The 288,358-nt window shown below is 37.9% G+C and overlaps 1 protein-coding gene and 1 pseudogene across 3 annotated transcripts; both read right to left on the bottom strand.

The window, feature by feature from the left end:
- Nucleotides 1-30,204: 30,204 nt before the first annotated feature.
- Nucleotides 30,205-237,601, bottom strand: RPS6KA6 (ribosomal protein S6 kinase A6). Of its 3 annotated transcripts, XM_059678453.1 has the most exons (23): nt 237,190-237,601; nt 195,297-195,356; nt 188,133-188,246; nt 176,296-176,377; nt 175,254-175,334; nt 171,841-171,920; nt 136,950-137,056; nt 135,278-135,315; nt 134,014-134,040; nt 115,297-115,439; nt 107,534-107,604; nt 104,175-104,263; nt 103,354-103,412; nt 92,031-92,133; nt 91,256-91,386; nt 89,663-89,785; nt 89,078-89,167; nt 83,600-83,758; nt 74,789-74,950; nt 69,338-69,414; nt 64,753-64,870; nt 37,463-37,603; nt 30,205-35,992 (listed from the first exon to the last, which is right to left on the bottom strand). In XM_059678453.1, the coding sequence occupies exons 1-23, from the start codon at nt 237,265-237,267 to the stop codon at nt 35,867-35,869; spliced, it is 2,259 nt and encodes a 752-aa protein (XP_059534436.1). In that variant the 5' UTR covers nt 237,268-237,601; the 3' UTR covers nt 30,205-35,866. The 3 variants fall into 3 exon arrangements, with proteins under 3 accessions (XP_059534436.1, XP_059534438.1, XP_059534437.1); XM_059678455.1 differs by lacking the exon at nt 89,663-89,785; XM_059678454.1 differs by lacking the exon at nt 134,014-134,040 and having other exon boundaries at nt 237,190-237,600.
- On the bottom strand, nt 87,200-87,932 carry LOC132224644 (putative monooxygenase p33MONOX; annotated as a pseudogene).
- Nucleotides 237,602-288,358: the final 50,757 nt, after the last annotated feature.

Raw genomic sequence — 288,358 nt, forward strand, 5'->3', positions numbered from 1 at the left:
TTTCACGTACCGGGCCTCTAGTGTTGAATAAGAGTGGTGAGAGTGGACATCTTTATCTTGTTCCTTTTGTCTGTATCCTTCCGTTCTTATTTTATTGAATGTTTTAATAAAAATGGATGTTGTATCTTATCAAATGCTTTTAATATTAAAAAATGGTAGAAAATAAATAGAAACATTTCTAAAGGAAGAATATGTGATTTTAAGAAGTGATGGTGTGACCACAGGAAGGCTGGCTGAGTGGAAATTCTACAACTTGGAGGAAAGAGAATATCATACCCAGACTCAGAGGAGGCGCAGTGCTGAAGTGAAATACTAAGGCGCGGAGTGCACGTGGAGCGGGCTGGAGGCAGAGGGCGCGGTTGTTGTTTTCAATCAGGAGGGAGTTTCAGACTCTGAGCTCCAGACCCGGGAGAGTCTCTAGGGACCCAGACTCAAACAGGAGAAGTGGGGCTGTCTGGCTTCAGTCGAAACTAGGAGGCAGCCTTCTCTCCGAGGTTTGAAGCGGTTGTTGGGACTCTGTGAGGCAGAGCCCTAGGGACAGAACTGAGAGCAGCCATAACTGCTCGCTCCGGCCCGCCCTGTAGATCCCCGGGGACCCGCCCCACCCAAGCCCTGCGCAGAGCCATTTGCCGGATAGCCTCAGGCAAAGGCTAGATTAGCACCGCCCTAGAGATCCAGCACAGAAGCTCTCCCACTGCAGACACAGCGGACTCTCATAGCCAGTTAGCCTGGAGGTCACATCACCCCCGGTATTGCCAACAACAATCAAGGCTTAACTACAACAAGACTGTGCACAAAGACCACTAGGGGGTGCACTAAGAAAGCATAAAAAATGCGGAGACAAAGAAACAGGACAAAACTGTCAATGGAGGATATTGAGTTCAGAACCACACTTTTAAGGTCTCTTAAGAACTGTCTAGAAGCCGCCGATAAATGTAGTGAGATCCTCAAGAAATCTAATGAGACCCTCGATGTTATGATAAAGAACCAAATAGAAATTAAGCATACACGGACTGAAATAATGAATACTATACAGACTCCCAACAGCAGACCAGAGGAGCACAAGAATCAAAGCAAAGATTTGAAATGCGAAGAAGCAAAAAACACCCAACCAGAAAAGCAAACTGAAAAAAGAATCCAAAAATACGAAGATAGTGTAAGGAGCCTCTGGGACAGCTTCAAGCGTACCAACATCCGAATTATAGGGGTGCCAGAAGATGAGAGAGACCAAGATATTGAAAACCTCTTTGAAGAAATAATGACAGAAAACTTCCCCCACCTGGTGAAAGAAATAGACTTACAGGTCCAGGAAGCACAGAGAATCCCAAACAAAAGGAATCCAAAGAGGATCACACCAAGACACATCATCATTAAAATGCCAAGAGCAAAAGACAAAGAGAGAATCTTAAAAGCAGCAAGAGAAACTCAGTTACCTACAAGGGAATACCTATACGACTGTCAGCTGATTTCTCAACAGAAACTTTGCAGGCCAGAAGGGAATGGCAAGAAATATTCAAAGTGATGAATACCAAGAACCTACAACCAAGATTACTTTATCCAGCAAAGCTATCATTCAGAACTGAAGGTCAGATAAAGAGCTTCAGAGATAAGGAAAAGCTAAAGGAGTTCATCACCACCAAACCAGTATTAGATGAAATGCTGAAAGGTATCCTTTAAGAAGAGGAAGAAGAAGAAAAAGGTAAAGATACAAATTATGAACAACAAACATGCATCTATCAACAAGTGAATCTAAGAATCAAGTGAATAAATAATCTGGTGATCATAATAGAATCAGGGACATAGAAAGGGAATGGACTGACTATTCTTGGGGGGGAAAGGGGTGTGGGAGATGCGGGAAGAGACTAGACAAAAATCGTGCACCTATGGATGAGGACTGTGGGTGGGGAGTGAGGGCGGAGGGTGGGGCGGGAACTGGGAGGAGGGGAGTTATGGGGGGAAAAAGAGGAACAAATGTAATAATCTGAACAATAAAGATTTAATTTAAAAAAAAAGAAGAAAAAAAAAGAAGTGATGGTGAGAAGAAAAAATTGCTGTTGCAAATGGTAAGGATTCCTTCTTTTTTACTGCAGCATACCACAGTTTTTTAATCCACTCATCTGCTGATGGGCAATTAGGCTGTTTCCAAATCTTAGGTATGGTAAGTTGTGCTACTATGAACATCAATCAGACCGTCAAACCTCAGAGGAAAGGTAGGGGATAGTGGAGGTAAGGGGAAGAGATCAACCAAAGGACTTGTATGCATGCATATAAGCCTAACCAATGGACACAGATACCAGGGGGGTGAAGGCATGAATGGGGGATGGGAAATGGGAGGATAAAAACACATATGTAATACCTTAATCAATAAAGAAAAAAATTCTTATCTCACACCTTTAATTTTAGAGAATAAGCTTAATATTGAAAAGTTAAAATTAAACATAGTTGTGGAGACATAAAATCCGAAGTTAAAGATAAGTAAAATTACCTAAATAAATCTAACCTTAAGGCCCTAGTTATTCACATTCTTTGACAATAGAGTAACTTGCAAATATGATCACAAAATCACCATCAGTAATCTGTGATAAATTATAGAAAACAAGAGGAATTAAAAGAAGCCAAGAGTTGTCAATATGGTGTCTGAGTCTTTAAAAAGGTGGGAAGAAGTAGATGTCAGAAACTATAAGCACACAATATACTTTAGATCCCTAGAAATGTTAACAAAATAATTTAGCAAAAGGTATCACACATTTAAGAAGTGAGGGTCTTTGGGAGTCAAACTTTGTTCACTAAAAACAAGTCATATACTATGGACAACTCTACTCCAAAAACTAGACAACCTGGAGGAAATGGACAAATTCCTAGGAAAATATAACATTCCAAAACTCAATCAGGAAGAATCTAAAAATCTCAATAGGCTAATAACTATGGAAAAAACTGAAGCAGTCATCAAAAAGCTTCCAGCAAACTAAAGCCCAGGACCAGACGGCTTCACAGAGGACTTTTACCAAACATTCAAGGAAGAATTAAAACCGATCCTCCTCAGACTACTTCAAAAAATCCAAGAGGAAGGGACACTTCTAAGCTCATGCTATGAAGCCAGCATCACCCTAATACCAAAAACAGGTAAAGACAACACAATGAAAGAGAATTACAGGCCAATATCCCTCATGAACATACATGCCAAAATCATCAACAAAATCTTAGCAAATCGGATCCAGCAGTACATCAGAAAGATCATACACCATGACCAAGTAGGATGTATCCCAGGGATGCCAGGATGGTACAATATCCGAAAATCAATAAATGTGATAGATCCCATAAAAAAATTGAAAGAAAAAAACCACATAGTCATATAAATTGACACAGAAAGAGCATTTGACAAAATCCAACACCCATTTTTGATAAAAACTCTCAGCAAGGTGTGAATAGAAGGATCATACCCCAACATTATAAAAGCCATATATGAAAAGCCCACAGCCAACATCATACTCAATGGACCAAAATTAACACCATTTCCCCTAAGAACAGGAACAAGACAGGGATGCCCACTCTCACCACTCCTGTTCAACATAGTACTGGAAGTATTCACCATTGCAATTAGACAAGAAGAAGAAATAAAAGGCATGCAAATTGGAAAAGAGGAAGTAAAACTGTCCGTATTTGCATACGACATGATAATATACATAGAAAACCCTAAAGACTCCATCAAAAAATTACTAGACTTGCCAAAACCACTTTGGCTCAGTGGATGGAGCGTCGGCCTTCGGACTGGGGTGTCCCGGGTTCGATTCCGGTCAGGGGCATGTACCTTGGTTGCGGGCACATCCCCAGTGGGGAGTGTGCAGGAGGCAGCTGGTCGATGTTTCTCTCTCATCGATGTTTCTGGCTCTCTATCTCTCTCCCTTCCTCTCTGTAAAAAATCAATGAAAGTGTATTTAAAAAAAAAACAACTACTAGACTTAATACATGCATTTGACAATGTAGCAGGATACAAAATTAACCCTAAGTAATTTAAGGCATTTCTATACACCAATAGTGAACTTTCAGAAAGAGAAACTAAAAAAGCAATCCCATTTACCATCGCACCAAAAAAAAAAAAAAAAATTAAGCTACCTAGGAATAAACTTAACTAAAGAGGTAAAAGACCTCTACTCAGAAAACTACAGGACGTTGAAAAAAGACATAGAGGAAGACATAAACAGTTGGAAGAACATACCGTGTTCATGGATTGTAGAATCAACATCATTAAAATGTCCATACTACCCAAAGCAATCTATAAATTCAACGCACTTCCCATTAAATACCAACAGCATATTTCACAGGCCTAGAACAAACTCTCCAAAAATTCACCTGAAATAAAAAAAAAAGACCCCGAATAGCTGCAGCGATCCTGAGGAAGAACAAAGCAGGTGGGATCTCAATACCAGATATCATGCTGTATTACAAAGGCACTGCTCTCAAAACTGTCTGGTACTGGCACAAGAACAGACATATTGAACAATGGAATAGAATAGGGAGCCCAGAAATCAGCCCGAACCAATATGCTCAATTAATATTTGACAAAGGAGGCAAGAGCATACAACGGAGTCAAGATAGTCTCTTCAATAAATGATGTTCGGAAAATTGGACAGATATATGCAAGAAAATGAAACTAGACCACCAACTTACACCATACACAAAAATAAACTCAAAATGGATAAAGGACTAAATGTACAACAGGAAACCATAAAAATTCTAGAAGAATCCAAAGGCAACAAATCTCACACATATGCCGAGGCAATTTCTTCACTGATACAGCTCCTAGGGCACTTGAAACTAAAGAGAAAATGAACAAATGGGACTACATCAAAATAAAAAGCTTCTGCACAGCAAAAGAAACCATCAACAAAACAACAAGAAAGCCCACTGCGTGGGAAAACATATTTGCCAATGTCATATCTGATAAGGGCCTAATCTCTCTTTTCCTCTCCTTTCTCCCTCTGAAATCAATAAAAAGAATTTTAAAAAAATCTAATCTGGTAAGTAAAAAATCTAATGTGATTCTACTATGCATTAAAAGTGCAGGATCTAGATAAAATTTGTAGTGGAACACATCTGGGGTACTTATTCCTGAAATGAATGCTTTAAGAAAGCATGGTGCCCAGCTGGCTTGGCTCATTGGTTGAGCACCAATTTATGAATTGATTTCTGGTCATGACACATGCCCAGGTTCCAGGCCTGATACTCAGTGTGGGGCATGCAGAAGGCAACCAATCAATGATTCTCTCTCACCATTGATGTTTCTATCACTTCCTCTCTCTTCCTCTCTGAAATCGATATATATATATATATATATATATATATATATATATATATATATATATATATATAAGCATGGTGAAAAATGTATAGGTAACTCACACAACTTAACAAAAGGAAGATAAACAACTAATCAAAAATGGGCCAAGGACCTAAATAGACACTTTTCGAAAGAGAACATACAGAAGGCCAAGAGACATGAAAACATGCTCAAAGTCACTAATCATCCTAGAGATGCAAATAAAACTGACGATGAGGTACCATCTCACACCTCTCTGATGGCTATCATCAACACATCAACATACGTCAAGTGCAGGCAAGGATGCGGAGAAAAAGGAACCCTCATGCACTGCTGGTGGGAATACAGACTGGTGCAGCCACTGTGGAGAACAGTATGGAGTTTCCTTAAAAAACTAAAAGTAGAACTCCCATTTGACCCTGTGATCCCATTTCTAGGAATGTATCCCAAGAAACTAGAAACACCAGTCAGAAAGGATATATGCACCCCTATGTTCATAGCAGCACAATTTACCATAGCTAAGATTTGGAAACAGCCTAAGTGCCCATCAACAGATGAGTAGATTAGAAAACTGTGGTGCTTCTGCACAATGGAATTCTATGCTTCTGTAAAAAGAGGAATTCTTACCATTTGCAACAGCATGGATGGAACTGGAGAGCAATGCTAAGCAAAATAAGCCAACCAGAGAAAGATAAATGTCACATGATTTCACTCATTTGTGGAATATAATGAACAACATGAACTGATGAACAAAAATAGAACCAGAGTCATAGAAGCATCGAATAGACTGTCCAACCTATGAGGGAAGGTGGGGGTTGAGGGGTAAGAGATCAACCAAAGGACTTGTATGCATGCATATGAGCATAACCAATGGACACAGACTGGGGAGGGGGTGGCTGGGGAGAGGTCAATGGGGGAAAAAGGAGAATCATGTATGCTTTAAACAGTAAAGAATTTAAATTAAATTAAAAAATGCTTAAAAATCTGAAAACAAAAAACAAACAAACAAAAAACAACCCCTGCCATATAATGAACTATCTAGGGAATTGTAATACTTAAGGAAATAAAGACCTAACGGGAGAGGAGAACAACCAAAATATTTTTAAATAGTTGAAAGTGTTCTGATTTTAAAGAGGAGGAACACTTTATATTGATACTAATTTTAAGCAGAAAAATTAATGTTTAAAACGGTTATATGTGAGCATCATTTGTCTAAATATAATGAAAACTTTCTAATAAAAATAGCTGTCTGAAATTGAAATATATCATAATTTGAGACAGTTAAGTTCTAATTCACTGCCCCCTATCACCAGTAACACAAGGTATGGGATAAAAAGTGTGTACAGAGAGGCTTACACCTTAAAGTGGGAATGGTTGATGACAGCAGTATGGGCTAGGTGGTCGGCAAACTCATAAGTCAACAGAGCCAAATATCAACAGTACAATGATTGAAATTTCTTTTGAGAGCCAAATTTTTTTATTTTTTATTTATTTTTTATTTTTTATTATTTTTTAATATTTTTTATTGATTAAGATATTACATATGTGTACCCTCTACCCCCCCCCCCCGCTCATCCCCTCACCCCCCCGTTGTCCGTGTCCATTGGTTAGGCCTATATGCTTGCATATAAGTCCTTTGGTTGATCTTTCCCCCTTGCCCACACCCTCCCCTACCTTCCCTCCAAGGCCCGACAGTCCAATCAATGCCTCTCTGTCTCTGGATCAGTCCTTGTTCATCAGTTTATGTTGTTCATTATATTCCACAAATGAGTGAGATCCTGTGGTATTTATCCGCTCTCCAGTTCCATCCATGCTGTGGCAAATGGTAAGAGTTCCTTTTTCTTCTTCCTCTTCTTAAAGAATACCTTTCAGCATTTCATATAATGCTGGTTTGGTGGTGATGAACTCCTTTAGCTTTTTCTTATCCGTGAAGCTCTTTATCTGACCTTCCATTCTGAATGATAGCTTTGCTGGATAAAGTAATCTTGGTTGCAGGTTCTTGCTATTCATCTCTTTGAATATTTCTTGCCACTCTCTTCTGGCCTGCATGGTTTCTGTTGAGAAATCAGCTGACAGTCGAATGGGTACTCCCTTGTAGATAACTGACTTTTTTTCTCTTGCTGCTTTTAAGATTCTCTCTTTATCTTTTGCTCTTGGCATTTTAATTATGATGTGTCTTGGTGTGGTCCTCTTTGGATTCCTTTTGTTTGGGGTTCTCTGCGCTTCCTGGACTTGTAAGTCCATTTCTTTCACCAGGTAGGGGAAGTTTTCTGTCATTATTTCTTCAAAAAGGTTTTCAATATCTTGCCCTCTCTCTCCTTCTGGTACCCCTATAATTCTGATGTTGGTACGCTTGAAGTTGTCCCAGAGGTTCCTTACACTATCTTCATATTTTTTGAATCTCTTTTCTTTTTTCTTTTTCGGTTGGGTATTTTTTGTTTCTTTGTATTTCAAATCTTTGACTTGATTCTTGGGATCCTCTTGTCTGCTGTTGGATCTCTGTAAATTATTCTTTATTTCAGTCAGTGTATGCTTAATTTCTAGTTGGTCCTTTTTCATGTCCTCCATGGTCTCACTATACTCCTTGAGGGATTCATTAAATTTATCGGCGGTTTCCATAAAATTCTTGAAAAACCTTATAAACGTGGCCTTGAACTCTATATCCAGTCATTTGCTTTCCTCCGTTTCTGCCATTTGTGACCTTTTTCTTTGTCTCCGCATTTGGCTGCTTCCCTATGTTGATAGAGTGGCCCTGCACGCCAGGTGTCCTGTAGGGCCCAGTGGCTCAGCCTCCCCAGTTACCTGGGGTAGACACTCTTGGTGCACTCTTGGTGCCTTGGTTGTTGTAGGATCACTGGGAGGAATTGACCTCCAGGCCAATTGGCTGTGGGAATCAGCTGTGTCTGAAGTGGGAGAATGGTCCCCCTCTGACCACTGGGTACAGTGGCTCCTGGATCTAAGGAGGTGCTAATTCAGCCCCTGCCTGAGGCCACACAGCAGGAGCCACGAAGAGGCTCAGCTGTGAAGCAGTGCAAGCCGCTGCGGGGCCTTGGGCCTTGGAAGTTCTGGGTCTGCCTGGCTGGGCTGTAGTTAGGTACATTCACATGCAAAAGCCTCTGCCGCAGCCTGGGTGGGGCGGGGTCTCAGGGAGTCAAAGGGTGGTGAAAGCAGCTATGGTGATTCTCCGTGCCCGGAGTCGTGCGTCTCAGTGTCCTGGTAAGGGCTGCAAGCACCTCTGAGGGAAAGCCGCCCTCAAGTTCGCCCGCTGCCGCCTGACAGACCAGCCTCTCCCCGTATGAGCCCTGGGTCCCCAGAGACCCGCTGGAACCGGAGTTCAGAGCAGTCGGGAGCTTGTGATTCAAAAAGACAGCCGCGTCCTCAGGCGCCACCCCCTTTCTGCGCGCGCGAGCCGCCGCTGTACCTCTGCACTTCACCTCCGCAGCTCCTCTGGCTCTCAGCGTGCCCCTCTTTTCTTCTAGTTGTAGAAATTACACTCAGCCAGCCTTCCTGTTGTTCTGGACGATGTTTGCTCTGACCCTTGCGGCATTCTTCAATTGTTGTGTGAGGCGACAATTTCCTGGTGTTTATCTATGCCGCCATCTTAGTTTCTCGAGAGCCAAATTTTTTCAACTTAAACTATATAGGTAGGTACATTGTTATTAACTTAATTAGGGTACTCCTAAGGCTACGGAAGAGCCACACTCAAGGGCCAAAGAGCCACATGTGGCTCGCGAGCCGCAGTTTGCTGACCATGGGCTCAGATCAGAAGCTTATTGACTAGCAGAAGGACAAAACAAGAATTTGGGTGAGCAATTAAGGTATTTCCTGCTAGTGTTAATCATCGAAAAGAGGAAAAAAACATTAAGGAATGTTTAGGGATAAGATAAAGGTGACTTTACTATATACTTTAAGCTTGGAGCTGCTTAACAAATATTTGGAAAAGTTTTAAATAGCTGGCATATGTTTCTAGTTTGAAGCACAATTATGGCACAAATTGGCTAAGCATTAACTTTCCAAATTTTCAACAAAGAATAATACTCTCAATGATGAAGATTTTTAAGAAAATATCTGAGGACTCCCTAATTTCTTCATATAGTATATCCTTGAATTATCTGATGTCTAATTTCTACTAGAAGCCTGGTTTTAAAAAAAAGAATAATTAAGGAAGGTAAAATTAAGGATATGATATACATCATTTATTTGTACCAGAATATTTGAAACATGGACTATGTTAGGTTAGTCCCAACATAATTAATTGTTATGTGTTATGTTTTTTTCATTTTTTACAGGTTGATAAAGGAAACAACCCTATGAATAACATCAATTGTATTCACCTCCTAATACCATTCACCTTTGTTCTGGTAATCATACTTCAGTTTCAATCTGTGTCCAGATCCAGATTTTTCACTTGCTGTTTATGTATTAGTGGTAGTGTTCTCTCTTGGGTCCAGAGGTGGTTATATGAATCACGTTTGGTCATTCAGATGGTTACATACACTAGGCAACAATACTAATTTAGAGTTGAGCAAATAACTTAGTTTTAGGAAATGAAATTTCTGATGTGGCTTGCCAGATTTAGCAAAGAAAACATAGGATTCTCAGTTAATGTTCAGTATGACTCTGTGCCCTGTAATATTTGGAACATATTTACATAAGACAATATTTGTTGTTTATCTAAAATTCAAATTTAATTAGGCATCAATAAGTTCTGGGTAAAGATGGCAAAGTAGGAATAACCTGGGTACGGACATGCCAAAACTACAACTAAATATAGAGCAAGGATCTCTGAGAATGACTTGAATACTAGCTAAACAGATGCTCAACAACTGAGGATATGGGTAAGAGAGGGAGCAGCTCAGTGTCCCACAAATGGTACATATATCACAATCATGGTGAAGCCTCCTAAGAGTAAATCCTATAAGAAATTTTGGAATCCCCAGACCTAGGGACCTGCACTAGAAAGAGGAGACTTATACTAGCTGGTTGTGGAAAATAATGAGGGTTACATCCTGGATAGCTGAGGAGCTTTGGGAACTAAAAAAGATCCCTGTAAAACTTTGTGCACAATGTCACATGACCTGAGCCCTAGCACTGGGAGAGAAGGTAGACTGGGAACACACACACACACACACACACACACACACACACACACACACACACACACTATGATTCACTCTTAAAGGGACCATGCATAAACTCACTCAGTCTGTGTTCCAGTTTGAAAGGCACTTGGGTCATGTGTGAAGGAGATGTATAGACTAATTTTAGGGTGTGTGCTAGAGGGATCTGCTGGAGCTCTCCCTGAAAATGGAGGCCTAGTAGGTGCCAATCCCTTTTTGTTTTCCCTATCTCCACCCAGCTGCCAATACTAGCAAGCACCAAGTCTGATATTCTCCATTAACCTGCTAAATCTTCACCATTCCCAGTGTCCTGTTGAAGACCTTCCATGGCCAATCTCCCTGTACAGACTCGGGCACATCTTCCATAGTGGCACCCCACATGCCAGCACCTAGCAAGTACTCCATCTTTCAGCATTAGTTTGGCTTCCCCAGCAGGTTTCTAAAGCAGTTCTCCACCTTCCCGCACCTCACATGCAGCCCTGTGGGCTTCCAAAATGGTGCCCCACCCTCTTACACCCAGAAAAATCTATTCAAAGTCATAATGGCTAAAAAATTCCCTAACATGGTAATGAAAACAGACATCTAAGCCTAGAAAGCATCATAAGTCCCAAACAAGATGAAGGGAAAGAGACTCACACAAGACAAAGTTAAAGACAAAGAAAGAGAGAATCTTAAAAGTAACAAAAGAAGAACACCTAGACAATTAGCCAATTATTTCAGCAAAAATTTGGTAGGCCAGAAGAGTGTGGCATGACATAATTCTCTTAGAAGCATTATACTTTGTGTACTCTTGCTTTGGGTCTCATTTTTAATGGAACATGAAGGGAACACATTATTTTAATTGTAACTTTGTGAATATCTTTTATCTAGAGGTTTGTTGCTATTTTTGTCCTTTATGAAATTTTTGTCACCAAGTAAGGCAGGATTACATTTTCTTCCAGATTGAGTTGATCATTGGTATTCTTGGTTATAAAAATACTCATAGCTTTGGGACTTTGAAATGGTAAATATTCATGATGTGTGAGAAAGCATGATACATAACTGTACCATCTTAATTACATAAAAATGAAAGCTTAGTTTGTAGATACACAGGACTTAAAAGGACACGTCAGACTGTAAACTGCTTGTGATTATGGATGGCTAAGTTCTTTGCTTGTGTCTTTCTGTTTCTTATATATGCACATGTTAACTTTAAAAAAATGAATGTTACTTTAAAAGCCTAAAAAATAAATAAATAGAGAGAACCAAGATGGCGGCGATATAGGCAGACGTGTCCCAGGTCGTGTCCCGGAGCAAATGGAGCGAGCAGCTGAAGCTAGTAACACTCACACCAAATTGGCGAAATTGCTCAGCTGGTGAGAGGGTTTGCAGCCGGGAAGAGCAGAACTCCCCTGGAAAGGTAAAAAAAAAACCCAGGGATTTGGGCAGGAAGGTTTGCCAGACCTCTGAGCCCAGAGAGTCGGAGGGAGACCACGTGGCAGACAGCCGCGTCCCTTGGGACAGGCACAGCCCCTGACGGGGGAAAGGAGAACCGCGGGATTCCTGGCGCGGCCAGGGAAATTGAGAGCTGGGTTCTGTGATCACGGAGGACTGAGCCTAAAGGGGGCAGCCTGAAGAGCTGACCTGACCATGCAGTCCCGGTAAGAGAAGAAGCTTACAGAAACCAAGCCTTCCCCGTTTCCGCGGCCGGCATTTGTTTGTTTGTTTACACTGAATCCTGTTCATGGGAGTTTTCGGATACAGACACTCACCTGTGCTGAAGAGAGGGAGAGTGTGCTGAGGAGTGGAATCTGGGGAGAGACTGGGGAAAGAGGGGGAGCCGGGAGAGGTGGTAGTGAATTGAGTGCTGAGACACCCCTGAGCCCAGGAATGGGGCAGCCACCCTCTCCTGAGAGTGAGTCTCCTCCCCCCAGCCCCCAGGCAAGGAGCACAGCCACACCCAGATTCCACCCTGTACGAGATCAAGGATTAAGATAACCTGATCAGTCCCTGGGAGTTAACAGGGTCTGGCCTATAGGGGGATTTTCAATCCCAGCAACAACATAGCGCCGGTAACTAACTATTACGCAGTCAGCTCTGGGCAGTGAACTTCCACTGGACAGAGAGGCCCTATAGCCTCAGAGGCCAACCCCAGAACACTGCCACCCAGAGGCTGACCCACAAACTGACTCCTTGCTAAACACAAAATAAGGCAGTCTGGGAAATAAATGCGGCATGCTTTAAAATAAGGACTGTGGTTTACAACACAGAGGAACAGTATATCGCAGGGAAACTCAACACTCTCCTGAATACCTGGAAGGTCTAAGGCGAGCCACACTGAAGAATAGAAGAAACGAAGGACCTTCACTACTGCAATTTTTTTTCTTTTTTCACTTTTTAACTAAGAAACCAATTTTTTTTTCATTCTTTTTTTTCTGTTCTTTTTTTTCTTTCTTTTCTTCTTTTTCCATCACCTGATTTTACCCTTTTAATTACTACCTTCTTATTTTTAACCAGTATTATTACTGCTACCATTTTACCATTTTTTAAAGTGCCATTTTATTTTTTCTTTACTTTATTTTGGGATTAGTGTTCCCCATTCTATTTTCATCGTGATATTATTGGTTGTTTCTAGTTTGCATTCATATCCAGGGAGCTGTTGCTGGAATTTGTTGGGATTAATGGCTGTTCTATAGGAGTATTCTCCCCATATAAAAAGTCTCTTCCCTCTTCCACTTCATTCTCTCTTTTCGCTCTTTTTTTTTTCTTTTCTTTTCTCACTTTTATTTTCCCCCTTCCTTTTTCCCAATTTCATTTTTGCACTCCCTTTTTTTGGTCCCTACTTTTCTTTTCCTTTTTCTCTTTTATCTTTTTCTCTTCCTTCTTCCTTATCCCCTAATTCTCTTAATTCAGGTAGACACCTTTAATTGGGGTTATTAATATCGTGAATATATTTGTGTATAGTGCCTGGTACGTGGTGCCTTGTTGTGTTGTATTTTGTGCCTTTAAATCAACGCAGCAGATCCAAGCAACAGCAACCTCCTGAGCACCACATCCTCTGCTGAGGAACAGCAGCTGTACGTGAAACCTCGCCCCACCAGCCAGAAGAGCCACCACAGCTGTGAACAGCACCCACCAGAGGAGCTGCTGACAACTGAAGAGCAGCTGCTACCGCAACCGCCCGAAGAGCAACCACAGACCAAGGAGTCACTGCCACCAAGGGAGCAACCACTGAACAACTCAACGTCTCGATATGTCAGTGAGATCAAACATGGGTAGACAAAGAAACCCCCAAAGGAAAGAGAAGGAGGACTCTCCAGAAAAGCAGCTAAGTAATACAGAGGCATGCAACATGACAGATAAAGAATTCAGAATAAGGATCCTAGAGTGCATAAACCGGATGGAGGAAAAAATCGACAACCTCTGCAAGAAGCAAGAAGAAACAGATGAAAAAATTGATAACATATGGAAGAAGCTAGAAGAAACAGATGAAAAAATCGATAACATATGGAAGAAGCAAGAAGAAACAGATGAAAAAATCAACAACCTAAGTAAGACCCAAGAAGAAATGAAGAGTGATATAGCTGTAATGAAAAACTCCATTGAAAGTATCAACAGTAGACTAGGAGAAGCGGAGGACCGAATTAGTGAATTAGAAGACAAGGAAGCAAAACACACCCAAAATGTACTGCAATTGGAGAAAAAAATTAAAAGACAGGAGGAGAGCCTAAGGGAGCTTTGGGACAACATGAAACGAAACAACATACGAATAATAGGAGTACCAGAACAACAGAAGGATGAACAAGGATTAGAAAACCTACTCGAAGAAATAATATCAGAAAACTTTCCTGAGGTGGGGAAGAAAAAAGTCACACAAGCCCAGAGAGTCCCAAACAAGGTGAACCCGAAAAGACCCACACCAAGACACATCATAATCACCATGGCAAATGTTCAGGACAAAGAGAGAATCTTACAGGCTGCAAGAGAGAGACGGAAAGTTACATACAAGGGATCTCCCATTAGATTGTCAAATGACTTCTCAACAGAAACACATCAGGCCAGAAAAGAATGGACTGAAATTTACAAAGTGATGCAAAGCAAAGGACTGAATCCAAGAATACTCTATCCAGCAAGGCTATCATTCAAACTTGAAGGGGAAATAAGAAGCTTCACAGACAAAAAAAGGCTAAGGGAGTTTGTCACCACCAAGCCAGCAATGCAAGGAATGCTAAAGGGACTGGTATAAAAATAAGAAATAAAAAGCTCAGAAAGAAAACAGCCACACAAAAAAAGAAATGGCTACAAACAAGTACCTTTCAATAATAACTTTAAACGTAAACGGACTAAATGCTCCAACCAAAAGACATCCAGTGGCTGAATGGATAAAAAAAACATGACCCATACATCTGCTGTCTACAAGAAACCCACCTCATTAGAAGGGACTCACACAGACTGAAAGTGAAAGGATGGAAAAATATCTTTCAGGCAAATGGAAAGGAAAAGAAAGCTGGGGTAGCAATACTTATATCGGACAAAATAGACCTCAAAGTGAAGGCCTTAACAAGAGATAAGGAAGGCCACTTCATAATACTAAAGGGATCAATACAACAAGAAGATATAACCCTGGTAAACATATATGCACCCAATGTAGGAGCACCCAAATTCATAAAAAAAACTCCTGGAAAATATCAAAGGAGAGATCGACAACAATACAATCATAGTAGGGGACTTTAATACACCATTGACAGCACTGGATAAGTCCTATAGACAAACAACCAGCAAAGATACAGCAATCCTAAATGACTCACTAGATCAGATGGACTTAATAGACATTTTCAGAACACTTCACCCCAAAGCCAGAGAATATACGTTCTTCTCAGGTGCTCATGGGACATCTTCAAAAATAGACCACATATTGGGTCACAAGTAAAGTATCCCCAAATTCAAGAAGATTGAAATCATAAAAAGCGTCTTCGCAGACCACGATGGCATAATATTAGAAATAAACTACAATAAAAACAACCCAAATTCTCAAACACCTGGAAGCTGAATAGCATGCTATTAAATATTGATTGGGTTACCAATGAGATCAAAGAAGAAATTAAAAACATCCTGGAAACTAATGACAATGAAAACACAACAATCCAAAACCTATGGGACACATTGAAAGCAGTCCTGAGAGGGAAGTTTATAGCTCTACAGGCCTATCTCAAAAAACAAGAAAAAATGGTAGTAAATCATCTAACTCTACAACTCAAAGAATTAGAAAGAGAGTAACAAGAAAACCCCAGAGTGAGCAGAAGGAAGGAGATAATAAAGATTAGAGCAGAAATAAATGACATAGAGACCAAAAAACAATACAGAAAATCAATGAAACCAAGAGCTGGTTCTTTGAAAGGATAAACAAGATTGATAAACCTCTAGCCAGACTCACCAAGAAGCAGAGAGAGAGGACCCAAATAAATAAAATCAGAAAAGATAGAGGCGAAATAACAACAGACCCCACAGAAATACAAATGATTGTTAAAAAATACTATGGACAGCTTTACTCCAACAAACTAGACAACCTGGAGGAAATGGACAAATTCCTAGAAAAATACAACATTCCAAAACTCAATCAGGAAGAATCTAAAAATCTCAACAGGCCAATAACTATGGAAGAAATTGAAGCAGTCATCAAAAAGCTTCCATCAAACAAAAGCCCAGGACCAGACGGCTTCACAGGGGAGTTTTACCAAACATTCAAGGAAGAACTAAAACCTATCCTCCTCAGACTACTACAAAAAATTCAAGAGGAAGGAACACTTCCAAGCTCATTCTATGAAGCCAGCATCACCCTAATACCAAAACCAGGTAAAGACAACACAATGAAAGAGAATTACAGGCCAATATCCCTCATGAACATAGATGCCAAAATCCTCAACAAAATCTTAGCAAATCGGATCCAGCAGTACATCAGAAAGATCATACACCATGACCAAGTAGGATTTATCCCAGGGATGCAAGGATGGTACAATATCCGCAAATCAATAAACGTGATACATCACATAAACAAATTGAAAGAAAAAAACCACATGGTCATATCAATTGATGCAGAAAAAGCATTTGACAAAATTCAACACCCATTTTTGATAAAAACTCTCAGCAAGGTGGGAGTAGAAGGATCATACCTCAACATAATAAAAGCCATATATGACAGGCCCACAGCCAACATCATACTCAATGGACAAAAACTAACACCATTTCCCCTAAGAACAGGAACAAGACAGGGATGCCCCCTCTCACCACTCCTGTTCAACATAGTACTGGAAGTGTTAGCCATTGCAATTCGGCAAGAAGAAGAAATAAAAGGCATCCAAATTGGAAAAGAGGAAGTAAAACTGTCCTTATTTGCAGACGACATGATATTATACATACAAAACCCTAGAGATTCCATCAAAAAGCTACTAGACTTAATACATGAATTTGGCAATGTAGCAGGATACAAAATTAACCCCAAGAAATCTGAGGCATTTCTATACACCAATAGTGAACTTTCAGAAAGAGAGATTATAAAAACAATCCCGTTTACCATTGCACCGAAAAAACTAAGCTACTTAGGAATAAACTTAACTGAAGAGGTAAAAGACCTCTACTCAGAAAACTACAGGACGTTGAAAAAAGACATAGAGGAAGACATAAACAGATGGAAGAACATACCGTGTTCATGGATTGGTAGAATCAACATCATTAAAATGTCCATACTACCCAAAGCAATCTATAAATTCAACGCACTTCCCATTAAAATACCAACAGCATACTTCAGAGATCTAGAACGAACTTTCCAAAAATTCATCTGGAATAAAAAAAGACCCCGAATAGCTGCAGCAATCCTGAAAAAGAACAAAGTAGGTGGGATCTCAATACCAGATATCAAGTTGTATTACAAAGCCACTGTTCTCAAAACTGCCTGGTACTGGCACAAGAATAGGCATATAGATCAATGGAATAGAATAGAGAGCCCAGAAATCGGCCCGAACCAATATGCTCAATTAATATTTGACAAAGGAGGCAAGAACATACAATGGAGCCAAGATAGTCTCTTCAATAAATGGTGTTGGGAAAATTGGACGGATATATGCAAGAAAATGAAACTAGACCACCAACTTACACCATACACAAAAATAAACTCAAAATGGATAAAGGACTTAAATGTACAACAGGATACCATAAAAATTCTAGAAGAATCCAAAGGCAAGAAAATATCAGAAATATGCCAAAGCAATTTCTTCACTGATACAGCTCCTAGGGCACTTGAAACTAAAGAAAAAATGAACAAATGGGACTACATCAAAATAAAAAGCTTCTGCACAGCAAAAGAAACCATCAACAAAACAACGAGAAAACCCACTGTGTGGGAAAACATATTTGCCAATGACATATCTGATAAGGGCCTAATCTCCAAAATTTATAGGGAACTCATACAACTTAACAAAAGGAAGATAAACAATCCAATCAAAAAATGGGCAAAGGACTTAAATAGACACCTTTCAAAAGAGGACATTCAGAAAGCCAAGAGACATATGAAAACATGCTCAAAGTCACTAATCATCCGAGAGGTGCAAATCAAAACAACAATGAGGTACCATCTCACACCTGTCAGACTGGCTATCATCAACAAATCAACAAACGACAAGTGCTGGAGAGGATGTGGAGAAAAAGGAACACTTGTGCACTGCTGGTGGGAATGAAGACTGGTGCAGCCACTATGGAAGACAGTATGGAGTTTCCTTAAAAAACTGAAAATGGAACTCCCATTTGACCCTGTGATCCCACTTCTAGGAATATATCCCAAGAAACCAGAAACACCAATCAGAAAGGATATATGCACCCCTATGTTCATAGCAGCACAATTCACCATAGCTAAGATCTGGAAACAGCCTAAGTGCCCATCAGTAGATGAATGGATTAGAAAACTGTGGTACATCTACCCGATGGAATACTATGCTGCTCTAAGAAGGAAGGAACTCTTACCATTTGCAACATCACGGATGGAACTGGAGAGCATTATGCTAAGTGAAATAAGCCAGTCAATAAAGGAAAAATACCACATGATCTCACTCATTCATGGACAATAGAGACCATTATAAACTTTTGAACAATCATAGATACAGAGGCAGAGCTGCCTCAAACAAATTGTCAAACTGCAGCGGGAAGGCCGGGGAGGGTTGGGGGGCAGGAGGTAGGGGGGTAAGAGATCAACTAAAGGACTTGTATGCATGCATATAAGCATAACCAATGGACATAAGACACTGGGGGATAGGGGAGGCTAGGGGACTGTCTAGGGCGGGGGGATAAAATGGATACATATGTAATACCCTTTGTAATACTTTAAGCAATAAAAAAGGAAAAAAAATAAATAAATAAAAAATAAATAAATAAAAGTGATGAAATACGTACAAGAGTACTCTACCCACCAAGGTTATTATCCAGAATTGAAAGGGAAACAGTTTTCCATACAAGCCAAGCTAAAAGAGTTCATCACCACTAAACTGGCTTTATAAGAAATACTAAAGGGACTTTTATAAGTGGAAAAGAAAAGGCCAACACTTGAAATGAGAAAATATAGGAAAGAAAAACATCACTGGTAAAGGCAAACATATAATAAAGATAGTGGTAAACCACTTGTAAAGCTAGAATTAAGGTTAAAAGAAAAAGTAGTAAAATTATTTATAATAATAAAAGCATAATATGCAAATCGACCAAACAGCAGAATGACCATCCAGATGACCTTCTGGACGACCACACTATGCCACGCACAGGTGCCAGGCCAGCCAAGGTGGGTGGGCAGGGCCTCCCTCTACGGGGCAATAGGTCTGGGGGCTCCACGATTAATCTCCCCACATAAGGAGGTTCAGGACACTGGCCAGTGATGCTGTGGTGGATATGCTGGGCTGACCAGAGATTGCCCCACAGAGGGAGGCCCAGGCCAGCCAAGCAATTGCACCCCACACCTGTCGCCTGCAGAGGGAGGCGACTGGTGGTGGTGTGGGGGGCTGGGGGGCAGGCAGCACTGCACAGATGGCAAGCAGTGACAGTGTTGGGGGTGGGGCCAGCTGTTGGCAGCTGGGGGAAGGAAAGACCTGATTGGCCATGATCATTGGTGAGGCCTAGGGGCCCTACCCGAGGGGTCCCAGATTGCGAGAGCTGCTGGACACCCCTCCCATGCATGTATTTCATGCACTGGGCCTCTCGTCTACAATAAGAAGGTGAAAAATGCTCAGTCACTAATCATCAGAGAGATGCAAATTAAAACAACAATGAGGTATCACTTCACACTTGTCAGAATGGCTACCATCAACAAATCAACAAATGACAAGTGCTAGCGAGGATGTGGAGAAAAGGGAACCCTCGTACACTGCTGGTGGGAATGCAGACTGGTGCTGTCACTATGGAAAACAGTATGGAGTTTTCTCAAAAAGTTAAAAATGGAATGTCCATTTGACCCAGTGATCCCACTTCTAGGACTATATCCCAAGAAACCCGAAACACCAATCAGAAAAAAATGTATATACCACTATGTTCATAACAGCACAGTTTATAATAGCTAAGATCTGAAAAAAGCCCAAGCATCCAGCAGTAGATCAGTGGATAAAAAAGCTGTGGTACATTTATACCAAGGGATACTATGCAGCAGTAAAAAAGAAGTATCTCTTACCCTTTGAGACAGCATGGAGGGGCCTGAAGCATATTATGCTAAGTGAAATAAGCCAGTCAGAGAAAGACAAATATCGCATGATCTCACTCATATGTGGAATCTAATGAAAATAATCTGATGATTAAAATAGATCCAGAGACATGGAATATAGTAGAGACTGAAGAAGCTCAGAGGGAAGAAGGGAGGGGGGAAGGAAGAGATTAACCAAAGAATTTATATACCTATATGCATAACCCATGGACACAGTCAATGGTGTGGTAGGCCTGGTGGGGTTGCCGAGTGGATGGGGTCAAAAGAGGGGGAAGGGGGACATATGTAATACTTTGAACAACAGAGATAAATTTAAAAAATAAATTAAAGTAATAAGAATGGGAAGAGAGAGCTAATATTGAAATTAAATTGAAAAAAGAGGGGAGGAGAAAATGGCGGAGGTATAAACGGACGTGTCCTGTGCCTTGTCCTGGAGCAGATAAGGGTGAGCAGCTGAAACGGGTAACATACAGCCCGAATAGGCAGAGGATTTTCAGCTGAGAGACTGTCTGAAGCTGGGAAAGACTGAGAGCCCCCAGAAAAAAAAGGATGGTTGGACACTGCGGCTGAAACCTCTCTCGGTGGGCCAGCTCAGCAGCGGAGACTGCGCCATCTTGGGTAGCTGTTGCCGGTGTCCAGAGATCAGCTTCTAACCTGGAAACAGGGGATCTCAAGCAGCGTGACTGAGTGAACTCAGACGAGCACTGCTTCTTCTCAAGGAAAGGTTAGACTTCCCCTAAAGGTGCAGTTTGCAGTTCGGGTTGGAGAGAGGACCAAGCTTGCGAGCGCTAGGGGCGAAATCTGCGCCCCACAGAGTCCGCGGCCATTGGGACCAGCGTGACCCACGAGTGGGGAAGGGGCCCCACAGGGCTGCTGGCAGAAGGGAACGCTAAAAATAAGCCCATAGCTGGACTGGATGTAAAAAAGCAGCCTTGGACTTTGCCAGTGTCCCGGCTGCTTGGTGCCAGGGGCGAGTGGGCGCACGGAGACTGAGCGCAGACCTGGAAGGTGGAGGCTTGTGAATTCACACAGAGTATCAGGCTCTTGTTACAGTTCCCCTTAGATCCGTGCATTTGATTATTAAACCCAGTGCATGGGATTCCCCAGTTGGGGTCATTCGCAGAGCCTGTAGGGGAAAGTTCTTTTTGGGGAGCCTGGGAAACAGAGTGGGCAGTAACCATTAAAGAACCAGCTCTGGGCAGTGGACTTTCCCAAATCAGTTTCAAGTACCATAGAGAAAAAAAAAACCCTATTGATAGAGAGGACTTTAACCTCGGAGGTCAATCCAGACACACTGCCACCCAGAGGCAGAGCCATGAACTGTCTCTTCTGTGATCACAAATAAAGGTAGTCTGTTAAACAAATACAACCTGCCTTAAAATCAGGACAGTGTATCGCAGGGAAATTCAACACTCTCCTGAATGCCTGGCAGGACTAAGGCGTGCCAAAAACAAGAGTAGAAGATCTGAAGCACCTTCACTACTGCATATTTTTATATTTTTTTAAATTCTTTTTTCACCATTTCATTAAGAACCTATTTTATTATTTTTTTATTTTTTTTCATCACTTGATTTTACCTTTTTAATCACCACATTTTTTAACCAGTATTATTGCTAACATTTTACCATTTTTTCAAGTGTCATTTTATTTTTTATTTTTTATTTTTATTTTTCTTTATTTTATTTTGGGATTAGTGTTCTACACTCTATTTTCATCGTTCCTTTAGCATCATTTCTCTCTATCTCACATTTACCCTTAAGCCAAAACTCTCTTCCTCACTTTTCCCCTTTTGCTGTCCTGTTTCTCTTACCCTATTTCTGCTTTAGATTTTCCCTATTCCTTCTTTTTACCCACTGTCTAAATTTCACCCTACTTATATATCTAATTTCCAATCCCTTGCTCTAAATCCATATACAACTCTCTCTTATCTTTCTTCACTATACATTTTTTTTCTCTCTCTCTCTGTCATTTTGCTAGTGTTTGCTTGATTTTGAGTATATTAGGTTTTTTTATGCTTGTTTGGGAGATTGTTTTGTTTTTCATTTTCATTTTTCTGTTTTGCTTATTTTTTCTTTCTCTGCTTATTTTTGTGCTTCTGTTTTCCCTTGCCTCGCTTGATATTAGTGGTTGTTTGTAGTTTGCATTAATCTCCAGGGATCTGCTGCTGGAATTCATTGAGATTAGTTGCGGTTCTCTTAGAGTTTTCTCCCCATACAAATAGCCTCTTCCCCACCTCTATTTCATTCTCCCTCTTACTTTTTTTTTTTTTGTCTGTTTGTTTTTTTCTTCTCTCCCTTTTCCCAATCTCATTTCGGCACTCCTTTTTGTTTTTTCTTTAATCTTTTTCTCTTTTTTCTTCTTTATCGCCTAATTCTCTTCGCTCAGGTGGTCACCTTTATTTGGGGTTATTAATATCATGAATACATTTTGTTCAGTGCCTTGTACGTTTTGCCTTGTTGTGTTGTAATTTGTGCCTTTAAATCAATGCAGCAGAGAGAGAACTACATAACCAAACACCTGGAGAAGAGAGATCATGGTGAAACAAAGAACCAACTCACATATGAAAGAAAAACAGGTATCATCAGAAAAGGAAGTAAACGAAATGGAGGCAATGGAGGCAAGCAACCTGTCAGAGAAAGAATTCAGAGAAATGGCAATAAGGTGGATGAAAAGAATGGAAGACAAATTCAACAATATATGTAGGAACCAAGAGGAAATGAAGAAGAACCAAGAGGAAATGAAGAGAAACCAAGAAGAAATGAAAAATGACATCACTGCTATAAAGAACTCAATAGAAAGCATCAACAGTAGATTAGAAGAAGCAGAGAACCGCATCAGCAAGCTAGAAGACAAGGTAGGAAAAAATACCCAAACAGAACAGCTTCTAGAAAAAATAAAAAAAAAAAAGCAGGAGGAGAGCCTAAGAGAACTCTGGGACAACGCTAAACAAAACAACATCCGAATAATAGGGGTGCCAGAAGGAGAGGAAACTGAGCAAGGAATAGAAAACCTGTTTGAAAAAATACTAACAGAAAATTTCCCTGATATAGGGAAGAAAAAACTCACACAAATCCAAGAAGCTCACAGAGTCCCAAGCAAAATGAACCCGAAAAGACCGACGCCAAGGCACATAATAATTAAATTGGCAAACACCAATGACAAAGCAAGAATCTTAAAAGCAGCCAGAGAGAGACAGAAAGTTACCTACAAAGGATCCCCCATCAGACTAGCGACCGATTTCTCAACAGAAACACATCAGGCAAGAAGGGAATGGAATGAAATATACAAAGTCATGCAAAAGAAGGGTCTGAATCCAAGAATACTGTACCCAGCGAGGCTATCAATCAAAATTGAGGGTCAAATCAGGAGCTTCACAGACAAAAATGGTCTACGGGAGTTTATTACAACCAAACCAGCAATGCAAGAAATGCTAAAGGGTCTGCTGTAAATAGAAAAAAATAGGAAACAAAGAAGGAACACAGTGGTAAAGAACAAAAATGGCGACTAACAAGTTTCTATCAATAATAACTTTAAATGTAAATGGATTAAATTCCCCAGTCAAAAGGCATAGGGTAAATGAGTGGATAAGAAAACATGACCCATATATCTGCTGTCTACAGGAAACACACCTCAGAAAAAGAGACGCACACAGAATGATGGTGAAGGGATGGAAAAAGGTTTTTCAGGCCAATGGAAGTGAAAAAAAAGCCGGGGTAGCAATACTTATATCTGACAAATTAGATCTCAAAGTGAAGGACATAAAAAGAGATAAAGAAGGCCACTTCATAATACTAAAGGGAGCAGTCCAACAAGAAGAAATAACTCTGGTAAATATTTATGCACCCAATATAGGAGCACCCAAATATGTAAGAAATCTTCTGGAGAAGATCAAGGAAGAGATTGACAGCAATACAATCATAGTAGGGGACCTTAACACCCCATTATCACCACTGGACAAATCCTCTAAACAGAAACTCAGCAAAGAAACATCAATCCTAAATGACTCACAAGATCAGATGGAATTAATTGACATCTTCAGAACATTTCACCCCAAAGCCACAGAATATACATTCTCCTCAAGTGCACATTTGTCATCTTCAAAGATAGACCATATATTGGTTCACAGACAAAGTCTCTTCAAATTCAAGAAAATTGAAATCATATCAAGCATCTTCTCAGACCACAAAGGCATAAAACTGGAAATCAACTACAACAAAAACAATCCAGAAAAATCAAACACATGGAGACTAAATAGCATGCTATTAAACAATGACTGGGTTACCAGTGAGATCAAAGAAGAAATAAAAAGCATCATGGCAACAAATGACAATGAAAACACAACAATCCAAAACCTATGGGACACAGCAAAAGCAGTCTTGAGAGGGAAGTTCATAGCTCTACAAGCCTACTGCAAGAAACAAGAAACAATGAGAATAAATGACCTAAATCTATAACTCGAAGAGTTAGAAAGAGAGCAACAAAAAAAGCCCACTGTAAGCAAAAGGAAGGAAATAACAAAGATCAGAGCAGAGATAAATGACATAGAGACCAAAAAAAAAAACACAATACAAAAGATCAACAAAACCAAGAGCTGGTTCTTTGAAAGGATAAACAAGATTGATACACCTCTAGCCAGGCTCACCAAGAAACAAAGAGAGAGGACCCAAATAAACAAAATCAGAAATGAAAGAGGAGAAATAACAACAGACCCCATAGAAATACAAAGGATTGTTAGAAAATACTATGAACAACTCTACTCCAACACACTAGACAACCTGGAGGAAATGGACATATTCCTAGAAAAAAACACAACCTTCCAAAACTTAACCAGGAAGAATCTAAAAACCTCAATAGGCCCATACCTATGGAGGAAATCGAAGCAGTAATCAAAAAGCTTCCAGCAAACAAAAGCCCAGGGCCAGATGGCTTCATAGGGGAGTTTTACCAAACATTCAAGGACGACCTAAAACCTATCCTCCTCAGACTATGTCAAAAGATCCAAGAGGAAGGAACACTTCCAAGCTCATTCTATGAAGCCAACATCACCCTAATCCCAAAACCAGATAAAGACAATACAATGAAAGAGAATTATAGGCCAATATCCCTCATGAACATAGATGCCAAAATCCTCAACAAAATCCTAGCAAATTGGATCCAGCAGTACATCAAAAAGATCATACACCATGACCAAGTAGGATTTATCCCAGGGATGCAAGGATGGTACAATATCCGCAAATCAATAAGTGTGATACATCACATAAACAAATTGAGAGAAAAAAACCACATAGTCATATCAATTGATGCGGAGAAAGCATTTGACAAAATCCAACACGCTTTCTTGATAAAAACTCTCAGCAAGATAGGAATTGAGGGATCATACCTCAATATAATAAAAGCCATATATGACATACCCACAGCCAACATCATACTCAATGGGCAAAAACTAAAACCATTCCCCCTAAAAACACGAACAAGACAGGATGCCCCCTCTCACCACTTCTGTTCAACATAGTACAGGAAGTACTAGCCGTTGCGATCAGACAAGAAGAAGAAATAAAAGGCATCCAGTTTGGAAAAGAAGAAGTAAAACTCTCCTTATTTGCAGATGACATGATACTGTACATAGAGAACCCTAAAGACTCCATCAAAAAATTATTAGACTTAATAAATGAATTCAGCAATGTAGCAGGATACAAAATTAATGCTAAGAAATCCATGGCATTTCTTTACACCAATAGAGAACTTACAGAAAGTGAAACTACAGAAGCAATCCCATTTACCATTGCACCAAAAAAATTAAAATACCTAGGAATAAACTTAACTAAGGAGGTAAAAGACTTATATGCCAAAAACTACTGGACACTGAAAAAAGAGAAAGAGGAAGACATAAACAGATGGAAGAATATACCGTGTTCATGGATTGGTAGAATCAACATCATCAAAATGTCCATACTACCCAAAGCAATTTATAGATTCAATGCAATCCCCATTAAATTACCAACGGCATATGTCACAAATCTAGAACGAACGTTCCAAAAATTCATCTGGAATAAAAAAAGACCCCGAATAGCTGCAGCAATCCTGAGAAGGAACAAAGTAGGTGGGATCTCAATACCAGATATCAAACTGTATTACAAAGCCACTGTTCTTAAAACAGCTTGGTACTGGCACAAGAACAGACATATAGATCAATGGAATAGAATAGAGACCTCAGAAAACGACCCAAACCACTATGCCCAATTAATATTCAACAAAGGAGGCAAGAGCATACAATGGAGTCAAGACAGTCTCTTCAATAAATGGTGTTGGGAAAATTGGACAGATACATGCAAAAAGATGAAATTAGACCACCAACTCACACCATAAACAAAAATAAACTCAAAGTGGATAAAAGACTTAAACGTATGACGGGAAACCATAAAAATACTAGAGGAATCCACAGGCAGCGAAATGGCAAACATATGCCGAAGGAATTTCTTCTCTGATAATGCTCCTAGGGCAATGGAAACTAAAGAGAAAATAAACAAATGGGACTACACCAAAATAAAAAGCTTTTGCACAGCAAAGGAAACCATCAACAAAACAACAAGAAGACCCACTGCATGGGAGAACATATTTGCCTATGATACCACCGATAAGGGTTTAATTTCCAACATTTACAGGGATCTCATGAAACTTAACAAAAGAAAGATAAACAATCCAATAAAAAAAAAAATGGGCAACGGACCTAGATAGACACTTTTCGAAAGAGGACATACAGAAGGCCGAAAGACATATGAAAACATGCTCAAAGCCACTAATTATATGAGAGATGCAAATCAAAACGACAATGCGTTATCATCTCACACCTGTCAGAATGGCTATCATCAACAAATCAACAAACAACAAGTGTTGGAGAGGATGTGGAGAAAAAGCAACTCTTCTGCACTGCTGGTGGGAATGCAGACTGGTGCAGCTACTGTGGAGAACAGTATGGAGTTACCTCAAAAAACTAAAAATGGAACTCCCATTTGACCCAGTGATACCACTAGTAGGAATATATCCCAAGAAACCAGAAGCCCATCAGAAAGGATATATGCACCCCTATGTTCATAGCAGCACAATTCACCATAGCTAAGATTTGGAAACAGCCTGAGTGCCCTTCAGCAGATGAATGGATTAGAAAACTGTGGTACATATACACAATGGAATACTATGCTGCGGAAAAAAAAAAAAGGAACTCTTGCCTTTTGCAACATCATGGATGGAACTGGAGAGCATTATGCTAAGTGAAATAAGCCAGTCAGAGAAAGATAAATACCACACGATCTCACTCATTTGTGGATTATAGAGAACAACATAGACTGATGAAAAGGGACAGACCCAAAGACTGAGAAACAGCGATCAGGCTATCAATCCCCAGAAGGAAAGTAGGGGAGGGCGGGGGTAAGGGGAAGAGATCAACCGAAGGACTTGTATACATGTATATAAGCCAAACCAATGGACATGGACAACAGGGCGATGGGAGCATGAGTGTGCGGGGCGGGAAGGGGGGGAGGGGGAGGTTGAGGGTTAATGGTGGGGATGAGGACACATTTGTATTACCTTAACTAATAAAAAAAAAATTGAAAAAAGAGAATAAACCCAACTGAATTTCAATTGAAAAACATAATCATACTGATGAGAAACAACAATTATCCAGCATCCCTACCTGATTAAGTGAACTGCCATCACTTGGAGTTTCTGGTCCTGAAAGAACATTACTTAAAAGGATATAACGAGGTAGTCTGTCTGGGAAAGAGTGCTATGCGAATTTTATGCAGGTTTAGGCATTTGAAAAACCTTATTATAGGGAGTATATTGGGTAGCCAAAACTTGGAGCATCGGGAACATGATTTGCTACCCTGCATCAATGCGCTCTTCTTATGGTTACACCAATTTCTACAAGAAGGATCACTTCTGTTCCCATTTTTCCATTCAAAAATTTATTTCTTGTTTTATTTTTCTTCATTTAATTTTATTTTTATTATTGACAGTATTACAGATGTCTCCATTCCCCCCTTTGAACACCTCCACCCAGTTCCCAACCCTGCTTTCCTCTGGCCAACACCATACTGTCTGTGTCTATGGGTTATACATGTATGTTCTTTGGCTAACCCCGTCACCTTTTTTCATCCAGTCCCCTTTCCCCCTATTTCTTATGGAGTTACTCTACCGCCATGAGCAAAAACATGTAATGAGGTAATGTTTGGACATGCTTCTACCATCTTGCCATCATGTAGAGCCTTAGAAAGGGTCAGAATTGAAAACAGATCAGAAAGATGGAGAAAAAAATCTCCCCATGATATTGCCAAAGACATGAATACAGTCAATGACTCCCCTTTGCTTGTTTAAACCAATTTGAGTTGGGTATTAGCACTTGTAACTAAAAAGATACTAATGGATTTGCTGCAAAACCATGGTTAAAGCAATTGATGTAACCAAAAGAAGAGCAAATTGATGCATGGTAGCAAATCAGGAAGCTCAGAGCTAAATTTAATATTCAATTAAATTATCTTATAGTCCTTGCTGTCATTATTCTTTTCTTCTCATTTTTATGATTTTGTTTTGTATTTCAATTTTAACAACTGTATATATATATATATATATATATATATATATATATATATATATATATATATATATATATTAAACATCCTTGAATCTCTTTTAGAGGGAAGAATAAATCAGTGATAGTGCCTGTCACAAAAAATCAATATACATCTAAGTTAAAAATATATTTGTTAATAAAGAGAATGTTTTTTGTCAGAATCTGAATAATAATCAGAGGTTAAATACAGCAGCTTAGTTTAAAATATTTTTAAAAATAAAATAATGAATTTCATAAAATATAACAAATGTATCTGAGATTCTTGAAGCAGGAGAGAGAAAGGCCAGGCCTGGTCCTAACCTGTATTTAGGCAGGGAATTGGGGACACAGGGAAAAGGGAAGGTGAGGTATAGAAAGAGAGGCTGTTGTAGGCTTCAATAGACCAGGTTCTAATTCTAGAAGAAGTCAGTAGTAAAAAGACATAAATTCTATTTTTTAAAAATATGTCTCCAACATTTTAAGTTAATCTATCTCTCCAAGTAGAGAGGAAGGCACTGAAGAAATAATGGGATAAACAATATGTGCTCTACTTCTAACCACTAATCCTACCCTACAAGTCAACCTAAGATTAAACCAGGTATAGCCTATAGACCTAAATTATTTAAGGCCCCAATGACCAATAATGCATTATCTTGGAAGATAATGCTAAAAAGACAAATGCAGAATGAAGTAATACTTTAGTGGGAATAAGCTGCTTAAAGTATTAAAATTAGAAATGGTGATCAGGTGTTTTATTAAATGTTCGAGGGCATGGAAAACATAAAAGAAGCAAATGCAAAAGAGAGATGAAAAAGAAGTGGCCAATGTGAAAGCAATTTTTACTGACTTCCCAAAGTTGCCCTCTAGTCTATCCTGTTTACCTTTAAGAAGTTGAGAAAAATAGAAGAGGTGCATGGAGATTTTGATTGCTAGGCTCCAAATGCATTTCTGACCCTTAAATGAAATCAAGTTTTTGGTGTACAAATAGCTGCTATAACCTATCATGGCCTATAAATGTATGACTTACTTTGCCAGGGAAGAATTCGTTATTCTACTTAATTCCAATCTTGAAATAATTTTTCAATACTTAGAGACAAAGATTTTAACTTGTCCTTAATGCATTAAAGGTTAAGTTGTCACCTTAACTAACTTGCAGACAAATTATTTTTCCTGATAAGTCCTAAAAATGTTGTAACTTCATCTTCATTTTCTTGAATCATCTTCTCTTATAAGCAATTTAGAAGAGAGTAATCCTAAAGTGAGAAAGTATTACAGTTCTGGAAATATCAAAGTATATACGTAAACAAATAATATCTTTAAACACATTTTTTTGCAACTCGCTCCTGAACAATGTACAGGTACTTTCAATGAAATCTGCAAGTAGCTATACATGTTTATAAAAGCAGTTTTATAATCATAAATGATCAAGCAAGGTCAACTGTAAAATGTTAGAAAGTTGCAGCCTTTTTATTTAGTACCCAGAAAATGCCAGTAATTTAACATGATATATTGATAAATGTTGCCCACAGAGTTTTAACAAAAAAATAAATATAAATTCTATGTCATCTTTGGCATGTTGTAAATTCAAGATGATAGCCATTTCTTTAGCAGCACTGTGAGGGGAAAAAAACACACACACTATAAAATGCACTATTGGATTGGGTTTTACATGAAAAAAGTAGTACAATAAAAACTTTCATGTCAAAAGGAGCAAGGCTTTAAAAAACACTTATAAGATAAATAATGGTATAAACTCCATAATGTAGTCAGAAAAAGAAAATACAGTTGTTTGAACATTGGTGACCACCTCTTTCAATATCCGCATTAAAGATTTTAAGTACATGTGAATCAAATTTACACATAACTTCTAATTAATGCCATTTCTGTTTTAAGAATTTCAATGAAATGCCAGTGAATATCATATTTTCTATATCAGAAAATAAGTATAGGAATTCCAAAGTGCTTGGGAAGTGTTGGCAAGATCATGTTTTTTGTTTGTTTTTAAGTGGTGGCTACAGCAAAATAGTCACTCTGCATAAACACGATGTTAACAAACACTACATACGGTTTTTAAAAAAATTAAACACAGAAACACCTCATTCTCCTTTTTTGTACTGTAGAATTTAATGCAAGATAAATTTTCATTTCCAAACCATGCTGGCATTTCAATATTTAATTAGGCTTTCTTATATAACTTTAAGAATGAATATTTATCATTAGAATGCTTTTGTGATGTTGAATTTCTTGTTATCGTATTAAAACACAAACTTATTTTTTGCTACACATTGTCTCAATTTCAGAGAGAGTGAGTTTGAAAACTCAAATGTGACCTGAGCAATATTAGTTAATACAAAAAAAGCAAATAAATCTAATTGGTCACATTATGACAATTTATTAAGAAACTAAAGCACTTAGTACATTCTCTAGAGCTGTCCCATATAAAATTATATGCTTAATAAATACCTTTTGAAGAGTAGATTAATTTATACAATTAGACAAATAGAATGAAAGCAAAACAGACACTCTATTGTCCAAGGTTTAGAAATGTGAATATAAAGCAAATCCTAATTTGGGGCAATCATATATATATATATATATATATATATATATATATATATATATGCATTTAGCAAAGATTTCTTGTTGGTCAACAAACTAAAAAGTACATACTTTGTGCATTACAATATAACTAAGCAAGGTTGAATATCTGTCTTCTAAAAATACTTTTACTTTCTGTTTCTCTTCATAGTTCAAAGAAACTAATACCAATTATTTAAGAGTGATTATACCTTCAACTATTAGCAACCAACTTGAATTTTAAGTGATCAAGCATTATCATTTTATTAAAATCATATGTTGGACTTCACTATATTGTAAGAGTAAACCAAGGAATATTGAATCCATGAGTAAAATGTATTTGTGAATAATTACTATCAATGCCACTGCAGCCTTGCGTAGGGATGCAGAAAACACACTTCTGGATTGTTCTATTAATTTCAGCAATCATTCATTTTGAGATACATGCCAGAATTACCTGAATAAGCTGATAAATGTAAGAAATTGTTCTAAAAATTTAATTGCAATTGACCAATCGATACTTAATATGCCTTGCATTGTTGTTCAGACATAACGTTATGTTAATAGGATCTCTGTGTGCTGAAATCTAGACAAAGGATCCAGATATTTTGACCCCACTGACAGTTTGCCTTCATCCTTTCTGTGCTCTCTTTTTTTTTCTCTATAAATACAATAAGAATAGGAGCCTGGGAGCAGGAGGAGACTCATTATATTATAGATCACATACTATGAGAAACAAGACTACAGATAAATATGGGCTTGACAACAACTGCTTCCCTCCATACCATTCTGTCACAAAAGTTCATTGTAAATTTCATTGTTATTAAAAAGCATGGAAGGTTTTAAAAGAAAATGTAAGTTGAGAAGTGGAAAGGAAGAAAATTATATGATAATCTGGCCTTGCGGCATACTGAGTAAATTCCTTGCCCAAAAATATCTTCCCTGATAATAACTGAATTTTAAATTATTCTCATCTGGTTCAATTGCTTAAAAATCCAGCAAGTAGAAACTCATTTGATTAATGGACATCTTTCTTGAAAAATGCCAATTATCCACTAACCACTGACAGAAAAATGTGAATTAATTCAATGAAAATAGCTGCTCTGTGGTAATGGAAGTTCTGATTTGAGTAAGGAGAAGGGCATGAGGTCATTTTGGGGCACAAAATCTTTTAGAAATAATTTAATCATGGAGTCCTCTGTGAGGTAATCAAATAAGATAGCACGCAGGGGCTGGAAGGCTAGAGAAAGAAAATGTAGAGAATGCCAAAGACATACTTTGCCTAATATAAAGCCTCAGTTTTCTAGTTAACCTTAGGGCCAAGGTAAGTGGTTCTTCTTCTTCAGATATGAAGGGTCTCTTATTGTCAGGAAAATACTATTCAATCAATATAAATAAGTTTATAAGTGGTCAGCACTATTTCAGCATGATGGTTTTTTGTTTTGTTTTGTTTTGTTTTCTGTATTTCAGCACGATGCTTTAATAAACACTAAGCATCTGTTCTTAAGTTTGTGGGTCGATTACACATATGAAATCCCTTTGGGCTAACCAAAGATAATATAAAAATGTTTTACTATGTTTAATTACCAAAGGCAAGAAATTATAAAAATCAGTTTAGGTACTACTGGGTCTAACAAAATACGTTAAAGTTCATTTTTCATAAAAGAACTGAAATCTTTATTTCCCCACAAAATCACCATCTCTAGCACTACTATTTTAATTTTCTTGCAATTGGTTTCCTGAGTTTATTCATACTATGTGCTTTAGGACATTATATAGTTAGTCTATCTTGGTAAAATTGGTGTTTTCCCTTTGAGAAAAAAAATGTTCTCTCCCTTCCAGATAACAATAACAATCCCAAACTGTGCTATCATTAAATACTACCAAGAAGCATCAACTAGAAAGAAAAGCAATGCAAAATCATTGTTCATGAATTCATTAGAAACTACAGTACTGTAAAGTTTTATAAAAATATGTTTTACTGCTTAAGCACTTATAGAAGCCCCATTAAAAATGTCCCATTCCCATCTGCATTTGTTGCTTTAGAGTTCTAGCCAAATGGACACATGATTAGGCATCCTTAACTGGGTTCCTTCTACAAAATGAGGCTATAGTTTGAAGCTTTCCCTTATAAGGTTGCTCCCTACTACTATTAAGCTACCATGTTTGAATTTTCCAGCAAAAAAAACTCTTGCAGAATTATAGAAAAAATCCACTAGCATATCTGTATTTTTTACACATTGTCAATCCTCAATGAATGATGAGGAATCATGCTGTTCACTGCTTAATTTTGATTGTGTTCCTTTAATAAAAAAACTGTACAGCATGATCCTTCTGTACAAATTCATTGGTAAATTAGTTAAGATCATCTACTTTTTAAAAATGATTGATTATGGAAAGACTGAAAGTTATTGTTTTATTACTTTTCATTTTCCAATTTCACTTATCCTAATTTTATACTAGAAAAGTAGACATGGAAATAATATCTCTGCTCTCAAAAGTTCATCATGAAAATCATATCTCTGAGTTTGTCCTATCAGTTTTGATAGGAAGGCATACAAGCACAAAGAACAAAATGGCAATAGGAAAATAAGTCTGAATATATGGACACAAATTGTCACATACAATTGCTTCTAGTAATAAAGCAAAACAAGGAAAGAAAAAAAAAACAAATTAGAGCACAAAAGTCTACAAGATGTGATACCAGTCTATTTCTAAGCACTATTTCCCATGTGATATTAGATGTTCTTTAATGTCTTTCAATTATTGGAAAAAGACACCTCAAAATATACATACTTTTATACGCCACACCCAAGAAACATCTTTGTGCATGGAATATATATCACATTGTAAAGATAATATGTATAGTTTCTTTTATTAAATACCAAAGTTATGTCTCCTAGGTTAATTTATATACTTCAGCAATTAGAAGTCAACTCTCTCTCTGAACTAAGCAAAATAAAATACACAGCAAACAGTACACCTAGCATACACAAGTAGTTCACTTATATTCATAAAACAAAACTGTAATATCCTCCAGTTTACATTCATGTGTTCTTTCTATCAGTAGTAGTAGTAGTAGTATTTTATTCAACAACACAAAAAGACTCTTTAAAATTGTATCATTTAGAGAAAACAATACTTAATACACAGTGATTCTGAATCATAAAATTTAATAAGACCAGACCAATTTGGCTAGATTTCTTTCATAAATTTAAAATGTGTTCAAATTTTATGCAGATCATTCATATTACTTCCTATTTAAAATGCCAGTTTATCTTCTTGAAGTATAGCTATTATGAAGCATTGTCTAAAATTTACTGATATGCACTATACTATATCATCTGTGCTAAGCTCACAAGTTCACTACAGTAAAATTTCAACTATATTCCATAGAATTCAAGGTATACTACTATGATACACTGTAATTAAAAGCACATGGAAGTCCAAAAAACAACAGTGCAATTCATGATAAGGCGGGAGTGGGGGGCGGCACATGATGGCTAAATCCAATTGGTTTACTTGAAAGTCAACTTACATAAAACCAAGGTAGTATGAACACCATGTACTTTATTTTCAAAGGCTTAGTTCACAACACCAATACAAAGCCTTTGGCTAAAAATTCTTCTTTTGTAGTACAATTCCATCAGAAGTGAACTTTACAGAAGCCTTTTGGAAACCTTTATTTCTAGACTAGAGACCCGATGCACGAAATTCATGCAAGAGTAGGCCTTCCTTCCCCGGGCTGCTGGCACCAGCTTCCCTCTGGCACCCGGGACCCGGGCTTCCCTCGCAGTCCTGGCTTCATCCCGAAGGATGTCTGGTCTAATTAGCATATTATGCTTTTATTATTATAGATGAAGCCACTTATGGATAATCTATAGGCCTGAATGCACACATTATCTGTGATTTAATTCTTCTGTAAAAACTTTGGCACCAACCATATCAGGCGTTCACATATTAGCATAAATAAATTTTGCTCTGGCATCAAACTACTGTATCTACATTTTAGTAATTACAGAGTGGAGTTACTACCAAATGAATGGAGCCCTTTGGTTGTACACAATAATGATCTCCTACAAATCACTTTCAATTTGTTCTTTTTTTTTAATAAAAAAGGCCTATCCTTCAGGATCTTATGTCAAAAAATACTGAAATTGATTTGCATTATACTATTATATTTGCATCTTGATTATTGGTAATGATTCATCAAACCATTATTGTATGAAACCAGAAAAACTACTAAAGTAACTATTTAAAAGGAACTTTAGAAGTTAGTGTGCAGAGAAGCTGTTAGGACCTTGTAGATACCATTTATATACTTAAATAAATCTTGGACAGTACTGCAAAACAACATATTGTGAGTATTGTGGACCCGTGTATGTTTATTTTTTTAATTTCTTTGCCCCTAAATAAGAAGACTTAAACAGAATATTCAAGTAATGCAGCAGAAAACAATGCCTTTGATATAAGATTAGGCAAAAGCTACACATTTGCCTTTTCTCTTCATCCAGTTTGGCAGAGGAACACTGGAAATCTTACAAGCCAGTTGAAGTCCTCTTTTTCATGCTCCGTCGCTGAGCTAAGCTTGAGGCAGCAACAGGCTCTAGGACTGGTTGGAAGGTCTTGTGAGTCAGTGCTGAATATGTGGCAACCACTGCTCCCTAAAATAATGAGAAATATCACAAACTGAGCCATAATCTCTGAAGGTGAAAAAAAAAAAAACTTCCAAGTATGTCATAAGAGATTTAACTATAACTTTTTTTTTTTTTCGCCTAGGAAAATAACTGAAAATATTTGACCTGCACATTGATGCTCTTTTGATGAATTAATACCTGGTTACTTGTATATTTCTTATTTCAATAACAATGTGTTTTACAATGTATCATTGTATCAGTCTTTCATCACTAATTTAATTTGGTTTTACAAGTTTTAATTTTTTTTTAATTTCAGAGGAAAGGGCGGGCAGGAAGAGATTAACCAAAAAAAACTTATGTAAATATATGCAGAGCCCATGGACACAGACAATAATGTGGTGAAGGCCTGGAGAGGGGACTGGAGTGGCGAGAAAGGGGTCAAAGGGGGGGGAAAGGGGGACATATGTAATACTTTCAACAACAAAGATAAACTAAAAATAAATAAATAAATTTTATTTTTAATAGGAATTGTACTTATTGTATATAAACATAATATTCTTAAATACATAGTAAAAGATTACTACAGTCAGGCTAATCAGCATATCCTCATACCAGTATAGTTATTGTGTGTGTGTGTGTGTGTGTGTGTGTGTGTGAGATGAGAGTATCTGAAATCTACTCTTAGCAAATTTCAGTATTCAATATGGCACTATTATGCTGTACATTAGATATCTAGAGTTATTCTTCCTGCATAACTTCAATGTTATATACTTTGACCAACATCTCCTCATTTGCCCCTTCACCCTAGAAACCACCATTCTACTTTATGCTTCTACATATTTGACTTTTTTAGATTCCACACATACAAGAGATCATGTAGCTTTTGTATATCTATGTCTGGCTTATTTCACTTAATATCATGTCTTCCAGGTACACCATGCATATTGTTGTAAATGGCAGGATTTCCTTTTTTAAAGCTGGATAATATTCCATTGTATGTGTGTATATCACAACATCTTTATCATCAAAGAGTTATCTGTGCTACCTTGTTCCCTGCAGGATTATTCACAATAGTTAAGACATGGAAGCAACCTAAGTGTCCAAAAAGAAATGAATGTATAAATTACTAAAATTTAAAATCTAGGTTCAATGTCTATAGATATAGGAACATGCACCAGTGGTTATTAATTTAGAAACCAATAGCAATCTTTTTTTTCCAGATGAGATTTGCATTTAATTTACTCCTAGCCTTAGTTTTTTCTAAGAGCTAAGCAAATATAATCAAGGAACTTGTATTTATCATCAGAAAGGCTATAGGCAAAATAAAGAAGAGACTATGGCTGTTATTTAGAAATAAATAGAACAAAACAAAACTATAAATAATCTTTAAAAAATAGAGATACTTTAAAGTGATTACATAAGTGGTCATGAGTGAATGGCATGCAATGGCTTTATAAAGTATCAAGTATTTAGAAGATACATAAAAGTATGTTTTACCTTAATGACATATGATGTACCATTTCTATTTGGCTGATCATTTGGCAGCTGGTCTCTCTGGGTTATCCATGAGTGTTTTAATACTTGTTCTGTAGTGTACCGCTGATGTGGGTCCATATGTAGCATATGGGAAAGCAAATCCTAAATTAAATATGAAAATAAATCAGTAAATTTTTTCATAAATACATAAAATTTCACATTTTCTCAAAATGTAAGAGCATAATTATATTTTCAATCAGTTCAATCTAATCTACCCCTAAGGTAAACAGACCTGTACTCTGAACAGTTGATTGTCAAAAGAGAATTTTGAGATAGATTTTTCAATATACAGTATATCTTTACTTATTATTTTTAAATCAGAGAATACCAAAACTGTGGGACTGGTATGTGGTTAGAGAGGGAAAAGAAAAATGTAAAGTAGCAGGAGTTATCCTGGAATGTGCTAAATGGTTAAGAGGAGAAGGGAACTATTGATCTTTGCTGGTAAGCTGGATCACAAAGTATAAGGGTTTGTGTATATGGATACAGCATAGAAGGGAGGATTCCATTTGTTAATGCACCCAATAACTAATGATTTCCTGAATAAAATAGTAAAGAAACTATAATATAAATCAAAGTATAGAAACTGACTGTTGCATAATAGTGGTCAGAGTATCAAGTTTTTCATCAGAGTAACTAATTGTGAATATGTTTATTTTATCTTTGATAATAAAAATTTTATAAAATAATATAACCTTATAGTGAAACACAATTTTAAATATATGAAATTAAATGATAATTTTAAATAAACTTTTTGCCAAGCATATTTTAGAAAAATAAGTAAGCTCTCCTTAAAAAGCATCTTCTAAAATAGAAACAAAATCATCATTTTGTAAACTTTTCATCAATAGCAGAAGCAGTGAAACTAAAAACTCTAAGGAGTAACCTAATAATTTGAAGAATAATGTAATTGGTTTAATAATATAAGGGAGTAGAACAATCAACAAAAATAGATTGTAAAATGGACAGGTGGGCATAAATAAATGACAAATAATATAAACAATATAACAGTGATTACTTTAAAAGACAGACCTAAGTGATAATCATAAAATGATAAATGATAAATGTTCCAACGGTACAAAGACTTCTTCCTCTGGCCAAGATGGAATACCAGGGATTCACCAACCTGTTTGAAACAACTCTCTTACCCCCCTCCCCCCCAACACACACACACACACATACACACATACACACACACCATAAATATAGGACACAATAGCTTTCAAGAGGTCAAAGATTAGGAATGAAGGAGAGTGATCTTTAAAATATAGGAAAGAAATCAAGTAAGCCCTATGATTGCCCCAGGTTACCACCTTGAAGAGAGAATTTTCAAGCTGCTGAAAGATGAGAGAAACCCAGGCAGAGCCTGACATTTTCCCTCAGAGTTAGGAGAGACCAAGGAAGAGAGAGAGAGAGAGCAGGACTGACAACCAGAGAGGTGAGAAGATCATATAAAGAACTACAGAGATCTGTAGAGGGTCTCCCTCAACTATTCCGCAGATTACTGATAAACCCATATATATATATATATATATATATATATATATATATATATATATATATATATATATATATTGGGGGAAACTAACAAAGGCAGTGGTAAGAACTTTCTGAAAACATTATAGAGAAATCAGAACTCATGCAAGTTGGAGTATATTGCCTGAGTTCTCACCAGCCAGACTTGAAAATCTCATAATTCATGGAGTATTTGTTAGAGTACTTACAAGTAACCTCCTTGAGTAGTGAGGAGCCCTAGACTTAAAAAAAATGTATTAGAAGGAAGATTTAAAAACATTACATTGTTTCCCCTAACTTAACTGTGGCCCAGAATAAATCTCAAGAATATTTATATAAATAAAAAAGTGTCTAGCACCCACTGGGGTAAATTTCACTATGCCTAGCTTCTTATCAAAAATTACCATTCATAGAAAAGAAAATGAAAATAAAATGCATAATAAGGAGAAAAAAGTCAAGCAAGCCCAGTTGGCGTGGCTCAGTGGTTTAGCATTGACCTATGAACCAGGAGATCCCGGTTGGATTCCCCGTCAGGGCACATGCACAGGTTGTGACCTTGATCTCCAGTGGGGACCTGCATGAGGCAGCTGATCAATGATTCTCTCTCATCACTGATGTTTCTATCTCACTCTCACTCTCCTTCTCTCCCTGAAATCAAGCCCTGGCCAGTGTGTCTCGGGTGGTTGGAGCACCATCCTATATACCGAAAAGTAGCAGGTTTGATTCCCAGTCAGGGCACATACCTGGATTGTGGGTTATATCTCTGTTCAGTGTGCATGTGTGTGGCAACCAATAGATGTCTCTCTCTCACTTATGTCTGTCTGTCTCTCTCTGTCTCTCCTTGTTTCTCTCTCTCCCTTCCCCTCTCATTAAAACCAATAAGCATGAGAAATGAAAAAAAAAACAACAATCCCATTTACTATAGAGCCAAAAAATTAAATATACCTAGGAATAAACTTAACTAAGGATGTAAAAGACCTGTATTGGGAAAATTTCAGGAAATTGAAAAAAAAGATAGAGGAAGACATAAACAAATGGGAGAACATACCATGTTCATGGATTAGTAGAATCAACATCATTAAAATGTCCATACTACCCAAAGAAATCTACATATTCAATGCAATCCTCATTAAAATATCAACGGCATATTTCAAAGATCTAGAACAAACACTCCAAAAATTCATCTGGAATAAAAAAAGATGCCGAATAGCCACAGCAATCCTGAGAAAGAAGAACAAAGTTGGAGGGATCACATTACCAGATATCAAGCTATATTACAAAGCCACTGTTCTCAAAACTGCCTGGTACTGGCACAAGAACAGACATATAGACCAATGGAACAGAACAGAGAATGCAGAAATTGACCCATGCCATTATGCTCAATTAATATTTGACAAAGGAGGCAAGAGCTTACAATGGAGTCAAAACAGTCTCTTTAATAAATGGTGCTGGGAAATTTGGACAGATACATGCAAAAAATTGAAACTAGACCACCAACTTATACCATACACAAAAAGAAACTCAAAATGGCTAAAGAACTTGAATGTAAGACAGGAAACCATAAAAATCCTACAAGACTCCATAGGCAGCAAAATAGCAGACGTATGTTGTAGCAATATCTTTATAGATACAGGTCCTAGGGCAATGAAGACTAAGGAGAAAATAAACAGATGTTATTACATCAAAATTAAAAGCTTCTACACAGCAAAAGAAACCATCAACAAAACAACAAGAAAGCCCACTGCATGGGAGAACATATTTGCCAATAATATTTTAGGTAAGGGTTTAATCTCCAAAATTTACAGAGAATTCATACAACTTAACAAAAGGAAGATAAATGATCCAATCAAAAACTGGTCAAAGGATCTAAATAGACACTTGTCGAAAGACAACATACAGAAGGCCCAGAGAGAAATCATCTGAGAGATGCAAGTTAAAACAACAATGAGATACCATCTCACACCTGTCAGAATGGCTATCAACAAATCAACAAAGGACAAGTGCTGGAGAGGATGTGGAGGAAAAGGAACCGTCCTGCACTGCTGGTGGGAATGCTGACTGGTGCAGCCACTGTGGAAAACAGTATGGAGTTTCCTGAAAAAGTTAAAAATGGAACTCCCATTTGACCCAGTAATCCCACTTCTGGGACTATATCCCAAGAAAACAGAAACACTAATCAGAAAGGATATATGCACCACTATGTTCATAGCAGCACAATTTACAATAGTTAAGATTTGGAAACAGTCTAAGTGTCCATCAGCAGAGGAGTGGGTTAAAAAACTGTGGTACATCTACACAATGGAATACTATGCCACTATTAAAAAGAAGAAACTTTTACCATTTGCAACAGCATGGATAGAACTAGAGAGCATTATTCTAAGCGAAATAATCCAGTTGGAGAAAGATAAATATCACATGATTGCACTCATATGTGGGATATAATAATCAACATAATTCGATGAACAAGAATAGATCCATCTAGAGACAAATAGTAGGGGAAGGGGGTTAGAGAGCAACCAAAGGACTTACATGCATGCATATTAGAATAACCAATGGACACAGACACTGGGGCGGTGGGGGCTTGCCAAAGCTGGGAAGGGCTGGGGGAGGGGGTCAATTGGGGAAAAAAGAGACATATGTAAAACTTTAGACAATAAAAAAAACAATAACAATAAGCATATCCTCAGGAGAGAATTAAAAATTTTGCCCATCCAGCAAGTGTGGCTCAGGGATTGAGCATCAACCAAAGAATCAAGAGGACACTGGTTTGATTCCCTGTCAGGGGTGCATGTCTGGGTTGCAGGCTTGATCCCCAGTAGGGGGCGTGCAGGAGGCAGCCAATGGATGATGTTTCTCATTGATGTTTCTCTATCTATCCCTCTCCCTTCCTTTCTCTCTCTAAAAGTAAATAAAAAAACAAATCTTTAAATACATAAATAAATAAATAAATAAAATTGACCCATGCCTAACACATGTTAGAATCTGAAGTAAGGACACTAAAACATTTATAATTCCACTCCATATGTTCAAATATTAAGTAGAGAAAAGAAGATAAAAAAAGATGCAAATTGAACATCCTAAGTGCCCATCAGCATATCAGTGGATAAAAAAAACTGTTAGATACCTCATCCACACAAAGGAATACTATGCAGCTGTAAAAACGGAAGACCTCTTACAATTTGCAACAGCATGCATGAGCCTGGAAAGTATTATGCTAAGCAAAATAAGCCAGTCGGAGAAAGATAAGTATCACATGATCTCTCATATGTGGATCTAATGAACCAAATATACTGAGGATCAAAAATAGCCCCAGAATACTCTCTCCCTCCCTTTCTTTTTTTGGGGGGGAAGGCAACCTAAAAAATAGACCCAGAGATATAGAAGCATGAACAGACTGTTGAACCTCAGAGGGATGGCAGGGGAGGGTGAATGGGAAGATATCAACCAATGAACTTGTATGCATATATGCATAACCTGTGAACACTGACGATGGGTTGGTGAGGGCCTGGTGGGGGAACGGGAGTGAGCTGGAAGAGGTTAATGGGGGGAAAAGGAGGACCTATGTAATACTTTCAACAATAAAGATTTTTAAAAAAGAAGACATACAACCCTAACCGGTTTGGCTCAGTGGATAGAGCGTTGGCCTGCGGACTGAAGGGTCCCAGGTTCAATTCCGGTCAAGGGCATGTACCTTGGTTGCGGGCACATCCCCAGTAGGGATTGTGCAGGAGGAGCTAAGCGATGTTTCTCTCTCATTGATGTTTCTGGCTCTCTATCCCTCTCCCTTCCCCTCTGTAAAATATCAATAAAATATATTAAAAAAAGAAGACGTACAAATGGTGAACAGATATATAAAATGATGCTCAACTTCACTAATTATTAGAGGAAAGCAAATCAAAACTACAATTATATAACCCCTTACATGTGTTATAATGGCTGTTATCAACAATATAAGTAACAACAAGTGTTGGAGACATTGTGGAGAAAAGGGAACCCTCATTCAATGCTGGTGGGAATGTAAATTGGTACAGCCGTTATGGAAACAGTATAGAGATTCCTAAAATAATTAAGAATAGAGCTACCATGTGACCCAAAAATCCTTCTTATGGGTATATCCCCCCCCAAAAAAATAGAAAATATCTATTCTCAAAAATATATGCACTCCTATGTTCATTGCAGCATCATTCGTGGAGACCAAGACATGGAAACAAATCATCCTTTAATAGATAATTGGATAAAGAAGATGTGGTACATATATACAATGAAATACTACTCAGCCATAAAAAATATAAAATACTGCCATTTGCCACAACATGGGTGGACCTTTAGAATATCATGCTAAGTGAAATAAGTAAGAAAAGTTAATAACCAAATTATTTCACTTATATATGGGATATAAAACTGAAAGTAGCAAATGAACACACAAGAAAAACAAACAAAAACTCATAGACATATCACGTTATCTCACTCATATGTGGAATCTAATGAACACAATGATCTAATGAACAAAATATATCCAGAGACATAGATGCATGGAACAGACTGTGGAATTTCAAAGGGAAGGCAGGGAAAGGTGGATGGATGGGAAGAGATCAACCAATGAACTTGTATGCATATATGCATAACCCATGGACACAGACAACAGGGTGGTGAAGGCCTGGGGTGGGGGTCAAGGGTGGGCTAGAAGTGTTAAATGGGGGGGCAGGGAGACATATGTAGTACTTTCAAAATTTTTTTAAAACAAACAAAATACACACACACAAAAAATCATAGACACAGACAACAGTATGGTGGTTACCACAGTGAATGGAGTAGGGGAGTAAAGGGTAAAGAGGGTCAAATGTATGGTTATAGAAAATGATCTGACTTTGGCTTGTGGGCACACAATGCAATATGAAGATCCTGCATCATAAAAATATATACTTGAAACCTATATAATCTTATTGATATCGACGGCTAAACGGAAAGGAAGACTAAACAGGCATGGTGCTTAACGTGTTAACCAATGTCACCTCAATAAATTCAATAAAAAGAAAGAAAAAAACCCCAGAGTCAAGAGATAAGTGTTGAGAGGGCACAGAGAAACAAGAACTCTGTATACTGTTGGTGGGAATGTAAATTGGTACAGCTACAATGCAAACCATTATGGAAACTCCTCAAAAAATTAAAAAAGATCTACCATTCAATCTAGCAAGTCCACTTTTGCATGTGTAAGCAAAGGAAATGAAACAGAAGTTTGATGCGATGTAGGTACTTCCATGTTTATTGCAGTATTATTCACAATCACCAAAATATGGAAGCAACATAAATGTTAATCAATGGAAAAATGGACAAAAATAATGTGGTATATACTTTATACACAATATAATTAATCAACCATGAGAAAGAAGGATATCCTGTCATTTGGGACAACAGGGATGACCCTTGAGCACATTATACTAAGCGAGATAAGTCAGGCAGAGAAAGACAAGATATGATAACACTTATATGTGGAATAAAAAAATCATGTAATCCCATTTGTTTACTTTGTCTTTTGTTTCCCTTGCCTGAGGAAATCAGAAAAAATATTGCTATGAGAAATGTCCAAGATTTTACTGCCTATGTTTTCTTCTAGTATATTTATGGTTTCAAGACTTACATTTATGTCTTTAATCCATTTTGAGTTTATTATTTTTAAAAAATACATTTTTATTTATTTCAGAGAGGAAGGGAGAGAGATATAGAGATAGAAACATTAATGATGATAGAGAATCACTGATCAGCTGCCTCCTGCAAGCCCCTATTGGGGATCAAGCCAACAACCCAGGCATGTGCCCTGATGGGGAATCAAACTGTGACCTCCTGGTCCATAGATAAATGCTCAACCACTGAGCCACTCGAGCCAGGCAAGTTTATTCTTGTATAAGAAGGTCTAATTTCATTTTTTTACACATATCGGTCCAATTTCCCAATACCACGTATTGAATAGAATATCTTTACCCAATTGTGTGTTTTTGTTTCCTTGGTGAAATATAAATTATCTATAAAGAATTGGATTATTTATGGACTCATTCGTCTGTTCCATTGATCTATATGGTTATTTTTATGCCAGTACCAGTTTGTTTTGATTACTATGGCTTTGTGGTATAGTTTGATATCAGGTATTATAATCCCTCCAACTTTGTACTTCTTTCTCAAGATTGCCGTGGCTATTCATGGTCTTTGTCATTTCATATACATTTTTGGAATATTTGTTCTAGTTCTCAAATATATGCCATTGGTATCTTGATGGAAATGGCATTGAATCTATGATTGCTTTGGGTAGTATGGATATTTTAATGATGTTAATTATTATATGTGGAACACATGAACACAGTATATTCTTCCACTTGTTTATATCTTATTCAATTTATTTCTTCAGTGTTTTATAATTTTTGAAGTACAGTTCTTTTATATCCTTGTTTAAATTTATTCTCAGGTATTTTATTTTTTGAAATGGCTGTGAATGGAATTGTTTCCTTAGTTTCTTTTTCTGGTAGTTCATTAGTGATGTATAAAGAGGCAACTAATTTGGATATGTATTTTGTATCCTGTTGTTACTTTACTGAATTCATTTATCAGTTCTAGTAGTGTTTTGGTGGAATATTTAGAGTTTTCTATATAAAATATTATGCCATCTGCAAAATAAAAAGCTTTTGCAAAGCAAAGGAAACCATCAACAGAATGAATCCACTGAATAGGGGAACATATTCCTTGAGACATCTGATAAGGCCTTAATATAAAAAATTTACAAAGAACTTATAAAATCCAATACCAAAAAACTCAAATAATCCAATTATAAAATGGGCAAAGGACCTGAATAGATACTTCTCTAAAAAGGATATGCTGATGGACAATAGATATGAAAAGATACTCAACTTCACTAGTCATCAGAGAAGTGTAAATTAAGACCACAATGATATATCAACTCACACCTGTCAGAATAACTATCATTGATAAATCAACACACAAGTGTTGGCAAGGAGGTAAAGAAAAGGGAATTCTCATGAACAGTTGATGGAAATGCAGGTTGGTGCAGACACTGTGGAAAGCAGGACAGAGATACCTCAAAAAAGGAAAAGTGGAACTGCCTTATGATCCAATAATTCCAATTCTGGGAATTTATTCAAAGAAACCCAAACCAATAATCTGAAAGAATATATGTACCACTATGTCCACAATAGCCAAGATTTGGAAGCAGCTCAAGTGTCAATTAGTAGATGATTACATAAAATAGCTGTGGTACATTTACTCTATTGATTACTACTTGGCTGTGAAAAAGGAACTCTTACCCTTTGAGAAAGCATGGATGGACCTGGAGAGCATTATGCTAAGTGAAATAAGCCAGTTAAAGACAAATACCATATGATTTCACTCATGTGTGAAATCTAATGAACAAAATGAACTAATAAGGAACATAGAAACAGACTCATAATTTGGTTGGGGGTTGGGTTGGGGGAGTGGAAGGATTGAGCAAAAAATAAAACAAAGGAGAAAAAACTCATGGACATGGAGAAGAGTGTGGTAATTGCCAGGTGGAAGGAGTTTTGGGGGAGGTTTAGGAGCATATAGCAGGGATAAATGGTGATAGACAGAAACTTGACTTGGGGTGGTGAACACACAATACAGTGCATAGATTATGTATTGTAGAATTGTGCAACTGAAATGTATAATTTTGTTAAGTAGTATCACCCCAATAAACTCATTAAAATGGAAAAAAATCAAGCCTGTTAAAAAACAGAGTAAAATGACATTTAGCATGAGATAGGGGCTATGGGATAAGATGAATATTATTTAAGCAGACAACCTTGTAAAAAATAATAAATGAGCCATAGACTTATAATGCATAGTATAATGAATATAGATAATAATATTGTACCATAATTATATAATGTGATAAATATTGCTACTACATCAATCATACTACAATGTATACATCTATCAAAGTAACATGCTGTGTACCTTTTTAAAAAATATATTTTATTGAATTTTTTACAGAGAAGGGAGAGAGATAGAGAGTTAGAAACATCAATGAGAGAGATCAATCAGCTGCCTCCTGCATGCCCCCCAGTAGGGATGTGCCCGCAATCAAAGTACATGTCCTTGACCGGAATCGAACCTGGGACCCTTCTGTCCGCAGGCCGACGCTCTGTCCACTGAGCCAAACCAGTTTGGCACATGCTGTGTACCTTAACTTAAAAAACAAAACACAAGGTAGACAGACCTAGAGGGAATTATGCTAAGTAAAATACGTCATACAGATAAATACACATACCATATTATTTCACTTACATGTGAAGTCTAGCGAACAAAATAAATGAAGAAACAAAATAGAAACAGACTCATATATGCAAAGAATAGATTGATGGTTACAAGATGGGAGGAATTTGGGAGACTGGGTGAAAAGGTGAAGGGATTAAGAAGTACAAGTTGGCAGTTACAAAATAGTCATGGAGATATAAAGTACAGCATAAAGAATATAGTCAATAAATTGCAACAACAATGTATAAGGCCAGGTGGGTACTTGAAATATCCGGGGATCACTTTGTAAAGTATATGACTGATCACTATGCTGTATATCTGAAACCAATATGAATTAATATACAGTGTAAACAGTAATAGAAAAATTAAAAATAGTATTGTTTAGTACTTATGAGCCAGACTCTAACTATGTGGATGCATAGTCTTACTTACTAACTATGTGACCTTGGGAATGATGCTTAACCTCTTTATGTCTCAGTTTGCACATCTATAAACTGAACATAGTAATAGTATCTACCTCGGGGTGGTTATGTAGATTAAAAAGGTTAATATATGTAACACATAGTAAGTGTCCAGTAATTGTAAGCTGTTAAGAATATATAAAGTGGTATGACAATCAGTATTAATCTTTGAATTTTCTGTTAGCAAATACAGACCCTCATGCATAAAATTCAAGGCATAGAAGTGTATTTCAATATTTGTAGAGGCCCATATTCTAAAATTATTTTTCATTCTCTTGCCATTACTACCTTATCTTTCAATATTCCTTCAGAATCCTCAGGAAAGTGTTAGGCCATTGATTTTTTTTAAAGAAACTTTTCTGAGATATATAATATACCACAAAATGCATGTGTTTAAAATATATAATTTAATGTAATGAGATTTACCCACCAAGAAACAATCACCAAAATTGAGATTATCCCTAAGAGTTTAATTTTGGTTCCTTATAGTTTTTGCTTTTCCCCCACATACCCATTTAACTCAATATTTATTATTGAACTTTATATAATTAATGCAGCTTTCTTTTTAAGTAATATTTATCATGTGCACTCAGTAAGTGCTCAATATTTATGGCATTAAGTAAGCATTTGTGGAAAATATCAAAATCTTCATTTAAAAAAATCAGGTTTTAATAATGAAGTGAAAAAATATCAAGTTTTATTATTTATTTATTGAAAAGCTAACTGAAATTATAAACAGTTAAAGTCAGGGTGGTCATATCATTTGTTATCCAAACCAGGGCATATTGGGACACAGGCAAAGTCTTTTCAAATTCAGGAACATTAAAATTATATAAAACATCATCTCAGATCACAATGGCATAAAACTAGAAATCAACTACAATAAAAACAATTAAAAATATCAAACACTTGGAGGCTAAATAGCATGATATTAAACAATGGTTGGGTTATCAAAAAAGAAATAAAAATCATCCTGGTAACAAAAGACAATGAAAACACAAGAATCCAAAATCTATGGGACACAGTGAAAACAGTCCTGAGTGGGAAGTCCATAGCTTCACAAGCCTACCTCAAAACAACAACAACAACAAAAAGAACAAGAAAAAATGGTAATAAATTATCTAACCCTACAACTCAAAGACTTGGAAAGAGAGCAACATGAAAAGCCCAGCGTAAGCATAAGGAAGGGAAAAATAAAAATCACAGTGGATATAAATGACACAGAGACACCCCCCCCCGCAAAACAAAACAAAACAAAACAAAACAAAACAAAATATCAATTAAACCATGACCTGGTTTTTTGGAAGAATAAACAAGATTGATGAACCTCTAACCAGGCTCACCAAGAAGCAAAGGGAAAGGACCCAAACAAACAAAAGTAGAAATGAAAGGGGTGAAATAACAACTGACCCCACAGAAATACAACGGATTATGAAAAAATATTCTGAACAACTATATTCCAACAAATTGGACAACCTAGATGAAATGGACATATTCTTAGAAAAATACAAACTTCCAAAACAATCCGGAAGAATAAAAAAACCTGAATAGGCCTATAACTACCAAAGAAATTGATGCAGTAATTAAAAATCTTCCAGCAAACAAAAGCCCTGGTCCAGATGGATTTATAGGGGTGTTCTACCAAGCAAAGAAGAACTAAAACCTATCCTTCTCAGACTTGTCCAAAAAATTTAAGAGAAAGGCACACTTTCAAGGTCTTTCTATGAAGCCAGCATTACCCTAATTCTATAATCAGATAAAGACACCACAAAGAAAGAGAACTATAGGCCAACATCCTTGGTGAACATAGATGCTAAAATCCTCAACAAAATTCTAGCAAATTGGATCCAGCATTATATTAGAAAGATCATACATCAAGACCAAGTAGAATTTATTTTGGGGATGCAAGACTGGTACAACATCCCCAAATCAATAAATGTGATATATCACATAAACAAATTAAGAGACAAAAATCACATAATCATATCAATCAATGCAGAAAAAGTATTTGACAAAATCTAACAGCTTTCTTGATAAAAACTCTCAGCAAAGTGGGAATGGAAGGGTCATACCGCAACATAATAAAAGCAATATATGACAAACCTACAGCCAACATCATACTCAATAGGCAAACACTAAAACCGTTTCCCCTAAAAACAGGAACAAGACAGGGATGCCCACTTCCTCCACTCCAGGAGTCCAATAATCCTGGAAGTGGTAGCCATAGCAATCAGGCAAGAAGAAGAAAATGAAAGGCATCCAAATTGGAAAAGAAGAAGTAAAACTGTACTTAATAACAGATGACATGATATTGTACATAGAAAACCCCAAAGACTCCATCAAAAATCTACTAGACTTAATAAATGAATTTGGCAATGTAGCAGGATACACAATTAACACCCAGAAATCTAGGCTTTTTTATAAACCAATAATCAACCCACAGAAAGAGAAATTTTTAAAAAAATCCCATTTACCATTGCACCAAAAAAATTAATATACCTAGGAATGAACTTACCTAAGGTGGTTAAAGACCTGTACTCAGAAAACTAGAGGACACTGAAAAAAGAGATAGAGGAAGACATAAACAAATGGAAGAATGTACTGTGTTCATGGATTGGCAGAACCAACATAATTAAAATATCCATACTACCCAACACAATCTACAAATTCAATGCAATCCCCATTAAAGTGCCAATGGCATACTTCAAAGACCTAGACCAAACTCTCCAAAAATCCATCTGGAATTAAAAAAAAAAAAGACCCTGAATAGCCACAGCAAAACTTAGAAAGAAGAACAAAGTTGGAGGGATCACAATACCAGATATCAAGCTCTATTACAAAGCCACAATTCTCAAAACTGCCTGGTACTGGCACAAGATCAGACATATAGACCAATGGAACAGAACAGAGAAACCAGAAATTGACCCAAGCCATTATACTCAATTAATATTTGACCAAGGAGGCAAGAGCATACAATGGAGTCAGGACAGTCTCTTCAATAAGTAGTGTTGGGAAATTTGGTCAGATACATGCAAAAAAATGAAACTAGATCACCCACTTACATAAGCAAAAATAAACTCAAAACGGTTAAAGGACTTAAATGTAAGACAGGAAACCATAAGAATCTTAGAAGAATCCACAGACAGGAAAATATCAGACATATGTTGTAGCAATATCTTTACCGATACAGCTCCTAGGGCAATGGAAACTAAGGAGAATATAAACAAATAGGACTACATAAAAATAAAAAGCTTCTGCACAGCAAAGGAAACCATCAATAAAACAGTAAGAAAGCCCACTGCATGGGAGAACATATTTGCCAATGGTGTTTTAGATAAGGATTTAATCTCCAAAATTTACTGGGAACTCAGAGAACTTAAATGGAAGATAAACGATCCAATAAAAAAAAATGGGCAAAGGACCTAATAGACACTTTTCAAAAGAGTACATACAGAAAGCCAAGACACATATGAAAACATCCTTAAAGTCACTAATCATCCAAGATATGCAAATCAAAATCACAAAGAGGTACCATCTCACACCTGTCAGAATGGCTATCATCAACAAATCAACAAAGGACAAGCGCTAGAGAGGATGCAGAGAAAATGAACCTTCATGCACTGCTGGTGGGAATGCAGACTGGTGCAGCCACTGTGGAGAACAGTATGGAGATTCCTGAAAAAGTTAAAAATGGAACTGCCATTTGACCCAGTAATCCCACTTTTAGGAATGTATCCTAAGGAACTAGAAACACCAATCAGAAAGGACATATGTATCCCTATGTTCATAGCGGCATAGTTTACAATAGCTAAGATTTGGAAACAGGCTAAATACCCATCATTAGATGAGTGGATTAGAAAACTGTGGTACATCTACACAATGGAATACTAAGCTTTTATAAAAAAGAAGGAACTTTAACCATTTGCAAAATCATGAATGGACATGGGAGCATCATGGTAAGGGAAATAAGGCAGTAGGAGAAAGATAAATATCACATGATCTCACTCCTATGTGGGATATAATAATCAATATAATTTGATTTACAAAAATAGATCCAGAGACAAGGTAACACTGGACAGACCACCCAACTTCAGAGAGAAGGCAGGCGAAGTGGGGGATTGGAGAAGAACCAAAGGACTTGTATACATGCATATTAGCATAAGCAATGGGCACAGACACTGGGGCGGTGGGGGCTTGCCCTCACGGGTAGGAGTGGTGGGGGGGTAAATCGGGGAAAAATGAGACATATGTAATACTTTAAACAATAAAAAAGAACATATATGTATACCCTATTGAAATGGACACTACTTTGATGAAGATCAAGGGAGGAGAGGCACAGGTGGGTGGAAGTGAGCCAAAGGGGGGACATGGGGGACACCTGTAAAAATGTTAACATTAAAATGTTCAATAAAATTATAAAATTAAAATTCTAATGTTGCTAATAACATTCTTTCCTTGGGGGAGACTTTAATTTTATATGTATTGTGTGATTTTTTTTTTACAACCTGACCATATCCATGTATTGCTTGTGTAATTAAAAATAATTAAAAATCTTTCATGGCTAAAAATAAGAAAACATAAAAATGAATATGACATTTAAAACCACCCCAGTGAGGAGATTAAAAATGTACACAAATGAATATATGACAAGGGAGAATGTAATAATAGCTCTAATAAAGCACATAAAATGTTGTTATGGGTACACAGTAAGATAAAAAGTATTAAGTATTCTTTTTTTTGTAAGGAGGCAAGGGAAGAGCTGGTAATTAATTGTATATGTACTTGAAATAAGAAACATGTTACTTATTTTTAATAGTCTAAAATTTAGATAGAACAGTCTTCTAATTCATCAGGTGTTATTGTGTTTATTTTTAATATGGAGTGAAGCCATGGCGTTTTCATTGCTCTCTTGCCTCTTCTACTTTTACTTTGTTTCCCAGATTCTTCTCCTTGTCTCCACTTGTTTACAAAAGGGAAGCATCGATTCCAATGTTCTCTAAGCCTGGGTTTGGAGTTGAGGAGTTAGCTGAAACTATTGTAGCAATAAGATACACAAAGCTAACATGGCTTCCACTATGACCCCCACCATTTAACTGAATAAACAAAGTCTAGAAACTCTTTATGTACAGGAGGCATATAGAAGCATCTTCTGTATGCTTCTGGTGGTGGTACTAACCAAGAGAAAGAAAAGTATTCAAAGGGAAATATAACTTGTAAGGAACTATAATTAAGTAAAACAATTGTTATTATATGACAGCATATACCACAGAAAACTAAAAATATAAGCACAATTGGCATATAAATTCCTGTGTATTTCAGCATTTTATTCACTGTTGCCAGTTACATTTTTAAAGGAAAGCAAGAGGAGGAACCAAGATGGCGGCATAGGTTAACACCGGAGTTTGCTGCTTTGAACAACTACTTCAAAAGTGAAACCAAAAAACGGAAGGGACATCACCCAGAGCCACAGGAATGCTGGCTGAGTGGAAGTCCTACAACTAGGAGGAAAGAGAAACGCATACGGACACTCAGAGGAGGCGCAGTGCTGAAGTCAAATTCTGAGGTGCGGAGTGCGTGCGCGGAGCGGGCTGGCGGCGGAGGGCGCGGTTGTTGTTTTCAATCGGGAAGGAGTCGCAGACTCTGAGCACCAGATACAGGCGAGTCTTTAGGGACCCAGACTCAAACGGGAGAAGCGGGACTGTCTGGCTTCGGTCAGAGCGAGTGCAGCTTTCTCTCCCAGCTTTGCAGCGGGTGCTGGGACTCAGAGAGGCAGAGCCCCTTGGGACAGGACTGAGAGCCGCCATAACTGCTCTCTCCGGCCCACCCTGTTGATCCTGTGCGACCCGCCCCGCCCAAGCCCTGCACAGAGGCCTTTGCCGGATAGCCTCAGGCAAAGGCTAGATTAGCACCTCCCTAGAGGACAGAAGTTCTCTCACAGCTGACACAGCTGATTCTCATAGCCACTTGGCCTGGAGGTCAAACCCTCCCTGGAATTAGCTACAACAATCAAGATTTATCTATAAGACTGTGAACAAAGACCACTAGGGGGTGCACCAAGGAAGCATAACAAAATGCGGAGACAAAGAAACAGGACAAAATTGTCAATGGAAGAAATAGAGTTCAGAATCACACTTTTAAGGTCTCTCAAGAACTGTTTAGAAGCTGCCGATAAACTTAATGAGATCTACACGAAAACTAATAAGACCCTCGATCTTATATTGGGGAACCAACTAGAAATTAAGCACACACAGACTGAAATAACGAATATTATACAGACGCCCGACAGCAGACCAGAGGAGCGCAAGAATCAAGTCAATGATTTGAAATGCGAGGAAGCAAAAAACATCCAACCGGAAAAGCAAAATGAAAAAAGAATCCAAAAATGCGAAGATAGTGTAAGGAGCCTCTGGGACAGCTTCAAGCGTACCAACATCAGAATTATAGGGGTGCCAGAAGATGAGAGAGACCAAGATATTGAAAACCTATTTGAAGAAATAATGACAGAAAACTTCCCCCACCTGGTGAAAGAAATGGACTTACAGGTCCAAGAAGCGCGGAGAACCCCAAACAAAAGGAATCCAAAGAGGACCACACCAAGACACATCATAATTAAAATGCCAAGAGCAAAAGATAAAGAGAGAATCTTAAAAACAGCAAGAGAAAGTAACTCAGTTGCCTACAAGGGAATACCCATACGACTGTCAGCTGATTTCTCAACAGAAACTTTGCAGGCCAGAAGGGAGTGGCAAGAAATATTCAAAGTGATGAATACCAAGAACCTACAACCAAGATTACTTTATCCAGCAAAGCTATCATTCAGAATTGAAGGTCAGATAAAGAGCTTCACAGATAAGGAAAAGCTAAAGGAGTTCATCACCACCAAACCAGGATTATATGAAATGCTGAAAGGTATCCTTTAAGAAGAGGAAGAGGAAGAAAAAGGTAAAGATACAAATTAAGAACAACAAATATGCATCTATCAACAAGTGAATCTAAGAATCAAGTGAATAAATAATCTGATGAACAGAATGGACTGTTGTTTATAATAGAATCAGGGACATAGAAAGGGAATGGACTGATTATTCTTGGGGGGGAAAGGGGTGTGGGAGATGTGGGAAGAGACTGGACAAAAATCGTGCACCTATGGATGAGGACAGTGGGTGGGGAGTGAGGGCGGAGGGTGGGGCGGGAACTGGGAGGAGGGGAGTTATGGGGGGGAAAAAAAAAAGGAACAAATGTAATAATATGAACAATAAAGATTTAAATAAAAAAAAAATTAAAGGGTAATGTCAAAAAAAAAAATAAAAATAAAGGAAAGCAAGAGGCATACACACACACACACACACACACACACACCCCACACACACACACACTGGAATTGTTCCTTGTGAATATGTGGTTTTGTGATGCACAAACTGGCTGACTAGAAAATACATAATGGTTCATGAATAATACTAGTAGTTTCAACCCCTTTACAAAGGGAAATAAGACAAATTATAAATAAACCAAAATGCACAGAAATTGAATTTTAGAGTTAAAAGGAACCACAGGGAGAATTTAGTCTCCACATTGTGCAGATGAGAAAACTAAAGCAGCTAATTAGTAGATCAAAATTAGCACTCAGTTCTGACTTCTAATCAGGTGCTCCTTCTACCACACCACACAGCACACCTGTGTTATTATGGCTAAGATCCAAACACAATCCCTTCTCTGTTTTTCTGTGGGCAATCACATTCTACAATGATCAGGATATGAGATTTACTCCATAATATACCTTACAGATTAACTAGTGTTCTTGAGACAATTAGGTTTTATCGTTAGCCGATATTAAACATAAGCAATACCTTTTCTTCAAGTGTTTTCTACTTCAAATGAAGCTTAAAAGCCTCAAGGCCCTATAATACACATGCTGACAACCTTTGGGCTTTTGTTTTAAAAGGTAAAATTTTTCAATTAGAAAGGTAACAATCCGTAGTCAAGAATTGACCATCCCCCCCTCCCAAATTAAATAAAGCCAGTTACTTTGAAATTTCACTAATACAGCAGCCACGAGTTACACGTGGCTATTAAGCACCTTTAAAATGTGGGTACTCTAAATTCAGATAAGCTGTAAGAATAAAATGCACACAAAATTTTGAGAGACTTAAAATGAACAAAAAATGTAAAATATTTTACTAATTGTTATGTTGATTAAATGTAAAATAGTTCAACTATACCAAGTTAAATATATTGTTACCAAATTAATTTTACCATTTTCTTTTTGTTTTTTAGTGTGACTAACTAGAAATTTTAAAATCCCATATATGGCTTACATTATATTTTTATTGGACATTTCTAAGCCATCATTAATAACTATCTAGATGCTATTGATACAAAGTTTATATATTCTCTAAGAATATTTAATAGTATAAAAACTGCTTATATAATCACTAGTCAATATCTGTAGTAAAGAAGAAATAACATAAAAAACACTACATACAGAAAGCAACTTTAATTGGCTTAAGTACACTTTTTTCTTCAGTATATTTACATTTTTATTTTTTATTTTTTTTTTCCAAATCTTTATTTATTTATTTATTTATTTATTTTTTATTGCTTAAAGTATTACAAAGGGTATTACATATGTATCCATTTTATCCCCCCGCCCTAGACAGTCCCCTAGCCTCCCCTATCACCCAGTGTCTTATGTCCATTGGTTATGCTTATATGCATGCATACAAGTCCTTTAGTTGATCTCTTACCCCACTACCTCCTGCCCCCCAACCCTCCCCGGCCTTCCCGCTGCAGTTTGACAATCTGTTTGAGGCAGCTCTGCCTCTGTATCTATTATTGTTCAAAAGTTTATAATGGTCTCTATTGTCCATGAATGAGTGAGATCATGTGGTATTTTTCCTTTATTGACTGGCTTATTTCACTTAGCATAATGCTCTCCAGTTCCATCCATGAAGTTGCAAATGGTAAGAGTTCCTTCCTTTTTACAGCAGCATAGTATTCCATCGTGTAGATGTACCACAGTTTTCTAATCCATTCATCTACTGATGGGCACTTAGGCTGTTTCCAGATCTTAGCTATGGTGAATTGTGCTGCTATGAACATAGGGGTGCATATATCCTTCCTGATTGGTGTTTCTGGTTTCTTGGGATATATTCCTAGAAGTGGGATCACAGGGTCAAATGGGAGTTCCATTTTCAGTTTTTTAAGGAAACTCCATACTGTCTTCCATAGTGGCTGCACAAGTCTGCATTCCCACCAGCAGTGCACAAGTGTTCCTTTTTCTCCACAACCTCTCCAGCACTTGTCGTTTGTTGATTTGTTGATGATAGCCAGTCTGACAGGTGTGAGATGGTACCTCATTGCTGTTTTGATTTGCATCTCTCGGATGATTAGTGATTTTGAGCATGTTTTCATATGTCTCTTGGCTTTCTGAATGTCCTCTTTTGAAAGGGGTCTATTTAGGTCCTTTGCCCATTTTTTGATTGGATTGTTTATCTTCCTTTTGTTAAGTTGTATGAGTTCCCTATAAATTTTGGAGATTAGGCCCTTATCAGATATGTCATTGGAAAATATGTTTTCCCACACAGTGGGTTTTCTCGTTGTTTTGTTGATGGTTTCTTTTGCTGTGCAGAAGCTTTTTATTTTGATGTAGTCCCATTTGTTCATTTTTTCTTTAGTTTCAAGTGCCCTAGGAGCTGTATCAGTGAAGAAATTGCTTTGGCATATTTCTGATATTTTCTTGCCTTTGGATTCTTCTAGAATTTTTATGGTATCCTGTTGTACATTTAAGTCCTTTATCCATTTTGAGTTTATTTTTGTATATGGTGTAAGTTGGTGGTCTAGTTTCATTTTCTTGCATATATCTGTCCAATTTTCCCAACACCATTTATTGAAGAGACTATCTTGGCTCCATTGTATGTTCTTGCCTCCTTTGTCAAATATTAATTGAGCATATTGGTTCGGGCCGATTTCTGGGCTCTCTATTCTATTCCATTGATCTATATGCCTATTCTTGTGCCAGTACCAGGCAGTTTTGAGAACAGTGGCTTTGTAATACAACTTGATATCTGGTATTGAGATCCCACCTACTTTGTTCTTTTTCAGGATTGCTGCAGCTATTCGGGGTCTTCTTTTATTCCAGATGAATTTTTGGAAAGTTCGTTCTAGATCTCTGAAGTATGCTGTTGGTATTTTAATGGGAAGTGCGTTGAATTTATAGATTGCTTTGGGTAGTATGGACATTTTAATGATGTTGATTCTACCAATCCATGAACACGGTATGTTCTTCCATCTGTTTATGTCTTCCTCTATGTCTTTTTTCAACGTCCTGTAGTTTTCTGAGTAGAGGTCTTTTACCTCTTTAGTTAAGTTTATTCCTAGGTAGCTTAATTTTTTTGGTGCAATGGTAAACGGGATTGTTTTTATAATCTCTCTTTCTGAAAGTTCACTATTGGTGTATAGAAATGCCTCAGATTTCTTGGGGTTAATTTTGTATCCTGCTACATTGCCAAATTCATGTATTAAGTCTAGTAGCTTTTTGATGGAATCTCTAGGGTTTTGTATGTATAATATCATGTCATCTGCAAATAAGGACAGTTTTACTTCCTCTTTTCCAATTTGGATGCCTTTTATTTCTTCTTCTTGCCGAATTGCAATGGCTAACACTTCCAGTACTATGTTGAACAGGAGTGGTGAGAGGGGGCATCCCTGTCTTGTTCCTGTTCTTAGGGGAAATGGTGTTAGTTTTTGTCCGTTGAGTATGATGTTGGCTGTGGGCCTGTCATATATGGCTTTTATTATGTTGAGGTATGATCCTTCTACTCCCACCTTGCTGAGAGTTTTTATCAAAAATGGGTGTTGAATTTTGTCAAATGCTTTTTCTGCATCAATTGATATGACCATGTGGTTTTTTTCTTTCAATTTGTTTATGTGATGTATCACGTTTATTGATTTGCGGATATTGTACCATCCTTGCATCCCTGGGATAAATCCTACTTGGTCATGGTGTATGATCTTTCTGATGTACTGCTGGATCCGATTTGCTAAGATTTTGTTGAGGATTTTGGCATCTATGTTCATGAGGGATATTGGCCTGTAATTCTCTTTCATTGTGTTGTCTTTACCTGGTTTTGGTATTAGGGTGATGCTGGCTTCATAGAATGAGCTTGGAAGTGTTCCTTCCTCTTGAATTTTTTGTAGTAGTCTGAGGAGGATATGTTTTAGTTCTTCCTTGAATGTTTGGTAAAACTCCCCTGTGAAGCCGTCTGGTCCTGGGCTTTTGTTTGATGGAAGCTTTTTGATGACTGCTTCAATTTCTTCCATAGTTATTGGCCTGTTGAGGTTTTTAGATTCTTCCTGATTGAGTTTTGGAATGCTGTATTTTTCTAGGAATTTGTCCATTTCCTCCAGGTTGTCTAGTTTGTTGGAGTAGAGCTGTCCATAGTATTTTTTAACAATCATTTGTATTTCTGTGGGGTCTGTTGTTATTTCGCCTCTATCGTTTCTGATTTTATTTATTTGGGTCCTCTCTCTCTGCTTCTTGGTGAGTCTGGCTAGAGGTTTATCAATCTTGTTTATCCTTTCAAAGAACCAGCTCTTGCTTTCATTGATTTTCTGTATTGTTTTTTTGGTCTCTATGTCATTTATTTCTGCTCTAATCTTTTTTATCTCCTTCCTTCTGCTCACTCTGGGGTTTTCTTGTTGCTCTCTTTCTAATTCTTTGAGTTGTAGAGTTAGATGATTTACTACCATTTTTTCTTGTTTTTTGAGATAGGCCTGTAGAGCTATAAACTTCCCTCTCAGGACTGCTTTCAATGTGTCCCATAGGTTTTGGATTGTTGTGTTTTCATTGTCATTAGTTTCCAGGATGTTTTTAATTTCTTCTTTGATCTCATTGGTAACCCAATCAATATTTAATAGCATGCTATTCAGCTTCCAGTTGTTTGAGTATTTTGGGTTGTTTTTATTGTAATTTATTTCTAGTATTATGCCAGCGTGGTCTGCGAAGATGCTTTTTATGATTTCAATCTTCTTGAATTTGGGGATACTTTGCTTGTGACCCAGTATGTGGTCTATTTTTGAATATGTCCCATGAGCACCTGAGAAGAACGTATATTCTCTGGCTTTGGGGTGAAGTGTTCTGAAAATGTCTATTAAGTCCATCTGATCTAGTGAGTCATTTAGGATTGCTATATCTTTGCTGGTTGTTTGTCTATAGGACTTATCCAGTGCTGTCAATGGTGTATTAAAGTCCCCTACTATGATTGTATTGTTGTCGATCTCTCCTTTGATATTTTCCAGGAGTTTTTTTATGAATTTGGGTGCTCCTACATTGGGTGCATATATGTTTACCAGGGTTATATCTTCTTGTTGTATTGATCCCTTTAGTATTATGAAGTGGCCTTCCTTATCTCTTGTTAAGGCCTTCACTTTGAGGTCTATTTTGTCCGATATAAGTATTGCTACCCCAGCTTTCTTTTCCTTTCCATTTGCCTGAAAGATATTTTTCCATCCTTTCACTTTCAGTCTGTGTGAGTCCCTTCTAATGAGGTGGGTTTCTTGTAGACAGCAGATGTATGGGTCATGTTTTTTTATCCATTCAGCCACTCGATGTCTTTTGGTTGGAGCATTTAGTCCGTTTACGTTTAAAGTTATTATTGAAAGGTACTTGTTTGTAGCCATTTCTTTTTGTGTGTGGCTGTTTTCTTTCTGAGCTTTTTATTTCTTATTTTTATATCAGTCCCTTTAGCATTCCTTGCAATGCTGGCTTGGTGGTGACAAACTCCCTTAGCCTTTTTTTGTCTGTGAAGCTTCTTATTTCCCCTTCAAGTTTGAATGATAGCCTTGCTGGATAGAGTATTCTTGGATTCAGTCCTTTGCTTTGCATCACTTTGTAAATTTCAGTCCATTCTTTTCTTGCCTGATGTGTTTCTGTTGAGAAGTCATTTGACAATCTAATAGGAGATCCCTTGTATGTAACTTTCCGTCTCTCTCTTGCAGCCTGTAAGATTCTCTCTTTGTCCTGAACATTTGCCATGGTGATTATGATGTGTCTTGGTGTGGGTCTTTTCGGGTTCACCTTGTTTGGGACTCTCTGGGCTTGTGTGACTTTTTTCTTCCCCACCTCAGGAAAGTTTTCTGATATTATTTCTTCGAGTAGGTTTTCTAATCCTTGTTCATCCTTCTGTTGTTCTGGTACTCCTATTATTCGTATGTTGTTTCGTTTCATGTTGTCCCAAAGCTCCCTTAGGCTCTCCTCCTGTCTTTTAATTTTTTTCTCCAATTGCAGTACATTTTGGGTGTGTTTTGCTTCCTTGTCTTCTAATTCACTTATTCGGTCCTCCGCTTCTCCTAGTCTACTGTTGATACTTTCAATGGAGTTTTTCATTGCAGCTATATCACTCTTCATTTCCTCTTGGGTCTTACTTAGGTTGTTGATTTTTTCATCTGTTTCTTCTAGCTTCTTCCATATGTTATCGATTTTTTCATCTGTTTCTTCTAGCTTCTTCCATATGTTATCGATTTTTTCATCTGTTTCTTCTTGCTTCTTGAAGAGGTTGTCGATTTTTTCCTCCATCCGGTTTATGCACTCTAGGATCCTTATTCTGAATTCTTTATCTGTCATGTTGCATGCCTCTGTATTACTTAGCTGCTTTTCTGGAGAGTCCTCCTTCTCTTTCCTTTGGGGGTTTCTTTGTCTACCCATGTTTGATCTCACTGACATATCTAGACGTTGAGTTGTTCAGTGGTTGCTCCCTTGGTGGCAGTGACTCCTTGGTCTGTGGTTGCTCTTCGGGTGGTTGCGGTAGCAGCTGCTCTTCAGTTGTCAGCAGCTCCTCTGGTGGGTGCTGTTCACAGCTGTGGTGGCTCTTCTGGCTGGTGGGGCGAGGTTTCACGTACAGCTGCTGTTCCTCAGCAGAGAATGTGGTGCTCAGGAGGTTGCTGTTGCTTGGATCTGCTGCGTTGATTTAAAGGCACAAAATACAACACAACAAGGCACCACGTACCAGGCACTTTCCAGGGGAGTTCTGCTCTTCCTGGCTGCAAACCCTCTCACCAGCTGAGCAATTTCGCCAATTCGGTGTGAGTGTTACTAGCTTCAGCTTCCATTTGCTCCGGGACACGACCTGGGACACGTCTGCCTATATCGCCGCCATCTTGGTTCCTACATTTTTATTTTTATTTTTTTGACTTTTGATTTCTTTAAAAATTAAGGTATTACCTATGTGTCCTTATCCCCCCATTACCCCCCCACTCATACCCTCACCCCCGCCTGTTGTCTGTGTCCATTGGTTTGGCTTATATGCATGCATACAAGTCCTTTGGTTGATCTCTCCCCCTTACACCCACTATCCCCTACCTTCCCTCTGAGGTTTGACGTTCTGATCGATGATTCTATCTCTGGATCTGTTTTTGTTCATCAGTTTATGTTGTTCTTCATTATCCATAAATGAGTGAGATCATGTGATATTTATCTTTCTCTGACTGGCTTATTTCACTTAGCATAATGCTCTCTTGTTCCATCCACGCTATTGCAAATGGTAAGAACTTTTTTTTTTTTTTACCACAGCGTAGTATTCCATTGTGTAGCTGTGCCACAGTTTTTAATCCACTCATCTGCTGATGGGCACTTAGGCTGCTTCCAAATCTTAGCTATGGTAAATTGTGCTGCTATGAACATAGGAGTGCATATATCCTTTCTGATTGGTGTTTCTGGTTTCTTGGGATATAATCCTAGAAGTGGGATCACTGGGTCAAATGGGAGTTCCATTTTTAGTTTTTTGAGGAAACTTCATACTGTTCTCCACAGTGGCTGCACCAGCCTGCATTCCCACCAGCAGTGCACAAGGGTTCCTTTTTCTCCGCATCCTCACCAGCACTTGTCGTTTGTTGATTTGTTGATGATAGCCATTCAGACAGGTGTGAGATGGTACCGCATTGTCATTTTGATTTGCATCTCTTGGATGATTAGTGACTTTGAGTAGTTTTGGTTAATACTGAAACTATTTTATATTCCCTGAACACATATAAACTAATAAAATAGGAATGTTGCCCAAAGAAGAAGCATGAGAAAAAAAAGTCAGACATTGTTTTGCTCAATCACTACATACATGTGAATTAACTTAAAAACATATGCACCCCTATGTTCATAGCAGCACAATTTACAATAGCTAAGATTTGCAAACAGCCTAAGTGCCCATCAGCAGATGAGTGGATTAAAAAACTGTGGTACATCTACAGAATGGAATACTATCCTATCTAATAAAAGAGAAACATGGTAATTACTGTACGACTGCTACCCTTCCCATTGGCTAATCAGGGTGATATGCAAATTAACTGCCAGCCAAGATGGCGGCCGGCAGCCAGGCAGCTTAAAGCGAACATGAGGCTTGCTTGCTTCAGTGACGGAGGACTCCAACGTTCCCCGCCTGCCGCTGCCAGCCTCTGAGCTGCAACTCTAAGCAACTATGTTACAAATATAGAAGCTAAACAAAACCACAGAAACCTGCTTTAGTCGCCGGGCTTCAGCCAGCAGGATCACAACATTGTTTCAAATACAGAAGGTAAACAAAGGCCAGAAACCTGCTTTCAGCAGTGGAGGCCTAAGAGCTGGAGCCTCAGAGCAAAAGCTGGCCCAGAATAAAAAAAAAAAAAAGTACAAAAGGAGCAGTTGGGAGCTTAAGTCACCCACCAGCCTGAAAACAGCCCTCAGCCCCTCACCCAGACTGGCCAGGCACCCCAGTGGGGACCCCCACCCTGAAGGGTGTGTGACCAGCTGCAAACAGCCATCATCCCCTCAGCCAGGCTGGCCAGGTACTCCAGTGGGGACCCCCACCCTGGTCAAGAACACCCTTCAGGGCAAACCAGGTGGCCCCAACACGTGCACCAGGCCTCTATCCTATATAGTAAAAGGGTAATATGCCTCCCAGCACCGGCATCAGTGGAGCCGTGAGGCCTCCTGGCACCGAGATCAGCGTGACAGGGGGCAGCGCCCAAACCCCCTGATCGTCCTGAGGCTCTGTGTGTGACAGCGGGCGGGGCCACAACCTCCCTATCCGCCCTGCTCTGTTCCTGACAGGGGAAGGGGCCCCAATCCCCTGATCAGCCCTGCTCTGTGCCTGATAGAGGGAGCTCCTCAACCCTCTGAATGCCCTGCGGCTCTGTGTGTGACAGGGTGCGGTGCCCAACCCCCCCCCTCCCCCACGGGCCCTGCTCTGTCTGTGATGGGGTAGAGCCGTAACCTCCCCATCAGCCCTGCCCTGAGTGTGACAGTGGTGGTGCCCCAACCCCCTGATCCGCCCTGCTCTGTCTGTGACAGGGGGCGGCACCCCAACTCCCCAATCGGCCCTGCTCTGAGCCCGACCAGGGGCTGCACCTAGGGATTGGGCCTGTCCTCTGCCACCCAGGAGCAGGCCTAAGCCAGCAGGTCGTTATCTCCTGAGGGGTCCCAGACTGCGAGAGGGCACAGGCCAGGCTGAGGGACCCCCCCTTCATCCCGAGTGCACAAATTTTTGTGCACCAGGCCTCTAGTGTCAATATAAAAAAGAATGAACTTTTAACATTTGCAACAGCATGGATGGAACTGAAAAGCATTATGCTAAGCGAAATAAGCCAGTTGGAGAAAGATAAATATCACAGGATCTCACTCATATGTGGGATATAATGATCAACATAATCTGATGCACAAGAATAGGTCCAGAGACAATGGTAGGGGAGGGGGGTTAGAGAGCAACCAACGTACTTGTATGCATGCATATTAACATATCCAGTGCACACAGGCATTGAGGTGGTGGGGGCTTTCCTGGGATGGGAATGGCTGGGGGGGGGGGTTCAGTTGGGGAAAAAGAAGACAAATGTAAAACTTTAGACAATAAAGAAAGAAAAAAAAAACCAAATGATGGCATATAACACCATCATATACTTTGCACATGCACACTGGACTATAACTTAAAGATTTCAGCAATTTAAGATTAATGTAACAAACATATTTATAATTTATACCTTTGCTCCATCTGAAATATTGTCCCAGTTTCCACCACTCAAAGAGAGCTTTCCATTGCCTATACGTAGCAGTATCTCTTCAGGAGTATCATTGGGGCCATTAGCAAACGGAGTATAGCTATTAATAAAATAGATTTTAATAAACATAGGGCCTACTATACATATGAAATATAATTGAAAGTGATGAGCATAAGACTACATGCAAATATTTAATCTAGCAAATTAGAATATTATCTATTAATTCCCTTCACTGTGCACATCAAATTTGATACTTCAAATAATGAACTTAATCCTAAGTAATTATTTAATAAAATGAAGAATTTTGTCTATATCAAAGTCTTGTTGCCGTTGATCAGTTAATCCATGTAAAATAAAATAAATGTGGCTTTTCATGTAAAGATAGTCTTAAAATCAGACTGCAATAAAACATGCACATTTTGTATTCTCCCAGGCATAAGTCAACAAACCTAATATACCTACCATGAGGAAATTGTTAATGTTATATATTCATAGAAATGCGTTTATTTTATTGATTCAAATTTATTCATTAGCATTTTATAAATATTATCAGTGAAAACAGGTTAACAATAATTTCAATTAATGTCCATGAAAAAACATTAGTTAAATATTTATATCAGTATAACAAAAAAACCCTCTAGAGCAGTGATGGTGAACCTTTTGAGCTCGGCGTGTCAGCATTCTGAAAAACCCTAACTTAACTCTGGTGCCATGTCACATATAGAAATTTTTTGATATTTGCAAGCATAGTAAAAACAAAAGATTTATATTTTTGATATTTTTTTAAATATTTAAATGCCATTTAACAAAGAAAAATCAACCAAAAAAATGAGTTCGCGTGTCACCTCTGACACGCATGTCATAGGTTCGCCATCACTGCTCTAGAGCATTAAAATTATTATGTGGATCAATATTAATGGAAAGGAAGAAAGACAAATACCTTGTATAATGTTAAAATAGCTTAAAATTAATTATAGACTGACAGAAAGTGATCAGTTTTGTACCATTTTAACAGATGAAACTGAAAATAGTATTCAAATTTAGGAATGAAAAGTCTTACTGTTAAGAAGTATGAGAAATTTGTCTTAACATGTTAATGTCTTAATTCCTCATGTAGTAATTAAAGTTGATATAACACTAAACACACATATATACACTAACATTTATTTTTTATCATAAAGTAAATATTTGAAAGCAGCAATCCAGAAATGGTATCCCTTGTTTCATGTGAAAACTTTAGCTATTCTTAACTTTACCACTTATTTTGGGCTTTAACTAAAAAGTTTGCAGAATTTTATAATATATCTAAAAGTACATGGAGCCTAGCCAGCATGGTTCAGTGGTCGAGCCTCAACCTATGGGCCAGGAGGTCATGGTTCAATTCCAGGTCAGGGCACATGCCCTGGTTGTGGGCTGGATCCCCAGTGTTGGGTGTGCAGGAAGCAACCAATCATTGTTTCTATCTCATCACTGGTGTTTTTTACCTCCCTCTCTCTTCCTCTCTGAAGCCAATTAAAAAATATCTAAAACAATAATAAAATACATAGAATACAATGACATATGTAATTATCATCAAGCCAATAAATAATTGTGTGATCATTTCATATGTATAAATCTTGTTATATCAAGCATATTTTAATTATACTAAATGCCTTCTCTAAAAAGTCAAACCTAAATACATAATAATCTTATCTAATAATAGACAAACATAGTAATTGACTGTACCTTCACTATGTCTCCCACTGGCTAATCAGCAAGATATGAAAATTAACTGCCATCCAGGCCCCTGTGGGTTATCCCAGAAGCTGCCTGCCTGCTGCGTATGATCGGATCTGGTCCTGGGCTGCAGGCCGGCCCTGGAAGCCCCAGAAGCCGCCTGCCTGCCGCCTGTCATAGGATCCGGTCCCGGGCTGCAGGCAGGTGGGCCCTGGAAGCCCCAGAAGCCACCAGGTATGGCAGTAACTCTATCAGTAAGCACTCTGAAAGTCAGTGGCATAAATGCACCAATTAAAAGACAGATTATGAGGGTGAATCAAAAACAAAACCCACTTTAAATATAAAGACACATATAGATTAAAAGTAAATGAATTAAGCTGCAGCCTGTTTTGCTCAGTGGATAGAGCATTAGCCCTGGACTGAAGGGTCCCAGGTTTGATTCCAGTTAAGGGCATGTACCTTAGTTGCTGGCTTGATCCCCAGTCCCTATCAGAGCATGTGCAGGAGGCAACCAATCAATGTGTCTCTCCCTTTCCCTTCACTCTCTCTAAAATTCAATGGAAAAATATCCTTGGGGGAAGATTAACAAAAACAAAGTAAATGGATTAAGTAACATTAAAGAGATTATAAGAAAAATATATTCCAAATTTTGATAGTTGTATAATGGTTATGTTTAAATTATTAACTCCTAAGAAATTGGGTGAAGGGTACATATAATATGCTGTAGTATTTTATAGTTTTTTTTACATGTATGAGATTATTTCAAATTAAAATATTAAAAATTAAAAATTAATAAAATATTAATTGAAATGTATCTGTATTACATGAAAAATCTTTTAATTGCCTCTAGCATATTTTTTTTAAAAAAAAATATTTTATTGATTTTTTACAGAGAGGAAGGGAGAGAGATAGAGAGCTAGAAACATCGATGAGAGAGAAACATCGATCAGCTGCCTCCTGCACATCCCCTACTGGGGAAGTGCCCGCAACCCAGGTACATGCCCTTGACCGGAATCGAATCTGGGACCTTTCAGTCCGCAGGCCGACGCTCTATCCGCTGAGCCAAACCGGCTTTGGTGCCTCTAGCATAATTTATTAAATTGTGCTAAAATTTAGAAGGGTTCAATTAAAAATATCTTAACTCTAAATGATATAATAGAAAATATATAATAGTGCAGTTATAAGCACTTATCTGAAAATAAAAATTTAAAGAGGTGAATTTAAAGAAGGGATTAGCCAAAGAAAATATATGCACAACCCATGGACGCAGACAACAGGATGGTGATGGCCAGAGAGAAGTGGGGTGCAAGAGCTGGGTAGAGGGGGCAAAAGGGGGGAAATAGGGACATCCTATATAATAATAATAAAAAGCTAATATGCACATTGACTGAACGGCAGAATGGCCAGTTGCTATGATGCGCACTGGCCACAAGGGGCAGACACTCAATGCAGGAGCTGCCCCCTGGTGGTCAGTGCACTTCCATATGGGGAGTGCCACTCAGCCAGAAGCTGGCTCATGGCTGGCCAGTGCAGAGTTGGTGGCAGGAGCCTCTCCCACCTCCATGGCAGCACTTAGAATGTTCAACTAACGGTTTAGGCCAGATCCCTTGGGGGCCTAAGCCTTTAGTTGGACATCCCCCAAGGGCTCCCTGGCTGCCAGAAGGATGTCTGACTGCAAGCTTAGGCCTGATCCCCCAGGGAGTGGGCCTAAGTCAACTGGTGAACATCCCTCAAGGCGTCCTGGACTGCAAATGGGTGCAGGCCGGGCTGAGGCACCCCCCCCCCCAAGTGCACAAATTTTTGTGCACTGGGCCTCTAGGTTTTTTTTTAAATATATTTTATTGATTTTTTACAGAGAGGAAGGGAGAGAGATAGAGAGTTAGAAACATCGATGAGAGAGAAACATCAACCAGCTGCCTCCTGCACATCTCCCACTGGGGATATGCCCGCAACCCAGGTACATGCCCTTGACTGGAATCGAACCTGGGACCCTTCAGTCCGCAGGCTGACTCTCTATCCACTGAGCCAAAGCAGTTTCGGCGGGCCTCTAGTTTTATTATAATTCTTCAAATTCCATTCTATGCATTCATTTTTTTAAATCCAGCCTTTTTTATAGCCATAAATTTTTACTCCTAAAAAAAATAATTAGAGCAAAACAAGACTTGTAAATTTCCAACATTAACATAATCCATATATTACTTTGTTTAGTAGGATTTTATCCTTTCAAGAGAAGGCAACTGTGTGTTTCTGTAATTTAGCATTCTGTTACTATTTAGATTTGTTATAAAGCTCAATCTTATTAAATCTCTAGTGGCAGGAGAGCCAGATTCAAGTACTTAAAAAAATTAATTCAAGCCCCAGGCAGTTTGGCTCAGTGGATAGAGCATTGGCCTGCAGATGGAAGGGTCTTGAGTTCTTTCCAGTCAAAGGCACCTACTTGGGTTGCAGGATCCTCCCCAGCCTGTCCCTGGTTGGGACATGTGCAGGAGGCAACCAATCGATTTCTTTCTCTCACATTGATATTTCTCTCTGTCTTTCCCTCTCTCTTCCACTCTCTAAAAATCAATGTAAAAATATCTTCAGGTGAGGATTCAAAAAATAAAATTAAAATTAAATTTTAAAAAATAATTCAATATCAATTGAAAACTTGTAAAATTATATATATGAATATTGCCTCATTAAACACATTTATGTTTTTTTCCCAATTTTATAAGAAAACAATATACAATATTTTGAAATGTGAATAGAATTTTCCTTAAAGTTATTTTCATTTGTTCTTTTTCTAGATGAAAATATACAGGTGAAATTCAAATATTGATGTGAATTATTTTGAATATATAAGGTTTCTTACCCAGCCAACATTGTGTAAAAAAGGACTCCTAGACTCCAAATATCACAAGCAGCATCGTAGCCCTGTTGCATAAGAACCTGAGAAAGAAATAATTATCTGGTATTACCCAGTATAAATTCCTTTATCTCATCTGAATGAAAGTTGTGCTTCTAATAATCTCACAAATGTTCACAATTTAAAAACAGATTATTTTAAAAATAGATTCTTGTAATGTTAAAGGCAAAAATCTTCTGCTATTAGCAAGTATGGAATAAATGGCTATTAATAAAGTGAGTAAGTAACATGGACCATACAAAAAACAACCTTGTGATATTTTAACTTTCACTTCTACTCTTAGAAAAAACAAATAGAGCCATAAAAATTTAAGATTAATATGTACAAAAACCTTAATATATATTACACACAGCATTGTCTTTAATCCTGACACTGACTTTATAAGGAAAATATTATTTCTATTTTAAAGATGAAAAAACTGAGGCAAATGTTCAGTAATTTTCCCAATACCACAAAACTGGTAAGTAGTGGAGGAGGTATAATTACTCTAGAGCTTGGGCTTATAATATCTGTAACTGCCTCCTTGCTACATACGAGATGGTGAGATAATATATGATCTTATGAAAGATTAATTTTTGTTTTATATACAAGGCTTATGTCTTGAAAAGATCAGTATATTTCTGGATTACAAATACATATTTGATAAATTGTAAATGGTTTCATTAACTTTTCATACAATAATTTATGTAGGTAGCTGTTTTTTGCTCTTGGCACTAGTGTTAATAAAAATCAAATAATATATTCATTATATATTCATGTGAGTTTTCTCCATGAGGTTAATAAAGTTTGTTAGAAAATAGATGAAATGAAGCTTTCTTATTCAGAAAAATAAACCCACTGCTACAACCTTTAGACACAGGAACAAAATAGAAACATTGTTAATGCATTAACAATGTGGGCTGTGTAAGCATTAGATTGGACATTTATAAGAGGCTCAATACATTAATGTTTGGTTTTGACAATTGCCAGACACGAATAATGAGCAACTAATTTAAATTTCAAGATATAATTTTTTTCTAGTTAAATTGGATTTCTAAGAATACACATATGTGCAAACTTGAGAAGCTGGAGAGGCTATCAAATACTTCTATAACCAGCTTATGTAAATAATTCATGTAGGGACTACAAAAACCCTTAATAAATAATGAGGTACAGTTAAACTACTCATATCATGGTAAACCCAAGTTGGCATCCTTTAGTAAAACTTAAACCTCTCCTGCTTCCCACCACCACCACCTATTTCATTTATTTTTCTCATATATTCTTATGGTTCTGGATATCACCTTTTCCATGGTTCCCTTATGACAGTATTTTTAAATATCTTTTTAACTTTAATTTCTTTACAGAGAGAGGAGAGAGAGAGAGAGAGAGAGAGAGAGAGAGAGAGAGAGAGAGAGAGAGAGACATCAATTTGTTGTCCCACTTATTGGTTGATTCTTGTATGTATGCTGATTGGGATTGAACCCACAACCTTACAACCTTGACGTATCAAGACAATGCTCAACCAGGGATAGTAGAGTATTTTTTAAATGTTCCAATTTGCAGCCAAGGTCAAAAGACTGCCCAAGAACGTGTTGGATAGGTGAGGGTTACTCATTGAGTCAGCTATAAGTATTTCACACACTCATAACCTTCCTAGTTAATGAGAAAAAGGGCACAGAAGGCATGATAGTGCTTAATCTAATTAGCATCAATCATGAAAACCTTGTTTTACACATTTACAATACACTTAAACCCATTTTGTATGGGCAAAGAAGAGGGAGTCCACTTTTTTCTCTAGAGTGGGTCTCAAAGCTCTATAATATTAAGAACATCTCTCTCTCTCTCTCTCTCTCTCTCTATATATATATATATATATATATATATATATATATATATATATATATATATATATATACCAAGAGGCTGGAGCACTGGAATGACCGGAATGACCAGTTGCTTTGACACACTGTGGCCCTGATCGGTCCCCCCCCACCCCGATTGGGGGGGCGGGGCCGGCCAGGCAACTGCCTGCGGCCTCTTCCCCAGCCAGTCCTGCCCCAATCGGCTCCAATCAGGGAGGACTGGCTTGACCCCACCTGTGCACGAATTCGTGCACCTGGCCTCTAGCATAGCCATAAAAGAAACAAGGCAAAGTAGTGGGATGAGTGAAAGAGTACAATGCAGAACATGTATTTAATACTTTCCTACTTGCATCAAGTTAAATACAAGAATACATAAGTCAGAAGTAAAGTATTTAATGCCATTGCCTTCTTTCTCATTTGGTATCCAAAGTTAGCAAAAAATAATATAAACATAGATTCTCATTCCCTTTGTTCTAAAGTTCAACTTAATTCATATTTGGAGCAAAACATCCAGCCCAGAGGAGAAAAATGCAGAGTAAATTCACACTTATTTTTTTACAAAGTGCTGCAGGAACAACATCCAACCAATTTATTATTAGTTCATTTAATTCAGGATAATTCTTATATATCAGGAGACATTAAATATCAGTTGAGTACTATTATGGATTTACATTTATAAAATAAAACATTTTAGAGATATATTAATTTTGTGACATTGGTATAGTAGAAAAGCACATCTACTATGTAATTCTTAAGAAGTTGATTGAATTAATACATATAAAAATGAATAAATATTATTTCCTCCTTGTTAAGTTGAAATTGTAATCAATTTATTTTTAAATTTTTATTTATTGATTTTAGAGAAAAAGAAAGAGAAAGTGAGTAGGGCGGGAGAGAGAGAAAGGGATTGGGGAGCGAGAAAGAGAGAAAAAGAGAGGGTCGAGGGAGGGAGAGAGATGCAGAGACAAGGAGAGAAAGAAACATTGATTTGTTGTTCCACTTATTTATGCATTTGTTGGTTGATTCTTGTATGTGCCCTGTCTGGAGATCTAAACAGCAACCTTGGTGTATTGGGATGATGCTCTAACCAACTGAACCACCCAGCCAGGGCTATAATTATCTTATATGTTAGAGAAAAAGGACTCTTTAGGCACTGTAATGAAGGAATGAATTTATACCCCCATAAATATTCAAATATCTGCATAGGTGCTTGAATATTTCTAATTTAAGTTTAAAAGATAATTCATTTCACATATACCATTACTACTTTTTTTAAGAGTCTGAAATTTCAGGGTCAAATCTAACAAAAACCTCATTCATAAAAATTTATATATATTCATTGATTACTAGCAGAGGCTTCATCACTTGATAATAAAACTCTTCAAAGCATTTTTTAAAAAAATTATTGAATTTATTGGTGTGACATTGGTTAATAAGTTTATAGAGGTTTCAGGTATACAATTCTACAGTACATCATCTGTATATTGCATTGTGTTTCACCGCCACAAGTCAGATATCCAATCCAAGTCAAGTCTCCTTTCATCATCATTTATCCCCCTTTATCCTTTTGTACCTCACCTCACCCCTTTCCCTCTGGTAATTATCATACTGCTGTCTGAAACTATGAGTTTTTCTTTTCTGCTTAACACCTTCAACATTTTCACCCAGCCTCCCAACCACCCTCCCCTTTGACAGCTATCAATGTGTTCTTGGTATTAATGAGTCTGGTTCTTTTTAAATTTATTTTGTTCAATAGATTCCACATGTGAGTGTAATAATATGGTACTTGTGTTGCTCTGACTGGCTTATTTCACTTAGCATAATACTCTCCAGGTCTATCCATGCTGTCTCAAAGGATAAGATTTTTTGTTTTGTTTTTTTATGAGGAGCAGTATTCTATTGTGTCAATGTACCATAGCTGTTTTATCCATTCATCTACTGATGAACACTTGGGCTGCTTCCAAATCTTAGCTATTGTTAATGATGCTGCAATGAACATAGGGATGCATATATTCCTTCAAATTTGTGTTTTGGTTTTCTTCAGATAAACTCCCAAAAGTGGAATCAATGGGTCATAAAACAGTTACATTTTTAATTTTTTGAGTTAATTCCATATGGCTTTACACAGTGGCTTCATCAATCTGCATTCACACCAACAATCCGTGAGTGTTCCCTTTTCTCCATATCCTCACCAGAACTTGTTTTTTGATTTATTGACCATAGCCATTCTAACAAGTGTGAGCTGATATCTCATTACAGTTTTAATTTGCATTTCTCTGGTGATTAGTGACACTGAGCATCTTTTCATGTCTATTGGCCATCTGTATGTCCTCTTTGGAGAAGTGTCTATTCATATCCTTTGCCCAATTTTTAATTCAATTTTTTGATTTTTTTCTGGTGTTGAGTTTTATAAGTTATTTATAAATTTTGGATATTAACCCCTTATCAGTGTCAAATATGTTCTCCCATTCAGTGAGTTGTGTTTTAATTTTGTTGATGGTTTCTTTTGCTGTGCAAAAATGTTTTAGTTTGATTTGGTCCCATCTCCTAATTTTTTCTTTTGTTTTCCATACCCAAGGAAAAGAGAGAAAGAGAGAGAAAGTGAGTGGGGTGGGAGAGAAAGAGAGAGAGATGGGGGAGGGAGAGATTGAAAGTTATTAACAAAACTGGTGGTTTTGAATAGAAAGCAGAGCATCCGAGGGGAAATATCAGAAAAAAAATATTGCTACAGGAAATGTCTGAGATTTTACTACTTATATTTTCTTCTAGAATTTTTATGGTTTCTTGACTTGTATTTAAGTGCTTGAGTTCATTCTTGAGTATGGTGTAAGAAGGTGGTCTAGTTTCAGTTTTTTACACATATCTGTCCAATTTTTCCAACACTATTGAATAGATTATCTTAACCCCATTTATGTTTTTGCCTCCTTTGTCAGAACCACTGAAGCCTCACCTTTCCTGGCTCTTCCCTCCAAGATCTATGTATGAATGATATTTGCCAAGAAAAACTTGACTGCTTATAAAGCCCATGTGAAGCTATTTTCTCCAAGAATTTGAAGATCCTAAAAAGAATCAGGGATAGCACTGCCTTTATATGTTATGTGTAATACTAAATAGTATAAATTACTTCATGTTCAACACAACCCAAAATATGTGAAAACCTATCTTGACTTCGTGACTAAATGAATGCTGGGTCTTGAAAATGTTATTTAGGTACTTTAAGCCTCAGTTTCCTCATTTTTAATATTTAATATATTGAAGGTAGAGTTATCTTTACTTTCTCTTCCAGCTCTAAAAGGGTAAATTCTTAAACTAGTACATCACCCAGGAAAATTAAATAGTCTAATTATTACATTCAAGTTGGTTTCAGATGCTAACTTCTAGTCTGAATATTTATACTAAGGGGCTATCAGAATTCACTGATTTAAATAGCTTTATTGTTGAGAATGGATAAGGTAACTCAAATTTTACTTAGCAACCATAACATATACATGTCATTATATACATTCAACTAAAGGAAAGAGTGAAAAACAAAAACTGAAGTTTTAAAGAATACCTCAGGTGCTACAAAATTTGCAGTGTAGCATGGAGTTAAGAGAAGCCCATTTTCTCCTCGAAGTTGCTTTGCAAACCCAAAATCACAGATCCGAATGGAGTCTGCATTGGCTGATTCATCCATGTATAAAATATTACTAGGTTTAAGATCACGATGAACAACCTTGAACACAAAAGAAAAAAAATATTATATTTCTATAGCTAAATAAATATCTGTGAAATAAAACATTTTATGTTAATATATTTCTATGAAAATTACTTTTTAAATATATTTTATTTATTTTTTACAGCGAGGAAGGGAAAGAGATAGAGAGTTAGAAACAAAGATGAGAGAGAAACATCGATCAGCTGCCTCCCGCACATCTCCTACTGGGGATGTGCTCGAAACCAAGGTACATGCCCTTGACCAGAATCGAACCTGGGACCCTTCAGTCTGCAAGCCGATGCTTTATCCACTAAGTCAAACTGGTTAGGGCAAGGAAAATAACTTTTTAATCATACAATGTTGACATGATACTTTGTCCTATATAATCTTGAAAGTATACAGAGAAAATAATATCTATCAGATAGATGTTCTGCTTTCTATTCAAACCACCAGTTTTGTTAATAACTTCCAATTTCAAAGTATCAAAACTCAATTCTCAGTTCCACTTCTGTTTATAATGAACTAAGATCCTACCTAATATGCCCCTCCCCATAGTAAACAATTATAAAACCTGAACATAATAGAAAAATGAACTACCCGAAGGTACTGGGGAGTGAAGAGAAACAGGCAGGCTTGGGTGGGGAATACACACTTGGCTGAAGGAAGGAATACAGGGAACTATATGAACGGCTTTTAGGCAAGAGGAAAGTACAGTCCCTTGTCACACAGTGGTGGTGAAGATACACGTGGAAAAGCCCACAGTCTTTCTGGCCTGAAAATCCAGAAAAGAGATGCTGGGGAAACTTTAATGCTGAGTGGAGGGATACTGTAAATTAAAAAGTCAAAACTACCCCTGAGCTCTGGTCACATAACTCAGTTGGTTAGAGTGCCATACTGATACGCTAAGGTTGTGGGTTCAATCCTCAGTCAGGGCACATATAATAATTGATCTCTCTCTCTCTCTCTTAACAAATAAAAAATTGCTCCTGAATCAACAATGTGTAGAAGAGGGGTGAGGGAAGGTAGAAGAGGGTAAAGGGGGGATAAATGGTGATGGAAAAAGACTTGATTTTGGGGGTCAACACACAATGCAATATACAGATGATGTATTATAGAGTTGTGCACCTGAAACCTGAATAATTTTATTAACCAATGTCACCCCAATAAATTCAATAAAAAATTTCAAATGTGTAGAAGAGGCTCAAAGTACTTTGTATTAATATGAAAGATAGAGACCAATGTTGCTACCCAAAAGGCAGAATTTTCTGTTCAAACAATGACAAGAAAATTACCCACTAAAAAAAAATAATGAAAATCAATAAAAATCATTGGAGAAAAATAACAGAATAAAAAATCTCCAAAATTTAATATTCTAATGTGCAGTATACAATCCAAAATTATGTGACATACAAAAAACACACACACACACACAAAAAAAAAACTGACAAGAAAATAGAACACAGTTTCAAGAAAAAAAGAAAATCAATCAATTCTAAATTCAAGATGAACCACATTGGAACTAAAAGACAAGAATTTAACTTATATTTTATTTTTTAAATTTATCTTTATTATTGAAATTATTATAGATATCCTCTTTTTCCCCCAATGACCCCCTACTCTCCACTTCCACCCTCCCCCAGACCTTCACCACACTATTGTCTGTGTCCATGGGTTATGCATATATGCATATTTGTTCTTTGGTTAATCTCTTTCTGCCACCATCCTTCCCTCTGAGATTCATCAGTCTGTTGCATTAGGGTGACAATGCTTAATAAAATTATACAGGTTTTAGGTATCTGCCGGAAGCCAGTCCATCCTTGCTGCTTGACACAGTCGCTGCAGGATAGAAACATCTGCACAGCATATGTTTCAAGGGACCTGGCGTATATAGCATACTGTTCTTAATATGTTTACTCCCCTTAGCGCTGTGTGTTTTAACCAAGGTCACCTCTCCGAGAAAGGTTGTTTCCCCAGGTAGGGATTTTTCCCTGAAGTTAGGGAGGGGATGAAACTCCTTAACTAAGTGCCAGGCAGGTAGTTAATCACTTTAACTACAAAAAATCATGCTTAAGCTACATAATCTTTACTCCCTGGAATGGAGATAAGAAACGCCCTAACCTTTGTAATAGAAATTGACAGGATTAAAATCAACTGGTATAAATACGGATGTAACAAGACAATAAATAGCAGAACCTCTCTGGAGATCCAGACCAGAACTTGGCTGGAGATCCTGGCTAGGCCTCTGATCAACTGAACACTGTCTCCGTGTCCTTCCTTCTTCGCCGACTCCGTCTATGCCTTTGGGGACCCCTGGACCTGCTGGGGTTGGACCCCAGCAGGTATCTACTTATATAAAAACCTTGGGTGGTGTAACATCATGACCGGTCTGACGACCAAGCGGAAGGAAGTCAGTCCTGCAGGGGTTGTCTTGGAAACAGCTGAACCCCCTCCTGAGCTATTTCCTGGTGCTGTTTCCAGTGAGGGCGGAGTTTGAGGCAGGAACCCGTCCTCAGGGCATGGAGGCATATCTTTATAAAGTGTGCTGTGCCAGCACCGCCGCCAAGGGTGAACATGAGTGGGGGCAGCTGAAAGGCTTGGAAAAGACAGACAAGAAAATGAAAGCAGGGTCTCAGTGGGATGCTGCTTCTCTGAGAGACAGCAACCATGCCCATAGTCATGTCTTTATTTTATAGCAGTAATGCCACAAGGCAAAGTAAGGGCGTGACCAAGTTGTTTACAACATTCTCTTGGGTTTCAATCCTACTCAGCTACATGCACCTGAGCTCTATCAAGCCTACATCACTCAGGCATGTGGGGCCACATGTTCCGACCATAGGTTCAAGCTTACAACTACAGCTGTTGGCTATAATTGTGCTGGGAGGGCCCTGCCCTCCAAGCTGGAACTTGCACATGGCAATGAGAGGACTGTGCCCTCTCATCAGTCCAAAGCTTGAACCTGTCCAAACACTGTAGCAGCTACCCACAATAAAGTTTTAATCTACTTATATAAAAACCCTGGGTGTAACATCATGACCAGAAGTACGTCCAACCTGGAAGGAAATCAGTCCTGCAGTGGTCGTCTTGGAAATGGCTGCGCCCTCCCCCAGCTGTTTCTGGGAGGATGAGGTTCAGGCAGGAACCAGCCCTCAGGGAGAGGTTTCAGGCAGGAACCCCACCCTCAGAGCAAAGCATGGAAGTGAAATGATTTGTAATGGATCTACTGTTGAAACTTACTTCGGAAATACTATATCTATAGATCAGTGGTTCTCAACCTTGGCTGCACATTAGAATCACCTGGGAATCTTGTTAAAATCCTGATTTCTGGGCCTCATCCTCCGGAAATTCTGTTTCCTTGTTACTAATGTTGTGGCACCACCCCATAACAAAGAAACAATTTCCAGAGGATGAGGCCCAGGAGTCAGGATTTTAAAAAGATTCCCAGGTGATTCTAATGTGCAGCCAAGGTTGAGAACCACTGCTATAGATATTAACATATATCTAAACGTCCAATTCTTTGTCTAAAAAATGAGCATGTTCAAAAATTAAATGAAGAAAATTTGGATATACTTGATGGAGATTTTCACACATATTTGAGTGATGATTCTTCTATTGATTCCACAGATGATGCTGAAAAGGAAAATTTTCCCATCGAATTTCTTAATAGTATTACTCCTTCGGGAATGCCGTGTCATAAATTAAAATTGAAAGTGTGTGCAATCATCATGCTATTGAGAAATCTCAATAGTAAATGGGGTCTTTGTAATGGTATCAGATTTATTATCAAAAGATTATGACCTAACATTATCAAAGCTGAAGTATTAACAGGATCTGCAGAGGGAGAGGCTGTTCTGATTCCAAGAATTAATTTGTCCCCATCTGACATTGGCCTCCCATTTAAATTGATTCGACGACGGTTTCCCGTGATGCCAGCATTTGTGATGACTATTAATAAATCACAAGGACAAACTCTAGACAAAGTAGGCATATTCCTACCTGAACCCGTTTTTGCACATGGTCAGTTATATGTTGCTTTCTCTCGAGTTTGAAGAGCATGTGATGTTACAGTTAAAGTTCTAAGTTCTTCATCACAAGGGAAATTAGTCAAGCACTCTGAAAGTGTTTTCACTCTTAATGTGGTGTATAGGGAGATATTAGAATAAGTTTAATCACTTTATCAATCATTGTTTGCATCACTGTTGTTTTTATATCATGTTTTTTTTTGTTTTTATATCATGCCTCTGTTGTTATATCCTTTTGTTACTGTTTATTTATTAATAAATTTATATATTATTTTCATATATATTTTAATAATTTCCTTTCATCTCTCACACTTCTATTATAGAGAAAGGGCAAACAGCAATATTAAAATATCTCTGCTAATTAATTCCCTTTAAAATATATATATTTTATTGATTTTTTACAAAGAGGAAGGGATAGGGAAAGAGAGTTAGAAACATTGATGAGAGAGAAACATCGATCAGCTGCCTCCTGCACACTCTCCACTAGGGATGTGCCCACAACCAAGGTACATGCCCTTTACCAGAATCGAACCTGGGACCCTTGAGTCCACATGCCGATGCTCAATCCACTGAGCCAAACAGGTTAGGGCAATTAATTCCCTTTTAATGTGCATGAATTTTGTGCACTGGGCTACTAGTCTGTATATATAAAATCCCAGCAACTGGAATGGTGGCACAACCAGAACAACTGGTGGTTATGACATGCACTGTGGCAGCCAACCACCCTGATCCGGCCCCAACTGGCCCCCCGCGGGCCAGTCCGGCCCCTGATCTGCCCCAAACACCTTAATTGGGGTCAGGACCAGCCAACCAACCATCTGTGGCCTTGCCCCCCAGCCAGCCATAGCCCTTCCCCCTGCCAGCCCAGCCTGATGGGTCCCCATTGAGGTGGGCTGGCCAGATCCCACTCATGCACGAATTTGTGCACTGGGCCTCTAGTACAATTCTATACTATATCATCTGTATATTTTATTACTTGGGGTGATAAATATACAGACAATTTTCAAAATAATATGATGGAGGTGCTAGCTAAAGTTAGGGTGGTAATGATATTGCAGCATATAAATGCATAAATTTTGTAAACCTTAACGTTATTTGTGAATTGTATCTTGATAAAAATGTATTATTCAAAATTTACAAGACGAAATATAAAACATTTAAAAAATAGCCCTGACTGGTTTGGCTCAGTGGATAGAGCGTCGGCCTGCGGACTGAAAGGTCCCAGGTTCCATTCCAGCCAAGGGCATATACCTTGGTTGCAGGCACATCCCCAGTAGGAGGTGTACAAGAGGCAGCTGATCGATGTTTCTCTCTCATCGATGTTTCTAACTCTCTATCCCTCTCTCTTCCTCTCTGTGAAAAATCAATAAAAATATATTTTTTTAAAAAAATAAAGTGGCTATTATAAGTATCTCAATAAAGTAAAATAAAACATGCTTTTGATACATGAAGCTATCAGCAGAAATATAGAAGCAAAAAGTAAAAATCAAATAAAATGCTAGATATGCAAAATATTCTAAAATTCTCTACATTATAAATTTCTTACTGATTATTATCCACTTCATTTAAAATAGTTCTATCTTAATCAGCAGTTCACTACACTGAAAGATCTTTAAAGACAAGGACCAAGTCTTACTCATATTTGAGTCTGTATAATACTTTTTATAATGCCTGGCATATAGAAATGCTAAATACATCTCTGTCATTAATTTATTTAATTGACATAAAAAACTGAAAGTTTCTAAAATAATATACTAAAGTAAAGGTTCTTCGCATGCACACCACCTAAAGTCAAATAATCTTCCGTCACCATACACTTGGCCCTCTTGTAAAATACACATAATGTTTCACAGAAATGTATCCTTGAAACTTATATGATCTTATTAACCAATGTCACCCCATTAAATTTAAATAAATGAATAAAAATAAATTAAAAAGAGAAGATGCTTATCATTGGCCTCTTCTCAAAATAGCTGGTCATCCTTTATTTTAGAGAGTTTTGATAAAAAGAATCAAGCAATTAAATTATAATAGCCATATATAGTTCATATTTTATAACTAGAGGCCCAGTGCACAAAAATCTGTGCACTGGAGGGCAGCGGGATCCCTCAGCCCAGCTTGCCCCCTATCACAGACTGGAAGCCCTCAGGGGATGTCCTACTCCCTGCTCTCTGCTCCCCTTGGGGAGCAGGCCTAAGCCACAGTCTGGCCATCCTTTGTGGGAGGCGACTGGGCTGATCAGGGGAAGGCACCAGCCCCATCACTCTGCTGCTGCAGCCACTGCCAGTCACCGCAGCAACCAAGGTGTTTTCATCAACACAGACTCCAGTCCCTTTACCATGAAAAAATGACAACTTTCTTTAGGCATTTTCAAGATGTGCCTTTCATAAGATATGACATTTCTTTCTTTCTTTCTTTTTTTTATCCTCACCTGAGGATATGTTTCCATTGATTTTTAGAGAATGTGGAAGAGAAAGGAAAAGACAGAGAAAAACATCAAAGTGAGAGGAACACTTTGATTGGTTGCCTCCTGCATGAGCCCTGACCTGGGCCCAGGCCAGGGAGGAGCCTGCAACCTAGGTACATGCTCTTAGTCAGAATTGAACACAGACCCAGCAGTGGGGAGGCTGAGGCATTATCCACTGAGCAAAACCAGCTAGGACAGGATATGACATTTCTTAACCCTCCAACAGCAGACCTTCCTTTTTTTCTCCAGGAGTGTGGTAAAAAACCCTAGATCACTTATTTGGATTCTTATTACCCAAGTTACTAAGAATATTACCAGTGGCATACAGGGAGCTTAGCCAATGAGCGGTCAGAAAAGGTGTTTCCTCTGTAGTTCACACCAATTGCCAGCTTGGCCCCTGCCCAGGCCTAACGCCTCTGGCCAAGTCATTAGCCCTGGGAAGGGGACGTCCAGCTCCCGCAATCGTGGGCTCAGCCCCTGCTCCCCACCATCGCCAGCTCCATCCCTGCTCCCTGCAATCGCTGGCTCTGCCCCTGAACAGGCCTAACGCCTCTGGCCAAGGCCTTAGGCCTGGGCAGGGGACCCCCAGCTCCCACCATCACCGGCTCTGCCCCTGCTACCCTCAATCGCTGGAACTGCCCCTGCCCAGACCTAAAGCCTCTGGCAGGGGCATTAGGCCTGGGCAGGGGACCCACAGCTCTCTGCAATCTCCTGATACACCCCTGCCCAGGCCTAACACCTGTGGCCAAGGCATTAGACCTGGGCAGGGGACCCCCAGTTCCCACCATTGCTGGCTCTGCCCCTGCTACCTGCTATCTCCGGCACCGCCCCTGCCCAGACCTAATGCCTCTGACTGAGGTGTTAGGCCTGGACAGGGGACCCCCAGCACCCCACAATAGCAGGCTCCTCTCCTGCTCCCCACCATCGCTGGACGCCCCCCCCCCCCCTGTTCCCCACCATCCCGGCTCCACCCATTCCCAGGCCTAACGCTTCTGACCAAGGCATCAGGCCTGGGCAGGGGACCTCTCATCTCTGATTGCAGGCTCCGATAGCTGATAGCCGCTGGGCCCCTACATATGCAAATTAACCACCATCTTTGTTGGCAGTTAATTTGCATACTGTGCTGATTAGCCAATGGGAGGCGTAGCGAAGGTACGGTCAATTACCCTGTTTGTCTATTATTAGATAGGATATTGAAAAATGTAGTACATTAAACCGGACACAAAACTGAGTACTGGCTTGTTTTTCTTATTTATAAAAGGGGACCATGTAGAATTTTCACTGTGCCAATTCTGAGTTGATCATTAATTTATTGTTTATACTTATGTGCATACATATCCACTATTATAACTGATTCAAACTAAATTTTTAAATTATTTTTGACAATGTTTCCTTTTAGAGTTGTACATAAGAGTTGACCTTTTTTGGTAACATTTGCTTTCTTTATGAACAGGTAGGTAGCAAAATATGAGACCTGCTCCACTACTATAAACTTTAATAGATTAATATCTCACATGTTCAGAATCAAAAATTCTTACTGTATTTGGAAGAGGGGTTGGCAAGAATCAAGAAATAAAGTCCTTTCATTGCCAGAACTTTATATGTTAGGTATAGCATAATATGAGTAATATTCACATGTCCTTGGATAATCCTTTTATGTTTCACTTTTAAATTTGATTAAGTTTGCCTGACCAGTGTTGTTTAATGGTTGAGTGTCAACTTTTGAAGCAAGAGGTAATAGTTCAATTCCTGGGCAGGGCACAGGCCTGGGGTGCGGGCTTAATCCCCAATGGGGGCATGCAGGAGGTAACCAATCAATGGTTCTCTGTCATCATTGATGTTTCTATCTGTCTCCCTCTCCCTTCCTCTCTGAAATCAATAAAAAAAATTTGATTAGGTTTAATAATTTCAAAGTCAAGGTTAGATTCAATTACATAATCCAAACCACTTTTAAAACTAATATGCTACTAAATCAGGGTCAATAGGCAGAGTGAACAAAATGATAACATTTTCCAACTTCCTAATTCTATAACCTTCACTACTTTATGAGTTTTATTAGTATGTTCTCTATAAAATATATATTCTCTAAAAAAGTAATTCACTTTAAGTGGTGTACCCTACATATAATTTGATGAATATACAAGTCACAGAAATAAAGGAAATAATATAACTACAACTTACTCCTTGACAATGAAGGTAGTCAACTGTTTTAGTTATCACAAACAGTACATCACTAGCTTCCCGTTCCGAGAAACATTTTTGTTTGAGAATACGGTCAAGTAGTTCTCCTCCTTTCATCAAATCCGTAACAAGGTAAACATATCTACCATCATCATAAACCTAAAAAAGAACACATTTTAAAAATGTTATTATTTATAATTATAATTCTGAAATGTTTAAATTACATTTAATTTACTTTTATAGTGAACCTCTAGTGTTAAAAATATATATTTTTATTGCCAATATAGTAGTGAAGATTAAATTGGCTAAACAGTCCCTGAGATCATGTTAAACATATAATTTTATTAACTTTTCAGGTAGTACGTTACACTTCATCAAAGGATATAAATGAAAAAATACAACTCTGTACCTCTCAAATGGCATCTATTTCAATTGCTTTTACTGTATTATAGATACTTCTCTTCCCTACTAATGGTAAGGTTCCTTTTGACAGTAAATGTATTATTAGTTTTTAATATCCTCCCCGCAGTCCATTATCTGACATGGTGTCTTAAATGTTTGTTGAATTCAAATACTATACCAAAGAAAATAAATTGAAAAAATAAGTGTACCCTTTCATGCAGGCTTTGTGACATAGATAGATTAGATAGATAGATAGATAGATAGATAGATAGATAGATAGATAGATAGATAGATAAATAGATAGATAGATGTAAACTACTATTTAAAAACTATGAGGGTGTGTATCCCTCAGCCTGGCCTGCACCCTCACCAATCTGGGACCCTTCGGGGATGTCCAAGACTGTTGTAGGATTGGGCCTAAACTGGCAGTCGGATATCCCTCTCGGGATCGGGGACCACTGACTCCTAACCGCTCACCTTCGTGCCTTCCTGATCATCCCTAACCACTCTGCCTGCTGGCCTGATTGCCCCCAATTGCCCCCCACTGCTGGCCTGCTCATCCCCAACTGCCCCCCTGCCAGCCTGCTTACCCCCAACTGCCTACTTGTACCCTCACAGGTAGCAGGTGCTGATTAGGGGAGGAGGGCATGATTGTTTCCTGGGACTGTAGCTATGGAAGCTTTGCAGAGGGTTCCGCAGGCTTTGGAGGGGCAGGCTCTGGCCAGCAGCCTTGTAGTGGTGGTCGTCCCTGGAGGTGTTGGTGGGGGGAAGGGAGTTAAGGGGGCTCTAGGAGAGCAGTGAAGCCAAAGGGGGAGTAACTCTCAAACCTTCTTGCTTGGCGCCATTCTTTAAATTGTACGTGACTGTTTCACAGCTGTACCTGCTCAGGGCAGGGCTCCAATCTCCTGAAGCCGGGTGGGGGATGGGCCAGGGCAGAGTCAGGTGGGCTAGGAGGGTGGATTTAGCTGCACCCCCAGCACGTTCAGCACACATCAGCTGCAGAGACGTGCTGCTGCTGTCCGGTGGAAGGGTCTGACCCTGGAGGGCAGCTCAGGCCTCCCTCTACCTGGGTCTGGAGTTGTAGGGAGGAGAGTGTGCCCAGCTCCAATGGTGGGGGCCTGGTAGCAATGGGAGCACTGATGGGTGGTCGCTGGCATGCTATTGTGGGCGCCCCTGGTGGAGGTGCCAGGGGAAGAGATCGGGAGTCGGAGATGCAGGCTGCAGCTACTCCCAAGGCTGGGTCTTCTCCCTGGCTGGTCAGCCTCCCGGTCCCCTGGGGGTGCGGGACTGGGGTAGGGTGTCCATGCAGGGAGATTGGAAGAGCTCCCCGAGGCCGCTTCCTCTTCCTTCTTAGCAGTCTGGGCTCCTGTCAGGCACTCTTATCAGACCCCTAGGAACTTGGCCCCACCACCCACCCCCTGCTGCGCATGCATCAATATGCTAATTGGCCATTACTAGGACACCATAACGGCAATTAGCATATTATAGATATTAATCAAAATGCATATCATATTATCCAAAACAAACTGATGTAGGTAATAGCCAATCTATCTGCCTTCTCTAAAGAGAAAAGAGCATTATTTTCTTTTCTTTAATATATTTTATTGATTTTTACAGAGAGGAAGGGAGAGGGATAGAGAGTTAGAAACATTGATGAGAGAGAAGCATCTATCAGCTGCCTCCTGACACCCCCTACTGGGGATGTGCCTGCAACCAAGGTACATACCCTTGACCGGAATCGAACCTGGGACTCTTCAGTCCCCAGGCCAATGCTCTATCCAGTGAGCCAAACTGGCTAGGGTGAGAGCAGTATTTTCTTATGTGAAAATACTGTGTTTGTTGACACATGAAAGGGAAGCACTGCCCAGCAGAACTACCCCGGAGCCATGTCAGTAAGAACTGTCTCTACTAATTTCCACACAGGATATGGTTCCACACAAGTCTGGTTTTTCTTTGTGCCCAGATCTCAAACAGATGCAGGTTCCCTCACTGACAAGGCTGGAGCCCAAGTACTTGAAGGTACTTGGTCTCCTAGGGGATAAGGCGATTGTGGGTTGTGTAGCATTTAAAACATCTATTTTTTTTTTTAAGTAGCACAGATTTTTATTGTCAAAAAAAGTAAGATATATGAGCATAAGAAAAAACACCAATAAATTAATTGTTTTCATCATTTTAGACTCCAGGGCCTCTCTGTAGAAAAGTCAGCTCAGCTGACTATGTAGACACCATCCTTCCGAAATACGAATAGCAGGGATTTGATACAATATTCAGGACAATGACCAAACATGTCCATAGCAAGGATAAATAAATAGGTGCTTTCCCTGGTTCCTTCCTCAGTAACCTCTATTTTTATACAAGATATGAGGCTTGTTTTAGGAAAAATGATTGCCAGAAAAATATTTTCATCCTTCTACCTCTAAGAAAAACATCAAGCTCTGGTGACACTTGTTTCATATGAACATCCAGAATATAATCTACGTATAGTTACCACCATCTTTACTTTTAAAAAGCTTAACATCCATTTATATATACCAAAGCAGTAGGTTGAATATTTTCCCTTAAATGGTTTTCCACCAAAATGCAATGAACTTAATCTTACTGTAAAGTGCAACAAGGGATATGCAAGGCTTGTGTTTGTTGACACATGAAAGGGAAGCACTGCCCAGCAGAACTACCCCGGAGGCATGGCAGTAAGAACTTCCTCTACTAATCTCCACACAGGAGATGGGTTCGTGCCAAGTCTGGTTTTTCTTTGTGCCCAGATCTCAAACAGATGCAGGTTCCCTCACTGACAAGGCTGGAGCCCAAGGCACCAGCAGTAGAGGGGGCCAGAGACTAGTCAGTGAGCACCTCTACACCATGACTTACCCATCAAGAAGCCTTGGTTTGGGAATAACACAAATGTTACCTACCTCGTAAGCAATGATCAAGGTCTTGTCTAGGCTAAATGATGAAACAAATTGATGAGGCCTTTATACATTACGGCTAAGATTATTTAGTCTAACTTTAAATTGAAGCAATATACAATGGCTTCTCCCACACAAGGGCAAGCTTTGCACAAGGACAAGTTTCTCAAAAAACAATGATACCTCCAGTTCTAGGCTCAGTTTATAAGGTGTTTTTTTTTTTTTTTTCAAAAAAAACCCAACCTTTCCTATGTCAGATCAGGGTAATAGAGAAGTGGGGGCAAGCCACCCTCTATCCAGAGTCACTGGAAGAGAAAGCTATAGAAGCTGTTGAATGTGAGCATATTCTATTCTTGGATTTAAGATTATAGACCCATGGTGGTTGTTTCTTCCTTTCCATCAGTGGGATATCCATCTTGGGCAGCTTTAAGGCTGTTGGATCTTTGACCATTAGGGTGGCCTGAACGTGGATAAGTAGCATTGGAGAAGGTTTCTTGGCTCCTCTGTAAGGCTGGGTGCCAAAACTTCCCAAATTAGACTTCCAGAGGGATCTTGGTCCAAAGAGGCTCCATTTACCTGTCTAGTTTCTGTCTTTATCCCCACTTCCAGAACCCATGGTGGTAGGATTTGGGCCAGATAAGACTATGGAAGAGCCAGAAGAGAGCAAATCTCCAGGCTACTGCTCAGCGGAAGAGTGAGGGTTGCTGCTGGGGGTGGACATGGCTGAGGCTGGCTGCTTCTCTTCTCTCATTATCTCTCCACACTGTAGTTTTAGTTTCTGGAGTGCTTCTGCCACTTGAAGGTACTTGGTCTCCTAGGGGATAAGGCGATTGTGGGTTGTGTAGCCAGCATCTCTCTCTACCCTGCCTGTTGCTCAAAATGTTGAATGGTCTCCTGGGTCTGTTTTGTGATTAGAGAATTCATGAGACACAGGTGGCTTTAGCCTTCATCATTGGGACCTAGTCCATACTGTCAATAGCCAATGGGAGGGTCATGGTGGGGAAGGACACACTGGCCTCACCTTCCTCCACCAGGCACAGTCTCAAAATCATTGAAAGACTCGGATCCAGGTGCTTTTTCTATATAGATTTTAGAGCTAAGTCCCTGACACCAGAGTGAAATGATGTGATAATTACACTTACAGATATTAATGAGGAACATTGCCCAAATCCTGAAAATTAGCTAAGTTGGTTGGAAAGAGTTCATACATTCCAGACGTTCTGTTTCACTGTTGCAGAACTGTCTGCAGCCTGAGCTCTGGCACGAAAGAGGCTGTGAGGACCCATATCTCTAGAGGTTGTGGTGAATTAGGGACCCAAGCCATGGTATATTTGTGTTGTGTCAGCTGCAATCCTAAAGGCTTTGCACACTGGCCAGGGAGCGTAAACTCAGTAACATCTATTAATAGGACATATGTTCATTTTACAAAACTATAGAGTAATACAATTTCACTAAAAAAAAAAAAACAATCTACAGTGCAACAAGCCATTTCTGAAGAGTTAAGAAAATAAAATGTAGAATTTGGCAGATTCCCAATGTACGTATTTATAATATCACAGAATAATAAATGTTGCTGGTTGTAATGTTAACTACTTAACTAGCCAGAATATATTCAAGTAATCAGGACATTCTTTTTTTGTTTGTTTGTTCACATTTTTATTGATTTCAGAGAGGAAGGGAGAGGGAGAGAGAGATAGAAACATCAATGATGAGAGAGAATCATTGATTGATTGCCTCCTGCACTCCCCTTACTGGGGATCGAGCCCACAACCCAGGCATGTGACCTTGATCGGAATCGAACCTGGGACACTTCAGTATGCAAGCTGACACTCTATCCACTGAGCCAAACTAGCTAGGGCAGGACATTCTTATTTATCAACAATCATAGTTCCTTTCTGATGTTCTACACAAAGAGTAAGAATACAGAATAATGGGGGGGGGTAATTGAAGTAGCAAATGTAAGAATCTTGAGATTGTGTTGTATGACAGCAAATATACCATAGACATGAAAAGCTTCAAAAAAATAAAGTTTTACATATCTCTCCTTTTCATATGTAAAACTTTAGACAATAAAATAAATAAATAAAAATTAAAAAAGAAAGAAAATAAAGTGCCAAGTCATAACTTCATTAGCTTAGATTTTGAATTAGCTTAGATTTTAAATACCTACATCTTTTAATGTGATAATGTTTGGGTGTTGTCCATAGCGCATCAAAATTTCAATTTCTTCTGAGGGGTCTCTCTTACTTTTGTCAATAACCTAAGAAATAAATAAGACAAATCTCAGAGGAAAAGAAATTATGTTCTTTGTCTAAAAATTAATGGTATATTTTCAATTTGATTATAGTTTTGAGTAAATGCTTAAAACTCAAGAATGATGCTTGCCCCATATTATACTCTAACAGTTAAAAATGTCCTATAACTACAACAATAATAAAAAGACCATTTTCTTTAACATTATAGTCCATGTAATTAAAACTACATTAGCTCATAATATGATCCAAATGTAACAGTAATTGTTACAATTACTCAATGTTAACATAGTACCTTAAAATAAAACTATTCAAAAGCAAGACATTCATGGAATGCAATGCTTCTACAAAATAAAGTCTTGGAAAGAGATTCAAAATGAAAATATTAAGTCTTTAGAGGTTTTTCTCATTTTTTCTTTGCAATCTCCACTAGCCCCACTGAAAAATGGCCATTAGTTAAGTTACATATATAACCCCAAAAAAGGTAGGTTCAGGGACAATACCTTCACTGCAAATTCCATCTTGGTAACTGTATGTATGCATCGTTTGCAAACAGAATAGGAGCCAACACCAATATCTTCTTTCAACTCATATACCTCACCAAATTGTGCAGCATTTCCATTTATCTGTGTGTGTTTTTAAAAAAATACTGAGAATAATGAAATATTTGCACATTTTTATCTTCTCTTCAAAATTTATACAGGTTGGGGCAAAAGTAGGCTTATAGTTGTATGTATGGAAAATAATCTATAATAATAAAACCATAATATGCAAATTGACCGAATGACCGAACAGCAGAATGACCATCCAGACGACCTTCTGGATGGAGGCAGCTGGGGCAGGGAAGGCGGGAGGCGGTTGGGAGGCAGCTGGGGCTGGGAGGCTGTGAGGAAGCCGAAACTGCGATGGCCTACCCTTTCACAAATTTTGTGTATTGGGCCTCTAGTACAGTAATCTATCTATGTAATAGAGGAATATGCAAATTAGCTGGGATGCCATAACATCACGACCGAACAGCAGGGACCTGAGGTTGCATGGTGCCTGGCTGGGGCAATGGACCTGAGGCCACAGCCCCTGCCCAGCAGGACTTGACGGGGGACCTCAGGCCATGCCCCCCACCCAGTGGGGTTTGACGGGTACCTCAGGCCACTCCCCTTGCCCAGTGAGGCTTGACAGGGGACCTCAGGCCATGCCTGCCCCCTGGTGCTGGGCCAGGGGACCTCAGGCCAGGACCCCCACCCCACGAGGCTTGATGGGGACCTCAGGCCATGCCCTCCACCCCAGTGCTGGGCCAGAGGACCTGAGGCTGTGCCACCCACCCAGTGGGGCTTGATGGGGAACCTGAGACTGTGCCCCCCACCTGACGCTGGGCTGGGGGACATGAGGCTGCGCCTCTCGCCCAGAGGGTTTTGATGGGGGTGGGGCTGGCCGGTTCTGGGTCTTCTGTGTTTTTGAAGCTCATGCGGGTGGTGGGCGGGGACTTGACTCTAGGTCCCGTGGAGCACCTCAGACTCTGACAGGAGGGAGATTTTCATATACATTTTACTAATTTTCTTTCATCTCTGACACTTCTATTATAGAGAAAGTGCAAATAGAAATATTAAAATATTTCCTCTAATTAATTCCCTTTTAATGTGCATGAATTTCGTTCACCGGGCCACTAGTAAATAAATAATAATACAAGAATAAACTCTATGTTTTTCATACTCACAACTGTAAGCATACCTTTGCACCAACCTCTATTCATCCTAAATCTTTAAAAAATCATGGATAATCCATTATAGAATTTTTATCAGTATGTATAAATGGCTTAACCAGATCTGAACTGACCCTAAATTGTAGGCTTTCTAGATACCCAAAGACAACACAATAAATAAACTAGCTTACATACCACCATTACATTTTTTTTGCCAAAAGAGATTACATAAGTATAATTAAATGTTACTATTATCTGCTTTATTTAAAAACATATGGAAACATCTTTAATTCATTATTATACACAGAAATAAATGAAGTTAAACTATTATAAATTAATTAAAAATAACTGAAGGAAATAATTATCCCTAAACTAAATAATCTAATTAAGTGGAATTTACCTGAACAATTGGTAATACATCTGCACTTGTGATAGGGGTGATTTTATATTCTTCTGCAATAGAAGTTGAAACAAAGCTGAATCCTTTGAAGAGTTGATGAGCATTAGCACTGGCTGGCAAACCAGGAGAATCTAATATCCAAATAATTATATTTAATTAGAATTATACAGATTTCTGTAATATAAAATGTCAGCATTTCTTTGAATATAAAATAATGAAAACACAAAAAACATTAAATGTTACCATCAGACATACTATATTATTTATTTGATTTATTGTATATTATCTGTCTCCCCACACTACTAAGCAAACTACATGTGGATTATAATTTTTGTCAGTTCGTTCACTGCTGCCTCCTCACTGGTGAGGACATTTTTAGGTATTAAACATTTGTTGAGTTAATGTATAAAACAGATTCCATCAAAAGTAAACCTCATTAAATTCTAAACTGTAAGAGTCAGAGTGATATATCTCATGTCTTATCTCCTATCCCTGACCCGCTAATACATTATCATGAAAAAGACTTTTAAAACAAAACAAAGAAACCTTTTATCCTTCACTCTAGTCCCTTCTTCTCTGATAAATATTTCCCATTTAAAGGATGTACTTTAAAGGTGGGTGCCCAAGCAAAGCTATATGTGGAATCCACATTTTCATGAGACAAACCAACCCTTTGAAAACATATAATTCATTTAGTTTTTACTTAAGAAGCAAGTTTACTTTTTAAGCATCTAATTGAATAAAAGTCCTGATGTTACACATGAATATGCATTACCTTTGGGTGTTTTTGTAGTAAATTCAGGATCAAAACAAAAAGTATCATCTGGTTTTCCAGAAGCAGGTTTGAAAGGAGGTTGAACTTCTCTTTTATATAATTTCTAGAAGCAACAGAATAACACAAAAACATAGTAACACATTAAAAATCATTATACTTTGTAAGGGAAACCAGAACATAATACAGAAGAATCACAATTTCATAAATGGAATTTCAACTAGCTTCAGATACCTGTTAATTAAATTCTAAAATATTTGAGAAATAATGTACAGAATCAAGTGACACCTGGAAACACATTAGTGATGCCACACATTACATTTACAAAGAATAATGATGTTGGGTTTTGGATATCAAATATTGTCTTCAATTTTTGCTGGTAAAATAATCATACAGAATATGTTGCAATGTTAACATGGAGAAATAACTAACACTAAAATATTTCAAAATTAATAATTAAACTATTTTCAATAACTATTTACTTCACCTAAATATTTTGTTTCATTTAAAATATGCATTAAAGCTTCTGCAGAGCAAAAGAAACCATCTACAAAACAACAAGAGAACATGGAAGAACATATTTGCCAATGTTATCTCTGATAAGGGTTTAACCTCCAAAATTTATAAGGAACTCATACAACTTAAAAAGAGGATAAACAATCCAATAAAAAAATGGGCAAAAGACCTAAATAGACACTTTTTAAAAATGGACATACAGAAGGCCAAGAGACAGAAAACATGCTCGAAGTCACTAATCATCCAAAAGATGCAAATGAAAATGACAATAAGGTATCATCTCACACCTGTTAGAATGGCTATCATCAACAAATCAACAAAGGATAATTGCTGGCAAAAATGCAGAGAAAAAGGAACTCTTGTGCACTGCTGGTGGAAAGGCAGATTGGTGCAGTCACTGTGGAGAACAGTATGGAGTTTCCTCAAAAAATTAAAAATGGAACTCCCATTTGACCCAGTAATCCCATTTCTAGGAATATATCCCAAAGAAAACAGAAACACCAATCAGAAAGGACATATGCACCCCTATGTTCATAGCAGCACAATTCACCATAGCTAAGATCTGGAAACAGCCTAAGTGCCCATCAGCAGATGAGCGGATTAAAAAACAGTGGTACATCTAAACAATGGAATACTACACTGTGGTAAAGAGAAGGAACTCTTACCATCTGCAACAACATGGATGGACATGGAGTGCATTATGCTAAGCAAAATAAGCCAGTTGGAGAAAGATAAATATCACATGATCTCATTCATTTGTTGAATATAATGAACAACATAAACTGATGAATAAAAATAGATCCAGAGACAGAGAAGCATGGAACAGACTGTCAAACCTCAGATGGAGGACAAGGAGGGTGGGAGGGGAGGGGTAAGAGATCAACAAAAGGACTTGTATGCATGCATATAAGTATAAACAATGGACCCAGACAGCAGGGGCATGAGGGTTTGTGCTGGGGGGGTGGGAGTGGGCAGAGAGAGGTTAATGGGAGAAAAAGGAGACATATGTAATACTTTCAACAATAAAGAATTTTTAAAAAATATGCATTAAAGTTATCATCTAGGGTTCTTATTATAGAAATCCAAAATTTAACCTTGCCATACCATTTAAGTTCCTAAAATTGATATATTAATGAAAGATATATAAAATTTTGCAATATATGAACATCTAATGTTCTGGGCAAATCTACATTGTTTTAAAAGCTCACAGACCCGCCCTAACCGGTTTGGCTCAGCGGATGGAGCATTGGCCTGTGGACTCGAGGGTCCCAGGTTCGATTCCGGTCAAGGGCATGTACCTTGGTTGCGGGCACATCCCCAGTGGGGAGTGTGCAGGAGGCAGCTGATTGGTGTTTCTCTTCATTGATGTTTCTAACTCTCTATCCCTCTCCCTTCCTCTCTGTAAAAAATCAATAAAATATATTTTTTTAAAAAAGCTCACAGACCCACACAGTAGTAGAAAATTAATAGAATATTATGTAAAGTAATTTTATTTTCATTTTTTATTAAATTTAATGGGATGATATTGATCAACATGAACATATAGGTTTCAGGTGTGGGTTTCTATTGTTATAAGATCTGTATATTGCACCTTGTACCCATTACCCAAAGTCAAATTTTCTCCTGTCTCCAGATATTAGGACACCCTTCCCCTCCCAACACCTTCCCTCTGGCAACCACCACACTGCTATTTGTGTTCACAAGTTTCAGTTTTATATCCCGCACATTAGTGAAATCATATGGGTCTTAGCTTTTTGTGACTGACATTTCACTTAGCACGGTATTCTCAAGTCCATCCATGTTGTTCTTTCTTATGGCTGTGTATATGTACCACATCTTCTTTATTCAGTCCCCATATTCCAGGACACTTTGGTTGTTTCTAATGTCTTGGCAACCATGAATATTGCTGCAATGAACATAGGGTTCATATGGCTTTGCACAAATATGATTTCGAGTTTTTTGGGCATATACCCATCAGAGAGAACATTGGGTCATATGGTAGCTCAATTCTCATTTTTTTGAGCATTCACCGGAGTGCTTTCCATAGTGGATGTACCAGGTTACATTCCCATCAGAAGTGAATGAGTGTTCACTTTTCTCCACAACCTCTCCAACACTTGTTATTGCTTGTCTTATTCAAAAAGGCCACTCAAACAGGTGTGAGGTGGTATCTCATTGTAGTTTTGATTTGTATTTCCCTAATTGCCAGTGAGGTCGAACATCTTTTAATATATCTATTGGCTGTTTGTATGTCTTCTTGGAAGATGTTTTTTTATAGCTGCTCTGCTCATTTTTTGTTTGGGTTGTTTGTTTGATGTTGAGTCTTATGAGTTCTTTATATGTTTTAGAAATGAAAACCTTGTTGGAGCTACTATTTGCAAATATCATATCCTATCTGGTTGGCTGCCTGTTTGTTTTGTTGTTGTCAGTTTTTGTTGTTGTTGTGGTGGTGGTGGAGTTGTTTGTTTTTTTTTTTGCTGTGCAGTAGCTTTTTAGTTTGATATTTTTGCCTTTACTTCCCTTGCCTTTGGGGTCAAGTTCATAAAATGTCCTCTAAAACCCAGGTCCACAAATTTGGTACCTAAATTTTCTTTGATGTAACTTATTGTATCAGATCTTATATTTAGGTCTTTGATCCATTTTTAATTAATTTTTGTACATGGGGACAAAATGTAATCCAGTTTCAATCATTTACATGTGGCTTTCAAGTTTTTCCAGCATAATTTATTTACTCCATTGTGTGTTCCTGGCTCCTTTGTCGAAAATTATCTGTCCATATACATGCGGATTTGTAGCTGGGATTTTTATTCTGTTCCATTGATCTGTTTGTCTATTTCTCTGCCAATACCATGCTGTTTTGATTATTGTAGCTCCATAGTATAATTTGAAGACAGGTAGCATGATACCTCCAGCTTTGTTTTTTCTCAGGATTGTTTTGTCTATTCGGGGTCTTTTGTGGTCTGATGATTTCTCCTTCTATGTCTTTAATAACTGACATTCTTATTTTGATGGGGTTGCATTAAATCTGTATATTGCTTTGGGAAATATGGGATGAACTATGTTGGTTCATCCGATCTATGAACAAGGAATATTTTCCCATTTGTTGTTTTTTTTCAATCTCTTTTAATTATGCTTTGTAATTTTTAGTATGTAGGTCTTTCACACTCTTAAGTTTATTCTTAGGATTTTTTTTTTGGTTGCAATTGCAAAAGAAATTATTTTTATTGTCTTTTTCTGATGTTTTATTCTTAGTATACAAGAAGGCAATGGATTTTTGCATATTGATTTTGAAACTTGCAACTTGACTGTATCTGTTTATTGTTTCTAATCTTTTTTTGGTAGAGTCTTTAGAGATTTCTATATACATCATGTCTGCAAAAAGTGACAGTTTTACTTCTTCCCTATTTGGATGCCTTTTATTTCTTTCTCTTGCCTTATTGTTGTGGCTAGGACATCAAGCACTATGTTGAATAAGAGTGGTGACAGTGGACATCTTGTCTTTTTCCTGATCTTAGGGGAAAAGCTTTCAGTTTTTCAGCATTGAGTATGATATTAGCTGAGGGTTTATCACATATGTCCTTAATTATGTTGAGGTACTTTCTTTCTATTCCAATTTTATTGAATGTTTAAATCATAAATGAATGTTGTATATTATCAAATGCTTATTTTGAATCTATTGATAAGATCATATGAGTTTTATCCTTCCTTTTCTTAATGTGGTTCAGTACATTGATTTATTTGCATATGTTGAACCATTCTTGTGCCCCTGGCATGAACCCCAGCTGATAGTATTATTTTTTGATGTACTGTTATATTTGATTTAATAGTATTTTGTTTAGGATTTTTGCATCTGTATTCATTAGAGATACTGGTCTGTGCTTTTCTTTTTCTGTGTGTTATCTTTACTAGGATTTGGTATCAGGGTTATATTGTTCTCATAGAATGTGTTAGGAAGAATTGCCTCCTCTTTAATTTTTTGAAAGAATTTGAGGATAGGTTTCAAATCTTTGAATGTTTGGTAGAATTCACTGGTGAAGCAATCTGGTCTTGGATTTTTTAAAAATATATTTTATTGATTTTTTACAGAGAGGAAGGGAAAGGGATAGAGAGTTAGAAACATCGATGAGAGAGAAACATCGATCAGCTGCCTCCTGCACACTCCCTACTGGGGATGTGCCCGCAACCAAGGTACATGCCCTTGACCGGAATCAAACCTGGGACCCTTGAGTCTGCAGGCTGATGCTCTATCCACTGAGCAAAACCAGTTAGGGCTGGACTTTTGTTTTTTGATGGGTTTTTGATGGTTGTTTCCATTTCCCCACTAATGATCAGTCTATTTAGATTTTCCAATTCTTCAAGATTTAGACTAGGAATCCTATCTAATAAAGAGGGAATATGCTAATTGACCCTCATACTGTCAAAAAGATGGCAACACCCACAGCCAATAAGAAGGGGATATGCTGATTGACTTCCCTGCTCTCAAAGATGGCAGCTCCCACAGCCAATAAGGGAATATGCTAATTCAGTGTTCCACCCTGAAAGATGGTGACGCCCACAGCCAATAAGGAGGGACTATGATAATTGACTGCCCCCCCTCAAAGATGGGATGTGCCCACAGCCACAAGATGGCAGTGCCCAGTCCCCTCAGCCCCACCAGGGTGGCAGGTGCACAGCAAGCCACTCCGCATGCTTACCTCTGGAGACCCCCAGTCCCCTCAGGCCCCCAGCCACCCAGGGCCAGCCTGAGGCACAGGCAAGCCTAGGATGGTGGCTGCCCAGCCACTCAGGGCCACCCAAAGCTCAGGTAACCCGGGCCAGCCAAGACTTGCGCTACTAGCAGTGGCAGCAGCAGAGGTGTGATGGGCCGTTGCCTTCCCCTGATGGCTCCCAGACTGTGAGAGGGGGCAGGCCGAGCTGAGGGACCCCCCTCCAGTGCATGAATTTTCATGCACAGGGCCTCTAATGTTATATAATTCTAGCAACTTATCCATTTTCTCTAGGATATTTAATTTGATGGCATATAGTCTTTCATAATATTCTATTATGATCCTTTGTATATCTGTGATGTCTCTGTTGACTTCTCTCTCACTTCTGATTTTGTTTATATGGGTCTTTTCCTTTATTTTCCTTTGTGAGGCTAACCAGGGGTTTGTTAATTTTTATTAGTCTTTTCAAAGAACCAGGTTGTTCTTTGTTTATTAATTTTTTGAATAGTTTTTCTTTTCTCTATACTGTTAAATTCTGCTCAATTTTTTATTATTCCCTTTCTTCTGCTGACTTTAGGTTGCTTTTGTTCTTCTTTTGTTAGTTCTTTAAGCTGTGATGTTAGATTATTTACTTGTGATTTCTCTTGTTTCTTGAGATAGGCCTATAATGATATAATCTTCTTTCTTATTATTGCTTTTGCTGCATCCCAGAAATTTTGATATGTTATATTCTTACTCTCATTTTTATTTATATATCTTTTTATCTCATATTTTATTTCTTCTTTGATCCAGTCATTTTTTAATAGTATGTTGTTTAATATTCACAGATTTTGGGGTTTCTTTACTTCCTTTTTGCAGCTGATTTCTAATTTCAGGGCATCATGATTAGAGAATATGCTTAGCCCTAGCTGGTTTGGTTCAGTGGATAGAGCGTCGGCTTGCAGACTGAAAGGTCCCAGGTTCGATACCAGTAAAGCGCATGTACCTGGGTTGTGGGCACATACACAGTAGGAGGTGTGCAGGAGGAAGCTGATTGATTTTTCTCTCTCATCGATGTTTCTAACTCTCTATCCCTCTCGATTCCTCTCTGTAAAAAATGAATAAAATATATTTTTTTTAAAAAAGAGAATATGCTTAGTATGATTTCAAGCCTCTTGAATTTGTTGATGCTAGTTATGTGATCCAACATATGGTCTATCCTTGAGAATACTCCATGTGCACTTAGGAATGTATAATCTGATATCCTGAGATGAAAGGTTGAGTTAATGTCAACTATGTCCATTTGGTCTAGTGTTTCATTTAAGGCCAATATTTCTTTATTGATTTTCTGTTTGGTTGATCTGTCTAGAGCTGTCAATGGAGTGTTAAGGTCCCCACCTATGATTTTGTTTGGATCTGTTTCTCCCTATAGTTCTGTGAGTAGCTGTTTTATATATTTCGGTGGTCCTTGGTTGGGTGCATATCTATATTATAAAAGGCCTGTGGCCGTAATGCCATAATGACCACAGAATCAGTCACCCAGAGGTGCATTGATGAGTCTCGTGGCACCGCAGGTCTGGGGTCCCACCTCATGCGGCAGGTCTGGTGTCTGGGGTCCCATCTCACATGGCAGGTCTGGGGTCTGGGGTCTGGTCCCACCTCGTGCTGTGGGTCTGGGGTCTGGGGTCCCGCCTCATGCGGTGGGTCTGGGGTCTCACACGAATTCGGCTCACATGGTGTGGCCCATAGGCCCTATTGCAGCAAGGCTGGTGGCCAGCAGGCAGGCAGGTCAGTGGGCAGGTGGGCACGGCGAGGCACATGGCTGCACGATTTCGTGTACTGGGCTTCTAGTATGTTAAGGAATGTTATTTTTTCTTCATGTAGTATTCCCTTTATTATTATAAAGTGTCCACCTTTGTCTCTTGTTATCTTGAAATCGATTTTGTCACATATACATATGGCTATAACTGCTTTTCTATAGATTTTATTTGCTTGGAGAATCATTTTCCACCCTTTTACTTTGACCTACCTTTGTCTTTGCAGCTTAGATGTGTCTCTTATAGGCATCATATGGTTGGATTTTGTTTTATTTATCCACTCTGCTATTCTGTGTCTCTTTCTTGGTGAATTTATACTATTTATTTTACCGTTAGGGTAATTACTGACATATGAGAATGTCCAATAACCATTTTATCTTTTGTTTTCTGGTAGCTCTGTTCCTTCATTGGTTCTTTTCCTTTGTGTTTCTGTCTGTGTGTTTTTGTTTGGTGGTATTCCATACTTCTTTCTTCTGTTTCCAAATTTTTTAAAGCTCTGTCCTGTTTTGGGAATTTTGTGTGTGATTACCATTAGGTTTCTAAAAAGTAAAGTTTCATATATACCTTAGTTTGTTTTTTTAAGTGCATCTCATCTTCATGTTCCTATGCCAGCTTAGACTTTTACCCCCTCCCCTTTTATGTTTTTGTTCTCACAAATTATGCCTGTTTATGCTGTAAGTTTTTGGTGATCTTACTCATAGTGTTGTGATCTTACATTCTTTGTTTTATGTACAATAAAGCCCTTGAGCATTGCCTGCAATGGATGTTTTCTGGTGATAAAATTCCTCAATTTCTGTATGTCTAGAACATCTTTCTTTCTCTTTCATATTCTAAGGAAAATTTTGCTGAATATATTATTTGTGGCCAGTAATTTCTCTCTTTCTGGCTTGTGCCTATTTGCTCCCACTCTCTTCTGACTTGTATAGTTTCTGCTGAGAAGTCTGATGAAATTCTGATGGGTTTTCCTTTGTAAGTCCCTTCCTTCTTTTCCCTGGCTGCTTTGAGCATTTGTCACTGGTCAATAATTTTTGACAGTTTTAATATGAAGAGCGCTAGAGAGGACCTCTTTGGATTGAGGTAACTAGGTGCTCTATTTGCTTCTTGGATTCAAGGATCTAGTTCTTTCCATAGGTTTGGGAAGTTATCATCCACTATTTGTTTGAATAGACTCTCTGTTATTGCCAACTCCCTCTCTTCCTCCACTGAAATGCCTATTATTCTAATGTTGCTTTTTCTGATGGTGTCAGATAGTTCTTGTAGACCTCTTTCATTTTTCTTTATGCTCAGGTCTCTCTTTTCTTCCCTATGAGTCATTTCTAGATTCTTCTCTTCGATATCACTAATTATTTCCTCCATCTGGTTGGCTCTGTTTTCTATGCTCAGTACTTTACTCTTAAATTCATTAATTAATGCTTCATTTCTAGGATTTCTCATTGGTTCTGTTTTAAAGTTTCAATCCCATTGGTCAAGTACTTGTTTTGTTCATTGATTTGTTTTCTGAGGGCATTAAATTCCTGTCTATTTGCTCACATTCTATTGAGTATTTTCTGAATTGCAATCTTGAAATCTGGCATTTATATCACATCTTTCCATGTGTCCCAGTTTGCTTTTGGGAGGTTTTCCATTTTCTTTCTGATCATCCTTGTTACCATGATTATTCAGGGTATTTGCTGTTCTCTTTGCCTAGTCATTTATATCTGTCCATATTAATGGCGGACAATAACTTCCTCTGAAGAGGCTTTTCTACTATTTTCTAGTAGATTGTGCTGAATTGCAAGAATTTTTAGCTCTGTGATATCCTAGTCTTGACCCAGGGTTTCCTTAAGACTGTACATCTGTAAAGCTTGGAGGGTGGGGTTTGTTTTGTCCTCAACATAATGGCAAACCTTATCTCCCTGGGGTCCTGCCCCAAGCACCCCACCTGGGGGTCATTACAGAGGGAAATAGCAGTTCTGCTGAAATAGATCTTGGTTTACAGATAATGTGATCCTTGACCCAAATCCAAGAGCAAGGGAAAGAGAATTTGGGGAGTCCAAATGGCCACAGTGCTCTGTGATTCTATTTCTTTGTCAGAAACACCACTGTTCTGCCCAACATTAGAGGGTTACAGAACAGAACCCAGTGCTCTGTTAGGCATCTCCTCGCTGCTCTGCCTGTTGGACTGCACCCTGCAATTCTCTGTTCCTCCAGGCCACAGGCAGCGCCTGCAACCACTGGGTTCCTCCCCTCTCCAGGATACACTGCAAGCTCCCCGCTGCAGGGCTATATCTGTGCTTTCCTCCCTTCTCATATCCCAGTTTATTCCCGGTTGCCCACCTTTAGATGTTTCTATGTGCAGGTCTCTCAAGCAGGCCTCTGTATTGAGCAGGGAATTCTTTGTTGAATTATAATTGGTTTACTTGTTGTAATTTCACTGGGAGAGGCCAAGGGGATCTCTCACACTTCCATTTCTCTTATGTCCACAATTTTCATTTATATTTACATAAACATTCCAGTCTTTTTTATTTAAATTAAGACCAAGGAATATAAACTGTTTAGATAAAAATGATGGAGCCCAGACGGTGTTGCTCAATGGTTGAGCATCAACCTATAGATCAGGAGGTTTCCTTTCCATTCCCAGTAAGGACACATGCCTGGGTTGCTGGTTCGATGTCCAGTAGGGGGCATGCATGAGGCAGTCAATCAATGATTCTCTCTAATCATTGATGTTTCTAACTCTCCCTCTCTCTTCTTCTCTGAATACAATAAACATGAAAAAAAGAATGATGGAAAATAAAAATTTCCAGTTTCTCTAGGTATTAAAAAAAAAAAGGAAGAATAGAGAAGCATCACAAAAAAAAATTACAAGGAGTTACAAGACACCAAAAGAGGCATGCGACAGATATATAAAAGGGAACTCATATGTACTATGTAATTGAGTGGCGATTTAGGGAATTAATACTAATGACTTCCACAAAAAGTAAAAATAGCCTTCTAAAACATGTTCCATAAGCCAGATGTAACAATGATTTAATCAGTTAATAGTGGCCCTCTGTATATGCCTTAGAATTTAAGAGATTTTTTTTTCTTTTGAAAAATATTTCAATACCAATAATAGAACTAGAAAATAAAAAAACCCCTATGATTACTGATAGTATATAAAATACATAAAGCAATTTGTAAAACAGACAACAAAATGGGTTTTTCTAAGAAAAAAATATTAGTTTAAGAGTTGCACCTTTAGCCCTAACCGGTTTGGCTCAGTGGATAGAGCGTCGGCCTGTGGACTCAAGGGTCCCAGGTTCGATTCCGGTCAAGGGCATGTACCTTGGTTGTGGGCACATCCCCAGTGGGAGTGTGCAGGAGGCAGCTGATCGATGTTTCTCTCTCATCGATGTTTCTAACTCTCTATCCCTCTCCATTCCTCTCTGTAAAAAATCAATAAAATATATTTTTTTAAAAAAAAGAGTTGCACCTTTAAAAAATTCTTTATAAGACTAAATAGAAATTTGCATGTTTCTATTTTCATGTTCTTTCAAAATTTAGTGAAATATCTGTACAAAAACATTCACTTATTAAGAAATGTAATTTTTCCTAACACATGACAAAGAACCAATTGAAATTAAATAACATCTTAGATTCTTTAGAACTAATTTTCTATAAGAACTGCTCTATCATTCATCCATTTTCCCCTTTCTCTTCCTCCTCTACATTCTCCAACCTAGAATAGGGGAGAATTTATTTTACCTGTTAGCACATACTTAACAGGTAAAATAAATAAGAAACAAAAACTTACTAAATATCATCCCCACATTTACTGGTTTCATGTAATTTTACTTAAAGCTGTAGCATATCATAACAATTACCTTGAACTATAAGATGTGTGGATGAATTTGGAACAACACAGATGGATACTGAGGGTTATACTAAATGAAATAAGTCAGATGGTAAAGGACAAAACCTTAAAATTTCATTCATAACTGAAATATTAAAAAATGAACAAAACAACAAGTTCATACATACAAACAACCGATTAGTGGTTACCAGAAGGAAAGTGGGTGGAGGGGGAAATGGGTAAAGGGGTTTAATTATATGGTGACAGATGGAATCTAGACTTTTGATGGTGAGAATGCTATAGTGTATACCGATACCAAATTATAATGTTGCATACCTGAAACTTATATTAACCAATGTTGCCCCAATAAAAATAATCCCATACTAGTAAAACAAATGAATTTAGTTAACCAGCAAAGTCAATATGTTACAATTTACTCTTCAGCGTTTGCTCATATTAAAGTTACTCAGTAACAAATTTTCTAGTGAACTTACATTCCAGTCAATATTTGCAAAAAAATGATGTCTTTTGATTTCCTCAACTCCTTCTGAACCTATAAAAACAGAAAGACTTTTTAACTGGTGTAATTTTTTAAAATCTTTATACCTGGCTTTTAAGCTGTGATCTATAAAGAGCAATACACACACTTTATCGATTCCTTGTAGTGAAAGGTTTAAGACATCTCATATGATCTTTTATTATAATTGCTTCTTTCAATTTAATGTGAAGCACATAGAACAAAATGAAATATTGAAATCCTTCCAAATAGAATCAAAATCATGTTTAATACAATTTTGAATTTAGGTACATTTTCTTCATAGTTGAACCTATGACCTCATATCTATAGGTCAAAATAAAAGTACAACATAATAAAGTGATATTGAAATTTTAACATAAGGTCATAAATAGGATAGATGAAAGGACTACATCTGGGCCCAGGGTAAGGCTACCTGAAAGTGGCCAAGTAATAAGTTATGGAAACATAATGTTTACATTTAATAATATTGGAAGGACAAAACAATTATCTTCAAATATCGATAAAGATTACCTATACAATTCTGTTAACTATTTCAAAAATGAATGCATATGATATATAATTATATATATTAAACAGAAATACTGAATAACTAGACCACTCTATTTTTAAATCATAGACATACAGAATTTACTGGAATCATTGCATATACAAAATGCAAAGTTCTAGGGATAAATAGATAGCAGCAGTAAAAGAACTTAAGTCAGAAAACATAAAGTAATAATTATCATCCCAAAGCCTGCAGTATATTGATATAAAAGCTAAGAAAATAAGCAATACCCAATCTATTTGCTGGATTCCTTTTGAATAACATCCTTAGAAGACTTTGTGCTTCAGCACTAAGAAACTGAGGCATTCCAAGTTTTGCTCTGGAAAAGAAGATTTTAGAAAATTTCATTAAAATCTAGCCACACTTCTAAATTTACAAATTTCAAAAATAATTTTAAAGAATATTTTCACAGTGGTAAATAATGTCCCCCATAGCATAGGAGAAGGGAATAAGACAGTGTGGAAAATGTTATTTTGTGTCAATTTAAATCCACACGTTTCTCAAAACTGAAAGCAAGAGCACTTGATAAAACCCAGCACCCATTTATGCTAAAAACTCTCAGCAGAGTGGGAATAGAGGAAACATACCACATATAATGAAGGCCATAAAGAACTAACCCACAGCCAACATCATACACAATGGGCAAAAACTACAAGCATTTCCCTTAAGATTGGGGACTAGACAGATATCTGCTTTTAGCACTCTTATTCAACATAGCAGTGGAAGTCCCAGTCATAGCAATCACACAAGTAAAAGAAATAAATGGCTTCTAAATTGGAAAGAAGTAAAACTGTCCTTATTTGCAGATGACATGATACTATATATAGAAAACCCTAAATACATCACCAGAAAACTACTAGAACTGATAAATGAATTCAGTAAAGTAGCAGGACAGAAAATAAATATTGAGAAATCAGTTGCATTTTTATGCACCCAAAAGGAACTATGAGAAAGGAAAACTAAGAAAACAATCCCATTTACAATTGCTTCAAAAAGAATAAAATACTTAAAAATTAATTTAACCAAGGATGTAAAAGACCTGTACTCAGAAAATTATAAGACACTGGAGAAAGAAATTGAAGAAGATACAAATAAGTGGGAACATATACCGTGTTAATGGATAGCAAGGATGACCATCATTAAAATGTTCATGTTACCCAAAGCAATCTACAGATTGAATACAATTCCTATTAAGATACCAATAGAGTATTTAACAGAACTAGAACAAATATCCCAAAAATTTATATGGAATCATAAAAGTCCCCAAATAGCAACAGTGAGTGATCTTGAGAAAGAAGGACGAAGTTGTATGAATTATACTACCTGATATCAACTATATTACAAGGCCATAGTAATCAAAATAGCATGGTACTGGCATAAAAAGAGACATCTATCACATGATCTCACACATAAGTGGAAATCTAAAGAACAAAATAAACTGATGAACAAAATAGATCCAGAGACATAAATGCATGGAACAAAGTGTTGAATCTGAGGGAAGATGGGAGTGGGTGGGTGGGAAGGGATTAACAAAAAAACTCATATGCATGCATGTATAACTCATGGACACAGACAATAGTACTAGTATGGTAAAGGCCTTGGGCAGGGGGCAGGTGCAGGCTAGAAGGGATCAATGGGGAAAAAAGGGACATCTGTAATACTTTCAATAATAAAGATAATTTTTTTTAAAAATAAGAAATAAAAACAGTATAGAACAATGGAACCAAATTGACAGCTCAGAAATAAATCCACAGCCGAAACCGGTTTGGCTCAGTGGATAGAGCGTCGGCCTGTGGACTCAAGGGTCCCAGGTTCAATTCAGGTCAAGGGGATGTACCTTGGTTGCGGGCACATCCCCAGTAGGAGATGTGCAGGAGGCAGCTGATCGATGTTTTTCTCTCATCAATGTTTCTAATTATCTCCCTTCCTCTCTGCAAAAATCAATAAAATATATTAAAAAAGAAATAAATCCACACCTTTATAATTAATTCATATTTGACAAATGAGACAAAAGCATACAACAGGCTTAAGATAGTCTATTAAACAAGTGGTGCCTGGAAAATTAGAAGATATATGTAAAAAAATGAAACTATACCACTTTATTACACCACACACAAGAGTAAACTCAAAATGGACTAAAGACTTAAATGTTAGTCCAGCTGGCATGGCTCAGTGGTTGAACATTGACCTATGAACCAGGAAACCAGGAGGTTGTGGTTGGATTCCTAGTCAGGGCATATGCCTGGGTTGCAGGCTCAGTCCCCAGTGTGGAGTGTGCGGGAGACAGCAGATCAGTGATTCTCTCTCATCATTGATGTTTCTATCTCTCTCTCCTCCCTTCCTCTCTGATATCAATAAAAAATATTTATTTTTTTAAAAAAACTTAAGTGTTAGACTTGAAACCCTAAAAATCCTAGAAGAAAACGCAGGCAGTAAAATCTTGTACATTTCTCATAGCGATATTTTTTTCTGATATATATCCTTGGGCAAGGGAAACCAAAGAAAAAAATAAACAAATGAGACTACCTCAAACTAAAAAGTTTTTGCACAGGAAAGAAAACCATCAACAAAATGAAAGGACAACACACTGAACAGGAGAACTTATTTGCTGATACATCTGCTAAGGCTTTAATAGCCAACATTTATAGTGAACTTACAAAATGCAAAATCAAAAAACAAACAACACAAAACAATACAATTAGAAAATGGGTGAAGGAATTGAATAGACACTTTGTCAAAGAGGACATATAGATGGCCAATAGACATATGAAAAGATACTCAATGTCACTGATCATCAGAGAAATGAAAATTAAAACCACAAAGGGATATCATATCATACCTGTTTGAATGGCTATCATCAACAAATCAACAAACAACAAGTGTTGCTAAGGATGTGGAGAAAAGGGAACCCTCGTGAACTGTTGGTGTGAATGCAGATTGGTGCAGCCACTATGTAAAGCTGTATGTAGTAAACTCAAAAAATTAAAAATGGAACTGCCCTATGACCAATTGATTCCACTTTCTGGGAATTTAGCTGAAGACACCCAAAACACAAATTTGAAAAAAAAATGTGCACTCGTATGTTCACTGCAGTATTATTTATAATAGCGAAGATTTGGAAGCAGCCCAAGTGTTCATCAGTAGATGAGTAGATAAAACAGCTATGGGATATTACTTGGTCATAAAAAATGAAAAGGGAAATCTTGTCTTTTGGGACAGTATGGATGGACCTAGAGAGCATTATGCTGTGAAATCAGTCAGAGCAATACAAGTATGTATGATTTTGCTCGTATGTGGAACCTAATGAACAAAGTGCACTAATGAGCAAAATAGAGACAGACTCATAGAGAGCAGGCTGACAGTGTGGGGCGGGGCTTGGGGTGGTGGTGAAGAGATTGAGTGAAAAAAGAAAAAAGACTGGAAAAACTCATGGACACTGACAACAGTGTGGTGATTGTGGGAGGGGTGGGGTGGAGGTAGAAGAGCATATAAGGGGGATAAATGGTGATAGAAAAAAATAATAAAATAAAGAAAAAACTGAAAGCAAGAAATTCTTCCCATAAGAAAATAACGTAGTGCTTACACTTACTTTAATATCATATTCATGGTCTCATTTCTGTCTTTACCTTGAAATGGCAGTGTACCAGTAAGCATTTCAAACTAAAACAAACAAAAACCAAACAATCAATTTAGCACAAGTTAGAGACTTGTAATACGTGATCATCAAATCATACAGGATCTGCATGACAGTACATCAAAATAGGAGCAAAAGAACTAAGTCACTTAAGGAAGTATACTTCTGGTACCCTACTATATATAACTCAATTGGTAGATGACTTGTAGCAAATGAAACCAACCAATTTGTTTCAGTCCTGTTGGATTTGGTTAAGTTACCAAAGAAATTTGGAAATAAACACATTGTAGAAACAAATATATGCTTTTAAAGAAAGCAATTGAACTGACAAAGGAAAGTAAAAATAAGCATAAAACCATTTCAAATTCATAAATGATCAAGAAAGATTTAACCATTCTTGCCCTGGCTGGTGTTTTTAGTGGTTAGAGCATCGGCCCATGCACCAAAGGGTCCGGGATTTGATTCCTGGTTAAGACCACATACCTAGGTTGTAGATTCCATCCCTGGCCTCAGTTGGGGAGCATTTGGAAGATAACCAATTGATGTGTCTCTCTCAACACACTCTCTCTCTCTCTCTCTCTCTCTCTCTCTCTCTCTCTCTCTCTTTCTCTCTCTTTCTCTCTCTCTCTGCCCCCCTCTCCCTCCCTCCCTCCCTTCTACTATCTCTAAAGGGCAATGGGAAAAAAATCCTCTGGTGAGTATTAACAAAAAATGTTTTAACCAATCTCTTTCCCCTCACTTCTCTAAAAACATAAACCAAAAGAAAAAGAGAGAAAGAGAGAGAGAGAGAGAGAGAATACACACACACACACACACACACACACAGACACACACACAGGAATAATTTTAAAAAAAGAAAAACACTGACACAGTTGCACATATCATAAGGAAACATTTTCCCTAAGAGATTTAATTGCAATGCACACAACTAGAAAATTAATTATGCTATAAAAATACTATGTCTACAAATAAAGATCATCATGGTTCATTAAAATGTTTTATATACCTAATACTAAAATCTTAAACAGATTCAATAATGGCTTTAGCCTCAGTCCTCTGTTCTTTTACGAACTACAACCTTAGTTATTAGCTTATCCATTCATTCTCTCCTATACCCTCATGACTCTCAAATCTTGTCCAGCCTCAGTCTCTCTCAAGCCCCAGTTTTGCCTTCCATATTGATAGTAAAGTTTCTCAACTGGAAACTGAAGAGGTAGCAATGGGAATCAAAAAAGAGAAAAAAGAAAGCAACTGTGGTATAAGGGGATCATCTCTCTCAAGCTCCAGTTCCCCACCCCCAAAACTTTGAAATGTCTTTAACAAGCCCTGGAAAGGTAGCTAAGTGGATTAGAGCATGGTTCCAATACGCCAAGGTTGCTGGTTATATCACTGATATAACCACCAAATGAATGAAGAAATAAGTAGAACAGCAAACAGATCTTGTTCTCTCTCCCTCTTTAACTCCCTATCTCTGTCCCCTTGGGAGTTTGACTGTGAGACCGGGAGTTCAATCACTGGCTATGATGTGCACTGACCACCAGGGGGTGGCACAGAACATGGTGGGTGACCAGGGGAGGTGGTAGGGCACTGAGAGAGTGAGGGAAGGAGGAGGTGGGGAGGCAGAGAGGCAGGGGGAACCATGAGGTGGCAGCGGGAGGCAAGGCGGGGAGGTGGGGAGGCAGGAAGGCGGTGGGGGGAACCACACAGTGGCAGTGCTGGCAGAGAGGGAAGAAGGAGGCAGGGAGGCAGGGAGGAGGAGAACCTGATTGGCCCTGATTGCTGGCCAAGCCTAGGGACCTCTAGTATTCTATAATCTTACAATTGTCTTGTAAGGAGACCTTGTTGATTTTCCTACTTCTAGATTCCTCCATTTACAATCTACTTATATAATTCTGTCCAGGCTCATCTTCTTAACATTCATGTATTCATGTTTCCTATAATTACCATCCTATTTAAGAATATGCAAAAGTTTCCTGCTACAAAGAGAATTGCATGCAAATGCTTAAGGTTTATAGCCTCATTTCCTCCACTCTCACCCACATTCTTCAATACTACCCTAGTCAACAGGTTCTCCTTGCTAATATGATCACAATATTATCCTTGGCACACAGCTATTTACATTTTATCCATATTTCAGGGCTTAGTTTAAGTTCTCACCTCCAATTTTCCTATGTCAACTTATATTAATTTTATCCTGAATTCCTAAGGTACTTTTGGGCAATTTATTTAGCTACTCCAATTGTTTCCCAATTGGACAGTATGCATTCTTAGGTCATGGAAAATGCCAAATAATGCACTTATAGTCTGTTCCCACACAACTGCTTTCCCTAAATGCCAGTTTTTTAATGGGTACTTAATATACTGATGTGTCATATTGAGTGTTATGCAGTGATAAATAGGCAAAATATATTATCAAGTTTCAAAAGCAAACTATTTAATTCAATAGCCATTCATATATCATCCTAATTAACACTGCAAGTTATATGCTAAATCTTATACCAAATTAGTTAATCAGGATGTCAGCTGTAGTAGGTATTGAGGAAGACAAAGAGTAGTATAGCACATGGTTGCACTCCTCAAAAGGTTTATAATTTTTCTAGGGACATGCTTGAAACAATCCTATCTACGTATATAAAATCTCTGGGTGGGAAAGGAAGTCAGTACTGCAGGGGTTGTCTTGGCAATGGCTGTGCCCTCCCCCCAGCTGTTTCCTGGAAGGGTGGGGTTTGAGACAGGAACCCGCTCTGGGAACGTGGAGGCATATTTTTCTAAAGTGTGCCGTGCCAGCACAGCCAAGGGTGAACCTGAGTGGGGGCGGCTGAAAGGCTTAGAAAAGACAGACAAGAGAATGAAAGCTGGGTCTCAGTGGGAAGCTGCTTCTCTGAGACAGCGACCACACCCACAGCTGTGCCTTTATTTTATAGCAGATGCTACCAGGCAAAGTAAGGGCGTGACCAAGATGTTTACAACATTCTCCTGGGTTTTAATCCTTCTCAACTACATGCACCTGAACTCTATCAAGCCTACATCACTCAGGCACAGGGGCCACGTGTTCGGACCATAGGTTCAAGCTTACAACTACAGCAATTGGCTATAATTGTGCTGGGAAGGCCCTGCCCTCCAAGCTGGGACTTGAACATGGCAATGAGAGGACTGTGCCCTCTCATCAGTCCAAGGCTTGAACCTGTCCAAAACACTGTAGCGGCTCCCCACAATGAAGGTTTAATACTGTTTCTTTGTTACTAATGTTGTGGCCCCAGCCCATAACAAAGAAACAATTTCTGGAGGATGAGGCCCAGGAATCAGGATTTTAAAAAGATTCCCAGGTGATTTTAATGTGCAGCCAAGGTTGAGAACCACTGCTATAGATAATATTAAAAATATATCCAAATGTGCAATTGTTTGTCCAAAAAATGAGCATGTTCAAAAATTAAATGAAGAAAATTTGGAATACTCGATGGAGATTTTCACACATTTTTGAGTGATGATTCCATTGACTCCACAGATGATGCTGAAAAGGAAAATTTTCCCATCGAATTTCTTAATAGTATTACTCCTTCGGGAATGCCGTGTCATAAATTAAAGTTGAAAGTGCGTGCAATCATCATGCTATTGAGAAATCTCAATAGTAAATGGGGTCTTTGTAATGGTATCAGGTTTATTATCAAAATATTACGACGTAACATTATCAAAGCTGAAGTATTAACAGGATCTGCAGAGGGAGAGGCTGATCTGATTCCAAGAATTAATTTGTCCCCATCTGACACTGGCCTCCCATTTAAATTGATTTGATGACGGTTTCCCGTGATGCCAGCATTTGTGATGACTATTAATAAATCACAAGGACAAACTCTAGACAAAGTAGGCATATTACTACCTGAACCTGTTTTTGCACATGTTCAGTTATATGTTGCTTTCTCTCGAATTTGAAGAGCATGTGATGTTACAGTTAAAGTTCTAAGTACTTCAACACAAGGGAAATTAGTCAAGCACTCTGAAAGTGTTTTCACTCTTAATGTGGTGTAGAGGGAGATATTAGAATAAGTTTAATCACTTGATCAGTCATTGTTGGCATCACTTTTGTTTTTATATCATGTTTTTCTTGTTTTCATATCATGTTTTTGTCATTTTTATATCATGCCTCTGTTGTTGTTATATCCTTTTGTTGCTGTTTATTTATTAATAAATTTATATATTATTTTCATATACATTTTATTAATTTCCTTTCATCTCTCACACTTCTGTTATAAAGGGCAAATAGCAATATTAAAATATCTCTGCTAATTGATTCCCTTTTTAAAAAAATATATATTGTATTGATTTTTTACACGGAGGAAGGGACAGGGATAGAGAGTTAGAAACATCGATGAGCTGCCTCCTGCACACTCCCCACTGGGGATGTGCCCACAACCAAGGTATATGCCCTTGACAAGAATCGAACCTGGGACCCTTGAGTCTGCAGGCCGATGCTCTATCCACTGAGCCAAACTGGTTAGGGCAATTATTTCCCTTTTAATGTGCATGAATTTCATGCACCGGGATACTAGTATAATAAAAGGGTAATATGCAAATTGACCCTAACAGCAGATCCACTGGGAATGACTGGTCGCTATGACACACACTGACCACCAGGGGGCAGACGCTCCATGCAGGAGATGCCCCCTGGTGGTCAGTGCGCTCCTATAGGGGGAGCTCTGCTCAGCCATAAGACAGGCTGATGGCTGCCAGCACAGCGGTAGTGGCAGGAGCCTCTCCTGCCTCCTCAGCAGTGCTAAGGATGTCTGACTGCAGCTGAGGCCTGCTTCCCACTGTAAAGTGGACATCCCCCAAGGGCTCCTGGGCTGCCAGAGGGATGTCTGCCTGTCATCTTAGGCCCAATCCCACAGGGAACAAGCCTAAGACAGCAGGTGGACATCCCCCGAGGGGTCCCGGACTGTGAGAGGGCACAGGCTGGGCTGAGGAACCCCTCCCACCCCGAGTGCACAAATTTTTGTGCACTGGGTCTCTAGTTTGACTATAAGAAAATATATGGTAAGGTATTAAATTCTGTAATAACTAAAATGCCATATGATTACTAAACATAGTATTCTGAAATCTAAAAACTGGTATACTTTTTATATTTTTATTATAGTTAAAATACAATCTTAAATTAGTTTCAGATATATCACATATAATGATAAACATTTATATACCTTAAAAGTAAACATCTATCATTGTACAAAGTTATTCTGATATTATTGACATTCCCTATGTTGTATGTGTTATAACACACTCATGACTTATTTTTTGTAGTTCTTAATCCCCTTCACCTTTTTCACCCATCCACCACCAACCTCCCCTCAGGTAACCACCAGTTTGTTTTCTGTATCTGCTATCACTAAACCAATGAACAAAAAGGACTGGCAAGGATATAGAGAAAAGGGAACCCTAGTGCATTGTTGATCACACTGCAGACTTATGCAACCACTGTAGAAAAGAGTATGGAGTTTCCTCCAAAAATTAAAAATGGAACTGCCTTTTGACACAGCAATCCCACTTCTGGGACTCTATACTAAGAATCTCAAAACACCAAGCAGAAACAATATATGCACACCTATGATTATTGCAGCATTATTTACAACTAGAGGCCCAGTGCACAAAAATTTGTGCACTCGGGGTGAAGGTGGGGGTCCCTCAGCCTGGCCTGTGCCCTCTCGCAGTCTGGGACCCCTCGGGAGATAACGCCCTGCTGGCTTAGGCCTGCTCCCGGGTGGCAGAGGGCAGGCCCAATCCCTAGGTGCAGCCCCTGGTCGGGCTCAGAGCAGGGCCAATTGGGGAGTTGGGGCACAGCCCCCTGTCATGCACAGAACAGAGCGGATTGGGAGGTTGCGATGCCACCCTCAGACACGCTCAGGGTAGGGCCGATGGGGGTTTGGGGCACCGCCCCCTGTCACACTCAAGGCAGGGTCGATGGGGAGGTTGCGGCGCCACCCCCTGTCACGCACAGAGCAGGGCCCATCAGGGGGGTTAGGGCTCCTTACCCTGTCACGCACAGAGCAGGGTCGATCAAGGGGTTGGGGAGCTCCCCCATGTCACGCACAGAGCAGGGCGGATCAGGGGTTTGGGGTGCTGCCACTCTCACACTCAGGGCAGGGCCGATGGGGAAGTTATGGCTCTACCCTGTCACACACAGAGCAGGGCCCGTGGGGGGGGGGGTGTTGAGGCCCCGCCCCCTGTCACACACAGAGCCGCAGGGTGATCAGGGGGTTTGGGCGCTGCCCCCTGTCATGCTGATCCTGGTGCCGGCAGGTCTCTCGGCTCCGCTGATCCCGGTGCTGGGAGGCCTCGCGGCTACGCTGATCCCAGTCCTGGGAGGCATATTACCCTTTTACTATATAGGATAGAGTCTTGGTGCATGGGTGGGGCTGGCTGGTTTGCCCTGAAGGGTGTCCTGGATCAGGGTGGGGGTCCCCACTGGGGTGCCTGGCCAGCCTGGATGAGGGGCTGATGGCTGTTTGCAGCTGGTCACACACCCTTCAGGGTGGGGGTCCCCACTGGGGTGCCTGGCCAGCCTGGGTGAGGGGCTGAGGGCTGAAGCTCCCAACTGCTCCTTTTTTCTTTTTTTTTTTTTTTTACTCTGGGCCAGCTTTAGCTCTGGCTCCAGCTCTGAGGCCTCTGCTGCTGGAAGCAGGTATCTGGTTTGTTTAGGTTGTATAATCGAAACAATGTACAACTCCAGCTCTGAGATCCCGGCTCGCTGAAAGCAGGTTTCTGGGGTATTGTTTAGCTTCTATATTTGTTACAATGTTTCAAACTGCAGGCTCCGAGGCCGGCAAGGCAGGCGGGGAACGTTGGTGTCCTCCGTCACTGAAGCAAGCAAGCCTCATGTTAGTTTCAAGCTGCCTGGCTGCCGGTCGCCATCTTGGCTGGTAGTTAATTTGCATATTGCCCTGATTAGCCAATGGGAAGGGTAACAGTCATACGCTAATTACCATGTTTCTCTTTTATTAGATAGGATAGCCAAGATCTGGAAACAGCCCAAGTGCCATCAGCAGATGAGAGGATAATAAAGCTGTGGTACATTTGCATAATAGAATGCTACATGGCTATAAAAAAGAAGGAACTCTAACTCTTTCCAATAGCATGGAGGAACCTGGAGAGTATTACGCTAGACAAAATAAACCAGTCAGAGAAACACAAATACCCTCTGGAATCTAATGAAAAAAATAAACTGACAAACAAAATGGAACCAGAATCATAGATACATGGAACAGTCTGGTTGGTGCCTGTGAAGAGAGGGGGAGGGTGACTGGATAAAGAAGGTAAAGGGATTAGCTAAATAATATATATGCACACTCCATAGACACAGACAATAGGGTGATGAAGGCCAAGGGAGGGGGAGGCACAGATGGGTGGAGGTGGGCAAAGTGAGGGAGTATAGGGGACCTGCAATTATGTGAATATTAAAATTTTTTTAATAAATAAATAAATATTACTAAATTGAAAAAAAAGAAATCAGAACACCAAAATCCTAATTCATATTGTATAACAGCTAGCCAAACACAACTTTTTAAATGATAATCATGAATTATTAGAACTCTATTCTCACCTGAAATCTCACAAATTTTAAATTAAAATTCTATATTTTCTTTTGTATTAAAAATGGATAGATAATAAATTAAAGTTCTAAGCAGTATTAATTTTATATTAGCAGAATTTTTTATAATAGCACTACTTACCATAAGTACACCATATGACCACCAATCAGCACTCTGGGAATGACCTCTCCTATTTACTACTTCAGGAGCCATATATTCCACCGTACCACAAAATGAGTAGGCCTTTTTTTCTTGATCTACTGATTCTTTGCTGAGTCCAAAATCTGTAATAACATTGTTACACAAAAAATATATCTGAAGATCTTCAGAAAATAGAAAATACCAAAAGAAACAAAATTATGTATTTAAACCTTAAAATTATTCATGGATGGACTGTAATTACTCTTAAGCTATGATACAAATAATGGAAAATAGGCTGTATTTAATAATAAGAGCATTTAAAGATTTCTCAGTTACATATCATCTCAAAACATATTTTCATGTCTATACTTGAATATCATTCAAGAATTTTGAGACAACAATAATTAAAGCAAAGCTGTCATAGTGTTTAAAATGTAATACAAAAAAGAGGTAATAACTTAAACTTTTAAAAATGTTGAAAAAGTTCATTTTGCTTTGGCTTTGGTGTCTTTCCATTTTTGTTTAATGCCTTCAAAGAACTAAAGGTATCAATACATAAAAAATAATCTTATTTCTATGTATTAGCAATGAAAAATTAGAAGTTGAAATTTTCAAAGTACCATTTATAATACTGCCAAAAAAACAAAACAAAACAAAACAAAAACACACCCTTGAAATTCACGTGTCTAAGTATACAAAGTATATGCAAATCTGTACAATGAAAACTTGAAACATCGATGAAAGAAAACAAAGTAGATCTAAGTATATGGGGAGATATACTATGTGTATGGTTTGGAAGAATCAATTCATATAAAGATGACAATTCCCCAAAAACTGATCTAAAGATTCAATTAAACTTTAATAAAATTCTGAGCAAGATTTATTTTCTAGAAATCAACAAGTTGAATTTAAAATTTATATTAAAAGACAATAGAATAGCCAAACAATTTTGAAAAAGAATGACAAATTCAAAGGACTTACATTAACTAACTTCTGTACTTATTATAAACCTACAGTAATCAAGACAGTGTGGTATTGAAGAAAAGCTAGACATATAGATATAAATAAATGAACATGACAGCATCCAAGAATAGACTGACACATACAGTCAGTTCTGCTATAATGTTTGTTTTATAAATGCAAATTTTATCCAATGGAATTGATACATTAGGAAGTAATTTGAGGATAACACAAATTTGAATCTCAAATTTCATGTGCAATTTTGTTTGCAAGAAGCCCTAGATAAAACACGAAAAAAATTGCACCTAGCTGATCCAAGCCAAGTAGAAATATATACATACACACACCACAAACATCTACCAACTATTTCAGCTCATCATGTGTGTTATTCTGTTGACCTGTAGTGCTACACTTTCCTCTCAATTCCAGATAATCTACCCTCCACTATTTTATAATAATGTACAAACTACAAACTTTCTTACATTAATTCTACAAGCAAATTTAAGGATTTTTCAAGTTAAGGTAGCATGTTTATTGTAGTATTTATGTAACCGTAATAATTTAGAACATGTAAAACAATGCTATCATTTTTGTTCATTTCCTATATTTCTCAAATGTGTCACTGGTTATTTAGATTACTGCTAAGCCTCTAACCCCATTTTTGCCATAAGCCCTATTCTTTTTATTATGCAATAATACATAATGCAATAATTTTTAAGATCACAGTTGTTGCATTGTAATGAAACTGGCTATATATTCTGGATTGATTTCTGACAAAGGCTTAAAAGCAATTCATGAAGAAATGTCAGTCTTTTCAACGAATGGTGCCAGAACAATAGGATATTGATATAAAAATATATCCTCAAACTATACATAAACATGAATTCAAAATGAATCGCAGAACTAAATGTGAAATGTAAAACTTAAAGTTGTAAAATTTCCAGAAGTAATATAAGAGAAAATATTTGTGATCTTGGATTCGGAAAGAATTTCTTAGATACAACATCAAAAGTATAATTTGTAAGAGAAAAATGTTGAAAACTGAACTTCATGGAAATAAAAAACTGATTTTCAAAGTTACCATTCAGTAAGTGTAAAAGAAGCTATACATTGAGAGAAAACATTTGCAAATCACATATCTGATAAATGACTTGTACTTCAGAGTATATTAAAACACTCAGAAATTCAATAACAAAAAACAATTTTTTAAGTGGAAGAAAGATCTGAACAGACACATATACAAAGACATAAAAATACATAAGAAGATGATCAATATCATTAGTTATTATGGAAATGCAAGTTAAACCACAATGAGATACTACTACATGCCCATTAGTAGAGCTAAAATAAAAAATGCTGGATGTAACAATAATGGGTATATACAAAGCAACTGGAGCTCTCATACATTGCTAATGGGTATGCAAAATGGTACAGACACATTGGAAAACATTTTGGAGGTTTCTCATTAAGGGAAACTTAAACTTACCACATGACGAAGCAATACCACTTCTTTGGTATTTACTCAAGTGAAATAAATGCTAATGTTCACGTAAAACTTGTACATAAATATTTATGGTGGCTTTATCCCTTACTGATGAATTAAACAGGAAATAACCCAAATGCCCCTGGATTGGGGATCAAACAAACCATGGCACCATTATAAAATAGAACACTACTTAGCAATTTTTTAAAAAATTATTGATACATGCGACAATAAGGATGAATGTCAAATTTACTACAAAAAGTAAATGAAGCCAAACTCAAAAGATTATAGATGCTAAAGTCTATTTACATTGTGGAAAAGGCAAGCATAGGGCCAGAAAGCAGATTGGTCATTGTGTATGGGTAAAGAGAGGACTATATAATAAAAGGCTAATATGCAAGTCAACCGAACTGTGGAACGACCAGTCACTATGATGCGCATTGAGCACCAGGGGGCAGATGCTGAATGCAGGAGCTGTCCCCTGGTGGTCAGTGCACTCCCACAGGGGGCGTGCTGCTCAGCCAGAAGCCGTGCTCATGGCTGGAAAGTGCAGCGCAGTGGCGGGAGCCTTTCCTGCCTCCGTAGCAGCAATAAGGATGTCCGACTGATGGCTTAGGGCTGCTCCCCAGGCCTAAGCCGGCAGTCTTCCATCCCCTGAGGGCTCCTGGACTGTAGGAGGGCGAAGGCCGGGCTGAAGGACCGCCCCCCACCATGCAATGGGCCTCTAGTTAACTTATAATGGGGAAATTTGGAAGGTAATGATGGAACTTTTAATATCTTGATGATGGTGATGGTTTTAAGACTGTATGCATTTGTCAAAGCTTGCAAAACTATATGTGAAAGAGTAATTTTTCTTAAACTCTGTATTTTGAGACTACTGCAAATTTATTTCAGTTATATGGAATACTACAGAGATCCTGTTTACCCTTCACCCAGTTTCTCCCATGGTGACATCTTATAAAAACTATATTATAATATCCCAATATTGACAATGATGCTAACAAGATGCAGAATAATTCCATCACTATAAGGATCCAAATAGTAAGTTTTACTCTGTGTAGGTTATATCTTTATTCTATAAATAAAGAAAGCTATAAGCCCAAATTGTTTTATAAATAAAATATCAACATTAATACTTAATTTTCAAGGCCCTAGAAAACTGATTTTCTAATCATGCTAAATATTTTCATTGAAGTGAAATAAGCCAGTCAGTGAAAGATAAATACCACATGATGTTACTTATTTGTGGAATATAAAGAACATTATAAACTGATGAACAAAAAATAGATACAGAGGCAAAGAAGCATCGAACAGACTGTCAAACTACAGCGGGAAGGCAGGGGAGGGTTGGTGAGGCGGTAAGAGAACAACCAAAGGACTTGTATGCATGCATATAAGCATAACCAATGGATGCAAGATATTGGGTGAAGGCATGTGCCAGGGGGTAGGTGAGGTCAATGGGGAAAAAAGGAGACATATGTACTACTATTTGTAATACTTTAAAAATAAAATAAAATTTTAAAAAAAAGTTAAGAAAAGAAAAATAACTATTTTTGTATAATAACTAAATATATTATGATATTCAGTTTATTTAAAAATATTTTCAATGTCCTATAATGTTATTTCTCTATATTTTGAGACTTTAAACTCTACACAACCAATTTAAAACGTAAATGTAATAAAAGTTCATTTTCAAGTTCAGTTCAGCTGAATATGACAATCCTGTAGAGAAGAACATTGACATTGTTGGACATCCCAGAGAGAAGAAAGGGAAGATAATTTTCTTATCCTTGATTACTTTTCAGAGATTTATGCCACTTCTCAGAGGTCGTTTGTGGTACTATTTCTGAAAAAAATGATATTTAACACTAGAATTTGCTCAACAATGAACTGAACATTTATTTTACAATATTACGGGTTAGCTACAAGATTTTAAAAATATATATTAATCAGTGGTTTTTCCAAGTCACTAATTTGAAATAGAAATAAAGTGTAGAAATCAGCTAAATCAAGGTTTTTTTGGTCGTGGGGGCCATGGGGAAGTATATTTGTGCAACCATAAATGACTGTTTAATTAGACTTTAAATTTTAAAAGCACATCCAGAACAAAACAACTTAATGAGTATGTATTATTAGTAAAGGTAATCTCAGTGATTAATGTGCAAATAACAATAAAAATACTTAAAGTTATTTTCTTACATATATATTTTCTCTTAAATATTCAGCTAAATCACAATGTGATTTAAATTTCTGACACTGTATAGATTCTTTTGAAGCATCCATCTTATATAAAAACTGATGTTTGAAATTTTAACCCTGACAGTATGGCTTCTGTAAATGCTTGCTTGCTTAAATAATAAGAAAAATAAGACTACTCCCATTCCAGAGAGGCCTTAAACTATGCCCCAGACAGAGTTGTCAGTGTTGACACCAGGCCAGGTCTTGAGATATGGTCTCATGGCCCCTTCCCAGCACGCAGGCAATCTTTCTCAGAAGGCCTGGAAGTCTCATTCCACATTTGGGAGACAAAGGACTGGAAAAAGTATAAATAAAGAGAGTTTCTCCCATGTTGGGAGGCCCAGAATTTGAAAGACACATTTTTCTCTGGGCCTGCACAGAATTTAATAATGAAATGTAACTCCCTTTCTCTAAGCTTGGCTTGTTTTTTCTCCAGTCTTCTGCAACAGTTTCCATCTTTATATAGAAATTACTCCTGGATTATGCCCCTCAGAAACGTATAACTGTAACCACAGACAGTTAAAATCAATTGTGTGTTCAATTTAAAATTTGTAATGGCATATTATGATTTCTCAACAGAAAAACATCAGGCCAGAAAAGACTAGAGGGTAATTTACAAAGTGATGCAAATCAAGGGACTGAATCTAAGAATACTCTATCCAGCAAGGCTATCATTTAAAATAGGAGGGGAAATAAGAATCTTCACAGACAAAAAAGTCTAAGGGAATTTATCACAACCAAGCCTGCAATGCAAGAAATGCTAAAGGGACTGGTGTAAAAGAAGAAATAAAAAGCTGAGAAAGAAAACAGGCACAAAAAATAGAAATGCCTACAAACAAGTACCTTTCAATAATAACTTTAAACGTAAATAGACTAAATGGTCCAATTAAAAGACATCGAGTGGCTGAATGGATAAAAAAACATGACCCATATATTTTCTGTCTATAAGAGACCCACCTCATTAGAAGGGACTCACACAGATTAAAAGTGAAGGGATGGAAAAATATCTTTCAGGCAAATGGAAATGAAAAAAAAAATCTGGGGTAGCAATACTTATATCAGACAAAATAGACCTCAAAGTGAAGGCCATAACAAGAGATAAGGAAGGCCACTTCATAATACTAAAGGGATAGATACAACAAGAGGATATAACCCTGAGAAACATATATGCACTCAATGCAGGAGCACCCAAATACATAAAAAACTCCTGGAAGATATCAAGGGCGAGATTGACAACAATACAATTATAGTAGGGAACTTTAATACACCACTGACATCACTGGATAAATCCTCTAGACCAGTGGTTGGCAAACTCATTAGTCAACAGAGCCAAATATCAACAGTACAATGATTGAAATTTCTTTGAGACCAAATTTTTTAAACTTAAACTATATAGGTAGGTACATTGTTATTAACTTAATAAGGGCACTCCTAAAGCTTAAGAAGAACCACACTCAAGGGGCCAAAGAGCTGCATGTGGCTCACGAGCCACAGTTTCCCGACCGCGGCTCTAGTAAAAAAATCAGCAAAGAAACAGCAATCCTAAATGACTCACTAGATCGGATGGAATTAATTGCATCTTCAAAACATTTCACCCCAAAGCCACAGAATATACCTTCTTCTCAAGTGAACATGGGACATTTTCAAAAATAGACCACATATTGGGTCACAATCAAAGTCTCCCCAAATTCAAGAAGATTGAAATCATACCAAGCATCTTCTCAGACAACAATGGCATAATATTAGAAAATAACTACAATAAAAACAACCCAAAACACTCAAACACTTGGAAGCTGAATAGCATGTTATTACTTATTGATTGGATTACCAATGAGATCAAAGAAGAAATTAAAAACATCCTGGAAACTAATGACAATGAAAACACAACAATCAAAAATCTATGGGACATAATGAAAGCAGTCCTGAGAGGGAAGTTTATAGCTTTACAGGTCTACCTCAAAAAACAAGAAAAAATGGTAGTAAATCATCTAACTCTACATCTCAAAGAATTAGAAAGAGAGCAACAAGAAAAGCCAAGAGTGAGCAGAAAGAAGGAGATAATAAAGCTTAGAGCTGAAATAGTTGACATAGAGACCAAAAAAGACAATACAGAAAATCAATGAAACCAAGAGCTGGTTCTTTGAAAGGATAAACAACATTGATGCACCTCTCACCAAGAAGTAGAGAGAGGACCCAAATAAACAAAATCAGAAATGATAGAGGCGAAATAACAACAGACCCACAGAAATACAAATGATTGTTAAAAAATACTATGAACAACTCTACTCCAACAAACCAGACAACTTGGAGGAAATGGACATATTCCTAGAAAAATACAACATTCCAAAACTTGATCAGGAAGAATCTAAAAATCTCAATAGGCCAATAACTATGGAAGAAATTGAAGCAGTCATCAAAAAGCTTCCAGTAAACAAAAGCCCAGGACCAGAGGGCTTCACAGGGGAGTTTTACCAAACATTCAAGGAAGAACTAAAACCTATTCTCCTCAAACTACTACAAAAAATTCAAGAGGAAGGAACACATCCAAGCTCATTCTATGATGCCAGCATCACCCTAATACCAAAACCAGATAAAGACAATACAATGAAAGAGAATTACAGGCCAATATCCCTCATGAACATAGATGCCAAAATCCTCAACAAAATTTTAGCATATCGGATCCAGCAGTACATCAGAAAGATCATACACCATGACCAAGTAGGATGTATCCCAGGGATGCAAGGATGGTACAATATCCACAAATCAATAAATGTGATACATCACATAAACAAATTGAAAGAAAAAAAACCACATAGTCATATCAATTGATGGAGAAAAAGCATTTGACAAAATTCAACACCCATTTTTGATAAAAACTCTCAGCAAGATGGCAATAGAAGGATCATACCTCAACAACAGAAAAGCCATTTATGAAAAACCCACAGCCAACATCATACTCAATGGACAAAAACTAAAACCATTTCCCTTAAGAACAGGAACAAGACAGGCATGCCCACTCTCACCACTGCTGTTCAACATAGTACTGGAATTATTAGCCATTGCAATTAGACAAGAAGAAGAAACAAAAGGCATCTAAATTGGAAAAGAAGAAGTAAAACTGTCCTTATTTGCATATGACATGATATTGTACATAAAAAACTCTAAAGATTCCATCAAAAAACTATTAGACTTAATAAATGAATTCGGCAATGTAGCAGGATACAAAATTAACGCCAAGAAATCTATGGAATTTCTATACACCAATAATGAACTTACAGAAAGAGAGACTAAAAAAGCAATCCCATTTACCATCGCACCAAAAAAATCAGGATCCCTAGGAATAAACTTAACTAAAGAGATAAAAGACCACTACTCAGAAAACTACAGGACATTGAAAAAAGAGATAGAGGAAGACATAAACAGATGGAAGAACATACCATGTTCTTGGATTGGTAGAATCGACATCATTAAAATGTCCATACTACCCAAAGCAATCTATAAATTCAACACACTTCGCGTTAAAATACCAATGGCATATTTCACGGACATCGAACGAACTCTCCAAAAATTCATCTGGAATAAAATACGACCCCGAATAGCTGCAGCAATCCTGAGAAAAAAGAACAAAGTAGGTGGGACCTCAATACTAGATATAAAGCTGTATTACAAAGCCACTGTTCTCAAAACTGCCTGGTACTGGCACAAGAACGGACATATAGATCAATGGAATAGAATAGCGAGCCCAGAAATTGACCTGAATCAATATGCTCAATTAATATTTGACAAAGGAGGCAAGAACATACAATGGAGTCAAGACAGTCTCTTCAATAAATGGTGTTGTGAAAATTGGACAGATACATGCAAAAAAATGAAACTAGACCACCAACTTACACCATACACAAAAATAAACTCAAAATGGATAAAGGACTTAAATGTAAGATGGGAAATCATAAAAAAAAAGGTAGAGGAATCCAAAGGCAACAAAATCTCAGATATATGCCGAAGCAATTTCTTCACCGATACAGTTCCCTAGGCATTGGAAACTAAAGAGTAAATAAACAAATGGGACTACATCAAAATAAAAAGCTTCTGCTCAGCAAAAGAAACCATCAACAAAACAACAAGAAAGCCCACTGTGTGGGAAAACATATATCCCAATGTTATCACGGATAAGGGTTTAATCTCCAACATTTATAGGGAACTCATACAACATAACAAAAGGAAGATAAACAATCCAATCAAAAAATGAGCAAAGGCACTAAGAAAAACACTTTTCAAAAGAGGACATTCAGAAAGCCAGGAGACATATGAAAACATGCTCAAAGTCACTAATCATCCAAGAAATGCAAATCAAAACAACAATGAGGTACCATCTCACACCTGTCAGAATGGCTATTATCAATAAATCAACAAACGACAAGTGCTGGAGAGGATGTGGAGAAAAAGGAACACTCATGCACTGCTGGTGGGAATGCAGACTGGTGCAGCCACTATGGATGACAGTATGGAGTTTCCTCAAAAAGTTTAAAATGGAACTCCCATTTGACCCAGTGATCCCACTTTTAGGAATATATCCCAAGAAACCAAAAACACCAATCAGAAAGGATATATGCACCCCTATGTTCATAGCAGCACAATTCACCATAGCTAAGATCTGCAAACAGCCTAAGTGCCCATCAGCAGATGAATGGTTTAGACAACTGTGGTACATCTACACAATAGAATACTATGCTGCTGTATAAAAGAAGGAATTCTTACCATAGTCAATGAAGGAAAAATACCACATGATGTCACTCATTTCTGGATAATAAAGACTATTATAAACTTATGAACAAAAATAGATACAGAGGCAGAGCTGCCTCGAACAGACTGTCAAACTACAGCAGGAAGGCCGGGGAGGGTTTCGGGGGGGGGGGCGGTAAGAGATCAACCAAAGTACTTGTATGCATGCATATAAGCATAACCAATGGACACAAGACACTGGGGGGTATGGGAGGCTATGGGAAGGTCAAGGGGTGGAAAAAAAAGGAGACATATATAATACTCTTTGTAATACTTTAAGCAATAAAACAAAAAAAGAGAAAGAAATGATATGGTTGATAAAATTATCCTACTAGAGAAATGAATCATATTTGCTATATAAAAAAACTATTCTTAAAATACTTGCTGTGAATGGTCACACTTTAACCAATATTATTGGAATGTTGAGAGATTAAATCTGTAAGTTTATTATTCATTACAAAACTCTGAATTAGGATATAATCATAAAACAGTATAAAATATCTAAGGTGTATTATTGCTCACATTTTAAAGATACTCAATTAAAATTTTAAGCATACATATATGGGAATTTTTCAAGATGGCTGCAGAATAGGTGGAAGCTACACTCACCTCCTTCCAGTAACAAACCAGATTTACAGCTAAATTTCAGAGCAATCAACCCAAATAACAAAAATGAAGGTCAGCTGAACAGGAATATTATATCCAAGGATTAATAGAAGAAGCTACATAGAGACTGGTAAGAAGGGCAAAGATATGGAGAGGACTGGCCCCTGCATCCATGATGGTAGCTGAGAAGCTGAAGGAAAAGCAGCAAAAGTCCCCCATGAGGAGCATGGGCTCTCAACTCCATGGTGAGACCCCCAACCCAGAGCACCAAGACTTGATGAAAAAAAAGTCTGCATAACATTTAGCAGTAAAAATTAGTGGGGATTCTGTCTGCAGGGAATAGAGGGTCTCCTAGAATGCTAACACACAGGAGCTGGTTCTCTGGCACTTACCTGGGGCTCTGGTAGAGGGAAGGTGACTCAGGGCATGCAGCCATCACAAAGAGAAAAGCTGGGTGACACAGCCCCAAAGAGAGATCTGAAAGGTCCACTAATAAAGTCTCGGTCCTGAGTCAACATCCCACACCACTCTCAGGTACCATCTTTCCAGGGTTAGGCACTCTTATTTTTACACAGCTTGGGGGAGTGCACTAACAGTTCTCCACTTACTGGTGATACCACTCTGCCAATCTTGAGTCTGGCAGACAGTCCTATTGGCTGCAACCAACAGGGACATTGGTGGGTCTTTCTCTGGAGAAACTACAGGCAGACACTCAGACAGACACTGAACTGTAGGGCTTAGGAATGGTGGCCAGTCTTTCTCTCCAACCTGTAGGCTCAGACAGCACCACCCCTAACAGGAGACAGTTTTGTTTTATCTTCCCAAGTCAAGATGGCTGCAACCTGATGATCTCAATTCCACTGGGGAAGGAAGGACCACCAAGAGTTGGGACATTTGGAGCACATCTCCCTCAGAGGCTCCAGTCTGGGGCTCAAGTGGGTGAAGCATTGCCCTGCTCCAGCAGGCTTGGCTGGCACCTCCACTAATGGAAGAATATCTTGAACTGGTTCCCAAGTTCCAGTGGCTCCATCCTGCTGAGCTCAATTCCATGGGTGGAAGAGAATTCCAGTGAGAACTGGGACCTTTGAAGAATGTCTCACTCACAGCCCTCATCTGGGTCTCTAATAGCAGCTCTAGAACAAAGGAGAGGCGAGAAACTTGCCTGTCTCCCACAGGGTTAGCCAGTAACACCCCAAAAGAAGACTGCCTTGATCTGTTTTCACAGATCTCAATGGACCCACTCTACTGATCTCAGCTCAGTGGGAGGAAGGGAATGCTGCTCAAAGATGGGACTTCTGGAGTGGGTCTCCCTCACAAGCTCCAATCCGGAGTTCAAGTGGGCAGGCTGTGCAACTAAGGGGAGGCATGGAGCTTGACCCTGCTCCTGCAAGAACACTCAGAGCCACCTCCAATAGAGGACAATTTCTATTTGTTTTCCCAAGTTCCAGTGGCCCTACCCTGCTCATCTTGCTCCTGTAGTGGGGATAGCTGGCTGATCCCAACCTGAATTGATGGCGCACTCCTATTGGGGGAGCTAGAGTTAGAGACTCTATCAGAGACTCAGTGGTATGGCTCTGAAGAAAGGACCACATTCTCTCCACTGATAGGCTGACCATACTATCCCCAAGTAGAGGACCCTACTAACACTGTACTCCATACCCAGTCATCCAGCCCTACATAAACAAATGGAAGAATATAACGTGTTCATGGATTGGTAGAATCAACATCATAAAAATGTCCATACTACCCAAAGCAATCTATAGATTCAATGTAATCCCCATTAAAATACCAATGGCATATTTCACAGACCTAAAACAAACTCGCCAAAAATTCATTTGGAATAAAAAATGACCCCAAATAGCCGCAGAAATCCTGAGAAAGAAGAACAAAGTTGGAGGGATCACAATACCAGATATCAAGCTATATTACAAACCCACCATTCTCAAAACTGCCTGGTACTGGCACAAGAACAGACAGACTAATGGGACAGAACAGATAACCCAGAAATCGACCCAAGCCATTATGCTCAATTAATATTTGACAAAGGAGGCAAGAGCATACAATGAAGTCAAGACAATATCTTCAATAAATGGTCTTGGGAAAATTCTATTCAGCAAAAGAAACCATCAACAACACAACAAGAAAGCCCACTGAGAACATATTTTCCAATGTTATACCAGAGGGTGTAATCTCCAAAATGTATAGGGAACTCATACATTTCAACAAAAGGAAGATAAACAATCCAATCAAAAAATGGGCAAAGGACCTAAATAGACACTTTTCAAAAGTGGACACATATAAGACCAAGAGACATATGAAAACATGCTCAAAGTCACTAATCATCTGAGAGATGCAAATCAAAATGACAATGAGGTACTATCTCACACTTGTCAGAATGGCTATCATCAACAAATCAACAAACAACAAGTGTTGGCGAGGATGTGGAGAAAAAGTAACTCTCATGCACTGCTGGTGGGAACGCAGACTGGTGCAGCCACTGTGGAGAACAGTATGGAGTTTCCTCAAAACAACGAAAATGGAACTCCCATTTGACCCAGTGATCCCACTTCTAGGAATATATCCCAAGAAATCAGAAACACCAATCAGAAAGGACATATGAACCCCTATGTTCATAGCAGCACAATTTACAATAGCTAAGATTTGGAAACAGCTTAAGTTCCCATTAACAGATGAATGGACTAAAAAACTGGGTACATCAACATAATGTAATACTACACTGATGTAAAAAAGAAAGAACTTCTAACATTCACAACAGCATGGATGGCCTTGGAGAGCATTATGCTCAGTGAAAAAAAGCCAGTTGCAGAAAGATAAATATCACATGAGCTCCTTCATTTGAGGAATATGATGAACAACAAAAACTGATGAACAAAAATAGATCCAGAGACATAGAAGCATGGAACAGACCATCAAACCTCAGAGGGAAGGAAGGAGAGGATGTGTGTGGGGGGCGTGGAGGGGGTAAGAGGTCAACCAGAGGACTTATATGCATGCATATGAGCAAAACCAATGGACATAGATATTAAGGGGGTGAGGGCATGTGCTACATGGTGAGAGTGGCCAGAGAGAGGTCTAAAGGGGGAAAAGGAGACATATGTAATACTGTAAACAATAAAGAATAATAATAATAAAAGAACAGGCATATAGAGCAATTGAATAGAACAGAGAGCTCAGAAATAAACCCACACCTTTATGGTCAACTAATATTTGACGAATAAGGTAAACACATACAATGAGGTAATGATAGTCTCTTTCATATAAGGTGTTGGGAAAATTGGACAGATACATTCAAAATAATGAAACTAGACCACCATCTTATACCATACACAAAAATAAATCCAAATGCATTAGAAACTTAAATGTAAATATTGAAATCATAAAAATCCTAGAAGAAACATAGGCAGTTAAATCTCAGATATTTCTCGAAGCAGTATTTTTGCAGGTATATCTTCCAAGGCAAGGGAAACAAATAAAAAATATGAAACTATATCAAACTAAAAAGTTTTTTCACAGCAAAAAATCCCATCAACAATCGTGTGGTGATTGCAATGGGGAGGTGAGATGGAAGGAGGTGGAGAAGAATATAGTGAGTATAAACATTGATGGACAGAGACTTGACTTGGGATGGTGAACACACAAAACAGTGTACAGATGAAGTGTCATAGAATTGTGCCCCTGAAATCAGTATAATTTTGTTAACCAGTGTCACCACAATAAATTCAATTTAAAGGAAAAGAATGAAAAGATAATTTGAAAATCAAGAGTGATGGGCTAGGGAAGAGAGCTGCCAGCTAATGAATATCTAACTTCTTAACCCATAATGCTATTTAATAATATACTCCATCCCATTTAGAAATGAAATATATTGTAATTGTTTATTTTAAAAGTGAAAAGATAACCCACTGAATGGGAGAACATATTCACCAATGATACATCTGATAAGTGGTTAATATCCAAGATATATAAAGAACTTATAAAACTCAATACAAAAAAAAAACAACAGAAACAATTTTGTTAAAAGATGGGCAAAGATCCAAATGACACTTTTCTCCCAAGAGAACATAGAGATGGCCAATAGACATGAAAATGTGCTAAAGTAACTAGTTATCACAGAGATACTAATTAAAACCACAATGAGATATCACTTCATGCTATTCAGAATGTCTATCAAAAATAAATCAACAAACAGCAAGTGCTGGCAAGGATGTAGAGAAAATGAAACCTTCATGCATGGTTGATAGAAATGCAGACTGGTGCAACCACTGTAAAAAACAATATGGAGTTTCCTCAAAAAATTAAAAATGGAACTGTCTTTTAAGCCAGAATTTCCACTGGATATGTATCTGAAGAGACCTGAGACCCTTATTCGGAAAAATATTTGTACTCCCAGTTCATTGAAGTTTTATTTGCAGCAGCTTTGGAAACAGCCGAAGTATCCATCAGTACATGAGTGAATAACAAAGCTGTGGTAATTTACCACAATGGAATACTACTGGGCCATAAAACAGAAGGAACTCTTATTCTTTCTGACAGCATGGATGAACCTGGAAAATATTCTGCTAAGTAAAATAAGCCAGTCAGAGAATGACAAATGCCATATGATTTGATTTATATGTGGAAGCTAATGAACTAACAAAATATAAAGAGAAACATGAACTAACAAACAAAATATAAGTAGAAACAGATACATAGAACAGACTGTCAGCTGTCAGAGAAGAGGAGTTTGGCTAAGATTAAACAAAATTTATTATACATATATAAAAAATAAAACACATAGACTCATTCAATAGTATGTGATAGCCAAAGGGAAAAGGAGTAGGAGGAGGTAAAAGAGGGAAAAGGGGGAATAGAAGTGGTAAATTAGAAAGAGACTTTACTTTGGGCGATGGGTATGCAGATGATGTTTTGCTGAGTTTACACTTGAAACCTGTATGGTTTTATCCAATGTTACATCAATATTATATATATACTAGGGGCCCGGTGCACGAAATTCGTGCACTGGGTGTGTGTGGGGGGGAATGTCCCTCAGCCAAGCCTGCCCCCTCTCACATACTGGGAGCCCTCAGGCGTTGACCCCCATCACCCTCCAATCGCAGGATCGGCCCCTTGCCCAGGCCTGACGCCTCTGATAGAGGCGTCAGACCTGGGCAGGGGACCCTCATTTCCCCCCATCACTGGTTCTGCCCTCAGCCCAGGCCTGATGCCTCTGGCCCAGGCATCAGGCCTGGGCAGGGGACCCCCAGACCCCTCCGATTGCTGGCTCTGCCCCTTGCCCAGGCCTGATGCCTCAGCCAGAGGTGTAGACACCCATCACCCTCCGATCATCTGATCGGCCCCTTGCCCAGGCCTGACGCCTCCGCCAGAGGTGTCAGGCTTGGACAGGGGACCCCCATCTCCCCTCAATCACTGGCTCTGGCCCCCGCCCAGGCCTGAGGCCTCTGGCCCAGGAATCATGCCTGGGCAGGGGACCCCCATCTCCCTCTGATCGCTTGCTCCACCCCCCGCCCAAGCCTGACGCCTCTGACCCAGGCTTCAGGCCTGGGCAAGGGGACCATCATATCCCCCCAATCCCTGGCTCAGCCCCCCGTCCAGGCCTGATGCCTCGGCCAGAGGAGTTGACCCTCATCACCCTCCGATCACCAATCACCGGATCGGCCCCTTGACCAGGCCTGAGGCCTCCGGCAGAGGTGTCAGGCCTGGGCAGGGAACCCCCAGCTCCCCGCGGTTGCAGGCTCCGCCCCTGCCCAGGCCTAACGCCTCTGGCTGAGGCGTCCGGCTTGGGCAGCAGGGACCCGCAGTTGCAGCGGCCCCGCGATCGTGGGCTCCGCTTTAGGCCCAGGCAAGGGACCCTTAGCTCCCGGGACTGCCAGCTTCGACTGTGCCCAGCTCCCATCGCTGACTCCACCCCTACTTCCTGCTATCACTGGCCAGGGCGGCAAAGGCGCCTGATTCTCCGATCATGGCTGGGGGGCAGGGCAAAGGCGGCCCCAGGGCCGCCTTTGCCCTGCCCCCCAGCTCTTAGCTCCCCCCTGGGTTTCCGATCACTGTCAGTGGCAGGGGGCTTCTTCCTGCTTTCCCTTTCACCTCCCTGCATTGTGCCTACATATGCAAATTAACCGCCATCTTGTTGGCAGTTAACTGCCAATATTAGTTGTCAGTTAACTGCCAATCATAGTTGGCAGTTAATTTGCATATAGCCCTGATTAGCCAATGAAAAGGGTATCGTCGTACGCCAATTACCATTTTTCTCTTTTATTAGTGTAGATATATCACATTTTCTTCCTGTTAAAAGCCTTGTGTCCATTGTTTATAAATTAATACTGATTCTAACTACTCTTCCCTCCTCATGCAGTTTAAGTCCAAAAGGTGCAAAAACAAAATTTATTTCATAAGACTAAACATAAAACAACTTGAAATAATTATTCACCCAATTAACCTTAATGTAGAAGAGAGATATAGGTATGATTTATTCTACTTTTTTCCTACCTTTCTTTCTCATCCCTGACAAATAGATATAATTTATTAAGAAAAAATGAAAATAATCCCATATAATAAAAGGCTAATATGCAAATTGTCCCCTTGGGAGTTCGACCAAGTAGGAGTTTGACCACTCGCTATGATGTGTGCTGACCACCAGGGGGGTGCTGTAGAACAAAGGAAGGCCCAGCCAGCAGCCGGCAGACAGGAGAAAGAAGGCCCCAATTGGCCCTGATCGCCAGCTAGTCCTAAGTACTCTACCCGTGCACAAATTTTGTGCACCGGGCCTCTAGTTAAATTATCATTAGTTTTTCAAGTAAAGTTTTTGTACTATAACACAAAAATTGCATATTATATAAAATAAAACTCAAATCTCACCTCTTCATATTTTTCTTTCCTTTTCCTTTCAATACTTTTAAATTTACTTTGCTTATTTTATATATGCACTAGAGGCCCGGTGCACAAAAATTTGTGCACTCAGGGGGGAGGGGGTGGTCCCTCAGCCCGGCCTGTGCCTTCTCTCAGTCTGGGACCCCTCGGGAGATAATGACCTGCTGGCTTAGGCCTGCTCCCGGGTGGCAGAGGGCAGGCCCAATACCCAGGTGTAGCCCCTGGTCGGGCTCAGAGCAGGACCAATTAGGGAGTTGGGGTGCCGCCCCATGTCATGCACAGAGCAGGGTGGATCAGGGGGTTGGGGTGCTGCCCCATCACTCACAGAGCAGGGCCCATCATGGGGATTGGGGCTCCGTACCCTGTCACACACAGAGCAGGGTCGATCAGGGGGTTGGGGAGCTCCCCCTGTCATGCACAGAGCAGGGCCCATCAGGGGGTTGGGGAGCTCCCTGCTGTCACTCACAGAGAAGGGCCGGTCAGGGGGTTGGGGCTCTGTACCCTGTCATGCACAGAGCAGGGTCGATCAGGGGGTTGGGGCGCTGCCCCCTGTCACGCACAGAGTAGAGCCAATCAGGGGGTTGAGGAGCTCCCCCCTGTCACTCCCAGAGTAGGGCCGATAGGGGAGTTGGGGCACCGCCCCCTGTCACACACAGAGCAGGCCGGATCAGGGGGTTGGGATGCCACACCCTGTCACACTCAGGGCAGGGCCGATAGGGAGGTTATGGCTCTACCCTGTCACACACAGAGCAGGGCCCATGGGGGGGGGAGGTTGGGGCACCGTACCCTGTCACACACAGAGCAGGGCAGATCATGGGTTTGGGGAGCTCTCCCCTATCAGGCCCAGAGCAGGGCTGATCAGAGGGTTTGGGTGCTGCCCCCTGTCACGCTGATCCTGGTGCCGGGAGGCCTCGCGGCTCCGCTGATCCCAGTGCTAGGAGGCATATTACCCTTTTTCTATATAGGATAGAGTCCTGGTGCACTGGTGGGGGCCAGCTGATTTGCCCTGAAGGGTGTCCTGGATCAGGGTGGAGGTCCCCACTGGGGTGCCTGGCCAGCCTGGATGAGGGGATGATGGCTGTTTGCAGCTGGTCATGCACCCTTCAGGGTGGGGGTCCCCACTGGAGTGCCTGGCCAGTCTGGGTGAGGGGCTGAGGGCTGTTTTCAGGCTGGCGGGTGACTGAAGCTCCCAACTGCTCCTTTTTTTCTTTTTTTTTTTTTTTATTCTGGGCCAGCTTTAGCTCTGAGGCTTCGCTCCAGCTATTAGGCCTCCGCTGCTGAAAGCAGGTTTCTGGCCTTTGTTTACCTTCTGTATTTGAAACAATGTTGCGATTCTGCTGGCTGAAGCCCGGGCCGACTAAAGCAGGTTTCTAGGGTTTTGTTTAGCTTCTATATTTGTAACATAGTTGCTTACAGTTGCAGCTCAGAGGTCTGCAGTGGCAGGCAGGGAACGTTGGAGTCCTCCGTCACTGAAGCAAGCAAGCCTCATGTTCGCTTTAAGCTTCCTGGCTGCTGGCTACCATCTTGGCTGGCAGTTAATTTGCATATCGCCCTGATTAGCCAATGGGAAGGGTAGTGGTCGTATGCTAATTACCATGTTTCTCTTTTATTAGATATGATAAGAAAATAAGGCTATGAATCAATAAGATTCACTAAACATTATCTGAGCTTTATCACATTTGCTTGCATCTTCAAGTTAACAGCTTCATACTTTATCTTTACAATGAAGGTGTATACTTGGGAGTTTTAAAGCAACTTACCTTTAAAGTGTACTGGTCCAAAATTCCCTGTAAAGACCACATCTTCATTTTATCTGTTTTAATATTCTGATAATTAAATACAGAATTTACTCTCCAATTAAAACATAAGTAACCTTTTGAGACTGGCTCATTCAGCAAAATGCCCTGTGTTCATCCAAGTTGTTTTATATATCACAAATTCTTTCCTTTTTATAGCTGGGTAGTAGTATTCCATTGCATGGATGTATGTTTTCTCATTCACAGTTTAAATGACATTTAGGACATTTCTAGTCTTTGACTATTACAAATAGAGCTGCTATGAAAATTCATGTGTAGGTTTTTGTGTGCATATACGGTTTTATTACTCTAGGACAAATGCCCAGAAGTGTGACCACTATATAATTCTATTCATATCATATTTTCAAAATAACAAAATTAGACATGTAGAAAAGATAACTGGTTGTCAGGAATTAAGGGAAAGGAAGGAAGGGTGTAACAATAAACGGACGGCAGAAGAGAGTTCTCTTTGTGTTTGTTGGATAGTTTTGCATATTGATTGTCCTGGTGGTATTCAACTCTATATATGTGATAAAATGTCACAAAGATGAACAAAAAAATGAAATGTATGCAAAACTAGTAAAATCTAAGTAAAGCATATAGTCTAGTTACTTATAATGTACCAATTTCCTGGGTTTGATAATGCAATGCAGCTTTGTAAGATGTCACCATTGAGATATGCTGGGTAGACAGGACCTCTTGGTACTATTTTTGCAACTCACTATAAATCTAGAGTGATTTCAAAATAAAATGTTTTTAAAATGGTATGATAAGGATATTTTGTGCCTAAGAAGCCTGTGAGGATTGGCACATTGTATAAATTCTTCAATATTTAAAATAAAATATACCATGTTTTGCATATAAAAAAAATTAACCTTGGATTATAAACACTTGGTTTAAAAGTTTATAATTCACTGTTTTCCAAATGTGATAACTACTTATGATAACTTTTCAATCTAGACTAAAACTAAGATAATGTGCTTTTACCTAGAAAACCAAATGTCATTTCTGAATTAGGGCAGCAACTCTATTGTATAATTTTTGGTATTATAATTAGACCATATTCAGAGCTATCGTATCTAACCTTTAAGTTAATTTTTGTACACAAAAGAGAAGAAAAATGCAAATTAAATCAAGAAAAAGGAAAGAAAGTTAACAGGCTTAGTTAAATATTAAAATAATGAAAAATATAAAACAAGCTTAGGGTAGAATAAGAAAATTTGCATACCTGTTAACTTGATATGTCCTATTTCATCAAGCAAAATGCTGTAAATAAAAACTTACATTCAATAAAATGGAATAAAATATCTTATATAAAACATTTCATAAAAAATCTTCACAAAATTAAAATAGGTCAGTGTCTCTTTGAAATACTAGAAATAAATGATTAATTGAAAATCAATGGGCTTTTCTTGTTATCCAACAACAAAAAGAGAAAGAAAATGACATGAATTTTGCCCAAAGTAACTTCAATCAGCTACTTATATCAAGAAATGCCCCCACCCCTCTAGATCATTTATAGTTCTGAAGATCTTAATGAGTACTCTATCATTTTAATCATAAAATGTATACACATTCATTTCTCCTATTGGACTCCCATTTTAAAATAAATTATTCTTGAAATATTTCTGGATTTGTATGTTAGAACAGTAGAAGGAGGCCAAATCATTTCTAATCGGATTCCATCCATTTCTTTAACCAACATGTTTTTTAATAATGCATTCATTTTTTTAAAATCACAAGCCATGTGGTTCCAATACACTTTAATTTTTATTCAATTTTTAAGTTTAGCAAATCAACTTTTCCTAAACAATACTTTATATGAGTTTCTATCATTTTCTTTAAAAATTTGGTAAATATAAATTTTAAGATTCAATAGAAAATCTTTAGAAACACCTTAAAATAATTAAAGCAGTATTTTGCATCTCTTTGTAATCATTGTACCCAGGAAGTTCAAAGCTATACAAATCCTTGCACTATTAAGAGTCATAAGCTTGTGTCACTTAGAAAACATCCTTGGTTAAAGCATTGGAATCCAGTTCATATCAGGAAATGAGTGGGATTCAGAATACCCTGAGCACCAATTTCCAGACTAATATCACACTTTTTATAAACATATTAGTTGACTTTTTGCTCCACTAGTTTCCCTTTTTATCTTATTTCCATTTAAAGTCATGTTTGCAGTTATGGGTCTTTGATAACTGAAGATCACAGGCAAGCCACACAGAGTTTTAAACTTTTATAATTGTGTTTATACCATATGGTCTAGTGTCCTATTATTGATTATTCAAGGGTCTTTGGTCATTGGTGGTAGCAAGACTTAATGGTTTTTAGCCAGTGGTGCCACAGCCAGATTTCACTGTAATATCTAAAGCGTCAAGTAGTGTTTTTGTACCACTATCATTTCAAATTTGGGTATTCTGCCATGGAGCAATCTGTACTGGGCTGAAACTTGACATATGTAATACTCAACTTTAAGGTGTATCTCTGCTTGGTAGCTTCTGAGAATAATGAGAGCTGTAATGTTGACTCTTGTGTTCTTAGAATTTAAAAGGCATAGCTTTCTAAATGATTTTGTCCAACTTTAACAGTCCACTGTAGGAGCTTTGTGACTTTAATTTCAGTGTTTTTGTTTTGCTAAAAAATATACCAGTTTCCAGTAAAGCATCATATTTTTATTCACTACTAAATGAGAATGCATTGGTAACTATCACATGAATAAATAAAAATGAATAATTGGAAAAAAATCAATGGGTATCTTATGAACATTACTTTCTATAAGTTTCATAGAACTGAAATTCATACATATTTTTATATAATCTTTAAATAAAAGATGTAGTGGAGAAAAAGTCATTATATAACATTGGTAATAGAGATATGTAAGGAGAATATAACTGTACTTTTCTGGCTTCAGGTCTCTATACACAATTCCTAATCGGTGCAGATGATCCAAAGCAAGGGCTAGTTCTGCAAGGTAGAATTTCACATCTTCCTCTGTAAACAGAACCTAAAATAAAATAATAATTTACCATTTGATCATTTTTCAATATTGTATTTTCAAAAATTTACTTCTTTAAAAACCAGTAAACAGACAAATCTAGAAAAAAGGAAATATGAGAAACAGATGGAATTAACCACTTTTAAGAATCTTCTTCAATATTAGCTATTGAAATATAAATATTCCTAAAAGGTATTTTGTAATTTGCATATCTTCTTAAACTGAATGCACTTTATAGGATCCACCCTTTATTTGAATATGATTATCATTTTTAGTACTCTACTACAATATTGTAAAACCTACTGGATGTTTAAAGTATACAGGATATTTTGGTTTAGCATTAGCAATTCCACTATTTCTATTTTTTTCTTTCACTGTCTATTACATCTCAGATTTTTCTCTTTGAGCAGCTCTACTAACTCAAAGTTTCTAATATACCAACACAAAGTATTAAATTAGTAACTCATTTTAAACAAAATCCTAAACCAAATCTCTGTCCTAAGGGATAGTTCCAGGCCTCTTCTGCTAATAAAGTACATGAGTTTAATGGCACTGTATTCCTCAATCATTTTATGCCTGGGAATAGAGCTTCTAGGATGATGTGAAAAGAACACTGGACTTGGAACCAGAATTAAGAGTATAATGTATGACATGGCACTTAGCCCTCTGGCCTTCCATTTCTAAACATGTAAAATAAGGATAATAATATCTGTTTATCTAATAAGGCTGTTGTGTCAAATTAGTTTACATGGGTGAAAAAAAAAAACTTCATAAATTGTAAAATGCTATGTGTGTAAAATGCTGTGTGAGGTATTATGATTATAGATTTATGTCTACATTCATAAGTGAGTGTTAATTTACACACATAATTGGGTGCTACTCAATCATTAGATGTAATTTTTAAGATTTATCAAGGGCTTCCAATTGGCAAAACAACTAACTTGTCTAGAAATTTTAATTTTCATTGGTTATTTGGATTACTAGGAAAGGGTAAATTTTGAATGAAGTATCATAAAGATTTTTTAACTGGCTTGCCCATTTAGAGTTATGGCCACAGAATTACACAATGCAGATTCAGTTTACTGGTAAAATTGCAAAGAATGAGCAGCTAAATATAAATTTTGATACTCTACTTACTTTTAAAAATGATTTATAGAAAAAGATTGTTCATTAAGTTTCAAGAGAGTCCATTTGACATAATGGCAAGAGTATGATAACATCATTCCCATTTGATATTTCATTAAGAATAAAAATACTGCCCTGACCAGTTTGGCTCAGTGGATAGAGTGTCGGCCTGCAGACTGAAGGGTCCCAGGTTTGATTCCGGTCAAGAGCATGTACCTTGGTTGCGGGCACATCCCCAGTAGGGAATGTGCACAAGGCAGCTGATCAATGTTTCTCTATCATGGATGTTTCTAACTCTCTATCCCTCTCCCTTCCTCTCTGTAAAAAATCAATAAAATATATTTTAAGAATAAAAATACTTGTTACTTTAACTTCTGAGGAAGGCTAATAAAAATGTTCACTGAAACTTAACATATAAGAAAACTCTAAACAAAAATCTTGCAAACTCTAAATTAAAGAAACTATGCCTAGGTTATAGTTTATGACAAGCATATTATCTTGTTATAAAATTTTCTCTGTAGGAAGCCTGAGGATAGATGCAAATAAACTTGACAAAGTAGAAATTACTTCCATTCACTTGACATTAATTAGATTATTACAATCTTCCAAGCAATGCTATGAGGTAGGTATTATCATCCCCTTACATTTGGAGAAAAAAATCAGTGATGAAACAGCTTGCCAGAATAACACAGTAGGCCCAGGATTTGAACTCAGGAATACTTCTCCCTAAGAACTTCCCCTTCTCCATAAGCCGCTTCTGCCATATGCTTTGTTACAACTAATTTTTTTAAAGTTTTAAGTCCCTTAATATTAATACTTTTCTATTCATTAATCATTCTATGAAAAGTACACTGAAAATGAAAGTAATCTAAAACCCTGGTCCCTGAGGTAACCATTGCTAGTCTTTTGCTGTTTGATACTCAATCAAATCATTCAGGTATGTATGTATATATATATCTTTGCATATATATACAAATCATTCAGGTATGTATGTATATATGTGTTTTAACACATTTGAGATCATACTAATACACACACAGTATTTAATAGCCTTCTTTTCCCCTATTTATTATATCATAAGCATTGTCCCATATCTTTAAAACTTATTTATAAAGAAGTTTCAGTAGTGCTGTAAAATCAACATACTAATTTACCGAAATGTTCATTTAGGTTATTTCCAGCTTTTCACTATTTTAAATAATTATTCAACATGCATATATTTTTATATTTATGATTATTTCTCCAATATGAGTTCCTGAGCAATAAAACAAGAAATATTGGGTCAAGGAGAAGAAATAGTATAATTTTCTTGACATACTCAAAAATTATTTTGTAAAAAGGTTACAATAATTCCCATGCCCATCAGCAGTTTATAAAAGCATTTGTCTTATCACATACATGATAGCACTAAATATTGCCCTTTTAAAAATATTTTCTAATTTGATATAAATGACATAAATTCCTTTAATTTAAATTTTTATTGTTAGGCTATACATTTTCTTCATGTCTAGTGGCCTATTGTTTTAAAGAATTGTAAGTAATGTTTTTGCCTATTTCCCAGTATGGACTTACTGTTTTTTCCATAACTATAAGCTTGTTAAATATTAAAAATGTCAGTTCTCCATTATATTACTTGTTAGTATTTTCCCCAATTTGTGCTGGTTTTTGATGTTCAATAATTCACAATTTTATGTAGTCAAATTTACATAATCATTTCTGTGTGATTTTGCTTCATTATTTTAATGATTAAAGAGATCTCCATTTAATAGTCAACTACACATTTAGCTGCATCTTCATTTAGAATAATTATTTTCCCAGATTTAGCACTTTAACATAAGTAAAATTTATCTTCGGGTAAAGATGACATTTTAAAATGATTTGTTTTCTGTAATATGTAACCAATTTCTCATATACTGTTTACTGAACAACAAATATCTTTGTCTTTAACTTCTGATAATTTTTCTAACATAATATATGTTAAGTCATATATACCAGAATATTCCTTGGCTATCCAGAATGTGCCTAGTCTTGTTTTGATAATATGTTTTGCTTATAACAGCAGCTTTATAAAGTTTTAAGAGGTAGAGCAAGAAAATGGTATTCTTTATTTTAAAAATGTCTTGGTATTTTTCATCTGCTTGCTTCTCCAAATAACCTGGCAAAATCATTCTGTCAATATCAAACAAACAAAAATTCCTATTGGTGGATTTATTGGGAATTTCTTAAGCTGATAAATTAATTCTGGAAGAATTGGCAACTTTACCATTATCAGTCACTCATCCCAATATATTTTCTTTATATTAGCAAAGTAGAGAATGACTTAAGAGTTTTTTTGTATTTGCGTGCATGTGTATTTTAGAGAAGAGATATTTGAGGAGGTACCATCCTTTTAAAATATGCATGAGGCACATTATAAAATTCTAGAAATATAATTTTAAAGTATTTTTCTAAGGCATAGATAAAAATCCACATTTTGGATAATATAACAGTCTTTGTGCATACAAGTGAAGTATAACCAATAAAAAAACTCCTTATTAATAGGCTGTGTATAGACGTAACCATTAAATCATTTTTCAAAGCCCGTTCAATGCATATACTAATTTATTGTTTTTTGGGAAATGCATTTAAAATGCTTGCTCTTACCTAATATTCCAGACTTAGGAATCAAAACTTACTGACTGCATCACTGTGCTAGTATGGGTTTAGATAGTCCCACATCGAGAATGGAGGTCTGAAGAGTTTAAAAAAAAATTAGAAATGACTACAAGAATTCTCATACACATTCTTGACACTTCTACAATCTAACTCAAGAAATCATAAATACTTGAGCCTTGTTATACTGTTTGTCCCTCTATGTCTTGGGATCAGCTTTTAACAAGGTCCAATAAAGACCCTCCTTGGAAGGGGGTTCTATACAGACTCTACATTATTCTGAATTCTGTTCTATAGTAAACAATATACCAAGATCACAATCTATATTCATGCATGGTATAATCTGCACTGGAGGGAGACATATATAAGCCAGAGACCTTAGCCAATTAAGAACTGGCTAGCATCCCAGAAGCACACTGTTCCTTTTTCATAGCAACTTTCCAAACTCTGGGATTCAACAGTAGCTCCTCCACACTCAACATTTTAATTCTGCACGTGAGATGTTGAGTCACAGTCACCCAATTAAAGTGCTACCTCCAGACTTCCACTTTAAGACAAAATGAAGTAGACAAGGGCAGGATTTACTCTCCCACCTGAAACCAGTAAAGCACAGAACAAAATATATGAAAAGACACTTTTCAAGACATTAAACATCAGGCAACAAAAGGACAGTGAATACTGAGAGATGAGAAACAAATGAGATAATCCCTACAACTCTCCTAGTTTACTACCTGGAAAGAGTTTTCAAGCAGCAGTGTAGGTACGGCTAAGTCAGGCAGAGTCTGGAAGACTCCCTGAGTTGATGAGACAAAGCAGAGTCTGGGAAGAAAAGAAGGGTAAAATTCACAAGACAGAGCAAAGAAGGAAAAATTGCAGACAAGAATTGAGTTATATGTATGACCTTCCTCAACTATTCGGCAGAGAAATACTCAACACATGTGAGTGAAGAAACTATCCTGATCCAGGAAAAGAACCAATGAAAGAATTAGAGAAACTGATCCATGGAGCTCAAACAAGGCCAGGAAGAATTCCTGTTACCTCTGGCCAGAGCAGAAAACCTTATAATTCAGAGGTTATTAGATAAGCAAGTGGGTTTTGCATTAAAATAGAGGAAAATTAACCCGTAATTAAATGCACCTCTGATCCAGTTTAACAACCAGAATTAAACTAGCTACACATTCTTGAACAAAGCTAAATAATATTTATAAGAATACAAAAATATCCATCACTTCATAAGGTAAATTTCTGAATGTCTGTCATCCAATAAAAAATTGCCAATTATGAATATGAAGAAAATATCTGAGCTCAGGAAATAAACAACCCTAAAGGATTAAGTGAAATAATATGCAGAACCTACAAATGACCAGGAAAGGGACTGTTCCCACCAGTAGGAGTGAAAAACTTAATAATTCACATGGTGTTATTTAGAGTACTAAGAAGTCATGATTCAGTATTGGAAGAAAACAATCCTAGATTAAATTCTGCTCTGGTCCCACATAACAAAGATAAAAATAAGACTTAAAAGGTTAACTGCATCAAAGAACAAAGCTAGATACTACTCATAAGAAAACATAAGTATTTAGAGTAAAAGAAAACTAAATTCATAATGTCTGCCATCCAATATTAAATTGCCATGCAGTTTCACTGCCATTGAAGCAAAAAAAATAAAATAAAAGAAGCAACAGATAATACCTAAATAAATAGCTGTGTTGTAATAAAACTTTATTTTTTTAAAATTGGCCATTTAGCAAGAGACAATAAATACCTGACTCCTGAGTTAATTACAATAGCCCTGACTTGCGTGGCTAAGTTGGTTGGAGCTTCTTCCTGTGCAGCAAAAGGTGGGGGATTCAATTCACAGTCAGGGCACATACCAAGGTTGCAAGTTTGATCCCTAGTCAGGAAACATGTGAGAAACAACCAACTGATGTTTCTTTCTCACGTTATTGTCTCTCTGTCTCTGTCTCTCTCTCCCTTCTTCTATCTAAAATCAAATTTTACAAAAAGATTTATACTACAAACCCTAAAGCAGCACCTAAAATAAAACAAGTACTGTAGATAAAAAGTCAACCACAGAAAAAGTAAATAAAATTGTGAAAGTTCTTGATCTTTAACAATTGAAACATGAACTTCAGCAAGAGACAAAAACAAAACCGCACAGTTATAATAGTCTAATAGCAGTTATACTGCACAATTCAGTGATTGTAAAGTTACCTGTAACAAGCAAAGTTAGTCTCCTATTTTGATACCTCTTAAACTTATGTCTCTGTGTGTTTTTGCATTTTTACTGAATGTAAATATTTGTTACATTTTTGGTTAAGATAATTTAAAAGTACCATTTATTATTATCATTTCTACTAATGCATTGGTGAAATCAATAAAGAACCTTCATTAAAAAAATTGTGGAGTAAGGTGGGAAAACAAGGGGGGTGTGAAGAACAGATGGGGCCAACCAAAAAAAAACAAACAACAACAACAACAAAAAAACAAAAAACACATGCCACAAAACCAATACCTATAGAACATTAAAAAAAAGAGAGAGATAGATAGAAGAAGATATAACCAAGTGAAAGAATACACCATGTTCATGGATTGGTAGAATTAGCATAATTCAAATGTCCATACTACTCAAAGCAATCTATAAATTCAATGTAATCCCTATTAAAATGCTAATGACATGTTTCACAGATCTAGAACAAATACTCCAAAAATTTATATGGAAATAAAAAAGAACCCAAGTACCTGCAGCAATCTTGAGAAAGAAGGGCAAAGTTGGAGGGTTCACAATACTATCAAGCTAGCCTACAAAGAAGCCATTATAAATAAGATAGCCTGGTACTGGCACAAGAACAGGCATATAGATCAATGGAAGGGAACAGAAAACCCAGAAATCGACCCAAGACATTATGCTCAAAGAATGTTTGACAAAGGATGCAAGACAGTCTCTTCAATAATTGGTGTTGGGAAAATCGAACAAGTACATACAAAAAAAAAAATGAAACCAGACCACCAGCTTACAACATACACAAGAATAAACTAACAATGAATAAAAGACTTATATGTATATCATGAAACCATAAAAATTTGGAAGAAAATATAAGCAGCAAAATATTAGACATCTCAAATAGCAGAATTTTCACTGATATGATGATTAGGGCAAGAGAAACAAAGGAAAATATAAACAAATTGACTGCATCAAAATAAAAAGCTTCTGCACAAGAATATAAACCAGCATCAAAATGAAAAAGAAGCCCTAGCCGGTTTGGCTCAGTGGATGGAGCGTTGGCCTGCGGACTGAGGGGTCCCAGGTTCAATTCCGGTCAAGGGCATGTACCTTGGTTGCGGGCACATCCTCAGTGGGGAGTGTGCAGGAGGCAGCTGATCGATGTTTCTCTCTCATCGATGTTTCTAACTCTTTATCTCTCTCCTTTCCTCTCTGTAGAAAGTCAATAAAATATATTTAAAAAAATGAAAAAGAAACCCAGTGTATGGGAGATATTTACCAATGATACATCTGATAAGGGGTTAATTTCCAAAATATATAAAGTACTCATACTACTCAACCAAAGGAAGACAATCAATCCAATTAAAAAATGGGTCAATGACGTAAATAGACACTTCTCTAAAGAGGACATACAAATTGCCAATAAACATTTAAAAATGCTCAACATTACTAATCATCAGAGAGAGGCAAATTAAAAGGACAATGAAACACCTGCCAGAATGGCTACCATCAATAAATCAAAAAACAACAAGTGCTGGGGAGGATGTGGAGAAAGAGATTGTTCATTAAGTTTCAAGAGAGAAAAGAAACCTTTTGGCAGTGTCAAAAAGAAACCTCCATACACTGCCAGTGGGAATACAGTCTAGCACAGCCACTATGGAAAACAATGTGGAGTTTCCTCAAAAAATAAAAAATGGAACTGCCATCTGACCCAGTGATCCCACTTCTAGGAATATATCCTGAGAAGCCTGAAACACCAATAAGAAAGGATACATGTACCCCTATGTTCATAGCAACATTATTTATAACTAGAGGCCTGGTGCCCTAAATTCATGCACTCAGGGGTAGGGGGGCCCTCAGCCCAGCCTGCACCCTCTCGCAGTCCGGGAACCCTCAGGGGATGTCTGACTGCCGGGCCTCAGACATCCTTAGTGCTACTGAGGAGGCAGAAGAGTCTCCCACCACCACCGCTGTACTTGCCAGCTGTGAACCTGGTCCAGGGCTTCTGGCTGAGTGGCGCTCCCCCTGTGGGAGCGCACTGACCACCAGGAGGATCCTGCATTGAGCGTCTGCCCCCTGGTGGTCAGTGTGCATCATAGTGACTGGTTGTTCCACCATGTGGTCGATTTGCATATTAGCCTTTTATTATATAGGATAGCTAAGATCTGGAAACAGCCCAAGTGCCCATCAGTAGATGAGTGAATAAAAAAGCTGTGTTACATTTACACAATGTAATATGATGCAGCAGTAAAAAAGGAGGATCTCTTACCTTTTGAGACAGCATGGATGAACATGAAGAGTATTATGCTAAAATCAGTGTCATAAAGACAATTATCACATGATCTCATTCATTTGTGGAATCTAATGAACAAAATAAACTGCTGAACAAAATAGACCAGAGACATAGAAGCATGGAACAGACGGTTGAATCTCAGGGCAAAGGCGGGGGTGAGTGGGTGGGTGGGAAGGGATCAATCAAAGAACTATTATGCATATATGCATAACCCATAGACACAGATAATAGGGTGGGGGGGCCTGGGGCAAGGGCTGGAGGTGGGCCATAAGGGGTCAATGAGAACAATAAAGGGACATATGTTCTAGTAATAATTTCAACAATATTTTTTTAGCAATAAAGATTTTTTAAAAAATGTACAGAATAAATAGGCAAGATTTTAGGAAGATTATTAAGTAGATTTAATACCATTATCAACCACTTGATCTCATGATATCTATAGAACTTTCCCTACCCAATAGCAGAATAAACATTCTTCTCAAGTGCAGATGGAACATTTACAAAGATACACCACATTCTGGAACATAAAACAATTTTTAAGTGAATTTAAAATACTTCAAATCATAAGCCATACAAAGTATGCTTTATGCCCACAATAAAATTAAATTTAAAGTCAATAATGTAGTTATCTGAAAAATGTCTAAATATTTGCAAATTAAATAACATACTTCTAAATGCCCTATGAATCAAAGAAGAAATAAAAAGAAATTAGAAAGTATGTGAAGTGAAAGAAAAGAAAAGCACATAGCAAAATTTGTGAGATGATGTTAAAGCATTATTTAGAGGGAAATTTATAACACTATACACATATATTAGAAAAGAAGAAAGGTCTCACATCAATAACTTCACTCTCCATCTTAAAAAAAAAACCACAGAAAAAAGAGAAAACCTAGTGAAAAACAAAGAACAATGAAAACTAAATGAATAAGGATTAAAGTGGAAAACAATGAAATGGAAAACAATAGAAATACAATAGAGAAATCAATAAAACCAAAATCTGTTCGCTTCTCTGAGAACAATAGAATTGATAAACCTCTAGCAAGGCTAAGCAGGATGAAAAAGAGAGAAGACAAAATACCAACATCAGGAATAATGATACCAACATAACTAATGATTCCAGGACTCATAGAGAGAATACTAAGAGAATACTATAAAGAACTTCATGCCAATGAATTTGAGGAAATGGACCAATTTCTTTTTTTATATGTTTATTGATTTCAGAGAGGAAGGATGAGGGAGAGATAGAAACATCAATGATGAAAATCATTGATTGGCTACCTCCTGCACACCCCCTACTGAGGATAGAGCCCACAATTGGGCATATGCCTTGATCTGGAACCAAACTGTGACCTCCTGGTCAATGCCCAACCACTGATCCACGCTGGCTGGGTAACAAATTTCTTAAAAGATATGAGATACCAAAGCTCATTCAAAAAGAAAGGTAAAATAAAAAGCCCCAATACGTTTAATATGTAGTTCAGTACCTTACTATTAAAACACACACACACACACACACACACACACACACACACACACACACATTAAAAAAAAAAACAGGCTCAGATAGTTGAATATTTATGAATCATTCAATGACAATTTTATATTGATCTGATCCAGAAATTTGAAGAGTAAATAACAACTGTCTCTATATAACCAGAATTGATCTGACATCAAAACTAGATATAAATACAAAAAAAACTACAGTCAAATATTCCTCATGCAAACAGTTTACAAAAATTAACAAAATAAAAAAAATAACAAATTTTTAGCAAGTATCATTCAATAATCTGTAAAAAGGGTAATACAACGTGACTATGTGGTGATCATTCACAGATGCAAAGTTGCTTCAATATTTGACAATCAGTCAATATAATTAACTATACTAAATATTAAAAATATTAAAAACGTAAGAGGATATCAATAACTGCAGAAAAACAACGTGATAAAATCTAACATACATTCCTGATAAAAACGCTCAACAAACTAGTAACAGAAGAGAACTTTCTCATCCTGATTTTAAAAAAAATGTAAAAAGACTTACACTTAAATAAATGAAATAGAGATTACAAAACAATAAAAAAATCAGCAAAACTATTAATAAATTGGTTCTTGAATTATTAAAAAACAACAACAGATAAATCTTTAGCAACACCCATGAAGAAAAAAAGAGAGTGGGTTCAAATTCAAAAAATCAGAAATGAGAGAGGAGTGACAACTGATATCACAGAAATAAAAAAAAAGTAGTTAGGGAATACTATATACAATTACACACACACAAATTGGATGACCTAGAACAAACAGATGAATTCATAGAAACATAATTTTTCACGATTTAATCATGAAGAAACCGAAAATCGGAACAAACTAATTACTGTAAATAAAACTGAATAAGTAATTTTAAAAAACTCCCAACAAATAAAACTCCAGGCCAGATGGCTTCAATGGTAAATTCTACCAAGCATTCAAAGAAGAATTAATACCTATACTTCTCAAAAAATTAAAGAAGGAATGCTTGACAACTCATTCTACAAGGCCAGCATTACTCTGATTACAAAATCACTACAAAAAAATTACAGGCCAATATCCCTAATAAACATTAATGCAAAAACCACAACAAAGTATTAGCAAATCAAATTCAGTAATACACTGAGAATATAACATATCATGATCAAGTAGGATTTATTCTAAAAGTTCATTATATCTAAATAATGAATGATTAGAAAGAAAAAAAATGAGACAACCTCATTGCCAATTGCACCAAAAAGAATAAAATACCTAGAAATAAATTTAACTAAGGAGATAAAGACTTGTACTCTGAAAACTATAAGACACTGACAAAAGCAACAGAAGAAGACACAAAGATATGGAAGGATATACCATGTACATGGATTGGAACAATTATTATCATTAAGATGTTCAGACCTCTAAAACTCTCTGCAGATTCAATGCAATCCCTAACCAAATATTGATGACATTTTTCACATAAGTAAAACAAATAATCCTAAAACTTTTATGGAACAACAAAAGACTTTGAATAGTAAATGCAATCTTGAGTAAGAAGATCAAAGTTAGAGGTACAATGGCCACAAACTATATTACAAAGTTGTAGTAATCAAAACAGTATGGTACTGACACAAATACAGACACATAGATAAATGGAACAGAAAAGAGAGCCCAGAAATAAACCCACACTTATGTTGTCAATTTATCTACAACAAAGAAGATGAGAATATACAACAGGGAAATGACAGTCTCTTTAATAAATAATATTGGAAAAACTAGACAGATACATGCAAACAACTAAACCACAAATAGTTCTTACACCACACACAGAAATAAACTCAAAATAGGTAAAGGCTTAACTATAAAAATTCAAAGCATAAAAATCCCAGAAGAAAATATAAGCAATAAACATTATTAATCATCAAAACCATAATGAGATATCACCTCAACCTGTCAGAATAGCTATTATAAAAAAAATTAAGGAAAAACAAATGATGGCAAGAATGTGAAGAAAATAGAACTACCTTATGACTCAGCAATTCCACTTGGCTATTTACCCAAAGAAAATGAAAATAGTAATTCAAAAAGATTTATACACTCTTATGTTCACTGCAGCACTGTTTGTAATAGTATAGATATGGAAGCAGCCTAGGTGTCCACTGATATGTGAAAGGATAAAGATATAGTACATACTGGTATATACAATGGAATATTACTTCATAAGAAACAATGAAATTTTGTCCTAATTGGCACCATGATTAGAGCTAGAGATTATTATGTTAAGTGAAATAAGTCAGAAGAGAAAGACAAATAATGTATGATTTTACCTATATGTGGAATCTAAAACAAAACTAAACAAATTATCAAACAAAATTAAAGATAAACTAATATATATAGAGAACAAACTGATGGTTGCCTAAGGGGAGAAGGGAGGAGGATTGTGCTAAAAAGGGGAAGGGGATAAAGAAGTACAAACTTCCAAATATAAGTAACAGGGATGTAATGTCCAGCATATGGAATACTCAATAATATAACTATATATGATGACTGATGCCTATTGGGTTTAATGTGGTGATCATTTTTAAGGCATATAAATGTTGAATTACTATGTTGTACACATGAAACTAATATAATATTGTAAGTCAATTATGATTAAAATAAATTTTAAAAATAAAAATACCTATCTTAACTCTGTACTATAGTAAAATTATGCTTTCCACCTAAGATCAGGAATAAAACAAGAATGTCTCCCCTTACCAACTGTATTTGACACTAAATTGGAAGGTTAACTCAGTTCAACAAAGACAAATAAAAGAAATAAATATGTCCATAATTTAAAAGAATAAGAAAAAGTCCTTCTTTGCAAATTACAAATAGAAAATTCTATGGAATATACAATGAGCTCCTAGATATAATAAGTGAGTTTAGATTGTGGGGTACATGTTCAATAAAATAAAATCAATCATATTTCAATCCAATTTGAAAATGGAGTAAGAAAGCAATTCCATTTACAATGGCATTGTAAAAAGGAAATACTTAAAGTTTGACAAAAGGTGTATAAAACTTGTATATAAAACACAATAAGACACTGCAGAGAAAATTAAGGAAGAGTCAAATAAATGGAGATAGATACCATGTTCATGATTTGGAAGACTCAATATTGTAAAAATGTAAAATATCTGCAAATTGATTTATAGATTCAATGCAATTCCAATCAAAATCTAATAATATTTTATTGTGCAAAGTGAAAATTTTTAAAATTGATATGGAAATACAAAGGACCTAGAAAGGACAAAATGACTCTGAGAAAGAAAAGCATAGCTCAAGAATTTATACTACATGATTTCTAACATATTATAAAGGTACAGTGATCAAAAGTGTGGAAATGTGTTTTGATTAGGGAAAGGGCAGAAGAAAGACTGGATTTCTACCTAGGGAAGACAGATTTGAAGGTTGGGTGGGGACTCAGCAAGGGGTATTACTGAAAAAGTGAATGAAGAAGAGACATTTCAAATATCCTCATGTTGACCAGTTTGCTGCTTAGATAAAGTTCAAGAATCTGCTTAACTTAAAAGACAAACAAAAACTTGTGAGAAGATCCAAGAAAGTGGAGGCATATTTGGAAGCTATACTCACCTCCTTCCAAAACCAAATTGGAATTACAACTAAATATAGAGCAATCATCCTATATAACCAACTGAAGACTCGCTAAAGAGAAGTATTATAACCAAAGTTTTAAAGAAGAAGCCATATTGAGACTGGTAGGAAGGGCAGCTGGCTCTGCTCCTGTGCGGGCAGCTGAGGTTCATGAGGGATACCTCAATGTAAAGGTTCCCACTGAAAAGTGTGGGGTCTCAACTCCAAGCCAGGATCCCCAGCCTAGAGCACCAGCACTTGGAAGAAGCACCCACATAACATCCGACTGTGAAAATCAGTGGGGATTCTGTCCACCAGGGAGAGATGGAAGTCTACTAGAGAAACCAGTGGCCTTTTAAAGGGCCAATGCACAAATTCTCATTTGCAGCCATATGCCCTGGGCTCCTGCAGAGGAAGGGCTGAACAGACTAGAGTCCTGTAAGGAAAGCTGAAGGAACAGTGTCCAAAATATCTGTGCTGAGTCACTCTCCCACATTGCAGATGCCATCTTTCTTGGGGGGAGCACTCTCCTCCTTATAAAATCACCTGGAAGAATGCAATAGCCTCACACTCTTGACTTCCTTTAGACCAATTCTGTGGAACTTATGCCCTGATAATAAGTCAGCTGCCTGGATCTGAGTGCAGAGGTCTGGACAAACTCAGGGGATTTCAGTGACTGAGTTGTGTGGCTTCGGGTGGGGAACATTCCTCCTACCTTCCTGCAAAACTGATCGACACCTCCTGATTACTGGAGATCCTCTAGTCCCACTCTCCTGGATTCCAGTGGCCCCACCCTTCTGTCTCCTGCTGGTTCTACCCTGCTGAGGTCTGGGCAGAATCCAGGACAAATTGTGCTGTGTGACTCTGGGAGAGGGGCCACTACCCCCACCTTCCCCAAGCACGACTGGCAACTCCCATTCACAGAAGACTCACTAGCCCCATCCTTCAAAATCTTGGCAGCCCTGCTCTGCTGAGATCTAGCTTCTGGCAGAATCTGGGACAGATTGAGTTGTGTAATGCTAGGACAGGGGCCATTTTTACCTGGCATGCTCAACTATTGCAGAGCCATCCCTTCACCTGGCAAAATCTCATTCTCTTTGGGCCTGATGAGTCTGCTGGCCTCACTCTGATAACTCTCTGAGACCCCGCCCCACCACAAAAGTGTGTAAGCACACAGCTAGTGGAAGCTATACTTGGCATGCCCTGGGGCATTTGCTGAGGGACCTCAGACCTAGCACTGGCACCGAGTTTGAACCTATATCAATCAAGTGAACACAATGTGCCCTTACTTGGTGACTCAATGAGAAACTATATCAAGCAACTCAAGTACCTCCAGAACCTCTTTCAGTGTCTGAGCCTAACAGGAAGCAGACAGGCAGAGGCAGGTGAAGGTAGATCTTGAGGTACCTTGGTACTTTAGCTGAACTACCCCTGGCCTGGTGCTGTTAAAACCAAACTTGGTAGGCAGCAGCTTGGTCCTTACCATGCACATACAGGTGGAACAGAGGAAGCCACAAATAGTGGATCACTTTGTAGCTCAAAAAAGGTTACTCAGGGTGAGTAACAAGTAGCATCTGACATTGGCCTGCTCCAAAATTCTTCCCAAGGAGCCTCAGAACCAACAAACCCAGTGACCAGCTACAAACAACATCAGAGAATGATCCAATTAGCTTCACAAGCAGCATATCCAAAAGGAGATCTCAGCAGGAACCAGAACTTGCTGAGGTCAATTTTTCTTTGTGTGATCAGCACATACACAGCAGCTCATACACTGTGGTCCGGGTTGGTCTTCATAGCCAATCAAGGCTCAGTTATAAAAGAAGGGCCCATACAATCCACACAAGTGATATTCCTGGAGCAACCAGCTCAGATGATCAATGTGACTGTACCCCTGGGTAGCAAAGAACTCCTACTACATAAGGCTACCCTACCAAGACTGGGAGTCATAGACATCTACTTAAAACAAACACAAGAGGTAGCCAAAATGGGGACACAAAGAAATATGAACTAAATAAAAGAACAGGGCTCCAAAAAAAAGTACTAAATGAAATGGTGGCAAACTATTTAAGGGATATACAGTTCAAAATTATGATTACAAAAATGCTGAAGGAACTTAGTGAGAACTACATGAAAAATTATCCCCAAAGCAATCTATAGATTTAGCTCAATTCCTATCAAGACACCAATGATGTATTTGACAAAACTAGAATGAATTTTCCAAAATTTTATAAGGGACCTCAAAAGACCTTGAATAGCCACAGAAATCTTGAGAATGAAGAACAAATTTGGAGGAATCATGCTACCTACTATCAAATTATACTACAAGGCCACAGTAATCAAAACAGCATGGCACTGGCATAAAAACACCTATGTAGATCAAAGAAACCCAATAGAGAGTACAGAATTAAAACCATGCCTTTATGGTCAAATACTATTTGACAAAGAAGGCCAGAAAATACAGTGGGGTAAAGAAAGTCTATTCAATAAATGATGTTGGAAAAATTGGACAGATACATTTAAAAAAAGAAACTAAATTAGCTTCATATACCACACAGAAGTATAAACTCAAAATGGATTGAAGACTTAACTGTAAGATTCAAAACCATGAAAATTCTAGGAAAATACAGGCAGTAAAAAATCAAACATAACTCATAGCATTATTTTTGCCACTATATCTCCCCATGCAAGGGAAAGAAAAAAAAATAATGGTACTACATCAAACTAAAAAGCTTCTGCATAACAAAAGATCCCACCAATAAAATGAAAAGGAAATCCACTGAATGGGAAAATATATGTGCCAATGATACATCTGATAACAGGTTAATTTCCAAAAAATATCATGAACTTATACAAACCAACATCAGGAAGACAAAGAATCCAATTAAAAATGGTCAAAGGACCTGAACATAGACTTCTCCAAAGAGGACATAGAGATAGTCAATAGATATCTGAAAAGTTGCTTGACATCACTAATCATCATAGAGATGCAAACTAAAACCACAATGAGATATTACCTTACACCTATCAGAATGCCTATCATCAATATAACAACAAAAAAACAAATTTTGGTAAGGATGATTAAAGGGAACCCTTGTGCACTCTTGGTGAGAATACAGATTGGTGCAGCCACTGTAGAAAACAGTATGGGGTTTCCTCAAAAAGTTAAAAATGGAACTGATTTATGACCCACAATTACACTTCTTGGAATATATCCATAGAAACATAAAACACTAACTCGAAGGAATATCTGTGCCCATATCTCCATTGCAGCAAAATTTATAATAGATAAGATCTGGAAACAGCCCTAGTGCCCACCAGTAGATGAATGGATAAAAGAAAATGGTACATTTTCACAATGGAATACCATCTGGTCATAAAAAAGAAAGAAATCTTATCCTTTGCAATAGTTTGCATGGACCTAAAGGGTATTATGCTAAGTGAAATAAGCCAGTCAGAGAAAGACAAGCACCATATGATTTCACTCATATGTGGAATGGAATTAACAAAATAAACTGCTGAACAAAATAGATGCAGAGACATAGAAGCATGGAACAGACTGTCTAATCTCAGAGGGAAGATGGTGGGTGGGAAGGTGAATAGGTGGTTGGGAAAAGATCAACCAAAGAACTTGTATGGATATGTGAAAAACCCATGGACACAGACAATAGCGTTATGAAGGCCCAGGGCAGGGAGTGGGCTAGAAGGGGTCAATGGGGGGAAAAAGGGATCATCTGTAATACTTTCAACAAAAAACAGCTTAAAAAAAAGAAAGAAACAGATTCACAGATAGAGAACAGACTGAGAGATGTCAGAGATTAGGGATTTGGGGGAACTGTGTGAAAAAGAAAAAGGGATCAAGGGAAAAAACCTATAGATACAGACAACAGTATGGTGATAAGCAGAAAGAAAATATGTGGGGGAAGTTAAAAGTGAGTAAAGGGGGAATAAATGGTGATGGAAATAGACTTGATTTGGGGTGGTGAACACACAATATAAAATACTGATGATATATTATACAAGTGTACACTTGAAAATATAATTTTATTGACTAATGTCACCATGACTGAGGAGCAGAAGCCCCATGGAGCCCAACCCAGTCCAAGGAGCATCAGCTGCGCAAGGAACCCGCCCCTGTCTGAGGAGCAGCAGCAGCCGCACACAACCCATACCCATCTGAGGATCAGCAGCAGCGTGAGCAGTTCACCAACGTTTGCAGAGCAGCCCGCCCCATTCGAGGAGCAGAAGCTGTGCAAGTGGCCCCGCCTCATCCAAGGAGTGGCAGCCTCACGAGCAGCCCACCCCTGTCCAAGGAGCAGCAGCCTTGTGACCAGCCCACCCCTGTCCAGGGGCAGCAGCTGCATGAGCAGCCTCCCCTGACCAGCCAGAGGAGCCATCTCTGCTGTGAACAGTGCCCACCAGAGGAGCTGCCACCAACTGAGGAGCAGAAACTGCCACGACCACCCAAGGAGCCACTGCCACCCAAGGAGCAGCCACTGCATGACTCTACCTCTAGATCCATCCATGGGAATAAAAATGGGTAGACAAAGAAACCCCCAAAGGAAAGAAAAGGAAGACTCACCAGAAAAGCATCTAAGTGACACACAGGCATACAATATGTCAGAAAAAGACTTCAGATTAAGGGTCATACAGTTCTAAAATGGATCGATGAAAAATCAACAACTTATGTAACAATCAAGAAAAAATAAAGAGTGACATAGCTGCAATAAAAATCACCATGGAAAGTTTCAACAATAGACAAGGAGAAGTGGAGGACCAAATTAGTGAATTAGAAGACAAGGAAGCAAAACACACACAAATTGAACTGCAATTAGAGAAAAAACATTAAAAGACTGGAGAAGAGCCTAAGGGAGCTTTGGGACAATATGAAACAAAGCAACATATGAATAATAGGGGTGAGAGAATGACAGGAAGAAGAACAAGGATTAGAAAACCTATTTGAAGAAATAATGTCAGAAAAATTCCCTGATTTGGAGGAAAAAAAGTCACACAAGCACAGATAGTCCCAAGCAAGATGAAACCGAAAAGAACCACACCAAGACACATCATAATTACGATGGCAAGTGTTAATGACAAAGAGAGAATTTAAAGGCTGCAAGAAAGAGACACGAAGTTACACACAAGAAATTTCCAATTATATTATGAAATAATTTCTCAACAGAAACACATCAGGACAGAAAAGAATGGAAGGAAATTTACAAAGTGATGAAAAGCAAGGGACTCAATCCAAGAATACTCTATCCAGCAAGGCTATCATTCAGAATTGAAGAAGAAATAAGGAGCTTTACAGACAAAAAAAGGCTAAGGGTGTTTATCACTACCAAGCCAGCAATATCAGAAATGATAAAGGGACTGGTGTAAAAAGAAGAAATAAAAAGGGAAGGAACACAGGCACAAAAAATAAAAATGGCTACAAACAAGTAACTATCAATAATAACTCTAAACGTAAACAGACTAAATGCTCCAATCAAAAGACATCAAGCGGCTGAATGGATAAAAAAAACATGACCCATATGTATGCTGTCTACAAGAGACCCACATCAGAACAAGGGACTCAAACAGACTGAAATTGAAGGGATGGAAAAATACCTTTCTGGCCAATGAAAATGAAAACACAAAGAAAGCTGGGGTAGCAATACTTATATCTGACAAAATAGACCCCATAGTAAAGGCCATAACAAGAGATAAGGAAGGCCATTTCGTAATGCTAAAGGGATCGATACAACAAGAGGATATAACCCTGATAAACATATATGCACCCAATGCAGGAACACCCAAATACATAAAAAACAAACAAACAAACAAAAAACTCCTGGAAGATATCAAGGGAGAGATCGACAACAATGCAATCATAGTAGGGGACTTTAATACATCACTGAAGTCACAGGATAAATCCTCAGGACAAAAAATCAGCAAAGAAACAGCAATCCTAAATGACTCACTAGATCAGATGGACTTAATTGACATCTTCCGAACATTTCACCCCAAAGCCACAGAATATATGTTCTTCTCAAGTGCACATGGGACATTTTCAAAGATAGACCACATACTGGGTCACAGGCAATGTCTCTCTAAATTCAAGAAGATTGAAATCATATCAAGTGTATTCTCAGACCACAATGGTATAATATTAGAAATAAACTAAAATAAAAGCAATAAAAAAATCAAACACTTGAAAGCTGAATAGCATGGTATTAAACAAAGATTGGGTTACTAAAGAGATTGAAGAAGAAATTAAAAACATCCTGGAAACAAATGACAATGAAAACACAAAAATCCGTTCCAAAATGGCTACCAGCAGGAAGGTAGGGAGGGACAGAGTGTGAGAGCGCAAGGAAGTGATAGAGGAGTGTGTGGACGCGTGTGGTGTGTGTGTATGAGCTAGGGACAGCTAGATTCTGCAGGTCTTCTAAGGGGCTGCTAAACCGGGCATTCTTAGGCTGCGGAGTCCTGCTCCCTGCGTGGACACTCCTGGGCAGCCAGCACAGGCACAGCGACCATGCCATCTTGGGAAACAGAGCTGCTTGAGACTACGATCCTGGCCTCAGCACCACCCAGTCTGATCTCAGACGCATACCAGGACCCTGCAGCCACTGCGGACAGAGACCTGTGACCACAGCTACAGACCTGCAGACACCAAAAGTTCAGAAATCCCCGTGGCAGATCCGTGAGTAACAGAGCCCATCCCCTCTTCCCGCAGGCTTGTGGGCAGCTCCAGAGTTACTAACTGATAGACCCACCCCTTGCCGGGACCTCAGCGCTCCAGGAACTTTAGCCTGGAAGTGTGCAAGTACCTCACCTTGGAACTGATCCTACAAGCACTGCCAGCTTCTGAGCCCTGGGCTGGGAGAAATCCCGTGAACACCGGGAATTTGTCCCACATATCACAGGCCCAGGGACCCCGATTCTCTGGGCAGGTGGCAGCACCAAGCACCAGTGATTTGACTGTTTCTTTTCACCTGTGCCTGAGATCCTGATTTCCTGTGCATTCATACTAACAGCCAGTGACTCCAATTCCTGGTGCAAGGGCACTCAGGGACCCTGATTCTCAAGGCAAGGTTGCCCAAAGCAACAGAAACTTTGATACTGGATTTTGGGGAACTCTGACTCCTGGCGCGAGCTAGGGGGCTCTGGTTTTCAACACGCTTCAGGGGGGTCTCTGTTTCAGCATGGTGCAGGCAGGGTCCTTGATTCTAAGGGCACGTACGAGGCCACATTGAGCGCTGACAACACTGACTCTGAGCGAGCCTGGTTCCCACCAACCCACAACAACCACACATCTTAGTGTCAGAGCTCTTCAGTGACACTAGGGTGGTGGGAAGCTCCCACTGCACACAGCCCAGGCCCACGCAACTCGACGTTTGAACCATTGGAAGATAATCAGAATGAAGAGACGAAACAACACCCAGAGAAAAAACAATGAGGAGTCACCAAGAAAGGACATTAATGAAGTTGAAGCATGCAACATGACAAAAAAAGAATTTAGAATAATGGTTGTACAATTCATTCACCGGATGGATGAGAAAATCAACAACCTATGCAAGAATCAGGAAGAAATGAAAAGTGATATAGCTACAATCAAAAACACCATGGAAAGTTTCAACAGCAGACTAGAAGAAGCAGAGGACTGAATTAGTGAATTAGAAGATAAGGCAGAGAAACAAGCTCAATCTGAACAGCAACTGGAGAAAAGAATTAAAAAGCAGGAGGAGAGCCTAAGGGAGCTTCAGGACAACATGAAACGAAGTAACATATGCATAATAGGGCTGCAAGAAGGACAAGAAGAGCAGCAAGGATTAGAAAATCTATTTGAAGAAATAATGTCAGAAAACTTCCCTGATATGGGAAAGAAAAAAGTTACACAAGTACAGAGAGTCCCAGGCAAGATGAACCCCAAAAGACCCACACCAAGACACGTCATAACGATGGCAAATGTACAAGACAAAGACAGAATCTTAAAGGCTGCAAGAGAGAAACAGAGAGTTACCTACAAAGGATCCCCCATCAGATTATCAAATGATTTCTCAACAGAAACACATCAGACCAGAAAAGAATGGACAGATATTTACAAAGAGATGCAAAGCAAAGGACTGAATCCAAGAATACGCTATCCAGCAAGGCTATCATTCAAAACTGAAGGGGAAATAAGAAGCTTCACAGACAATAAAAGGCTAAGGGAGTTTATCACCACCAAGCCAGCAATGCAAGAAATGCTAAAGGGACTGGTGTAAAAAGAAGAACTAAAAAGCCCAGAAAGAAAACAGCCACAAAAAAATAGAAATGGCTACAAACAAGTAACTTTCAATAATAACTTTAAACGTAAATGGACTAAATGGTCCAATCAAAAGACATCGAGTGGCTGAATGGATAAAAAACATGAACCATATATTTGCTGTCTACAAGAGACCCACCTCATTAGAAGGGACTCACGCAGACTGAAAGTGAAGGGATGGAAAAATATCTTTCAGGCAAATGGAAATGAAAAAAAAGCTGGGGTAGCAATACTTATATCAGACAAAATAGACCTCAAAGTGAAGGCCATAACAAGAGATAAGAAAGGCCACTTCATAATACTAAAGGGATCAATACAACAAGAGGATATAACCCTGAAAAACATATATGCACCCAATTCAGGAGCACCCACATACATAAGAAAACTCCTGGAAGATATCAAAGGAGAGATAAACAACAATAAAATCATAGTAGGGGACTTTAATACACCACTGACATCACTGGATAAATCCGCTAGACAAAAACTCAGCAAAGAAACAGCAATCCTAAATGACTCACTAGATCAGATGGACTTAATTGACATCTTCAGAACACTTCACCCCAAAGCCACAAAATATGCGTTCATCTCAAGTGCTCATGCGACATCATCAAAAATAGACCACATATTGGGTCACAAACAAAGTCTCCCCAAATTCAAGAAGATTGAAATCATACCAAGCATCTTCTCAGACCACAAGGCCATAATATTAGAAATAAACTACAACAAAAACAACTCAAAATACTCAAACACTTGGAAGCTGAATAGCACCTTATTAAATATTGATTAGGTTACCAATGAGATTAAAGAAGAAATTAAAAACATCCTGGAATCTAATGACAATGAAAACACAACAATCCAAAACCTTTGGGACGCAATGAAAGCAGTCCTGAGAGGGAAGTTTATAGCTCTACAGGCCTATCTCAACAAACAAGAAAAAATGGTAATAAATCATCTAAATCTACACTCAAAGAATTAGAAAGAGAGCAACAAGAAAAGCCCAGAGTGAGCAGAAGGAAGGAGATAAAAAAGATTAGAGCAGAAATAAATGACAAAGAGACCAAAAAAACAATACAGAAAATCAATGAAACCAAGAGCTGGTTCTTTGAAAGGATAAACAAGATTGACAAACCTCTAGCCAGGCTCACCAAGAAGCACAGAGAAAGGACCCAAATCAATAAAATCAGAAATGATAGAGGCAAAATAACAACAGATCCCACAGAAATACAAATGATTGTTAAAAAATACTATGAACAACTCTACTCCAACAAACCAGACAACTTGGAGGAAATGGACATATTCCTAGAAAAATACAACATTCCAAAACTTGATGAGGAAGAATCTAAAAATCTCAACAGGCCAATAACTATGGAAGAAATTGAAGCAGTCATCAAAAAGCTTCCATCAAACAAAAGCCCAGGACCAGAGGGCTTCACAGGGGAGTTTTACCAAACATTCAAGGAAGAACTAAAACATATTCTCCTCAGACTACTACAAAAAATCCAAGAGGAAGGAACACTTCCAAGCTCATTCTATGAAGCCAGCATCACCCTAATACCAAAACCAGGTAAAGACAACACAATGAAAGAGAATTACAGGCCAATATCCCTCATGAACATAGATGCCAAAATCCTCAACAAAATCTTAGCAAATCAGATCCAGCAGTACATCGGAAAGATCAAACACCAGGACCAAGTAGGATTTATCCCAGGGATGCAAGGATGGTACAATATCTGCAAATCAATAAACGTGATACATCACATAAACAAATTGAAAGAAAAAAACCACATGGTCATATCAATTGATGCAGAAAAAGCATTTGACAAAATTCAACACCCATTTTTGATAAAAACTCTCAGCAAGGTAGGAATTGAAGGATCATACCTCAACATAATAAAAGCCATATATGACAAACCCACAGCCAACATCATACTCAATGGACAAAAACTAACACCATTTCCCCTAAGAACAGGAACACGACAGGGATGCCCACTCTCACCACTCCTGTTCGACATAGTACTGGAAGTATTAGCCATTGCAATTAGACAAGAAAAAGAAATAAAAGGCATCCAAATTGGAAAAGAAGAAGTAAAACTGTCCTTATTTGCAGATGACATGATATTATACTTAAAAAACCCTAAAGACTCCATCAATAAACTATTAGACTTAATAAAAGAATTCGGCAATGTAGCAGGATACAAAATTAACGCCAAGAAATCTATGGCATTTCTATACACCAATAGTGAATGTGCAGAAAGGGAGACTAAAAAAGCAATCCCATTTACCATCGCAACAAAAAAATTAAGCTACCTAGGAATAAACTTAACTAAAGAGGTAAAAGACCTCTTCTCAGAAAACTACAGGATGTTGAAAAAAGAGATAGAGGAAGACATAAAGAGATGGAAGAACATACCATGTTCTTGGATTGGTAGAATCAACATCATTAAAATGTCCATACTGCCCAAAGAAATCTATAAATTCAACACACTTCCCATTAAAATACCAATGGCATATTTCACAGACCTAGAACGTACTCTCCAAAAATTCATCTGGAATAAAAAACGACCCCGAATAGCTGCAGCGATCCTGAGAAAGAACAAAGTAGGTGGGATCTCAATACCAGATATCAAGCTGTATTACAAAGCCACTGTTCTCAAAACTGCCTGGTACTGGCACAAGAACAGACATATAGATGAATGGAATAGAATAGAGAGCCCAGAAATCAGCCCCAACCAATACGGTCAATTAATATTTGACAAAGGAGGCAAGAACATACAATGGAGTCAAGATAGTCTCTTCAGTAAATGGTATTGGGAATATTGGACAGATACATGCAAGAAAATGAAACTAGACCACTAACTTACACCACACACAAAAATAAACTCAAAATGGATAAAGGACTTAAATGTACAACAGGATACCATAAAAATTCTAGAAGAATCCAAAGGCAAGAAAATCTCAAACATATGCCGAAGCAATTTCTTCACCAATACAGCTCCTAGGACATTGGAAACTAAAGAGAAAATAAACAAATGGGACTGCATCAAAACAAAAAGCTTCTGCACAGCAAAAGAAACCATCAACAAAACAACGAGAAAACCCACTGTGTGGGAAACCATATTTGCCAATGTCATATCTGATAAGGGCCTAATCTCCAAAATTTATAGGGAACTCATACAACTTAACAAAAGGAAGATAAACAATCCAATCAAAAAATGGGCAATGGATCTAAATATACACCTTTCAAAAGAGGACATTCAGAATGCCAATAGACATATGAAAACATGCTCAAAGTCACTAGTCATCCGAGAGATGCGAATCAAAACAACAATGAGGTACCATCTCACACCTGTCAGACTGGCTATCATCAACAAATCAACAAACGACAAGTGCTGGAGAGGATGTGGAGAAAAAGGAACACTTGTGCACTGCTGGTGGGAATGCAGACTGGTGCAGCCACTATGGAAGACAGTATGGATTTTCCTCAGAAAACTACAAATGGAACTCCCATTTGACCCAGTAATACCACTTCTAGGAATATATCCCAAGAAACCAGAAACACCAATCAGAAAGGATATATGCACCCCTATGTTCATAGCAGCACAATTCACCATAGCTAAGATCTGGAAACAGCCTAAGGCCCATCTGTAGATGAATGGATTAGAAAACTGTGGTACATCTACACGATGGAATACTATGCTGCTATAAAAAAGAAGGAACTCTTACCATTTGCAACAGCATGAACGGAACTGAAGAGCATTATGCTAAGTGAAATAAGCCAGTCAATGAAGGAGAAATACTACATGATATCACTCATTTCTGGATAATAAAGACCATTATAAACTTATGAACAAAAATAGATACAGAGGCAGAGCTGCCTCGAACAGACTGTCAAACTATAGCAGGAAGGCCAGGGTGGGTGGGAGGACAGGAGGGGGGTGGGTAAGAGATCAACCAAAGGACTTGTATGCATGCATATAAGCATAACCAATGGACATAAGACACTGGGGGGTAGGGGAGGCCAGGGTATTGTCAAGGGCGGGGGAAAAAAGGAGAAATATGTAATACCTTTTGTAATACTTTAAGCAATATAACAAAAACAAACAAACAAAAAAACACCCCACAAAAATCCAAAACCTATGGGACACAGTAAAACCAGCACTGACAGGGAAGTTTATAACTCTACAGGCCTACCTCAGAAAACAATAAAAAATGGTAGAAATCATTTAACTCTACAACTTAAATAATTGGAAAGATAGCAACAGTAAAATCCCAGAGTGAGCAGAAGGAAGGAGATAATAAAGATCAGAGCAGAAATAAATGACATGGACACACACACACACACACACACACACACACACACACAGAACATTGCAAAAGATCAATTAAACCTAGGGCTGGTTCTTTGAAATGCTAAGCAAGATTGATGAACCTCTAGCCAGGCTCTCCAAGAAGCAAAGAGAGAGGACCCAAATAAAGAAAATCAGAAATGAAAGAGGCGAAATAACAACACACCCAACAGAAATACAAAGGATTGTTAAAAAATACTATGAACAGCCCTATTCCAACAAACTGGACAACCTGGAGGAAATGGACATATTCCTAGAAAAGTAAAACCTTCCCAAACTCAATTAGGAAGAATCCCAAATCTCAATAGGCCAATAACTATGTAATAAATTGAAGCAGTCATCACAAAGCTTCCAGCAAACAAAAGCCCGGGGCATGACGTCTTCACAGGGGAGTTTTACCAAACATTCAAGGAAAAACTAAAACCTATCCTCCTCAGACTACTACCAAAAATTCGAGAGGAAGGAAAACTTCCAAGCTCTTTCTATAAAGCCAGGATTACCCTAATACCAAAACCAGATAAAGACAACACAAAGAAAGGTAATTACAGGCCAATATCCCTCATGAACATAGATGACAAAAAATTCAACAAAAATTCTAGCAAATCAGATCCAGTAGTACATCAGAAAGATCATACACCATGACCATGCTCGATTTATCTCGAGGATACTACAATGGTACAATATCCCCAAATCAATAAATGTGTTACCTCACATAAACAAATTGTGAGATAAAAATCACATAGTCATATCAATTGATGCAGAAAAAGCATTTGACAAAATCCAACACCCTTTCTTCATAAAAGCTCTTTGCAAGGTGAGAATAGAAGAATCATTCCTCAATATAATAAAAGCCATTTATGACAAACCCACAGTCAACATCATACTCAATGGGCGAAAACTAAAAAGATTTTCCCATGATTAGGAACAAGACAGGGATGCCCGCTCTCACCACTCCTGTTCGACATAGTACTGGAAGTACTAGCCATTGCGATTAGAAAGAAGAAATTAAATGCATCCGAGAAATGCAAATCAAAACAACGAGGTACCACCTCACATCTGTCAGAATGGCTATCATCAACAAACCAACAAATGACAAGTGCTGGAAAGGATGCATATAAAAAGGAACCCTCCTTCACTGCTGGTGGGAATGCGGACTGGTGCAGCCATTGTGGAAAACAGTATGGCGTTTCCTCAAAAAATTTAAAATAAAACTGCCATTTGATCCAGTAATCCCACTTCTAGGAATATATCCCAAGAAAACAGAAACACCAATCAGAAAGGATATATGCACCTCTATGTTCATAGCAGCACAATTTACAATAGCCGAGATTTGGAAACAGCCTAAATGCCCATCAACAGATGAGTGGATTAAAAAACTGTGGTACATCTACATAATGGAATACTACACTGCTATAAAAAAGAAGGAATTCTTACCATTTGCAGCAGCATGGATGGAACTTGAGAGCATTATGCTAAGTGAAATAAGTCAGGAAGAGAAAGAAAAACAACACATGATCTCACTCATTTATGGATAATAAAGAATATTATAAACAGATGAACAAAAAGATAGATACAGTGGGGCCTTGACTTACGAGTTTAATTTGTTCCGACACTGAGCTCATTAAGGAGCTCGTTAAGGAGCTCATTAACTCAAATTATTCTATCAACTCAATGCAAAAAATCAGCCGAGAGACAGCTGGTATCTCAAAACACTCAATAGTCGGGACACTCGTAAGTCAAGGCCCCACTGTATAGAGGCAGAGAAGCATGGAACAGACTATCAAATTACAGTGGGAAGACTGGGGAGTGTTGGGGAGGGGAGGTAAATGTTCCACCAAAGGACTTGTATGCATGCATATAAGCATAACCAATGGACACAAGACACTGCGGGGGGGGGGGGTGGTGAGGTCATGTACTGTAGGTAGGGGAGGCTGGGGGAAGGTCAATGGAGGAAAAGAAAAAGGAGACATATGTACTACTATCTGTAATACTTTAAACAATAAAATTAAATTAAATAAAAAAATAAAAAATAAAGTAATAAAATAAAATAAAATAGGCATCCAAATTGGAAGAGAAGAAGGGAAACTGTTCTTATTCACAGATGACATGGTACTGTACATAGAAAACCCTGAAAACTCCATTACAAATTATTAGACTTAATAAATGAATTCAGCAATGTGGCAGGATACAAAATTAACAGCAATAAATCTATGGCATTTCTATACACCAATAGTGAACTTACAAAAAGAGAGGCTAAAAAACAATCCCATTTACCATCGCACCCAAAAAATATTAAGATACTTAGGAATAAACTTAACTAAGGAGATAAAAGACTTGTACTCAGAAAACTATAGGACACTGAAAAAAGAGATAGAGGAAGACATAAACAGATGGAAGAACACACAGTGTTCATACATTGGTAGAATCAACATAATTAAAAGTCCATACTAACCAAAGCTATCTATAGATTCAATGCACTCCCCCTTAAAATACCAATGGCATATTTCACAGACCTAGAACGAACTCTCCAAAAATTCATCTGTAATAAAAAAAGACCCCGAATAACTGCAGCAATCCTGAGAAAGAAGAACAAAGTAGGCGGGATCACAATACCAGATATCAAGCTGTATTACAAAGCCACTGTTCTCAAAACTGCTTGGTACTGGCACAAGAACAGACATATAGATCAATGGAATAGAATATGGAACCCAGAAATAGACCCAAAACACTATGCTCAATTAATATTTGACAAAGGAGGCAAGAGCATAGAATGGAGTCAAGACAGTCTCTTCAGCCCTATCTGGTTTGGCTCAGCAGATAGAGCACCGGCTTCCGGACTGAAGGGTCCCAGGTTCAATTCCAGTCAAGGGTATGTACCTGCGTTGCGGGCACAGCCCCAGTAGGGGGCGTGCAAGAGGCAGCTGAATCAATTTTCTCTCATCGATGTTCCTAACTCTCTATCCCTTTCCCTCTCCCTTCCTCTCTGTAAAAAAATCAATAAAATATATTTTTAAAAAAGACAGTCTCTTCAATAAATGGGGTTGGGGAAATTGGACATTTACATACAAAAGGAAACTAGGCCACCAACTTACACCAAACACAAAAATAAACCCAAAATGGATAAAGGACTTAAACATAAGATGGGAATCCATAAAAATACTAGAGGAATCGACAGACAGCAAAATCTCAGACATATGCCAAAGCATTTTCTTCACCAATAACACTCCTAGGACAATGGAAACTAAACAGAAAATAAACAAAAAGGACTATATCAAAATAAAAAGTTTTTGCACAGCAAAATAAACCATCAACAAAACAACAAGAAAGCCTACTGCATAGGAGAATATATTTGACAATGTTATCACCAATAAGGGTCTAATTTCCAACATTTATAAGGAAGTCATACAACTTAACAAAAGGAATATAAACAACCCAATCAAAAATGGACAACGGACCTAAGTAGATACTTTTTGAAAGAAGACATAAGGAAGGCCAGAGACATATGAAAACATGATCAAAGTCGCTAATCATCTGAAAGATGCAAATCAAAACAACAATGCAGTATCATCTCACACCAGTCAGAATTGCTATCATCAACAAATCAACAAATGACAAGAGCTTGCAAGGATGTGGGGAAAAAGGAACCCTCGTGCACTGCTGGTGGGAATGCAGACTGGTGCAGCCACTGTGGAGAACAGAATGGAGTTTCCTAAAAATACTAAAAATGGAACTCCCATTTGAGCCAGTGATCCTACTTCTAGGAATAGATCCCAAGAAATCAGAAACACCATTCAGAAAGAATACATGCACCACTATGTCCATACTGGCACCATTTACAATAGCTAAGATTTGGAAACAGCCTAAGTGCCCATCAGCAGATGAGTGCATTAAAAAACTGTGGTACATCTACACAATGGAATACTACGCTGCAGTAAAAAATAAGGAATTCTTACCATTTGCAATAGCAAGGATGGAACTAGAGAACATTATGCTAAGCAAAATAAGCCAATCAGATAAAGAGAAATATCACATGATCTCACTCATTTATGGAATATAATGAAAAACATAAACTGATGAACAAAAACAGATCCAGATACAGAGCAGCATCAATCAGATGGTCAAACCTCAGAGGGAAGGTAGGGGAGGGTTGGGGTAAGGGAAAGAGATCAACCAAAGGAATTGTATGCATGCATATAAGCCTAACCAATGGACACAGACAACAGGGGGTGAGGGCATGAGTGGAGGGATGGAGGGGCAATGGGGTGATAAGGACACATATGTAATATCTTTAAAAAAATGAAAAAAGTATAATTGGCATAAAGATAGTCAAATAGATCAGTGGAATAGAATAATACCTTCTATTATTATGTCTAGATATATACCTTAATTTTTTTGGGTCAATTGATTTGCAAGAAAAATTCAAGGTAATTTTGTGAAGAAAACAGTGTTCTCCAATGATGATGCTAGAACAAGGGACATTTCAATACAGGGTGTGGCAAAAGTAGATTTACAGTTATGAGTACGCAAAATACAGAGTTAATCCTTGTATTATTATTTATTAACTAGAGGCCTGGTGCACAAAAGTATGTGCACTCAGGGGTGGGGGGTCCCTCAGCCCAGCGTGTGTCCTCTCACAGTCTCGGACCCCTCAGGGGATGACCACCTGCTGGCTTAGACCTGCTCCCCAGGGGATTGGGCCTAAGCTGGCAGTCAGACATCCCTCTGGAAGCCCGGGAGCCCTCGGGGGATGTCCGCTTGCTAGTGGGGAGCAGGCCTAAGCTGCAGTCAGACATCCTTAGCCGTGCTATGGAGGCAGGAGAGGCTCCCACCACCACCGCTGTATTGGCAGCTGTCAGCCTGGATTGTGGCTGAGCAGAGATCCCCCTGTGGGAGTGCACTGACCACCAGGGGGCAGCTCCTGCATTGAGCATCTGCCTCCTGGTGGCCAGAGTGTGTCATAGTGAGCAGTCACTCCCAGTCATTCTGCTGTTAGGGTCAATTTGCATATTACAATTTTATTATATAGAAGCCTGGTGCATGGGTGGGGGCTGGCTGGTTTGCCCTGAAGGGTGTTCTGGATCAGGGTGGGGGTCCCGCTGGGGTGCCTGTCCAGCCTGGATGAGGGGCTGAGGGTCGTTTTTAGGCTGACCACACCCCCTTCAGGGTGGGGGGTCCTGCTGGGGTGCCTGGCCAGTCTGGGTGAGGGGCTGATGGCTGTTTGCAAGCTGGCCAAGTCCCCTAGCCACCCAAGCTCCCAGTGGAGGCTGGCTGGAGCAGGTATCTGGGATTTATTTATCTTCCATAATTGAAACTTTGTAGCCTTACACAGAGTCCAGGGCCGGTCAGGGCAGGTGGGAAGCTTGGCTTCCTCCATTGCCTGGGCAACCACCCCTCCTGCTTGCTCCAGCTCTGTGGCTTCCGGCCACCATCTTGGTTGGGTTAATTTGCATATAGTCACTCTGATTGGCTGGTGGGCATGGCTTGGGGGCATAGCGGAGGTATGGTCAATTTGCATTTTTCTCTTTTATTAGTTAAGATTATTGTGTTATTTTCCATATGAACAACTATAAGCCTACTTTTGCCCCACCCTATATCAATAAGACACTTGAACTACAGCAAATATATCTATCACCACATACTAAAATGAACTCAAAATGGATTATAAATTTAAATATAAAAGCTAAAACTAAAAAAGTTCTAGAAAACATGGGAGAAAAACATTTATGGCCTGAGATTACACAAATATCCCTTAAATAGGACACCAAAACATAATTTATTTAAAAACTCAAAATGCCTAAAGGACTTAAATGTGAGACTGGAAACCATAAAAATCCTAAAAGAATCCATAGGCTGCAAAATATCAGACATACGTTGTAGCAATATCTTTACCAATATCGCTCCAAGGTCAATGGAAACTAAGTAGAAAATAAACAAATGGGACTACATCAAAATAAAAGGCTTCTGCACAGCAAAAGAAACCATCAACAAAATAACAAGAAAACCCACTGCATTGGAGAATAGATTTACCAATGTTATCTCCAATAAGGGTTTAATCTCCAAAATGTATAGGGAACTCATACATTTTAACAACAAGAAGATAAACAACCCAATCAAAAAAAAATGGTCAAAGGACCTAAATAGACACTTTTCAACAGAGGACATATTGAAAACCAAAAGACATATGTAAACATGCTCAAAGTCACTAATCATCTGAGAGATACAAATCAAAACAACAATGAGGTACCATCTCACACCTGTCAGAATGGCTATCATCAACAAATCAACAAACAACAAGTGCTGGAGAGGATGTGGAGAAAAAGGAACCCTCATGCACTGCTGGTGGTACAGCCACTGTGGAGAACAGTATGGAGTTTCCTCAAAAAATGAAAGATGGATCTCTCCTTTGACCCAGTAATCCTACTTCTAGGAATATATTCCAAGAAACCAGAAACACCAATCAGAAAGGACGTATGCACCCCTATGTTCATAGCAGCACAATTTACAATAGCTAAGAATTGGAAACAGCCTAAGTGCCCATCAGCAGATGCGTCGATTTAAAAACTGTGGTACATCTAGATAATGGAATACTACACTGCTGTAAAAAGAAGGAACTCTTACCATTTGCAACAGCATGGATGGAACTGGAGAGCATTATGCTAAGCAAAATAAGCCAGTTGGAGAAAGATAAATATCATATGATCTCACTCATTTGTGGAATATAATGAGCAACATAAACTGATGAACAAAAATAGAGCCAGAGTCATAGAAGCATCGCAAAGACCATCCAACCTAAGAGGGAAGGCAGGTGAAGGGGTGGGGTAAGAGATCAACTGAAGGACTTGTATACATGCATATGAGCATAACCAATGGACACAGACAGTAGTCGGGGAGGGCATGTGCTGGGGAGTGGGAAAGGCTGGGAAGGGATAAATGGGTGAAAAAAGAGACTACATAATACTTTAAACAATAAAAATTTTAAATTTTCAAAAGTGTATAAATAAAACTTCATCATAATAAAGAACTGCTTTTAGAAAGGTACTGTTAGCAGAAGTGATTAATTTTGATGAAGTTTTATTTATATACTTTTTAAAATTTAAATTATTTAGTTTTTAAAGTATTACATAAGTCTCCTTTTTCACCCACTGATTTCTACTCAGCCTCTCCCACCCCCAGCACATGCCCTCACCCCCTACTGTCTGTTTGTTTATGTTCTTTTGTTTAATGAGCTATAACTCAATAAATATTTATTGAATAAAAGATATATTTGAAATAAAAAAGATACTGTTAAAGAGAATAAAAAGGAAAAACTATAGACCAGAAGAAAATATTTGGAAACAACCTATATGATAAAGGACTTACCATCCAAAATATATGAAGATTCTCAAAACTCAGTAAGAAACAACCCATTTTAAAAAATGGGACAAAGATTTGAACAGACATTTTATTAAAGAGAATATATAGATGTCAAATAAGTGCATGAAGAGATGACTGACATCATTAATCTTCAGGGTAATAAAATTCAAAACCACAATAAGGTACCAGTACACACTTATGAGATGTCCAAAATTAAAACAAGACTGACCATACCAAGTGTTGACAAAGATGTAGAGCAACTGAAACTTTCATATTCTGCTGGTGGGAATGTAAAAATTATATAACCACTTTGGAAACGTTTAAGTGTCTTTAAAATAATTAAAAACATATACCTACTATATAACCCAATCATGGTTGGGAGAAAGAGGAATGATAAGCAGAGCATGAAGGACTTTTAGGACAATGAAACTGTTCTGTATGAGACTACAATGGTAGACATGTGTCATTATACTTTTATCCAAACCCATAGAATGTACAACACCAACTATAAACCCTAATGTAAACTACAAAAGAAAAATAAAATATACAATCCAGTCATTATACTCTAGGTATTTAAGCATGAAAAATGAAAGTATTTGTCCATACAATCATTTGTATGTGAATGTTTTAGCAGTTTTATTAGCAATATCCAAAAACTGCAAACACAAACATCCATCAAGTGAATGAATAAACAAATCGTGGTATACCCATAAAGTGAAATACTCAAAACAATAACATGAATAAAGTATAGGTACATGTAACAACATGGATGAATTTCAAAATAATTCTGCTGAGATAAGTCAGACAGAAAATAACTATAGAATTCCATTTATATAATGTCCTAAAACATGCAAACCAAACAGTAACAAGAAGCATTCAGTAGGGGTGGGACAGGATGGAAACTTTACAAAGGGGTACAAGAAAACTGTTGGGGTGATGGAAAAGCTAATTATTTTGATTGTGATGATGGTTTCAGGGGTATATACAAATGTCAAAATTTATGAAAGTGTGTGCTTTAATATATGCAGTTTATTCTATGTAATTTAAACCTCCATAAAACTGTTTTAAACATAAATAAATTAAACACTACTCCCAGAGGCACTTTGGTAGCTTCTGTAGCCAAAGACCTAGGTGTGGCCTTATATGCTTCATCCAGTTATTTAAATTGATCTTGTGCCTAAGAGAATAATAAGTAGCACATTGAGATAATCTAAATGACATAGGCAGATAGAAAATGCGATTAATTGGCATATTCACTAAATGCTATGCAATGAAACAAATATCATTTAATATTTCTATAGGAAAAAGAAACAAAAATTATTTTTCTTAGTTTTGTTTCAAGAAAACATGTAAAGATTTACAAACAGATACCTCTTTGGATAATCTTGTGAAGACATCTCCTCCTCTGAGAAAATCCAGTATTAAATACAGCTTCCCTTCAGTCTGAAAGGCTAATTTAAAAATAGAATATAGTAATGTAGCAATATTAAAGGCTTAAAAAGCTTAGTATACTTTTAAATTAATATGTAAGTTTAGAATTTTATCACTGAACACTAATACCAATTAAGCATTTACTCACATGGTCCATTATTGAATCACATTATGTCAAATTTAAACCTGGTGTTGAAATAACTATAAAACCCTTCCAAGAACATAATTAATCTTGCATGTGGCTTTACACAGAAACTTCTACTACCCTCATTTTCCTGATTTTTGAACATCATGTTATACTACTAGTGTCTGAACTCTGCATCCCCACCTATTGAAAATCTACTAATTCTTTCAATCTCAACCAAAATGCCACCTCTATCCTCTATTAAGGATTTCCCCCTTTTCTCATTTCCTACAGCACCCTTATACTTCCCCATCAGCTTTACTTGCTACTACTTTTGAGATTGCATGGTACTTTATTTATGTCTCTCTTATGGTAGTTACTCCATTTGAGCTGTGTAATTAATTTATTTCATTTAATGATGTCTGTATTCTTTATAGGTTATAAATTTCTTGAAAGCAGAAATTGTTTCACCTTTAGAGCTCACTACATCTAATACAGTGTTTTGTACACAACTGGTATTTACTGATTAAACTAATGACATCCAGGAGATTAAAGGAAATCTTTAGATACTACCATTTTCATTCCATTGGGGTAACAAGGAGTGAAAGAATAATTTCTTGAACATTATTTATAGATATAGTTGGGTATATATTTTAATTTAGTATTTGTCAACATTACCTAAGAATAAAATAAATACCTGATACTTTTTTAAATTTCAAAAATTGAAAATGGACATAGTAGTCTATATTGGGGATTTAATGATGTATATACCTTTGAATTTCCCATGGAAGCTAAACTCAACAATATCATGCATACATTAAATTAGCAATGGAGCCATGATTCAATCTCAGAACTGTCTGATTTAAAATTCATGTTCTTTCTATAACATCTACTACTTCTCACTGCTATTCTTCTCCCCCTAAATATAAGAAAGAATAACTCAAATACACTAACAAAATTACATTACTATCTTAAATAGAACCAGGAAATAAGATAAATATGCTCATTGTGAACATGTAGTGGAGCACAAACACTATAATGTTTTGAATAAATTATCACAGAATTTTATAGCCTAATATCACAGGAGGTAAAGCCTAGTAGGTATAGAAATATTGCCAGACAAATAAGCAGAAGACACTATCTTGTTTACTTAGACAAGTTAATCAACAAATATAAGAAATACAACTAGAAGCTATTGATTCTTACTTCAGATAAATACTATTCATATAGCTGGATATATTAAATTAGTTTGAAGTATTTACTTCTTATTATATTATTATCTGAAAAGAAATCCTTTTTTATGTCATTAGATAATCAATGAATCAAACCTTTATTGAAGCTTAAATTGTGGTATAGAAATACATTTCAACTGATTGAATTCCAACACTACCATGAAGAGAGAAATTATGGCACCAAAACTGTCCCTCTATCACAACATACTAGGATTAATTTAAATTGCTACAGTTTTCATTTTTCTAGGTTTTGTTTCATTCAAATTTGTGCAGTATTTCAACAATAGAAATTTCAAATCTATTAGAAAAAAGATTAGACCTCAAGCCAACACATGTCATCAATTACACTGGAATACTGTTCAAGAACAAAATCCACTTTGAGCTTTGGTCCTCAAAACAATGCCAAATATTAGGTACTGTGTGCTAATTACAGAATCAAACTGGTCTATTAATTGAAAGCTTCTTCAATGAAAATTTTTATCAAGAACATGATTAAAATAAAATTCAAAAGTGTTCCAACCACCTGATTTCAAACCAAGTAGATTTTATATTTAGAAACACTAGAAAAAAATGTTTTGTTTATAAATATGTAAGGAATGAAAATAACACTGCATCAAGCCACACAAAAACATTAAATATTTTTGAGGAAAAAAATATAAAATTTAGTCAACTTTGTTGTTTTCTAGGCTGCTTAAATGTCACAGTATTTGCAAATACAGCTAAAAATGCAACTCTTGAAAGCTGTATTTCTAGTAATTTGTCACTGACCATTTTAGAATTCTGCATGTTGTTCTATGGATAGCATTCTGCTTCACTGTGTGTGTCTGGTCATTCACTCGATCCTCAGATACCATGGTGAAAGAAACACCACCAATAAGAGGAACACAAAGTCAGAACATCCAGCACACGCATCATAAAGGCACAGAACTTCAAGTCACAAGATGACAAAGACATTGATGCCGGTTGAACTAAAGTTTATGGTGTATTATTGATGGAATTTAGTGGAAATGGCTACTAAAATGGAAAATAAGGTGAGTGATCTGATTTGACTTACTGAATCCAGCACAATCTTTATATGAAATCTCCTTGCTAATATAGTTAGTGATAATTTTTTTTCTATTACTACTTAGCAAGTTAGTAAAGACACGGTACTTATGAAAAGTTAATCTTATTTACTGAAGAGTACAGAATGGCATACAGTTCCCATATAGTTCTGCCAGTATATTCTAATATTAATCTATGTGTTTTTATTGCTAATCAACACTTGAAATTTATTTTGGTCACTATCTTCTAAAAGAGCCAATGCCAATTTTTAAAAAGCCAAACTCCCTTGACCTTAAAAGAAAATTAAGTCTAGGGTACATTCCTTTTCCCCCTCTAGGGTATAAGATTGGTATAAACCCAGTGTAACAGTGTATTGCTTTATTGAGTTGGGGTTGGGAGGGGAGACAACATGTTGAGGAACAAAATCAATTAAAGGAATAGAAGCTCAGGAAGCAATAATGTTAAAATAGTAATACACAAAATGGTTAACTGAAATCACTTTGTTAAGAGGACTCAACTCATGGAAGACAAACTTTAATTGCTATTGCAAAAAAATCTGTAGGAAGTAGAAATTGGTTTCAACAACAACGATAGAGAATACGTTCTAGAAATTGGGAGTAACTAGATGTAATAACCTGGCAGCAATTTAATAGAACAGCCCCAGTTGCTAGGCTGAGGCTAACACCTAGGGTAGATAAAAGCATTGTCTGTAGGGAATTTTGGATGATAACTAGAGAAATATTACACTGTGTATAAACCAAATTGAATTGTCACAAGTGTTGTAAAGTCTCATATAGTAAATTTTTGTCTACATGCACTTCAATTTCATAGTAAGAGCATCATAGAATATCAAAACACAGAAGAGAGCATTCATGTAAGATATCTAACTCCTTTATATAATAATGCATACAACTTAAAATAATTATATCTAGGGCTTTCTACAGATTACATACCATAATGCAACTTGACAATAAATGGATGATTTACTTCCACCAGTATATCCCTCTCCATCTTTGTGCGAACTCTGTCTCGAACTAAAAATTACAGATAGTTAGAATATATTACTATTGTAAATAATTTCCATAGAAATTCCATCAAACAAAAATGTAAAAATATAAAACATAACTTTATAAGTTCCTAAATTTGCAGTCTATATATGTCTAAACAGTAATTACCATATACTCAGAAAGCAAATAAATTCAGTTTACATCTCAAGGTGAGTTTAAGTGACATAAATAGGTATTTGGTTAATATACATTTTTATGTATTAGTTCTTAATTTTTCAAATGAGTTTATAGATTAAAACTGAGCATGGTGCTTTCTGATCAGAGCCTAGAAGATGGTGTATGTAAGTGTATGCAGGCAGTTGTGCTTTCTCAATATGTAATAGCAACACAGATGGAACAGAAAATAAATAAAAGAATATAGTTTAATAAAATAAGTTCTTTTTATGAAATGTGTTACTTTTTATGCCATTACATTTTTATCATGGTATACTCTCACTAAATTAAGATATATACAAATATCAAACCTAGAAATATAAATTACTGCTAAATTAAAAAAACTAAGACAAAAAAGTCAAGAACCATATGATTTCAATCATAGGTGGGATGGAAAACTAAAATTAACAGATTAACAAATGAGAAAAACAAAGAAACAAAAACGCATAGACATAGACAACAGTATGTTAACTATCAGAGGGACGGGCGTAAGGGAGTAGTAAAGGAAAATGGAAGGGAAATGGGGTCGAATACATGGTAACTGAAGAAAATCTGATTTTGGGTGGTAGGCACACAATGCAATATGAAGATGATGTATCATAGAAATGTATACTTGAAACCTATAAAAAATTATTAACCAATGTCACCCCAATAAGTTTAATTAAAAAAATAAAAAAGAAAACTAAATCTACTCAACTTATACAAGCACTACACAGCATATTTCTTAAAATGAGCTTTACCAAATTCTTTTTAAATAAGCTTTCTAATTTTCTACCTTTCAAAGAAGCTTTTTTTAACACCTTCATTGCATAGAGTTGCCCAGCATCAGGGCCCGTCTTCTTTCTAACAAGAAAAACCTAATAGGGGAATGAAAAAAAAAGTAAAATTAACTTTCAAGCAATTTTTGCTATACATACACATTAGCATACTAATATGCCCTTGCATTTATTATTTCATAAAGATAACATTCCTATAAATTATATGTTCTTACTTAATACTTTCTCACTTTCATTCATTTAGTAAATCACGCTCTCATACACACTACTGTGAAAAGAAAATTTAAAGAATATGTGATATGGTTATGGTTATGGACTTTGAGAAGTTTTTATGTAAAAGACAGCAAAAATATCAAAACAATTTGAGCTAATGGAGCTCCTTTTAAGACCCAAGATCCTTTCTGTTACCTTAATAAAGAGCAACCTATGTGATGACTATTAATTTAATACCTTCATTTCTACTTCCTTATTGGTCCATTTTAGAAGTTACCAGGAATTTTAATTTCTAATAAGAAATCAGGTGCAATTCTTATCTGTGTGCCTGGTAAAAGAATCATGATGGCAAATTACCTCAATAAACAAATGAAAGTTAAACTCTTTAAAGTTGCCAATCAAGCTTAAATAATATATCATATTTGTAAACTAACATTATGACTCATTAAAAGCTAAATTTAGAAAAGCCAGTTATAAAGATAAATGTAAATAGATTTCAGTTTTATAAGTGTTATTAGTAAAATTCAGCTTTAAAATATAATTAGCAAAACCTGCTTACTGTCTCAACATGCCATCTCCAATTCTAGCATGTTCTATTTAAGTGCTGCTTAAATTGAAAATGTGATCAAGTAACTAATTTGTTGACATAAAATTGCAGATGTGAGAGATGTTGAGTAATTTTTGTCTTGCCTATTTCCCAAGGTACAGGTCAAAACCTTTTATGGCAGATCTTTTATTTGTAACTAGTGGTCTGGTGCAAAAAATTCATGCACGGGGAGGGGTGTGTGTGTTCCCTAAGCCCAGTCTGCACCCTCTCCAATCGGGGACCCCTTAGGGGATGTCTGACTGCCAACTGTGGGATCAGGCCTAAACCAGCAGTCGGAAATCTCTCTGAGACTGCTGGCTCCTAACTGCTCACCTGCCTGCCTGCCTGATCACCCCTAACTGCCTCCGCCTGACTGCTTTATTGCCCCTAACCCCTCTGCCTGCCTGATTGCCCCTAACCTCTCTGCCTGCCTGATCGCCTCTAACTCCTCTGCCTGCCTGCCTGATCACCCCTAACCTCTCTGCCTGCCTGCCTGATTGCCTCTGCCTGCCTGCCTGATCGCCCCTAACTGCCCTCCCCTGCTGGTCTGATTGCCCCTAACTTCCTCTGCCTGCCTGATTGCCCCTAACTGCTCTCCCTTGCTGGCCTGATCACCCCTAACTGCCTCTGCCTGCCTGATGGCCCCTAACTTCCCTCCACCAGTCTTATCTCACCCCCAATTGCCCTTTCCTGCTGGCCTGATCTCACCCCCAACTGCTCTCCCCTGCCGGCCTAATCTTACCCCCAACTGCCCTCCCCTGCCAGCCTGATCACCCCTAACCTCTCTGCCTTCCTGCCTGATCGCCCCTAACTGCCTCTGCCTGCCTGATTGCCCCTAACTGCCTTCCCCTGCCAGCCTGATTGCCCCTAACTGCCTCTGCCTGCCTGATTGCCCCTAATTGCCTTCCCCTGCCAGCCTGATTGCCCCTAACCCTTCTGCCTGCCTCATCACCCCTAACCCCCCTGCCTTCCTGCCAGATCGCCCCTAACTGCCTCTGCCTGCCTGATCGCCCCTAACTGCCTTCCCCTGCCAGCCTGATTGCCCCTAACTGCCTCTGCCTGCCTGATCGCTCCTAAATGCTCCTCCCTGCCAGCCTGATCACCCCTAACTGCTTTGCCTCAGCCCCCACCACCATGGCTTTGTTTGGAAGAAAGTCAGATGTCTGGAAGATGGCCCATTGAGCCAGTCTAATTAGCATATTACCCTTTTATTAGTATAGATATAGATACAGTATATAGGATAGGATGGGGGAGAGAAGCCTTTTTCAGCAGGAGGAGATGCTCTTGGCAGACAAAAATACATAATCCCTCTATCTGGACTGATAGCCAGCCATATGCACTATACTGGCAAACCAGTCATTAAAAAATTGAACCGCTTTCTTACACCTTACACCAAACAGCTGTTGCCCTTAAAACCCCTCCTCAGCCCCACATTAGATACTGCCTTCACAGTTCACCCAGATTAGGTTCTGATTGGTTGGTTTCTAAGCCAGTCAGCATCAAAAGCTCTGCTTCCTAGGCAGCCATCTTGTGAGGGTGTGAGGGTGTGAGGGTTAATTTGCATATTATCGCTTTATTATATAGGATTATATATCAGCCAAATCAGGGTTGAGGGGAGGTTTTTCACTTCATGGAATTTCTGCTTTCTTCTATCCTGAAAGTAAGGATTTTATTTCAGACCTAAACTCAAGGACCATTTAAGGTTTAGCATTTTCATAGTCATGCAGGGTGATGCTTCTCATACTTTCTGTGTAGATAAATCAGTATTTTTTTCCCTTTCCTCCAACCCACTGTGGATCGTACTTTTATGAAATATATAGAAAACTTAAATGTCATACAAAATATAATCCCATTTTAAACTAATAGATTCCACACATAAAATTACTCTGTTAAATTTCTGTGAAAGTTTCTAAATGCTTAACTCTCAGATTTTTAACATGTCACATAGTGAACCAGTAACGAAGAGTTCATGCCACATTGGAGGAGACTATTCAAGAGAATCCACACGCTAACAAAGGGTTGGTTTTTTGAAACATAAAACTATCTTTGCACTAAAAAGAGTTTAGGAGTTTAACCAAATTAAAAAAAAATGTTTGCATTATCACCATAAATATTTTTGTATTCAAAAAGCTAACAAATTAAAACTGTTACCATCTCTTACTTCCTTGTCTAAAATCTAGCCTGAACTTCAACATGATTTCCCCCAAACAACATAGAACCCTGAGAAAGTGTGTATCTTTCCACAAAAGATTATGGTGACTTCATTCCAAGGAGTTATTTTTACTGGATTTGATCTTGAAAAGGATATTCTTAAAAGTCCATAATTTTTACTGATAAAAATGGTAATCATTTGGCAAAGAGTGTTAACTTTAACATACATATAGTCTGCCCTCACTGATTTTTATAAAATAGAAGCAATAAAAATAATTTCTTATAAATGAACAGTGCTAAGTCTCACTGTTTAATTGCAAAATAATATCATTCAACCTGGGTTATACAGAAGGCACACACGAACTACATTATCATGGTGTTCTCAATGTCATATAACACTTATTGATCAAGTTCAAGAAGCTCAGACCCCAGATGCATATTTTCTCATCTGTTTCTTTTTTCTCCAAGTTTGCAGTTGTTGGGAAACAAATGGGATTTTATATTATTAGTATAGCTGATTAAAGGGGCAGTCTTTATCAATTTTTTAAGCAGTAGATTAAAGGATTGCCAACACACACACACACACACACAAACACACACCTTCAAAGCTAAGCAAATGGCATTAACTCTAATAACCAGACTCAAAGATTTCACTCAATTTTACTGACAAGGGCAAATAAATGAAGATAACAAAACAGTTCCCTTTTTTTCTAATCAATATTACGTGACAAAAAGGATGAAAACAAAGGAGTCGAGTCATTTTGTGAGTATGATTCCACCACAAGTGGAACTATCTTTAACAAATTCTTCCAGGAAAGCAGTTCTCAATTTTTTTTGTTCTCTGGAATCCTTAACAGTTTTAAAAATTATTGAATAATTCAAAGAGACTTTGTTTTTGTGAGTTATATCTATTGATATATATCGTATTGAAAATTAAAACAGAAAAAAATTACTTATTGATTCATTAAGGATAATAAATCTGTTACATGTGAATATAAATATTTTATAAAAGACAGCTATATTTTTCAAAAAACTGAAAAAGTGACACTGATTTATATTTTCACAAGACTCTAATATCAGGCTTAGCAGAAGACAAGTTGGATTATCATATCTGCTTCTACATTCAATCTGTTGCAATTAAGTTGTTTTGCTTGAAGTATATCAAGAAAACTCAGACCTCACACAGATATGTATTTGGAAAAGGGAATATTTTAATATCCTGTTCATATAGTTTTGGTTATTTTTCCTTGAAACAATAATTTGACAAGTGGCAGTTTCTTAAAGATTAGTGCAATGGAGAATCTGAAGCCATATCAAATACTAGTAATTGTCCAAATTCTGTCAAGTAATAACCCACTGATCTACCTTACAATTTAAATGGATTCGTACTCATGCCTAATTTGAAAATATGTGAGTTTTGCAGATCTTCCAAATGTTAACAGTAATCTCAACAGAAAAAATATATTGTATTAAGAAGATACCAAGCTTATTATAGCAAATTAAAATTTTCTACAATTCTAATTTATTGCTTCCAAACTCAAAAAATTTTGTCAGTTGTTTCCCATGAAATACAGGCTTACTCCATTTCATTTTTGATAAATCACTAGCAGATGCCCAATTTTAAGGAATCATAGTTTGTTCATCATTCTGTCAAGTAAAAATGTTTCATTTTAAAAAGAAGCTAGTTCAGCTCAAAACTAAAAAAAAAAAAAAAAAAAAAAAAATCACACAAGCGCTCTCTTGACGCAGCCATCATCTTTTGGTATGCAAGTAAGTGCCATATGTGTACTTCCCATTTCATCACACAATATTAAAAAGAGGTGTACTCAATTATTGATATTTGATAAATTTAATGATTGCTAACACCTCACCAAAGGCATTCTTAAGTAAAACTTGCATATTTTTTTAAAGCTGAAAGAGTATGAAGAATACAATGACTTCTGACATGGTTTGGTGTCACTGCTTTATTGTGCCAAGGTGGAAGAAGTTTTACAAATAATATTTGAGTATTATTATAAAACTAGAGGTCCGATGCACAAAATTCATGCAAGAGTAGGCCTTCGCAGACACAGATGCCTGTGCCCTTGCAGCCCCGGCTGCCTTGGCCCTCACAGCCCTGGCTTTGTCCAGAAGGTCGTCTGGAAGGGCATCCAGATGGTTGTTCCGCTGTTTGGCCATTTGGTTGATTTGCATATTATGCTTCTATAATTATAGATACTTTTGCCCTGAGGACATCTGAAGGCATCTAAAGATACCCAGTGGTAGACGACACTGAGCACCACTTTTGTAGAACACAGCCTCTAGTAGGGTTGAAAAGAATGGAGTATAGAAGGCAAAAAGAGGCAGTGAAGGAAGACAGAAAAAGATAGCCCAGACTTTCAAGAAGACACTTGTATAAAACAACTGTTTTTCCCCTAGCTCTTCTAACACTCACTGGTATTCCAATATGGCATATAATAGAAGCCATCATTCACAGCCTAGAGATTTAACTTTTTGATTTGTTCTTTGCAGGTCTTATGGGTGACGTTCTTAGCAAAAGAAAAGTTGTCACTCAGCTCTCTTCCCCATAATCAAATACAGAAGTTAGTTCAGCTTCAAACTACTGAATCCAAAATATATACCTATCCTGTCCACAGAGGTTTATTTTCATTCATTCTAATCCAATTATTATAAACTGTCCAAAAGACCAATAAGTGAGTGAGTTACTCCAATGTATTTTTCTCTTGGTGATAGGGACTTTTATACTTTCCATTAAGAATTAATTAGTGTTTGTTAAAGAGAATTGAAAAATCATCCAGATTTAACATTGATTAAAGACAAAGGACCAACTGCAAGGAATTTTAAGATGTAAATATGTATTTTTTTTTAAAAAAAAAACTAGTTTTGGATAGTCAATCAATTACTTCATAAGACAAGGGTTTAATATTCTCAAAAATTCATTTTGAGTCCTATAGTTGAAGGCTTTACTACCAATAAAAGCAAAAAATATTATAATCCACAGATGTTAAAATGTATGCTATATATATATATATATATATATATATATATATATATATATATATATGCTCTGTTAAGTAAAGGCTAATCTGAAAATTTCAAACATGTATTCATGTGCATAATTTGATTGTGTTTTAAAATAATTAATGTAAATTATTTGTTATACTACATTTCAATCCATACATTAATGATAACTAATGCATTATAGTTGGTGTGTTTAGTACAGAATTTTATATTCATATTTCATAATGATAATGTGTGCTTCTTTAAAGTACAATTGTACAACTGACTATAGTAGGGTTTTCCCCTATTAAATGGACTATAAAGATATTTAATGTTTCAAAGCTTTGTATAGTCTAAAATTCCTTTTTCTGCATTTTAACAATGAACTTTTGCATAAAAACTTAAGGCTGAATCCCAAAATTTCTTGGAATTGCTCCCACACTGTTCTGATTCATAGCCTTGGCCAAATTCCTAAATAGGTTCAGCATATAACAAGTCACACCCACATAATGCCTACACAAATGATGCAATACTGACAAGAAAACATGTTCACATGCTAGGAAGAAAAAAATAAGCTACTACCTTTATATTTCTTTGGTTGATGAACTGTGTAAATATCACAATTCAGTATTTTAGTATTAGGGATTTTAAAAAGTCTTCTATGATATTCTTGTTAAAGCAAAGTTCCTGCACATACAAAGCTGAGTGTTTCCTGAATTTCATAATTACATTGAGAATTTGTCAGCATGCTGCTATATTTAATGTGAAGATGCTATAAGACATTTCATTATGCTATACTGCATTCTCTTTTACAAAGGCCATGAGAAAAACTTCTCTGGTCTGTTTGATCTGTTTCTACGTTGAAGATACTGTCAAATAATCATATAATTAAATTTATCAGCTTCTTTATAATGGTTGCCAGAAAATTTAAATCTTCATTTTTGTCCCACTTCTAGATGTGTAGGCCCTTATGCCATGCATTTATGAACAACAGAACACATTCCTGGCTTCACCTAATATCTCCTCCTCTACTTTTTGGATTCCATCATCTCTTCTACTTATGTTAATTTTATGTTTTTACAATTCATCTATGAAATTGTTAAATGCTTTCTGGAAAAAAAGCTGGATATAAGTACACATATAAATAAACATATACATCAAATGACAAAACAATCTATTTATATAAAAACCCTGGGTGTAACGCATCATGTCCGAGGCTCGACCAACCGGAAGGAAGCAGTCCTGCAGGGGCCACCTTGTGCCAGGGTCCAACCCCAGCAGGTCCAAGGGTTCCCCAAAGGTGTGAACGGAGTTGGTGAAGAAGGAATGACACAGAGACAGCATTCAGTTGATCAGCAGCCTAGCCAGGATCTCTAGCCAAGTTCTGGTCAGGATCTCCAGCGAAGTTCTGGTTCGGTTCTCTCACTAGGTTCTCCAGCCAGGTTCTCCAGGTTCTCCAGCCAGGTTCTGTTTAGGTTCTCCAGCCAAGTTCTGTAGCAGGTTCTGTCCAGGATCTTTTGCCATGTTCTCTCGCTAGGTTCTGTCGCTAGGTTCTGTGTCTGTTGTCTTGTTACATCTGTATTTATACCAGTTGATTCCAATCCTATCAATCTCTATTTCAAAGGTTAGGGCGTTTCTTATCTCAATTCCAGGGAGTAACGATTATGTAGCTTAAGCATCATTGTTTATAGTTAAAGTGATTAACTACCTGCCTGGCACTTAGTTAAGGGGTTTTATTCCCTCCCTAACTTCAGGGGAAAATCTCTACCTGGGAAAACAACCTTTCTCGGAGAGGTGACCTTGGTTAAAACACATAGCGCCAAGAAGGTGAGCAAACATATTAAGAACAGTATGCCATATACGCCAGGTCCCTTGAAACATATGCTGTGCAGATGTTTCTTCCCTGCAGCGACTGTGTCAAGCAGCAAGGATGGACCGGCTCCCAGCAGCCTTGGCAACAGCTGCGCCCTCCCCCAGCTGTTTCCCCTGAGGGCGAGGTTTCAGGCAGGAATCTGCCTTCAGAGCATGGATGCACTGAGTCCTGGGTCACCCTGCCAAGGGCTGCACCCTTCCCGAGCTGTTTCCCATGAGGGCGAGGTTTAAGACAGGAAACAGCCCTCGGAGCATGGAGGCATATCTTTGTAAAGTTTTAATACATTATATTAGAGGTCATGGTGGTACTGTTTCACCCACAGCATCAACATGAATTGCTGCAAATTTACTTCTCAGTGTAAGAACCTTTCATTCCCAATATAAATTATCAATTCCATTAAATGAAACTTCAATTTCTAGACTCAATATAAACAGTGAAGTTGCTAAACTATTAAAAAGGCCCAACTTCTCATTATTGATGAATGCACTGTGACATCTAGTCATGTTATAAATGCCATAGACAGATTACTAAGAGAAATTATGAATTTGAATGTTGTATTTGGTGGGAAAGTTCTCCTTCTCAGAGGGGATTTTCGACAATGTCTCAGTATTGTACCACATGCTATGCGATCGGCCATACTACAAACGAGTTTAAAGTACTGTGATGTTTGGGGATGTTTCAGAAAGTTGTCTCTTACAACAGATATGAGATTAAAGGATTCTGCTTATAGTGAATGGTTAGTAAAACTTGGATATGGCAAACTTGATAGCAGTTTTCATTTAGGAATGGATATTATTGAAATCCCCTGTGAAATGATTTGTAATGGATCTATTATTGAAGCTACCTTTGGAAATACTATATCTATAAATAACATTAAAAATATATCTAAACATGCAATTTTTTGTCCAAAAAAATGAGCATGTTCAAAAATTAAATGAAGAAATTTGGATATACTAGATGGAGATTTTCACACATATTTGAGTGATGATTCTTTCACTGATTCCACAGATGATGCTGAAAATGAAAATTTTCCCATCGAATTTCTTAATAGTATTACTCCTTTGGGAATGATGTGCCATAAGTTAAATTGAAAGTGGGTGCAATCACCATGCTATAGAGAAATCTTAATAGTAAATGGGGTCTTTGTGATGGCACTAGATTTATTATCAAAAGATTATGACCTAACATTATTGAAGCTGAAGTATTAACAGGATCTTCAGAGGGAGAGGTTGTTCTGGTTCCAAGAATTGATTTGTCCCCATCTAACACTGGCCTCCCATTTAAATTAATTCTATGACAGTTTCCTGTGATGCCAGCATTTGCGATGACTATTAATAAATCACAAGGACAAACTCCAGACCAGTGGTTCTCAAGCTTACTAATGCCGCGACCCTTTAATACAGTTCCTCATGTTGTGGTGACCCCCAATTTCATTGTTACAAATTGAACATAATTAAAGCATAGTGATTAATCACAAAAACAATATGTAATTATATATGTGTTTTCCTATGGTCTTAGGCGACCCCTGTGAAAGGGTCATTCGACCCCCAAAGGGTTGAGAATCGCTGCTCTAAACAGAGTAGGTATATTCCTACCTGAACCCGTTTTCACACATGGTCAGCTATATGTTGCTTTCTCTCAAGCTCGAAGAGCATGTGACGTTAAAGTTAAAGTTCTAAATACTTCATCACAAGGGAAATTAGTCAAGCACTCTGAAAGTGTTTTCACTCTTAATGTGGTGTACAGGGAGATATTAGAATAAGTTTAATCACTTTATCAGTATTGTTTGCATCACTGTTGTTTTTATATCATGTTTTTGTTGTTTTCCTATCATGTTTTTGTTGTTTTTATATCATGCCTCTTTGTTGTTGCATCCTTTTGTTACTGTTTATAAATTTATATATTATTTTCATATACATTTTACTAATTTCCTTTCATCTCTCACACTTCTATTATAGAGAAAGGGCAAATACCAATATTAAGATATTTCCGCTAATTAATTCCCTTTTAATGTGCACAAATTTCATGCACTGGGCCACTAGTCTATTTATATAAAAGCCTAAGTGATCATCACAACCAAACAGGTGACCAAACAGACTGTGTGGGGCAACCAGGCCAGCAGGGGGGTTAGTGAGGAGCTACTAAATGACTGAGCAGCAGGCTGTGTGGGGCAACCAGACCAGCGGGGGGTTAGTGAGGGGCTACTAAGTGACTGAGCAGCAGGCTGTGTGGGGCAACCAGACTGGCAGGAGGGGCAGTTGGGGGAAACCAGGCTGGTGGGGGGGGGCAGGTGGGGGCGATCAGACCTGCAGGCAGAGGCAGTTAGGGGTGATCAGGCCGGCAGGGAGGCAATTAGGGATAATCAGGCTGGCGGTGGGGGGGGCAGTTAGGGGTTATCAGGCATTCAGGTAGGTGAGAGGTTAGGAGCCAGAGGTTCAGGATTGCGAGAGGGGTGTCTTATTGTCGTTTTAGGCCTGATCCCGGGGATTGGGCCTAAACCGGCAGTTGGACATCCTTTGAGGGGTCCTGGATTGGAGAGGGTGCAGGCTGGGCTGAGGGGGCCCTCCCCCACCAAGTGCACGAATTTTGTGCACCGGGCCTCTAGTATAGTATAATGACTTGAAATCATGAAATTTTTGCCTGGTATGATTTTATTTAAATTTATATTTAATCACTTATACAATCAGGATATGAAAGAACTTTATCTCTGTTTTCTAAAATTAATATCATAAATATGTAATGCAAAATAATTAAATGAATATTATATTTAAAAATGAAATAAAACTGTGCAAAATGAACATACCTATTCTACAGGTCAATTCTATAAACACCCCCCCTCCCCCGCCGACACACACACACACACACACACACACACACACACACACACTCTATTAAAAGCTCTTTCTAGTTTTACTCTTGCCAGAACAACTATTCAAGTCCTATTTCCTTGTCTTCACATATCTCTTGTACCAATTCACTGCTAAACTACAACCCAGCTTAATTTGTCTTTTTTGTGTTCTGGAAATGTTTCTCTATATTTTAAATGTTATATTAATATCACATATATATTGGGATATTTTAAGACAATTAATGTCTATTTTATATTCACTAATACTGCTTTTGCAACTCTTAGGCACACGCTGAATGTTCAATGTCTTTCTTTTAAAATGTTTCAGAATATGATAAATCACCACTGCTCAATGGCTTTACTTTTTTTCTTTGAAATTAAATCTCAGACACTTTCAAATTAGGAATTTCTCATTATCTTTCTCCCTTAAATTATTGTTGTTGTCGTTGTTTTCCTAAAGGCTGTTAGTGCATGTATGCAATGATTTTCATGTATTAGATGCTAGGTGCACAAAAGTCAGGAACCAGACCTACATATTTCTTTTCCAAAAATCATATGCCATCGAGTATTCAATAAACAATTTTAGTAATGAGTTTCACAGATTATCTTTCTCAATTTTTATTTCTCTCTTAAAATATAAGATTCTTGAAAGGAAGGATTTTGACTTAATTCACATATCCCTTAGTATCTACCCTTGCTATACTTTACACACATACTGCTTTAGGAGATGATAGATGAATTCATGCATTTATACATGAATTGATACATACATTCTGACTTCTATGATAGAGCTAAGGAATATAGATTAAGTCAGCAGTAGAGAGCAAGTTGTGATCATGTTAGCCTGTAAACAGGAAAACGTCAACCTTTTTTTTTAAGAAAAATTAAATTACCTTGATTTAGGCAGCTAATAAATACCATGATATATCTTGCCCTAGAAAAATGAGTGAGTCTAGAGCATTTGAAAACTGTTATTATATGGGAAGTATAAATAAATGGGACTAAAAATACAACAGAAATAAAGTTAGTAAAATTAGGAAGTTATCTTTGTGTGCATCCTTTGACAAATCTAGAAAAGACACACTTAACAGATTTCTAGCTATGTGTACACTTTTTTTGCTGAATGTTTAGAAGAGAAGCAAATGTGGAAAACAGCATTCATTACCTTTCCAAAGGATCCCTGACCAAGAACCTTGAGCAACTCAAACTGTGCAGGGTCTGCTTTCTCATATCCTTCCTTAACATGATGTGTAATAGGAATTTCTTTAACTCCTTCATCCTGTAAAAAGAAAATACAAATAATATTCATATCCAGTTGCAACATATTCTGATAAGCTTAGAGTCAGGAGACATACCAGAAATAATTTAATACCCAACTCCTTCAATCTAACATAGACTTTTATGGGCTACTGGTATCCCCAATTCCCTGTTTTCTAACACATAGAGCTTCATCACTATCATCAGCCCCATTATATAATTTCATGTAAATAAAAGCATATACCTGTTCTTGCGCCAGTACTAGGCTGCTTTGAGTACAGTGGTTTTGTAGTATAACTTGATATCTGGTATTGTGTCCCCCCAACTTCATTATTCTTTCTCAAGATTACTGCAGCTATTTGGGGTCTTTTTCTATTCCATATAAATTTTTGGAATATTTGTTCTAGGTCTGTGAAATAAGCTGTTGGTATTTTAATATGAATTGCATTGAATCTACAGATTTTTTGGTAGTATGGCCATTTTAATGATGTTGATTCTATCAATCCATGTACACGGTATATTCTTCCACTTGCATATATCTTCCTCTATCTCTTTTTTCAAAATCCTGTATTTTTCCCGAATACAAGTCTTTTGCCTCCTTGGTTAAGTTTATTCCTAAGTATCTTAACTATTTTGTTGCAATAGTAAATTGGGTTGTTTGTTTAGTTTCCCTTTCTGAGAGTTCATTATTGGTGTATAAAAATGCCATAAATTTCTGGGACAATAGGGTGGTCAAGGCCTGGTGGGGGAGAGGGCAATGGGGGAAAAAGGGGTCATATGTAATACTTTAAACAATAAAGATTTAATTTTTAAAAAGCATATAAAATCTATGCTTCAACTTTCCCTTCCAACTAAGTACAAGGAAAATATAAACAAAGTGTCTTAAGACACTCACCATCATGTGACTCATGAGGTGGATGCAAAGAAAGTCAAGAGATAAATATATTTTTGTAAACTGTGGAGCATGGGAAATAAATGTGAACCTCCAGCTTCTCTTGAATAGTATTTCACTATTCCCTTTTAATTAGTCAGTGATATATAAATATTTGTGTAAAACTAGTCACATCATTAAAAAAGAACCTGGCATAGACACACAATCTGCAAAGCCCAAACAAATGTTTCCAGGCCATAACCCTATTTTTATTAAAATGTTATATATAAGTTATATGCCAGATTTCCTAACACTTAGATAAAGCAGAAAGGAAACTACCCAGAGAGTGTTTCTTCTCTTTGATGTAGGACTCTACTCATCTGTGAAGACTGCACTCAAGTGAGCTGCAATGCTAGTCCCTAGAGAGACACAGTAGCTAGGATGAAGAAAAAAAATCCTCAGATGTATTACATATCACAAAACAAGAGCTGAGATATATTATCCAACATTCTCACTGTATAAAGGAGAAAACTGAGATTTAGAGTTTAAGGTCACATGACTAATTTATCACAATGCCTACATGTCTCAATAGCCTTCCACTACAGGGTTGGGACAAAAGTAAGTTACAATTTTTCCATAAGGAAATTAATACAATAATTAATAAATAATAATACAAGAATAAACTCTGTGTTTCACATACAGATATAAAACTACTTTTGCACAATACTGTACCATGTTTTTAATAGAAGTTATTGGGGTATCAGCATGGATGAACCTGGAGATACTATGCTAAGTGAACTAAGCCAGGAAGAGATAGACAAATACCACATGATTTCAGTTATATGTGGAATCTAATGAATAAAATAAACAAACAAAATAAAAGGAGACTCATAGATACAGAGAACAGACTGACAGCTGTCAGAGGGAATGGGGTTGGGGAGCTAGGTGAAATAAGTGAAGAGATTAAGCAAGAAAAAAATATATATATATGTAACACATAGACACAGACAACAGTGTGGTGATAGTCATGGGGTGGGGAGTGGGTAGAGGTGGGCAAAGGGCAAGCAAATGGGTACAGAAAGAAACTTAGCTTGGGACAATGGGTGCAGATGCAGTGTGCAGATGACGTTTTACTGACTTGTATATTTGAAACCTGTATGTTTTTGTGAACAAATGTTATCAATCTGTATTATATTAATTGTGGCCATGATGGCAAGAATGTTATTAATAAATTTACCCATTAATTAATGGACAAACCAATAGGGGCTCTGGCCAAATTGAGCAAGAGTTTAGTCTCAAGTAAGCTATGTTTCAAAACAGCTAAAATTACTTGTGTCACATAGGTAGACAGACATTCATTCTCTCAAGAGGGGCATCTAGGCAGAGAAATTTTAGCTTTAAAGTATTAGGAACCAGTCAGAAATGAAAAATCACCTCTAAAATGATGAGTGTGAATGTTTTTCATATATCAAAATAGCATTTCACTGGCCCTTTTAAATAGCTAGGAGAGTGATTTTCCCCTTTTGAATAAGTCTTTTTTTTTAAGTGAAGAATCTATTTTGATTTCACCTTTTATTTCTTCTTTGACCCTACCATTTTCTTTTTTTAGTAGTATGGTCTATAATCCCCACATATTTGTTTGTTTTTTTACTTTCTTTTTGCCACTGATTTCTAATGTTAAAGCATTGTGCTTTGAGAACATGCTTTTTATGATTTCAATCTTCTTAAATTTGTTGAGACAAGTTTACTGACCCAATATATGGTCTAACCTTGAGAGTGTTCCATGTGCACTGGAGAAGAATGTATAATCTTATGTTCTGAGATGAAAGGCTCTGTAAATGTCAATTATGTCCACTTGGACCAATGTGTCATTTAAATCCAATATTTCTTTACTGATTTTCTGTTTGGATGATCTATATAGAGCTGTCAATGGGGTATGTAGATCCCCAATTATGACTGCGTTTTTGTCTGATTATCCCTTTAGTTCTGTGAGTAGTTGCTTTATACATATAGATGCTCCATGATTAGATACATATATATTAAGAAGTGCTATGTCTTCTTAATGTAGTTTCATCTTTGTCATTACAAAATATCATCTTTGTTTCTTGTTACCTTTGTTATTTTGAAATCTGTTTTATGAGATATGAGTATGGTTACACCTGCTTTCCTGTGGATGCCATTTGCTTGTAGAATCATTTTCTACCCTTTGATTTTAAGACTAACTTAGTTTTTTGTTAGTTTGTTTTTCACCTTAGATGTGTTTGGTTTTTTATCCAATCTGTTACTCTGTGCCATTTTATTGTTGAACTTAGTCCATTTACATTTAGGGTAATTATTCATGTACTAGAGGCCCGGTGCATGAAATTCTTGCACTCAGGGTGGGGTCCCCTCAGCCAGGCCTGCACCCTCTCGTAGTCCCAGAGCCCTTGGGGGATGTCTGACTGACAGTTTAGGCCTGCTCCCCATGGGACATCCTTAGTGCTCCCACCATCGCCACTGCACTTGCCAGGCTTCTGGCTGAGCAGCGCTCCCCCTGTAGGAGCTCACTGACTACTAGGGGGACATGAGAGATACATGTCAAGAATGCCTTCTAAAATTATAAGCATAGGACTTAAAATAATAGGAAATCAGTTTTTTAAGGTACATTTTCAGGTAAATGTAACATTTACATATCTGGGTAATATAGATATAAATCAATTTAGAGACAATATATTGTTGTCTTTGTGCTAATGGAATCAATCAAAAATCTAATAGTTAAATGAATCTTCTTTTGAAATTCCTAAAATATTGGTAGTATTAAAAATATTTATTTTATTTCCAGGCATAACCACCATTCCATAGAAACTTTAAAAGTAAATGTAAATGGACAATAAACTAACAAAATAGAATACATCTATTTTAGTTTTAATAACATAAATAATTAACTCGTACCAGTCATCTATTAAAGAAAAATCTTAACGTATTTTTTCTAACATAGACATTGTTGGGAACAATAGAGGACCAGGTGGTAAAATATGATATCAGATATCTTTCATTAGTGACCTATTACTTAGTACTTCCCAAATTGAAGGCTGTCTTGAGAAGTGGAATGATTCCTCATAACAACTCTTTAACATATTAAAATTATATTAATAATAATCCAGCCTTGCTAATTGTGTGATAGATATACATGTAATTTTGGAGGCATTTTATTTAATTTTTCTTGTTTTAACTAAAGAAAAAAGAGCAAATGACCATGAAAGTCTAAAGCTACAAAAATTGAGATGGAGGGAACTGGTTGTCTAAATTAGTCAATTGCAAAACATTAGGCCTCATATGCAATAACTGAAGTTCAAATTTAAAAAACACTTTTTAAAGAATCTATACATCATAAAAGTTTCTATAATCCTCTATTATTTAAAACAAAGACAACCACAAAAACACATACTTTCCAGAATTACATTTGAATAAGCAACCACAATCAAAGCAATCCTATATATGAAAACATGAGACAAAGGAATTATAAAATTATATGGTTAGTGTTTCTTAGAACCCATTTCATTTAACTGTCACAAGTACCTGACACAGTGAAAGTATTGTTTTATTTTAATTTTTCAATTACAGTTTATATTCAATATTATTTTTATAAGTTTCAGGTGTACAGGTAGTGGTTAGACAATCATATACTTTAAAAAGTAGTCCCCCTAATATTTCAAGTGTCTACCTTAAATGTACATAGTTTTTACAATATTATTGACTATATTCCCTATGCTATATTTTACATGACTGTGACTGTTTTGCAACTACTAATTTGTACTTCTTAATCGTTTCATATTTTTACTCAGCCCCCAACTCCTCACCTATGCCACCATCAGTCTAATCTCTGTCTCTATTACTCAGTTTCTATTTTTTTCATTTATTTGCTCTTCAGATTCCAGTCATAAGTGAAATCATATGGTATTTTTCTTACTCTTTCTAACTTATTTCACTTGGTATAATAATCTCTAGGTCCATCCATGCTGTCCCAAATGGTAAGATTTCATTTTTTTTATGCCTGAGTATTATTCCATTGTATATATCTACTACAGCTTTTATGGAAAACAGTATGGACGCTTAACAGAAAATTAAAAATGGAACTGCCTTATGACCCAGGGATTACACTTTTGGGTATATACCTGAAGAAACCCAAAACACTAATTCAAAAGTACAGCGAAAGAACAATGTTGTAAGTTTAGATAACTCAGGCCACAAACTAAATCAAAACTTGACACCCCTTTTTAACAACTGAAGGTGATTGCCTAATGTAAATCACATTAGCATCTAACATGAATTTTAGTTTTACAATTAAAATTGTACTTCCTGATTCATATTTTATTAAAATTAGACAGGCAAATATTTAACAATAACCTTATGATTATGTATATGTGTTCATGTTGGTTACATATATATATATATATATATATATATATATATATATATATATACTCATGTACATGTTTTTTCCTTCATACTGTGATGTGGGACATGGTATTTCTCTGTTAATTTATTAATATTGACACACACCCTTCCCAACTACCTTTTGCATTTCCTTACACTCTAATCTTTTATAAACTAGCAACATAATTATTACTATGACTTTTAGTGCATATGATCTATATATAAAGCTCTAGATGATAAATATTTATCTAGAAAGAAAAATACAACATGATCTCACTCATTTGTGGAATATAATGAATAACATAAACTGATGAACAAAAATAGATCCAGATACAGAGAAGCATCGAACAGACCCTCAAACCTCAGAAGGAAGGCAAAGGAGGATGAGAGGGTGGGTAAGAGATCAACCAAATTACTTGTATGCATGCATATAAGCATAACCAATGGAAACAGATAGTAGGGGGGTAAGGGAATATGCTGGGGGGCAGAAGCACACAGGGAAAGGTCATTGAGGGGAAAAAGAGACATATGTAATACTTTCAACAATAAAGTATTTTTAAATACTATATCTGAGGTTCGTTCCAGTTTAAAAAAAACTATAATTCTACAAAAGTATCCACAAAAATGAAAATTATAAAATAACAACATAAACAGAGATGGCTACCTTAGTCAGATCCTCCCTAAAATCTTAAGATCACTCTTCTGTAAATCTATATCTTGTAACATGAGAGACTAGTACATAGGCCTTGCATAGAATAACCTAATAGTTATGCATTCTTTAAAACTAGTGAGGAATTTCCAAAATAATTTAGATATAATCCTTTTTGAAAGCTAGCAATAAATTTTAAATGACCTCAGGTTTTCCTTGTAGTTAAATATTTCCATATTACATCTTCTTTCTACCCTAAAGTTGAATACAATCTTATTTAGTTTTTATTTTTCACTTTTTGTTGTATTTCCCTTATGTAAGTATAGTTAGTATATGATATCATATCAGTTTCAGGTGTACAATATAATGAATCGATATTTATACACCTTACAATGTGATCACCACCTCCCTGAATTTAGTAATCATCTGTCACAGTACAAAGCTATCACAATATTACTGATTATATTACCTTCAATTTTTTCGCCCATCTTCCTACTCATTCCCTTTTGGCAACCATCAGTTTGATCTGTTTCTATGAGTCTGTTTTTGTTTTGTTTGTTCATTTGTTTTGTTTCTTTAGAGTCCACAGATGAGTGAAAATGTAATTCAGAGAATTATGTATTTTAGTAATGTAGTTACTCATATACTGGCAGGTAAAAATTTCACCCATTACACTCAAAATTTCATGGCATGCAAATTATACCACAATAAAGTTGTCTTAAAAATCCATGTGTACCCTGGCCAGTATGGTACTGTTAGTTGGGCATCATCCCATACACCGAAAGGTGGCGGGTTTGATTCCTGATCAGGGCACATGCCCAGATTGAGGTCTCAATCTTTGGTAGGTGATGTGCAGGAGGCAGTTGATCAATGTTTCTCTCTCACATCGATATGTCTCTATCTCCCTTCCTCTCCTTCCTCTCTCTCTAAAAAATAAAAATAAAAATTTCATGTACAAGAGTTTCTGACAGGAAAATGTGTCTTATATTTTGGCCTGCTATTATTTTGTTAATAATTGGATTTGTTTATTATTAATGTACCTGAATAAACTTTAATTGACAAAAGATTTTCTCGTTTCCCATTATTCTTTCCTTTAATTCTAAAATGTAGCTTAGTAAGTTAACATGAGTACTCACTTGGCAAGAATCTGCTTCTCCCTCTTCCATTGGCTCATCAACCATTTTAAGATTATTTACCTGCAAAATATTATTCAAAAACTTAAGTTCAAGGGTACTAGAACAAGAGTAATAATTTTAAAAAATCTAACCTTAGGCATTTCCCTTCACAAGCAAACAAGATCCACACTTACTGAAACACAAAAGGACAAAGGACACAAGAAGGTAATTAGAAAAGAAGCATTATTAATACAGTTTCCATATAGTCATTGAGAATACTTGAATTTCAGTGCTATATGTTTCATTTCATATTGGTTAGAGCTTTGTTATGATTAATGAAGATAAACTAAACATATGACATGTACACTCATTAAGACAGTCCCCAACCAAATATTTATGAGATGGGGTAAAATGCCACAGAAGAAATTTACGGTGTGAATATATTCAAAGCAAGTTAGGATGGGAATAGTTTTAATTAATTACACTGCTGTGAATCCCTTCCCTTTAATTCAACTTTATTAAAATCCGAGTTACTCTATAGAAGAATAAACTGTAGAAGTAAAATGTAAGTGGCCATGGGAAAATTATTTTAACATACAAAGCACAGTAGATAATAATATTTACTCTTCAAACATTACTTCAAGAAAGAGTAAGTATAGAGGGCTAAGATCAAGAGTCTGCTATCTGTTTTATAAATGAAATTTTACTGGAACGCAGACACATCCATTTGTTTCCATATTATCTATGGCTGCTTTCTCAATGCAACAGCAGAGTTGAACAATTGACAGAGCCTTATGCATGCAAAGCCTAAAATATTTACTATTCGACACTTTACAGAAAAAGTCTACCAACCACCAATCTAAGATGTTTGAAAATTAAGCAACAGGAAGATGATCTAGAAAAAAATAATTTTCAGCAATTTCTATTTATGAGTCCACAGAAAAGTAAAAAATAAAAATAGGAAAGTAAAGTATATAACCTTTGGCGACAGCCACGATGGAATAAACCTATCTTGCCTATTATTATAAACTGAAGCCTTTAGACAAAACACAAAAGGGATCTACCTAAGTACTCTGAAAATTAAACAATAACAAGCAGTTTAAGGAGGGAGACCAAAATTTGAAGAATAACAGCAGTGTAGTGAGTTTCTTGAGTTTATTTTCCACCTTTATCTCCTGACTTTGATCCAAAGAGAGACTGAGTCACAACACTCTACAGTGAGAATAAGCAAAATTTTCAAGAGAAATTCCACTTTCTGAACAGAAGACTACGGAAAGATACACTTTTGAGCAGATGAGCATAAGAATCCCAATTTTTATTTTTCCAATTTTTCTTTTGACTCCCAGCCCTGCTCCAAGGCAAGCCCCAATCAAGAGAAGACCTATATACTTCTAGTCAGAGGAACCAAAAAAAGAGGCCCATATAATAAGAAAAGTATGAAGGTAATCACTGTTATTGTTTTATCCTCTCTTTCACTTCAGTCCAAGGGTATCCCCAAAAGTTCAGAGTTGTGTGACAGCATGAGAGGCTAAGACCCTTAAAGAAACTCACATTTTTGGTCAGAGGAACAATCATAAAGGACCCATGGTAACTGGAGAATCCATAGAAGAAATTATGGGGAGATTAAAATAGGAGGAGGAGATCCCCTAATTATATGTATGAACACAGAAGTCCTAGTTCCAACAACTGTATGGTTATATAAATTGTGTTTCATTAAAGCTGATTTTAAAAAATGAATGAGTTTCCAAAATGTAGTGAAATATATAAATTTACAGTTTAAAGAAGCTCAATGAACACCAAGAAGAATATAATCAAAGAAAGCCACCCCAAGACATTTCTTAATAAACTCTAAACCAAAAGGAAAAAGAGGAAAATATTGAAATCAGTGAGAGGAAAAACAACATGTTACATAAATATCAAATTAAGTAACTACAGATTTCTCATGAGAAGTCATGGAGGTTAGAAAACCATGGCAGAATATTTACCTGAGATAAATATAAATTTATGTTAACACAAAAAACTATACATGAATGTGAATAGCAGCTACGTTCATAAATATCAAAAACTGGAAACATTCCAGATGTCCTTCAACTGGTAAGTAGATAAATAGAAAACCATTCATCAATTAAAAGGAAAGGACTATTGATGCTTGTAACAAAATGGGTAAATCTTAAATGCATAACAGTAGTGCAGTGAGTTTCCTGAGTTTATTTTCCACCTTTATATCCTGACTTTGATCCAAAGAGAAACTGATATTTCTTAAATATTGTAAGAAAACAAATACATGACAATGAAAAATTCAAAACTATAGGGAAAATTTTCACATCAATGATTTCTAGGCGAAGGGGGTAAAAGGAGGAGAATACTATTCAGCAATTAAAAGAAATGATCTATTGATGCATTTAACAACATAGATGAATCTCAAATACATTATTATAAATAAAAATAAAACAGTCTGAAAAGACCACATACTCTATGATTCCACTTATATGTCATTTTAGAAAAGGTAAAATTATAAACTATGGAGAAGAGATTAGCAGTTGCCAAAGGTTTGGCCTTGGGGTATGGCTATACTACAAAGATGCAGCAATGGGAATTTGGTAGGGACTATTCTGTATCTTTTTTTCTTTTTTTATATAATTTATCTTTATTGATTAAGGTATTACATATGTGTCCTTATTCCCACTTTGCCCCCCAACCCCCCACTCATGCCCTCACCCCCCTGGTGTCTGTTTCCATTGGTTAGGCATATATGCATGCATACAAGTCCTTTGGTTGATCTCTCCCCCTCACCCCCACCCTCCCTTAACTTCTGTCTGAGGTTGACGGTCTGATCGATCGATGCTTCTCTGTCTCTGGATCTGTTTTTGTTCATCACTTTATGTTGTTCATTATATATTCTGTATCTTGATTATGTGTTGTTGACATAACTCTAGGCATTTGTCTAACATCAGAACCATACATGAAAAAGAGTGAATTCACTATACTAGTAAGTTTTAACATAAATGAATTAAGAAGTAAATTACGGTACCCAGCATTATTTATTTGACTAGCATCTTTCTTCTAAAAACTGAATGAGGACTAAATAAAGTCACCAATAATGTCTATTTTGCTAATTGATCCATCAGTCCTTATCTTATTTGATCTTGCTGTATCAAGCCAAAGTTGAACAATCTCTCCCATTTGAGTCTTTGGCTTCTGTGATAACATACTTTCACTTTCTTTTACTCTAATTTCTTTGCTCTTTTTAAATATCCTTAAAATATTTTAGATTCTCAGGAAATAGATTTTTGTCTCCTTCTCATCTCATTCTACATTCTTTTCCCAGACAGCTAATTTATCAACAGGACTCACATTTACTGAGATTTCTCTTCTGAGCTCTCAACTCATATATCCATCTTCCCAACTGACATTTACACTTGCTTATCTCACATGTCTCTCAAAAAATAACCAATACAAAAAGGAATTTGTTAACCCCTCAAACACACACACACACACACGAACACACGAGCGCGCGCATATGCTTTCCTCCAGGGTTCCCAATTTCAATACATAGATAGCACCATCTACCAACTTACCTAAAAAGCACAGATAGACTGGGGGATTAAAAAAAACTGTGATGGATTTATCATTAACATATAGGAAAAGTACAATAAATAAAACAGTCCACAAACCAATATTAACATAGAATTCTGATCATTGAAATGTCACTACAAAATGACTCTCAGGAAGACACACAGAAAAATATAATACTTGTTTTCCTGTTACCTTAGTTACTATTCACTTCCCATTAATACCATCTTAGGACCAATTTATCATAAACTGTGGGTCTGAAGGAATTAGGAATAAAATGAGTCTAAATGAGCCAAATAAGTCACTGTATCCTAAAAATCATTTCAATCTACATAAATAGCCTTTAAAAGCAGCCATTCCATTAGTCCCACCTCAACTACATTTAACAAGGTACCAGATTGTCATCAAAATACTCATTCCTATAGAGGATCTCAGTATTCGCTGATATTTACTAAAATATAAATAATTTTTACCTGTATGAAAACAAATTATTTTCAGAATTCTATGGGACATTAAACATTTATTTCAAAAGTAACATTTATCATTTGAATAGAAAAACAGACATGCTGATTCCCCCAATTAAGTGCCAAATAGGGAAAAATTATTTCCTATAGACGACTCTGGAAAGCTGATGAACAGTTATAAAGGTAGTAATAATTTACTCAGATACTCCAAAACCCAAGTTAACAGACTCTTCTGTTGAATAATTCTTTAAAATTATTTTCATCCTCTCAGAAAATAATGAAATAGATGACTTTAATAATGTCTTGACAAATAGAAATACTGAAGTGTGTTGCTATACTCACCTGATCTCAGAAAATCACATGGGTCATCACAAACCTGTCATTTTCTTACTACTAATGACAAAAGCAGCTCAATGCAGAAAAGTGAACTGAGAAAAATATATTTTCCTCTTATATCCTTAAAAATGGAGGTGGTGTGAAAAAATGAACATAGTAAGTACATACAGTTTTATAAAAAAGTTGTTATCTGGCCACAATAACGCTATTAAGCATACACCTGTTGCTCTGTATTAAACTCAAGATCATTTAACAGAGCTCATAGCTTGGTGCTGAAAGATATACTGAAGAAGGAGGTGAAGAGATAAATAAGAACAAGGTACACAGTAAGTGAGAAGAAATATGGGTGACAAATTATTAACCAAATGTATATAAGACACAAACCCTCACAACAAACATTATAAACTTTCAAGCAGTCTCCAGGATCCCCAAATTCCACCTAGTAAACAAAAGCACTATATTTATAAAGACCCACATGTTAGAAATGTTTAAGAAGTTCACATCTAGAGGAAAATTTCCCTCTCCAATGAGCTTCACAAGTTAGCCACTGACAGATATGGAAAGAAGAGTTCTATTTTTTCACTTCCTTTAACTACAGCAAATTAGACCTAAACATCCAGGTAGATTCACATCTGCCTAGAATAAAGGTTTATGTGCATACATTGAATTAAGCCCATGACAAAATGAAAGAATCCTCCAAGTTCACCAATAAAGCAGACAAATCGTAAAATGGGCCTGCACAATCCTCATCTCTTGTTGCTCATGCCCTTGCATAATCCTCATATCTTTGAGTGTGGACTGCACCTGTGTCTTGCTTCCGATGAACAAAATATTGAAAAGGGGATGGGATTTCATTTCTATGTTACCTTATATAACAACAGCCTAATATGTAAATTGTCCAGTCATCCAGTCATCTGTTCAACCAATCAAAGTGTAATATGTTAATTATATGCTAAGGCCGCTCAATGGCTTGCTATGATGTACACTGACTACCAGGGGGCAGATACTCTGACCAGTAGGTTAGCTTGCTGCTTGGGTCAGGCTGAATGGGACTGAGCCAGACAGGCCGGACACACCTGGAGTCCTCCCGTGATCCCTCCCTGGCTGGCCACCCTCCCGTGTCCCTCTCTGACCCTGATCATGCACCAGTGGGGTCCCTTGGCCTGGCCTGCATGCTCTCACAATCCAGGACCCCTCGGGGGATGTCAGAGAGCCACAGGCCAGGCCAAGGGACCCAACTGGTGCATGAATTCGTGCACCAGGCTTCTAGTGTTATATAAGACTCAAGAGACTCTCTTTACTGGCTTGATTGAAGTGGCTGAAGAATCCCACATGGCATGGCAGCCTCTAGGCATTGAGAGCAGCCTCCAATTAATATCCAGCAAGAAGCCAGGGTCCTCAACACTACAACCACAAGAAAAGGAATTCTTCCAAGAATCTGAGGAATTTTAGAAGTAGATTCTTATCCAGTCAGGCCTCCAGAAATAAATGTAGAAGAGCTGAAACTTTGATTACAGATTATGGCACCCTAAGAAGAATATCTAGTTGAGCAATGCCTGAAGTCTTGACTCATAATAACTCTGAAATAATAAATATGTCTTAGTGTAAGCTGCTAAATGTTTTATAATTTGTTATGAAACAATGGGTAATTAATACAATCATTACTATTGAACAAAAGTGTGATTTTAAATTATCCTCTAAAATGAACTTTCTGAAAAAATTATAATTTAATACTTTTAGAATATATCTTTTCTTATTAAAATCATTTCTTTGTTCTCATTTGATAGACATAAAACTATAAATTTACATACCAGTAAATGAACTAGGAAAAATAATCAAATAGAGCAAATTTCCTGTTAAATAAAGTATAATAGGACTACCCAATTAATTTTGGTTTTAATTAACTTAAGATTGAGCAGTTCTATTTTCATCTTTTATCCTGCTTTATGAAAAAATTCAATTACTAATTTAATAAGCACAGCATATAGAACATAACATAATGGTCCTTCAACAATCAGAGATATTGAGCTACCTTTTGGACATGAGTTACCGACGATGCAGATCTGTTGGTAGAAATTCAGCAGAAGATAAAGTATAAATTCAATGTACACTAACCTACAGGGTATCCTGGGATTTGCTTTTCAAATAATTCTACCACAGGTGAGGGCTGGGGAAACTGGAACCTTTATACACTGCTGTTGGCAATGTAAAATGTTACGACTGCTACCAAAAACAGTATGCCCATTTTCACCACTCTTATTTAGCATAGTTCTGGAAGTCCTATCCAGAGAAATCAGGCAAGAAAAAGACATAAAAAGGCATCTAGATTGTAAATGAAGAAGTATAACTATAACTCCTTGCAGACGACATGGTACTATATATAGAAAACCCTAATGTCTCCACCAAAAATAAAAATAAAAATAACAAAGATCAGAGCGGAGATAAATGACATAGAGACCAAAAAAACAATACAAAAGATCAACAAAACCAAGAGCTGGTTCTTTGAAAGGATAAACAAGATTGATACACCTCTAGCCAGGCTCACCAAGAAACAAAGAGAGAGGACCCAAATAAACAAAATAAGAAATGAAAGAGGAGAAATAACAACAGACCCCACAGAAATACAAAGGATTGTTAGAAAACACTATGAACAACTCTACTCCAACACACTAGACAACCTGGAGGAAATGGACATATTCCTAGAAAAATACAACCTTCCAAAACTTAACCAGGAAGAATCTAAAAATCTCAATAGGCCAATAACTATGGAGGAAATCGAAGCAGCAATCAAAAAGCTTCCAGCAAACAAAAGCCCGGGGCCAGATGGCTTCACAGGGGAGTTTTACCAAACAGTCAAGGAAGACCTAAAACCTATCCTCCTCAGACTATGTCAAAAGATCCAAGAGGAAGGAACACTTCCCAGCTCATTCTATGAAGCCAACATCACCCTAATCCCAAAACCAGATAAAGACAATACAATGAAAGAGAATTATAGGCCAATATCCCTCATGAACATAGATGCCAAAATCCTCAACAAAATCCTAGCAAATTGGATCCAGCAGTACATTAAAAAGATCATACACCATGACCAAGTAGGATTTATCCCAGGGATGCAAGGATGGTACAATATCCGCAAATCAATAAATGTGATACATCACATAAACAAATTGAGAGAAAAAAAACACATAGTCATATCAATTGATGCAGAGAAAGCATTTGACAAAATCCAACACCCTTTCTTGATAAAAATCTCAGCAAGATAGGAATTGAGGGATCATACCTCAACATAATAAAAGCCATGTATGACAAACCCACAGCCAACATCATACTCAATGGACAAAAACTAAAACCATTCCCCCTAAAAACACGAACAAGACAGGGATGCCCCCTCTCTCCACTCCTGTTCAACATAGTACTGGAAGTACTAGCCATTGCGATCAGACAAGAAGAAGAAATAAAAGGCATCCAGATTGGAAAAGAAGAAGTAAAACTGTCCTTATTTGCAGATGACATGATACTGTACATACAGAACCCTAAAGACTCCATCAAAAAATTATTAGACTTAATGAATGAATTCGGCAATGTAGCAGGATACAAAATTAATGCTAAGAAATCCATGACATTTCTTTACACCAATAGTGAACTTACAGAAAGTGAAACTACCGAAGCAATCCCATTTACCATTGCAACAAAAAAATTAAAATACCTAGAAATAAACCTAACTAAGGAGGTAAAAGACTTATATGCCAAAAACTACAGGACACTGAAAAAAGAGACAGAGGAAGACATAAACAGATGGAAGAATATACCGTGTTCATGGATTGGTAGAATCAATATCAAAATGTCCATACTACCCAAAGCAATTTATAGATTCAATGCAATCCCCATTAAATTACCAACGGCATACTTCACAAATCTAGAACGGACGTTCCCAAAATTCATCTGGAATTAAAAAAGACTCAAATAGCTGCAGCAATCCTGAGAAAGAACAAAGTAGGTGGGATCTCAATACCAGATATCAAACTGTATTACAAAGCCACTGTTCTTAAAACAGCTTGGTACTGGCACAAGAACAGACATATAGATCAATGGAATAGAATAGAGATCCCAGAAATCAACCCAAACCACTATGCCCAATTAATATTCGACAAAGGAGGCAAGAGCATACAATGGAGTCAAGACAGTCTCTTCAATAAATGGTGTTGGGAAAATTGGACAGATACATGCAAAAAGATGAAACTAGATCACCAACTCACACCATACACAAAAATAAACTCAAAATGGATAAAAGACTTAAACGTAAGACAGGAAACCATAAAAATACTAGAGGAATCCACAGGCAGCGAAATCGCAAACATATGCTGAAGGAAATTCTTCTCTGATAGTGCTCCTAGGGGCAATGGAAACTAAAGAGAAAATAAACAAATGGGACTACACCAAAATAAAAAGCTTTTGCACAGCAAAGGAAACCATCAACAAAACAACAAGAAGACCCACTACATGGGAGAACATATTTGCCAATGATACCACCGATAAGGGTTTAATTTCCAACATTTACAGGGATCTCATGAAACTTAACAAAAGGAAGATAAACAATCCAATAAAAAAAATGGGCAACGGACCTAGATAGACACTTTTCAAAAGAGGACATACAGAAGGCCGAAAGACATCTGAAAACATGTTCAAAGTCACAAATTATGCGAGAGATGCAAATCAAAACGACAATGTGTTATCATCTCACACCTGTCAGAATGGCTATCATCAACAAATCCACAAACAACAAGTTTTGGAGAGGATGTGGAGAAAAAGGAACCCTTCTGCACTGCTGGTGGGAATGCAGACTGGTGCAGCCACTGTGGAGAACAGTATGGAGCTACCTCAAAAAACTAAAAATGGAACTCCCATTTGACCCAGTGATCCCACTACTAGGAATATATCCCAAGAAACCTGAAACGCCAATCAGAAAGGATATATGCACCCCTATGTTCATAGCAGCACAATTCACCATAGCTAAGATTTGGAAACAGCCTAAGTGCCCATCAGCAGATGAATGGATTAGACAACTCTGGTACATATACACAATGGAATACTATGCTGTGGTAAAAAAAAAAAAAAATGAACTCTTGCCTTTTGCAACAGCATGGATGGAACTGGAGAGCATTATGCTAAGTGAAATAAGCCATTCAGAGAAAGATAAATACCACATGATCTCACTCATTTGTGGATTATAGAGAACAACATAGACTGATGAAAAGGGACAGACTCAAACACTGAGAAACAGCGATCAGGCTATCAATCCCCAGAAGGAAAGTAGGGGAGGGCGGGGGTAAGGGGAAGAGATCAACCGAAGGACTTGTATACATGTATATAAGCCAAACCAATGGACATGGACAACAGGGGGATGGGAGCATGAGTGTGTGGGGCGGGGGGGGGGGGAAGGGGGAGGTTGGGGGTTAATGGGGGAGATGAGGACACATTTGTAATACCTTAACTAATAATAAAAAATAAATAAAAATAAATAAAAACTATTGGAAGCAATAAACAAGTAGTAAACTTTCAAGATACAAAATCAATGTACAAAAATCCACTGTTTTCCTGTATGCTAACAATGAAAATTCAGAAAAAAAGAAATGAAAAAATCAATTCTTTTGCTAATTGCAACATCTACACTAATAAAAGAGAAACATGCAAAGTAACCATCACTCCACCACTCCACTACACCACCAGCCATGTCCACCAGCCAATCAGAAGCAAGTATGCAAATTAAGCCAACTAAGATGGCAGTGGCCACAGAGCTGGAGCGAACAGGAGGCTTGGGTTGCCCCTGGAGATGGAAGAAGCCAAACTTCCTGCCTGCCCTGGCCAGCCATGGGCTCTGCTCAAGGCTACAAAGTTTCAATTATAGAAGATAAATAAATCCCAGATACCTGCTTCCAGCCCACCCTGGCCTCCGATCAAGGAGGCGTTGAAAAAAGAAAGGAGAGGCTGGGAGTTTGGGTTAGCGGGGGTGTGGCCAGCCTGAAAACGGCCATCAGTCCCTCACCCCGACTGGCCAGGCACCAAGCAGGACCCTCCCCACCCTGAAGGGGCTGTGTGCAGCCTGAAAACGGCCCTCAACCCCTCACCCAGGCTGGCCACACCACCATGGGGTGAGGGTCCCCACTGGGGGGCTTGGCCAGCCTGTAAACAGCCATCAGCCCCTCACCCAGGCTGGCCAGGCACCCCACTGGGACCCCCACCCTGATCCAGGACACACTTCAGGGCAAACCAGCCAGCCCCCACCCATGCACCAGGCCTCTTTGCTATCCTATATAATAAAATAGTAATATGCAAATTGATCCAACAGCAGAACGACCAGGGAATGACTGGTCGCCATGATGTGCACTGACCGCCAGGGGGCAGACTCTCAATGCAGGAGCTGCCCCTGGTGGTCAGTGCGCTCCCACAGGCGGAGCTCCACTCAGCCACAAGCCGGGCTGACCTCAGTGATGCTGGCGGGAGCCTCTCCCACCTCCTCCGCAGCCTAAGCCACAGTCAAACATCCTGTGAGGGCTCCCAGGCTGTCAAAGGGATGTCTGACTTCCAGCTTAGGCCGGATCCCCTGGGGAACAGGCCTAAGTCAGCAGGTGGACATCCCACAAGGGGTCCCAGGCTGTGAAAGGGCACAGGCCAGGCTGAGGGACCCCCCCCCCAAGTGCACGAATTTTTGTGCACTGGGCCTCTATTAAAGAATAAAATGCTTAGTAATACACTTAACAAAAGAGGTAAAGGACCTATATACAGAAAACAACAAAGTATTAGTAAAAAAGATAGAAAGCCCTGGATGGTTTGACTCAGTGGATAAAGCGTCAGCCTGCAGACCAAAGGTCCTGGGTTCAATTCTGGTCAAGAGCACATACCTTGGTTGCAGGTTCTTCCCCAGACCAGGCCCTGGTCAGGGTGCATGCAGGAGGCAACCAATCAATGTGTTTCTCTCACATCGATGTTTCTCTCTGTCTCTCTCCCTCTCTTCCACTCTCTCTAAAACACAAAAAAATCAATGGAAAGATATCCTCAAGTGAGAATAAGAGAGAGAGAGAGAGAGAGAGAGAGAGAGAGAGAGAGACAGTGAAATGGAAAGATAATCCGTGTTCATGGATTGGAAGAATCATCATAGTAGATAATGATTTGATGCAATCCCCAATAAAATTCCAATGACAGTTTTTGAAGAAATAGAACAACAAAAAACCCATAAGATTTCTATGGAACCACAAAAGGCTCCTAATAGCCAAAGCAATCCTGCACAAAAAGAACAAAACCAGAGGTGTCGTACTACCTGACTTCAAATTACATTACAGAGGACCATAATCAAAACAGTATGGTATCAACAGAAAAACAACACACAGACCAATGGAGCAGAACTGAATGCCTAACAGAACCAAAGACATATAATGGAGAAAAGAAAGCCTCTTCAATAAATCATGCAGGGAAGATTGAAAAGCCACATATGAAAGAATGAAACTAGATTGTAGTCTGTTCCAATTATACAAGAATTAATTCAAAATGGATCAAAGACCTAAATATAAGATCTGAAACAATAAATTACATAGAAGAGAATACAGGTACTAAACTTATGGACCTTGGTCTTAGAGAAGATTATATAAATTTGACCCCAAAGGCAAGGGAAGTAAAGGCAAAATAAATGAATTAGACTATATAAAACTAAATAGCTTCTGCTCAGAAAAGGTAACCACCAGCAAAACAAAACAAACAAACAAAAAAAAAAACAACCAACCAAATGGGAAATATTTGCAAACAACAGCTCCAACAAATGGTTAACATCTAAAACATATAAAGAACTCATACAACTCAGCACCAAATAAACAATCAAATTTAAAAAGGGGGCAGAGGACCAAAACAGACAACTCTCACAAGAAGACATACAAATGGCTAGTAGATATATGAAAAGAGGCTCAACTTCACTAGCAATTAGGAAATGCATATCAAAACTGCAATGACGCACCATCCCACAATTGTTAGAATGGCTATGATCAAGACAAGTGTTGAAGGGGTTGTAGAGAAAAAGGAACCCTCATTCACTGCTGGTGGGAATGTAAACTGGTACAGCCACTATGGAAAATAGTATAGTGGGTCCTCAAAAAATCAAGAATAGAGTTACCATATGACCCAGCAATCCCTCTTCTGGGTATCTACCAGAATATTTTGAAAACATTTAATAACAATGGTATATGAACCCCTATGTTCACTGCAGGACTATACCTGGTGACCAAGACATGGTGACAACCAAAGTACCCTTCGATAGAATATTGGATAAAGAAGTTGTGATGCATACATACTATGGAATACTACTCAGCCATAAGAAGAGATGAAATACTGCCAACAACATGGATGAATATTGAGAACAACATGCTAAGTGAAATAAGTCAGATGACAAAAGTCAAGAACCTCCCAACCAGTGCGGCTCACTGGTTGAGCATGGACACATGAACCAAGAGGTCACTGGTTCAATTCCTAGTCAGGGCACATTCCAGGGTTGCGGGCATGATCCCTGGTAGGGGCATGCCTATAGATGATGTTTCTCTCTGATTGATGTTTCTATCTCTCTATCCCTCTCACTTCCTCTCTCTAAAGATCAATAAAAACATATTTTTTTAAAAAAGTCAAAAACCATGTGATTCCATTCATATGTGGGATATAAAACTAAAACTCATAATCTCACAGCCACAGACAACATTATGATAGCTACCAGAAAGAAGGGGGTGTGGGAGTAGTAAAGAGAAAAGAGGATCAAATTTATGGTGACAGATTATTTGACGGTGGGTGTTGGGAACACAATGCAATATAGAGATTATGTATCATATACAAGTACATATACACTTGAAACCTATAGGATCTTAATATCCAGTGTTACCCCAATAAATTTAATTAAAATTAATTAGATTTTTATATATACAAAAAGAGTATCATGTTGGCCTAGCAATAAAAAACAAACTAAAATTATCTACTCAATGTGATTGTAATTGTCACAGTACACAGAGAATATTGCTTCACTCAGAATATATTAATAATTTCCTAACACTCAAGCTGTAATTAATTTTAACTTATTTTTACTTCAATGTTTGTTGTATCCTTCTAAACTTAAAAAAAATAGGCCAACATAATAAATTCTAATTTTCCATGCTTTTTGAAATTAAGAACTTTATTGACAGAACTTATGAAATGCAACTCCCTGAAGGCAGGAAGAACAGTGCATTAGATTTTAAAAGCTGTTAATCTTAAGAGACTAATGAGTAAAAATAGTTAGTTCAGCCCAGCCAGCATGGCTCAGTGGTTGAGTATTGACCTATGAAACAGGTCATGGTTCAATTCCCAGTCAAGGCACATGCCAGCGTTGTGGGCTCAATCCCCATAGGGAGCATGCAGGAGGCAGCCAATTGATAATTCTCTCTCATCACTGATGCTTCTATCTCTCTCTCCCTCTTCCTTCCTCTCTGAAATTAATAAAAATATATTTTAAGAAAAGAATACTTAGTTCAATTTTTAGAACTGGAACAATAGCTCAATCACTAACAATATTTTGAATGTGCCATACTGTTACAGGTATTTAATACAAAGAAAGTTAAGCACACTGCATTTTTAGAACTGTAGAATCTAATATAAATACTAAAATAATTATGACTTTTATTGAATTTATTGAGGTGACATTGGTTAATAAAATTACATGGGTTTCAGGTGTACAATTCTATAATACAGCATCTGTATATTGTATTGTGTGTTCACTGCCCAAAATCAAGTCTCCTTCCATCATCAATTATCTTACCTATACCCCATTCTACCTCTCCCTCCCTATTTTATAATCCTCACTATAGGATATGCTCATGGATTTCAGAGAGATGAGACTAAAGAGAGAGCAAGTGAGAGAGGGAAAGATCGATGTGAAAGAACTCCTATTGGTTGCCTTCTATACTTGCCCAGACCAGGGATCAAACCCTCAACCTTTCGATATACAGGACTATGCTCCAACCAACTGAGCCACACAGGCTAGGGAAACCTCCACCTGTTTTTTATTTTTTTCATTTGTTTGTTGGTTGGTTTGTTTGTTTTTGCTTAATTTCCTTACCTTTTTCACCCAGACTTGCAAAGCTCCCCTACCCTGAAAGCTGTCAGTCTGTTCTGTATGTGTGTGTTTCTATTTTGTTTGTTAATTTACTTTGTTCATTAGAGTCCACATATGAGTGAAATAATATGGTACTTGCCTTTCTCTGACTGGCTTATTTCACTTAGCACAGTGCTCTCCAGTTCCATCCATGCTGTTACAAATGGTAAGATTTCCTTCTTTTGTAAGGCTGGGTAGTATTCCATTGTGTAAATGTAGCATTTTTTTTTTCATCCACTCATCTATTGATGAGCTCTCAGTCTGCTTCCAAATCTTATCTATTGTAAATAATGCTGTAATGAACATAGGGGTTCATATATGTCTTCAAATTCATGTTTTTGGCTTCTTCTGATGTATTCCAAGAAGTGGAACTTCAGGGTCATAAGGTAGTTCCATTTTTAATTTTTTGAGGTAACTCCATATTATTTGCCACAGTGGCTGCACCAATCTTAGTCCCACAAACAGTACACAAGCGTTCCCTTTTCTCCACATCCTTGCTAGCAATTACTGTTTGTTGATTTATTGATGATAGCCATTATGACAGGCATGAGATGATATCACATTGTGGTTTTTGAATCTCTCTAATGATTAGTGGTATTGAACATATTTTTAGATGTCTATAGGCCTTCTATGTCTTCTTTGGAGAAGTGCCTATTCAGGACCTTTGCCCATTTTTTAATTAGAATGTGTGTTTTTCTCGGTGTTGAGTTGTATAAATTCTTTTTTAAAATTTTATTTTATTGTTTAAAGTATTACAAATAGTAGTACATATGTCTCCTCTTTTTCTCCATTGACCTTCCCCCGGCCTCCCCCTAGCACATGCCCTTGCTCTTTATATATTTTGGAAATGAGCCCCTTATCAGATATACTGTTCTCCCATTTAGTTGATTGTCTTTTTTAAATATATATATATATATATATATATATATATATATATATATATATATATATATTATTGATTTTTTACAGAGAGGAAAGGAGAGGGATAGAGAGTTAGAAACATCAATGAGAGAGAAACATCGATCAGCTGCCTCCTGCACACTCCCTACTGGGGATGTGCCCACAACCAAGGTACATGCCCTTGACTGTAATCGAACCTGGGACCATTGAGTCCGCAGGCTGATGCTCTATCCACTGATCCAAACCGGTTAGGGCTGATTGTCTTTTAATTTTGTTGATAGCTTCCTTTCCTGTGCAAAAACTTTTTAACTTGATGTAGTCCAACTTGTTTATTTTTTCTTTTCTTCCCTTGCTCAAGGAGATGTCAGAAAAAATATTCCTTTAAGAAACATCTGAGATTTTACTGCCTATGTTTTCTTCTAGGATTTTTATGGTTTCAAGTATAGTATTTAAGTAATTAATCATTTTGAGTTTATTCTTGTGTATAGTGTAAGTTGGTGGTCTAGTTTCATTATTTTGCATTTATCTGCCCAATTTTCCCAAAACCATTTGTTGAAGAGACTATCTTTATTCCACTGTATGTGTTTTCCTCCTTTTCAAATATACATTGACCATAAAGGCATGAGTTTATTTATAGGTTATCTATTCTGTTACATTGATCTGTATGTCTGTTTTTGTGCTGGTACCATGATGTTTTGATTACTATGGCTTTGTGCTATAGTTTAGGGCAAAGCATGACTCCTCCAACTTTGTTCTTTCTCAAGATTGCTGGGACTTCATAACATTTCTCTTTCCTTCAAGTGAAAGAGAAATGACTTTAAAGTTACAAAATTTATTCAAATGGATGGGCTTAACTGGGACCTCAGGCCATGCCCCCTGCCCTGGCCTGGGCTGGGGGACCTCAGGCCATGCTCCCCGCCTGGTGGGGCTTGATGGGGGACCTCAGGCTGTGCCGCCCACCCTGGCACCAGGCTGAGGGACCTGAGGGTGCTACAGGGGACCTGAGGCTGTGCCCCTGCCCAGCAGGGCTTGACAACGGTGGGGCTGACTGGGTCTGGATCTTGCCCAATGGGGGTGGGGCCAGCTGTGTCTGGGTCTCACCCAATTTTGACGCACCGCAGGTGAGCGGGGACTTGACTCTGTGTCCTGTGGTGCACCCCAGACTGACAGGAGGAAGATTTTCATATGCATTTTACTAATTTTCTTTCATCTCTGACACTTCCATTATAAAGAAAGGGCAAATAGCAATATTAAAATATTTCCTCTAATTAATCCCCTTTTATGTGCATGAATTTCATGCATAAGGCCACGCCACTTGTCCTATCTAATAAAAGAGAAACATGGTAATTGGCATACGACCGCTACCCTTCCCATTGGCTAATCAGGGCAATATGCAAATTAACTGCCAGCCAAGATGGTGGCCGGCAGCCAGGCAGCTTGAAACTAACATGAGGCTTGCTTGCTTCAGTGACGGAGGACTCCAACGTTCCCCGCCTGCCACTGTAGGCCTCTGAGCTGCAACTCTAAGCAACTATCTATACTAATAAAAACCTTGGGGGTGATCTGGCCAGCAGAGGACGGCAGTTGGGGATGATCAGGCCGGCAGGCTGAAGCAGTTAGGGGCAATCAGGCAGGCACACAGGTGAGTGGTTAGGAGACAGTGGTCCAGGATTGTGAAAGGGATGTCCAACTGCCGGTTTAGGCCCAATCCCAGCAGTCGGACATCCTGGGATCAGCCCTAAACCAGCAGTCAACATCCCCCAAAGGGTCCGAGATTGGAGAGGGTGCAGGCTGGGCTGAGGGACACCCTCCTCCCGTGCACGAATTTCGTGCACCGGGCCACTAGTTTAACAAATATAGAAGCTAAACAAAACCCCAGGAACCTGCTTTAGTCCCGGGCTTCAGCCAGCAGGATCACAACATTGTAAGCAAAGGCCAGAAACCTACTTTCAGCAGTGGAGGCCTAAGAGGTGGAGCCAAGCCTCAAACCTAAAGCTGGCTCAGAATAAAAAAAAAGAAAAAAGAAAAAAAGGAGCAGTTGGGAGCTTCAGTCACCCCCAGCCTGAAAACAGCCCTCAGCCAGCCCCTCACCCAGACTGGCCAGGCACCCCAGTGGGGACCCCCACCCTGAAGGGTGTGTGACCAGCTGCAAACAGCCATTATCCCCTCAGCCAGGCTGGCCAGGCACCCCAGTGGGGACCCCCACCCTTGCCGGGGTCCAACCCCAGCAGGTCCAGGGGTTCCCAAAGGCATTGACGGAGTCGGCGAAAAGGAATGACACGGAGACAGCGTTCAGTTGATCAGCAGCCTAGCCAGGATCGCTAGCCTGGATCTCCAGCAAAGTTCTGTTTCGGATCTCCAGAGAGGTTCTGCTTAGGATCTCCAGCCAGGTTCTGTAGCCATGTTCCCTCACTAGGTTCTCCAGCCAGGTTCTGTCTGAGATCTCCAGCCAGGTTCGGTCACCAGGTTCTAGTCAGGTTCTCTTGACATATTTCTGTAGTCAGGTTCAGTCCAGGATCTTTTGCCATGTTCTCTCCAGCGAAGTTCTTCTGTCTGTAGGTTCTGTGTAGGTTCTGTCTGTAGGTTCTCTCTTCTTAGTTCTGTGTTATAAGTTCTGTCTCTCTTGGTCCTGTCTTCCAAGCCCTGTCTCCTAAGTTCTGTGTTCTGAGTTCTGTCTCTCTGTCTGGTTACATCTGTATTTATACCAGTTGATTCAATCCTATCAATCTCTATTACAAAGGTTAGGGCGTTTCTTATCTCCATTCCAGGGAGTAAAGATTATGTAGCTTAAGCATGATTGTTCGTAGTTAAAATGATTAATTACCCGCCTGGAACGTAGTTAAGTGGTTTTATTCCCTCCCTAACTTCAGGGGAAAATCCCTACCTGGGGATTCAACCTTTCTCGGAGAGGTGACCTTGGTTAAAACACAGCGCCAAGGAGGTGAGCAAACATATTAAGAACCGTATGCTATATATGCCAGGTCCCTTGAAACAGCAAGCATGGACCGGCTCCCGGCACACCCTGAAGGATGTGTGACCAGCTGCAAACAGGCATCATCCCCTCACCCAGGCTGGCCAGGCACCCCAGTGGGGACCCCCACCCTGATCCAGGACACCCTTCAGGGCAAACCAGCCTGCCCCCACCCGTGCACCAGGCCTCTACCCTATACAGTAAAAGGGTAATATGCCTCCCAGCACCGGGATCAGCGGAGCCGCAAGACCTCCTGGCACCGGGATCAGCATGACAAGGGGCAGTGCCCAAACCCCCTGATCGCCCTGCGGCTCTGTGTGTGACAGGGGACGGGGCCACAACCTCCCTATCCACCCTGCTCTGTTTGTGACAGGGTGCAATGCCCCAACCCCCTGATCAGCCCTGCTCTGTGCCTGATAGGTGGGAGCTCCCCAGCCCCCTGATCGCCCTGCGGCTCTGTGTGTGACAGGGTGCGGTGCCCCAACCTCCTGATCGGCCTTACTCTACGTGTGACAGGGTGTTGCACCCCCCCCAGGCCCTGCTCTGTGTGTGACGGGATAGCGCCATAACCTCCCCATCGGCCCTGCCCTGAGTGTGAGAGTGGCGGCGCCACAACCCCCTGATTGGCCCTGTTCTGTGCGTGACAGGGGGTGGCACCGCAACCTCCCCATCGACCCTGCCTAGAGGCCTGGTGCACAAAAATTTGTGCACTCGGGGGGGGCGGGGGGGTCCCTCAGCCCTGCCTGTGCCCTCTCACAGTCTGGGACCCCTCGGGAGATAATGACCTGCTGGCTTAGGCCTGCTCCCGGGTGGCAGAGGGCAGGCCTAATCCCTAGGTGCAGCCCCTGGTCGGGCTCAGAGCAGGGCTGATTGGGGAATTGGGGCACCACCCCCTATCATGCACAGAGCAGGGCGGATTGGGAGGTTGCGATGCCACCCTCAGTCACGCTCAGGGTAGGGCCGATTGGGGGTATGGGGCACCGCCCCCTGTCACACTCAAGGCAGGGTCGATGGGGAGGTTGCGGCACCACCCCCTGTCACACACAGGGCAGGGCCAATCGGGGTTGGGGTGCTGCCCCCGTCACACACAGAGCAGGGCCCATCAGGGGGGTTGGGGCTCCTTACCCTGTCACGCACAGAGCAGGGTCGATCAAGGGGTTGGGGCACCTTCCCCTGTCAGGAACAGAGCAGGGCCTATAGGGAGGTTGTGGCCCCGCCCCCTGTCACACACAGCCACAGGGCGATCAGGGGGTTTGGGCGCTGCCCCCTGTCATGCTGATCCTGGTGCCGGGAGACCTCGTGGCTCCGCTGATCCCGGTGCTGGGAGGCATATTACCCTTTTATTATATAGAATAGAGGCCTGGTGCATGGGTGGGGGCTGGCTGGTTTGCCCTGAAGGGTGTCCTGGATCAGACTGGGGGTCCCCACTGGGGTGCCTGGCCAGCCTGGGTGAGGGGATGATGGCTGTTTGCAGCTGGTCACACACCCTTCAGGGTGGTGGTCCCCACTGGGGTGCCTGGCCAGTCTGGGTGAGGGACCGAGGGCTGTTGTCAGGCTGGGACTGAAGGTCCCAACTGCTTCTTTTTTTCTTTTTTCTTTTTTTATTCTGAGCCAGCTTTAGCTCTGAGGCTCCAGCTCTTAGGCCTCCGCTCCTGAAAGCAGGTATCTGGTTTGTTTAGGTTCTACAATCGAAACTCTGTATCAACTCCAGGTCTGAGATCCCGGCTAGCTGAAAGCTGGTTTCTGGGGTTTTGTTTAGCTTCTATTTTTGTAACTATGTTTCAAACTGCCAGCTCAGAGGCCTGCAGCGGTAGGCGGGGAATGTTGGAGTCCTCCGTCACTGAAGCAAGCAAGCCTCATGTTAGTTTCAAGCTGCTGGCCGCCATCTTGGCTGGCAGTTAATTTGCATATCTTGCTGATTAGCCAATGGGAAGGGTAGCGGTCATACACCAATTACCATGTTTCTCTTTTATTAGATAGGATGAAAGGGCATACTTTAAGAAGAAGAATAAGGAGAAGGAAGAGGATGAGGAGGATAAAAATATTAACAGGGAAAAGAGAACAGGGTGGCTAGCAAGATGGGAGTGAGGGAGGGAGTGTGAGTGAGTAAGGGAGTGAAAGAGGAGTGTGCAGACATGCATAGTGTATGTGTGTGGGAGTGAGGGACATTTAAATCTCACAGAATCTTGGGGGCTGGCAGATCAGGCAGTGCTGGATAAAGAGTCCCTGTGACTGCCACATGAACCCTCCAGTCAGGTGTGCCTCTAGCACAGAAACCACAACATTTTGAAGGTGGAGACAGAGGTACTAGCCTCAACACCACCCAGAATTAGAAAAAGAGCAATAAGAAAAGCCCAGAGTAAGTAGAAGCAAGAAAATATAAAGATCAGAGCATAAATAAATGATATAGAGACCAAAAAAATACTAGATCAATAAAACAAAGAGCTGGTTCTTTGAAAGGATAAAGAAGATTGATGAGCCTCTATCCAGACACATCAAGAAACAAAGAGAGGACCCAAATTTTTTTTAAAAAATCAGAAACAAAAGAGATGAAGTAACAATTGACCCTACAGAAGTACAAAGGATCATAGCAACATATATATATTGAACACCTCTATTCCAACAAACTGGTCAACCTTGATGAAATGGAAATATTTCTAGGAAAATACCAATCTTCCAAAACTCAATCAGGAAGAATCAGAAAACCTGAATAGGCAGATAACTGCTAATGAAATTGAAGGGGTAATAAAAATAAAAATAAAAACTTCCAGCACACCAAAGCCCTTATCCGGATGGCTTCACAGGAGTGTTTTGCCTAACATTCAAAAAAGAACTAAAACCTATCCTCCTCAAACTATTCCAAAAAATCTAAGAGGAAGGCCAGCAATACCATAATTCCCAAACTAGATAAACACTACAAAGTAAGAGAATTACAGGCTAAAATCCATGATGAACAGAGATGCTAAAATCCTCAAGGAATGTTTGCAAGTAAGATCCAGCCACACACCATGACCAAGTGGGATTTATTCTGGGGATTCAAGACTGGTACAATATCTGCAAATCAATAAATGTGATGCAGCACATTAACAGATTGCAACACAAAAATCACAGGATCAAATCAATTGATGCAGAAAAAAACATTAAATAAAATCCAACACCCATTTTTTATAAAAACTCTCAGCAAAGTGGGAATAGAGGAATCATACCTCAACATAAAAAAAGCCTTATATAACAAACCTACACCCAACATCACACTCAATGAGCAAATACTAAAACCATTTCCACTAACAATAGGAACAAGTCAGGGATGCCTATTTTCACCATTCCTGTTCGACATAGTTCTGGAAGTGCTAGCCATAACGATCAGACAAGATGAAGAAATAATAGACATTCAAATTAGAAAGGAGAAAGTAAAATTGTCATTATTCACAGATGGCATGATATTGTACATAAAGAAGCCTAAAGACACCACCAAAAAAGTACTAGATTTAATAAATGAATTCAGCAACATAGCAGGATATAAAATTATCACCAAGAAATCTGTGGCATTTTTATACACCAATAATGAAATGTCAGAAAGAGAAACTAAAAAAAAAATCATCTCATTTATCATTGCAACAACAACAACAACAAAAAGTTAAGATACTTAGGAATAAACTTAACCAAGGAAATAAAAGACCTGTACTCAGAAAACTACAGAACACTGAGAAGAGAGATAGAGGAAGATATAAATGAGTGGAAGAATATACGGTGTTCAAGCATTGGTAGATTCAACATCAGTAAAATGTCCATACTACCCAAAGCAATTTATAGATACAATGCAATAGCTATTAAAATACCAAAGGCATATTTCTTAGACTTAGCACAAGTTCTCCAAAAATTTATATGGAATAAAAAGACCCCGGATAGCCTCAGCAATCTTGAGAAAGAAAAACAAAGTTCAAGGAATCACAATACCAGGTATCAAGTTATACTATAAAGCCACTGTACTCAAAACAGCATGATATTGGCAAAAAAAACAAACAAAAACACAGACATATAGACCAAGGGAACAGTACAGACACTGCAGAAATCTAACCAAGCCATTATGCTCAATTAATATTTGACAAACGAAGCAAGAAAATACAATGGAGGCAAGACAGTCTCTTCACAATAATGGCATATGCAACAAAATGCAACAAAATGCAACTAGACATCCAACTTACACCATGCAGGAAAATAAACTCAAAATGGATAAAAGACTTAAATGTAAGACTTAAAACCATAATAATCTTAGAAGAAACCATAGGTAGCAAAATCTCAGACATTGCTCCTAGCAAGATATTTACTGATTTCCTAGGAAAATGGAAACAAAAGAGAGAATAAACAAATGGGACTACATCAAAATAAAAAGTTTCTGCAAAGCAAAAGAAACCATCAACAAAAGAACAAGAAAGTGCACTGCATGGGAAAACACATTTGCCAATGATACATCCCATAAGGGGTTAATCTCCAAATTCTGTAGGGAATTCATACATCTTAACAAAAGGAAGATAAACAATCCAATCAAAAAATGCACAAAGGACTTAAATAGAAAGTGGACATACAGAATGCCAAGGGATATATGAAAAAATGCTTAAAGTCATTAATAATCAGAGAGATGCAAATAAAAAAGACAATGAGATACCATCTCATACCTGTCAGAATGGCTAGCATCAACAAATCGACAAACGACAAGTGCTGGCAAGGATGGGGGAAAAGGAACCCTCATGCACTGCTGGTGGGAATGCAGACTGGTGCAGCCACTGTGGCAAACAGTATAGAGTTTCCTCAAAAAGTTAAAAATGGAACTCCCATTTGACCCAATAATCCCACTTCTAGGACTATATCCCAAGAAATCAGAAACACCAATCAGAAAGGACATATGCACCCCTATGTTCATAGCAGCACAATTCACCATAGCTAAGATTTGGAAACAGCCTAAGTGCCCATCAGCAGATAAGCAGATTAAAAAACAGTTGTACATCTACACAATGGAATGTAGATGCTACTGTAAAAAAGAAAGAACTGTTACCATTCACAACAGCATGGACAGCATTATGCTAAGCAAAATAAGCCAGTTGGAGAAAGATAAACATCACATGTTCTCACTCATTTGTGGAATATAAGGAACAACATAAATTGACGAACAAAAATAGATCCAGAGATACAGAAGCATCGAACACCATCAAACTTCAGAGGGAAGGCAGGGGAGGGGGGGTAAGAGATCAACCAAAAGATTTGAATGAATGCATATAAGCATAACCAATGGACACAGACACTAGGGGGGTAAGGGCACATGCTGGGGTTGGGGGTGGCCAGGGAGAGGTCAATATGGGAAAGAGGAGACATATGTAATACTTTAAATAATAAAGAATTTTAAAAAATATCTCCCCAAAAAAGAAGGAAAAAATAAAAATGGAACTCCCACTTGGCCCAGTAATCTCACTTCTGGAAATATATCTCAAGAAACCAGAAACACCAATCAGAAAGAATATATGCATCCCTATGTTCATAGCAGCACAATTTACCATAGCTAAGATTTGGAAACAGCCTAAGTACCCATCAGCAGATGAGTGATTTAAAACACTGGCACATCTGCACAATGGAATACTATGCTGCGGTAAAAAAAAAAGAAGAACTCTTACCATTTGAAACAGCATGGATGAACATGGACAACATTATGCTAAACAGAATCAGCCAGTCAGAGAAAGATAAGTATCACTTGTTCTGTCTTGTGTGAAATTTAATGAACAACACAAACTAATGAACACAAATAGATCCAGAGATAACAGAAGCATCAAACTGTCTGTCAAACCTCAGAGGGAAGGCAGGGGATGGTGCATGGGTGGGAAGAGATCAACCAATGAACTTGTATGCATATATGCACAACCAATGGACACAGACAATAGGGTGCTGAAGGTCTGGAATGTGAGGTGGAAGGGCCGGAAGAGGTTAATGGGGGGGGGGGGTAAGGAGACATATGTAATACTTCGACAATAACGATTAAGATATATGAAAAAACAGCAATAAATATATATCTATCAACAATTGAATTTTTTTATCAATTGAATCTTAAAATAATAAACTAATAAGGAATCTAATGAACAAAATAAACTGATGAATAAAATTAAAACATGAAACAGACTGACAAATCTCGAGGGAAGGGGAGAGGGAGGGTCGAGAAAGGTTAACCAAAGATCTTACATGCATAGATGCATTACCTATGGACAGAAACAATAGGGTGGTGAAGGCCAGGCGGGCATGGCACCAAAACCATTTGGAGGGGGGCAATGGGGGTAAAAAGAAGTGGGGCATCTATAATACTCTCAACAATGAAGATTTTTTTTAAAGCAAAAGGAACATATTCTCAAACACTATAATCCTCTGTGACTATCATAAATCAATGCCAGGAATAAGGGGAAGTATGTAAAGCAAGAGTGAAGTACAAATTGAATTGCCACACATACTGAAGTTCCTCTCTCTCTCTCTCTCTCTCTCTCTCTCTCTCTCTCTCTCTCTCTCTTCTCTTTCAGAGAAGAAGGGAGAGGGAGAGAGAGATAGAAATATCAATGATGAGAGAGAATCATTGATCTGCTGCCTCCTGCATGCCCCCTACTGGGGTTCGAGTCCACAACCCAGGCATGTGCCCTTAACCAGAATCAAATACGGGACACTTCTCTCTGCAGGCCAACATTCTATCCAATGAGCCAAACCAGATAGGGCAGTGAAGCTCCACTCTTGATAGTTAATTTGAATAGGAGGAATCATATTCATGTTTTTAAAAACTGTTAATGTTTAAAAAGCAAAGGATTGGAAAGGAGCTATCATTTAATCTGCAAGTAATGAATGCCACAGGAGTGTGGAATTTAAACATTAATATACCAAAAATAGAATTATAAAAAGTTTTCTACAACCATCATTCAGAACAGCCTGAAAGCTGAATGGAAGTCCTACAACTAGGGAATTAAAGAAGAAAGCACATTGAGACTGGTAGGTGCAGCAGAACAGCCTGGTCTGACACTCACATATACTTTTTTTTTTTTTTAATCAGGAAGGAGATTGTCTCTGTGGAGGCCAACAGTAAGAAGCAGAGGGTCCCAGCTGCACACCAGACCCCAGCCCAGGGTTCCAGAGCTGGGAAGAATAGTCTGGGTAACTTTGGGCTATGAAAACCAGTGAGGATTGTGGCTCTGTGACAGGGAGGCTGCTGGAGACATAAGCAATCCTTTTAAAGGGCCAGCACATGAAGTTACTTGATCCCTCTAAGCTTCAGTGTGGGGCAGCTTTTGGAGACCCAGACACATACGGGGAAAAACAGCATTGTCTGCCATCAGGGCAGGAACTCAGGGGCAGCTTTTTCTCAGAGAGAGTTGCTCACAGGGGTCATAGTTACTGTGCTGGGACCTCCCCTATTGCAGAGCTGTCTAGCAGCCATATCTGAGTTTCTATCAGCATGACTCACACTGTTCACTCAGCCCTGAGACCCCGCCCCATCCACTTTTCAGCCCCACCCAAGCTTTTTGCAGCAGCTTTTCTATATGAATGCTGTCCTGCCTCAGGTTTCAGACTTTACTAACATCCCTCAAATAGGCTGCAGCTCACATTAGCATGACCCAAACCTATCAACAAGAGGCCCAAAACCCTGCACTAGCACCAGCTTGTCTTCCTTCATAGCTGGGCCTCACCTGGGCACTTCCTAGCTCAGTACAAATAGCAGCCATCTACAGATCTCTCTGTAGCTCCTAGTGGGTGGCCCCAGGCAGTGGCTGACTTTGCACCTCCTTGGAGGCCCTAGAACCAGTGCACCCAGTGTACATCTTCAGATCATACCATATTGCCATGCTACACATCCCTAGCAACATACTCAAGGGGAAAACTCAGTAAGTACCAAAGACCCACTTAAACAAGTCCTACTCCATAGGAGTGTCTCCTGCACAGCAGCTCTTCAACTATACTGGTAGTTGCAGCTGGTCCTTACAGCCAATAGGCCTAGAGATCAACTCCTCCCAGTGAAGCCAACACCAATCAAGACTCAACTACAAGGTTGTGCACACAGCCTACACAGGCGCACATCTATAGTGCCCAACTCAGGTGACAGGGTAGGCTGGGCCACTGGCCCCTACAGGACACCTACTAAACAAAGCTACTCTCCCTAACTGGTTTGGTCAGTGGATAGAGTGCCAGCCTGCAGACTCAAGGGTTCCAGGTTCGATTTGGGTCAAGGGCATGTACCTTGGCTGCGGGTACATCCCCAGGAGGGGTGTGCAGGAGGCAACTGATCGATGTTTCTCTCTCATCGATATTTCTAACTCTCTATCCCTCTCCCTTCCTCTCTGTAAAAAATCAATAAAATATTAAAAAATAAATAAATAAACAAAGCTACTCTAATGATTTCAGGAGACATTGCAGCTCTACCTAATACATAGAAACAAACACAGGGAAGCAGCCAAAATGTGAACACAAAGAAACATGTTACAAATTAAAGAAATGGAAGCAAGCAAACTACTGGATACAGAGTTCAAAACAATGGTTATAAGGTTATTCAAGGATCTTAATTAGAGCTTCCAGGGACTCAAAGAGAGCTCCAAGGGATTTAGTGAGACTTTCGAAAATCTTAATGAGAATGTCAATTTTTTTTTTTTTAAAAAGGCCAGTCAGAAATTAAGCACACACTAACTGAAATAAAGAATAATTTACAGGGATTCAACAGTAGAGTAGTGATTCCAAGAATCAAATCAACAATTTGGAATATGAGGAAGCAAAAAACACCCCATCCGGAGAACAAAATGAAAAATAATCGAAAAATATGTAGAGGGTGTAAGGAGCTTCTAGGACAACTTCCAATGTACCAACATTCGCATTAGGGGGGTGGGTGCCAGAAGGATAAGAGAGAGAGTGAGCAAGATATTGAAAACATATTTGAAGAAATAATGACAGAAAATTTCCCCTACCTGGTGAAAAAAATAGACTTACAAGTCCAGGAAGTGCAAAGAATCCCTATCAAGAGAAACTTGAAGAGGCCCACATCAAGACACATCATATTTAAAGGGTTAAAGACAGCAAGAGAAAAGCAGCTATAAGGGAGCACCCATACGACTATCAGATGATTTCCCAACAGAAACTTTGAAGTCCAGAAGGAGTGGCAAGAAATATTCAAGGTGATGAATAGCAAGAACCTACAACCAAGCTTACTCTACTCAGCAAAGTTTTCATTTAGAATAGAGGGTCAGATAAAGAGCTTCACAGACAAGAAAAAACTACAGGATGCCATCATCACCAAACCAGTATTACATGAAATATTGAAGGGTATTCTTTAAGAAGAGGAAGAAGAAGAACAAGAAGAATGAGAAGGAGGAGGAGGAGGAGGAGGAAGAGGAGGAGGAGAAAAAATATCAAAAATATGAATAAAATGGCAATAAATACATGTCTATCAACAACTGAATCTAAAAATCAAAATAAATGATCAAGAAATCTAATAAACAAAATAAACTGGTGAATAAAATAGAATCAGAGGCATGGAAATATGGAACAGACTGATGAATCTCAGAGGGGAGGGGGAGGGGGTGCAAGAAGCGATTAACCAAAGATATTAACTGTGGACACAAACATAGGGGTGGTGAAGGCCTGGGATATGGCAGGGTGTGAACTAGGTGAAGTGGGGTAATGGCGGGGGGGGGGGGCGGGAGAAGGACATCTGTAATACTCTCAACAATAAATATTTTTTAAAAGTTTTCTATAAGCCTATATTGTGTGTGTGTGTGTGTGTGTGTGTGTGTGTGTGTGTGTGTGTGAGTCATAATATACTACTACTAGAGGCCCAGTGCATGAAAATCCATGCACTGGGGCAAGGGGGGCGGTGTCTTAGCCTGGCCTATGCCCTCTCACAGTCCAGGAGTCCTCAGGGGATGTCCTACTGATGGCTTAGGCCTACTCCCTGCAGGGAGCAGGACTAAGCCTCAGTCTGGCCTCCCTCTGCGGGATGTGACCTGGCTGGCCATCACCCCACCACTGCCACCTGGTCTCCCTCTGCAGGAGGTGACCAGACAGGCGACCAGGGGATGGTGCCACCCCCATCACCCTGCCATTGCCACTGCCTGACCTCCCTCTGCCTGAGGTGACCGGACAGAGGATCAGGGGACGGCGCCACCCCCATCACCCTGCCACTGCAGGAGGCAACCAGATGGGCCAATCAGGAGACAGTGCTGGTCCCCCCCATTGCCCCTCCACCTTTGCTGGTCACCACCCCTCCCCCATCGCCGTTCCCTCCTTCTGCCCACTGGCATACACTTTGGCTGGCCTGGTGCTGCCTGCTCGCCGGCCACGCCCCCCACCGACCGGTCATTCTGCTGTTCCATCGATTTGCATGTTATGCTTTTATTATATAGGATCCTTTCAGGTATTTCCTTGTGACTATGAAAGAATCAATGGATATACAGCTAATTAGTTTTCAGGTAAAAAGGCAAAAACCTGGAACAGTAAGCAAATGAATCATAACTAGTAAATATCACAATACCTTACACATACATAGGCATTTAATAATTGTTATCTGGATATATACATGCAGAATAATATTTAGAACTATTCAAAACCAATTTAAGTATCATCATGCTTAATGAACTTGTTCTACAGATGATCAGTTACCAGGAGATAAACTAAGCATATCAATATTATATACACATTAGATGGTATTAATGGAACATTTGGGTTTTTTAAACTTTGATTCAATGTCAGAAAATCAGCTCCTCATTATTATTCAGGTAGAAATGTGTTAACTCTACTTGGCTGAATTTAATGGTTTTCAATAGCTCCAAAATGTTGCCAATGCCAAGTCACTGGCCATCTGGTCAGCCTCCTATGAGTCAACATATGGTTTGAAAAGATTACTTGTAAAAGATACATGCATTATGCATGGTACCAATGAATGCACACATATACTAGTATATGTTGTATACATAGATAACATTCTTTAGATATATTTATTTTCACTGTAATAGCTTTTTATAGATATCAGGTCCATGTAATTTCATTAAAATAATACCTTGGGGAATGTAGAATAAGTTTAAATTGTTCATTGAATAAGTACTTAGTTAAGAATACCTACATTATATAATAATTTTGTAAAATTGTATTATTATTCTAAAACATTATATACAAAGCAAAATTTTCTTATTTACTTCTCAAAATAATTATAAACACATTAATTTCTATTTTATATATGAAGAAACTAAACAACTTGATTTTACTTCTGCACTTGTCTCAGAAATCAATTGATCATATTTGTATGGATATATTTCTGGATTCCCAATTCTGTTCCATTGATCTATGTGTCTATCCTTCCATCAATTACTTGTAGTAACACAGTGAATATTAATGTCTTGTATAGAAAGTGATTTCTAGTACTTTAGTCTTCTTTTTCAAAAATGGTTTCAGATATTCTAGGTTTTGAATTTTAGAACAAAATTTTCTTCTTCAGTCCGCAGGCCGACTCTCTAGCCACTGAGCCAAACCGGTTAGGGCTCAAAATTTTCTATGTCTACAAAAAACCTTGTTGAATTTTATTTTAGATGGCTACTGAATCAACACAGATGATTTACTGATCTGGTATGGTTTCTAACATTGTCTAGTCCTTTCCTGATCTTCAATATTGTCATTATGGGGGAGAAAACAATGTACATAGGAAAGAGATTCAAATTCAAATTCCTCTCACTGATTTGTATATCTCTGTTAAAGTGTCACAACATTTTCTTACCAAGCTGTATTAAACACTGAATAAAACTGAATGGGTAATATGTGATCAATAAATGTCATATCTTTCTACCTTAAGTTTAGACATATTTAAGATGGAATGCGTCTTCAGGTAAAAAATTTATGCGAAGTGTCAAAATTCTATATTTCCTCTTAAAGTCTGTCCCCAACCACTTTATAGGAGAGGCAGATAGGTCTTATAGTAAGAATAATTATCCATGACCTTTAAAATTTTTGTTAGATATGTGATGAGATATTTTAATAAAAATGGAGTCACTATCCCCTTACCTAGCTAGCAATAAGGTATGCAGATTATATAACCTCTTAATTATAAGGCTAACTTATATAAAAATCAGCTAGGACCCCAAAATTTCACTTTTATCCTTATAAAAAAGCAAAATTTCAAAACTACACAGCAAGAGCATACAAGATAGCTCAAATACATCCTCTGCCTCAATCGTGTCTGAACAACAGATAAAACTGGAAAAAAATTATAATTCACAGAAAATTTATTTTAAAGCTAACTGCTTAGGAACTGATATTGCTTTTTTTCCCTTGTTGGATAATAAGAACTATATGACTATTTCTCTTTTTACTTTGGCCTCGAGCTGTGATTCTGAATCCCTGGCTGTACATTATAATTTAGGGAATGATGCCCAGACCCCCAACAGGTAAGTTAATTATGAATCTTAGTAAGGCACTATCACAGAATTTTTTTTAATTTGCAGGTACATTTAATATACAGTTACAGTGATGAGAAATACCAGCCTGAGGAAATTTAAGGCCAACTACAACTGCAATCCAACTACATTTCAAATGTGTAGTATACCCTTAGAGCCTGCTTACCTGTGTTCTATTTCACCCTCCAAATCCATCTTCCATTTTTTCTATACACTTTCTAATTTATATTTTCCTTCTTTCATATCAAAATAGTTTATTATAGGCATACCTCATTTTATTATGCTTTCTTTTATTGTACTTTGTAGATAATGTGTTTGTATTTTTTGTATGTTTTTTTGTGTGTGTTGTTGTTGTTTTTTTTTATTTACAAATTGAAGGTGTGTGGCAATAGTTCATCAAGAAAGTCTACACAAGCCATTTTCCAACAGCATTTGCTCATTTTCTGTCTCTGTGCCACATTTTGGTATTCTCACAATATTTCAAATATATTTTATTATTATTATACTAGTGACCCAGTGCAAGCAATCATGAACATTGGAAGGAAATTTATTAGAAGAAATATTTTAATATTGCTATTCGCCCTTTCTCTATAATAGAAGTGTCAGAGATGAAAGAAAATTAGTAAAATGTATATGAAAACAATATATATATCCTATATAATAAAGAGGTAATATGCAAATTGACCATCGCACTCTGGCACAAGATGGCTGCCCCCATGTGGTCACAAGATGGCCACCACAAGATAGCCAACAGGGAAGGGCAGTTGGGGGCGACTGGGCTGGAAAGTGAGGGCAGTTGAGGGTGACTGGGCCAGCAGGGGAGGGCAGTTGGGGAGGACCAGACCTGCAGGGGAGGGCAGTTGGGGGTGACTGGGCTAGCAGGGGAGGGCAGTTAGGGGCAATCAGGCTGGCAGGGGAGCAGTTAGGCGTCAATCAGACTGGCAGGTGAGTGGTTAGGGGGTGATCAGGCTGGCAGTCAGAAGTGGTTAGGTGCAATCAGGCAGTCAGGCAGACGAGCGGTTGGGAGCCAGCAGTCCCAGACTGTGAGAGGGATGTCCCACAGGGATCGGGCATAAACTGGCTGTCAGATATCCCCTGAGGGGTCCCAGATTGGAGAGGGTGCAAGCTGGGCTGAGGTATATCCCCCTCCAATGAATTTCATGCACCGGGCCTCTAGTTGATTAATAAATAAACAATAGCAATATGATATAACAAAAAAGACATGATATAAAAACAACAAAAACATGTTATAAAAACAACATTGATAAAACAATGACTGATAAATTGATTAAACTTATTCCAATGTGCCAATAGTTGGTCTTCAGACTTATTCTGTTATATGTTGCTTTCTTTCAGCTTCAGAATCTCAAAAAAAAAAAAAAAACAACCACAATCAACAATGACAGATTGAAACACATGCGTGTTATTGGTGCCAGTGAGAACTTTATATGTATCACGCATGCGCAAGTCAATGTTTATTTTTAAATTGCCAGTGCGCTTCATATGTACCTGTCATTTGTTCGGTCACTTAGCCACCCACTCACCACCCATTCCCCAGCCAATCTCCCTCTCCTCAGGCCTTTCTATTCCTGAGACACAACTATATTGAAATTAAGCCAATTAGTCACCCTACAATGGCATCTAAATGTACCAGTGAAAGGAATAGTCACATGTCTCTCACTTTAAATCAAACCTAGAAATTATTAAGCTTAGTGAATAAGGCATGTCAAAGCCTAGATAAGTCAAAAACTAAATCTCTTGAACCTAACATTTAGCCAAGTTGTAAATGAGGTTTAATGAAAGAAGCCATCTCTACAACATTAAAATACAAGGTGAAGCATCAAGGGCTGATATAGAAGTTGCAGCAAGTTATCCAGAAGCTCTAAGATAATTAATAAAGGTGATACACTAAACAACAGATTTTCATTGTAGCTGAAATAGCTTTATATTGGAAGGAGATGCCATCTAGAAATTTCATAGGTAGAAAGAAGTCATGCCTGGCTTCAAAACTTCAAAGAACTAATTGACTCTCTTGTTAGGGTCTAATACTATTGATGACTTTAATTTGAAGCCAATGTTCATACTGAAAATCCTAGGGCCTTTCAGAATTATGCAAATTAACTCTGCCTGTGCTTTATAAATGAAACAAAGCCTGAATGACAGCACATCTGTTTACAACATAGTTTACTGAATAATTTAAGCCCACTGTTGAGCTCAGGGAAAAAAAAGATTCCTTTCAAAATATTACTGCTCATTGACAATGTACCCACTCACCCTATGTAAAGCTCTGATAGAGGTGTACACGATTAATGTTGTTTCAAAAACAATTAAAATTTTAAAAAAAGATTAATGTTGTTTTCATGCCATTTAACAAAACATCCATTATGCAAACAATGCAACAAGGGGTAATTTTGACTTTTAAGTTGTATAATTTAAGAAATACATTTTGTAATGTGATAGCTGCCATAGTGATTCCTCTGATGGATGTGAGCAAAGCAAAGAATTCACCATTCTAGAATCCATTAAGAACATTAGTGTTTCATGGAAAGATGTCAAAATATCAACATTAATAAGAGTTTGGAAGAAGCTGGTTCCAACCCTCATGTATGATTTTCAGAGCTTCAAGATTTCAGTGGAGGCACTAACTACGGATGTGGTGGAAATAGCAAGAGAACCACAATTACAAGTAGAGCCTGAAAATGTGACTGAATTATTGCAATCTCATAATAACACTTTCGTGAATGAGGAGCTGCTTGTTATGAATGAGCAAAGAAATTAGTTTCTTAATATGAAATATACTCCTGGTGAAGATTTTTTAAAGATTGTTGAAATGATAACAAAAGATATTACATAATCTTAATTGAAAAAGCAGTGACAGGGTTTGTGAGGATTGACTCCATTTTTTGAAAGCTGGACTGTTTGTAAAATGCTATCAAAGAGCATTGCATCCTACAAATAAATTGTTTGTAAATGGAAGTGTCAATTGATGTGGCAAACTTCATTGTTGTCTTATTTTAAGAAATTGCCACAGTCACTCAAACATTCAGCAACCACCAGGCAAGACCCTCCATCAGCAAAAAGATTATCATTCACTGATGGTAAGCATTTGCTAGTAATAAAGTATTTTTAATTAGGTTATGTACACTTTTAGATATAATTCTATTACACACTTAACAGATTACAGTATAGTATAAACATAAGTTTTATATATACTGGAAAACTGAAAAATTCATATGCCTTGCTTTATTGCAATAATTATTATGGTGGTATGGAACAAAACCAGCAAGATCTCCAAGATATGCTTGCATTTAATTGTATTTCTTATAAACCATCACAAATACTTTTTGAAATGAAATCATATGTAAAACATATTCTCTCTCTCTCTCTCTCTCTCTCTCTCTCTCTCTCTCACACACACATACACACACACTCACTCACACAGCATGACATCAAATATACAGATAAAAATCAAGCAGAAAAATCATTTATATAGAATGCCTCCAGCATAATTCAGAAAACATTTATATTATCTACAAAAGCCAAATTAAGCTTAGCTCTACATCTACAAACAAACCAAAACTAAACAAAATACACAAAGAACAAAAACTATCAGCAAGAACATTAGATAGTCTTTGGAGATTACATAAATGTGAAAACATTGTATAGGAAAGTCTAATAAAGTACGAAAATGCTGACCAGCCAACGTGGCTCAGCAATTGAGCATATATCTATGAACCAGGAGATCATGGTTCAATTTTCAGTCAGGGCATATGCCCGGGTTGCGGGTTCAATCCCCACTGGAAGGCATGCAGGAGGCAGCCAATCAATGATTCTCTTTTATCATTGATGTTTCTCTCTCTCTCCCTCTCATTTCCTCTTTGATATATACATGAGGAATATATATATATATATATATATATATATATATATATATATATGTGTGTGTGTGTGTGTGTAATTTATATGTATTTTACATATATATGTAATTTACATATATATGTATTTTTTTGAATTACTAAAAGGCTTGCCTCAAGATTCCAACTACCCACCAGATCATCAGAAACGTTGCTAGCCCTACCCAGTTTGGCTCAGTGGATAGAGCGTCAGCCGGGGACTAAAGGGTCCTGGATTTGATTCTGGTCAAGAGCATATGCCCATGTTGTGGGCTAGATCCCCAATATGGGGTGGGCAGGAGGCAGCTGATCAATGATTCTCTCTCATCACTGATGTTTCTATCTCTTTCCTCTCCTTTCGTCTCTGAAATCAATAAAATATATTTTTTAAAAAGTTATTAAAATACCTTCTGGAGGTAGGAAATATCACATATACATTACATAATTACATACATACATACACACATGTAGATAGACACAAATAAAGATCTTAACACCTTTCATTCTAAAATTTCAGTCATGAGTCAGGCATAAACTCAGTATGGATAAAAAAGGGGCGATATACTAAATATTACAAGCTCAGGGGATGCCTACATGGTAGGTCTTACAAACTCAGAAACTAAAAGTAACCACATAAGATTGTTTGAACATATACATTTCTAAAAATGGGTCATGGCAAGTAGTCATGTCTGCCTGTAAGTTTCTTGACAAAGGTAAATCTTTACCTTAAGTGAGCCTGTATATTACTTTTTGTATCTAATATGACACACCTTTATCAGAGTGGTGGTGAACACACAATTCAGTGTACAGATGATGTGTTGTAGAATTGTGCACCTGAAACCTGTATAATGTTGTTAATCAGTGTTATCCCAATAAATTCAATAAAAAATAAAAAGAAATGTTGCTAAAGACAAGTGACAGCATCCACCAAAATAGAAATTATAGGAAGGAAAAAAATCTCACATATCTTCCTGAAAACTATAGATGAGGAAAACTATGAGATGGATGGTATTAAAACAATATGGCCCAAGAAAGCAGCAGCACCAAGTCAGACCTTATTATGTAATGAGGTAATGATTAGCTCTCTTGATGAAGTAATCAAGGTAGCAAAATATAGAGGCCCTGCCCTGGAGGAACTGACCTGAATATTTCCAGACCAAACTTGTTTTAAAAAAGATAGTCTTGGAGGAACTGGGGAGGAACCAGTAAGGGGGAGGGGCCGATAGCACCATTTCTATTGGAAATAAACCAGGTGAAAGCATACAAGAAACAAAGATGCCCCTGTTCTCTTTTCCACATTACATAAAGAAGAACCAATCATTATTTCAGAACAAACCTCTGCACCCACAGGATGCTGACTATTTAAGGTGAATATAGCTAAAACTAAATAAGCAAGAATTGCAAGCCCAAGGATCATTTAAAAAGCATAAAAAAAATTTTAGTTTATAATAGGTGCATCCACCATTGGTAGTAAAGATTTTAAGCATGCAAGTATGACCAGAAAGTTTTAGAGTGTTTTCCTCTTATTCAAGACAATATGAATGAGGGAATAATTTTAGTTTCTATCTTCCCTATTTATTTTTGTATTATTCCAGTGGTTAGCATAGACACTTATATTGGCAAGCGGGCATTAAATATCTGTTAAATTGATTAAGTCCTACTACAACACTCCCAATCTCAGTGGATTTTTATTCTTTCCTTTTAGTCACCAACATCTAGTCAGTTGCCAAACTCTATTTTTATTTTTACAAAGTCTCTACCATCAGCCCTCTCCTTTCAACCCCTTCCGCCCTATTTCAAAAATCTATTACTGTTTCCACTGAGTAATACAATAGTCTCTTAGCTGATATATATATATATATATATCTTCTAGCAAAGAAAAGCCCTGGTCTGGACAGCTTCTAGCTTCACAGGGGAATTTTACCAAACATTCAAAGAAGAACTAAAACCTATCCTCCTCAGACTATTTCAAAAAATTCAAGAGGAAGGAACACTTTCAAGCTCCTTCTATGAAACCAGCATTACTTTAATCCCAAAAACAGATAAAGACACTACAAAGATAATTACATATGATGAACATAAATGGTAAAATCCTCAACAATGTATTAGCAAATCAGATCCAGCAATGCATTAAAAAAATCATACACCATGACCAAGTGGGATTTATTCTGGGAATGCAAGGCTGGTACAATATTCATAAGTCAATAAATGTGATACATCACATAAATAAATTGAAGGACAGAAAATCACATGATTATATCAACTGATGCAGAAAAAGTATTCAACAAAATCTAACACCCATTTTTGATAAAAACTCTCAGCAAAGTGGGAATAGAGGGATTATACCTCAACACAATAAAGGCCATATATGACAAACCTACAGCCAACATCATATTCAATGTGCAAAAACTATAACAAATTTGCTTAACAACAGAAACAAGACAGAGATGTGTGTTTTACCACTATTATTTAACATAGTACTGTACGTCCTAGCCATAGTGATCAGATAAGAAAAAAGAAAAGACATCCAAATTGGAAAGAAGTAAAACTGGCATTATTCACAGATGACATGATAATGTACATAGAAAACCCTAAATATTCCATCAAAAAACTACTAGATTTAAAAAATAAATTTGGCAACATTGCAGGATACAAAATTAACACCCAGAAATCAATGGCATTTTTATACAATAATAATGAACTGTCAGAAAGAGAAACTAAAAAAAAAAAAAAAATCCCATTTACCATTGCAACAACAAAAAAATTTAAGATACTTAGGAATAAACTTAACCAATGAGATAAAAGACCTGTACTCAGAAAATTACAGGACATTGAAAAAATAGATAGAGGAAGATACAAACTAGTGGAAGAATATACTGTGTTCATGGGTTGGTAGAATCAACATCAGTAAAATGTCCATATTACCCAAAACAATCTATAGATTCAATGCAATCCCTATTAAAATACTAATGGCATAGCCCTAACCGATTTGGCTCAGTGGATAGAGTGTCAGCCTGCGGACTCAAGGGTCCCAGGTTCGATTCCGGTCAAGGGCATGTACCTTGGTTGTGGGCACATACCCAGTGGGGAGTGTGCAGGAGGCGGCTGATTGATCTTTCTCTCTCATCAATGTTTCTAACTCTCTATCCCTTTCCCTTCCTCTCTGTAAAAAATCAATAAAATATATTTTTTTAAAAATACTAATGGCATAGTTCACAGATCTATAACAAACACTACAAAAATTTTTATGGAACCAAAAAAAAAAAAACCCGAATAGCCATAGCAATCTTGAGAAAGAAAAATAAAGTTCAAGGAATAACAATACCAGATATCAAGTTATACTACAAAGCCACTATATTCGAAACAGGCTGGTACTAGCACAAGAACAAGCATATAGATCAATGGAACAGAACAGAGAACCCAGAAATTGACCCAAGCCATAATGCTCAATTAATATTTGACAATGAAGGCAAGAACACACAATGGAGTCAAGAGAGTCTCTTCAATAAATGATGTTGGGGAAATTGGACAGATACATGAGAAAAAAAAATGAAACTAGACCACCAATTTACACCATACAGAAGAATAAACTCAAAGTGGATAAAAGTCTTAAAAGTAAGTTGTGAAATCATAAAAATCTTAGAAGAAACTATAAGCAGCAAAATCTCAGACATCTGTCATAGCAATATGTTTACCAATACATCTCCTAGGGCAGTGATGGCGAACCTTTTGAGCTTGGCGTGTCAGCATTTTGAAAAACCCTAACTTAACTCTGGTGCCGGGTCACATATAGAAATTTTTGATATTTGCAACCAGAGTAAAACAAAGACATATTTTGATATTTATTTTATATATTTAAATGTCATTTAACAAAGAAAAATCAACCACAAAAATGAGTTCGCGTGTCACCTCTGACACGCATGTCATAGGTTCGCCATCGCTGTCCTAGGGCAAAGGTAACTAAGGAGAAAATAAACAAATGGTACTACATTGAAATAAAAAGCTTCTGCACAGCAAAAGATAACATCAACAAAATGAAAATAGAGACCACTGCATGAAAGATCATATTTGCCAATGATACATCCAATGAGGGGATAATTTCCAAAATATACAAGGAAATCAGTTATACAACTTAACAAAAGGAAGACAAATAATCCAATTAAAAACTGGGCAAAGGACCTAAATAGACCTTCTCCAAAGTGGACATACAGATGGCCAAGAGACATTTGAAAAATGTTCAAGTTCACTGATCATCAGAGAGATGCAAATTAAAACCATATGAGGTATCACCTCACACCTGCCAGAATGGCTACCATCAACAAATCAACAAATGACAAGTGCTGGCAAGGATGTGTAGAAAAGGGAACCCTAGTACACCGCTGGTGGGACTACACACTGGTGCAGCCATTATGGAAGACAGTATGGAGTGTCCTCAAAAAATTAAATATAGAACTGCCATTTGACCCAGTGATCCCACTTCTGGGAAAATGTCCTAAGAAATCCGAAACACCAATCAGAAAAATTGTATGCAACCCTACATCCATAGCAATGCAATTTACAATAGCTAAGATCTGGAAACAGTCCAAGTGCCCATCAGTAGATGAGTAGATAAAAAAGCTGTGGTACAGCCAGTTCCAGTGTACCTCAGTGGTTGAGCATCGACGTATGAACCTTTTTTCCAGTAGCCAACAGAGCCCATATTTCCTTTTCAGGCCATTATCCACTTCTCACTGGAACCAAGCTAGTTCTTGTTTGAAACCTCCAACACATTTTTCCATAGAGCAATTCTACAGTGTTTAAGCTCTTCATCATTATACCTCTCCATTGTGCACTGGTCTGAAAATGTAACTACCCTTAATAATTTTTCCTGTGGGAAAACATGTTAAGTCTCAAACAACCAATTGTCACACTTTTGAATGATAATTCAAAGGTTAACAATGACCCATGAAGCATAAAATATATTAGAAAAGACTCCATAATATATGATAGTGTATATAATCTTTAATTTTATCATGATTCAACACACACAGAAATTACTTCCTTTCACATTAAAATTAATAGATTATTAGGTTTTATTTAAGAATATTAACATATTTTCAAAATATATATTTACAATGAAAGCAACCTTAGTCCCCAAAACTATCACAATTGAAGGCCGCTAAGCTCATGCTCAAAGATTAACATTTCTAAAGTCAACATCAACAAACATGGAATTAGAATAAATATAAATTCTCAAAGGAATGCCATTATAAACCATTAACAAAAACTTCTACTAAATACTAAGCAGACCTGTTTATATGTAGCATTTAGTTTTCACCTAGAATATTTGAATTAACTCACTTGCAGGGTTAAATCTACACAATCATAACTGTTTTAGGCAAAGAATGTAGAAATACTATCTTCACCACATTACCTTCACCTTTCATTTTACTTCATAGGGATTAACAATTTCCACTGGAGTATTTTTTCCAAATTGCTAAGGTAGAAAGACCCATTGTTAAATCTCTACTATATCTAAAACATACTGCAAACAATAAAAAACCATGTGTGGTAATTACAATAGAAAACGCTTAAAATAAATATAAAGAAAGAAAACACTTATACAGTAAAAGTTAACAAAAAATAATAAAATAGTAGGCACGTGAAAGGCTACCCAGCCCCCACCCCTTCCTTATTCAAGTGGTCTTGTAAACCAGTCACCTGAGTCTATGTCAGTAGATTACATACATGAATAAAACAGTAATTCCTCTGCTCTTGAATAGTCTGGCAGAAAATTCTTGGAAGTATAAAACATCCCTACATTCCAAAAAGAAATGAACCCCTCTTCATTTGTCCTGTTCTTAATAGATGTAGAATATTAAATGTTTTTGGGAATTGCTTAATTCTGTAGTAAAATATTCCCTATAAGTAGAGAGGACTCAACTTTAGACAACTGAATGTGTTTCTACTACATTCTTGTTAAATGTTAGTCTGGCATGTAATTTTAACCCAGTTCAGTTGGAAATTAGAAAGGAAAAAAGAATGAGTTAGTCAAGAGTCCAAAGTGTATTTTTAAGGATGGAATGATACTTAAAGACATATTTGCACCTTGAGACACTGAGGATTTCAAGTCCTTCCTCAAAAGACCCTATTGGGAGTCAGTTTGGCATTCAAGTATTTTTAGAAGGTCTATGGTGGCCTCTACTGTAGTACTAGGCTGTCAATCAAGTTATCAGATCTGACTTTCTATCCCAAAAGTGTAGTTATTGTGCTTAAATTCTGCCAGCTTTTAATAGCAACAACAACAAACAAACAAACAACGAGAAAGCGAAGTACCTGTGCACATCTAAGTTCTCACTGCACAGCTGATCAAAGTTCAACCACAACAGTTTCAGAACAGGAGCAGGAAGAGAGGAGAACCAAAATATTATGGTTAAATCTCGCTGTCTTACCAAAGATACATTATATAAGGGCTGGAGTTTACTATGTGTCTTTTATGGAACAATGGGGTGGCGTGGACAATTGTGAAAAGCAGAAAGAAGGGGTGGAGGAAAGGGGGGGGTGGAAAGAGGGGACCACAGAGGATGCAGTAGAACATCACCTGAATATAGATTAAGAAATCTGGCGTCCAGTTAATCGACACTGGGGTTGTTACAAAAAAGACACAAGCCACACAGAAATGAAAAAAAACAAACAAACAAACAAACAAAAAACCCAAAAAACAAAAAACAAGTAAGGCGCACTCATCCCTATTTGCAAATGTCACCAATTACTTAGTCAACTTGGTGTTTTTGTTGCCCTGGGTTCCTAAAACACCCACGCTTCAACAGAGAGCTGAAGTTAGCAGCTGTCCCCCAAAGTGTTCCCAGCGAGTGCAGAGAGACTTTCGAACCCAGCGCGACACCTGGCTCATCCCCTAGTCCCACTCTAGATCGCTAAGTGCAGAAACTTAGTCACAACTCCAGAGCAGCCAGCGAGGCAGGCACTCTCTCCACAACTGAGCCTGCCAGCTAGTCCCTGCCTGCTCTGAGGGAAGGCACAGTTGGGACAGCGCTTGTTTAACCCTCCTGCAGCCTCCAGAGGGCTTGCTTGGGCACCCTGCTCCCCAGCCCCACGCCCCTTCTTTCTGGAGTCCCCGCCAGGACCCGGAGGGAAGGAGGAGGGTGGCTCCAGCCCCCCTCGGCCACCACACTAACCTCGCAGCTGTTCGCGCCGCCACCAAACACCTCCATGTCTTGATCCCAGGGCTCCTCCTGAGGAGCGAATGGTACCATCACCCCTTCAGAAGCACAGGAACAGGAGCTGCCGACCACCGGCCCCGCTGTGCATCCTGTCTGTAGAGCTTTCCTGCCGCCGCCAGGACCTTCCAGCCCCGCCTGCAGCGACCGCTACTCTAGCCACTGGGTCCCTCCGAGGCTGGGAGCCAGAGGTCACCTCCGCCACAGGCTGCTGCTCCCCATGGAGAAGACAACTCCGCGCTGTCTCTCCTGGAGCTGCCGCTGGGCTCCGCTCACTACTGCCTCCGCCGCCGTGCCTGTCGCTTGGCGGTGACCCCCCGCCCCCACCCTGTTTCCCTGAGCACCCTCCCCGCTCCAAGCTCTGTCAATATGGCGGCAGCGGCGGCTTTACCTGTGCAGCGCCTGGACAACCCCCCCCCCACACACACACACACACACACCCCACGGCGACACGATAACGTCACCCGAACGTCAATGGAGATTCCCTAGCCTGCGGTGTAGGGGCTGTGGGAAAGAGGGGCGGGAGCGAGTTTGGAGGACCGCGTGGTGGGAGGTGGGACGGAGGGGAGGGGGGCGTGCTGGGCGGGGGAGGGAGGGAGGCCGGAGAGAAGTAGTAAAAGCCACTGCTAGCGCCAGGCTAAACCTGCCCACTCCACGGAGCATGCGCGGCACGGTTCACACATGCTCAGCAGGCCCTCTCAAGTCTACGAAGCAGCCTTGTGCAGGGAGGATTCCCCAAAAAGATGCAGAAACATGGTGATCCTTCTGAACATTGGAGGAGTCAGTGTCAGGGAGGACTCAAGGAATATCTACTTGCAGGATTCACAGAAGCAGGTGTCCTCTACACTGAACCACAATTTTAGTCCATTATACATTAGCCTCCAAGAAGTGGGAAGTAGGAAGAAAAAGCTTTTAAAATAAATTAGTATATCTGTGGTCCCTAACTCCTCCCCTCCCACCTCCTCTCCCGTTGGTCCCTCTCAGTCTGTTTCTGCTGTTTGCATTCATAGTATTGATTACACACTGTTTCTAGTGTGTGCGCACACACACACACACACACACACACCACTTATTGTACCCTACTTGTTGCAATGAAGGTGGAATGTATAGGAGTGAGCAAAAGGATTCTGGTTGTGAGTACGTGAAACACAGAGTTATTCTTGTATTATTATTTATTTATTATTGTATTATTTTCCATATGAACAATTATAAACCTACTTTTGACCACCCCGATATAAAAGATAACCTTGCCCCTACCCATCTTTACTGCTTTGCTACTCAAAGCCATACTGTACTAAATTCTAGAGACAATACTGAGATAAAGTAGATTCTCATACATGGTAGATGATCAAGATCCTTCTCAACAAAACACTTCAAAACCCAAAGTAGTTATTCTACTTTTGACACTTCAAAAAATACTTAAAAGAGCAACTGTAACAGTGACTAAGCTAGCTCAGTACTTTGGAGAGGTTTCTAATGTTGGGTGTGCAACGCAGCATCTCCTACCCCCTACTACACCTAAGGCTATTGTGTTGTGCTACAGAAAAACAATGAACTATGCCCTCCATTTATTTCATCATAGAGCTTCCAGTGGACCACAAAGATTGGCTCACTGAATTGCAAACAAGAATCATTAATATTGCCCTCCCGACTAATCTCCTTAAAATCCCAGGGAAAGAGCTTTATGAATATGATTCTGTAAAAGTGAAAGCTTTGAAAACAGTGGGTGCATGAAGCATACAATGAAGATATGTGAGTGTGCATGCACGTGTGCATGAAGTTGTGTTTAGCTAAAAAGACAGTGTTTTTAACTAAGGCCAACGCTTTTGAGCACTGGGTTGCATACCTTGTTGCCCATTCAAAGACTTTGTTCTGCAATTACACCCCCATCTCTTTCACAGCAATTATTTTCCTCCCTCTACTGGACTTCTCCCATCAGCAAATACTATGCTGTTACTGACTTCAACTTGCTGGATCACACATTAGCATTTCATACAGTTCATGAATTCCTCTTTCTTGTTCATTTTTCTCCTACGTCATTGGTCGTTTCTTCTTAGTGTCTTTTATTGGATCACTCCTCATTTTCCCAATCTCTAAAAGTTGTTAACTTCAGGGCTCCATCCTCCATCTCTATCTCCCCCAACATCCATATGGGATTTCTCCATATCCCATTCAGTTCCACTGCTTTAAATTCCATGTGTATGCTGAAGACTCTCAAATGTTATCTTCAACTACAAACTCATGAAATCAATACTCAAACATGCAACTTGACTATACTACCTGGATATTAATAGGTATCTCAAACTTAACCTAGTCAAAACTGAATTTTCAATTCGAGCCCAACAAACCCGTTCCCCAGACTTTGACAGGGAAATTAATGACCTCTACCATCCACCTAGTTTACTGCTCAAATTTCAATTCAAAGTCCTTCCACAACCATCTTTTGTAAAACACCACCCTCATAAGTATCTAGCCTCATCCTGCTTTTTCTTCATAACATCAATCAACATGTGGTTGTGATATATTTTTATTCCCCAAAGAACCTTGTATAAAGCACAGAACATCCATTTAATAAATAAACCACATCACGTAAATTAAGAAACTTATGGTGAATATATTACTTTGCTTCTATACAAAATCTAACCTTTATATATATTCATTCATTCAACATTCTCTTTGACATATAAACATGCACACAGCTCTCTCATTTAAAACAAGTAATCATTGCCCTAGCTGGTTTGGTTCAGTGGATAGAGCATCGGCCTTTGGACTGAAGGGTCCCGGGCTCAATCCCAGTCAAGGGCACATGCCTGGGTTGCGGGCTCGATCTTCATCAGAGGGCATGCAGGAGGTAGCCAATCAATGATTCTCTCTCATCATTGATATTTCTCTCTCCCTCTCACTTCCTCTCTGAAATCAATAAAAATATATTTTTAAAAAAGTAATCATTAAAACCCCTTCCTCAGTTCAATGGTTTTAATAGACTCTTGTTTCTCAAATGTTTCAATCAGTTAACAAGTCTTTTTACTTTTATCTCAAACTGGAGGCCCAGTTCATGAATTCGTGTATGGGAGGGGGAGAGGAGAGACCACTGGAGGTTGGCTGGCCGGGGGGAGGGAGAGAGGGACCATGGGCGATCAGGGCCTGCTGGCAGGGGGAGAGGGGCAAGGGGAGGGACCACAGGAGGTTAGCCATCCAGGGGAGGGGCCGCAGGAGGTTGTCCATCAGCCCAAGGTGGGAGCTGGCCCTCAGCCCCCCTGGGAAAGGAGCCGCATCTGCCACCACTCACCCCCGGTTCCCCATCCCAGGCCAGGCCCAAGGGCCCCAATGGGGTTGGGAGAGGAGGCAACAGTTGCTGGTGCAGTTCCCAGCCTCCCCGCTTCCTCCTTCCCTCACTGCCAAGCCACCACTGCAGCAGGTGGGTGGCCCCTGGGGAATGGAGAGGATGGGAGTGAGACAAACCCTTGTTTCGAGGGGTGACTTTCAATAGATTGTAGCGAGGGAGCTACTCTGCTACGTATGAAACCCCAACCCAGAAGCAGATATCTACAAATGGTTTAGCTGACAGTGGTTGGCAAACTGTGGCTTGCGAGCCACATGTTGCTCTTTGGCCCCTTGAATATGGCTCTTCCACAAAATACCGACTTGTGCGCATGAGCCATGACGTTTCAATTGCACTGTACATGCGCACCCACACATGGTATTTTGTGGAAGAGCCACACTCAAGGGGCCAAAGAGCCGCATGTGACTCACAAGCCACAGTTTGCCCACCACTGGTTTAGCACCAGGGGCCAATAGGGGCCAGCTGGCCAGGAGGAGGGGCCACAGGAGGTTGGCTGTAAGAGTGCACTTACCACCAGGGGGCAGCTCCTGCATTGAGAGTCTGCCCCCTGGTGATCAGTGCATGGCATAGCAATTGGTCATTCCAGTCGTTCTGTTGTGATGGTCACTTAGGCTTTTATATATATATAGATCTTTGTTTTAAATGTCTGTTCCATCCCCATGGCCAATGTTTCAGTTCACCTCACACATTTCCTTGAAATAATGATACTAATAATACCTCTTACCTGGTCATTCTGACCTTGATTTATACACACACTCTCTCTTCCCAATCCATCCTCCTCACTGTCAGCCCAGTGATCAAAATTCTTCAATGATTTTTCCATCATCTCCACTAAAACATCCAAACTCCTTAGCTCTGAATGAAAATGCTTTCACCATCTGGCCTCTGACTATCTTTCTAGCTTCACTTACCACCTCATATTCCAGCAAAATATATGCACATGTTATTGTCTCTTTCTTTTTTTTTCTTTTTTTTAATTTTGTAGTTGTCTTTTATTTTTATTTTTTTTAATTTTTATTTTTTTATTGCTTAAAGTATTACAAAGGGTATTACATATGTGTCCATTTTATCCCCCCGCCCTAGACAGTCCCCTAGCCTCCCCCATTCCCCAGTGTCTTATGTCCATTGGTTATGCTTATATGCATGCATACAAGTCCTTTAGTTGATCTCTTACCCCCCTACCTCCTGCCCCCCAACCCTCCCCGGCCTTCCCTCTGCAGTTTGACAATCTGTTTGAGGCAGCTCTGCCTCTGTATCTATTATTGTTCAAAAGTTTATAATGGTCTCTATTGTCTTTTTCTTATCCTAGTCTCCTGAGACAACTTATTCTTAATAGCAATCAACACTAACAACTATTATTTATGAAAACTTGCTATGCTTCAAGCATATGCTCTTCATGAAATCATTTAGCTCTTGTAAAAATTTGTAAAAAATATATATTATCTGCATTTTACCGATGAGGAACCTGGGCTTTAAAAAGTTTCAGTAATTTTTTCCAAGATCTCTAGATACTAAATGGGAAATCTAGGATTAAAATTAGGTCTGGCAGGATGTCTAATGTCCTATCTAATGCCAAAACTCTGTGAGCCTCTCTGATCTTACCACCCTGTACCGCCACACACATACTCCATATTCTCATTTCACTTATCTTCGTGGAAAATTAGTCACCCATTCCTTTATACTGCATAACATCTTTTCAATATCCTTAGTTCAGCATATCTTTATCTTTCTTTACCAGCAAACTGTGAGGTTTTTTATGTGAATGAATTAACTTATTAAGCTCTGCATTCATAGCATATGGCTAGTGTTCAATAAATATATTGGATGGGCAAACATTTCTCTACTTTAGTCAGATACCGTATTAAAGCTGATATAAAAACTTGCGACAGTACTTAACTCTTCAGAGTTTAATGCTTACTTGTTCTGTATTGACTCCCAATGTCAAAGACATATGGTTTAATTTTTAGTTACTAGTAACTATGGCATACTGGATCTAATTTCTACTAGCCGAGAAGGATATTGTTGGCTTATTGGTGGAAAACATGATGACTTTATTTTTAGTACAAAGGTGGGTATTAGGGAATGTTTGAGTTTTTCAGTCTTCAGCAAAGTATGCACAACAGAGATTGTTGTTTTCTTTTCAGGATTCAGGAAATTTTTCACCTTAAGTATTTTTCATATCTATGTCTCTGGATTTCCAATTATTGTAGCATTATTTTAAAAAATTACACAATCTTTGGCAATATTTTGGGGGTTCTTTGACTGGAATGTACTATATCTTAATAATATATATTGTTCATAATAAAGGATTATAAAATGGGCTCCACCACTATTAGAACATGTGTTCTGAGTATTTCTAGGACTAGGGAAGGGTACACTTAAACCTCCATACTGATTTATTTACCCTCAGACAAATGACACATTGAATGACTAGGGTTAGGAATGAAGTGGGTGGCCATGTACTTTAACTGAAAAAATTTAACTGATCCATATGGAGATGAAAATCAACTCATCTTGCCCCACTAAGGGGGTATGAAATAAGAACCAAGGGCTTTTGATCATCAGTTCACAGACTACTCACAGATCCTGTACTGGTTCTCATTTCTATAATGTGACATATGCAAAGTAACACATACTAGGGGTATAATTATAGAAAAAGTCATATAGTCTATCAGTATTCTCTGCCTATTTCCCAAAGTTTATGATCCAAATAGCTGGGAAATGGTAAGTCAACATACAGCATAAAAGCACTATTAAAAATATTCAAAAATATATTTTAAGATATTCTGATTTAAAAATATAAAAATAAGATTTGAGTACAGAAACAAGAAACTTTTAAGTGTTTAAGTTTTAACAAGTACTTATTATTTTTCACTCCTTAGGAAGGTTAAAGAACTTTTATTCTCTGAAATACTAAGTAACTTTGGGTCCCCTAAAAATCAATTTCTAAAGAAGGAGCAATTCACACATACTGGTGAAATGTAAGCTCACTATTATGTTTTTGTTTAAATGAATGAGATTAAATAAATAAATATGATCACAGTTTAATAATTTTTTCCTCTTTGGACAGTAAAGTTTATAGTACTTAAAGAGCTTAATCCCTTAAAAATATTAAAGAGCAGGAAGAATAATAACCATTATTTGTAGTCCAACTCATAAGATTTTTATGAAAGATACAATTAATGATTTAGTTAGAAATCCAATTCATTTAATATTAACAGTGGCACCTATTACAAAGGAGTTCTGCTGTATTATATATGAGCAAAATAACAAACAGTAAAATTTTATTTTTTGTTTCTAAATCTTTTTAAATCAGGTCAACATATTTGATTATAATGTTATTTTGGGGGTGGAGGTGGGGAAAGAAACACAGTTGATCTTACTAGTGGGTTTGCCAAAATGTTAGAATGATGGATCTACTAAACAGGAAATGAATTCTAAGGGTGACATACATAAAGGTAATAATAACTATAACTAACAAAAAGGATACACTTTTATAAGCCAAAGCAATAATATAAGATATGAAGGTAATCTGGCTGCCCACATCTTTCATAGGTTCACCAAGGTTGAATAGTCCAATTCAATTGGTTATTCTTCCCTAACTCACACTTTTCCATTTAAGACCTTTGCAATTTTGGGACTTTATTGAGGAGAGTTCCTTATGAGATAAAGTTGGGCCAGTCTTTGATGAAAGGTATAGGAGTAACTATGTCACCCTATTCAAACTTCCAACATACTCATTAATCTGTAAAGCAATAAAAACTACAGATTTTCACAGCTATCAGTTTACCTAGTTTCAGACTGTCTTTTGGCAAAACTGTTGTCACCTACAATAAAACATTTGATTAGAAACACTATGACTGAAGTAAAAATAAAGTATTTTCAAGGGCCCATCCATATCTGCTCACCCCCTGGCATTTAAGGTTTTTAAATAGAATTTATGTTAAACTGAAACAGATAATTTCAGACTTATAATCATGGACTTATTAACATCATACACTAAGTCATTGGTAAGTGTGCATCAACTGCAGGGTTTTGTCAAAACAGAGATTACTGAGCTTCAGTATTTCTGATTCAGTAAACCTGGGTTGGAGGCTGAGTGTTTGAATTTCTACCCAGTATTCAGGTGATTCTAATGTTGCTAGTATGGGACCATACTTTGAGAAACACCACCTTAAGTCACATATACCTAAAGTAAGTAAGAGACAAATATTTTTAAGTAATTTTGTCCAAAAAGCCTAGATGATTCATTCAAGTTTTAGATATTTTGAATTCACATCAACAATTAATAGGGACTTGGAAAGTAAATGAAAATTTAAGCCAGAAAATTTTTATAAAGGACATTTTATATAAGGTGCAAACTCTACTGAGCCACTTTAAGGCCTTATTATATAAAAACAGCTGGCATAATAATAACTTATTAGTGTACATAGTTGAATGTAATGAAAGTGTCTTTTTCATCATGCCCTGTTTTAAGAATTCAACTGGGAAAGTGGGCAAATTTCAAAATGGCTACAAAAAAAAAAAAAAGGATAAGGGCAGGGGTAGAGCTTCTAGGTTAGTTCTGGTCAATAAGCCATTAGATAAGCAGGTTAAAATAGGAAGGTAGGTAGATATTGATATGGTTATGGACAGTAGGTTCTTGTTCAGTGGATCAGGATAATGATGTGGTGTAGTACCCTGGATAGCTCCATGGAAGAGAAGTTGCTTTGAGTCTAAGTCAGGTCTTACCTAAGTAAACCCTTTTTTATTTTTTTTTTTATTTTTTTTTCTACTTAGAGCTGCATTCCTTGTCAGAATTCTGAATGTTAAAGGAGCCCAAACATTTTATGTAAGATTGTGTGCCTGGGAACTAGGGGGTAAAGAATTATTTTAGTTTTCCAAGGAATATTTGGACACCCTATCAGATTGAAAGCAGTACATATTTTGACCTAACTTAGAGCAACAGAGACATCCATAATTCCCAAATAAGCCTATGTAAGGATCCTGACATATTTAGACAAAACAAGACTTTTAAAACCAATAATCTGTTTTCTATACTAAAACTGAGACTTATTTTTATTATTTTTTTCTGCACTTAGTGATTCAGAGTTTGTTTAGTTCCTAAATTATTTATTAAATTTAACTATAGTCTAGTTTCAAGCTGTTTTTAAAGTAAATACTACGCAAAATAATCTTGTTACTCCTTAACAAATTTCTAGAAAATACACCCTATCCTATATAATAAAGAGCTAATATGCAAATGGTCATCACACCCTCATGCTCTCACACCCTCACGCCCTTGCACCAGGGCCAGGGCACCTGAAGCTGCACTGGGGGACCAGCGGCCATGCCCCCACCCAGAGTCAGACTGAAGCCGTGCCCCCCACCTGGTGGGGCTTGATGGAGGACCTGAGGCTGCGCCCCCCAACCTACGGGGTTTGATGGGGGTGGGGCCAGCTGGGTCTGGGTCTCAAGCAATTTTGAGGGATGCGCGGGTGGGCCGGGACTTGAATCTGGGTCCTGCAATGCACCCCAGACTCTGATAGAAGGGAGATTTTCATATACAATTTTACTAATTTTCTTTCATCTCTGACACTTCTATTATAGAGAAAGGGCAAATGGCAATATTAAAATACTTCCTCTAATTAATTTCCTTTTAACATGCACAAATTTTGTGCACCAGGCCATTAGTATAACCATAAAAAGTTCTTAAAGGCAACAGAGCTTCTACCTATCTTATTTACTTTTTGTATCTTTCACTATGATCTAGTATATTTAAGTGAACATTTAATTGAAGAAAGATTAAAACCTATTTTCCTAAAAATTATATATACTTAAGGTATACAATATGATTTGATACACATATACATGGTGAAATATTACTACAGTTGCTCTAATTTACATATCATCTCCTTATAGTTAGCAATAATAACACCTAAAATCTATTCTCTTAGCAAATTTAGAGTATTCAATACAGTATTATTAACTAAAGCTGTTGATGAACTATAGACTTATTCATCTTACATAACTACAACTTTGTACCTACTGAGCTCCCCATTCCTTCACCTCTTAACCCCTGTAATCACCATTCTATTCTTTGCTTCTATGTATTCAATTTTGGGGGGATTCCACATATGAGGGAGGTCTTTCTGTGTATGAGTGATTGCACTTAGCATAATGTCCTACAGGTTCATCCATATTGTTACAAAAGGTAGGATTTCCTTCTATTTTTATGATTGAATACTATTCCAATGTAACATTTTCTTTAACGATTCATCAATCAACAGACACTTAGATTGTTTCCATATCTTGGCTATTGTGAATAATGTTGCAACAAACACGGTAATTCAGGTATCTCTTTGAGTTGATTTTTACATTTTTTTAAAAATTTTATTGGTTTCTTTACAGAGAGGAAGGGAGAGGGATAGAGAGTTAGAAACATTGATGAGAGAGAAACATCGATCAGCTACCTCCTGCACACTCCCCACTGGGGATGTGTCCACAACCAAGGTACATGCCCTTAAGCGGAATAGAACCTGGGACCCTTGAGTCCGCAGGCTGATGCTCTATCCACTGAGCCAAAGCGGTTAGGGCTGAGTTCATTTTTTTCATGTATATGCCCCGAAAAGAGATTGCTGGATTACATCATAGTTCTAGCTTTAGTGAAATTTACTATTAATAAGAAGCCCAACAATGGCATTTCTTGTCTTCAAAATTTTAATCCATTCAAAGAAAATAGTTGAAGTTAAAGTCTTACTTAAATGAAAACCTATTCAAACTGAATTTAATATAATACCACAAAAACATTTTCTTAATATATTGAATTGAGAAGAAAACTCATTAAAAACATAAATAAGTGAAGGGAGGTGGAAGAGGGTATGGGGGGAGATAAATGGTGACTTGGGGTGTGAACACACAATACAGGGTACAGATGACGTGTTGTTGAATTGTGCACCTGAAATAGGTATAGTTTTGTTAACCAGGGTCACTCCAATAAATTCATTAAAAAGAAAAAATATATAAATAATATACCTTAAGGCAGAGGAGATTTAGCAGTCTTTTAAATAGTAGTAAAATAGGCTGGCCAGTGTGGCTAAGTGGATGAGTGTCCACCTATGAACCAGGAGGTCATAGTTTGATTCTGGTCAGGGCACATGCCCAGGTTGTAGGCTCGATTCCCAGTAGAGGGCGTGCATGAAGCAGCCTATGATTCTCTCCCATCATTGATGCTTCTTTCTCTCTCCCTTCCTCTCTGAAATCAATATATATATATATATATATATATATATATATATATATATATATATATATATATATATATATAAAGTAAAATAGTAATAAAATATTAATGCTGCAAACATCTAAGAACTAGAAAAGATATTTGGGCCTACACACAAGGAAGAATGACACCAAAGGAAACTCATGTGTCTTTTTCATCAACATTCCATTTTTAAAATCTTTATTTTTGAAAGTATTACAAATGTTCCCCTTTTTCCCCCATTGACTCCCCCTCCCCCATCCCTCATCAACATTTTTTAAACAAGTTGATTTTTTTAAGATAATAGCAACCAGAGTTCAATTTCAGCCTAGGATGTAAAAAAGATGGAAAATATATCAGTTCTACACTAACAATAACCAAAAATGCACATACACAACAAAATCATAACATTTTTTGAACCCATCAGCTAGCTGAGGTCACAGGGCAACAGAATAGCCTAAAATCTAAGGAGAACAGAAAAGTAAGCACTGGTTCACCTATAGCATAACACAGGGGTAACATATTTAGGTTGCCACCAAGAACTAAGGAGACTTGAATTCAAATGTTTAATGAATTGTTACAGGCCATATGTAAGCATAGATTATCTAGAACTCCTTGAAGCTTCAGAGACAAGGAAAGTTGCCATCCACTCTCAGGCTGTTCTCCAGAGACTTATATCTGATGATCATGAAAGAAATGAGTGGTAGGGAAGAACACCAGATAAAGCATTCCTGAACATTATAGGCATGAAAGAGGGGTCCAGCCATTGTCGCAGCAAAGGCAAAAATCTTGCATAAATGCTATTGGGTGATGGAGAAGGAGGGAACAGCACTCACTGTTACCTCTCAGGAAATGCGTAAACATTCACTTCTTTCCAGGCGGGGTAAAAGAAAAACGTGTACTTCTATTCCTTAGCAGAGAGACAGAAAGAGTTCCTTATGAACTCTGGTCTTAGAGAGGATTTTATGAATTTGACCCCAAAGGCAAGGAAAGTAGTTAAAAAATAAATGAATGGGACTATATCAAACTAGAAATCTTCACAGCAAAAGAAACCACCAACAAAACAAAAAGGCAACCAACCAAATAAGAGATGATATTTGCAAAACACAGCTCTGACAAGGGGTTAATATTTAAAATATAAAAGGAACTCATATAACCCAACACCTAACAAGCCAATTAAACAGATACTTCTTCAAGAAGATATACAAATGGCCAACAGATATATTAAAAAGATGCTCAACTTCACTAGCCATTAAGGAAATGCAAAACAAAACATCAATGAGATACTACCTTTTACCTGATAGAGTGGCCATTATCAATAAGACAAGTAATAACAAGTGTTAGAGAGGTTGTGGAAAAAAGGGAACCCCCATTCACTGTTGATGGGAATGTAGTCTGGTACAACCACTATGGAAAACAGTCTAGCAATTCCTCAAAAAATTAACAATAGAGTCACCATATGACCCAGCAACTCCTCTTCTGGGTATCTACCTGCCTGAAAATTTTGAAAACATTTATTCGCAAAGATATATACACCCCTGTGTTCATTGCAGCATTATTTACATTGGCCCAAACATAAAAACAACCAAAGTGTCCTGCAATAGAGGACTGGATACAGAAGATGCGGTACATATACACAGTGGAATACTACTCAGCCATAAGAAAGGATGAAATAGCGTCGTTTACAACAACATGGATAGACCTTGAGAACATTATGCTAAATGAAATAAGTCAGACAGAAAAAGCTAAGAACCATGTGATTTCACTCATATGTGGGATATAAAACTGAAACTTATGAACACAAAGAACAGTTTTGTGGTTGCCAAGGGAAATGGGGTTGGGGGAGAAAGGGGTCTTAATATGAGGTGACAGGAGAAGATATTTTGACTTTGGATACATGGTACTATATACGGATTTAGAAATCCACACATAAAATCTGTATGTTCATGTTGACCAATGTCACCCCAATAAAATTTATTTAAAAAGGGGAGGCTATCACTACAAATCCTACAAATATTAACAGGATAATAAAGAATACTAAAACAACTTAATACCTACAAATATAACAACTTAGATAAAATAAACCGATTTCTTAAAAGAAACAAATAACAAAAGCTCACCCAAGTATAAATAAATATTCAAAGAAATATTATTCAGCCACAAAAGGAATAAAGTACTGAAACATGCTACATGGGTAAACCTTAAAAACATTATGCTAAGTTAAAGAGGCCAGAAACAAAAGACCACATATGAAATATCTAAGTAGGCACATCCATAAAGGTAGATAGTAAATTAGTAGTAGCAGCCGTGGGCAAACTATGGCCCGCGGGCCGGATCCGGTCCGTTTGAAATGAATAAAACTAAAAAAAAAAGACCATACCTTTTTATGTAATGACGTTTGCATTGAATGTATATTAGTTCACACAAACACTCCATCCATGCTTTTGTTCCGGCCCTCCGGTACAGTTTAAGAACCCATTGTGGCCCTCAAGTCAAAAAGTTTGCCCACCCCTGGTAGTAGGGGCTTGGGGGAGGGAAAAATGAAGACTATAATGGGTACTGTGTCCCTTTTTGAGGTGATGAAAATATTCCTGAATTATATAGAGGTGATAGTGATATAATATTGTAAATATACTAAATTCTACAATTCAAAGAGGTGAAGTTGATAGTATGTGGATTATAAATCAATAAAAAATAATAAATAGCATGAATAGTCTTGTATCTATTAAATTAATTAAATGTATAATTTAAAATATACCAACAAAGAAAATGCAGGCCTAGATACCTTGACAGTTCAATTCTAACAATTATTTAATTAAGAAAAATGTAAGACGTGTAACCATACAAATCTTAGAAGAAACCATAGGCAGCAAAATCTCAGACATCTCTCATAACAATATATTTACTTACACATCTCCTAAGAAAATGGAAACTAAGGAGAAAATAAACAAATTGGACTACATCAAAATAATAAGCTTCTACACAGCAAAAGAAACCATCAACAAAATAACAAGAGAGCCCAGTTCATGGGAGAATATATTTGCCAATAATACATCCAGTAAGGGGTTAATCTCCAAAATATGTAGGGAACTCATACAACCTAACAAAAGAAAGATAAACAATCCAATTTTAAAAATTGGCAAAGGGCCTAAATAGACACTTCTCCAAAGTGGACATACAAAAGGCCAATAGGCATATGAAAAATGCTGAGAGTCACTAATCATCTGAGACATGCAAATCAAAATAACATTGAGGTACCACCTCACACCTTTTAGAATAACTATCATCAACAAATCAACAAACGACAAGTGTTGGTGAGGATGTGGAGAAAAGGGAACCCTCGTGCACTGCTGGTGGGAATGCAGACTGGTGCAGCCTCTGTGGAAAAGAATATGTAGTTTTCTAAGAAAAATAAAAATGGAACTGCCACTTGACCCAGTAATCCCACTTCTAGGAATATATTCTAAGAAATCAGAAGCACTAATCAGAGAGAATATATGCATCCCTTTGTTCATAGCAGCACCATTTATAATATCTAAGATCTGCAAACAACCTAAGTGCCCATCGTCATATAAGTGGATTAAAAAACTGTGGTAAATCCACACAGTGGAATACTATGCAGCTGTAAAAAAGAAATAACTCTTGCCCTAACTGGTTTGGCTCAGTGGATGGAGCATCGGCCTGCAGACTGAAGGGTCCCAGGTTCAATTCCAGTCAAGGGCATGTACCTTGGTTGTGGACACGTCCCCAGTAGGGAGTGTGCAGGAAGCAGCTGAATTGATGTTTCTCTCTCATCAATGTTTCTAACTTTCTATTCCTCTCCCTTCCTCTCTGTAAAAAAATCAATAAAATATATTTTTAAAAAAAGAAAAGAAAAGAAAGAACTCTTACCATTTGCAACAGCATGGATGGACCTAGAGAGTATTTTGCTAAGTGAAATAAGTCAGTCAGAGAAAGATAAGTATCACATGATCTCACTCATATGTGGAATCTAATGAACAACATAAATTAATGAACAAAAATAGATCCAGAGAAATAGAAGCATTGAACAAACTGTCAAGCCTCAGAGGAAAGGCAGGGGATGGTGGGTGGGTGGGAAGAGATCAACCAAAGAACTTGTATGCATATATGTGTAACCCATGGACAGTCAATGGGTGGTGAAGCCTGGGATTAGGGGAGGCTGCAGAGGGGAGAGATCAATGGGGGGAAAGGGGACATATGTAATACTTTCAACAATACAGTTAAAAAAAGAAGTAATATCAATTCTACACAAGCTCTTCCAGAAAATAAAACAAAAAGGAAATACTTTCCAAGTTATTTATAATTCCAATAATAACCTAATACCAAAAAGGACATAGATTATGAGAAAAGAAAAATACAAACCAATACACTATTTTTATTACTGTAGATTTATATGTCTTGAAGTCTGATATTTATCGTCAACTGACGTTTTACAAAGTTACAGAGGCATTCAATGGAGAAAGAATACACTTTTCAACAACGGGTAGTGAAAAAACTGGGCACCCATGTGGAAGAAAATGAACCTTGGTCCATTCCTTGCAGCATACACAAAGAGTAACTAAAATAGATTATAAACATAAATGTTAAACTTACACTAAAATTTCTAGAAGAAAGAATATAAAGGGCAAGAAAATTTTTGTGATCTTTTGTCAGGCAAGACATTTTTTAGATTTGACACTGAACTCACTGTCCATAAAAGAAAAAATAACGGAAGTCATAAAAATTTAAAATGTCTGCTCTTCTAAGACACCAATGAGAGAATAGAGAGGCACACCACAAGTTGAGAGAAAATATTTGCAAATCATATATCAAAGGACTTATATCCATAATATACAAGAAACTCTAAAAATCCAATAATAAGAAATGAACTATTAAAAATTTTTATCTTTATTGCTGAGAATATTATAGATGTCCCTTTTTTTTCCATTGACCCCCACCAGACCACACCCCCCCCCCAGGACTTCACCACATTATTGTCTGTGTCCATGGGCTATGCATATGCATATAAATTCCCAAGTTAATCTCCTTCCATCCACACCACAACCAGCACCTTCCTTCTGAGATTCCTCAATTTGTTCCATGCTTCTGTGTCTCTGGATCTATTTTGTTCATTAGTTCATTTTATTCATTAGATTCCTCATATAATAAGATCATGTGTTACTTGTCTTTCTCTGACTGGCTTATTTTGCTTAGCATAATACTTTCCAAGTCCCTCCATGCTGTCTGAAAGGGTAAGAGGTACTTCTTTCTTACAGCTGCAAGTATTCCGTGGTGTAAATGTACCACAGCTTTTTTATACACTCATCTACTGTTGGGCACTTGTTGCTATTTCCAGATCTTAGCTATTGCAAATTGTGCTGCTATGAACATAGGGATGCATATATTCTTTCTTATCATTGTTTCATATTTCTTAGGATATATTCCTAGAAGTAGGATCACAGGATCAAATGGCAGTTCATTTTTAATTATTTGAGGAAACTCCATACTGTCTTCCATAGTGGTTGTACAAGTCTGCACTCCCACCAGCAGTTTAGTAGGGTTCCCTTTTCTCCACATCCTCCCCTGCATTTGTCATTTTCTTTGTTGATAGTAGCCATTCTGACAGGTGCGAGGTGATATCTCATTGTCGTTTTAATTTGCATCTCTCTGATGATTAGTGAGTTTGAGCATTTTTTTCAAATGTCTCTTAGACATCTGTATGTCCATTTTGGTATTTTAATAGGGATTGCATTGATCTATAATTTTCTTTGGATAGTATGGACATTTTACTGATGTTAATTCTTCCAATCCATGAATGCAGTATATTCTTCCAGTTTATATATTCCTCTATCTCTTTTTTCAATGTCCTGAGTACAGGTTTTTACCTCCTCAGTTAAGTTTATTTCTAAGCATCTCAATTTTTTTTTTGTTGCTATGGTAAATGGAATTGTTTGTTTAGTTTCTCTTTCTGAGAATTCATTATTAGTGTATGAAAATGCTCAATTTCTTGTTGTTAATTTTGTATCTTGCTACATTGCTGAATTCATTTATTAAAGCTGGTAGTTTGTTGATGGAGTGTTAAGGGATATCTACTGGCATGTACAATATCATGCCATCTGCGAATAATGACAGTTTTATTTCTTCTTTTCCAATTTGGATATCGTTTATTTTTTCTTCTTTTCTGATTGCTGTGCTTAGGACTTCCAATATTATGTTGAATAAAAGTGTTAGAAAGGGAGTGGACTGACAATTCTTGGGGGGAAAGGGGTGTGGGGGTGCTGGAAGAGACTGGACAAAAATCATACACCTATGGATGAGAACAGTGTGGGGGGGTAAGGGCAGAGGGTGGAGTGGGAACCAGGTGGAGGGGAGCTATGGGGGCGGGGGAAGAGGAACAACTGTAATAATCTGAACAATAAAGATTTTTTAAAAAGTGTTGAAAGAGGACATCCATGTCTTATTCCCATTCTTAGGAGAAATGTTTTTAGTTTTTGCGCACTAAGATGTTGGGTGTAGGTTTGTCATATATGACCTTTATTATGTTGAGGTATGATCCCTCTTTTCCCACTTTGCTGAGAGTTTTTATCAAAAATTGATGTTGGATTTTGTCAAATGCTTTTTCTGCATCAATTAATATGATCCTTTGATTTTTGTCTTTCCATTTGTTTATGTGATCTATCACATTTACTGATTTGTGAATATTGTACCAGCCTTGCGTAAATAAATCCAGCAATTAATGAATTGCTGGGTCTGATTTGATAATATTTGTTGAGGATTTTAGCATCTATGTTCATCAGGGATATTGGCCTGTAATTCTCTTTCTTTGCTGTATCTTTATCTGGTTTTGGAATGAGGATACTGCTGGCCTCATAAAAAGAGCTTGGATGTGTTCCTTCCTCTTGGATATGTTGGAATAGTTTGAGGGGGATAGGTGATAGTTCTGTGAATGTTTGGTAAGCTGTCTGGACAAGAGCTTTTTTTTCCCTAGGGATAGATATATAGATAGAGATAGAGATAGAGATAGAGATAGAGATAGAGATAGAGATAGAGATAGAGATAGAGATAGAGATAGAGATAGAGATAGATAGATATATTACTGGGTTATATATAAATCAATTTCTTCAGTAGTTATGGGGCTATTCAGATTTTTTTTATTCTTCCTGATTGAGTTTTGGAAGATTACATTTTTTCTAAGAATATGTTCATTTTGTCCAGGTTGTCTCATTTGTTGGAATAGAGTTGTTCATAGTTATTTTTTATGATCCTTTGTATATCTGTGGTGTCAGTTGTTACTTCACCTCTTTCATTTCTGATTTTATTTTTTGGGGGTTTACTCTCTTTGTTTCTTAATGAATCTGGCTAAAGGTTCATCAATCTTGTTTATATTTTCAAAGAACCAGCTTTTGGTTTCTTTGATCTTTTGTATTGTTTTATTAGTCTCTGTGCCTTTTATTTCTGCTCTAGTCTTTATTATTTATTTCATTCCACTTACTCTGGGCTTTTCTTGTTGCTCTCTTTCTAATTCTTTGAGTTGTAGGGTTAGATAGTTTATTAAAAGTTTTTCTTGTTTCTTGAGGTAAGCCTGTAATGCTATGAACTTCCCTCTTGGGACTGCTTTCACTGCATCCCATAGATACTGGGCTGTTCTGTGTTCATTTTCATTTGTTTTCAGGTTGTTTATTTTAATTTCTTCCTTGATCTCTTTGGTAACCCATTCATTGTTTAATAACATGCTATTTAGCCTCCATATGTTTGAAGGTTTTTTAATATTTTTATTGTAGTTGATTTTTCATTTCATGCCATTGTGATTCAAGCAGATGCCTGATATTATTTCAACCTTTGTGCACGTGTAGACTCAGTTTATGTCTTAATATGTGGTCTATCTTTGAGAATGACCTCTGTGCACTTGAAAGGAATGTATATTCTGCAGTTTTTCATTGAAATGTTCTGTAAATGCCAATTAAATCCATCTGATCCAGTGTGTCATTTAGTGTTACTGTATCCTTGTTGAATTTGTTTGTCCAGAAGATCTACCCAGTGATTTATGTGGGTTATTAAAGCCCCCTACTATGATTGCATTGCTGTCCTATCTCCCTTGAAATCCTCCAGATGTTATATTATTAGGTGCTCTTATATTAGGTGCATATATGATTACCAGAGTTATATTCTCTTGTTGCATTGACCTGTTTAGTAATATAAAGTGACCTTCATTGTCTCTTGTTATGGTCTTCATTTTGAAGTCTATTTTGTCAGATATGAGTACTGCTACCCCAGCTTCTTTTTCATTTCCACTTGTATGAAAACTTTTTACTATCCTTTCACTTTCATACTGTGTCAGTCTTTTGTTCTTAGGTGTGTCTCTTATAGATAGCATATATATGGGTCATGTTTTCTTATCCTTCTGTTGGAGCCTTTAAGCTATTTACATTTAAGGTTATTTTTGATAGGAACTTATTTGTTGCCATTTTCATTTATTATGCCTGTGTTCCTCTCTCTATTTCTTCTTTTTTTTAATAGATTTTGTATTGATTTCAGAGAGGAAGGGAAAGGGAGACATAGAAACATCAATGATGGGAGAGAATTATTGATTGGCGGCCTCCTGCAGGCCCCACACTGAGGATTGAGGCCACAACCCTGGCATGTGCTCTGACCAAGAATGGAACCGTAACCTCCTGGTTCATAGGCTGATGCTCTATCACTGAGCCATACAGGCTGGGTAATACCTTTCTAGACAGTCCCATTAGCACATCTTGCAGTGCTGATTTGGTGGTAACAAACTCTTTTAGCCTTCTTTTGTCTGTAAAACTCCTTATTTTACCTTTGATTTTGAATGATAGCCTTACTGGGTAGAGTAGTCTTGGATTCGGTGCATTGATTTTCACTAATTTGTATGCTTCATGCCACTTTCTTCTGGCCTGAAGTGTTCCTATTAAGAAATCAGCTGACATTCTAATACGAGTTTCCCTGTGGTAACTTTCTGTCTGTCTCTTGCATCCTTTAAGATTCTCTCTTTGTCTTTAATATTTGGCAATTTAATTATGATGTGCCTAGGTATGGGTCTTTTGAGATTTATCTTTTTTTCAGCATTTTTTTCTTTATTGATTAAGGTATTACATATGTGTCCTTAACTCCCCATTGCCCCCCACCTCCCTACTCATGTCCTCACCCCCCTGTTGTCTGTGTCCATTGGTTAAGCTTATATGCATGCATACAAGTCTTTTGGTTGATCTGATCTCTCCCCTTTACCCCCACCCTCCCCTACCTTCCCTCTGAGGTTTGGCAGTCTGATCGATGCTTCTAGAAAACCCTAAAGACTCCAACAAAAAATTATTAGACTTAATAAATGAATTCGGAAAAATAGCAGGATACAAAATTAATGCCAAGAAATCTAAAGCCCACTGCATGGGAGAACATATTTGCCAATGTTATCACTGATAAGGGTTTAATTTCCAACATTTACAGGGAACTCATACAACTTAACAAAAATAAGATAAACAATCCAATAAAAAAATGGGCAACAGACCTAAATAAATACTTTTTGAAAGAAGACATAAGGAAGACCAAGAGAGATATGAAAACATGCTCAAAGTCACTAATCATCTGAGAGATGCAAATCAAAACCACAATGCAGTACCATCTCACACCTGTCAGAATGGCTATCATCAACAAATCAACAAACCACAAGTGCTGGCTAGGATGCAGAGAAAAAGGAACCCTAATGCACTGCTGGTGAGAATGAATACTGGTGCAAATCACATAGTCATATCAATTGATGCAGAAAAAGCATTTCACAAAATCCAGCACCCTTTCTTTTTTAAATATATTTTGTTGATTTTTACAGAGAGGAAGGGAGAGGGATAGAGAGTTAGAAACACTGATGAGAGAGAAACAACAATCAGCTGCCTCCTGCACACCCCCTATTGGGGATGGCTGTAACCAAGGTACATGCCCTTGACCGGAATTGAACCTGGGACCCTTCAGTCCACAGGCTGACACTCTATCCACTGAACCAAAACGGTCAGGGCCCAACACCCTTTCTTGATAAAAACTCTCAGCAAATAACCTAGCACTCAGGGAAGTGAAAATATAAATCCACACAATTGCCTATATGTGAATATTTATAGAAGCGTTAATCATAACCTCCAAAAACTGAAAATCACCAAAATACCCTTCAACTAGAAAATGAATAAGCAGACTGTGGTCTGTGGTACAGCCTTTGAAAGGAATAATACTCAGAAAAGAGAGAGAGAGAGGAGAGAGAGAGAGAGAGAGAGAGAGAGAGAGAGAGAGAGAGAGAGAAATTGCTGGTACTTGTAACACCATGCATGAATTTGAAATACTACATTATTTCAAGTGGGGGAAAAAGCCAGTCTCAAAAATCTTCATACTCTATTTTTTAATTTGTATGACATCTTGGAAGAGGCAAATTATAGGGTCAGAAAACATAGTAGTGGTTGCCAAGGGCTGGAGGAAAATGGAAGAGCTTTGAACAAAGGGTCAGAATTGGGGGAAGGGGGGTTGATGGAAATGTTCTGTAGTTGTGGTGACATGACTATAAATATTTATCAAAACTTATAGAAGTATAATCTAAAATGGTGTTTTATTGTATAAAAAGTATCTCTATATATAAAAGCCTAAGAGACCGTTATGGCAGAATGATCAGAATGACCAGAACAACCAATTGCTATGACACACACTGAGCATGAAGGCAGACAAGCAGTTAGGAGCGAGCAGTCCTAGATTTTGATAGGGATGTCCAACTGCCAGATGTCTGACTGCAAGGATCGGGCCTAAACCTAAGGGGGTCCCAGATTGCGAGAGGGCACAGGCTGGGCTGAGGCCCAACCCCCATGCATGAATTTTGTGCACCGGGCCTCTGGTTCATCAATAAACCTGATTTATAAAAAGGGCATTGAATAGGCCAAGAAAAAGGAAATACAAGTAGATACACAAAATGTGAACACTAGTAGATGGTGATATTAAGTGGGTAGAGGATTGTTTGTGACAACAAGGAGTTGATTTTGCAACAGGGCATTTTGAGGCCAAAAAAAGAGTATATAGAAGATAGGAAACCTTTGTGACCAAACTAGCCTTGTTACCTTGGTTATGGGTGTGGGTGTTTATGTGCTGATTATATAAGAACACATCAAATCCTTTTTAGCAATAGTCTGTTATGTCACCTGATTTTCCCTCCCACTAACATACTGAGTCACTGTTTTTCCAGAGTATCTGTGCAGCACAAGCAACATATTCCCTGCTACAGTGCAAAACACTCTAAAATTGGAGACCCAGAGGGTTTGCTCTGGTATGTTATACCTTAAGGTCAACTTCTCCATCTAAATAATTTTTTATGGATACCTTTAGAAAGGAACACATTCAAGTTTAGATATTTTAAACTTTATATATGTTTTTAAAAACGTGGCTGCAGTACATCTTAAATTACTCTATTAAATAGCAGAGAAATGACAGCTTTCTTAAGTGTATTTTACTCACATTCAGTTAACATTACACAAAAAGAATAGAAATCACTATTGGAGTGCTCTTAGATTCATTTTTCTTTGGAATCTGTTTGAAATATATATGGTTAAAATGGATATTTGAGAAAGACAATATCTTTAAAATGTAACCTTCATATTTGATACTAGAGAAATAAATATGCTATATGTCTAGGTCTAATACTGATGTTGGGAATATTTTCTTAAAATAAAAGGTAATGCTACTTCTTACATACTTCTTTCTATAGTTTCATATGACTGTTTAGGATTACGCTACTGACTCTGATTATCATATTAGCACATTTCACGTTATCTCAAATTTAAGATAGAGGTATTTCATAAAAAGAATAAATTCTTTAAACTTCTTTGAAGAGAAAAAAATAATCATAATATCAGTCTGTTCAGTAACTAACAACCTTCCAACCAGATGGCTACATGCCATTGCTAATTATCCCATTGTTCAATCTTAATTGTAGCTCTTTTTTTATTGATTTCAGAGAGAGGAAGGGAGAGGGAGAGAGATAGAAACATCAATGATGAGAATCACTGATTGACTGCCTCCTGCATGCCTCGTACTAGGATCAAGCCTGCAACCCAGCATATGCCCTGACTGGGAATCAAACCATGACCTCAGGAGCAACACCAGCCAGGCAATTACAGCTCTTTTTTAGAAGATAGATTAGTAGTGGAAGGGCTAGAATTATGTATTAATACATCATTTACATATAATTTATTTAACCCAAGTAACTGCTTTTCCAGTGTCCCCAAGTGATCTGAGAGTCACATTTTTATATTCACAGGAGCAAAGAAATGGTAATTAAATAAATGACTCAAATTAAAAAGTTATACAGAGATGCCAACCATTCTCCTTGCTTGGAATATATCAAATTTGTAGTAATGAGCTGGTTGTCTTCCTAATGCCCCATACCCTTCAACCTCACTTCCTTTTTTTTCCCAATCCCCTTCCACTTCTGCCTTCCCACTTCCTTCTGTACCCATTCTATGTTCAGGCTTCCTCAGCCCTTTTGCACTCTCTGGACCCCCTTATTCCATTCTTTCACCCAAACAACCCACTACTTTATTTCTCCTTTGCATGGTCTCCTTAGTATCTTAATCTCTTCTCACCAAATCCAGCCCCTAACTTTTTGTCACCTTCTCTCTCTCCTTTATGTTTTCCTGATCTCCCTCCTGCAACCCTTATCCTCTAGGTTCTCATCTGCTTTTGAGAACACTTGCTAATCTCTGTACCCCCATCTCCATTTTTTTAAAGAATTTAAATACTACTTTGATTACCACCTATCAGCTACCCCGATGCCCTGTGAACACTCCCATCTGCCCTTTAGTCTGTCTTTTTTATTATCTGAAGCTAAGCTTATTCCAAAGAGTTCATCCTACTGGGCATGTAATTACTCACTGGTCATGGCATATGGGCTATCATGCTTTTTGGCATAAACAGTGTTAATTATATGTTCTGATTTCTAGTCTCCATACAACACAATATAATATAAATATAGAATGCTTAATAAATGGATAAGGAATTTTTAGGACATATCTTATGTTAATCAAGTTTGATTAAGGTGGTAGAAATAATATTTCCTTGCTAACCAATAAGCATGCTTTTAAAATAAGAAATTTGAAAAAATGTATCACATCTCTAGATAAGACTCTTGATTCCAATAAAGATGTAATTCATGTAATATTCATATAAAAATCTTTCCATTCTTCTCACAATTTATGATAATGATTTATATTTCCTGGATATGATAGCACTGTGAAACCAAAATACATTTCTCCTTTAGTAACTGGAATGAAGAACTAGTGGTGGCTAAACTATGGAAAGATTAGAAGTCATCAATAATTTATGTAAAAGGAATAAGAACTTGGGCACAGAAATTACTCTGTAAAGTATTATAGTGATAGACACATCATTATACATTTTCCCAAACCAATAGAATGTACAATATGAAGAATGAACTCTAAGGTAAATTATGGACTTTGGGTGATTTTTATGTGTTAATGTAGGTTCATTCAACCTTGCTACAAAAACTGCACCATTGTGGTGAGTGGTGTTAATAACAAGAAAGGCTATGCATGTGTGTGGGCAAGGGGTAAACAGGAAATCTGTACCTTCCTCTCCATTTTTTAAAATACTTTTTATTGATTTTTTTAGAATGAGAGGATAGGAGAGAGAGAGAGAAACATTGATGTGAGAGAGGAACATTGATCAGCTTCCTCCTCCACACCCCCTACTGAGGATTGCGCTGAAACTGGCATGTGTCCTGATGGGGAATTGAACCAACAATCTTTCAGTGCACGGGACAACACACAACCAACTGAGCACACTGGCCAGGGTCCCCATTTCCATTTTGTTGTAAATTTAAAACTGTACTAAAGAAATAAAGTATAAAAAACAAAACGTTGGGCCACACTCTCTTCAAACCCCTAAAAATGTAGGATTTGCCATCAAATCTCTAGTAAATAAGTTTTTATGATATTGAGCTCCAGTGACCTAAAAGCATCAGTACAGTATATGCAGTCAGTAAAAATTTTAATTCTGTCATCAGGAAATAAGCAGAGACCATCAGATTATTAGGCCTACATAATGGCCCACCCATGGCTACCATCTGCTATTGGCAAAGGGCATTCTCAGTCCTTTTACTCACCCATAATATGTTTTCCTTCCTAGCATGCTGAGTCTGTCTGCTACTACAGCCAATTGCTATTTTGATTAACTCTACACAAATGACTATATAGGTGAATGGAGTTTTTAGAATTTATATATTCAGTTTTTTGCAACTATGGTAACTCCTCAAATAATGATACTTATCAGTCTCAATTATCTTACTGTAATATAGCTTTTCATCTACTCAGGCCTAAATTAATATCACCCATTTATTTCATCTGCACTATGGAAAGAGAACAGCGCCCTATTGATCTTAACTTGATTGGAATCACACTGAAACCTTTATCAGAGGCACAGGGCCCTGATTAGATTATATCATCTTCATCTAGCATAGAAGCTAATATGCTTACAATTTTATTTTATTTATTGTATTCTTTTTTAAAATTTTTATTGTTGAAAGTATTACATATGTCCTCCTCTTTCCCCATTGATCCCTTCTAGCCCGCCCCACCCCAGACTTGAGGCCTTCACCACACTATTATCTGTGTCCATGGATTATGCATATATATGCATACAACTTCTTTCAATTTTAAAAGCAGATTACTTTTATTTTTCTACTTGTACTTCTAAAAATATCTCCATTTTTAATTACATGTGTAATGGATAAATTAGTGTTAGATCCATTGTATATGGTTTGTCCCATTTACTTGATTTAGAAATATTCATTCATCATGATAAATATCCAATCTTGTTTTCAGAGATAAATATCAAACTCCCAGAAATATATTTAATAAGCCTGACCTTATAACCATTACAGAAATGGATTTTGTATCATCACTGACACATGTTCTGACAGGTCTTTTTTTCAATAATTGGGGAAAATAACTTGTTTATAGCTATAACATTTATGATTGTTCTCTGCTGTAGTCTCTCCAAGAGCTAAATGGATAAAATAAATAAGGATAATTTATAGAAAAATGTCATGAGTAAAATATCATAATATAAACTTGTTTTGCTTTATCAGTACTTTTCCCCCACTGAATTTGAGTTGTCAGTATCATGGTGAAATGCAAGGCTGCAAGGAGATTGGAATTACTCCAAATGACAAATCAGAGGGTAACAACTTCCAGGTCCTTCAACTTCCAACCAGTCCTTGTCAAAATCTCCAGAATGCATTTGTTCTAAAACAGGCGTTAAGGGTAAGGAAAGTAGGAATTTCTAGACTAAAGAAGGTATAAACTCTTATCCACAAGGGCTGAGAGTCTTTAAAGCCAGAATTGCTCATTCTATGCATGGTATATGAAGTCAAGGCCTTAACCACCTTGTTGCCAGAAATATTTGACTACAAACTTCTGTCAGCACAAGTATTCCATTAGGGGAATTGCCCCCTTGTAACATTAGGTCCAGGATCAGCTGTTCTTTCTGCAAAAACCTCAGTCAAACAAAGATATGATCTGTGCTATACCCCGTTCAACCTTTTAATTTCACTTTCTGCCCATTTTCCCAGATAAAACCTTCTTGCCACAGAAGATTCGTTTACTGTTTGTTCCCTCCAGACCTAACATCTATCAGACCTAATCACTAACCTACTACTTTTGATTGTGCAATTATGTCATCCTTTTTATTGACCCAGTCTGGGGCCAACTCCACAGGGAAGATCTTAGAAATACAAATTAGCTGCCAACAGTTTTGCTTTGGCTACATGATTTATGAGATCTTCCTTTCACAGTGTCCTAAGTGTGCATAAGTAGGGGAATCCACAAGAGTTTCTCTTCAATTCTGCTCTGTTCACCTGAGCCTTGCCAGTATAATTGATATTCAATAGCTCTTACTGGGTGATGCTGTGCTAGTCTGGCAGTTGTAAATTTTTATTATAGCTGTACCACCACAGCACTATTCTTGGCAATGTTTTTTTTTTAAATATTTACTATAAAGATAACTCATCAGGTTGTTGTGAAATTCAGGTACAATAATACAGGTCTAAAAGCTTTGCAGAAATAAAGTGTTATAGAACTCCAAGGGATTACTATGGCATTTAATTATTTAGTTTTGTTTCAATGCATCACTTTTAAAATTTTGATTTTCATAGCCATTCTCAAGAGCTGACTTAGTAATTAAATATTTAATAATGTGTAGTGTAGTATGAAATATGCAATACCTTTTTCTTTGTGTAGTTAAAAACATAAATCTTATATCTTTATTATGATAGATAAATGTTGTCTTCAGAGGAAACTATATTACCTCAAGAATAAAGTTCTCAACTTTGAAATTATACATATATATATATATATATATATATATATATATATACATATACATATATAGAGAGAGTAAATATTATATATATATATATAGTGTACATGTAATGAGAGAATCAACCTATACATGATATTTTACATAAACAATTTATATATTCATTCTTCTATCAACCAAAAAAATATTTCCTAAGCATCTACAGGCACTCTATTATGCAGTGGTAATAGTAAAATGAACAAAATATAGTAGCTCATGTCAATAAACAGTCTAGTAAATGTAATGTGGTATCCTGGATGGGAACCTGGGACAAAAAAAAACAAAAAACATTAGGTAAAAACTAAGGAGCCTGAATAAAGTGTGGACTTTAATTAGCAATTTTGTATCAATATTAGTTGTGATACATATACCTATTAATATAAAATGTTAACAAAGTAAATTGATGGGGGTTATATGAAAACTCCATACTACCATCACAACTTTTCTGCAAATCTAAAACTGTTTTAAAACAAAACGTTTATTAAAAATAGTATAGAGGAAAAAAGAATAATGAAGAATAAATAAAAATAAAATCATATCTCTGGGATAAATTGTATAATCTAAATAAGTATAAGGCAATTAAGAGAACAGAAAAGGGGTGTTAAATCAGAGCTGTGGCAATTAGTGGGTGGGCTGATTGAAAAACATTTGGAGAATTTCCAGGAGATAAGTCTTAAAGAAAAATCAAAATTTGCTTGACTTAATTTGTGCATGCCCTGAGGATGTGGGGAGGGCAAGCAGGGAAAGAGGAAGATTGCTGGAGATAAGGATATTACAGACAAAAGAAACAGCATGTGCAAAAATCCGGAGGCATGAGAAAGTCTGTTGCTTTGAGGGAACCAAATATAGTTTATTTGTGTTGGAGCAAGAGATAAGTTTGTGTGTATGTGTTTGTGTGCACTTTTCCATGCAGGATGCATAATGTTTCTGAAATTATGAATTTATAATGCCATCATTCTATTCATTCATTGAATCTACACTGGCAATTTGACCATTTTCTTTTGGTAGATCATCTTTTCTACCCCTTTTCTGTATTCTTCTATCCACATGTAACTATCCAGTTAAATAATAGAAATTAGCAATGTTTACCACTTGATAGAGATCAATTATTTGCTCAAGGATGAATGGTCATTTCCAAGAATACAACAAATGAAAGATGAGTTTGGAGCTAGACTGACTTTTAAAAGCTTCCAGAACTGGAGATAACAGATTTCATCAGGGAAAAATGTACTATAAATGTTTATGTCAGAGTGCTTACACCAAACATTCAACAGGATAATTCATTTCAGAATGTGTCTGAATGATTATAAAATATACTTGGGCTTTACTACATATGATTTTAGATGTTTTCCTAATGTAGCCTCTAGGCTCCCTCATAACTTTCTGACCCTTCCCCAGTCTTCTATAATGACAACTCTTTCTATGAAGACCTATAAAATACAGACTTGTTTTACTTTCCTGCCCCCATCTTAACAATTATCTATTCCTATAGCTTCAATCATTCCATTATAAACGGATAACTCCTAAATCAATATATTTAATCAAATTACTTTATCTAACTATAAACTCTGAATAGTTGCTAAACATTTTTATATTAAATTCTTTGGTCACTTCAAATTCAATGTGTCAAAAATCAAAGTAGTTATTTCTTCCCTCATAAAAATCCTACTATTGGCATTTTGGGCTAGCTCTGTTAATGTCATCATCTTGCACACAGTCATTTGTAGCTAGAAACATTGTAGTTATCTTTAACTCCATCTTCCTCTTTTCCCACATCTAGTTGGAAAATCTAGACACATCTGTAAAAAGGAGACATTTCTATCTCCTTTCTTGAAAATATTTACTGGACCATCAATGTACCTAAAACAAAATGCAAACTCCATCCAATGGTCCATAAGGCTCTGTATATCTCTTCAGCCTCATTTTACTACTAAATTCTAGCCTCACTGGCCCTTTCCCACCTTATTCCTCATGCCTTCGATTTTGCTTAACTAGTCCATGAGTGTCCTATGTAATTGCCCCCTTCCTTTATTTAGGAAAGGTTTTTCTGACTCCACACCTTGCACTTCATTAGAATCTCCTCCTTAGTATTTTCAAGGCACTCTATGTTACTTTTATATCACTTATTAATATGAGAACTTACTATGAGACAATGGTGTTTGTATTTCTATTTAATAAATATGGAGGGTTCAAATGGTTAAGTAATTTGTCCTACGTCATACAACTAACAAGTAACAGAACCTGGGTTCAAATCTTAGTAATCCCACTTGTGGCCGGTGCTCTGAACCACCATATTATACTTCATCCAAATTTGGGGGAACAATAAATATCTGTCACATTTAATGCTCTATCTTCAATAGCTAAGTTTGTTCCTGGCACATAAAAGATCCTTAATAAATATTTGTGAAATAATTAATATATTTATTAATGGAACTCTTAGATCTTTTCTTTCCTCTCCATTCCTCCTTTTACTGACCCCAGTTTAGTCACTCATCATATCTCATACTAGAGGCCCGGTGCACGACATTCATGCATGGGTGGCTGGAGGGTTCCCTCAGTCTGGCCTGCACCCTCTCCTATCTGGAACTACTTGGGGAATGTCTGACTGCCTTTCGCAATCTGGGACTGCTGGCTCCTAACCGCTTGCTTGCCTGCCTGATTGCCTATAACTGCTCCCCTACCAGCCTGATTGCCCCTAACTGCTCCCCTGCTGGCCTGATAACCCCTAACCACCTCTGCTCAGCCCTGCACCTGGGACCCAGGATTCCTTCCTCTGCGGGCCACAGGCACCCAGGACCCGGGTTGGCTTCACCCAGGCTGTGACTCCCTCCCAATTCAAAAAGACAGCTGCGTCCTCAGGTGCCAGCCCCTTTCTGCACACGTGAGCCTCCGTACCTCTGCACTTTACTTCCGGAGCTCCTCTGGCTCTCAGTGTGCTTTTTTTTTCCTTCTAGTTGTAGAATTTCCACTCAGCCAGCTTTCCTGTAGTTCTGGATGATGTCTGTTTTGTCTTTATGTTGTTTTTTTTTTTGAAGTTGTTGTGGGAGGCAGCAATTTCCCGGTGTTTATCTATGCCGCCATCTTAGTTTCTCCATAAGTTTTTCTCATAGCCTAATTTGAGCAACCCATTCTCTCTGAAATCTCCTTTACTTGACAGATTAGGTCAAATTCCTCTCCTTTTTTTCCCCTAGCAACATCTCATACCTTTCTTTCATAGCACTTATAGTCTGTATACATGCATTGATTGTGAGATTATTTTATTATAATCTTAGTCTTCCACTAAAAATGTAAGCTATAAGATGGTAGAGACATGCCTTATTTTTCACACCAATATACACCTCCATCATCCAGCACATTTCCTAGCCTATTGTAAATGCTCAGTCAATAATTTTGAATGAATAAATATGAATCCTTTTTGTTATCTCTTTATTTTGTACATGTCTTTCTTATTGTACTTATACTGTATGTGTACATGTATATTTATCCTAGTAGCTTGAAAGCAGAACAGCTTTTTTAACACAAACTTTTTAAAAATATATCTTATTGATTTCAGAGAGGAAGGAAGAGGGAAAGAGAGGGAGAAACATCAATGATGAGAGAGAATCATTGATTGGCTGCCTTCTGCATGCCCCCCACTGGGGATTGAGCCCACAACCCAGGCATGTGCCCTTGACTGGAATCAAACCTGGAACCCTTCAATCCACAGGCCGACGCTTTATCCACTGGGCCAAACCGGCTAGGGCAAAAGCAGAAAAGCTTTGATAAAATTACATACATGATATAGATAGAAGCTCCAAGAAAAGGCTTCATATATTTGTGTGTGGTGTTTTTTTTTTTTTCTAAAAGTTTGTAAAATTGGGCCCATATTTAAAAATTTATACATAGTCAAACAGCTAATAAATATTATTAACTGGATTCCAAAAACTTCAAGATATAATACATGCATTTGTAAATAGTGCCATCTATTCTCTGACAATTTTTAATGGCTACTTATCTATATATTTATCTCATTAATAAGTAGTAGAGTGGCTTGTACCATATATGAGCTATGTGATCTTGGGAAAGATACTTTAAGCTCTCTGAACTTTCAGTTCCTTAATTTTAAACATATGTCATCAAACCTATCTCATAGACTAGTTGGGAGAATTATAAAACATAATGCATGAAAACACCTACATTTGGAGGGGAAAGAAATGAGGCTGGAGTGTGCCTTGTTAAGGTTAATTTTTGAAAATGTATGTCCATTCTATCAATACTTTATATTGATCACACTGCACCAAACTTCAAATAGTCATTTGTCTGTTTTATGTGATTATACAAGCATCCTCAATTTCAAAATCCTAAATTCATTGAGTCTACAAGTTGTTCCACAGCCACATTATCTGTATTGATTTGATTTTCTACTTTTCTGATTTGCATGTAATGATGATAAATTAATTACCTTGCAATTTCTATTGTTTTAAAACATTGTTCATCAATAAAAGACTATAGTTGCCTTGTTTCTGCTCATAGTTCCAATTAACTGATGTTGAAACAAAGATGCATATTTGTAATAGAGAAAAGACCCTCTATTTATTCAGTCAGCACTATTTGTAGGCACTTGTTAGTATACTTGCGAGTATTTGACTTGCTACCATTTCAAATTTTAATTTTAGAGCCTCCTTTTGCCTCATCACACATTTTTGGTACAATTCCACAGCAATAACTACAAGAAACATCTTAGAATCTCTATCTTCTTTTTCTCCTTTTCTAATATGCATGTCTCACAAGAATAATTTAGAATTGCTATTTGTCTTCAAACAATGCTTTTGTTATCAGGAATCAGTATATAATGCATTGCATTAATTATCACTATGGCAGTTAATGTTCAGACACACCTAAACAAATGCAGAAGTTGAGAATTTAGGCACTTTTCTGAATAACTTTTACATTTGTAAATATTTAACAGCAACATTCTTACCAGATTTTGAGTGAAACTCGCATTTTGCTTAAAATATATAGCTACTATAATTGAGGTCAAAGAGGTTAACTTTTTGTGTAAATCATGTGTTAATTTTCTACTTCACTTTAGGTAAAGCAACTAATTGGGTGAAATTTCCACTGAAAATTTCAATGAAAAAAAAAAAATAGTCAAAATCAACACCCAGAAATCTATGGCCTTTTTATGCACCAATAATGAACGCATAGAAAGAGAAACTAAAAACAAACAAACAAACAATCCCATTTCTCACTGTGCCAAAAAATTAAGATACCTAGAAATAAACTTAACTAAGGAGGTAAAAGACTTGTACTCAGAAAACTACAGGATGTTGAAAAAAGAGGTAGAGGAAGACATAAACAAATGGGAGAATATACTGTGTTCATGGATTGGTAGAATCAACATCATTGAAATATTCAAACTACCCAAAGCAATCTACAGATTCAATGCAATCCCCATTAAAATACCAACGACATGTTTCAAAGACCTAGAATTAACTCTCCAAAAATTCATCTGGAATTTAAAAAGACCCTGAATAGCCACAGCAATCCTCAGAAAGAAGAACAAAGTAAGAGGGATCACAATACCAGATATCAAGCTGTATTACAAAGCCACTGTTCTCAAAACTGCCTGGTACTGGGACAAGAACAGACATATAGAACAATGGAACAGAACAGAGAACCCAGAAATTGACCCAAGCCATTATGCTCAATTAATATTTGACAAAGGAGGCAAGAGAATACAATGGAGTCAAGACAGTCTCTTCAATACATGGTGTTGGAAAATTTGGTCAGATACATGCAAAAAAATGAAACTAGATCACTAAGTTACACCATACACAAAAACAAACTCAAAATGGCCAAAGGACTTAAATGTAAGATAGAAAACCATAAAAATATTAGAAGACTCCATAGGCAGCAAAATATCAAACATATGTCATAGCAATATCTTTACTGATACAGCTCCTAGGGCAGTGATGGTGAACCTATGACACATGTGTCAGAGGTGACACATGAACTCATTTTTTTGGTTGATTTTTCTTTGTTAAATGGCATTTAAATATATAAAATAAATATCAAAAATGTAAGTCTTTGTTTTACTATGGTGGCAAATATCAAAAAATTTCTATATGTGACACGGCACCAGAGTTAAGTTAGGGTTTTTCAAAATGCTGACACGCCGAGCTCAAAAGGTTCGCCATCACTGTCCTAGGGCAATGGAAAATAAGGAGAAAAAAAAATGGGACTGCATCAAAATAAAAAGAACAGCAAAAGACACCATCAACAAAACAACAAGATAACCCACTGCATGGGAGAACATACCTGCAAATGATACATCCCATAAGGGTTTAGTCTCCAAAATTTACAGATAACTCATACAACATAACAAAAGAAAGATAAACAGGGAATCGGAAGATGGCGGCGATATAGGCAGACGCGTCCCAGGTCGTGTCCGGGAGCAAATGGAATGAGCAGCTGAAACTAGTAACACCCACACCGAATTGACGAAATTGCTCAGCTGGTGAGACGGTTTGCAGCCGGGAAGAGCAGAACTCCCCTGGAAAGGTAAAAAAAACCAGGGATTTGGGCAGGAAAGTTTGCCAGACCTCTGAGCCCAGAGGGTCGGAGGGAGACCACGTGGCAGACAGCCGAGTCCCTTGGGACAGGCACAGCCCCTGACGGGGGGGAAAGGAGAACCGCGGGATTCCTGGCACCGCCAGGGAAATTGAGAGCTGGGTTCTGTGATCACGGAGGACTGAGCCTAAAGGGGGCAGCCTGAAGAGCTGACCTGACCATGCAGTCCCGGTAAGAGAAGAAGCTTACAGAAACCAACCAAGCCTTCCCCGTTTCCGTGGCCGGCGTTTGTTTGTTTTCACTGAATCCTGTTCATGGGACATTTCGGATAAAGACACTCACCTGTGCTGAAGAGAGGGAGAGTGTGCGGAGGAGTGGAATCTGTGAAGAGACTGGGGAGAGAGGGGGAGCCGGGAGAGGTGGCAGCGAATTGAGTGCTGAGACACCCCTGAGCCCAGGACTGGGGCAGCCATTCTCTCCAGAGAGTGAGACTCCTCCCCCCAGCCCCCAGGCAAGGAGCACAGCCACACCCAGATTCCACCCTGTACGAGATCAAGGATTAAAATAACCTTATCAGTCCCTGGGAGTTAACAGGGTCTGACCTATAGAGGGATTTTCAATCCCAGCAACAACACAGCGCCGGTAATTAACTATTACTCAGTCAGCTCTGGGCAGTGAACTTCCACTGGACAGAGAGGCCCTATAGCCTCAGAGGCCAACCCCAGAACACTGCCACCCAGAGGCTGACCCACAAACTGACTCTTTGCTAAACACAAAATAAGGCAGTCTGGGAAATAAATGTGGCCTGCTTTACAATAAGGACTGTGGTTTACAACACAGAGGAACAGTATATCGCAGGGAAACTCAACACTCTCCTGAATACCTGGCAGGTCTAAGGCGAGCCACACTGAAGAATAGAAGAACCAAAGGACCTTCACTACTGCAATTTTTTTTTTCTTTTTTCACCCTTTAACTAAGAAACCAATTTTTTTTCTTTTATTTTCTTTTCTTTTTTTTTCTTCTTTTTCCATCAACTGATTTTACCCTTTTAATTACTACCTTCTTATTTTTAACCAGTATTATTACTGCTACCATTTTACCATTTTTTAAAGTGCCATTTTATTTTCTCTTTATTTTATTTTGGGATTAGTGTTCTCCATTCTATTTTCATCGTTATATTATTGGTTGTTTCTAGTTTGCATTCATCTCCAGGGAACTGTTGCTGGAATTTGTTGAGATTAAGGGCTGTTCTATAGGAGTATTCTCCTCATATAAAAAGTCTCTTCCCCTCTTCCACTTCATTCTCTCTTTTCACTCTATTTTTTTTTCTTTTCTTTTCTTTTCTCGCTTTTATTTTCCCCCCTCCTTTTTCCCAATTTTATTTTTGCACTCCTTTTTTTGGTCCCTACTTTTCTTTTCTTTTTTCTCTTTTATCTTTTTCTCTTCCTTCTTCCTTATCCCCTAATTCTCTTAATTCGGGTGGTCACCTTTATTTGGGGTTATTAATATCGTGAATATATTTGTGTATAGTGCCTGGTACGTGGTGCCTTGTTGTGTTGCATTTTGTGCCTTTAAATCAACGCAGCAGATCCAAGCAACAGCAACCTCCTGAGCACCACATCCTCTGCTGAGGAACAGCAGCTGTACGTGAAACCTCGCCCCACCAGCCAGAAGAGCCACCACAGCTGTGAACAGCACCCACCAGAGGAGCTGCTGCCAACTGAAGAGCAGCTGCTACCGCAACCGTCCGAAGAGCAACCACAGACCAAGGAGTCACTGCCACCAAGGGAGCAACCACTGAACGACCCAACGTCTAGATATGTCAGTGAGATCAAACATGGGTAGACAAAGAAACCCCCAAAGGAAAGAGAAGGAGGACTCTCCAGAAAAGCAGCTAAGTAATACAGAGGCATGCAACATGACAGACAAAGAATTCAGAATAAGGGTCCTAGAGTGCATAAACCAGATGGAGGGAAAAATCGACAACCTCTGCAAGAAGCAAGAAGAAACAGATGAAAAAATCGACAACCTCTGCAAGAAGCAAGAAGAAACAGATGAAAAAATCGATAACATATGGAAGAAGCTAGAAGAAACAGATGAAAAAATCAACAACTTAAGTAAGACCCAAGAAGAAATGAAGAGTGATATAGCTGCAATGAAAAACTCCATTGAAAGTATAAACAGTAGACTAGGAGAAGTGGAGGACCGAATTAGTGAATTAGAAGACAAGGAAGCAAAACACACCCAAAATGTACTGCAATTGGAGAAAAAAATTAAAAGACAGTAGGAGAGCCTAAGGGAGCTTTGGGACAACATGAAACGAAACAACATACGAATAATAGGAGTACCAGAACAACAGAAGGATGAACAAGGATTAGAAAACCTATTAGAAGAAATAATATCAGAAAACTTCCCTGAGGTGGGGAAGAAAAAAGTCACACAAGCCCAGAGAGTCCCAAACAAGGTGAACCCGAAAAGACCCACACCAAGACACATCATAATTACCATGGCAAATGTTCAGGACAAAGAGAGAATCTTACAGGCTGCAAGAGAGAGACGGAAAGTCACATACAAGGGATCTCCCATTAGATTATCAAATGATTTCTCAACAGAAACACATCAGGCCAGAAAAGAATGGACAGAAATTTACACAGTGATGCAAAGCAAAGGACTGAATCCAAGAATACTCTATCCAGCAAGGCTATCATTCAAACTTGAAGGGGAAATAAGAAGCTTCACAGACAAAAAAAAGGCTAAGGGAGTTTATCACCACCAAGCCAGCAATGCAAGGAATGCTAAAGGGACTGGTATAAAAAGAAGAAATAAAAAGCTCAGAAAGAAAACAGCCACACACACACACAAAAAGAAAGATAAACAATCCAATCAACAAATGGGCAAAGGACTAAATAGACATTATTTGAAAGAGGACATACAGAAGGCCTAGAGACATATGAAAAGATGCTCAAAGTCACTAATCATCTGAGACATGCAAATTAGAACAGTAAGATATCATCCCACTCCTGTCACCATGGATATCATCAACAACGACAAATGCAGGGGAGGATGTGGAGAAAAAGGAACCCTCTTGCACTGCTGGTGGGAATGCAGACTGGTGCAGCCACTGTGGAAAACAGTATGGATTTTCCTGAAAAAGTTAAAAATGGAACTCCCAGCCCTAACCGGTTTGGCTCAGTGGAGAGAGTGTCGGCCTGCGGACCGAAAGGTCCCAGGTTCGATTCCAGTCAAGGGTATGTATCTTGGTTGTGGGCACATCCCCAGTGGGCAGTGTGCAGGAGGCAGCTGATTGATGTTTTTCTCTCATCGATGTTTCTAACTCTCTAGCCTTCTCCCTTCCTTTCTGTAAAAAAATCAATAAAATATATTTTTAAAAAATGGAACACCCATTTGACCCAGTAATTCCACTTCTAGGGCTATATCCCAAGAAACCAGAAACACCAACCAGAAAGATATATGCACCTCTATGTTCATAGCTGCACAATTTACAATAGCTAAGATTAGGAAACAGCCTAAGTGCCCATCAGCAGATGAATGGATTAAAAAAAGATGGTACATCTACACAATGGAATATTATGCCACTGTAAAAAAGAAGGAACATTTACCATTTGCAACAGCATGGATGGACTGGAGAGCATTATGCTAAGTGAAATAAGTCAGTTGGAGAAAGATAAATATCACATGATCTCACTCATATGTGGGATATAATGATCAACATAAACTGATGAATAAAAATGGATCTAGAGACAAATGGCAGAGGGGTTAGAGATCAACCAAAGGACTTGCATGCATGCATATTAGCATAACCAATGGACACAGACACTGTGGTGGTGGGGGCTTGCCCTCTGGGGTGGGAGTGGAGGGGGAGGGGGCAATCAGGGGGAAAGGAGACATATGTAAAATTTTTTTAAAACATAAATGCATATTTGAGGGCTCAAAAAAAAATCAGTGTTGAATATCTTTAAGCCCAAACAAGTTGCTACTTGCATGAAATTACCAGTTGTTTGGTTATTAAGTCTTGGTTCACTTCTTTTTCTTTTCTTTTTTCTTTTTAGCAGCTGTTTTGTTTGTTTGTTTTACTTTTATTGATTTCAGAAGGGAAGAGAGAGGGAGATAGAAACATCAATGATGAGAGAGAAACATTGATCAGCTGCTTCCTTCATGTCCCCTACTGGGGATTGAGACTGCAACCCTGGCATAGGGAATTGAACCATGACCTTCTGGTTCATAGGTCAATGCTCAACCACTGAGCCACACTGGCTGGGCAAGTCTTGGTGCATTTAGATATAGCCATGGTGAAATTGGAATTAAAGTAAACATTACTTTAACATGCCTACCACAGTGTTCAATAACATATACTCAGTAAGTTAGCTGACTGAAAATTATTTTAAACCCTATCTGGTTTGCTCAGTGGATAGAACATCAGCCTGTGGACTGAAGGCCCTGAGTTCGATTCTGCTTGAGAGCACATGGCTGAGTTGTGGGCTCAATCCCAGTAGGGGCCATGCAGGAGACAGCCAATCAATGATTCTTATAATTGATGTTTCTATCTCTCCCTCTCTCTTCCTCTCTGAAATCAATAATAATATTTTTAAAAAGAAAGTTATTTTGAAGAAAGTTTATATTATTAGAATTTATGTTAGTACAGAATAAAAAGAATGAGTTGAGGGGGCAGGTTAGCAGCTAACTTTATTTCATTCAATTGTCACAAACATCTGCTTTAAACATGGAGAGAAATTTTAGAAAAACAGTAAGAACTAGAATAATCTATAAACTAGAAATATGAAGATTATATGGAAATATTTTCACATATGTAATGTTTGTGTTGCTAGAGCACAATCTAGGAAGTCAGGACAAATAAATGACAAATTAGTAGGCACACTGAGAACTGGGGAAAAAAAGGTTGGTGTTAAATATTTACAAATGTAAAAGAGGTCTTGGAAATCTTAAAGTCTATGAACTGTTTAAAAATACTCCTGAGGGCAAATGGCATAAAAATTATAATGAGAAACAAAATTGACATTTAGGAATCCAATTTTCTCCTTTGAATTGTTGATATCAGGGTGAATGAACTTTATTTCACAGACTTCTATTACTTAAACAGCTTTCCAAAAATCTACTAATTGATCAACTTTGCCATATAGCCAACCTGCAATAGACACTTCACAAAGTTAGTTGTTTACCCTACTCAGATAAATCTTAGAGGAATTTTTTAAATCTGTATTTACTTTTAAATAATTCTACGTTTTCTGTACTGAAAATTGAGGAGAGGTGTTACATAAAAAAGTTCTGACTTGCTCCAGTGTAATTAAAGCTCATCTCTCCTCTGGCCTGACTTGAGTGGATATGTCTTACAACTGCCTGATCCACTCCCTTTACTCCTCATATAATATTTTTCCAACTATTTGAAGACTTGTGGATAAGATAACTCTTCAGTTCTCTTAGTCTTCTTTTACAGGGGGAATTTTCTACATCTTTCAAAGGAATCACTTTAACTAGCTTACCTTGACCCTACTTTTCTCCACATCTCATTTAAGCCATAATACTGAAACAATATATTATTTCACAGGAAAGACATGATGAAAGCCTAACTGATGCAGAATATACCCAGAAGATTACAACTCATCTTCTTCATGCTATTAATATATCTCTATCTCTATCTCTATCTCTATCTCTATCTCTACCTCTAGCTCTACCTCTATATATAGCTATAGCTATATACTTATATCTATACCTACAGGGTATCCAAAAAATGTATACATTCTTAAAAGCTGATAGCTCAATAGATGTTTCTTTCATTTCAGATTTAACCCATTAGAATTAATAATTATTCAAATTGTGTATACATTTTTGGGACACCCTGTATATATAAGATAATGTTCACCATTTCACCCATGGCGTTGTAGTAATGGCATTATTTACCTACTAGAGGCCTGGTGCACGAAATTCAAGCATGGGTAGGGTCCCTAGGCCTGGCTGGTGATCAGGGATGGTTGGGGCCTTCCTTACCCCACTGCCGGCTGCCAGCTAGGGCTTTTCTTCATTCCGCGCCACCCCTTGGTGGTCAGTGCACATCATAGCAACTGGTCAAATTCCCGGTGTGTTGAACTCCAAGGGGACAATTTGCATAGTAGCCTTTTATTATATGGGATAACTCCCATAGTCTCAAGTCAATTATTTGTTATAGTTATACATAACCAATCCAAGACCACCTTGTACTCATTTCTGTAATTTGGTATTCCTCCCTAAGTGAACTTGCTTTAATATACTTTATCTTGCTTATTTTTACTCACTTCAGCCTTGTTAAAATTTGTTTCCAATCCAAATTTTATTCCACTTCCCCAATATTCTGCACCCACAAAGGTAGAATTATTTGGACTTGTATGAGTTTCATAGAGAAAGTCTCAATTATGACACAGCTATTTAGTAGATCCGCACACAGTCATAACACTAAAACATCCAATATTTCCCACTCCTCTGCCCTTGTTCACAACCTAATAAAATCCAAAGCTTTGCTTCTAGATGCTCTTACCTGATTCTGAGGTCTCTGCTGATGTTTAAAAAATGGAAAGCAACAGCACTGACTTAAATTGGAGTTGGTCCTACGGCCAGATGTTCTATGATGTGTACCTCTAGAACTCATTGTGCCTCAAAGTGGACACTCAGTAAGTGTGTTCCCTCTGGAGTGAAGCCTGAAAAACAAAAACAAAAACATGTGACTAAGTGTGGAACAGGTATGAAGCTTGGAAACATGGCAAGTTCACCAAATAATAGATCTCACCTTAACCCTTGCTCTCTGGAGATGAAGAAAGGGCCTTATGTTGGGTATAATAATAATAATGATGATGATAATAATAATAATAATAATAATAATAATAATAATAAATGCAACTCTTTAGGCCAACTGTTTCTCTTGGACAAGAGGAAGAGAATGCAATCGGCCCGAACCAATATGCTCAATTAATATTTGACAAAGGAGGCAAGAACATACAATGGAGCCAAGATAGTCTCTTCAATAAATGGTGTTGGGAAAATTGGACGGATATATGCAAGAAAATGAAACTAGACCACCAACTTACACCATACACAAAAATAAACTCAAAATGGATAAAGGACTTAAATATACGACAGGAAACCATAAAAATTCTAGAAGAATCCAAAGGCCACAAAATCTCAGACATATGCCGAAGCAATTTCTTCACTGATACAGCTCCTAGGGCACTTGAAACTAAAGAGAAAATGAACAAATGGGACTACATCAAAATAAAAAGCTTCTGCACAGCAAAAGAAACCATCAACAAAACAACGAGAAAACCCACTGTGTGGGAAAACATATTTGCCAATGTCATATCTGATAAGGGCCTAATCTCCAAAATTTATAGGGAACTCATACAACTTAACAAAAGAAAGATAAACAATCCAATCAAAAAATGGGCAAAGGACTTAAATAGACACCTTTCAAAAGAGGACATTCAGAAAGCCAAGAGACATATGAAAACATGCTCAAAGTCACTAATCATCCGAGAGGTGCAAATCAAAACAACAATGAGGTACCATCTCACACCTGTCAGACTAGCTATCATCAACAAATCAACAAATGACAAGTGCTGGAGAGGATGTGGAGAAAAAGGAACACTTGTGCACTGCTGGTGGGAATGCAGACTGGTGCAGCCACTATGGAAGACAGTATGGAGTTTCCTCAAAAAACTGAAAATGGTACTCCCATTTGACCCTGTGATCCAACTTCTAGGAATATATCCCAAGAAACCAGACACACCAATCAGAAAGGATATATGCACCCCTATGTTGATAGCAGCACAATTCACCATAGCTAAGATCTGGAAACAGCCTAAGTGCCCATCAGTAGATGAATGGATTAGAAAACTGTGGTACATCTACACGATGGAATACTATGCTGCTCTAAAAAGGAAGGAACTCTTACCATTTGCAACAGCATGGATGGAACTGGAGAGCATTATGCTAAGTGAAATAAGCCAGTCAATGAAGGAAAAATACCACATGATCTTACTCATTCGTGGATAATAGAGACCATTATAAACTTTTGAACAATAATAGATACAGAGGCAGAGCTGCCTCAAACAGATTGTCAAACTGCAGTGGGAAGGCCGGGGAGGGTTGGGGGGCAGGAGGTAGGGGGGGTAAGAGATCAACCAAAGGACTTGTATGCATGCATATAAGCATAACCAATGGACATAGGACACTGGGGGATAGGGAAGGCTAGGGGACTGTCTAGGGCGGGGGGGGGGGGGGGGGGAAATGGACACATATGTAATACCCTTTGTAATACTTTAAGCAATAAAAATAAATAAAAGAAAAAAAATAAAAGGCATAAAGCATAATATATATGGCAAAGTAAAAAAAAAAAAAAGAGGAAGAGAATGCAAAATTATGGTTGAATGAGACCTCACCCCTATAAAACCTAGGCTTTACATATCCCTCAGGCATGGAAGGAGAAAATAGGCTGAGTTGTTTCCTTTTCTTCTATTTTCTCCTGGGCTCTTCACTTACTCTTTCTCACTTTAATTCCTGGCATTCCCATGTCAGAACGGTCTCTATCCCTGAGTAGTTCCTGACATAAATATACCATTCCACCTCAGACCTGGGCCACCAGCCAAATGGCCATGTCCCTTTTATCAATAATTAGATTGTCCCTAATTATACAGCATTTAAATGCTACAAATATCAACATGAGTAATTAACTTGGACTGTGAACCAGACTGACAGCATCTATGCCTTAATATTCAATACATATTAAGTTATTGTAAATCAGTGTATTATTATGTCAATGTAAGTTTGTGGTGAAGCAAAATAGATTATACCAAGCATTAAGGTTTTGGGGAAATTAAAGTATTTACCAATTAAAAAGATTCATGGCACTTCAGTTTCTCTGGTATAGATGTAGGTGAAGTTATTTTGCAATTTTAAGCATTTGTATTTATGTGGGACAAAGGACAGCTAGTCTGAAATTAAAATTTTACTTTATTTATAATTTCTACATCACCAACTTCTGAAAAAGATTCAAAGCAGCTGACATTGAATTGGAGATGTGCTATCATCAATTATTGTTAAAGTATTTCAATCAAATGTTTAAAAAGTATTCTATATATTTGCACAATTCTTGTTTTTATTTAAATACTCCAAATAACTATGTTGAAGAATAGGTTTTATCCTTTAAAAGAGAACATTTACTAATAATGAGGATTGTGTAGTGTATTGCGGTAATGGGCAGATCTTTATTCTAAGGAATGGATAGGTGACAGAACATTTTTCTCCATCAAAATGTGTACCTATCTCCTTCCTTTTTAAATTTCTTCAATAACATTGTGACAGAAAAGATAGAATTGGCCCCATCACAGGTAAATATTATGATTACTACCTGACATTGTCTTTTTGTTTCTCATTCTTTGAAGGAACCCTTTGAAACATTGCTTCACATTAGCTTGTAGAATCAATTACCAAGATCACAAAATTCTTGATTGTTAGTGACCCTGGACTGAATTAATAGTTTTCTATAAGTGTTCCAGCTGATATGAATAAAAATAATGAAAATAGCATCCAAATTTGTAGACAAGAGTGGTTAGCTTTTTTTAAAAAATATATTTTATTGATTTTTTACAGAGAGAAAGGGAGAGAGATAGAGAGTTAGAAACATCGATGAGAGAGAAACATCGATCAGCTGCCTCCTGCACATCTCCTACTGGGGATATGCCCACAACCCAGGTACATGCCCTTGACCGGAATCGAACCTGGGACCCTTGAGTCCGCAGGCTGACGCTCTATCCACTGAGCCAAACCAGTTTCGGCAAGAGTGGTTAGCTTTAAAGAAGAAGAAAATGCCAAAAGAAAAGGAAACAAATCTAGGATAGGCAATGAGTTATATGCTCTACATAAGTTACCTCATTAAATCTTTGATATTCTAAAGTAGTGCCAGGGCTGTCCAGCAGACCCTCAGCAATGGATGAATAGATTACTCTGACACAAGTTTCTGTGAAAGAGAGGCTAAGGGGCTGGTTGACATTAGGCACCAAAACCAGCCTCGATTGCTTGCCTCCTTAGGCTTTTATTGTAATAACAGCTTGAACTAAAATTAACCTTTAGATACAATCAGCAGGGTAAGTATCCTTGAGAAAGCACATGCTTCTACAAGGTCGGGTTTAAAGACTAAACATAGAGATACTAGTAAAACACCTGGGGGCTCGAACTTGTTTAGAAAAGTCAAGGCAGGGGCTGCTGCCTTCGGCAAGGTCCCCATAAGAGGCTCCTGACCTTTCAGAGAATTCTTTTTACAGACTTCCAACCAAGTTTCATGCTTCCCCACAAATTAGATAATATCATTCCAATTTTGCAGGTAAGAAAATTGAAAATCTATTAAGTGCCCACAGCTAATAAGTGGCTTAACTCACATTGGAATTGAAATCTGAAACAAAAGGCCGTGCTTTTTTCACTACTCAGCACTCTGGTAAAGAGATAACATAATTAAGAGTGAGGCATAGAAATAGAAGCTAATTTCCAATGGAGTGGTTGCTCATTCCTTTCCACAATATTACTCTATTTTGACCGAACAATAAAACAAAATATGTAGCTTCTCTATTTAGTTCTAAAATATATTTACAAGGTCTTTCTAGGTGAATTATGTTTATAAAAGTTGATGTAGATTTTTGCTTTCCTGAATTCAGGAAAATTTAAAAATGAATTCTAAGGATTAAGCCTTAGAACTTTTATTTCTAAGCATTACATACCATTAGTATTCCAAGTCCCCAAACTTAGCATATGTGTTTACAATCTAATCATTTGTACTGCCATATAAAGTCCTGGGAATCTATTCCAAAACTCACATAAAAAATTGTCAGTGTATATTACAAATTACTAAAAATGAGCTGACATGACTGTAACATTAATATTCTAGTACCAAATGCATAATCAACTAAAGGTCTTCATTGGCTCTGTATATTAATTGACAGCTTTATGGATTTGGTGATAAACTAAAATATTTTACATCCAGAATATGCATGTAATAATCAAATATCTTAATCTTTAACAACTTTCTGGAAGCATTGGTATACCCATCTTTGAAAACAACAATTATGTAATCCTACTGCTCCCTCTAGCTACTACCTTACATTTTTTCCTTTCATGCCAAACTTCTCAAATGGTCTACAGAAGCTTCCTCCTCTTTCTATGTAACTCCTCTCTTCAATTTTTACTTATACTCCACCTCACTAGGACAGCTGCTTTCTCAGAGTTCACTAATGATCTCTTTGTTAAGAAATCCACATTCTCTCTTCACAGCACATTGTTGTCCATCACCTACACCTTGAAACTCTTATTTCCTTGGACTTTCATAGCAGTATCTATCTTGACTTTTATCCTCTATCCCCACATATTCATTCTTTGTTTACTTCACTGGTTATTTTTCTTTCTACACTTTTCTGTGGACGTAGTTTCTAATGCCCCTGCTCTTTTCTCACTCTTTACCTTAGAAGTTTTATTCATTTTCATGGCTTCTATTACATTTGTGTTGATAAAAGCTAAAGCTAGATCTTCAAGTAACATCCAGTTTCATATTTCTTACTGAAAATGATTGCATGGCTATTAATCATTACTATAGAGTTCTCAATTTCAAAACATAACCAATTATAGTTCCCTTATAGATGCCCTGCCACCTCTCCTGTATCTTAAACTTTTCTCTCTCTATAAGATCTTCCCAACAGCATTGAAACATGCTTAAGTCTCTATTTAAAAAAAATTAAAAATAAAAACACAGCTTGATCAGTGTGGCTCAGTGGTTGAATGTCGACCCATGAACTAAGAGCTCACTGGTTTGATTCCCAGTCAGAACACATGCTGGGGTTGCGGGCTTGATCCCCAGTAAGGGGCGTACAGGAGGCAGCTGGTCAACATTTCTATCTCCCTATCCCTCTCCTTTCCTCTGTCTCTAAAAAAAAATCAATAAGAAACCAAATATGGTTCCTTTTAATTGGATGCTCCCTCTAGTTATTGCAACATGACCTGCTTCTACATAATAGACAAGTTTCTTTAAAGAGTTATCTACACTCATTGGTTCAATATCCACACCTCTTATTCATCCTTCAACTTGCTATAATCTTGTTTCCACTCCATGGATCCATTGAAATTGCCACAGTCTACAATGGCCAATTTATTACCAAATCCAATGGTTACATTGATCTCTCCCTCTTACCAAAATGCCTCTTATCCTTTTTGTTTCTAAGACATTATCCTGCTTTTCCTCCTATCTGTGTAGCTACTGCTCCATTGTCTTTTGGGGGCAACTCTACTTCCTTCAAAAGTTTCTTAAATATTACTGTGTCTTAGTGTTCTACCCTCACTGTTCACTTTTCTCATTTTACACTTTCTTCACCATGTGATCTTATTTCTATACTAGAGGCCCGGTGCAAGGATTCATGCACTGGTGGGGTCCCTCAACCAGGCCTGTGGGGATCAGGATGAAACCAGCTCTCTGACATCCCCCAAGGGGTCCTGGATTGCAAGAGGGTGAAGGCCAGGCCAAGGGACCCCACCAGTTCTTTTTTTTTTTTTTAAATATATTTTATTGATTTTTTACAGAGAGGAAGGGAGAGAGATAGAGAGTTAGAAACATCGATGAGAGAGAAACATTGATCAGCTGCCTCCTGCACATCTCCCACTGGGGATATGCCCGCAACCCAGGTACATGCCCTTGACCGGAATCGAACCTGGGACCTTTCAGTCCGCAGGCCGACGCTCTATCCACTGAGCCAAACCGGTTTCGGCCCCACCAGTTCTTGAGAGGGGCCGGGAAGGGACCATGGGAGGGTTCCAGGGTGTGTCTGCCTGTCTCATCCAGTCCTGATTGGCTGGGCCCCAGCAGCAAGCTAACCTACTGAGCAGAATGCCTTCCCCCTTGTGGTCAGTGCATGTCATAGCAACTGGTTGAATAGCAGAACAAATGGTCGGACACTTGGTATATTAGGCTTTTATTATATAAGATGCTAATATATCACAAATTTCTTCTTCAATTCAGATCTCCTTTCTCCCTTTTAAACTATTAAACATCTTCACTTGAACTTCTCTCAGACCACATGTCCAATTTTTAATTTATCAACCTCCATCTCCACACTCAAAATGCTAGAACTATTCCTCACCCTTTGTTTTTAAATTCTCAGTAAACAGCCTCACCAACTACCTTGTTATCCTAACCCAAAAACCTAGATGTCAGCCTTGACTCATTTTTTTTTACTCAACTTCTCACCATTCCCTAGACATGGTCAGCCCTTGCACAATTCTGTGCTTTTGCAAATAGTGTTTTCTGTGACTAAAACGTTCTCAATTCCTTCCTTTTACCTAGGGCATTTCCTGTTTATCTTACCTAGATTGACTCTTGCAGATTTGATGTTAAGCACTCATCCAAGACTTCATTCCTCTGAGCTTCCATAACAGCCTATTCATAACGTTGCTGTAATAATTACCCCATTGTCTCATTCACTTATCTGTCTGTCATAGACTAAGTAAAATGCAGGTAGATTCTGTGCCTTAGTCCTATTCATATCTATGTAGTTAATACAGTACATCGACACCTAAAAATGCTCATTGAATAAATTTCTAAAATCTTAACAGAATTTAAAAGGAATACAGAAAGAAAAACTAAAGAAAAATATAAAATACATGTTGATGGGAAAATATAGAAATGTCTAATCTATAGAATATAGAGGTAATTCTTTCATTTCTCAACATTAATAACTTTAATCATTTTATCTCATTATTTAACAATACAGTGTTAATTATAGGATTATTAGAAAATACAGATAAATTTTAAAAATAAAATAGTATCTATAATGGTATTATTTTTATTATTTTAAATAGCTTTATATCAAAAATTATGAAAAGTATTATATAGCATATTCTTGTATATCCATGATTATTCCTCAAGAACCCTTAGAGAATCCCCAAACTTTCTCACATAGTTTTCATTCCCATGGATTTTCTTTAACCTAATTTTCAAAAATTTGTTTTTGGAAAACCAAGATCTATCCTGGTTTAAAATTAAGTTGTTTTTTTTTTCACCTGAAAACTATTTTGTGGTTATAAGAGACAAGTGAACAGCATCTCCCTTTTCTCTACATAAACCCGTTTCATTTTATTGCAGACAGCAATTACATTATTCCTTATACTCTCTTCTTGAGACAGAATAGCCTTAATTGTGTTAGGACCTCCTCTCCATCTTATTGACTATTTCGGTTTATTTTCAGTAGAGTCCCTCCAGCTTTTCCAAACAAAATGCTAATTTTAAAAAGAAAATATATGAAAGACTCATTTTAATAGTAATAAAAGAGATATCCAGGTTAGAAGATGAAGATCTTCATTTTAATGAAACACCAGGACTGTTTTTGTCTTTTCCAATCCTCTATTCAGGACCACATAAAGGCAATGTCTTTTTTATTTCCTTAGTAATTCATTCCTGAAAATGAGGGGTTTCAGAGGTTAAAAAACACTAATGAATCTCATGGTATTTCTAGCTCTTTATCAATGCTATTCTTCTTCACAGCCAGATTCCATGTAAAGACAACATTTTAAAGATTAATTGTAAAGGATTTCTGCAAGCTTATTGATTTCCTACTGACTTGTTTTACTGTGTTGAAGCTGATTTTTCCCCTCCACTTTCATAGACACCTACACAATAGAGATAAAAGAGTTTCTCACCACTCCACAAACTCTCTTAAATGTGGCTTTCCACAAAGTCTGTTAACTAACCCAAATTTTTTGACAAAAATGTTTCCAATTAACTGATATTATACTCCTTCCTTCCAAAACTTTTTTCTCAGCTCAATTCCCAATGTCCACAGCAAAGAACAATGTCCTAGCCTCCTGTGAGCCATTTCTTTCTTTGCTGTCTGTGAACCTGAAAAGTACAAAAAAAGAGGTGGTGGCCAGTAGCTATTAAATGTCTTCTTTCACGATCATGGCCATACTCTGCTAAACAAAGGCTGAAGAAAATAGATGCCATAGACAGAGAACAGGGAATGGAATTTTTTTAGCTTTGTATTTATATCTTCTTTCTCTACCTCTTCTCTTCCAGCCCCTGCCCATATGATGCCTAGGCTTCCATTGTCTCTCTATTATCCACTCAAATGCCCAAGTTTCCTATCCAAACCTGTTTGACTGGAATCTCCATCTATACTCTGGATCCTTGTCCTCTTGTTTTTCATTAGTAACTCTCACCTATATTGTGTTCTTTCCTCTCAAGGACTTACTAGGCAATTGAAACTAATCTGAGAAAATAACCCATGTTAAGATATTAATAGATGATAAAAGCCTAATGAGTTTCTGCTCTAAGGTAGCACATTAGGACTGTGACGAGATACTTCCACATCTTAACACCAAAGTGTGATACTTTCAGGCACTATGGACGACTTTTGAGAGACAGATTTTTGCCCTTCTCAAGTATTTGTGGCCTTTTGAAATCATCCTGTAGACACCAACCAGAATTCTTTGATATTCTGTTGCAGATTGATTACAGCCACACAGTTTCCTTTTCCTCTCCTTTTTATTCTTACCTATCAAGCTCTATCCTGTATAAGATTTAATCAGTGAAATTGAAGGACCTCTAGAGTTTTATCAAACATTGCTTGAAGCCATCTTTTTCCTCCTCCCACCCCCCACTGCTTAGTATTGTACTTCTCCCTGTTTGGCAAGTGCTTAAGTGCCTGTACAAAGTGACTCAAGATCTTAATTATGTATAGACACAGATTCTTGCACATTGAAAGGAAATTAATTCGAAGGTGGCTGGTGGGGTGGGACTGGGCGAGAGGGGCTGGACACGCCCTGGAGCCAACCTCCCATGGTCCCTCCCCAAAAGGCAGCACCTGGGGTGGCACTGCAGCTTGAAGGGCGTCTTCAGAGTTAGCTGGGTCCCTCCAGAAGGAGGGGTTCTTTGGCCTTACCTGCAGGGATTGGGCAGAAACTGGTTCTCCCACATCCCCCAAGGGGTCCCAGAGAGCAAGAGGGCACTCTGCAAACTTGCTGTGGTACAGGGTGTGGAACACAAACACAAGTGTGCAGTAAACCAGATTCAGGGCTGACAGTGCCCCAGCAACAACATAACCCATGGCTGAAGGTGGACTCATTCGGCCCACAAGGAATGAGGCTCCCTCTTCTCTGGTTCTGGCGTGTATCACCAGAGAACTGCCGCTGCCAAGTCACCGCAGCTCAGCAGCTCCTTCATTGAGCGTCTGCCCCCTGGTGGTCAGTATGCATCATACCTACCTGCTGGTTGGGCAGTTGGATGGTTGGATGGTTGCTTAGGGTTTTATATATATACTAGAGACCCAGTGCACAAAAATTTGTGCACTCGCGGGGGGGGGGGGGGCCTCAGTCCAGCCTGTACCCTCTCACAGTCTGGGACCCACGGGGAATGACCATCTGCTGGCTTAGGCCCGCTCCCTGGGGGATTGGGCCTAAGCTGGCAGTCAGACATCCCTCTGACAGCCCAGGAGCCCTCGGGAGATGCCCACTTGCCAGTAGGGAGCAGGCCTAAGCTGCAGTCAGACATCATTAGCGATGCTGAAGAGGCAGGAGAGGCTCCCACCACCACCACTATACTGGCAGCCATCAGCCTGGCTTGTGGCTGAGTCAAGCTCCCCCTGTGGGAGTGCACTGACCACCAGGGGGCAGCTCCTGCATTGAGCATCTGCCTCCTGGTGGTCAGTGTGTGTCATAGTGACCAGTCATTCCCAGTTGTTCTGCTGTTAGCGTCAATTTGCATATTACCCTTTTATTATATAGGAGTGCCTGGCCATCCTGGGTGAGGGGCCGATGGCTGTTTGCAGGCTGGCCACAGCTCCTTCAGTGTGGGGGTCCCCACTGGGGTGCTTGGCCATCCTGGGTGAGGGGCTGATGGCTTTTTGAAGTCTGGCCACAGCCCCTTCAGGGTGGGGGATTCTGCTGGGGTGACTGGTTAGTCTGGGTGAGGGGCTGAGGGCCTTTTTTAGGCTGGCTAAGCCCCCAGTGGGGACCCTCACCACTTGAGGGTGTGGCCAGCCTGGGTGAGGGGCTAATGGCTGTTTGTAGGCTGGCCATGGCCCCCAGCCACCCAAGCTTCCAGTGGAGGCTGGCTGGAAGCAGGTATCTGAGATTTATTTGTCTTCTATAATTGAAACTTTGCTGCATTTTGTGGAGGCCACAGCCAGCTCAAGGCTGGCGGGAAGCTTGGCTTCCTCCATCGCCGGGGCAACCAAGCCTCCTGCTTGCTCCAGCTCCATGGCTTCCTGCCACCATCTTGGTTGGGTTAATTTGCATATAGTCGCTCTTATTGGCTGGTGGGCATGACTTGGGGGCATAGTGAAGGTACAGTCAATTAGCATCTTTCTTTTAGTAGTGTAGATAGATACTCAAGAGGCCTCTGTAATAGGCTTTCTATAAATTGAAAGAATAAGTAAACCAGTAAATGGATCACATTGGTTACCACTTAGGGGCAAAAGGACACTCTGAGTTCAGTGGCCCTTTCAATTCTACACTCCTGGCCGTACTCAATTACTGCTATGAATTGTTAG

The sequence above is a fragment of the Myotis daubentonii genome, chromosome X (assembly GCF_963259705.1).
Source record: "Myotis daubentonii chromosome X, mMyoDau2.1, whole genome shotgun sequence".
NCBI classification, from domain to species: Eukaryota; Metazoa; Chordata; class Mammalia; order Chiroptera; family Vespertilionidae; genus Myotis; species Myotis daubentonii.

Bases quoted from the DNA above. Each gene is read 5' to 3' on its own strand.
- RPS6KA6 (XM_059678453.1), bottom strand. From the start codon at position 237,267: ATGGTACCATTCGCTCCTCAGGAGGAGCCCTGGGATCAAGACATGGAG. The intron at 188,247-195,296 runs GTGAGTACTCAT...TTCTTTTTACAG, and splicing joins GAGAAGCAGATTCTTGCCAA to GATGAAGGAGTTAAAGAAAT. The intron at 171,921-175,253 runs GTATGTAATCTG...TTTTTAAATTAG, and splicing joins TATTGTCAAGTTGCATTATG to CCTTTCAGACTGAAGGGAAG.